Below are 288,358 nucleotides of genomic sequence, written 5' to 3' on the forward strand. Positions count from 1 at the left end.
CATTTGTATCTCTTAGTTTTTCAATGTAATGTTTCCACAAAGCGAAGATAATACAATGTCATCATCTAAAAGTTTGAAATTGAATGTTGGACCAGAGGTTGAATTAATAAAGGGGAAGTAAGGTTTGGAAGACACCTTAATCAGCTGAAATACCATGTAATACATATACCTCAGAGATATATTTGGGACACATTTACGGCAAAGGAATTCCAATGTAGACACGTTTGAGGATTTGAACAAGGGTACGTTTCTTACCACTCTTTCATTTTTATTTCAAAGGAGACGCTTTCAGTCTGAAAAACACAAACTGTCAGGCACTTCACATTGAATTGTCTCCCCTTCTGACATGTCGAACGCTACATGTGTGCAGGATGTCAAGCATGACATAGCTCCATTTGTATCGCTTAGTTTTTCAATGAAATGTTTCCACAAAGCGAAGATAATACAATGTCATCATCTAAAAGTTTGAAATTGAATGTTGGACCAGAGGTTGAATTAATGAAGGGGAAGTAAGGTTTGGAAGACACCTTAATCAGCTGAAATACTATGTAATACACATACCTCAGAGATATATTTGGAACACATATACGGCAAAGGAATTCCAATGTAGACACGTTTGAGGATTTGAGCAAGGGTTCGTTTCTTACCACTCTTTCAATTTTATTTCAAAGGAGACGCTTTCAGTCTGAAAAACACAAACTGTCAGGCACTTCACATTGAATTGTCTCCCCTTCTGACAGGTCGAATACTACATGTGTGCAGGATGTCAAGAATGACATAGCTCCATTTGTATCTCTTAGTTTTTGATTGTAATGTTTCCACAAAGCGAAGATAATACAATGTCATCATCTAAAAGTTTGAAATTGAATGTTGGACCAGAGGTTGAATTAATAAAGGGGAAGCAAGGTTTGGAAGACACCTTAGTCAGCTGAAGTACCATGTAATACATATACCTCAGAGATATATTTGGGACACATTTACGGCAAAGGAATTCCAATGTAGACACTTTTGAGGATTTGAGCAAGGGTTCCTTTCTTACCACTCTTTTATTTTTATTTCAAAGGAAACGCTTTCAGTCATAAAAACACAAACTGTCATTCGCTTCACGTTGAAATGTCTCCCCTTCTGACACTTCGAATGCTACATGTGTGCAGGATGTCAAGAATGACATAGCTCCATTTGTATCTCTTAGTTTTTGAATGTAATATTTCCACAAAGCGAAGATAATACAATGTCATCATGTAAAAGTTTGAAATTGAATGTTGGACCAGAGGTTGAATTAATAAAGGGGAAGTAAGGTTTGGAAGACACCTTAGTCAGCTGAAATACCATGTAATACATATACCTCAGAGATATATTTGGGACACATTTACGGCAAAGGAATTCCAATGTAGACACTTTTGAGGATTTGAGCAAGGGTTCCTTTCTTAGCACTCTTTTATTTTTATTTCAAAGGAAACGCTTTCAGTCTGAAAAACACAAACTGTCAGGCACTTCACATTGAAATGTCTCCCCTTCTGACACGTCAAATGCTACATGTGTGCAGGATGTCAAGAATGACATAGCTCCATTTGTATCTCTTAGTTTTTCAATGTAATGTTTCCACAAAGCGAAGATAATACAATGTCATCATCTAAAAGTTTGAAATTGAATGTTGGACCAGAGGTTGAATTAATGAAGGGGAAGTAAGGTTTGGAAGACACCTCAATCAGCTGAAATACTATGTAATACACATACCTCAGAGATATATTTGGAACACATATACGGCAAAGGAATTCCAATGTAGACACGTTTGAGGATTTGAGCAAGGGTTCGTTTCTTACCACTCTTTCAATTTTATTTCAAAGGAGACGCTTTCAGTCTGAAAAACACAAACTGTCAGGCACTTCACATTGAATTGTCTCCCCTTCTGACAGGTCGAATACTACATGTGTGCAGGATGTCAAGAATGACATAGCTCCATTTGTATGTCTTAGTTTTTGAATGTAATGTTTCCACAAAGCGAAGATAATACAATGTCATCATCTAAAAGTTTGAAATTGAACGTTGGACCAGAGGTTGAATTAATAAAGGGGAAGTAAGGTTTGGAAGACACCTTAATCAGCTGAAATACCATGTAATACATATACCTCAGAGATATATTTGGGACACATTTACGGCAAAGGAATTCCAATGTAGACACGTTTGAGGATTTGAACAAGGGTACGTTTCTTACCACTCTTTCATTTTTATTTCAAAGGAGACGCTTTCAGTCTGAAAAACACAAACTGTCAGGCACTTCACATTGAATTGTCTCCCCTTCTGACATGTCGAACGCTACATGTGTGCAGGATGTCAAGCATGACATAGCTCCATTTGTATCTCTTAGTTTTTCAATGAAATGTTTCCACAAAGCGAAGATCATACAATGTCATCATCTAAAAGTTTGAAATTGAATGTTGGACCAGAGGTTGAATTAATGAAGGGGAAGTAAGGTTTGGAAGACACCTTAATCAGCTGAAATACTATGTAATACACATACCTCAGAGATATATTTGGAACACATATACGGCAAAGGAATTCCAATGTAGACACTTTTGAGGATTTGAGCAAGGGTTCGTTTCTTACCACTCTTTCAATTTTATTTCAAAGGAGACGCTTTCAGTCTGAAAAACACAAACTGTCAGGCACTTCACATTGAATTGTCTCCCCTTCTGACAGGTCGAATACTACATGTGTGCAGGATGTCAAGAATGACATAGCTCCATTTGTATCTCTTAGTTTTTGATTGTAATGTTTCCACAAAGCGAAGATAATACAATGTCATCATCTAAAAGTTTGAAATTGAATGTTGGACCAGAGGTTGAATTAATAAAGGGGAAGCAAGGTTTGGAAGACACCTTAGTCAGCTGAAGTACCATGTAATACATATACCTCAGAGATATATTTGGGACACATTTACGGCAAAGGAATTCCAATGTAGACACTTTTGAGGATTTGAGCAAGGGTTCCTTTCTTACCACTCTTTTATTTTTATTTCAAAGGAAACGCTTTCAGTCATAAAAACACAAACTGTCATTCGCTTCACGTTGAAATGTCTCCCCTTCTGACACTTCGAATGCTACATGTGTGCAGGATGTCAAGAATGACATAGCTCCATTTGTATCTCTTAGTTTTTGAATGTAATATTTCCACAAAGCGAAGATAATACAATGTCATCATGTAAAAGTTTGAAATTGAATGTTGGACCAGAGGTTGAATTAATAAAGGGGAAGTAAGGTTTGGAAGACACCTTAGTCAGCTGAAATACCATGTAATACATATACCTCAGAGATATATTTGGGACACATTTACGGCAAAGGAATTCCAATGTAGACACTTTTGAGGATTTGAGCAAGGGTTCCTTTCTTAGCACTCTTTTATTTTTATTTCAAAGGAAACGCTTTCAGTCTGAAAAACACAAACTGTCAGGCACTTCACATTGAAATGTCTCCCCTTCTGACACGTCAAATGCTACATGTGTGCAGGATGTCAAGAATGACATAGCTCCATTTGTATCTCTTAGTTTTTCAATGTAATGTTTCCACAAAGCGAAGATAATACAATGTCATCATCTAAAAGTTTGAAATTGAATGTTGGACCAGAGGTTGAATTAATAAAGGGGAAGTAAGGTTTGGAAGACACCTTAATCAGCTGAAATACCATGTAATACATATACCTCAGAGATATATTTGGGACACATTTACGGCAAAGGAATTCCAATGTAGACACGTTTGAGGATTTGAACAAGGGTACGTTTCTTACCACTCTTTCATTTTTATTTCAAAGGAGACGCTTTCAGTCTGAAAAACACAAACTGTCAGGCACTTCACATTGAATTGTCTCCCCTTCTGACATGTCGAACGCTACATGTGTGCAGGATGTCAAGCATGACATAGCTCCATTTGTATCGCTTAGTTTTTCAATGAAATGTTTCCACAAAGCGAAGATAATACAATGTCATCATCTAAAAGTTTGAAATTGAATGTTGGACCAGAGGTTGAATTAATGAAGGGGAAGTAAGGTTTGGAAGACACCTTAATCAGCTGAAATACTATGTAATACACATACCTCAGAGATATATTTGGAACACATATACGGCAAAGGAATTCCAATGTAGACACGTTTGAGGATTTGAGCAAGGGTTCGTTTCTTACCACTCTTTCAATTTTATTTCAAAGGAGACGCTTTCAGTCTGAAAAACACAAACTGTCAGGCACTTCACATTGAATTGTCTCCCCTTCTGACAGGTCGAATACTACATGTGTGCAGGATGTCAAGAATGACATAGCTCCATTTGTATCTCTTAGTTTTTGATTGTAATGTTTCCACAAAGCGAAGATAATACAATGTCATCATCTAAAAGTTTGAAATTGAATGTTGGACCAGAGGTTGAATTAATAAAGGGGAAGCAAGGTTTGGAAGACACCTTAGTCAGCTGAAGTACCATGTAATACATATACCTCAGAGATATATTTGGGACACATTTACGGCAAAGGAATTCCAATGTAGACACTTTTGAGGATTTGAGCAAGGGTTCCTTTCTTACCACTCTTTTATTTTTATTTCAAAGGAAACGCTTTCAGTCATAAAAACACAAACTGTCATTCGCTTCACGTTGAAATGTCTCCCCTTCTGACACTTCGAATGCTACATGTGTGCAGGATGTCAAGAATGACATAGCTCCATTTGTATCTCTTAGTTTTTGAATGTAATATTTCCACAAAGCGAAGATAATACAATGTCATCATGTAAAAGTTTGAAATTGAATGTTGGACCAGAGGTTGAATTAATAAAGGGGAAGTAAGGTTTGGAAGACACCTTAGTCAGCTGAAATACCATGTAATACATATACCTCAGAGATATATTTGGGACACATTTACGGCAAAGGAATTCCAATGTAGACACTTTTGAGGATTTGAGCAAGGGTTCCTTTCTTACCACTCTTTTATTTTTATTTCAAAGGAAACGCTTTCAGTCTGAAAAACACAAACTGTCAGGCACTTCACATTGAAATGTCTCCCCTTCTGACACGTCAAATGCTACATGTGTGCAGGATGTCAAGAATGACATAGCTCCATTTGTATCTCTTAGTTTTTCAATGTAATGTTTCCACAAAGCGAAGATAATACAATGTCATCATGTAAAAGTTTGAAATTGAATGTTGGACCAGAGGTTGAATTAATAAAGGGGAAGTAAGGTTTGGAAGACACCTTAGTCAGCTGAAATACCATGTGATACATATACCTCAGAGTTATATATGGGACACATTTACGGCAAAGGAATTCCAATGTAGACACGTTTGAGGATTTGAACAAGGGTTCGTTTCTTACCACTCTTTCAATTTTATTTGAAGGGAAACGCTTTCAGTCTGAAAAACACAAACTGTCAGGCACTTCACATTGAATTGTCTCCCCTTCTGACAGGTCGAATGCTACTTGTGTGCAGGATGTCAAGAGTGACATAGCTCCATTTGTATGTCTTAGTTTTTGAATGTAATGTTTCCACAAAGCGAAGATAATACAATGTCATCATCTAAAAGTTTGAAATTGAATGTTGGACCAGAGGTTGAAATAATAAAGGGGAAGTAAGGTTTGAAAGACACCTCAGTCAGCTGAAATACCATGTGATACACATACCTCAGAGTTATATTTGGGACACATTTACGGTAAAGGAATTCCAATGTAGACACGTTTAAACATTTGAGCAAGGGTTCGTTTCTTACCACTCTTTGATTTTGATTTCAGAGGAAACGCGTTTCAGTCATAAAAACACAAACTGTCAGGCACTTCACATTGAATTGTCTCCCCTTCTGACAGGTCGAATACTACATGTGTGCAGGATGTCAAGAATGACATAGCTCCATTTGTATCTCTTAGTTTTTGATTGTAATGTTTCCACAAAGCGAAGATAATACAATGTCATCATCTAAAAGTTTGAAATTGAATGTTGGACCAGAGGTTGAATTAATAAAGGGGAAGCAAGGTTTGGAAGACACCTTAGTCAGCTGAAGTACCATGTAATACATATACCTCAGAGATATATTTGGGACACATTTACGGCAAAGGAATTCCAATGTAGACACTTTTGAGGATTTGAGCAAGGGTTCCTTTCTTACCACTCTTTTATTTTTATTTCAAAGGAAACGCTTTCAGTCATAAAAACACAAACTGTCATTCGCTTCACGTTGAAATGTCTCCCCTTCTGACACTTGGAATGCTACATGTGTGCAGGATGTCAAGAATGACATAGCTCCATTTGTATCTCTTAGTTTTTGAATGTAATATTTCCACAAAGCGAAGATAATACAATGTCATCATGTAAAAGTTTGAAATTGAATGTTGGACCAGAGGTTGAATTAATAAAGGGGAAGTAAGGTTTGGAAGACACCTTAGTCAGCTGAAATACCATGTAATACATATACCTCAGAGATATATTTGGGACACATTTACGGCAAAGGAATTCCAATGTAGACACTTTTGAGGATTTGAGCAAGGGTTCCTTTCTTAGCACTCTTTTATTTTTATTTCAAAGGAAACGCTTTCAGTCTGAAAAACACAAACTGTCAGGCACTTCACATTGAAATGTCTCCCCTTCTGACACGTCAAATGCTACATGTGTGCAGGATGTCAAGAATGACATAGCTCCATTTGTATCTCTTAGTTTTTCAATGTAATGTTTCCACAAAGCGAAGATAATACAATGTCATCATCTAAAAGTTTGAAATTGAATGTTGGACCAGAGGTTGAATTAATAAAGGGGAAGTAAGGTTTGGAAGACACCTTAATCAGCTGAAATACCATGTAATACATATACCTCAGAGATATATTTGGGACACATTTACGGCAAAGGAATTCCAATGTAGACACGTTTGAGGATTTGAACAAGGGTACGTTTCTTACCACTCTTTCATTTTTATTTCAAAGGAGACGCTTTCAGTCTGAAAAACACAAACTGTCAGGCACTTCACATTGAATTGTCTCCCCTTCTGACATGTCGAACGCTACATGTGTGCAGGATGTCAAGCATGACATAGCTCCATTTGTATCGCTTAGTTTTTCAATGAAATGTTTCCACAAAGCGAAGATAATACAATGTCATCATCTAAAAGTTTGAAATTGAATGTTGGACCAGAGGTTGAATTAATGAAGGGGAAGTAAGGTTTGGAAGACACCTTAATCAGCTGAAATACTATGTAATACACATACCTCAGAGATATATTTGGAACACATATACGGCAAAGGAATTCCAATGTAGACACGTTTGAGGATTTGAGCAAGGGTTCGTTTCTTACCACTCTTTCAATTTTATTTCAAAGGAGACGCTTTCAGTCTGAAAAACACAAACTGTCAGGCACTTCACATTGAATTGTCTCCCCTTCTGACAGGTCGAATACTACATGTGTGCAGGATGTCAAGAATGACATAGCTCCATTTGTATCTCTTAGTTTTTGATTGTAATGTTTCCACAAAGCGAAGATAATACAATGTCATCATCTAAAAGTTTGAAATTGAATGTTGGACCAGAGGTTGAATTAATAAAGGGGAAGCAAGGTTTGGAAGACACCTTAGTCAGCTGAAGTACCATGTAATACATATACCTCAGAGATATATTTGGGACACATTTACGGCAAAGGAATTCCAATGTAGACACTTTTGAGGATTTGAGCAAGGGTTCCTTTCTTACCACTCTTTTATTTTTATTTCAAAGGAAACGCTTTCAGTCATAAAAACACAAACTGTCATTCGCTTCACGTTGAAATGTCTCCCCTTCTGACACTTCGAATGCTACATGTGTGCAGGATGTCAAGAATGACATAGCTCCATTTGTATCTCTTAGTTTTTGAATGTAATATTTCCACAAAGCGAAGATAATACAATGTCATCATGTAAAAGTTTGAAGTTGAATGTTGGACCAGAGGTTGAATTAATAAAGGGGAAGTAAGGTTTGGAAGACACCTTAGTCAGCTGAAATACCATGTAATACATATACCTCAGAGATATATTTGGGACACATTTACGGCAAAGGAATTCCAATGTAGACACTTTTGAGGATTTGAGCAAGGGTTCCTTTCTTACCACTCTTTTATTTTTATTTCAAAGGAAACGCTTTCAGTCTGAAAAACACAAACTGTCAGGCACTTCACATTGAAATGTCTCCCCTTCTGACACGTCAAATGCTACATGTGTGCAGGATGTCAAGAATGACATAGCTCCATTTGTATCTCTTAGTTTTTCAATGTAATGTTTCCACAAAGCGAAGATAATACAATGTCATCATGTAAAAGTTTGAAATTGAATGTTGGACCAGAGGTTGAATTAATAAAGGGGAAGTAAGGTTTGGAAGACACCTTAGTCAGCTGAAATACCATGTGATACATATACCTCAGAGTTATATATGGGACACATTTACGGCAAAGGAATTCCAATGTAGACACGTTTGAGGATTTGAACAAGGGTTCGTTTCTTACCACTCTTTCAATTTTATTTGAAGGGAAACGCTTTCAGTCTGAAAAACACAAACTGTCAGGCACTTCACATTGAATTGTCTCCCCTTCTGACAGGTCGAATGCTACTTGTGTGCAGGATGTCAAGAGTGACATAGCTCCATTTGTATGTCTTAGTTTTTGAATGTAATGTTTCCACAAAGCGAAGATAATACAATGTCATCATCTAAAAGTTTGAAATTGAATGTTGGACCAGAGGTTGAAATAATAAAGGGGAAGCAAGGTTTGAAAGACACCTCAGTCAGCTGAAATACCATGTGATACACATACCTCAGAGTTATATTTGGGACACATTTACGGTAAAGGAATTCCAATGTAGACACGTTTAAACATTTGAGCAAGGGTTCGTTTCTTACCACTCTTTGATTTTGATTTCAGAGGAAACGCGTTTCAGTCATAAAAACACAAACTGTCAGGCACTTCACATTGAATTGTCTCCCCTTCTGACAGGTCGAATGCTACATGTGTGCAGGATGTCAAGAATGACATAGCTCCATTTGTATCTCTTAGTTTTTCAATGTAATGTTTCCACAAAGCGAAGATAATACAATGTCATCATCTAAAAGTTTGAAATTGAATGTTGGACCAGAGGTTGAATTAATAAAGGGGAAGTAAGGTTTGGAAGACACCTTAGTCAGCTGAAATACTATGTAATACATATACCTGAGAGATATATTTGGGACACATTTACGGCAAAGGAATTCCAATGTAGACACTTTTGAGGATTTGAACAAGGGTTCGTTTCTTACCACTCTTTGATTTTTATTTCAATGGAAACGCTTTCAGTCGGAAAAACACAAACTGTCAGGCACATCACATTGAATTGTCTCCCCTTCTGACAGGTCGAATGGTACATGTGTGCAGGATGTCAAGAATGACATAGCTCCATTTGTATCTCTTAGTTTTTAAATGTAATGTTTCCACAAAGCGAAGATAATACAATGTCATCATCTAAAATTTTGAAATTGAATGTTGGAGCAGAGGTTGAATTAATAAAGGGGAAGTAAGGTTTGGAAGACACCTTAATCAGCTGAAACACTATGTAATACATATACCTCAGAGATATATGTGGGACACATTTAGGGCAAATGAATTCCAATGTAGACACGTTTGAGGATTTGAACAAGGGTTCGTTTCTTACCACTCTTTCAATTTTATTTGAAGGGAAACGCTTTCAGTCTGAAAAACACAAACTGTCAGGCACTTCACATTGAATTGTCTCCCCTTCTGACAGGTCGAATGCTACATGTGTGCAGGATGTCAAGAATGACATACCTCCATTTGTATCTCTTAGTTTTTCAATGTAATGTTTCCACAAAGCGAAGATAATACAATGTCATCATCTAAAAGTTTGAAATTGAATGTTGGACCAGAGGTTGAATTAATAAAGGGGAAGTAGGGTTTGGAAGACACCTTAGTCAGCTGAAATACTATGTAATACATATACCTCAGAGATATATGTGGGACACATTTAGGGCAAAGGAATTCCAATGTAGACACGTTTGAGGATTTGAGCAAGGGTTCGTTTCTTACCACTCTTTCAATTTTATTTCAAAGGAGACGCTTTCAGTCTGAAAAACACAAACTGTCAGGCACTTCACATTGAATTGTCTCCCCTTCTGACAGGTCGAATACTACATGTGTGCAGGATGTCAAGAATGACATAGCTCCATTTGTATCTCTTAGTTTTTCAGTGTAATGTTTCCACAAAGCGAAGATAATACAATGTCATCATCTAAAAGTTTGAAATTGAATGTTGGACCAGAGGTTGAATTAATAAAGGGGAAGCAAGGTTTGGAAGACACCTTAGTCAGCTGAAGTACCATGTAATACATATACCTCAGAGATATATTTGGGACACATTTACGGCAAAGGAATTCCAATGTAGACACTTTTGAGGATTTGAGCAAGGGTTCCTTTCTTACCACTCTTTTATTTTTATTTCAAAGGAAACGCTTTCAGTCATAAAAACACAAACTGTCATTCGCTTCACGTTGAAATGTCTCCCCTTCTGACACTTCGAATGCTACATGTGTGCAGGATGTCAAGAATGACATAGCTCCATTTGTATCTCTTAGTTTTTGAATGTAATGTTTCCACAAAGCGAAGATAATACAATGTCATCATGTAAAAGTTTGAAATTGAATGTTGGACCAGAGGTTGAATTAATAAAGGGGAAGTAAGGTTTGGAAGACACCTTAGTCAGCTGAAGTACCAGGTAATACATATACCTCAGAGATATATTTGGGACACATTTACGGCAAAGGAATTCCAATGTAGACACTTTTGAGGATTTGAGCAAGGATTCCTTTCTTACCACTCTTTTATTTTTATTTCAAAGGAAGCGCTTTCAGTCTGAAAAACACAAACTGTCAGGCACTTCACATTGAAATGTCTCCCCTTCTGACACGTCAAATGCTACATGTGTGCACGATGTCAAGAATGACATAGCTCCATTTGTATCTCTTAGTTTTTCAATGTAATGTTTCCACAAAGCGAAGATAATACAATGTCATCATCTAAAAGTTTGAAATTGAATGTTGGACCAGAGGTTGAATTAATAAAGGGGAAGTAAGGTTTGGAAGACACCTTAGTCAGCTGAAATACCATGTGATACATATACCTCAGAGTTATATTTGGGACACATTTACGGCAAAGGAATTCCAATGTAGACACGTTTGAGGATTTGAACAAGGGTTCGTTTCTTACCACTCTTTCAATTTTATTTGAAGGGAAACGCTTTCAGTCTGAAAAACACAAACTGTCAGGCACTTCACATTGAATTGTCTCCCCTTCTGACAGGTCGAATGCTACATGTGTGCAGGATGTCAAGCATGACATAGCTCCATTTGTATCTCTTAGTTTTTCAATGTAATGTTTCCACAAAGCGAAGATAATACAATGTCATCATCTAAAAGTTTGAAATTGAATGTTGGACCAGAGGTTGAATTAATGAAGGGGAAGTAAGGTTTGGAAGACACCTTAATCAGCTGAAATACTATTTAATACACATACCTGAGAGATATATTTGGAACACATATACGGCAAAGGAATTCCAATGTAGACACGTTTGAGGATTTGAGCAAGGGTTCGTTTCTTACCACTCTTTCAATTTTATTTCAAAGGAGACGCTTTCAGTCTGAAAAACACAAACTGTCAGGCACTTCAGATTGAATTGTCTCCCCTTCTGACAGGTCGAATACTACATGTGTGCAGGATGTCAAGAATGACATAGCTCCATTTGTATCTCTTAGTTTTTCAATGTAATGTTTCCACAAAGCGAAGATAATACAATGTCATCATCTAAAAGTTTGAAATTGAATGTTGGACCAGAGGTTGAATTAATAAAGGGGAAGCAAGGTTTGGAAGACACCTTAGTCAGCTGAAGTACCATGTAATACATATACCTCAGAGATATATTTGGGACACATTTACGGCAAAGGAATTCCAATGTAGACACTTTTGAGGATTTGAGCAAGGGTTCCTTTCTTACCACTCTTTTATTTTTATTTCAAAGGAAACGCTTTCAGTCATAAAAACACAAACTGTCATTCGCTTCACGTTGAAATGTCTCCCCTTCTGACAGGTAGAATGCTACATGTGTGCAGGATGTCAAGAATGACATAGCTCCATTTGTATCTCTTAGTTTTTGAATGTAATGTTTCCACAAAGCGAAGATAATACAATGTCATCATGTAAAAGTTTGAAATTGAATGTTGGACCAGAGGTTGAATTAATAAAGGGGAAGTAAGGTTTGGAAGACACCTTAGTCAGCTGAAGTACCAGGTAATACATATACCTCAGAGATATATTTGGGACACATTTACGGCAAAGGAATTCCAATGTAGACACTTTTGAGGATTTGAGCAAGGGTTCCTTTCTTACCACTCTTTTATTTTTATTTCAAAGGAAGCGCTTTCAGTCTGAAAAACACAAACTGTCAGGCACTTCACATTGAATTGTCTCCCCTTCTGACAGGTCGAATACTACATGTGTGCAGGATGTCAAGAATGACATAGCTCCATTTGTATCTCTTAGTTTTTCAATGTAATGTTTCCACAAAGCGAAGATAATACAATGTCATCATGTAAAAGTTTGAAATTGAATGTTGGACCAGAGGTTGAATTAATAAAGGGGAAGTAAGGTTTGGAAGACACCTTAGTCAGCTGAAGTACCAGGTAATACATATACCTGAGAGATATATTTGGGACACATTTACGGCAAAGGAATTCCAATGTAGACACTTTTGAGGATTTGAGCAAGGAATCCTTTCTTACCCCTCTTTTATTTTTATTTCAAAGGAAGCGCTTTCAGTCTGAAAAACACAAACTGTCAGGCACTTCACATTGAAATGTCTCCCCTTCTGACACGTCAAATGCTACATGTGTGCAGGATGTCAAGAAAGACATAGCTCCATTTGTATCTCTTAGTTTTTCAATGTAATGTTTCCACAAAGCGAAGATAATACAATGTCATCATGTAAAAGTTTGAAATTGAATGTTGGACCAGAGGTTGAATTAATAAAGGGGAAGTAAGGTTTGGAAGACACCTTAGTCAGCTGAAATACCATGTGATACATATACCTCAGAGTTATATTTGGGACACATTTACGGCAAAGGAATTCCAATGTAGACACGTTTGAGGATTTGAACAAGGGTTCGTTTCTTACCACTCTTTCAATTTTATTTGAAGGGAAACGCTTTCAGTCTGAAAAACACAAACTGTCAGGCACTTCACATTGAATTGTCTCCCCTTCTGACAGGTCGAATGCTACATGTGTGCAGGATGTCAAGCATGACATAGCTCCATTTGTATCTCTTAGTTTTTCAATGTAATGTTTCCACAAAGCGAAGATAATACAATGTCATCATCTAAAAGTTTGAAATTGAATGTTGGACCAGAGGTTGAATTAATGAAGGGGAAGTAAGGTTTGGAAGACACCTTAATCAGCTGAAATACTATTTAATACACATACCTCAGAGATATATTTGGAACACATATACGGCAAAGGAATTCCAATGTAGACACGTTTGAGGATTTGAGCAAGGGTTCGTTTCTTACCACTCTTTCAATTTTATTTCAAAGGAGACGCTTTCAGTCTGAAAAACACAAACTGTCAGGCACTTCACATTGAATTGTCTCCCCTTCTGACAGGTCGAATACTACATGTGTGCAGGATGTCAAGAATGACATAGCTCCATTTGTATCTCTTAGTTTTTAAATGTAATGTTTCCACAAAGCGAAGATAATACAATGTCATCATCTAAAAGTTTGAAATTGAATGTTGGACCAGAGGTTGAATTAATAAAGGGGAAGCAAGGTTTGGAAGACACCTTAGTCAGCTGAAGTACCAGGTAATACATATACCTCAGAGATATATTTGGGACACATTTACGGCAAAGGAATTCCAATGTAGACACTTTTGAGGATTTGAGCAAGGGTTCCTTTCTTACCACTCTTTTATTTTTATTTCAAAGGAAACGCTTTCAGTCTGAAAAACACAAACTGTCAGGCACTTCACATTGAAATGTCTCCCCTTCTGACACGTCAAATGCTACATGTGTGCAGGATGTCAAGAAAGACATAGCTCCATTTGTATCTCTTAGTTTTTGAATGTAATGTTTCCACAAAGCGAAGATAATACAATGTCATCATGTAAATGTTTGAAATTGAATGTTGGACCAGAGGTTGAATTAATAAAGGGGAAGAAAGGTTTGGAAGACACCTTAGTCAGCTGAAGTACCAGGTAATACATATACCTCAGAGATATATTTGGGACACATTTACGGCAAAGGAATTCCAATGTAGACACTTTTGAGGATTTGAACAAGGGTTCGTTTCTTACCACTCTTTCAATTTTATTTGAAGGGAAACGCTTTCAGTCTGAAAAACACAAACTGTCAGGCACTTCACATTGAATTGTCTCCCCTTCTGACAGGTCGAATGCTACTTGTGTGCAGGATGTCAAGAGTGACATAGCTCCATTTGTATGTCTTAGTTTTTGAATGTAATGTTTCCACAAAGCGAAGATAATACAATGTCATCATCTAAAAGTTTGAAATTGAATGTTGGACCAGAGGTTGAAATAATAAAGGGGAAGCAAGGTTTGAAAGACACCTCAGTCAGCTGAAATACCATGTGATACACATACCTCAGAGTTATATTTGGGACACATTTACGGTAAAGGAATTCCAATGTAGACACGTTTAAACATTTGAGCAAGGGTTCGTTTCTTACCACTCTTTGATTTTGATTTCAGAGGAAACGCGTTTCAGTCATAAAAACACAAACTGTCAGGCACTTCACATTGAATTGTCTCCCCTTCTGACAGGTCGAATGCTACATGTGTGCAGGATGTCAAGAATGACATAGCTCCATTTGTATCTCTTAGTTTTTCAATGTAATGTTTCCACAAAGCGAAGATAATACAATGTCATCATCTAAAAGTTTGAAATTGAATGTTGGACCAGAGGTTGAATTAATAAAGGGGAAGTAAGGTTTGGAAGACACCTTAGTCAGCTGAAATACTATGTAATACATATACCTGAGAGATATATTTGGGACACATTTACGGCAAAGGAATTCCAATGTAGACACTTTTGAGGATTTGAACAAGGGTTCGTTTCTTACCACTCTTTGATTTTTATTTCAATGGAAACGCTTTCAGTCGGAAAAACACAAACTGTCAGGCACATCACATTGAATTGTCTCCCCTTCTGACAGGTCGAATGGTACATGTGTGCAGGATGTCAAGAATGACATAGCTCCATTTGTATCTCTTAGTTTTTAAATGTAATGTTTCCACAAAGCGAAGATAATACAATGTCATCATCTAAAATTTTGAAATTGAATGTTGGAGCAGAGGTTGAATTAATAAAGGGGAAGTAAGGTTTGGAAGACACCTTAATCAGCTGAAACACTATGTAATACATATACCTCAGAGATATATGTGGGACACATTTAGGGCAAATGAATTCCAATGTAGACACGTTTGAGGATTTGAACAAGGGTTCGTTTCTTACCACTCTTTCAATTTTATTTGAAGGGAAACGCTTTCAGTCTGAAAAACACAAACTGTCAGGCACTTCACATTGAATTGTCTCCCCTTCTGACAGGTCGAATGCTACATGTGTGCAGGATGTCAAGAATGACATACCTCCATTTGTATCTCTTAGTTTTTCAATGTAATGTTTCCACAAAGCGAAGATAATACAATGTCATCATCTAAAAGTTTGAAATTGAATGTTGGACCAGAGGTTGAATTAATAAAGGGGAAGTAGGGTTTGGAAGACACCTTAGTCAGCTGAAATACTATGTAATACATATACCTCAGAGATATATGTGGGACACATTTAGGGCAAAGGAATTCCAATGTAGACACGTTTGAGGATTTGAGCAAGGGTTCGTTTCTTACCACTCTTTCAATTTTATTTCAAAGGAGACGCTTTCAGTCTGAAAAACACAAACTGTCAGGCACTTCACATTGAATTGTCTCCCCTTCTGACAGGTCGAATACTACATGTGTGCAGGATGTCAAGAATGACATAGCTCCATTTGTATCTCTTAGTTTTTCAGTGTAATGTTTCCACAAAGCGAAGATAATACAATGTCATCATCTAAAAGTTTGAAATTGAATGTTGGACCAGAGGTTGAATTAATAAAGGGGAAGCAAGGTTTGGAAGACACCTTAGTCAGCTGAAGTACCAGGTAATACATATACCTCAGAGATATATTTGGGACACATTTACGGCAAAGGAATTCCAATGTAGACACTTTTGAGGATTTGAGCAAGGGTTCCTTTCTTACCACTCTTTTATTTTTATTTCAAAGGAAACGCTTTCAGTCATAAAAACACAAACTGTCATTCGCTTCACGTTGAAATGTCTCCCCTTCTGACACTTCGAATGCTACATGTGTGCAGGATGTCAAGAATGACATAGCTCCATTTGTATCTCTTAGTTTTTGAATGTAATGTTTCCACAAAGCGAAGATAATACAATGTCATCATGTAAAAGTTTGAAATTGAATGTTGGACCAGAGGTTGAATTAATAAAGGGGAAGTAAGGTTTGGAAGACACCTTAGTCAGCTGAAGTACCAGGTAATACATATACCTCAGAGATATATTTGGGACACATTTACGGCAAAGGAATTCCAATGTAGACACTTTTGAGGATTTGAGCAAGGATTCCTTTCTTACCACTCTTTTATTTTTATTTCAAAGGAAGCGCTTTCAGTCTGAAAAACACAAACTGTCAGGCACTTCACATTGAAATGTCTCCCCTTCTGACACGTCAAATGCTACATGTGTGCACGATGTCAAGAATGACATAGCTCCATTTGTATCTCTTAGTTTTTCAATGTAATGTTTCCACAAAGCGAAGATAATACAATGTCATCATCTAAAAGTTTGAAATTGAATGTTGGACCAGAGGTTGAATTAATAAAGGGGAAGTAAGGTTTGGAAGACACCTTAGTCAGCTGAAATACCATGTGATACATATACCTCAGAGTTATATTTGGGACACATTTACGGCAAAGGAATTCCAATGTAGACACGTTTGAGGATTTGAACAAGGGTTCGTTTCTTACCACTCTTTCAATTTTATTTGAAGGGAAACGCTTTCAGTCTGAAAAACACAAACTGTCAGGCACTTCACATTGAATTGTCTCCCCTTCTGACAGGTCGAATGCTACATGTGTGCAGGATGTCAAGCATGACATAGCTCCATTTGTATCTCTTAGTTTTTCAATGTAATGTTTCCACAAAGCGAAGATAATACAATGTCATCATCTAAAAGTTTGAAATTGAATGTTGGACCAGAGGTTGAATTAATGAAGGGGAAGTAAGGTTTGGAAGACACCTTAATCAGCTGAAATACTATTTAATACACATACCTGAGAGATATATTTGGAACACATATACGGCAAAGGAATTCCAATGTAGACACGTTTGAGGATTTGAGCAAGGGTTCGTTTCTTACCACTCTTTCAATTTTATTTCAAAGGAGACGCTTTCAGTCTGAAAAACACAAACTGTCAGGCACTTCAGATTGAATTGTCTCCCCTTCTGACAGGTCGAATACTACATGTGTGCAGGATGTCAAGAATGACATAGCTCCATTTGTATCTCTTAGTTTTTCAATGTAATGTTTCCACAAAGCGAAGATAATACAATGTCATCATCTAAAAGTTTGAAATTGAATGTTGGACCAGAGGTTGAATTAATAAAGGGGAAGCAAGGTTTGGAAGACACCTTAGTCAGCTGAAGTACCATGTAATACATATACCTCAGAGATATATTTGGGACACATTTACGGCAAAGGAATTCCAATGTAGACACTTTTGAGGATTTGAGCAAGGGTTCCTTTCTTACCACTCTTTTATTTTTATTTCAAAGGAAACGCTTTCAGTCATAAAAACACAAACTGTCATTCGCTTCACGTTGAAATGTCTCCCCTTCTGACAGGTAGAATGCTACATGTGTGCAGGATGTCAAGAATGACATAGCTCCATTTGTATCTCTTAGTTTTTGAATGTAATGTTTCCACAAAGCGAAGATAATACAATGTCATCATGTAAAAGTTTGAAATTGAATGTTGGACCAGAGGTTGAATTAATAAAGGGGAAGTAAGGTTTGGAAGACACCTTAGTCAGCTGAAGTACCAGGTAATACATATACCTCAGAGATATATTTGGGACACATTTACGGCAAAGGAATTCCAATGTAGACACTTTTGAGGATTTGAGCAAGGGTTCCTTTCTTACCACTCTTTTATTTTTATTTCAAAGGAAGCGCTTTCAGTCTGAAAAACACAAACTGTCAGGCACTTCACATTGAATTGTCTCCCCTTCTGACAGGTCGAATACTACATGTGTGCAGGATGTCAAGAATGACATAGCTCCATTTGTATCTCTTAGTGTTTCAATGTAATGTTTCCACAAAGCGAAGATAATACAATGTCATCATGTAAAAGTTTGAAATTGAATGTTGGACCAGAGGTTGAATTAATAAAGGGGAAGTAAGGTTTGGAAGACACCTTAGTCAGCTGAAGTACCAGGTAATACATATACCTCAGAGATATATTTGGGACACATTTACGGCAAAGGAATTCCAATGTAGACACTTTTGAGGATTTGAGCAAGGAATCCTTTCTTACCCCTCTTTTATTTTTATTTCAAAGGAAGCGCTTTCAGTCTGAAAAACACAAACTGTCAGGCACTTCACATTGAAATGTCTCCCCTTCTGACACGTCAAATGCTACATGTGTGCAGGATGTCAAGAAAGACATAGCTCCATTTGTATCTCTTAGTTTTTCAATGTAATGTTTCCACAAAGCGAAGATAATACAATGTCATCATCTAAAAGTTTGAAATTGAATGTTGGACCAGAGGTTGAATTAATAAAGGGGAAGTAAGGTTTGGAAGACACCTTAGTCAGCTGAAATACCATGTGATACATATACCTCAGAGTTATATTTGGGACACATTTACGGCAAAGGAATTCCAATGTAGACACGTTTGAGGATTTGAACAAGGGTTCGTTTCTTACCACTCTTTCAATTTTATTTGAAGGGAAACGCTTTCAGTCTGAAAAACACAAACTGTCAGGCACTTCACATTGAATTGTCTCCCCTTCTGACAGGTCGAATGCTACATGTGTGCAGGATGTCAAGCATGACATAGCTCCATTTGTATCTCTTAGTTTTTCAATGTAATGTTTCCACAAAGCGAAGATAATACAATGTCATCATCTAAAAGTTTGAAATTGAATGTTGGACCAGAGGTTGAATTAATGAAGGGGAAGTAAGGTTTGGAAGACACCTTAATCAGCTGAAATACTATTTAATACACATACCTCAGAGATATATTTGGAACACATATACGGCAAAGGAATTCCAATGTAGACACGTTTGAGGATTTGAGCAAGGGTTCGTTTCTTACCACTCTTTCAATTTTATTTCAAAGGAGACGCTTTCAGTCTGAAAAACACAAACTGTCAGGCACTTCACATTGAATTGTCTCCCCTTCTGACAGGTCGAATACTACATGTGTGCAGGATGTCAAGAATGACATAGCTCCATTTGTATCTCTTAGTTTTTAAATGTAATGTTTCCACAAAGCGAAGATAATACAATGTCATCATCTAAAAGTTTGAAATTGAATGTTGGACCAGAGGTTGAATTAATAAAGGGGAAGCAAGGTTTGGAAGACACCTTAGTCAGCTGAAGTACCATGTAATACATATACCTCAGAGATATATTTGGGACACATTTACGGCAAAGGAATTCCAATGTAGACACTTTTGAGGATTTGAGCAAGGGTTCCTTTCTTACCACTCTTTTATTTTTATTTCAAAGGAAACGCTTTCAGTCATAAAAACACAAACTGTCATTCGCTTCACGTTGAAATGTCTCCCCTTCTGACAGGTAGAATGCTACATGTGTGCAGGATGTCAAGAATGACATAGCTCCATTTGTATCTCTTAGTTTTTGAATGTAATGTTTCCACAAAGCGAAGATAATACAATGTCATCATGTAAATGTTTGAAATTGAATGTTGGACCAGAGGTTGAATTAATAAAGGGGAAGAAAGGTTTGGAAGACACCTTAGTCAGCTGAAGTACCAGGTAATACATATACCTCAGAGATATATTTGGGACACATTTACGGCAAAGGAATTCCAATGTAGACACTTTTGAGGATTTGAGCAAGGGTTCCTTTCTTACCACTCTTTTATTTTTATTTCAAAGGAAGCGCTTTCAGTCTGAAAAACACAAACTGTCAGGCACTTCACATTGAAATGTCTCCCCTTCTGACACGTCAAATGCTACATGTGTGCAGGATGTCAAGAATGACATAGCTCCATTTGTATCTCTTAGTTTTTCAATGTAATGTTTCCACAAAGCGAAGATAATACAATGTCATCATCTAAAAGTTTGAAATTGAATGTTGGACCAGAGGTTGAATTAATAAAGGGGAAGTAAGGTTTGGAAGACACCTTAGTCAGCTGAAATACCATGTGATACATATACCTCAGAGTTATATTTGGGACACATTTACGGCAAAGGAATTCCAATGTAGACACGTTTGAGGATTTGAACAAGGGTTCGTTTCTTACCACTCATTCAATATTATTTGAAGGGAAACGCTTTCAGTCTGAAAAACACAAACTGTCAGGCACTTCACATTGAATTGTCTCCCCTTCTGACAGGTCGAATGCTACATGTGTGCAGGATGTCAAGAGTGACATAGCTCCATTTGTATGTCTTAGTTTTTGAATGTAATGTTTCCACAAAGCGAAGATAATACAATGTCATCATCTAAAAGTTTGAAATTGAATGTTGGACCAGAGGTTGAAATAATAAAGGGGAAGTAAGGTTTGAAAGACACCTCAGTCAGCTGAAATACCATGTGATACACATACCTCAGAGTTATATTTGGGACACATTTACGGTAAAGGAATTCCAATGTAGACACGTTTAAACATTTGAGCAAGGGTTCGTTTCTTACCACTCTTTGATTTTCATTTCATAGGAAACGCGTTTCAGTCATAAAAACACAAACTGTCAGGCACTTCACATTGAATTGTCTCCCCTTCTGACAGGTCGAATGCTACATGTGTGCAGGATGTCAAGAATGACATAGCTCCATTTGTATCTCTTAGTTTTTGATTGTAATGTTTCCACAAAGCGAAGATAATACAATGTCATCATCTAAAAGTTTGAAATTGAATGTTGGACCAGAGGTTGAATTAATAAAGGGGAAGCAAGGTTTGGAAGACACCTTAGTCAGCTGAAGTACCATGTAATACATATACCTCAGAGATATATTTGGGACACATTTACGGCAAAGGAATTCCAATGTAGACACTTTTGAGGATTTGAGCAAGGGTTCCTTTCTTACCACTCTTTTATTTTTATTTCAAAGGAAACGCTTTCAGTCATAAAAACACAAACTGTCAGGCGCTTCACGTTGAAATGTCTCAGCTTCTGACACTTCGAATGCTACATGTGTGCAGGATGTCAAGAATGACATAGCTCTATTTGTATCTCTTAGTTTTTGAATGTAATATTTCCACAAAGCGAAGATAATACAATGTCATCATGTAAAAGTTTGAAATTGAATGTTGGACCAGAGGTTGAATTAATAAAGGGGAAGTAAGGTTTGGAAGACACCTTAATCAGCTGAAGTACCATGTAATACATATACCTCAGAGTTATTTTTGGGACACATTTACGGCAAAGGAATTCCAATGTAGACACGTTTGAGGATTTGAACAAGGGTTCGTTTCTTACCACTCTTTCAATTTTATTTGAAGGGAAACGCTTTCAGTCTGAAAAACACAAACTGTCAGGCACTTCACATTGAATTGTCTCCCCTTCTGACAGGTCGAATGCTACATGTGTGCAGGATGTCAAGCATGACATAGCTCCATTTGTATCTCTTAGTTTTTCAATGTAATGTTTCCACAAAGCGAAGATAATACAATGTCATCATCTAAAAGTTTGAAATTGAATGTTGGACCAGAGGTTGAATTAATAAAGGGGAAGCAAGGTTTGGAAGACACCTTAGTCAGCTGAAGTACCATGTAATACATATACCTCAGAGATATATTTGGGACACATTTACGGCAAAGGAATTCCAATGTAGACACTTTTGAGGATTTGAGCAAGGGTTCCTTTCTTACCACTCTTTTATTTTTATTTCAAAGGAAACGCTTTCAGTCTGAAAAACACAAACTGTCAGGCACTTCACATTGAAATGTCTCCCCTTCTGACACGTTAAATGCTACATGTGTGCAGGATGTCAAGAATGACATAGCTCCATTTGTATCTCTTAGTTTTTGAATGTAATGTTTCCACAAAGCGAAGATAATACAATGTCATCATCTAAAAGTTTGAAATTGAATGTTGGACCAGAGGTTGAATTAATAAAGGGGAAGTAAGGTTTGGAAGACACCTTAGTCAGCTGAAATACCATGTGATACATATACCTCAGAGTTATATTTGGGACACATTTACGGCAAAGGAATTCCAATGTAGACACGTTTGAGGATTTGAACAAGGGTTCGTTTCTTACCACTCTTTCAATTTTATTTGAAGGGAAACGCTTTCAGTCTGAAAAACACAAACTGTCAGGCACTTCACATTGAATTGTCTCCCCTTCTGACAGGTCGAATGCTACATGTGTGCAGGATGTCAAGCATGACATAGCTCCATTTGTATCTCTTAGTTTTTCAATGTAATGTTTCCACAAAGCGAAGATAATACAATGTCATCATCTAAAAGTTTGAAATTGAATGTTGGACCAGAGGTTGAATTAATGAAGGGGAAGTAAGGTTTGGAAGACACCTTAATCAGCTGAAATACTATTTAATACACATACCTCAGAGATATGTTTGGGACACATATACGGCAAAGGAATTCCAATGTAGACACGTTTGAGGATTTGAGCAAGGGTTCGTTTCTTACCACTCTTTCAATTTTATTTCAAAGGAAACGCTTTCAGTCTGAAAAACACAAACTGTCAGGCACTTCACATTGAATTGTCTCCCCTTCTGACAGGTCGAATACTACATGTGTGCAGGATGTCAAGAATGACATAGCTCCATTTGTATCTCTTAGTTTTTCAATGTAGTGTTTCCACAAAGCGAAGATAATACAATGTCATCATCTAAAAGTTTGAAATTGAATGTTGGAGCAGAGGTTGAATTAATGAAGGGGAAGCAAGGTTTGGAAGACACCTTAGTCAGCTGAAGTACCATGTAATACATATACCTCAGAGATATATTTGGGACACATTTACGGCAAAGGAATTCCAATGTAGACACTTTTGAGGATTTGAGCAAGGGTTCCTTTCTTACCACTCTTTTATTTTTATTTCAAAGGAAACGCTTTCAGTCATAAAAACACAAACTGTCATTCGCTTCACGTTGAAATGTCTCCCCTTCTGACACTTCGAATGCTACATGTGTGCAGGATGTCAAGAATGACATAGCTCCATTTGTATCTCTTAGTTTTTGAATGTAATGTTTCCACAAAGCGAAGATAATACAATGTCATCATCTAAAAGTTTGAAATTGAATGTTGGACCAGAGGTTGAATTAATGAAGGGGAAGTAAGGTTTGGAAGACACCTTAATCAGCTGAAATACTATTTAATACACATACCTCAGAGATATATTTGGGACACATATACGGCAAAGGAATTCCAATGTAGACACGTTTGAGGATTTGAGCAAGGGTTCGTTTCTTACCACTCTTTCAATTTTATTTCAAAGGAAACGCTTTCAGTCTGAAAAACACAAACTGTCAGGCACTTCACATTGAATTGTCTCCCCTTCTGACAGGTCGAATACTACATGTGTGCAGGATGTCAAGAATGACATAGCTCCATTTGTATCTCTTAGTTTTTCAATGTAATGTTTCCACAAAGCGAAGATAATACAATGTCATCATCTAAAAGTTTGAAATTGAATGTTGGACCAGAGGTTGAATTAATGAAGGGGAAGTAAGGTTTGGAAGACACCTTAATCAGCTGAAATACTATTTAATACACATACCTCAGAGATATGTTTGGGACACATATACGGCAAAGGAATTCCAATGTAGACACGTTTGAGGATTTGAGCAAGGGTTCGTTTCTTACCACTCTTTCAATTTTATTTCAAAGGAAACGCTTTCAGTCTGAAAAACACAAACTGTCAGGCACTTCACATTGAATTGTCTCCCCTTCTGACAGGTCGAATACTACATGTGTGCAGGATGTCAAGAATGACATAGCTCCATTTGTATCTCTTAGTTTTTCAATGTAGTGTTTCCACAAAGCGAAGATAATACAATGTCATCATCTAAAAGTTTGAAATTGAATGTTGGAGCAGAGGTTGAATTAATGAAGGGGAAGCAAGGTTTGGAAGACACCTTAGTCAGCTGAAGTACCATGTAATACATATACCTCAGAGATATATTTGGGACACATTTACGGCAAAGGAATTCCAATGTAGACACTTTTGAGGATTTGAGCAAGGGTTCCTTTCTTACCACTCTTTTATTTTTATTTCAAAGGAAACGCTTTCAGTCATAAAAACACAAACTGTCATTCGCTTCACGTTGAAATGTCTCCCCTTCTGACACTTCGAATGCTACATGTGTGCAGGATGTCAAGAATGACATAGCTCCATTTGTATCTCTTAGTTTTTGAATGTAATGTTTCCACAAAGCGAAGATAATACAATGTCATCATCTAAAAGTTTGAAATTGAATGTTGGACCAGAGGTTGAATTAATGAAGGGGAAGTAAGGTTTGGAAGACACCTTAATCAGCTGAAATACTATTTAATACACATACCTCAGAGATATATTTGGGACACATATACGGCAAAGGAATTCCAATGTAGACACGTTTGAGGATTTGAGCAAGGGTTCGTTTCTTACCACTCTTTCAATTTTATTTCAAAGGAAACGCTTTCAGTCTGAAAAACACAAACTGTCAGGCACTTCACATTGAATTGTCTCCCCTTCTGACAGGTCGAATACTACATGTGTGCAGGATGTCAAGAATGACATAGCTCCATTTGTATCTCTTAGTTTTTCAATGTAATGTTTCCACAAAGCGAAGATAATACAATGTCATCATCTAAAAGTTTGAAATTGAATGTTGGACCAGAGGTTGAATTAATGAAGGGGAAGCAAGGTTTGGAAGACACCTTAGTCAGCTGAAGTACCATGTAATACATATACCTCAGAGATATATTTGGGACACATTTACGGCAAAGGAATTCCAATGTAGACACTTTTGAGGATTTGAGCAAGGGTTCCTTTCTTACCACTCTTTTATTTTTATTTCAAAGGAAACGCTTTCAGTCATAAAAACACAAACTGTCATTTGCTTCACGTTGAAATGTCTCCCCTTCTGACACTTCGAATGCTACATGTGTGCAGGATGTCAAGAATGACATAGCTCCATTTGTATCTCTTAGTTTTTGAATGTAATGTTTCCACAAAGCGAAGATAATACAATGTCATCATGTAAAAGTTTGAAATTGAATGTTGGACCAGAGGTTGAATTAATAAAGGGGAAGTAAGGTTTGGAAGACACTTTAGTCAGCTGAAGTACCAGGTAATACATATACCTCAGAGATATATTTGGGACACATTTACGGCAAAAGAACTCCAATGTAGACACTTTTGAGGATTTGAGCAAGGGTTCCTTTCTTACCACTCTTTTATTTTTATTTCAAAGGAAGCGCTTTCAGTCTGAAAAACACAAACTGTCAGGCACTTCACATTGAAATGTCTCCCCTTCTGACACGTCAAATGCTACATGTGTGCAGGATGTCAAGAATGACATAGCTCCATTTGTATCTCTTAGTTTTTGAATGTAATGTTTCCACAAAGCGAAGATAATACAATGTCATCATCTAAAAGTTTGAAATTGAATGTTGGACCAGAGGTTGAATTAATAAAGGGGAAGTAAGGTTTGGAAGACACCTTAGTCAGCTGAAATACCATGTGATACATATACCTCAGAGTTATATTTGGGACACATTTACGGGAAAGGAATTCCAATGTAGACACGTTTGAGGATTTGAACAAGGGTTCGTTTCTTACCACTCTTTCAATATTATTTGAAGGGAAACGCTTTCAGTCTGAAAAACACAAACTGTCATCCACTTCACAATAAATTGTCTCCCCTTCTGACAGGTCGAATGCTACATGTGTGCAGGATGTCAAGAATGACATAGCTCCATTTGTATCTCTTAGTTTTTGATTGTAATGTTTCCACAAAGCGAAGATAATACAATGTCATCATCTAAAATTTTGAAATTGAATGTTGGACCAGAGGTTGAATTAATAAAGGGGAAGCAAGGTTTGGAAGACACCTTAATCAGCTGAAGTACCATGTAATACATATACCTGAGAGATATATTTGGGACACATTTACGGCAAAGGAATTCCAATGTAGACACGTTTGAGGATTTGAGCAAGGGTTCCTTTCTTACCACTCTTTTATTTTTATTTCAAAGGAAACGCTTTCAGTCATAAAAACACAAACTGTCATTCGCTTCACGTTGAAATGTCTCCCCTTCTGACACTTCGAATGCTACATGTGTGCAGGATGTCAAGAATGACATAGCTCCATTTGTATCTCTTAGTTTTTGAATGTAATATTTCCACAAAGCGAAGATAATACAATGTCATCATCTAAAAGTTTGAAATTGAATGTTGGACCAGAGGTTGAATTAATAAAGGGGAAGTAAGGTTTGGAAGACACCTTAATCAGCTGAAGTACCATGTAATACATATACCTCAGAGATATATTTGGGACACATTTACGGCAAAGGAATTCCAATGTAGACACTTTTGAGGATTTGAGCAAGGGTTCCTTTCTTACCACTCTTTTATTTTTATTTCAAAGGAAACGCGTTTCAGTCTGAAAAACACAAACTGTCAGGCACTTCACATTGAAATGTCTCCCCTTCTGACACGTCAAATGCTACATGTGTGCAGGATGTCAAGAATGACATAGCTCCATTTGTATCTCTTAATTTTTGAATGTAATGTTTCCACAAAGCGAAGATAATACAATGTCATCATCTAAAAGTTTGAAATTGAATGTTGGACCAGAGGTTGAATTAATAAAGGGGAAGTAAGGTTTGGAAGACACCTTAGTCAGCTGAAATACCATGTGATACATATACCTCAGAGATATATATGGGACACATTTACGGCAAAGGAATTCCAATGTAGACACGTTTGAGGATTTGAACAAGGGTTCGTTTCTTACCACTCTTTCAATTTTATTTGAAGGGAAACGCTTTCAGTCTGAAAAACACAAACTGTCAGGCACTTCACATTGAAATGTCTCCCCTTCTGACAGGTCGAATGCTACATGTGTGCAGGATGTCAAGAGTGACATAGCTCCATTTGTATGTCTTAGTTTTTGAATGTAATGTTTCCACAAAGCGAAGATAATACAATGTCATCATCTAAAAGTTTGAAATTGAATGTTGGACCAGAGGTTGAAATAATAAAGGGGAAGCAAGGTTTGAAAGACACCTTAGTCAGCTGAAATACCATGTGATACACATACCTCAGAGTTATATTTGGGACACATTTACGGTAAAGGAATTCCAATGTAGACACTTTTAAACATTTGAGCAAGGGTTCGTTTCTTACCACTCTTTGATTTTCATTTCAAAGGAAACGCGTTTCAGTCATAAAAACACAAACTGTCAGGCACTTCACATTGAATTGTCTCCCCTTCTGACAGGTCGAATGCTACATGTGTGCAGGATGTCAAGAATGACATAGCTCCATTTGTATCTCTTAGTTTTTGAATGTAATGTTTCCACAAAGCGAAGATAATACAATGTCATCATCTAAAAGTTTGAAATTGAATGTTGGACCAGAGGTTGAATTAATAAAGGGGAAGTAAGGTTTGGAAGACACCTTAGTCAGCTGAAATACTATGTAATACATATACCTGAGAGATATATTTGGGACACATTTACTGCAAAGGAATTCCAATGTAGACACTTTTGAGGATTTGAACAAGGGTTCGTTTCTTACCACTCTTTGATTTTTATTTCAATGGAAACGCTTCCAGTCGGAAAAACACAAACTGTCAGGCACATCACATTGAATTGTCTCCCCTTCTGACAGGTCGAATGGTACATGTGTGCAGGATGTCAAGAATGACATAGCTCCATTTGTATCTCTTAGTTTTTAAATGTAATGTTTCCACAAAGCGAAGATAATACAATGTCATCATCTAAAATTTTGAAATTGAACGTTGGACCAGAGGTTGAATTAATAAAGGGGAAGCAAGGTTTGGAAGACACCTTAATCAGCTGAAATACTATGTAATACATATACCTCAGAGATATATGTGGGACACATTTAGGGCAAAGGAATTCCAATGTAGACACGTTTGAGGATTTGAACAAGGGTTCGTTTCTTACCACTCTTTCATATTTATTTCAAAGGAGACGCTTTCAGTCTGAAAAACACAAACTGTCAGGCGCTTCACATTGAATTGTCTCCCCTTCAGACAGGTCGACTGCTACATGTGTGTAGGATGTCAAGAATGACATAGCTCCATTTGTATCTCTTAGTTTTTCAATGTAATGTTTCCACAAAGCGAAGATAATACAATGTCATCATCTAAAAGTTTGAAATTGAATGTTGGACCAGAGGTTGAATTAATAAAGGGGAAGTAAGGTTTGGAAGACACCTTAGTCAGCTGAAATACCATGTGATACATATACCTCAGAGTTATATTTGGGACACATTTACGGCAAAGGAATTCCAATGTAGACACGTTTGAGGATTTGAACAAGGGTTCGTTTCTTACCACTCTTTCAATTTTATTTGAAGGGAAACGCTTTCAGTCTGAAAAACACAAACTGTCAGGCACTTCACATTGAATTGTCTCCCCTTCTGACAGGTCGAATGCTACATGTGTGCAGGATGTCAAGAGTGACATAGCTCCATTTGTATGTCTTAGTTTTTGAATGTAATGTTTCCACAAAGCGAAGATAATACAATGTCATCATCTAAAAGTTTGAAATTGAATGTTGGACCAGAGGTTGAAATAATAAAGGGGAAGGAAGGTTTGAAAGACACCTCAGTCAGCTGAAATACCATGTGATACACATACCTCAGAGTTATATTTGGGACACATTTACGGTAAAGGAATTCCAATGTAGACACGTTTAAACATTTGAGCAAGGGTTCGTTTCTTACCACTCTTTGATTTTCATTTCAAAGGAAACGCGTTTCAGTCATAAAAACACAAACTGTCAGGCACTTCACATTGAATTGTCTCCCCTTCTGACAGGTCGAATGCTACATGTGTGCAGGATGTCAAGAATGACATAGCTCCATTTGTATCTCTTAGTTTTTGAATGTAATATTTCCACAAAGCGAAGATAATACAATGTCATCATCTAAAAGTTTGAAATTGAATGTTGGACCAGAGGTTGAATTAATAAAGGGGAAGTAAGGTTTGGAAGACACCTTAATCAGCTGAAGTACCATGTAATAGATATACCTCAGAGATATATTTGGGACACATTTACGGCAAAGGAATTCCAATGTAGACACTTTTGAGGATTTGAGCAAGGGTTCCTTTCTTACCACTCTTTTATTTTTATTTCAAAGGAAACGCTTTCAGTCTGAAAAACACAAACTGTCAGGCACTTCACATTGAAATGTCTCCCCTTCTGACACGTCAAATGCTACATGTGTGCAGGATGTCAAGAATGACATAGCTCCATTTGTATCTCTTAGTTTTTGAATGTAATGTTTCCACAAAGCGAAGATAATACAATGTCATCATCTAAAAGTTTGAAATTGAATGTTGGACCAGAGGTTGAATTAATAAAGGGGAAGTAAGGTTTGGAAGACACCTTAATCAGCTGAAGTACCATGTAATACATATACCTCAGAGATATATTTGGGACACATTTACGGCAAAGGAATTCCAATGTAGACACTTTTGAGGATTTGAACAAGGGTTCCTTTCTTACCACTCTTTTATTTTTATTTCAAAGGAAACGCTTTCAGTCTGAAAAACACAAACTGTCAGGCACTTCACATTGAAATGTCTCCCCTTCTGACACGTCAAATGCTACATGTGTGCAGGATGTCAAGAATGACATAGCTCCATTTGTATCTCTTTGTTTTTGAATGTAATGTTTCCACAAAGCGAAGATAATACAATGTCATCATCTAAAAGTTTGAAATTGAATGTTGGACCAGAGGTTGAATTAATAAAGGGGAAGTAAGGTTTGGAAGACACCTTAGTCAGCTGAAATACTATGTAATACATACACCTCAGAGATATATGTGGGACACATTTACGGCAAAGGAATTCCGATGTAGACACGTTTGAGGATTTGAACAAGGGTTCGTTTCTTACCACTCTTTCATATTTATTTCAAAGGAGACGCTTTCAGTCTGAAAAACACAAACTGTCAGGCGCTTCACATTGAATTGTCTCCCCTTCAGACAGGTCGACTGCTACATGTGTGTAGGATGTCAAGAATGACATAGCTCCATTTGTATCTCTTAGTTTTTCAATGTAATGTTTCCACAAAGCGAAGATAATACAATGTCATCATCTAAAAGTTTGAAATTGAATGTTGGACCAGAGGTTGAATTAATAAAGGGGAAGTAAGGTTTGGAAGACACCTTAGTCAGCTGAAATACCATGTGATACATATACCTCAGAGTTATATTTGGGACACATTTACGGCAAAGGAATTCCAATGTAGACACGTTTGAGGATTTGAACAAGGGTTCGTTTCTTACCACTCTTTCAATTTTATTTGAAGGGAAACGCTTTCAGTCTGAAAAACACAAACTGTCAGGCACTTCACATTGAATTGTCTCCCCTTCTGACAGGTCGAATGCTACATGTGTGCAGGATGTCAAGAGTGACATAGCTCCATTTGTATGTCTTAGTTTTTGAATGTAATGTTTCCACAAAGCGAAGATAATACAATGTCATCATCTAAAAGTTTGAAATTGAATGTTGGACCAGAGGTTGAAATAATAAAGGGGAAGGAAGGTTTGAAAGACACCTCAGTCAGCTGAAATACCATGTGATACACATACCTCAGAGTTATATTTGGGACACATTTACGGTAAAGGAATTCGAATGTAGACACGTTTAAACATTTGAGCAAGGGTTCGTTTCTTACCACTCTTTGATTTTCATTTCAAAGGAAACGCGTTTCAGTCATAAAAACACAAACTGTCAGGCACTTCACATTGAATTGTCTCCCCTTCTGACAGGTCGAATGCTACATGTGTGCAGGATGTCAAGAATGACATAGCTCCATTTGTATCTCTTAGTTTTTGAATGTAATATTTCCACAAAGCGAAGATAATACAATGTCATCATCTAAAAGTTTGAAATTGAATGTTGGACCAGAGGTTGAATTAATAAAGGGGAAGTAAGGTTTGGAAGACACCTTAATCAGCTGAAGTACCATGTAATAGATATACCTCAGAGATATATTTGGGACACATTTACGGCAAAGGAATTCCAATGTAGACACTTTTGAGGATTTGAGCAAGGGTTCCTTTCTTACCACTCTTTTATTTTTATTTCAAAGGAAACGCTTTCAGTCTGAAAAACACAAACTGTCAGGCACTTCACATTGAAATGTCTCCCCTTCTGACACGTCAAATGCTACATGTGTGCAGGATGTCAAGAATGACATAGCTCCATTTGTATCTCTTAGTTTTTGAATGTAATGTTTCCACAAAGCGAAGATAATACAATGTCATCATCTAAAAGTTTGAAATTGAATGTTGGACCAGAGGTTGAATTAATAAAGGGGAAGTAAGGTTTGGAAGACACCTTAATCAGCTGAAGTACCATGTAATACATATACCTCAGAGATATATTTGGGACACATTTACGGCAAAGGAATTCCAATGTAGACACTTTTGAGGATTTGAACAAGGGTTCCTTTCTTACCACTCTTTTATTTTTATTTCAAAGGAAACGCTTTCAGTCTGAAAAACACAAACTGTCAGGCACTTCACATTGAAATGTCTCCCCTTCTGACACGTCAAATGCTACATGTGTGCAGGATGTCAAGAATGACATAGCTCCATTTGTATCTCTTTGTTTTTGAATGTAATGTTTCCACAAAGCGAAGATAATACAATGTCATCATCTAAAAGTTTGAAATTGAATGTTGGACCAGAGGTTGAATTAATAAAGGGGAAGTAAGGTTTGGAAGACACCTTAGTCAGCTGAAATACCATGTGATACATATACCTTAGAGATATATATGGGACACATTTACGGCAAAGGAATTCCAATGTAGACACGTTTGAGGATTTGAACAAGGGTTCGTTTCTTACCACTCTTTCAATTTTATTTTAAGGGAAACGCTTTCAGTCTGAAAAACACAAACTGTCAGGCACTTCACATTGAATTGTCTCCCCTTCTGACAGGTCGAATGCTACATGTGTGCAGGATGTCAAGAATGACATAGCTCCATTTGTATGTCTTAGTTTTTGAATGTAATGTTTCCACAAAGCGAAGATAATACAATGTCATCATCTAAAAGTTTGAAATTGAATGTTGGACCAGAGGTTGAAATAATAAAGGGGAAGTAAGGTTTGGAAGACACCTTAGTCAGCTGAAATACCATGTGATACATATACCTCAGAGATATATATGGGACACATTTACGGTAAAGGAATTCCAATGTAGACACGTTTAAACATTTGAGCAAGGGTTCGTTTCTTACCACTCTTTGATTTTGATTTCAAAGGAAACGCGTTTCAGTCATAAAAACACAAACTGTCAGGCACTTCACATTGAATTGTCTCCCCTTCTGACAGGTCGAATGCTACATGTGTGCAGGATGTCAAGAATGACATAGCTCCATTTGTATCTCTTAGTTTTTGAATGTAATGTTTCCACAAAGCGAAGATAATACAATGTCATCATCTAAAAGTTTGAAATTGAATGTTGGACCAGAGGTTGAATTAATAAAGGGGAAGTAAGGTATGGAAGACACCTTAATCAGCTGAAATACTCTGTAATACATACACCTGAGAGATATATTTGGGACACATTTACCGCAAAGGAATTCCAATGTAGACACTTTTGAGGATTTGAACAAGGGTTCGTTTCTTACCACTCTTTCATACTTATTTCAAAGGAGACGCTTTCAGTCTGAAAAACACAAACTGTCAGGCGCTTCACATTGAATTGTCTCCCCTTCAGACAGGTCGACTGCTACATGTGTGCAGGATGTCAAGAATGACATAGCTCCATTTGTATCTCTTAGTTTTTCAATGTAATGTTTCCACAAAGCGAAGATAATACAATGTCATCATCTAAAAGTTTGAAATTGAATGTTGGACCAGAGGTTGAATTAATAAAGGGGAAGTAAGGTTTGGAAGACACCTTAGTCAGCTGAAATACCATGTGATACATATACCTCAGAGATATATTTGGGACACATTTACGGCAAAGGAATTCCAATGTAGACACGTTTGAGGATTTGAACAAGGGTTCGTTTCTTACCACTCTTTCAATTTTATTTGAAGGGAAACGCTTTCAGTCTGAAAAACACAAACTGTCAGGCACTTCACATTGAATTGTCTCCCCTTCTGACAGGTCGAATGCTACATGTGTGCAGGATGTCAAGAGTGACATAGCTCCATTTGTATGTCTTAGTTTTTGAATGTAATGTTTCCACAAAGCGAAGATAATACAATGTCATCATCTAAAAGTTTGAAATTGAATGTTGGACCAGAGGTTGAAATAATAAAGGGGAAGGAAGGTTTGAAAGACACCTTAGTCAGCTGAAATACCATGTGATACACATACCTCAGAGTTATATTTGGGACACATTTACGGTAAAGGAATTCCAATGTAGACACGTTTAAACATTTGAGCAAGGGTTCGTTTCTTACCACTCTTTGATTTTCATTTCAAAGGAAACGCGTTTCAGTCATAAAAACACAAACTGTCAGGCACTTCACATTGAATTGTCTCCCCTTCTGACAGGTCGAATGCTACATGTGTGCAGGATGTCAAGAATGACATAGCTCCATTTGTATCTCTTAGTTTTTGAATGTAATATTTCCACAAAGCGAAGATAATACAATGTCATCATCTAAAAGTTTGAAATTGAATGTTGGACCAGAGGTTGAATTAATAAAGGGGAAGTAAGGTTTGGAAGACACCTTAATCAGCTGAAGTACCATGTAATACATATACCTCAGAGATATATTTGGGACACATTTACGGCAAAGGAATTCCAATGTAGACACTTTTGAGGATTTGAGCAAGGGTTCCTTTCTTACCACTCTTTTATTTTTATTTCAAAGGAAACGCTTTCAGTCTGAAAAACACAAACTGTCAGGCACTTCACATTGAAATGTCTCCCCTTCTGACACGTCAAATGCTACATGTGTGCAGGATGTCAAGAATGACATAGCTCCATTTGTATCTCTTAGTTTTTGAATGTAATGTTTCCACAAAGCGAAGATAATACAATGTCATCATCTAAAAGTTTGAAATTGAATGTTGGACCAGAGGTTGAATTAATAAAGGGGAAGTAAGGTTTGGAAGACACCTTAGTCAGCTGAAATACCATGTGATACATATACCTCAGAGATATATACGGGACACATTTACGGCAAAGGAATTCCAATGTAGACACGTTTGAGGATTTGAACAAGGGTTCGTTTCTTACCACTCTTTCAATTTTATTTGAAGGGAAACGCTTTCAGTCTGAAAAACACAAACTGTCAGGCACTTCACATTGAATTGTCTCCCCTTCTGACAGGTCGAATGCTACATGTGTGCAGGATGTCAAGAGTGACATAGCTCCATTTGTATGTCTTAGTTTTTGAATGTAATGTTTCCACAAAGCGAAGATAATACAATGTCATCATCTAAAAGTTTGAAATTGAATGTTGGACCAGAGGTTGAAATAATAAAGGGGAAGCAAGGTTTGGAAGACACCTTAGTCAGCTGAAATACCATGTGATACATATACCTCAGAGATATATATGGGACACATTTACGGTAAAGGAATTCCAATGTAGACACGTTTAAACATTTGAGCAAGGGTTCGTTTCTTACCACTCTTTGATTTTGATTTCAAAGGAAACGCGTTTCAGTCATAAAAACACAAACTGTCAGGCACTTCACATTGAATTGTCTCCCCTTCTGACAGGTCGAATGCTACATGTGTGCAGGATGTCAAGAATGACATAGCTCCATTTGTATCTCTTAGTTTTTGAATGTAATGTTTCCACAAAGCGAAGATAATACAATGTCATCATCTAAAAGTTTGAAATTGAATGTTGGACCAGAGGTTGAATTAATAAAGGGGAAGTAAGGTTTGGAAGACACCTTAGTCAGCTGAAATACTCTGTAATACATACACCTGAGAGATATATTTGGGACACATTTACCGCAAAGGAATTCCAATGTAGACACTTTTGAGGATTTGAACAAGGGTTCGTTTCTTACCACTCTTTCATACTTATTTCAAAGGAGACGCTTTCAGTCTGAAAAACACAAACTGTCAGGCGCTTCACATTGAATTGTCTCCCCTTCAGACAGGTCGACTGCTACATGTGTGCAGGATGTCAAGAATGACATAGCTCCATTTGTATCTCTTAGTTTTTCAATGTAATGTTTCCACAAAGCGAAGATAATACAATGTCATCATCTAAAAGTTTGAAATTGAATGTTGGACCAGAGGTTGAATTAATAAAGGGGAAGTAAGGTTTGGAAGACACCTTAGTCAGCTGAAATACCATGTGATACATATACCTCAGAGTTATATTTGGGACACATATACGGCAAAGGAATTCCAATGTAGACACGTTTGAGGATTTGAACAAGGGTTCGTTTCTTACCACTCTTTCAATTTTATTTGAAGGGAAACGCTTTCAGTCTGAAAAACACAAACTGTCAGGCACTTCACATTGAATTGTCTCCCCTTCAGACAGGTCGACTGCTACATGTGTGCAGGATGTCAAGAGTGACATAGCTCCATTTGTATGTCTTAGTTTTTGAATGTAATGTTTCCACAAAGCGAAGATAATACAATGTCATCATCTAAAAGTTTGAAATTGAATGTTGGACCAGAGGTTGAAATAATAAAGGGGAAGGAAGGTTTGAAAGACACCTCAGTCAGCTGAAATACCATGTGATACACATACCTCAGAGTTATATTTGGGACACATTTACGGTAAAGGAATTCCAATGTAGACACGTTTAAACATTTGAGCAAGGGTTCGTTTCTTACCACTCTTTGATTTTCATTTCAAAGGAAACGCGTTTCAGTCATAAAAACACAAACTGTCAGGCACTTCACATTGAATTGTCTCCCCTTCTGACAGGTCGAATGCTACATGTGTGCAGGATGTCAAGAATGACATAGCTCCATTTGTATCTCTTAGTTTTTGAATGTAATATTTCCACAAAGCGAAGATAATACAATGTCATCATCTAAAAGTTTGAAATTGAATGTTGGACCAGAGGTTGAATTAATAAAGGGGAAGTAAGGTTTGGAAGACACCTTAATCAGCTGAAGTACCATGTAATACATATACCTCAGAGATATATTTGGGACACATTTACGGCAAAGGAATTCCAATGTAGACACTTTTGAGGATTTGAGCAAGGGTTCCTTTCTTACCACTCTTTTATTTTTATTTCAAAGGAAACGCTTTCAGTCTGAAAAACACAAACTGTCAGGCACTTCACATTGAAATGTCTCCCCTTCTGACACGTCAAATGCTACATGTGTGCAGGATGTCAAGAATGACATAGCTCCATTTGTATCTCTTAGTTTTTGAATGTAATGTTTCCACAAAGCGAAGATAATACAATGTCATCATCTAAAAGTTTGAAATTGAATGTTGGACCAGAGGTTGAATTAATAAAGGGGAAGTAAGGTTTGGAAGACACCTTAGTCAGCTGAAACACCATGTGATACATATACCTCAGAGATATATACGGGACACATTTACGGCAAAGGAATTCCAATGTAGACACGTTTGAGGATTTGAACAAGGGTTCGTTTCTTACCACTCTTTGATTTTTATTTGAAGGGAAACGCTTTCAGTCTGAAAAACACAAACTGTCAGGCACTTCACATTGAATTGTCTCCCCTTCTGACAGGTCGAATGCTACATGTGTGCAGGATGTCAAGAGTGACATAGCTCCATTTGTATGTCTTAGTTTTTGAATGTAATGTTTCCACAAAGCGAAGATAATACAATGTCATCATCTAAAAGTTTGAAATTGAATGTTGGACCAGAGGTTGAAATAATAAAGGGGAAGCAAGGTTTGGAAGACACCTTAGTCAGCTGAAATACCATGTGATACATATACCTCAGAGATATATATGGGACACATTTACGGTAAAGGAATTCCAATGTAGACACGTTTAAACATTTGAGCAAGGGTTCGTTTCTTACCACTCTTTGATTTTGATTTCAAAGGAAACGCGTTTCAGTCATAAAAACACAAACTGTCAGGCACTTCACATTGAATTGTCTCCCCTTCTGACAGGTCGAATGCTACATGTGTGCAGGATGTCAAGAATGACATAGCTCCATTTGTATCTCTTAGTTTTTGAATGTAATGTTTCCACAAAGCGAAGATAATACAATGTCATCATCTAAAAGTTTGAAATTGAATGTTGGACCAGAGGTTGAATTAATAAAGGGGAAGTAAGGTTTGGAAGACACCTTAGTCAGCTGAAATACTCTGTAATACATACACCTGAGAGATATATTTGGGACACATTTACCGCAAAGGAATTCCAATGTAGACACTTTTGAGGATTTGAACAAGGGTTCGTTTCTTACCACTCTTTCATTCTTATTTCAAAGGAGACGCTTTCAGTCTGAAAAACACAAACTGTCAGGCGCTTCACATTGAATTGTCTCCCCTTCAGACAGGTCGACTGCTACATGTGTGCAGGATGTCAAGAATGACATAGCTCCATTTGTATCTCTTAGTTTTTCAATGTAATGTTTCCACAAAGCGAAGATAATACAATGTCATCATCTAAAAGTTTGAAATTGAATGTTGGACCAGAGGTTGAATTAATAAAGGGGAAGTAAGGTTTGGAAGACACCTTAGTCAGCTGAAATACCATGTGATACATATACCTCAGAGTTATATTTGGGACACATTTACGGCAAAGGAATTCCAATGTAGACACGTTTGAGGATTTGAACAAGGGTTCGTTTCTTACCACTCTTTCAATTTTATTTGAAGGGAAACGCTTTCAGTCTGAAAAACACAAACTGTCAGGCACTTCACATTGAATTGTCTCCCCTTCTGACAGGTCGAATGCTACATGTGTGCAGGATGTCAAGAGTGACATAGCTCCATTTGTATGTCTTAGTTTTTGAATGTAGTGTTTCCACAAAGCGAAGATAATACAATGTCATCATCTAAAAGTTTGAAATTGAATGTTGGACCAGAGGTTGAAATAATAAAGGGGAAGTAAGGTTTGGAAGACACCTTAGTCAGCTGAAATACCATGTGATACATATACCTCAGAGATATATATGGGACACATTTACGGTAAAGGAATTCCAATGTAGACACGTTTAAACATTTGAGCAAGGGTTCGTTTCTTACCACTCTTTGATTTTGATTTCAAAGGAAACGCGTTTCAGTCATAAAAACACAAACTGTCAGGCACTTCACATTGAATTGTCTCCCCTTCTGACAGGTCGAATGCTACATGTGTGCAGGATGTCAAGAATGACATAGCTCCATTTGTATCTCTTAGTTTTTGAATGTAATGTTTCCACAAAGCGAAGATAATACAATGTCATCATCTAAAAGTTTGAAATTGAATGTTGGACCAGAGGTTGAATTAATAAAGGGGAAGTAAGGTTTGGAAGACACCTTAGTCAGCTGAAATACTCTGTAATACATACACCTGAGAGATATATTTGGGACACATTTACCGCAAAGGAATTCCAATGTAGACACTTTTGAGGATTTGAACAAGGGTTCGTTTCTTACCACTCTTTCATACTTATTTCAAAGGAGACGCTTTCAGTCTGAAAAACACAAACTGTCAGGCGCTTCACATTGAATTGTCTCCCCTTCAGACAGGTCGACTGCTACATGTGTGCAGGATGTCAAGAATGACATAGCTCCATTTGTATCTCTTAGTTTTTCAATGTAATGTTTCCACAAAGCGAAGATAATACAATGTCATCATCTAAAAGTTTGAAATTGAATGTTGGACCAGAGGTTGAATTAATAAAGGGGAAGTAAGGTTTGGAAGACACCTTAGTCAGCTGAAATACCATGTGATACATATACCTCAGAGTTATATTTGGGACACATTTACGGCAAAGGAATTCCAATGTAGACACGTTTGAGGATTTGAACAAGGGTTCGTTTCTTACCACTCTTTCAATTTTATTTGAAGGGAAACGCTTTCAGTCTGAAAAACACAAACTGTCAGGCACTTCACATTGAATTGTCTCCCCTTCTGACAGGTCGAATGCTACATGTGTGCAGGATGTCAAGAGTGACATAGCTCCATTTGTATGTCTTAGTTTTTGAATGTAGTGTTTCCACAAAGCGAAGATAATACAATGTCATCATCTAAAAGTTTGAAATTGAATGTTGGACCAGAGGTTGAAATAATAAAGGGGAAGTAAGGTTTGGAAGACACCTTAGTCAGCTGAAATACCATGTGATACATATACCTCAGAGATATATATGGGACACATTTACGGTAAAGGAATTCCAATGTAGACACGTTTAAACATTTGAGCAAGGGTTCGTTTCTTACCACTCTTTGATTTTGATTTCAAAGGAAACGCGTTTCAGTCATAAAAACACAAACTGTCAGGCACTTCACATTGAATTGTCTCCCCTTCTGACAGGTCGAATGCTACATGTGTGCAGGATGTCAAGAATGACATAGCTCCATTTGTATCTCTTAGTTTTTGAATGTAATGTTTCCACAAAGCGAAGATAATACAATGTCATCATCTAAAAGTTTGAAATTGAATGTTGGACCAGAGGTTGAATTAATAAAGGGGAAGTAAGGTTTGGAAGACACCTTAGTCAGCTGAAATACTCTGTAATACATACACCTGAGAGATGTATTTGGGACACATTTACCGCAAAGGAATTCCAATGTAGACACTTTTGAGGATTTGAACAAGGGTTCGTTTCTTACCACTCTTTCATACTTATTTCAAAGGAGACGCTTTCAGTCTGAAAAACACAAACTGTCAGGCGCTTCACATTGAATTGTCTCCCCTTCAGACAGGTCGACTGCTACATGTGTGCAGGATGTCAAGAGTGACATAGCTCCATTTGTATGTCTTAGTTTTTGAATGTAATGTTTCCACAAAGCGAAGATAATACAATGTCATCATCTAAAAGTTTGAAATTGAATGTTGGACCAGAGGTTGAAATAATAAAGGGGAAGGAAGGTTTGAAAGACACCTCAGTCAGCTGAAATACCATGTGATACACATACCTCAGAGTTATATTTGGGACACATTTACGGTAAAGGAATTCCAATGTAGACACGTTTAAACATTTGAGCAAGGGTTCGTTTCTTACCACTCTTTGATTTTCATTTCAAAGGAAACGCGTTTCAGTCATAAAAACACAAACTGTCAGGCACTTCACATTGAATTGTCTCCCCTTCTGACAGGTCGAATGCTACATGTGTGCAGGATGTCAAGAATGACATAGCTCCATTTGTATCTCTTAGTTTTTGAATGTAATATTTCCACAAAGCGAAGATAATACAATGTCATCATCTAAAAGTTTGAAATTGAATGTTGGACCAGAGGTTGAATTAATAAAGGGGAAGTAAGGTTTGGAAGACACCTTAATCAGCTGAAGTACCATGTAATACATATACCTCAGAGATATATTTGGGACACATTTACGGCAAAGGAATTCCAATGTAGACACGTTTGAGGATTTGAGCAAGGGTTCCTTTCTTACCACTCTTTTATTTTTATTTCAAAGGAAACGCTTTCAGTCTGAAAAACACAAACTGTCAGGCACTTCACATTGAAATGTCTCCCCTTCTGACACGTCAAATGCTACATGTGTGCAGGATGTCAAGAATGACATAGCTCCATTTGTATCTCTTAGTTTTTGAATGTAATGTTTCCACAAAGCGAAGATAATACAATGTCATCATCTAAAAGTTTGAAATTGAATGTTGGACCAGAGGTTGAATTAATAAAGGGGAAGTAAGGTTTGGAAGACACCTTAGTCAGCTGAAATACCATGTGATACATATACCTCAGAGATATATACGGGACACATTTACGGCAAAGGAATTCCAATGTAGACACGTTTGAGGATTTGAACAAGGGTTCGTTTCTTACCACTCTTTCAATTTTATTTGAAGGGAAACGCTTTCAGTCTGAAAAACACAAACTGTCAGGCACTTCACATTGAATTGTCTCCCCTTCTGACAGGTCGAATGCTACATGTGTGCAGGATGTCAAGAGTGACATAGCTCCATTTGTATGTCTTAGTTTTTGAATGTAATGTTTCCACAAAGCGAAGATAATACAATGTCATCATCTAAAAGTTTGAAATTGAATGTTGGACCAGAGGTTGAAATAATAAAGGGGAAGTAAGGTTTGGAAGACACCTTAGTCAGCTGAAATACCATGTGATACATATACCTCAGAGATATATATGGGACACATTTACGGTAAAGGAATTCCAATGTAGACACGTTTAAACATTTGAGCAAGGGTTCGTTTCTTACCACTCTTTGATTTTGATTTCAAAGGAAACGCGTTTCAGTCATAAAAACACAAACTGTCAGGCACTTCACATTGAATTGTCTCCCCTTCTGACAGGTCGAATGCTACATGTGTGCAGGATGTCAAGAATGACATAGCTCCATTTGTATCTCTTAGTTTTTGAATGTAATATTTCCACAAAGCGAAGATAATACAATGTCATCATCTAAAAGTTTGAAATTGAATGTTGGACCAGAGGTTGAATTAATAAAGGGGAAGTAAGGTTTGGAAGACACCTTAATCAGCTGAAGTACCATGTAATACATATACCTCAGAGATATATTTGGGACACATTTACGGCAAAGGAATTCCAATGTAGACACTTTTGAGGATTTGAGCAAGGGTTCCTTTCTTACCACTCTTTTATTTTTATTTCAAAGGAAACGCTTTCAGTCTGAAAAACACAAACTGTCAGGCACTTCACATTGAAATGTCTCCCCTTCTGACACGTCAAATGCTACATGTGTGCAGGATGTCAAGAATGACATAGCTCCATTTGTATCTCTTAGTTTTTGAATGTAATGTTTCCACAAAGCGAAGATAATACAATGTCATCATCTAAAAGTTTGAAATTGAATGTTGGACCAGAGGTTGAATTAATAAAGGGGAAGTAAGGTTTGGAAGACACCTTAGTCAGCTGAAATACCATGTGATACATATACCTCAGAGATATATACGGGACACATTTACGGCAAAGGAATTCCAATGTAGACACGTTTGAGGATTTGAACAAGGGTTCGTTTCTTACCACTCTTTCAATTTTATTTGAAGGGAAACGCTTTCAGTCTGAAAAACACAAACTGTCAGGCACTTCACATTGAATTGTCTCCCCTTCTGACAGGTCGAATGCTACATGTGTGCAGGATGTCAAGAGTGACATAGCTCCATTTGTATGTCTTAGTTTTTGAATGTAATGTTTCCACAAAGCGAAGATAATACAATGTCATCATCTAAAAGTTTGAAATTGAATGTTGGACCAGAGGTTGAAATAATAAAGGGGAAGTAAGGTTTGGAAGACACCTTAGTCAGCTGAAATACCATGTGATACATATACCTCAGAGATATATATGGGACACATTTACGGTAAAGGAATTCCAATGTAGACACGTTTAAACATTTGAGCAAGGGTTCGTTTCTTACCACTCTTTGATTTTGATTTCAAAGGAAACGCGTTTCAGTCATAAAAACACAAACTGTCAGGCACTTCACATTGAATTGTCTCCCCTTCTGACAGGTCGAATGCTACATGTGTGCAGGATGTCAAGAATGACATAGCTCCATTTGTATCTCTTAGTTTTTGAATGTAATGTTTCCACAAAGCGAAGATAATACAATGTCATCATCTAAAAGTTTGAAATTGAATGTTGGACCAGAGGTTGAATTAATAAAGGGGAAGTAAGGTTTGGAAGACACCTTAGTCAGCTGAAATACTCTGTAATACATATACCTGAGAGATATATTTGGGACACATTTACCGCAAAGGAATTCCAATGTAGACACTTTTGAGGATTTGAACAAGGGTTCGTTTCTTACCAGTCTTTCATACTTATTTCAAAGGAGACGCTTTCAGTCTGAAAAACACAAACTGTCAGGCGCTTCACATTGAATTGTCTCCCCTTCAGACAGGTCGACTGCTACATGTGTGCAGGATGTCAAGAATGACATAGCTCCATTTGTATCTCTTAGTTTTTCAATGTAATGTTTCCACAAAGCGAAGATAATACAACGTCATCATCTAAAAGTTTGAAATTGAATGTTGGACCAGAGGTTGAATTAATAAAGGGGAAGTAAGGTTTGGAAGACACCTTAGTCAGCTGAAATACCATGTGATACATATACCTCAGAGTTATATTTGGGACACATTTACGGCAAAGGAATTCCAATGTAGACACGTTTGAGGATTTGAGCAAGGGTTCGTTTCTTACCACTCTTTCAATTTTATTTGAAGGGAAACGCTTTCAGTCTGAAAAACACAAACTGTCAGGCACTTCACATTGAATTGTCTCCCCTTCTGACAGGTCGAATGCTACATGTGTGCAGGATGTCAAGAGTGACATAGCTCCATTTGTATGTCTTAGTTTTTGAATGTAATGTTTCCACAAAGCGAAGATAATACAATGTCATCATCTAAAAGTTTGAAATTGAATGTTGGACCAGAGGTTGAAATAATAAAGGGGAAGGAAGGTTTGAAAGACACCTCAGTCAGCTGAAATACCATGTGATACACATACCTCAGAGTTATATTTGGGACACATTTACGGTAAAGGAATTCCAATGTAGACACGTTTAAACATTTGAGCAAGGGTTCGTTTCTTACCACTCTTTGATTTTCATTTCAAAGGAAACGCGTTTCAGTCATAAAAACACAAACTGTCAGGCACTTCACATTGAATTGTCTCCCCTTCTGACAGGTCGAATGCTACATGTGTGCAGGATGTCAAGAATGACATAGCTCCATTTGTATCTCTTAGTTTTTGAATGTAATGTTTCCACAAAGCGAAGATAATACAATGTCATCATCTAAAAGTTTGAAATTGAATGTTGGACCAGAGGTTGAATTAATAAAGGGGAAGTAAGGTTTGGAAGACACCTTAGTCAGCTGAAATACTCTGTAATACATATACCTGAGAGATATATTTGGGACACATTTACCGCAAAGGAATTCCAATGTAGACACTTTTGAGGATTTGAACAAGGGTTTGTTTCTTACCACTCTTTGATTTTTATTTCAAAGGAAACGCTTTCAGTCTGAAAAACACAAACTGTCAGGCACATCACATTGAATTGTCTCACCTTCTGACAGGTCGAATGGTACATGTGTGCAGGATGTCAAGAATGACATAGCTCCATTTGTATCTCTTAGTTTTTAAATGTAATGTTTCCACAAAGCGAAGATAATACAATGTCATCATCTAAAATTTTGAAATTGAACGTTGGACCAGAGGTTGAATTAATAAAGGGGAAGTAAGGTTTGGAAGACACCTTAATCAGCTGAAATACTATGTAATACATACACCTCAGAGATATATGTGGGACACATATAGGGCAAAGGAATTCCAATGTAGACACGTTTGAGGATTTGAACAAGGGTTCGTTTCTTACCACTCTTTCAATTTTATTTCAAAGGAGACGCTTTCAGTCTGAAAAACACAAACTGTCAGGCGCTTCACATTGAATTGTCTCCCCTTCAGACAGGTCGACTGCTACATGTGTGCAAGATGTCAAGAGTGACATAGCTCCATTTGAATCTCTTAGTTTTTCAATGTAATGTTTCCACAAAGCGAAGATAACACAATGTCATCATCTAAAAGTTTGAAATTGAATGTTGGACCAGATTTTTGAATTAATAAAGGGGAAGTAAGGTTTGGAAGACACCTTAGTCAGCTGAAATACCATGTGATACATATACCTCAGAGTTATATTTGGGACACATTTACGGCAAAGGAATTCCAATGTAGACACGTTTGAGGATTTGAACAAGGGTTCGTTTCTTACCACTCTTTCAATTTTATTTGAAGGGAAACGCTTTCAGTCTGAAAAACACAAACTGTCAGGCACTTCACATTGAATTGTCTCCCCTTCTGACAGGTCGAATGCTACATGTGTGCAGGATGTCAAGAGTGACATAGCTCCATTTGTATGTCTTAGTTTTTGAATGTAATGTTTCCACAAAGCGAAGATAATACAATGTCATCATCTAAAAGTTTGAAATTGAATGTTGGACCAGAGGTTGAAATAATAAAGGGGAAGGAAGGTTTGAAAGACACCTCAGTCAGCTGAAATACCATGTGATACACATACCTCAGAGTTATATTTGGGACACATTTACGGCAAAGGAATTCCAATGTAGACACGTTTGAGGATTTGAACAAGGGTTCGTTTCTTACCACTCTTTAATTTTCATTTCAAAGGAAACGCGTTTCAGTCATAAAAACACAAACTGTCAGGCACTTCACATTGAATTGTCTCCCCTTCTGACAGGTCGAATGCTACATGTGTGCAGGATGTCAAGAATGACATTGCTCCATTTGTATCTCTTAGTTTTTCAATGTAATGTTTCCACAAAGCGAAGATAATACAATGTCATCATCTAAAAGTTTGAAATTGAATGTTGGACCAGAGGTTGAATTAATAAAGGGGAAGTAAGGTTTGGAAGACACCTTAGTCAGCTGAAATACTCTGTAATACATATACCTCAGAGATATATTTGGGACACATTTACGGCAAAGGAATTCCAATGTAGACACTTTTGAGGATTTGAACAAGGGTTTGTTTCTTACCACTCTTTGATTTTTATTTCAATGGAAACGCTTTCAGTCTGAAAAACACAAACTGTCAGGCACATCACATTGAATTGTCTCCCCTTCTGACAGGTCGAATGGTTCATGTGTGCAGGATGTCAAGCATGACATAGCTCCATTTGTATCTCTTAGTTTTTCAATGTAATGTTTCCACAAAGCGAAGATAATACAATGTCATCATCTAAAAGTTTGAAATTGAATGTTGGACCAGAGGTTGAATTAATGAAGGGGAAGTAAGGTTTGGAAGACACCTTAATCAGCTGAAATACTATGTAATACACATACCTCAGAGATATATTTGGAACACATTTACGGCAAAGGAATTCCAATGTAGACACGTTTGAGGATTTGAGCAAGGGTTCCTTTCTTACCACTCTTTCATTTTTATTTCAAAGGAGACGCTTTCAGTCTGAAAAACACAAACTGTCAGGCACTTCACTTTGAATTGTCTCCCCTTCTGACAGGTCGAATACTACATGTGTGCAGGATGTCAAGAATGACATAGCTCCATTTGTATCTCTTAGTTTTTGATTGTAATGTTTCCACAAAGCGAAGATAATACAATGTCATCATCTAAAAGTTTGAAATTGAATGTTGGACCAGAGGTTGAATTAATAAAGGGGAAGCAAGGTTTGGAAGACACCTTAGTCAGCTGAAGTACCATGTAATACATATACCTCAGAGATATATTTGGGACACATTTACGGCAAAGGAATTCCAATGTAGACACTTTTGAGGATTTGAGCAAGGGTTCCTTTCTTACCACTCTTTTATTTTTATTTCAAAGGAAACGCTTTCAGTCTGAAAAACACAAACTGTCATTCACTTCACATTGAAATGTCTCCCCTTCTGACACGTCAAATGATACATGTGTGCAGGATGTCAAGAATGACATAGCTCCATTTGTCTCTCTTAGTTTTTCAATGTATTGTTTCCACAAAGCGAAGATAATACAGTGTCATCATCTAAAAGTTTGAAATTGAATGTTGGACCAGAGGTTGAATTAATAAAGGGGAAGTAAGGTTTGGAAGACACTTTAGTCAGCTGAAATACCATGTGATACATATACCTCAGAGATATATATGGGACACATTTACGGCAAAGGAATTCCAATGTAGACACGTTTGAGGATTTGAACAAGGGTTCGTTTCTTACCACTCTTTCAATTTTATTTGAAGGGAAACGCTTTCAGTCTGAAAAACACAAACTGTCAGGCACTTCACATTGAATTGTCTCCCCTTCTGACAGGTCGAATGCTACATGTGTGCAGGATGTCAAGAGTGACATAGCTCCATTTGTATGTCTTAGTTTTTGAATGTAATGTTTCCACAAAGCGAAGATAATACAATGTCATCATCTAAAAGTTTGAAATTGAATGTTGGACCAGAGGTTGAAATAATAAAGGGGAAGCAAGGTTTGAAAGACACCTCAGTCAGCTGAAATACCATGTGATACACATACCTCAGAGTTATATTTGGGACACATTTACGGCAAAGGAATTCCAATGTAGACACGTTTAAACATTTGAGCAAGGGTTCGTTTCTTACCACTCTTTGATTTTCATTTCAAAGGAAACGCGTTTCAGTCATAAAAACACAAACTGTCAGGCACTTCACATTGAATTGTCTCCCCTTCTGACAGGTCGAATGCTACATGTGTGCAGGATGTCAAGAATGACATAGCTCCATTTGTATCTCTTAGTTTTTGAATGTAATGTTTCCACAAAGCGAAGATAATACAATGTCATCATCTAAAAGTTTGAAATTGAATGTTGGACCAGAGGTTGAATTAATAAAGGGGAAGTAAGGTTTGGAAGACACCTTAGTCAGCTGAAATACTATGTAATACATATACGTGAGAGATATATATGGGACACATTTACGGCAAAGGAATTCCAATGTAGACACTTTTGAGGATTTGAACAAGGGTTCGTTTCTTACCACTCTTTGATTTTTATTTCAATGGAAACGCTTTCAGTCGGAAAAACACAAACTGTCAGGAACATCACATTGAATTGTCTCCCCTTCTGTCAGGTCGAATGGTACATGTGTGCAGGATGTCAAGAATGACATAGCTCCATTTGTATCTCTTAGTTTTTAAATGTAATGTTTCCACAAAGCGAAGAGAATACAATGTCATCATCTAAAAGTTTGAAATTGAATGTTGGACCAGAGGTTGAATTAATAAAGGGGAAGTAAGGTTTGGAAGACACTTTAGTCAGCTGAAATACCATGTGATACATACACCTCAGAGATATATATGGGACACATTTACGGCAAAGGAATTCCAATGTAGACACGTTTGAGGATTTGAACAAGGGTTCGTTTCTTACCACTCTTTCAATTTTATTTGAAGGGAAACGCTTTCAGTCTGAAAAACACAAACTGTCAGGCACTTCACATTGAATTGTCTCCCCTTCTGACAGGTCGAATGCTACATGTGTGCAGGATGTCAAGAGTGACATAGCTCCATTTGTATGTCTTAGTTTTTGAATGTAATGTTTCCACAAAGCGAAGATAATACAATGTCATCATCTAAAAGTTTGAAATTGAATGTTGGACCAGAGGTTGAAATAATAAAGGGGAAGCAAGGTTTGAAAGACACCTCAGTCAGCTGAAATACTATGTGATACACATACCTCAGAGTTATATTTGGGACACATTTACGGTAAAGGAATTCCAATGTAGACACGTTTAAACATTTGAGCAAGGGTTCGTTTCTTACCACTCTTTGATTTTCATTTCAAAGGAAACGCGTTTCAGTCATAAAAACACAAACTGTCAGGCACTTCACATTGAATTGTCTCCCCTTCTGACAGGTCGAATGCTACATGTGTGCAGGATGTCAAGAATGACATAGCTCCATTTGTATCTCTTAGTTTTTGAATGTAATGTTTCCACAAAGCGAAGATAATACAATGTCATCATCTAAAAGTTTGAAATTGAATGTTGGACCAGAGGTTGAATTAATAAAGGGGAAGTAAGGTTTGGAAGACACCTTAGTCAGCTGAAATACTATGTAATACACATACGTGAGAGATATATATGGGACACATTTACGGCAAAGGAATTCCAATGTAGACACTTTTGAGGATTTGAACAAGGGTTCGTTTCTTACCACTCTTTGATTTTTATTTCAATGGAAACGCTTTCAGTCGGAAAAACACAAACTGTCAGGCACATCACATTGAATTGTCTCCCCTTCTGACAGGTCGAATGGTACATGTGTGCAGGATGTCAAGAATGACATAGCTCCATTTGTATCTCTTAGTTTTTAAATGTAATGTTTCCACAAAGCGAAGATAATACAATGTCATCATCTAAAATTTTGAAATTGAACGTTGGACCAGAGGTTGAATTAATAAAGGGGAAGTAAGGTTTGGAAGACACCTTAATCAGCTGAAATACTATGTAATACATATACCTCAGAGATATATGTGGGACACATTTAGGGCAAAGGAATTCCAATGTAGACACGTTTGAGGATTTGAACAAGGGTTCGTTTCTTACCACTCTTTCATACTTGTTTCAAAGGAGACGCTTTCAGTCTGAAAAACACAAACTGTCAGGCGCTTCACATTGAATTGTCTCCCCTTCAGACAGGTCGACTGCTACATGTGTGCAGGATGTCAAGAATGACAAAGCTCCACTTGTATCTCTTAGTTTTTGAATGTAGTGTTTCCACAAAGCGAAGATAATACAATGTCATCCTCTAAAAGTTTGAAATTGAATGTTGGACCAGAGGTTGAATTAATACAGGGGAAGTAAGGTTTGGAAGACACCTTAATCAGCTGAAATACCATGTAGTACATATACCTCTGAGTTATATTTGGGACACATTTACGGCAAAGGAATTCCAATGTAGACACGTTTCAGGATTTGAACAAGGGTTCGTTTCTTACCACTCTTTCATACTTATTTCAAAGGAGACGCTTTCAGTCATAAAAACACAAACTGTCAGGCGCTTCACATTGAATTCTCTCCCCTTCAGACAGGTGGACTGCTACATGTGTGCAGGATGTCAAGAATGACATAGCTCCACTTGTATCTCTTAGTTTTTGAATGTAGTGTTTCCGCAAAGCGAAGATAATACAATGTCATCATCTAAAAGTTTGAAATTGAATGTTGGACCAGAGGTTGAATTAATACAAGGGAAGTAAGGTTTGGAAGACACCTCAGTCAGCTGAAATACCATGTAGTACATATACCTCAGAGATATATTTGGGACACATATACGGCAAAGGAATTGCAATGTAGACACGTTTGAGGATTTGAACAAGGGTTCGTTTCTTACCACTGTTTGATTTTCATTTCAAAGGAAACGCTTTCAGTCGGAAAAACACAAACTGTCAGGCGCTTCACATTGAATTGTCTCCCCTTCAGACAGGTCGAATGCTACATGTGTGCAGGATGTCAAGAATGACATAGCTCCATTTGTATCTCTTAGTTTTTGAATGTAATGTTTCCACAAAGCGAAGATAATACAATGTCATCATCTAAAAGTTTGAAATTGAATGTTGGACCAGAGGTTGAATTAATAAAGGGGAAGTAAGGTTTGGAAGACACCTTAGTCAGCTGAAGTACCATGTAATACATATACCTCAGAGATATATTTGGGACACATTTATGGCAAAGGAATTCCAATGTAGACACTTTTGAGGATTTGAGCAAGGGTTCCTTTCTTACCACTCTTTTATTTTTATTTCAAAGGAAACGCTTTCAGTGTGAAAAACACAAACTGTCAGGCACTTCACATTGAAATGTCTCCCCTTCTGACACGTCAAATGCTACATGTGTGCAGGATGTCAAGAATGACATTGCTCCATTTGTATCTCTTAGTTTTTCAATGTAATGTTTCCACAAAGCGAAGATAATACAATGTCATCATCTAAAAGTTTGAAATTGAATGTTGGACCAGAGGTTGAATTAATAAAGGGGAAGTAAGGTTTGGAAGACACCTTAGTCAGCTGAAATACCATGTGATACATATACCTCAGAGTTATATTTGGGACACATTTACGGCAAAGGAATTCCAATGTAGACACGTTTGAGGATTTGAACAAGGGTTCATTTCTTACCACTCTTTCAATTTTATTTGAAGGGAAACGCTTTCAGTCTGAAAAACACAAACTGTCAGGCACTTCACATTGAATTGTCTCCCCTTCTGACAGGTCGAATGCTACATGTGTGCAGGATGTCAAGAATGACATAGCTCCATTTGTATCTCTTAGTTTTTGAATGTAATGTTTCCACAAAGCGAAGATAATACAATGTCATCATCTAAAAGTTTGAAATTGAATGTTGGACCAGAGGTTGAATTAATAAAGGGGAAGTAAGGTTTGGAAGACACCTTAGTCAGCTGAAATACTATGTAATACATATACCTCACAGATATATTTGGGACACATTTACGGCAAAGGAATTCCAATGTAGACACTTTTGAGGATTTGAACAAGGGTTCGTTTCTTACCACTCTTTGATTTTGATTTCAATGGAAACGCTTTCAGTCTGAAAAACACAAACTGAAAGGCACATCACATTGAATTGTCTCCCCTTCTGACATGTCGAATGGTACATGTGTGCAGGATGTCAAGAATGACATAGCTCCATTTATATCTCTTAGTTTTTAAATGTAATGTTTCCACAAAGCGAAGATAATACAACGTTATCATCTAAAAGTTTAAAATTGAACGTTGGACCAGAGGTCTAATTAATAAAGGGGAAGTAAGGTTTGGAAGACACCTTAATCAGCTGAAATACTATGTAATACATATACCTCAGAGATATATGTGGGACACATGTAGGGCAAAGGAATTCCAATGTAGACACGTTTGAGGATTTGAACAAGGGTTCGTTTCTTACCACTCTTTCATACTTATTTCAAAGAAGACGCTTTCAGTCTGAAAAACACAAACTGTCAGGCGCTTCACATTGAATTGTCTCCCCTTCAGACAGGTCGACTGCTACATGTGTGCAGGATGTCAAGAATGACAAAGCTCTACTTGTATCTCTTAGTTTTTGAATGTAGTGTTTCCACAAAGCGAAGATAATACAATGTCATCATCTAAAAGTTTGAAATTGAATGTTGGACCAGAGGTTGAATTAGTAAAGGGGAAGTATGGTTTGGAAGACACCTTAGTCAGCTGAAATACCATGTAATACATATACCTCAGAGATATATTTGGGACACATATACGGCAAAGGAATTCCAATGTAGACACGTTTGAGGATTTGAACAAGGGTTCGTTTCTTTCCACTGTTTGATTTTCATTTCAAAGGAAACGCTTTCAGTGTGAAAAACACAAACTGCCAGGCACTTCACATTGAATTGTCTCCCCTTCTGACAGGTCGAATGCTACATGTGTGCAGGATGTCAAGAATGACATTGCTCCATTTGTATCTCTTAGTTTTTGATTGTAATGTTTCCCCAAAGCGAAGATAATACAACGTCATCATCTAAAAGTTTAAAATTGAATGTTGGACCAGAGGTTGAATTAATACAGGGGAAGTAAGGTTTGGAAGACACCTTAATCAGCTGAAATACCATGTAGTACATATACCTCAGAGTTATATTTGGGACACATTTACTTTAAAGGAATTCCAATGTAGACACGTTTCAGGATTTGAACAAGGGTTCGTTTCTTACCACTCTTTCATACTTATTTCAAAGGAAACGCTTTCAGTCTGAAAAACACAAACTGTCAGGCGCTTCACATTGAATTGTCTCCCCTTCAGACAGGTCGACTGCTACATGTGTGCAGGATGTCAAGAATGACAAAGCTCCACTTGTATCTCTTAGTTTTTGAATGTAGTGTTTCCACAAAGCGAAGATAATACAATGTCATCATCTAAAAGTTTGAAATTGAATGTTGGACCAGAGGTTGAATTAATAAAGGGGAAGTAAGGTTTGGAAGACACCTCAGTCAGCTGAAATACCATGTAGTACATATACCTCAGAGATATATTTGGGACACATATACGGCAAAGGAATTCCAATGTAGACACGTTTGAGGATTTGAACAAGGGTTCGTTTCTTACCACTGTTTGATTTTCATTTCAAAGGAAACGCTTTCAGTCTGAAAAACACAAACTGCCAGGCACTTCACATTGAATTGTCTCCCCTTCTGACAGGTCGAATGCTACATGTGTGCAGGATGTCAAGAATGACATTGCTCCATTTGTATCTCTTAGTTTTTGATTGTAATGTTTCCACAAAGCGAAGATAATACAATGTCATCATCTAAAAGTTTGAAATTGAATGTTGGACCAGAGGTTGAATTAATAAAGGGGAAGTAAGGTTTGGAAGACACCTTAGTCAGCTGAAATACCATGTAATACATATACCTCAGAGATATATTTGGGACACATATACGGCAAAGGAATTCCAATGTAGACACGTTTGAGGATTTGAACAAGGGCTCGCTTCTTACCACTGTTTGGTTTTCATTTCAAAGGAAACGCTTTCAGTCTGAAAAACACAAACTGTCAGGCGCTTCACATTGAATTGTCTCCCCTTCAGACAGGTCGACTGCTACATGTGTGCAGGATGTCAAAAATGACATAGCTCCACTTGTATCTCTTAGTTTTCGAATGTAGTGTTTCCACAAAGCGAAGATAATACAATGTCATCATCTAAAAGTTTGAAATTGAATGTTGGACCAGAGGTTGAATTAATGAAGGGGAAGTAAGGTTTGGAAGACACCTTAATCAGCTGAAATACTATGTAATACACATACCTCAGAGATATATTTGGAACACATATACGGCAAAGGAATTCCAATGTAGACACGTTTGAGGATTTGAGCAAGGTTTCGTTTCTTACCACTCTTTCATTTTTATTTCAAAGGAAACGCTTTCAGTCTGAAAAACACAAACTGTCAGGCACTTCACATTGAATTGTCTCCCCTTCTGACAGGTCGAATGCTACATGTGTGCAGGATGTCAAGAATGACATAGCTCCATTTGTATCTCTTAGTTTTTGATTGTAATGTTTCCACAAAGCGAAGATAATACAATGTCATCATCTAAAAGTTTGAAATTGAATGTTGGACCAGAGGTTGAATTAATAAAGGGGAAGCAAGGTTTGGAAGACACCTTAGTCAGCTGAAGTACCATGTAATACATATACCTCAGAGATATATTTGGGACACATTTACGGCAAAGGAATTCCAATGTAGACACTTTTGAGGATTTGAGCAAGGGTTCCTTTCTTACCACTCTTTTATTTTTATTTCAAAGGAAACGCTTTCAGTCATAAAAACACAAACTGTCATTCGCTTCACGTTGAAATGTCTCCCCTTCTGACACTTCGAATGCTACATGTGTGCAGGATGTCAAGAATGACATAGCTCCATTTGTATCTCTTAGTTTTTGAATGTAATGTTTCCACAAAGCGAAGATAATACAATGTCATCATCTAAAAGTTTGAAATTGAATGTTGGACCAGAGGTTGAATTAATAAAGGGGAAGCAAGGTTTGGAAGACACCTTAGTCAGCTGAAGTACCATGTAATACATATACCTCAGAGATATATGTGGGACACATTTACGGCAAAGGAATTCCAATGTAGACACTTTTGAGGATTTGAACAAGGGTTCATTTCTTACCACTCTTTCAATTTTATTTGAAAGGAAACGCTTTCAGTCTGAAAAACACAAACTGTCAGGCACTTCACATTGAATTGTCTCCCCTTCTGACAGGTCGACTGCTACATGTGTGCAGGATGTCAAGAGTGACATAGCTCCATTTGTATGTCTTAGTTTTTGAATGTAATGTTTCCACAAAGCGAAGATAATACAATGTCATCATCTAAAAGTTTGAAATTGAATGTTGGACCAGAGGTTGAAAAAATAAAGAGGAAGCAAGGTTTGAAAGACACCTCAGTCAGCTGAAATACCATGTGATACACATACCTCAGAGTTATATTTGGGACACATTTACGGCAAAGGAATTCCAATGTAGACACGTTTGAGGAGTTGAACAAGGGTTCGTTTCTTACCACTGTTTGGTTTTCATTTCAAAGGAAACGCTTTCAGTCTGAAAAGCACAAACTGTCAGGCGCTTCACATTGAATTGTCTCCCCTTCAGACAGGTCGACTGCTACACGTGTGCAGGATGTCAAGAATGACAAAGCTCCACTTCTATCTCTTAGTTTTTGAATGTAGTGTTTCCACAAAGCGAAGATAATACAATGTCATCATCTAAAAGTTTGAAATTGAATGTTGGACCAGAGGTTGAATTAATGAAGGGGAAGTAAGGTTTGGAAGACACCTTAATCAGTTGAAATACTATGTAATACACATACCTCAGAGATATATTTGGAACACATATACGGCAAAGGAATTCCAATGTAGACACGTTTGAGGATTTGAGCAAGGTTTCGTTTCTTACCACTCTTTCATTTTTATTTCAAAGGAGACGCTTTCAGTCTGAAAAACACAAACTGTCAGGCACTTCACATTGAATTGTCTCCCCTTCTGACAGGTCGAATACTACATGTGTGCAGGATGTCAAGAATGACATAGCTCCATTTGTATCTCTTTGTTTTTGATTGTAATGTTTCCACAAAGCGAAGATAATACAATGTCATCATCTAAAAGTTTAAAATTGAATGTTGGACCAGAGGTTGAATTAATAAAGGGGAAGCAAGGTTTGGAAGACACCTTAGTCAGCTGAAGTACCATGTAATACATATACCTCAGAGATATATTTGGGACACATTTACGGCAAAGGAATTCCAATGTAGACACTTTTGAGGATTTGAGCAAGGGTTCCTTTCTTACCACTCTTTTATTTTTATTTCAAAGGAAACGCTTTCAGTCATAAAAACACAAACTGTCATTCGCTTCACGTTGAAATGTCTCCCCTTCTGACACTTCGAATGCTACATGTGTGCAGGATGTCAAGAATGACATAGCTCCATTTGTATCTCTTAGTTTTTGAATGTAATGTTTCCACAAAGCGAAGATAATACAATGTCATCATCTAAAAGTTTGAAATTGAATGTTGGACCAGAGGTTGAATTAATAAAGGGGAAGTAAGGTTTGGAAGACACCTCAGTCAGCTGAAGCACCATGTAATACATATACCTCAGAGATATATTTGGGACACATTTACGGCAAAGGAATTCCAATGTAGACACTTTTGAGGATTTGAGCAAGGGTTCGTTTCTTACCACTCTTTTATTTTTATTTCAAAGGAAACGCTTTCAGTCTGAAAAACACAAACTGTCAGGCACTTCACATTGAAATGTCTCCCCTTCTGACACGTCAAATGCTACATGTGTGCAGGATGTCAAGAATGACAAAACTCCATTTGTATCTCTTAGTTTTTGAATGTAATGTTTCCACAAAGCGAAGATAATACAATGTCATCATCTAAAAGTTTGAAATTGAATGTTGGACCAGAGGTTGAATTAATAAAGGGGAAGTAAGGTTTGGAAGACACCTTAGTCAGCTGAAATACCATGTGATACATGTACCTCAGAGATATATTTGGGACACATTTACGGCAAAGGAATTCCAATGTAGACACGTTTGAGGATTTGAGCAAGGTTTCGTTTCTTACCACTCTTTCATTTTTATTTCAAAGGAGACGCTTTCAGTCTGAAAAACACAAACTGTCAGGCACTTCACATTGAATTGTCTCCCCTTCTGACACTTCGAATGCTACATGTGTGCAGGATGTCAAGAATGACATAGCTCCATTTGTATCTCTTAGTTTTTGAATGTAATGTTTCCACAAAGCGAAGATAATACAATGTCATCATCTAAAAGTTTGAAATTGAATGTTGGACCAGAGGTTGAATTAATAAAGGGGAAGCAAGGTTTGGAAGACACCTTAGTCAGCTGAAGTACCATGTAATACATATACCTCAGAGATATATGTGGGACACATTTACGGCAAAGGAATTCCAATGTAGACACTTTTGAGGATTTGAACAAGGGTTCATTTCTTACCACTCTTTCAATTTTATTTGAAAGGAAACGCTTTCAGTCTGAAAAACACAAACTGTCAGGCACTTCACATTGAATTGTCTCCCCTTCTGACAGGTCGACTGCTACATGTGTGCAGGATGTCAAGAGTGACATAGCTCCATTTGTATGTCTTAGTTTTTGAATGTAATGTTTCCACAAAGCGAAGATAATACAATGTCATCATCTAAAAGTTTGAAATTGAATGTTGGACCAGAGGTTGAAAAAATAAAGAGGAAGCAAGGTTTGAAAGACACCTCAGTCAGCTGAAATACCATGTGATACACATACCTCAGAGTTATATTTGGGACACATTTACGGCAAAGGAATTCCAATGTAGACACGTTTGAGGAGTTGAACAAGGGTTCGTTTCTTACCACTGTTTGGTTTTCATTTCAAAGGAAACGCTTTCAGTCTGAAAAGCACAAACTGTCAGGCGCTTCACATTGAATTGTCTCCCCTTCAGACAGGTCGACTGCTACACGTGTGCAGGATGTCAAGAATGACAAAGCTCCATTTCTATCTCTTAGTTTTTGAATGTAGTGTTTCCACAAAGCGAAGATAATACAATGTCATCATCTAAAAGTTTGAAATTGAATGTTGGACCAGAGGTTGAATTAATGAAGGGGAAGTAAGGTTTGGAAGACACCTTAATCAGTTGAAATACTATGTAATACACATACCTCAGAGATATATTTGGAACACATATACGGCAAAGGAATTCCAATGTAGACACGTTTGAGGATTTGAGCAAGGTTTCGTTTCTTACCACTCTTTCATTTTTATTTCAAAGGAGACGCTTTCAGTCTGAAAAACACAAACTGTCAGGCACTTCACATTGAATTGTCTCCCCTTCTGACAGGTCGAATACTACATGTGTGCAGGATGTCAAGAATGACATAGCTCCATTTGTATCTCTTTGTTTTTGATTGTAATGTTTCCACAAAGCGAAGATAATACAATGTCATCATCTAAAAGTTTAAAATTGAATGTTGGACCAGAGGTTGAATTAATAAAGGGGAAGCAAGGTTTGGAAGACACCTTAGTCAGCTGAAGTACCATGTAATACATATACCTCAGAGATATATTTGGGACACATTTACGGCAAAGGAATTCCAATGTAGACACTTTTGAGGATTTGAGCAAGGGTTCCTTTCTTACCACTCTTTTATTTTTATTTCAAAGGAAACGCTTTCAGTCATAAAAACACAAACTGTCATTCGCTTCACGTTGAAATGTCTCCCCTTCTGACACTTCGAATGCTACATGTGTGCAGGATGTCAAGAATGACATAGCTCCATTTGTATCTCTTAGTTTTTGAATGTAATGTTTCCACAAAGCGAAGATAATACAATGTCATCATCTAAAAGTTTGAAATTGAATGTTGGACCAGAGGTTGAATTAATAAAGGGGAAGTAAGGTTTGGAAGACACCTCAGTCAGCTGAAGCACCATGTAATACATATACCTCAGAGATATATTTGGGACACATTTACGGCAAAGGAATTCCAATGTAGACACTTTTGAGGATTTGAGCAAGGGTTCGTTTCTTACCACTCTTTTATTTTTATTTCAAAGGAAACGCTTTCAGTCTGAAAAACACAAACTGTCAGGCACTTCACATTGAAATGTCTCCCCTTCTGACACGTCAAATGCTACATGTGTGCAGGATGTCAAGAATGACAAAACTCCATTTGTATCTCTTAGTTTTTGAATGTAATGTTTCCACAAAGCGAAGATAATACAATGTCATCATCTAAAAGTTTGAAATTGAATGTTGGACCAGAGGTTGAATTAATAAAGGGGAAGTAAGGTTTGGAAGACACCTTAGTCAGCTGAAATACCATGTGATACATGTACCTCAGAGATATATTTGGGACACATTTACGGCAAAGGAATTCCAATGTAGACACGTTTCAGGATTTGAGCAAGGGTTCATTTCTTACCACTCTTTCAATTTTATTTGAAAGGAAACGCTTTCAGTCTGAAAAACACAAACTGTCAGGCACTTCACATTGAAATGTCTCCCCTTCTGACACGTCAAATGCTACATGTGTGCAGGATGTCAAGAATGACATAGCTCCATTTGTATCTCTTAGTTTTTGAATGTAATGTTTCCACAAAGCGAAGATAATACAATGTCATCATCTAAAAGTTTGAAATTGAATGTTGGACCAGAGGTTGAAATAATAAAGGGGAAGCAAGGTTTGAAAGACACCTCAGTCAGCTGAAATACCATGTGATACACATACCTCAGAGTTATATTTGGGACACATTTACGGTAAAGGAATTCCAATGTAGACACGTTTAAACATTTGAGCAAGGGTTCGTTTCTTACCACTCTTTGATTTTCATTTCAAAGGAAACGCGTTTCAGTCATAAAAACACAAACTGTCAGGCACTTCACATTGAATTGTCTCCCCTTCTGACAGGTCGACTGCTACATGTGTGCAGGATGTCAAGAATGACAAAGCTCCACTTGTATCTCTTAGTTTTTGAATGTAGTGTTTCCACAAAGCGAAGATAATACAATGTCATCATCTAAAAGTTTGAAATTGAATGTTGGACCAGAGGTTGAATTAATAAAGGGGAAGTAAGGTTTGGAAGACACCTTAGTCAGCTGAAATACCATGTAATACATATACCTCAGAGATATATTTGGGACACATATACGGCAAAGGAATTGCAATGTAGACACGTTTGAGGATTTGAACAAGGGTTCGTTTCTTACCACTGTTTGATTTTCATTTCAAAGGAAACGCTTTCAGTCTGAAAAACACAAACTGAAAGGCACTTCACATTGAATTGTCTCCCCTTCTGACAGGTCGAATGCTACATGTGTGCAGGATGTCAAGAATGACATTGCTCCATTTGTATCTCTTAGTTTTTAAATGTAATGTTTCCACAAAGCGAAGATAATACAATGTCATCATCTAAAATTTGGAAATTGAACGTTGGACCAGAGGTTGAATTAATAAATTGGAAGAAAGGTTTGGAAGACACCTTAATAACCTGAAATACCATGTAGTACATATACCTCAGAGTTATATTTGGGACACATATACGGCAAAGGAATTGCAATGTAGACACGTTTGAGGATTTGAACAAGGGTTCGTTTCTTACCACTGTTTGATTTTCATTTCAAAGGAAACGCTTTCAGTCTGAAAAACACAAACTGAAAGGCACTTCACATTGAATTGTCTCCCCTTCTGACAGGTCGAATACTACATGTGTGCAGGATGTCAAGAATGACATAGCTCCATTTGTATCTCTTAGTTTTTGATTGTAATGTTTCCACAAAGCGAAGATAATACAATGTCATCATCTAAAAGTTTGAAATTGAATGTTGGACCAGAGGTTGAATTAATAAAGGGGAAGCAAGGTTTGGAAGACACCTTAGTCAGCTGAAGTACCATGTAATACATATGCCTCAGAGATATATTTGGGACACATTTACGGCAAAGGAATTCCAATGTAGACACTTTTGAGGATTTGAGCAAGGGTTCCTTTCTTACCACTCTTTTATTTTTATTTCAAAGGAAACGCTTTCAGTCATAAAAACACAAACTGTCATTCGCTTCACGTTGAAATGTCTCCCCTTCTGACACTTCGAATGCTACATGTGTGCAGGATGTCAAGAATGACAAAGCTCCATTTGTATCTCTTAGTTTTTGAATGTAATGTTTCCACAAAGCGAAGATAATACAACGTCATCATCTAAAAGTTTAAAATTGAATGTTGGACCAGAGGTTGAATTAATACAGGGGAAGTAAGGTTTGGAAGACACCTTAATCAGCTGAAATACCATGTAGTACATATACTTCAGAGTTATATTTGGGACACATTTACGGCAAAGGAATTCCAATGTAGACACGTTTCAGGATTTGAACAAGGGTTCGTTTCTTACCACTCTTTCATACTTATTTGAAGGGAAACGCTTTCAGTCATAAAAACACAAACTGTCAGGCGCTTCACATTGAATTGTCTGCCCTTCAGACAGGTCGACTGCTACATGTGTGCAGGATGTCAAGAATGACATAGCTCCATTTGTATCTCTTAGTTTTTGATTGTAATGTTTCCACAAAGCGAAGATAATACAATGTCATCATCTAAAAGTTTGAAATTGAATGTTGGACCAGAGGTTGAAATAATAAAGGGGAAGCAAGGTTTGGAAGACACCTTAGTCAGCTGAAGTACCATGTAATACATATACCTCAGAGATATATGTGGGACACATTTACGGCAAAGGAATTCCAATGTAGACACTTTTGAGGATTTGAACAAGGGTTCATTTCTTACCACTCTTTCAATTTTATTTGAAAGGAAACGCTTTCAGTCTGAAAAACACAAACTGTCAGGCACTTCACATTGAATTGTCTCCCCTTCTGACAGGTCGACTGCTACATGTGTGCAGGATGTCAAGAGTGACATAGCTCCATTTGTATGTCTTAGTTTTTGAATGTAATGTTTCCACAAAGCGAAGATAATACAATGTCATCATCTAAAAGTTTGAAATTGAATGTTGGACCAGAGGTTGAAAAAATAAAGAGGAAGCAAGGTTTGAAAGACACCTCAGTCAGCTGAAATACCATGTGATACACATACCTCAGAGTTATATTTGGGACACATTTACGGCAAAGGAATTCCAATGTAGACACGTTTGAGGAGTTGAACAAGGGTTCGTTTCTTACCACTGTTTGGTTTTCATTTCAAAGGAAACGCTTTCAGTCTGAAAAGCACAAACTGTCAGGCGCTTCACATTGAATTGTCTCCCCTTCAGACAGGTCGACTGCTACACGTGTGCAGGATGTCAAGAATGACAAAGCTCCACTTCTATCTCTTAGTTTTTGAATGTAGTGTTTCCACAAAGCGAAGATAATACAATGTCATCATCTAAAAGTTTGAAATTGAATGTTGGACCAGAGGTTGAATTAATGAAGGGGAAGTAAGGTTTGGAAGACACCTTAATCAGTTGAAATACTATGTAATACACATACCTCAGAGATATATTTGGAACACATATACGGCAAAGGAATTCCAATGTAGACACGTTTGAGGATTTGAGCAAGGTTTCGTTTCTTACCACTCTTTCATTTTTATTTCAAAGGAGACGCTTTCAGTCTGAAAAACACAAACTGTCAGGCACTTCACATTGAATTGTCTCCCCTTCTGACAGGTCGAATACTACATGTGTGCAGGATGTCAAGAATGACATAGCTCCATTTGTATCTCTTTGTTTTTGATTGTAATGTTTCCACAAAGCGAAGATAATACAATGTCATCATCTAAAAGTTTAAAATTGAATGTTGGACCAGAGGTTGAATTAATAAAGGGGAAGCAAGGTTTGGAAGACACCTTAGTCAGCTGAAGTACCATGTAATACATATACCTCAGAGATATATTTGGGACACATTTACGGCAAAGGAATTCCAATGTAGACACTTTTGAGGATTTGAGCAAGGGTTCCTTTCTTACCACTCTTTTATTTTTATTTCAAAGGAAACGCTTTCAGTCATAAAAACACAAACTGTCATTCGCTTCACGTTGAAATGTCTCCCCTTCTGACACTTCGAATGCTACATGTGTGCAGGATGTCAAGAATGACATAGCTCCATTTGTATCTCTTAGTTTTTGAATGTAATGTTTCCACAAAGCGAAGATAATACAATGTCATCATCTAAAAGTTTGAAATTGAATGTTGGACCAGAGGTTGAATTAATAAAGGGGAAGTAAGGTTTGGAAGACACCTCAGTCAGCTGAAGCACCATGTAATACATATACCTCAGAGATATATTTGGGACACATTTACGGCAAAGGAATTCCAATGTAGACACTTTTGAGGATTTGAGCAAGGGTTCGTTTCTTACCACTCTTTTATTTTTATTTCAAAGGAAACGCTTTCAGTCTGAAAAACACAAACTGTCAGGCACTTCACATTGAAATGTCTCCCCTTCTGACACGTCAAATGCTACATGTGTGCAGGATGTCAAGAATGACAAAACTCCATTTGTATCTCTTAGTTTTTGAATGTAATGTTTCCACAAAGCGAAGATAATACAATGTCATCATCTAAAAGTTTGAAATTGAATGTTGGACCAGAGGTTGAATTAATAAAGGGGAAGTAAGGTTTGGAAGACACCTTAGTCAGCTGAAATACCATGTGATACATGTACCTCAGAGATATATTTGGGACACATTTACGGCAAAGGAATTCCAATGTAGACACGTTTCAGGATTTGAGCAAGGGTTCATTTCTTACCACTCTTTCAATTTTATTTGAAAGGAAACGCTTTCAGTCTGAAAAACACAAACTGTCAGGCACTTCACATTGAAATGTCTCCCCTTCTGACACGTCAAATGCTACATGTGTGCAGGATGTCAAGAATGACATAGCTCCATTTGTATCTCTTAGTTTTTGAATGTAATGTTTCCACAAAGCGAAGATAATACAATGTCATCATCTAAAAGTTTGAAATTGAATGTTGGACCAGAGGTTGAAATAATAAAGGGGAAGCAAGGTTTGAAAGACACCTCAGTCAGCTGAAATACCATGTGATACACATACCTCAGAGTTATATTTGGGACACATTTACGGTAAAGGAATTCCAATGTAGACACGTTTAAACATTTGAGCAAGGGTTCGTTTCTTACCACTCTTTGATTTTCATTTCAAAGGAAACGCGTTTCAGTCATAAAAACACAAACTGTCAGGCACTTCACATTGAATTGTCTCCCCTTCTGACAGGTCGACTGCTACATGTGTGCAGGATGTCAAGAATGACAAAGCTCCACTTGTATCTCTTAGTTTTTGAATGTAGTGTTTCCAGAAAGCGAAGATAATACAATGTCATCATCTAAAAGTTTGAAATTGAATGTTGGACCAGAGGTTGAATTAATAAAGGGGAAGTAAGGTTTGGAAGACACCTTAGTCAGCTGAAATACCATGTAATACATATACCTCAGAGATATATTTGGGACACATATACGGCAAAGGAATTGCAATGTAGACACGTTTGAGGATTTGAACAAGGGTTCGTTTCTTACCACTGTTTGATTTTCATTTCAAAGGAAACGCTTTCAGTCTGAAAAACACAAACTGAAAGGCACTTCACATTGAATTGTCTCCCCTTCTGACAGGTCGAATGCTACATGTGTGCAGGATGTCAAGAATGACATTGCTCCATTTGTATCTCTTAGTTTTTAAATGTAATGTTTCCACAAAGCGAAGATAATACAATGTCATCATCTAAAAGTTTGAAATTGAATGTTGGACCAGAGGTTGAATTAATAAAGGGGAAGCAAGGTTTGGAAGACACCTTAGTCAGCTGAAGTACCATGTAATACATATGCCTCAGAGATATATTTGGGACACATTTACGGCAAAGGAATTCCAATGTAGACACTTTTGAGGATTTGAGCAAGGGTTCCTTTCTTACCACTCTTTTATTTTTATTTCAAAGGAAACGCTTTCAGTCATAAAAACACAAACTGTCATTCGCTTCACGTTGAAATGTCTCCCCTTCTGACACTTCGAATGCTACATGTGTGCAGGATGTCAAGAATGACATAGCTCCATTTGTATCTCTTAGTTTTTGAATGTAATGTTTCCACAAAGCGAAGATAATACAACGTCATCATCTAAAAGTTTAAAATTGAATGTTGGACCAGAGGTTGAATTAATACAGGGGAAGTAAGGTTTGGAAGACACCTTAATCAGCTGAAATACCATGTAGTACATATACTTCAGAGTTATATTTGGGACACATTTACGGCAAAGGAATTCCAATGTAGACACGTTTCAGGATTTGAACAAGGGTTCATTTCTTACCACTCTTTCAATTTTATTTGAAAGGAAGCGCTTTCAGTCTGAAAAACACAAACTGTCAGGCACTTCACATTGAAATGTCTCCCCTTCTGACACGTCAAATGCTACATGTGTGCAGGATGTCAAGAATGACATAGCTCCATTTGTATCTCTTAGTTTTTGAATGTAATGTTTCCACAAAGCGAAGATAATACAATGTCATCATCTAAAAGTTTGAAATTGAATGTTGGACCAGAGGTTGAAATAATAAAGGGGAAGCAAGGTTTGAAAGACACCTCAGTCAGCTGAAATACCATGTGATACACATCCCTCAGAGATATATTTGGGACACATTTACGGTAAAGGAATTCCAATGTAGACACGTTTAAACATTTGAGCAAGGGTTCGTTTCTTACCACTCTTTGATTTTCATTTCAAAGGAAACGCGTTTCAGTCATAAAAACACAAACTGTCAGGCACTTCACATTGAATTGTCTCCCCTTCTGACAGGTCGACTGCTACATGTGTGCAGGATGTCAAGAATGACAAAGCTCCACTTGTATCTCTTAGTTTTTGAATGTAGTGTTTCCACAAAGCGAAGATAATACAATGTCATCATCTAAAAGTTTGAAATTGAATGTTGGACCAGAGGTTGAATTAATAAAGGGGAAGTAAGGTTTGGAAGACACCTTAGTCAGCTGAAATACCATGTAATACATATACCTCAGAGATATATTTGGGACACATATACGGCAAAGGAATTGCAATGTAGACACGTTTCAGGATTTGAACAAGGGTTCGTTTCTTACCACTGTTTGATTTTCATTTCAAAGGAAACGCTTTCAGTCTGAAAAACACAAACTGAAAGGCACTTCACATTGAATTGTCTCCCCTTCTGACAGGTCGAATGCTACATGTGTGCAGGATGTCAAGAATGACATTGCTCCATTTGTATCTCTTAGTTTTTAAATGTAATGTTTCCACAAAGCGAAGATAATACAATGTCATCATCTAAAATTTGGAAATTGAACGTTGGACCAGAGGTTGAATTAATAAATTGGAAGAAAGGTTTGGAAGACACCTTAATAACCTGAAATACCATGTAGTACATATACCTCAGAGTTATATTTGGGACACATATACGGCAAAGGAATTGCAATGTAGACACGTTTGAGGATTTGAACAAGGGTTCGTTTCTTACCACTGTTTGATTTTCATTTCAAAGGAAACGCTTTCAGTCTGAAAAACACAAACTGAAAGGCACTTCACATTGAATTGTCTCCCCTTCTGACAGGTCGAATACTACATGTGTGCAGGATGTCAAGAATGACATAGCTCCATTTGTATCTCTTAGTTTTTGATTGTAATGTTTCCACAAAGCGAAGATAATACAATGTCATCATCTAAAAGTTTGAAATTGAATGTTGGACCAGAGGTTGAATTAATAAAGGGGAAGCAAGGTTTGGAAGACACCTTAGTCAGCTGAAGTACCATGTAATACATATACCTCAGAGATATATTTGGGACACATTTACGGCAAAGGAATTCCAATGTAGACACTTTTGAGGATTTGAGCAAGGGTTCCTTTCTTACCACTCTTTTATTTTTATTTCAAAGGAAACGCTTTCAGTCATAAAAACACAAACTGTCATTCGCTTCACGTTGAAATGTCTCCCCTTCTGACACTTCGAATGCTACATGTGTGCAGGATGTCAAGAATGACATAGCTCCATTTGTATCTCTTAGTTTTTGAATGTAATGTTTCCACAAAGCGAAGATAATACAACGTCATCATCTAAAAGTTTAAAATTGAATGTTGGACCAGAGGTTGAATTAATACAGGGGAAGTAAGGTTTGGAAGACACCTTAATCAGCTGAAATACCATGTAGTACATATACTTCAGAGTTATATTTGGGACACATTTACGGCAAAGGAATTCCAATGTAGACACGTTTCAGGATTTGAACAAGGGTTCGTTTCTTACCACTCTTTCATACTTATTTGAAGGGAAACGCTTTCAGTCATAAAAACACAAACTGTCAGGCGCTTCACATTGAATTGTCTGCCCTTCAGACAGGTCGACTGCTACATGTGTGCAGGATGTCAAGAATGACATAGCTCCATTTGTATCTCTTAGTTTTTGATTGTAATGTTTCCACAAAGCGAAGATAATACAATGTCATCATCTAAAAGTTTGAAATTGAATGTTGGACCAGAGGTTGAATTAATAAAGGGGAAGCAAGGTTTGGAAGACACCTTAGTCAGCTGAAGTACCATGTAATACATATACCTCAGAGATATATTTGGGACACATTTACGGCAAAGGAATTCCAATGTAGACACTTTTGTGGATTTGAGCAAGGGTTCCTTTCTTACCACTCTTTTATTTTTATTTCAAAGGAAACGCTTTCAGTCATAAAAACACAAACTGTCATTCGCTTCACGTTGAAATGTCTCCCCTTCTGACACTTCGAATGCTACATGTGTGCAGGATGTCAAGAATGACATAGCTCCATTTGTATCTCTTAGTTTTTGAATGTAATGTTTCCACAAAGCGAAGATAATACAATGTCATCATCTAAAAGTTTGAAATTGAATGTTGGACCAGAGGTTGAATTAATAAAGGGGAAGTAAGGTTTGGAAGACACCTCAGTCAGCTGAAGCACCATGTAATACATATACCTCAGAGATATATTTGGGACACATTTACGGCAAAGGAATTCCAATGTAGACACTTTTGAGGATTTGAGCAAGGGTTCGTTTCTTACCACTCTTTTATTTTTATTTCAAAGGAAACGCTTTCAGTCTGAAAAACACAAACTGTCAGGCACTTCACATTGAAATGTCTCCCCTTCTGACACGTCAAATGCTACATGTGTGCAGGATGTCAAGAATGACAAAACTCCATTTGTATCTCTTAGTTTTTGAATGTAATGTTTCCACAAAGCGAAGATAATACAATGTCATCATCTTAAAGTTTGAAATTGAATGTTGGACCAGAGGTTGAATTAATAAAGGGGAAGTAAGGTTTGGAAGACACCTTAGTCAGCTGAAAAACCATGTGATACATGTACCTCAGAGATATATTTGGGACACATTTACGGCAAAGGAATTCCAATGTAGACACGTTTGAGGATTTGAACAAGGGTTCATTTCTTACCACTCTTTCAATTTTATTTGAAAGGAAACGCTTTCAGTCTGAAAAACACAAACTGTCAGGCACTTCACATTGAAATGTCTCCCCTTCTGACACGTCAAATGCTACATGTGTGCAGGATGTCAAGAATGACATAGCTCCATTTGTATCTCTTAGTTTTTGAATGTAATGTTTCCACAAAGCGAAGATAATACAATGTCATCATCTAAAAGTTTGAAATTGAATGTTGGACCAGAGGTTGAAATAATAAAGGGGAAGTAAGGTTTGAAAGACACCTCAGTCAGCTGAAATACCATGTGATACACATACCTCAGAGTTATATTTGGGACACATTTACGGTAAAGGAATTCCAATGTAGACACGTTTAAACATTTGAGCAAGGGTTCGTTTCTTACCACTCTTTGATTTTCATTTCAAAGGAAACGCGTTTCAGTCATAAAAACACAAACTGTCAGGCACTTCACATTGAATTGTCTCCCCTTCTGACAGGTCGACTGCTACATGTGTGCAGGATGTCAAGAATGACATTGCTCCATTTGTATCTCTTAGTTTTTAAATGTAATGTTTCCACAAAGCGAAGATAATACAATGTCATCATCTAAAATTTGGAAATTGAACGTTGGACCAGAGGTTGAATTAATAAATTGGAAGAAAGGTTTGGAAGACACCTTAATAACCTGAAATACCATGTAATACATATGCCTCAGAGATATATTTGGGACACATTTACGGCAAAGGAATTCCAATGTAGACACTTTTGAGGATTTGAGCAAGGGTTCCTTTCTTACCACTCTTTTATTTTTATTTCAAAGGAAACGCTTTCAGTCATAAAAACACAAACTGTCATTCGCTTCACGTTGAAATGTCTCCCCTTCTGACACTTCGAATGCTACATGTGTGCAGGATGTCAAGAATGACATAGCTCCATTTGTATCTCTTAGTTTTTGAATGTAATGTTTCCACAAAGCGAAGATAATACAACGTCATCATCTAAAAGTTTAAAATTGAATGTTGGACCAGAGGTTGAATTAATACAGGGGAAGTAAGGTTTGGAAGACACCTTAATCAGCTGAAATACCATGTAGTACATATACTTCAGAGTTATATTTGGGACACATTTACGGCAAAGGAATTCCAATGTAGACACGTTTCAGGATTTGAACAAGGGTTCGTTTCTTACCACTCTTTCATACTTATTTGAAGGGAAACGCTTTCAGTCATAAAAACACAAACTGTCAGGCGCTTCACATTGAATTGTCTCCCCTTCAGACAGGTCGACTGCTACATGTGTGCAGGATGTCAAGAATGACAAAGCTCCACTTGTATCTCTTAGTTTTTGAATGTAGTGTTTCCACAAAGCGAAGATAATACAATGTCATCATCTAAAAGTTTGAAAATGAATGTTGGACCAGAAGTTGAATTAATAAAGGGGAAGTAAGGTTTGGAAGACACCTCAGTCAGCTGAAATACCATGTAGTACATATACCTCAGAGATATATTTGGGACACATATACGGCAAAGGAATTGCAATGTAGACACGTTTGAGGATTTGAACAAGGGTTCGTTTCTTACCACTGTTTGATTTTCATTTCAAAGGAAACGCTTTCAGTCTGAAAAACACAAACTGAAAGGCACTTCACATTGAATTGTCTCCCCTTCTGACAGGTCGACTGCTACATGTGTGCAGGATGTCAAGAATGACAAAGCTCCACTTGTATCTCTTAGTTTTTGAATGTAGTGTTTCCACAAAGCGAAGATAATACAATGTCATCATCTAAAAGTTTGAAATTGAATGTTGGACCAGAGGTTGAATTAATACAGGGGAAGTAAGGTTTGGAAGACACCTTAATCAGCTGAAATACCATGTAGTACATATACCTCAGAGTTATATTTGGGACACATTTACGGCAAAGGAATTCCAATGTAGACACGTTTCAGGATTTGAACAAGGGTTCGTTTCTTACCACTCTTTCATACTTATTTCAAAGGAAACGCTTTCAGTCTGAAAAACACAAACTGTCAGGCGCTTCACATTGAATTGTCTCCCCTTCAGACAGGTCGACTGCTACATGTGTGCAGGATGTCAAGAATGACAAAGCTCCACTTGTATCTCTTAGTTTTTGAATGTAGTGTTTCCACAAAGCGAAGATAATACAATGTCATCATCTAAAAGTTTGAAATTGAATGTTGGACCAGAGGTTGAATTAATAAAGGGGAAGTAAGGTTTGGAAGACACCTCAGTCAGCTGAAATACCATGTAGTACATATACCTCAGAGATATATTTGGGACACATATACGGCAAAGGAATTCCAATGTAGACACGTTTCAGGATTTGAACAAGGGTTCGTTTCTTACCACTCTTTGATTTTCATTTCAAAGGAAACGCTTTCAGTCTGAAAAACACAAACTGAAAGGCACTTCACATTGAATTGTCTCCCCTTCTGACAGGTCGAATGCTACATGTGTGCAGGATGTCAAGAATGACATTGCTGCATTTCTATCTCTTAGTTTTTGAATGTAGTGTTTCCACAAAGCGAAGATAATACAACGTCATCATCTAAAAGTTTAAAATTGAATGTTGGACCAGAGGTTGAATTAATAAAGGGGAAGCAAGGTTTGGAAGACACCTTAATCAGCTGAAATACCATGTAGTACATATACCTCAGAGTTATATTTGGGACACATTTACGGCAAAGGAATTCCAATGTAGACACGTTTGAGGATTTGAACAAGGGTTCGTTTCTTACCACTCTTTCATTTTTATTTCAAAGTAGACGCTTTCAGTCATAAAAACACAAACTGTAAGGCACTTCACATTGAATTGTCTCCCCTTCTGACAGGTCGAATGCTACATGTGTGCAGGATGTCAAGAATGACATAGCTCCATTTGTATCTCTTAGTTTTTGATTGTAATGTTTCCACAAAGCGAAGATAATACAATGTCATCATCTAAAAGTTTGAAATTGAATGTTGGACCAGAGGTTGAATTAATAAAGGGGAAGCAAGGTTTGGAAGACACCTTAGTCAGCTGAAGTACCATGTAATACATATACCTCAGAGATATATTTGGGACACATTTACGGCAAAGGAATTCCAATGTAGACACTTTTGAGGATTTGAGCAAGGGTTCCTTTCTTACCACTCTTTTATTTTTATTTCAAAGGAAACGCTTTCAGTCATAAAAACACAAACTGTCATTCGCTTCACGTTGAAATGTCTCCCCTTCTGACACTTCGAATGCTACATGTGTGCAGGATGTCAAGAATGACATAGCTCCATTTGTATCTCTTAGTTTTTGAATGTAATGTTTCCACAAAGCGAAGATAATACAACGTCATCATCTAAAAGTTTAAAATTGAATGTTGGACCAGAGGTTGAATTAATAAAGGGGAAGTAAGGTTTGGAAGACACCTTAATCAGCTGAAACACCATGTAGTACATATACCTCAGAGTTATATTTGGGACACATTTACGGCAAAGGAATTCCAATGTAGACACGTTTCAGGATTTGAACAAGGGTTCGTTTCTTACCACTCTTTCATACTTATTTCAAAGGAAACGCTTTCAGTCTGAAAAACACAAACTGTCAGGCGCTTCACATTGAATTGTCTCCCCTTCTGACACTTCGAATGCTACATGTGTGCAGGATGTCAAGAATGACAAAACTCCATTTGTATCTCTTAGTTTTTGAATGTAATGTTTCCACAAAGCGAAGATAATACAACGTCATCATCTAAAAGTTTAAAATTGAATGTTGGACCAGAGGTTGAATTAATACAGGGGAAGTAAGGTTTGGAAGACACCTTAATCAGCTGAAATACCATGTAGTACATATACTTCAGAGTTATATTTGGGACACATTTACGGCAAAGGAATTCCAATGTAGACACGTTTCAGGATTTGAACAAGGGTTCGTTTCTTACCACTCTTTCATACTTATTTGAAGGGAAACGCTTTCAGTCATAAAAACACAAACTGTCAGGCGCTTCACATTGAATTGTCTCCCCTTCAGACAGGTCGACTGCTACATGTGTGCAGGATGTCAAGAATGACAAAGCTCCACTTGTATCTCTTAGTTTTTGAATGTAGTGTTTCCACAAAGCGAAGATAATACAATGTCATCATCTAAAAGTTTGAAATTGAATGTTGGACCAGAAGTTGAATTAATAAAGGGGAAGTAAGGTTTGGAAGACACCTCAGTCAGCTGAAATACCATGTAGTACATATACCTCAGAGATATATTTGGGACACATATACGGCAAAGGAATTGCAATGTAGACACGTTTGAGGATTTGAACAAGGGTTCGTTTCTTACCACTGTTTGATTTTCATTTCAAAGGAAACGCTTTCAGTCTGAAAAACACAAACTGAAAGGCACTTCACATTGAATTGTCTCCCCTTGTGACAGGTCGACTGCTACATGTGTGCAGGATGTCAAGAATGACAAAGCTCCACTTGTATCTCTTAGTTTTTGAATGTAGTGTTTCCACAAAGCGAAGATAATACAATGTCATCATCTAAAAGTTTGAAATTGAATGTTGGACCAGAGGTTGAATTAATACAGGGGAAGTAAGGTTTGGAAGACACCTTAATCAGCTGAAATACCATGTAGTACATATACCTCAGAGTTATATTTGGGACACATTTACGGCAAAGGAATTCCAATGTAGACACGTTTCAGGATTTGAACAAGGGTTCGTTTCTTACCACTCTTTCATACTTATTTCAAAGGAAACGCTTTCAGTCTGAAAAACACAAACTGTCAGGCGTTTCACATTGAATTGTCTCCCCTTCAGACAGGTCGACTGCTACATGTGTGCAGGATGTCAAGAATGACAAAGCTCCACTTGTATCTCTTAGTTTTTGAATGTAGTGTTTCCACAAAGCGAAGATAATACAATGTCATCATCTAAAAGTTTGAAATTGAATGTTGGACCAGAGGTTGAATTAATAAAGGGGAAGTAAGGTTTGGAAGACACCTCAGTCAGCTGAAATACCATGTAGTACATATACCTCAGAGATATATTTGGGACACATATACGGCAAAGGAATTCCAATGTAGACACGTTTCAGGTTTTGAACAAGGGTTCGTTTCTTACCACTGTTTGATTTTCATTTCAAAGGAAACGCTTTCAGTCTGAAAAACACAAACTGAAAGGCACTTCACATTGAATTGTCTCCCCTTCTGACAGGTCGAATGCTACATGTGTGCATGATGTCAAGAATGACATTGCTGCATTTGTATCTCTTAGTTTTTGATTGTAATGTTTCCACAAAGCGAAGATAATACAACGTCATCATCTAAAAGTTTAAAATTGAATGTTGGACCAGAGGTTGAATTAATAAAGGGGAAGCAAGGTTTGGAAGACACCTTAATCAGCTGAAATACCATGTAGTACATATACCTCAGAGTTATATTTTGGACACATTTACGGCAAAGGAATTCCAATGTAGACACGTTTGAGGATTTGAACAAGGGTTCGTTTCTTACCACTCTTTCATTTTTATTTCAAAGTAGACGCTTTCAGTCATAAAAACACAAACTGTCAGGCACTTCACATTGAATTGTCTCCCCTTCTGACAGGTCGAATGCTACATGTGTGCAGGATGTCAAGAATGACATAGCTCCATTTGTATCTCTTAGTTTTTGATTGTAATGTTTCCACAAAGCGAAGATAATACAATGTCATCATCTAAAAGTTTGAAATTGAATGTTGGACCAGAGGTTGAATTAATAAAGGGGAAGCAAGGTTTGGAAGACACCTTAGTCAGCTGAAGTACCATGTAATACATATACCTCAGAGATATATTTGGGACACATTTACGGCAAAGGAATTCCAATGTAGACACTTTTGAGGATTTGAGCAAGGGTTCCTTTCTTACCACTCTTTTATTTTTATTTCAAAGGAAACGCTTTCAGTCATAAAAACACAAACTGTCATTCGCTTCACATTGAATTGTCTCCCCTTCTGACAGGTCGAATGCTACATGTGTGCAGGATGTCAAGAATGACATTGCTCCATTTCTATCTCTTAGTTTTTGAATGTAGTGTTTCCACAAAGCGAAGATAATACAACGTCATCATCTAAAAGTTTAAAATTGAATGTTGGACCAGAGGTTGAATTAATAAAGGGGAAGTAAGGTTTGGAAGACACCTTAATCAGCTGAAATACCATGTAGTACATATACTTCATTGTTATATTTTGGACACATTTACGGCAAAGGAATTCCAATGTAGACACGTTTCAGGATTTGAACAAGGGTTCGTTTCTTACCACTCTTTCATACTTATTTCAAAGGAAACGCTTTCAGTCTGAAAAACACAAACTGTCAGGCGCTTCACATTGAATTGTCTCCCCTTCAGGCAGGTCGACTGCTACATGTGTGCAGGATGTCAAGAATGACAAAGCTCCACTTGTATCTCTTAGTTTTTGAATGTAGTGTTTCCACAAAGCGAAGATAATACAATGTCATCATCTAAAAGTTTGAAATTGAATGTTGGACCAGAGGTTGAATTAATAAAGGGGAAGCAAGGTTTGGAAGACACCTTAGTCAGCTGAAGTACCATGTAATACATATACCTCAGAGATATATTTGGGACACATTTACGGCAAAGGAATTCCAATGTAGACACTTTTGAGGATTTGAGCAAGGGTTCCTTTCTTACCACTCTTTTATTTTTATTTCAAAGGAAACGCTTTCAGTCATAAAAACACAAACTGTCATTCGCTTCACGTTGAAATGTCTCCCCTTCTGACACTTCGAATGCTACATGTGTGCAGGATGTCAAGAATGACATAGCTCCATTTGTATCTCTTAGTTTTTGAATGTAATGTTTCCACAAAGCGAAGATAATACAACGTCATCATCTAAAAGTTTAAAATTGAATGTTGGACCAGAGGTTGAATTAATACAGGGGAAGTAAGGTTTGGAAGACACCTTAATCAGCTGAAATACCATGTAGTACATATACTTCAGAGTTATATTTGGGACACATTTACGGCAAAGGAATTCCAATGTAGACACGTTTCAGGATTTGAACAAGGGTTCGTTTCTTACCACTCTTTCATACTTATTTGAAGGGAAACGCTTTCAGTCATAAAAACACAAACTGTCAGGCGCTTCACATTGAATTGTCTCCCCTTCAGACAGGTCGACTGCTACATGTGTGCAGGATGTCAAGAATGAGAAAGCTCCACTTGTATCTCTTAGTTTTTGAATGTAGTGTTTCCACAAAGCGAAGATAATACAATGTCATCATCTAAAAGTTTGAAATTGAATGTTGGACCAGAAGTTGAATTAATAAAGCTGAAGTAAGGTTTGGAAGACACCTCAGTCAGCTGAAATACCATGTAGTACATATACCTCAGAGATATATTTGGGACACATATACGGCAAAGGAATTGCAATGTAGACACGTTTGAGGATTTGAACAAGGGTTCGTTTCTTACCACTGTTTGATTTTCATTTCAAAGGAAACGCTTTCAGTCTGAAAAACACAAACTGAAAGGCACTTCACATTGAATTGTCTCCCCTTCTGACAGGTCGACTGCTACATGTGTGCAGGATGTCAAGAATGACAAAGCTCCACTTGTATCTCTTAGTTTTTGAATGTAGTGTTTCCACAAAGCGAAGATAATACAATGTCATCATCTAAAAGTTTGAAATTGAATGTTGGACCAGAGGTTGAATTAATACAGGGGAAGTAAGGTTTGGAAGACACCTTAATCAGCTGAAATACCATGTAGTACATATACATCAGAGTTATATTTGGGACACATTTACGGCAAAGGAATTCCAATGTAGACACGTTTCAGGATTTGAACAAGGGTTCGTTTCTTACCACTCTTTCATACTTATTTCAAAGGAAACGCTTTCAGTCTGAAAAACACAAACTGTCAGGCGCTTCACATTGAATTGTCTCCCCTTCAGACAGGTCGACTGCTACATGTGTGCAGGATGTCAAGAATGACAAAGCTCCACTTGTATCTCTTAGTTTTTGAATGTAGTGTTTCCACAAAGCGAAGATAATACAATGTCATCATCTAAAAGTTTGAAATTGAATGTTGGACCAGAGGTTGAATTAATAAAGGGGAAGCAAGGTTTGGAAGACACCTTAGTCAGCTGAAGTACCATGTAATACATATACCTCAGAGATATATTTGGGACACATTTACGGCAAAGGAATTCCAATGTAGACACTTTTGAGGATTTGAGCAAGGGTTCCTTTCTTACCACTCTTTTATTTTTATTTCAAAGGAAACGCTTTCAGTCATAAAAACACAAACTGTCATTCGCTTCACGTTGAAATGTCTCCCCTTCTGACACTTCGAATGCTACATGTGTGCAGGATGTCAAGAATGACATAGCTCCATTTGTATCTCTTAGTTTTTGAATGTAATGTTTCCACAAAGCGAAGATAATACAACGTCATCATCTAAAAGTTTAAAATTGAATGTTGGACCAGAGGTTGAATTAATACAGGGGAAGTAAGGTTTGGAAGACACCTTAATCAGCTGAAACACCATGTAGTACATATACCTCAGAGTTATATTTGGGACACATTTACGGCAAAGGAATTCCAATGTAGACACGTTTCAGGATTTGAACAAGGGTTCGTTTCTTACCACTGTTTGATTTTCATTTCAAAGGAAACGCTTTCAGTCTGAAAAACACAAACTGAAAGGCACTTCACATTGAATTGTCTCCCCTTCTGACAGGTCGAATGCTACATGTGTGCAGGATGTCAAGAATGACATTGCTCCATTTCTATCTCTTAGTTTTTGAATGTAGTGTTTCCACAAAGCGAAGATAATACAACGTCATCATCTAAAAGTTTAAAATTGAATGTTGGACCAGAGGTTGAATTAATAAAGGGGAAGTAAGGTTTGGAAGACACCTTAATCAGCTGAAATACCATGTAGTACATATACTTCAGAGTTATATTTTGGACACATTTACGGCAAAGGAATTCCAATGTAGACACGTTTCAGGATTTGAACAAGGGTTCGTTTCTTACCACTCTTTCATACTTATTTCAAAGGAAACGCTTTCAGTCTGAAAAACACAAACTGTCAGGCGCTTCACATTGAATTGTCTCCCCTTCAGGCAGGTCGACTGCTACATGTGTGCAGGATGTCAAGAATGACAAAGCTCCACTTGTATCTCTTAGTTTTTGAATGTAGTGTTTCCACAAAGCGAAGATAATACAATGTCATCATCTAAAAGTTTGAAATTGAATGTTGGACCAGAGGTTGAATTAATACAGGGGAAGTAAGGTTTGGAAGACACCTTAATCAGCTGAAATACCATGTAGTACATATACCTCAGAGTTATATTTGGGACACATTTACGGCAAAGGAATTCCAATGTAGACACGTTTCAGGATTTGAACAAGGGTTCGTTTCTTACCACTCTTTCATACTTATTTCAAAGGAAACGCTTTCAGTCTGAAAAACACAAACTGTCAGGCGCTTCACATTGAATTGTCTCCCCTTCAGACAGGTCGACTGCTACATGTGTGCAGGATGTCAAGAATGACAAAGCTCCACTTGTATCTCTTAGTTTTTGAATGTAGTGTTTCCACAAAGCGAAGATAATACAATGTCATCATCTAAAAGTTTGAAATTGAATGTTGGACCAGAGGTTGAATTAATAAAGGGGAAGCAAGGTTTGGAAGACACCTTAGTCAGCTGAAGTACCATGTAATACATATACCTCAGAGATATATTTGGGACACATTTACGGCAAAGGAATTCCAATGTAGACACTTTTGAGGATTTGAGCAAGGGTTCCTTTCTTACCACTCTTTTATTTTTATTTCAAAGGAAACGCTTTCAGTCATAAAAACACAAACTGTCATTCGCTTCACGTTGAAATGTCTCCCCTTCTGACACTTCGAATGCTACATGTGTGCAGGATGTCAAGAATGACATAGCTCCATTTGTATCTCTTAGTTTTTGAATGTAATGTTTCCACAAAGCGAAGATAATACAACGTCATCATCTAAAAGTTTAAAATTGAATGTTGGACCAGAGGTTGAATTAATACAGGGGAAGTAAGGTTTGGAAGACACCTTAATCAGCTGAAACACCATGTAGTACATATACCTCAGAGTTATATTTGGGACACATTTACGGCAAAGGAATTCCAATGTAGACACGTTTCAGGATTTGAACAAGGGTTCGTTTCTTACCACTGTTTGATTTTCATTGCAAAGGAAACGCTTTCAGTCTGAAAAACACAAACTGAAAGGCACTTCACATTGAATTGTCTCCCCTTCTGACAGGTCGAATGCTACATGTGTGCAGGATGTCAAGAATGACATTGCTCCATTTCTATCTCTTAGTTTTTGAATGTAGTGTTTCCACAAAGCGAAGATAATACAACGTCATCATCTAAAAGTTTAAAATTGAATGTTGGACCAGAGGTTGAATTAATAAAGGGGAAGTAAGGTTTGGAAGACACCTTAATCAGCTGAAATACCATGTAGTACATATACTTCAGAGTTATATTTTGGACACATTTACGGCAAAGGAATTCCAATGTAGACACGTTTCAGGATTTGAACAAGGGTTCGTTTCTTACCACTCTTTCATACTTATTTCAAAGGAAACGCTTTCAGTCTGAAAAACACAAACTGTCAGGCGCTTCACATTGAATTGTCTCCCCTTCAGGCAGGTCGACTGCTACATGTGTGCAGGATGTCAAGAATGACAAAGCTCCACTTGTATCTCTTAGTTTTTGAATGTAGTGTTTCCACAAAGCGAAGATAATACAATGTCATCATCTAAAAGTTTGAAATTGAATGTTGGACCAGAGGTTGAATTAATAAAGGGGAAGCAAGGTTTGGAAGACACCTTAGTCAGCTGAAGTACCATGTAATACATATACCTCAGAGATATATTTGGGACACATTTACGGCAAAGGAATTCCAATGTAGACACTTTTGAGGATTTGAGCAAGGGTTCCTTTCTTACCACTCTTTTATTTTTATTTCAAAGGAAACGCTTTCAGTCATAAAAACACAAACTGTCATTCGCTTCACGTTGAAATGTCTCCCCTTCTGACACTTCGAATGCTACATGTGTGCAGGATGTCAAGAATGACATAGCTCCATTTGTATCTCTTAGTTTTTGAATGTAGTGTTTCCACAAAGCGAAGATAATACAACGTCATCATCTAAAAGTTTAAAATTGAATGTTGGACCAGAGGTTGAATTAATAAAGGGGAAGCAAGGTTTGGAAGACACCTTAGTCAGCTGAAGTACCATGTAATACATATACCTCAGAGATATATTTGGGACACATTTACGGCAAAGGAATTCCAATGTAGACACTTTTGAGGATTTGAGCAAGGGTTCCTTTCTTACCACTCTTTTATTTTTATTTCAAAGGAAACGCTTTCAGTCATAAAAACACAAACTGTCATTCGCTTCACGTTGAAATGTCTCCCCTTCTGACACTTCGAATGCTACATGTGTGCAGGATGTCAAGAATGACATAGCTCCATTTGTATCTCTTAGTTTTTGAATGTAATGTTTCCACAAAGCGAAGATAATACAACGTCATCATCTAAAAGTTTAAAATTGAATGTTGGACCAGAGGTTGAATTAATACAGGGGAAGTAAGGTTTGGAAGACACCTTAATCAGCTGAAATACCATGTAGTACATATACTTCAGAGTTATATTTGGGACACATTTACGGCAAAGGAATTCCAATGTAGACACGTTTCAGGATTTGAACAAGGGTTCGTTTCTTACCACTCTTTCATACTTATTTGAAGGGAAACGCTTTCAGTCATAAAAACACAAACTGTCAGGCGCTTCACATTGAATTGTCTCCCCTTCAGACAGGTCGACTGCTACATGTGTGCAGGATGTCAAGAATGACAAAGCTCCACTTGTATCTCTTAGTTTTTGAATGTAGTGTTTCCACAAAGCGAAGATAATACAATGTCATCATCTAAAAGTTTGAAATTGAATGTTGGACCAGAAGTTGAATTAATAAAGGGGAAGTAAGGTTTGGAAGACACCTCAGTCAGCTGAAATACCATGTAGTACATATACCTCAGAGATATATTTGGGACACATATACGGCAAAGGAATTGCAATGTAGACACGTTTGAGGATTTGAACAAGGGTTCGTTTCTTACCACTGTTTGATTTTCATTTCAAAGGAAACGCTTTCAGTCTGAAAAACACAAACTGAAAGGCACTTCACATTGAATTGTCTCCCCTTCTGACAGGTCGACTGCTACATGTGTGCAGGATGTCAAGAATGACAAAGCTCCACTTGTATCTCTTAGTTTTTGAATGTAGTGTTTCCACAAAGCGAAGATAATACAATGTCATCATCTAAAAGTTTGAAATTGAATGTTGGACCAGAGGTTGAATTAATACAGGGGAAGTAAGGTTTGGAAGACACCTTAATCAGCTGAAATACCATGTAGTACATATACCTCAGAGTTATATTTGGGACACATTTACGGCAAAGGAATTCCAATGTAGACACGTTTCAGGATTTGAACAAGGGTTCGTTTCTTACCACTCTTTCATACTTATTTCAAAGGAAACGCTTTCAGTCTGAAAAACACAAACTGTCAGGCGCTTCACATTGAATTGTCTCCCCTTCAGACAGGTCGACTGCTACATGTGTGCAGGATGTCAAGAATGACAAAGCTCCACTTGTATCTCTTAGTTTTTGAATGTAGTGTTTCCACAAAGCGAAGATAATACAATGTCATCATCTAAAAGTTTGAAATTGAATGTTGGACCAGAGGTTGAATTAATAAAGGGGAAGCAAGGTTTGGAAGACACCTTAGTCAGCTGAAGTACCATGTAATACATATACCTCAGAGATATATTTGGGACACATTTACGGCAAAGGAATTCCAATGTAGACACTTTTGAGGATTTGAGCAAGGGTTCCTTTCTTACCACTCTTTTATTTTTATTTCAAAGGAAACGCTTTCAGTCATAAAAACACAAACTGTCATTCGCTTCACGTTGAAATGTCTCCCCTTCTGACACTTCGAATGCTACATGTGTGCAGGATGTCAAGAATGACATAGCTCCATTTGTATCTCTTAGTTTTTGAATGTAATGTTTCCACAAAGCGAAGATAATACAACGTCATCATCTAAAAGTTTAAAATTGAATGTTGGACCAGAGGTTGAATTAATACAGGGGAAGTAAGGTTTGGAAGACACCTTAATCAGCTGAAACACCATGTAGTACATATACCTCAGAGTTATATTTGGGACACATTTACGGCAAAGGAATTCCAATGTAGACACGTTTCAGGATTTGAACAAGGGTTCGTTTCTTACCACTCTTTCATACTTATTTCAAAGGAAACGCTTTCAGTCTGAAAAACACAAACTGTCAGGCGCTTCACATTGAATTGTCTCCCCTTCTGACAGGTCGACTGCTACATGTGTGCAGGATGTCAAGAATGACTTAGCTCCACTTGTATCTCTTAGTTTTTGAATGTAGTGTTTCCACAAAGCGAAGATAATACAATGTCATCATCTAAAAGTTTGAAATTGAATGTTGGACCAGAGGTTGAATTAATAAAGGGGAAGTAAGGTTTGGAAGACACCTCAGTCAGCTGAAATACCATGTAGTACATATACCTCAGAGATATATTTGGGACACATATACGGCAAAGGAATTGCAATGTAGACACGTTTGAGGATTTGAACAAGGGTTCGTTTCTTACCACTGTTTGATTTTCATTTCAAAGGAAACGCTTTCAGTCTGAAAAACACAAACTGAAAGGCACTTCACATTGAATTGTCTCCCCTTCTGACAGGTCGAATGCTACATGTGTGCAGGATGTCAAGAATGACATTGCTCCATTTCTATCTCTTAGTTTTTGAATGTAGTGTTTCCACAAAGCGAAGATAATACAACGTCATCATCTAAAAGTTTAAAATTGAATGTTGGACCAGAGGTTGAATTAATAAAGGGGAAGTAAGGTTTGGAAGACACCTTAATCAGCTGAAACACCATGTAGTACATATACTTCAGAGTTATATTTTGGACACATTTACGGCAAAGGAATTCCAATGTAGACACGTTTCAGGATTTGAACAAGGGTTCGTTTCTTACCACTCTTTCATACTTATTTCAAAGGAAACGCTTTCAGTCTGAAAAACACAAACTGTCAGGCGCTTCACATTGAATTGTCTCCCCTTCAGACAGGTCGACTGCTACATGTGTGCAGGATGTCAAGAATGACAAAGCTCCACTTGTATCTCTTAGTTTTTGAATGTAGTGTTTCCACAAAGCGAAGATAATACAATGTCATCATCTAAAAGTTTGAAATTGAATGTTGGACCAGAGGTTGAATTAATACAGGGGAAGTAAGGTTTGGAAGACACCTTAATCAGCTGAAATACCATGTAGTACATATACCTCAGAGTTATGTTTGGGACACATTTACGGCAAAGGAATTCCAATGTAGACACGTTTCAGGATTTGAACAAGGGTTCGTTTCTTACCACTCTTTCATACTTATTTCAAAGGAAACGCTTTCAGTCTGAAAAACACAAACTGTCAGGCGCTTCACATTGAATTGTCTCCCCTTCTGACAGGTCGACTGCTACATGTGTGCAGGATGTCAAGAATGACAAAGCTCCACTTGTATCTCTTAGTTTTTGAATGTAGTGTTTCCACAAAGCGAAGATAATACAATGTCATCATCTAAAAGTTTGAAATTGAATGTTGGACCAGAGGTTGAATTAATAAAGGGGAAGTAAGGTTTGGAAGACACCTCAGTCAGCTGAAATACCATGTAGTACATATACCTCAGAGATATATTTGGGGCACATATACGGCAAAGGAATTGCAATGTAGACACGTTTCAGGATTTGAACAAGGGTTCGTTTCTTACCACTGTTTGATTTTCATTTCAAAGGAAACGCTTTCAGTCTGAAAAACACAAACTGAAAGGCACTTCACATTGAATTGTCTCCCCTTCTGACAGGTCGAATGCTACATGTGTGCAGGATGTCAAGAATGACATTGCTCCATTTGTATCTCTTAGTTTTTGAATGTAATGTTTCCACAAAGCGAAGATAATACAACGTCATCATCTAAAAGTTTAAAATTGAATGTTGGACCAGAGGTTGAATTAATAAAGGGGAAGCAAGGTTTGGAAGACACCTTAATCAGCTGAAATACCATGTAGTACATATACCTCAGAGATATATTTGGGACACATTTACGGCAAAGGAATTCCAATGTAGACACGTTTCAGGATTTGAACAAGGGTTCGTTTCTTACCACTCTTTCATTTTTATTTCAAAGGAGACGCTTTCAGTCATAAAAACACAAACTGTCAGGCACTTCACATTGAATTGTCTCCCCTTCTGACAGGTCGAATACTACATGTGTGCAGGATGTCAAGAATGACATAGCTCCATTTGTATCTCTTAGTTTTTGATTGTAATGTTTCCACAAAGCGAAGATAATACAATGTCATCATCTAAAAGTTTGAAATTGAATGTTGGACCAGAGGTTGAATTAATAAAGGGGAAGCAAGGTTTGGAAGACACCTTAGTCAGCTGAAGTACCATGTAATACATATACCTCAGAGATATATTTGGGACACATTTACGGCAAAGGAATTCCAATGTAGACACTTTTGAGGATTTGAGCAAGGGTTCCTTTCTTACCACTCTTTTATTTTTATTTCAAAGGAAACGCTTTGAGTCATAAAAACACAAACTGTCATTCGCTTCACGTTGAAATGTCTCCCCTTCTGACACTTCGAATGCTACATGTGTGCAGGATGTCAAGAATGACATAGCTCCATTTGTATCTCTTAGTTTTTGAATGTAGTGTTTCCACAAAGCGAAGATAATACAACGTCATCATCTAAAAGTTTAAAATTGAATGTTGGACCAGAGGTTGAATTAATAAAGGGGAAGTAAGGTTTGGAAGACACCTTAATCAGCTGAAACACCATGTAGTACATATACTTCAGAGTTATATTTTGGACACATTTACGGCAAAGGAATTCCAATGTAGACACGTTTCAGGATTTGAACAAGGGTTCGTTTCTTACCACTCTTTCATACTTATTTCAAAGGAAACGCTTTCAGTCTGAAAAACACAAACTGTCAGGCGCTTCACATTGAATTGTCTCCCCTTCAGACAGGTCGACTGCTACATGTGTGCAGGATGTCAAGAATGACAAAGCTCCACTTGTATCTCTTAGTTTTTGAATGTAGTGTTTCCACAAAGCGAAGATAATACAATGTCATCATCTAAAAGTTTGAAATTGAATGTTGGACCAGAGGTTGAATTAATACAGGGGAAGTAAGGTTTGGAAGACACCTTAATCAGCTGAAATACCATGTAGTACATATACCTCAGAGTTATGTTTGGGACACATTTACGGCAAAGGAATTCCAATGTAGACACGTTTCAGGATTTGAACAAGGGTTCGTTTCTTACCACTCTTTCATACTTATTTCAAAGGAAACGCTTTCAGTCTGAAAAACACAAACTGTCAGGCGCTTCACATTGAATTGTCTCCCCTTCTGACAGGTCGACTGCTACATGTGTGCAGGATGTCAAGAATGACAAAGCTCCACTTGTATCTCTTAGTTTTTGAATGTAGTGTTTCCACAAAGCGAAGATAATACAATGTCATCATCTAAAAGTTTGAAATTGAATGTTGGACCAGAGGTTGAATTAATAAAGGGGAAGTAAGGTTTGGAAGACACCTCAGTCAGCTGAAATACCATGTAGTACATATACCTCAGAGATATATTTGGGGCACATATACGGCAAAGGAATTGCAATGTAGACACGTTTCAGGATTTGAACAAGGGTTCGTTTCTTACCACTGTTTGATTTTCATTTCAAAGGAAACGCTTTCAGTCTGAAAAACACAAACTGAAAGGCACTTCACATTGAATTGTCTCCCCTTCTGACAGGTCGAATGCTACATGTGTGCAGGATGTCAAGAATGACATTGCTCCATTTGTATCTCTTAGTTTTTGATTGTAATGTTTCCACAAAGCGAAGAGAATACAACGTCATCATCTAAAAGTTTAAAATTGAATGTTGGACCAGAGGTTGAATTAATAAAGGGGAAGCAAGGTTTGGAAGACACCTTAATCAGCTGAAATACCATGTAGTACATATACCTCAGAGATATATTTGGGACACATTTACGGCAAAGGAATTCCAATGTAGACACGTTTCAGGATTTGAACAAGGGTTCGTTTCTTACCACTCTTTCATTTTTATTTCAAAGGAGACGCTTTCAGTCATAAAAACACAAACTGTCAGGCACTTCACATTGAATTGTCTCCCCTTCTGACAGGTCGAATACTACATGTGTGCAGGATGTCAAGAATGACATAGCTCCATTTGTATCTCTTAGTTTTTGATTGTAATGTTTCCACAAAGCGAAGATAATACAATGTCATCATCTAAAAGTTTGAAATTGAATGTTGGACCAGAGGTTGAATTAATAAAGGGGAAGCAAGGTTTGGAAGACACCTTAGTCAGCTGAAGTACCATGTAATACATATACCTCAGAGATATATTTGGGACACATTTACGGCAAAGGAATTCCAATGTAGACACTTTTGAGGATTTGAGCAAGGGTTCCTTTCTTACCACTCTTTTATTTTTATTTCAAAGGAAACGCTTTGAGTCATAAAAACACAAACTGTCATTCGCTTCACGTTGAAATGTCTCCCCTTCTGACACTTCGAATGCTACATGTGTGCAGGATGTCAAGAATGACATAGCTCCATTTGTATCTCTTAGTTTTTGAATGTAGTGTTTCCACAAAGCGAAGATAATACAACGTCATCATCTAAAAGTTTAAAATTGAATGTTGGACCAGAGGTTGAATTAATACAGGGGAAGTAAGGTTTGGAAGACACCTTAATCAGCTGAAATACCATGTAGTACATATACCTCAGAGTTATATTTGGGACACATTTACGGCAAAGGAATTCCAATGTAGACACGTTTCAGGATTTGAACAAGGGTTCGTTTCTTACCACTCTTTCATACTTATTTCAAAGGAAACGTTTTCAGTCTGAAAAACACAAACTGTCAGGCGCTTCACATTGAATTGTCTCCCCTTCTGACAGGTCGACTGCTACATGTGTGCAGGATGTCAAGAATGACAAAGCTCCACTTGTATCTCTTAGTTTTTGAATGTAGTGTTTCCACAAAGCGAAGATAATACAATGTCATCATCTAAAAGTTTGAAATTGAATGTTGGACCAGAGGTTGAATTAATAAAGGGGAAGTAAGGTTTGGAAGACACCTCAGTCAGCTGAAATACCATGTAGTACATATACCTCAGAGATATATTTGGGACACATTTACGGCAAAGGAATTGCAATGTAGACACGTTTCAGGATTTGAACAAGGGTTCGTTTCTTACCACTGTTTGATTTTCATTTGAAAGGAAACGCTTTCAGTCTGAAAAACACAAACTGAAAGGCACTTCACATTGAATTGTCTCCCCTTCTGACAGGTCGAATACTACATGTGTGCAGGATGTCAAGAATGACATTGCTCCATTTGTATCTCTTAGTTTTTGATTGTAATGTTTCCACAAAGCGAAGATAATACAACGTCATCATCTAAAAGTTTAAAATTGAATGTTGGACCAGAGGTTGAATTAATAAAGGGGAAGCAAGGTTTGGAAGACACCTTAATCAGCTGAAATACCATGTAGTACATATACCTCAGAGTTATATTTGGGACTCATTTACGGCAAAGGAATTCCAATGTAGACACGTTTGAGGATTTGAACAAGGGTTCGTTTCTTACCACTCTTTGATTTTTGTTTCAAAGGAAGCGCCTTCAGTCGGAAAAACACAAACTGTCAGGCACTTCACATTGAATTGTCTCCCCTTCTGACAGGTCGAATGCTACATGTGTGCAGGATGTCAAGAATGACATAGCTCCATTTGTATCTCTTAGTTTTTGATTGTAATGTTTCCACAAAGCGAAGATAATACAATGTCATCATCTAAAATTTGGAAATTGAATGTTGGACCAGAGGTTGAATTAATAAATTGGAAGAAATGTTTGGAAGACACCTTAATCAGCTGAAACACCATGTAGTACATATACCTCAGAGATATATTTGGGACACATTTACGGCAAAGGAATTCCAATGTAGACACTTTTGAGGATTTGAACAAGGGTTCGTTTCTTACCACTCTTTCATTTTTATTTCAAAGGAAACGCTTTCAGTCTGAAAAACACAAACTGTCAGGCGCTTCACATTGAATTGTCTCCCCTTCTGACACGTCAAATGCTACTTGTGTGCAGGATGTCAAGAATGACATAGCTCCATTTGTATCTCTTAGTTTTTGAATGTAATGTTTCCACAACGCGAAGATAATACAACATCATCATCCAAAATTTTGAAATTGAATGTTGGACCAGAGGTTGAATTAATAAAGGGGAAGTAAGGTTTGGAAGACACCTTAGTCAGCTGAAGTACCATGTAATACATATAGCTCAGAGATATATTTGGGACACATTTACGGCAAAGGAATTCCAATGTAGACACTTTTGAGGATTTGAACAAGGGTTCGTTTCTTACCACTCTTTCATTTTTATTTGAAGGGAAACGCTTTCAGTCTGAAAAACACAAACTGTCAGGCACTTCACATTGAATTGTCTCCACTTCTGACAGGTCGAATGCTACATGTGTGCAGGATGTCAAGAGTGACATAGCTCCATTTGTATGTCTTAGTTTTTGATTGTAATGTTTCCACAAAGCGAAGATAATACAATGTCATCATCTAAAAGTTTGAAATTGAATGTTGGACCAGAGGTTGAAATAATAAAGGGGAAGCAAAGTTTGAAAGACACCTCAGTCAGCTGAAATACCATGTGATACATATACCTCAGAGTTATATTTGGGACACATTTACGGCAAAGGAATTCCAATGTAGACACTTTTGAGGATTTGAACAAGGGTTCGTTTCTTACCACTCTTTCATTTTTATTTCAAAGGAAACGCTTTCAGTCTGAAAAACACAAACTGTCAGGCACTTCACATTGAATTGTCTCCACTTCTGACAGGTCGAATGCTACATGTGTGCAGGATGTCAAGAATGACATAGCTCCATTTGTATCTCTTAGTTTTTGAATGTAATGTTTCCACAAAGCGAAGATAATACAATGTCATCATCTAAAAGTTTGAAATTGAATGTTGGACCAGAGGTTGAAATAATAAAGGGGAAGCAAGGTTTGAAAGACACCTCAGTCAGCTGAAATACCATGTGATACATATACCTCAGAGTTATATTTGGGACACATTTACGGTAAAGGAATTCCAATGTAGACACGTTTAAACATTTGAGCAAGGGTTCGTTTCTTACCAGTCTTTGATTTTTATTTCAAAGGAAACGCTTTCAGTCTGAAAAACACAAACTGTCAGGCACTTCACATTGAATTGTCTCCCCTTCTGACACGTCAAATGCTACATGTGTGCAGGATGTCAAGAATGACATAGCTCCATTTGTATCTCTTAGTTTTTGAATGTAATGTTTCCACAAAGCGAAGATAATACAATGTCATCATCTAAAAGTTTGAAATTGAATGTTGGACCAGAGGTTGAATTAATAAAGGGGAAGCAAGGTTTGGAAGACACCTTAGTCAGCTGAAATACCATGTAATACATATACCTCAGAGTTATATTTGGGACACATTTACGGCAAAGGAATTCCAATGTAGACACGTTTGAGGATTTGAACAAGGGTTCGTTTCTTACCACTCTTTCAATTTTATTTGAAGGGAAACGCTTTCAGTCTGAAAAACACAAACTGTCAGGCACTTCACATTGAATTGTCTCCCCTTCTGACAGGTCGAATGCTACATGTGTGCAGGATGTCAAGAGTGACATAGCTCCATTTGTATGTCTTAGTTTTTGATTGTAATGTTTCCACAAAGCGAAGATAATACAATGTCATCATCTAAAAGTTTGAAATTGAATGTTGGACCAGAGGTTGAATTAATAAAGGGGAAGCAAGGTTTGGAAGACACCTTAGTCAGCTGAAGTACCATGTAATACATATACCTCAGAGATATATTTGGGACACATTTACGGCAAAGGAATTCCAATGTAGACACTTTTGAGGATTTGAGCAAGGGTTCCTTTCTTACCACTCTTTTATTTTTATTTCAAAGGAAACGCTTTCAGTCATAAAAACACAAACTGTCATTCGCTTCACGTTGAAATGTCTCCCCTTCTGACACTTCGAATGCTACATGTGTGCAGGATGTCAAGAATGACATAGCTCCATTTGTATCTCTTAGTTTTTGAATGTAATGTTTCCACAAAGCGAAGATAATACAACGTCATCATCTAAAAGTTTAAAATTGAATGTTGGACCAGAGGTTGAATTAATACAGGGGAAGTAAGGTTTGGAAGACACCTTAATCAGCTGAAATACCATGTAGTACATATACCTCAGAGTTATATTTGGGACACATTTACGGCAAAGGAATTCCAATGTAGACACGTTTCAGGATTTGAACAAGGGTTCGTTTCTTACCACTCTTTCATACTTATTTCAAAGGAAACGTTTTCAGTCTGAAAAACACAAACTGTCAGGCGCTTCACATTGAATTGTCTCCCCTTCTGACAGGTCGACTGCTACATGTGTGCAGGATGTCAAGAATGACAAAGCTCCACTTGTATCTCTTAGTTTTTGAATGTAGTGTTTCCACAAAGCGAAGATAATACAATGTCATCATCTAAAAGTTTGAAATTGAATGTTGGACCAGAGGTTGAATTAATAAAGGGGAAGTAAGGTTTGGAAGACACCTCAGTCAGCTGAAATACCATGTAGTACATATACCTCAGAGATATATTTGGGACACATATACGGCAAAGGAATTGCAATGTAGACACGTTTGAGGATTTGAACAAGGGTTCGTTTCTTACCACTGTTTGATTTTCATTTGAAAGGAAACGCTTTCAGTCTGAAAAACACAAACTGAAAGGCACTTCACATTGAATTGTCTCCCCTTCTGACAGGTCGAATACTACATGTGTGCAGGATGTCAAGAATGACATTGCTCCATTTGTATCTCTTAGTTTTTGATTGTAATGTTTCCACAAAGCGAAGATAATACAACGTCATCATCTAAAAGTTTAAAATTGAATGTTGGACCAGAGGTTGAATTAATAAAGGGGAAGCAAGGTTTGGAAGACACCTTAATCAGCTGAAATACCATGTAGTACATATACCTCAGAGTTATATTTGGGACACATTTACGGCAAAGGAATTCCAATGTAGACACGTTTGAGGATTTGAACAAGGGTTCGTTTCTTACCACTCTTTGATTTTTGTTTCAAAGGAAGCGCCTTCAGTCGGAAAAACACAAACTGTCAGGCACTTCACATTGAATTGTCTCCCCTTCTGACAGGTCGAATGCTACATGTGTGCAGGATGTCAAGAATGACATAGCTCCATTTGTATCTCTTAGTTTTTGAATGTAATGTTTCCACAAAGCGAAGATAATACAATGTCATCATCTAAAATTTGGAAATTGAATGTTGGACCAGAGGTTGAATTAATAAATTGGAAGAAATGTTTGGAAGACACCTTAATCAGCTGAAAAACCATGTAGTACATATACCTCAGAGATATATTTGGGACACATTTACGGCAAAGGAATTCCAATGTAGACACTTTTGAGGATTTGAACAAGGGTTCGTTTCTTACCACTCTTTCATTTTTATTTCAAAGGAAACGCTTTCAGTCTGAAAAACACAAACTGTCAGGCGCTTCACATTGAATTGTCTCCCCTTCTGACACGTCAAATGCTACTTGTGTGCAGGATGTCAAGAGTGACATAGCTCCATTTGTATCTCTTAGTTTTTGAATGTAATGTTTCCACAACGCGAAGATAATACAACATCATCATCCAAAATTTTGAAATTGAATGTTGGACCAGAGGTTGAATTAATAAAGGGGAAGTAAGGTTTGGAAGACACCTTAGTCAGCTGAAGTACCATGTAATACATATAGCTCAGAGATATATTTGGGACACATTTACGGCAAAGGAATTCCAATGTAGACACGTTTGAGGATTTGAACAAGGGTTCGTTTCTTACCACTCTTTCAATTTTATTTGAAGGGAAACGCTTTCAGTCTGAAAAACACAAACTGTCAGGCACTTCACATTGAATTGTCTCCCCTTCTGACAGGTCGAATGCTACATGTGTGCAGGATGTCAAGAGTGACATAGCTCCATTTGTATGTCTTAGTTTTTGATTGTAATGTTTCCACAAAGCGAAGATAATACAATGTCATCATCTAAAAGTTTGAAATTGAATGTTGGACCAGAGGTTGAAATAATAAAGGGGAAGTAAGGTTTGGAAGACACCTTAGTCAGCTGAAATACCATGTGATACATGTACCTCAGAGATATATTTGGGACACATTTACGGCAAAGGAATTCCAATGTAGACACTTTTGAGGATTTGAACAAGGGTTCGTTTCTTACCACTCTTTCATTTTTATTTCAAAGGAGACGCTTTCAGTCATAAAAACACAAACTGTCAGGCACTTCACATTGAATTGTCTCCCCTTCTGACACGTCGAATGCTACATGTGTGCAGGATGTCAAGAATGACATAGCTCCATTTGTATCTCTTAGTTTTTGAATGTAATGTTTCTACATTGCGAAGATAATACAATGTCATCATCTAAAAGTTTGAAATTGAATGTTGGACCAGAGGTTGAATTAATAAAGGGGAAGTAAGGTTTGGAAGACACCTCAGTCAGCTGAAACACCATGTAATACATATAGCTCAGAGATATATTTGGGACACATTTACGGCAAAGGAATTCCAATGTAGACACTTTTGAGGATTTGAACAAGGGTTCGTTTCTTACCACTCTTTCATTTTTATTTGAAGGGAAACGCTTTCAGTCTGAAAAACACAAACTGTCAGGCACTTCACATTGAATTGTCTCCACTTCTGACAGGTCGAATGCTACATGTGTGCAGGATGTCAAGAATGACATAGCTCCATTTGTATCTCTTAGTTTTTGAATGTAATGTTTCCACAAAGCGAAGATAATACAATGTCATCATCTAAAAGTTTGAAATTGAATGTTGGACCAGAGGTTGAAATAATAAAGGGGAAGCAAGGTTTGAAAGACACCTCAGTCAGCTGAAATACCATGTGATACATATACCTCAGAGTTATATTTGGGACACATTTACGGTAAAGGAATTCCAATGTAGACACGTTTAAACATTTGAGCAAGGGTTCGTTTCTTACCAGTCTTTGATTTTTATTTCAAAGGAAACGCTTTCAGTCTGAAAAACACAAACTGTCAGGCACTTCACATTGAATTGTCTCCCCTTCTGACACGTCAAATGCTACATGTGTGCAGGATGTCAAGAATGACATAGCTCCATTTGTATCTCTTAGTTTTTGAATGTAATGTTTCCACAAAGCGAAGATAATACAATGTCATCATCTAAAAGTTTGAAATTGAATGTTGGACCAGAGGTTGAATTAATAAAGGGGAAGTAAGGTTTGGAAGACACCTTAGTCAGCTGAAATACCATGTGATACATATACCTCAGAGATATATTTGGGACACATTTACGGCAAAGGAATTCCAATGTAGACACGTTTGAGGATTTGAACAAGGGTTCGTTTCTTACCACTCTTTCAGTTTTATTTGAAGGGAAACGCTTTCAGTCTGAAAAACACAAACTGTCAGGCACTTCACATTGAATTGTCTCCCCTTCTGACAGGTCGAATGCTACATGTGTGCAGGATGTCAAGAGTGACATAGCTCCATTTGTATGTCTTAGTTTTTGATTGTAATGTTTCCACAAAGCGAAGATAATACAATGTCATCATCTAAAAGTTTGAAATTGAATGTTGGACCAGAGGTTGAAATAATAAAGGGGAAGCAAGGTTTGAAAGACACCTCAGTCAGCTGAAATACCATGTGATACATATACCTCAGAGTTATATTTGGGACACATTTACGGTAAAGGAATTCCAATGTAGACACTTTTGAGGATTTGAACAAGGGTTCGTTTCTTACCACTCTTTCATTTTTATTTCAAAGGAGACGCTTTCAGTCATAAAAACACAAACTGTCAGGCACTTCACATTGAATTGTCTCCCCTTCTGACACGTCGAATGCAACATGTGTGCAGGATGTCAAGAATGACATAGCTCCATTTGTATCTCTTAGTTTTTGAATGTAATGTTTCTACATTGCGAAGATAATACAATGTCATCATCTAAAAGTTTGAAATTGAATGTTGGACCAGAGGTTGAATTAATAAAGGGGAAGTAAGGTTTGGAAGACACCTCAGTCAGCTGAAATACCATGTAATACATATAGCTCAGAGATATATTTGGGACACATATACGGCAAAGGAATTCCAATGTAGACACTTTTGAGGATTTGAACAAGGGTTCGTTTCTTACCACTCTTTCAATTTTATTTGAAGGGAAACGCTTTCAGTCTGAAAAACACAAACTGTCAGGCACTTCACATTGAATTGTCTCCACTTCTGACAGGTCGAATGCTACATGTGTGCAGGATGTCAAGAGTGACATAGCTCCATTTGTATGTCTTAGTTTTTGAATGTAATGTTTCCACAAAGCGAAGATAATACAATGTCATCATCTAAAAGTTTGAAATTGAATGTTGGACCAGAGGTTGAATTAATAAAGGGGAAGTAAGGTTTGGAAGACACCTTAGTCAGCTGAAATACCATGTGATACATATACCTCAGAGATATATTTGGGACACATTTACGGCAAAGGAATTCCAATGTAGACACGTTTAAACATTTGAGCAAGGGTTCGTTTCTTACCAGTCTTTGATTTTTATTTCAAAGGAAACGCTTTCAGTCTGAAAAACACAAACTGTCAGGCACTTCACATTGAATTGTCTCCCCTTCTGACACGTCAAATGCTACATGTGTGCAGGATGTCAAGAATGACATAGCTCCATTTGTATCTCTTAGTTTTTGAATGTAATGTTTCCACAAAGCGAAGATAATACAATGTCATCATCTAAAAGTTTGAAATTGAATGTTGGACCAGAGGTTGAATTAATAAAGGGGAAGTAAGGTTTGGAAGACACCTTAGTCAGCTGAAATACCATGTGATACATATACCTCAGAGATATATTTGGGACACATTTACGGCAAAGGAATTCCAATGTAGACACGTTTGAGGATTTGAACAAGGGTTCGTTTCTTACCACTCTTTCAGTTTTATTTGAAGGGAAACGCTTTCAGTCTGAAAAACACAAACTGTCAGGCACTTCACATTGAATTGTCTCCCCTTCTGACAGGTCGAATGCTACATGTGTGCAGGATGTCAAGAGTGACATAGCTCCATTTGTATGTCTTAGTTTTTGATTGTAATGTTTCCACAAAGCGAAGATAATACAATGTCATCATCTAAAAGTTTGAAATTGAATGTTGGACCAGAGGTTGAAATAATAAAGGGGAAGCAAGGTTTGAAAGACACCTCAGTCAGCTGAAATACCATGTGATACATATACCTCAGAGTTATATTTGGGACACATTTACGGTAAAGGAATTCCAATGTAGACACTTTTGAGGATTTGAACAAGGGTTCGTTTCTTACCACTCTTTCATTTTTATTTCAAAGGAGACGCTTTCAGTCATAAAAACACAAACTGTCAGGCACTTCACATTGAATTGTCTCCCCTTCTGACACGTCGAATGCTACATGTGTGCAGGATGTCAAGAATGACATAGCTCCATTTGTATCTCTTAGTTTTTGAATGTAATGTTTCTACATTGCGAAGATAATACAATGTCATCATCTAAAAGTTTGAAATTGAATGTTGGACCAGAGGTTGAATTAATAAAGGGGAAGTAAGGTTTGGAAGACACCTCAGTCAGCTGAAATACCATGTAATACATATAGCTCAGAGATATATTTGGGACACATATACGGCAAAGGAATTCCAATGTAGACACTTTTGAGGATTTGAACAAGGGTTCGTTTCTTACCACTCTTTCAATTTTATTTGAAGGGAAACGCTTTCAGTCTGAAAAACACAAACTGTCAGGCACTTCACATTGAATTGTCTCCACTTCTGACAGGTCGAATGCTACATGTGTGCAGGATGTCAAGAGTGACATAGCTCCATTTGTATGTCTTAGTTTTTGAATGTAATGTTTCCACAAAGCGAAGATAATACAATGTCATCATCTAAAAGTTTGAAATTGAATGTTGGACCAGAGGTTGAATTAATAAAGGGGAAGTAAGGTTTGGAAGACACCTTAGTCAGCTGAAATACCATGTGATACATATACCTCAGAGATATATTTGGGACACATTTACGGCAAAGGAATTCCAATGTAGACACGTTTGAGGATTTGAACAAGGGTTCGTTTCTTACCACTCTTTCAATTTTATTTGAAGGGAAACGCTTTCAGTCTGAAAAACACAAACTGTCAGGCACTTCACATTGAATTGTCTCCCCTTCTGACAGGTCAAATGCTACATGTGTGCAGGATGTCAAGAATGACATAGCTCCATTTGTATCTCTTAGTTTTTGAATGTAATGTTTCCACAAAGCGAAGATAATACAGTGTCATCATCTAAAAGTTTGAAATTGAATGTTGGACCAGAGGTTGAATTAATAAAGGGGAAGTAAGGTTTGGAAGACACCTTAGTCAGCTGAAATACCATGTGATACATATACCTCAGAGATATATTTGGGACACATTTACGGTAAAGGAATTCCAATGTAGACACGTTTGAGGATTTGAACAAGGGTTCGTTTCTTACCACTCTTTCAATTTTATTTGAAGGGAAACGCTTTCAGTCTGAAAAACACAAACTGTCAGGCACTTCACATTGAATTGTCTCCCCTTCTGACAGGTCGAATGCTACATGTGTGCAGGATGTCAAGAGTGACATAGCTCCATTTGTATGTCTTAGTTTTTGATTGTAATGTTTCCACAAAGCGAAGATAATACAATGTCATCATCTAAAAGTTTGAAATTGAATGTTGGACCAGAGGTTGAAATAATAAAGGGGAAGCAAGGTTTGAAAGACACCTCAGTCAGCTGAAATACCATGTGATACATATACCTCAGAGTTATATTTGGGACACATTTACGGTAAAGGAATTCCAATGTAGACACTTTTGAGGATTTGAACAAGGGTTCGTTTCTTACCACTCTTTCATTTTTATTTCAAAGGAGACGCTTTCAGTCATAAAAACACAAACTGTCAGGCACTTCACATTGAATTGTCTCCCCTTCTGACACGTCGAATGCTACATGTGTGCAGGATGTCAAGAATGACATAGCTCCATTTGTATCTCTTAGTTTTTGAATGTAATGTTTCTACATTGCGAAGATAATACAATGTCATCATCTAAAAGTTTGAAATTGAATGTTGGACCAGAGGTTGAATTAATAAAGGGGAAGTAAGGTTTGGAAGACACCTTAGTCAGCTGAAATACCATGTAATACATATAGCTCAGAGATATATTTGGGACACATATACGGCAAAGGAATTCCAATGTAGACACTTTTGAGGATTTGAACAAGGGTTCGTTTCTTACCACTCTTTCAATTTTATTTGAAGGGAAACGCTTTCAGTCTGAAAAACACAAACTGTCAGGCACTTCACATTGAATTGTCTCCACTTCTGACAGGTCGAATGCTACATGTGTGCAGGATGTCAAGAGTGACATAGCTCCATTTGTATGTCTTAGTTTTTGAATGTAATGTTTCCACAAAGCGAAGATAATACAATGTCATCATCTAAAAGTTTGAAATTGAATGTTGGACCAGAGGTTGAAATAATAAAGGGGAAGCAAGGTTTGAAAGACACCTCAGTCAGCTGAAATACCATGTGATACATATACCTCAGAGTTATATTTGGGACACATTTACGGCAAAGGAACTCCAATGTAGACACGTTTAAACATTTGAGCAAGGGTTCGTTTCTTACCAGTCTTTGATTTTTATTTCAATGGAAACGCTTTCAGTCGGAAAAACACAAACTGTCAGGCACTTCACATTGAATTGTCTCCCCTTCTGACAGGTCGAATACTACATGTGTGCAGGATGTCAAGAATGACATAGCTCCATTTGTATCTCTTAGTTTTTGATTGTAATGTTTCCACAAAGCGAAGATAATACAATGTCATCATCTAAAATTTTGAAATTGAATGTTGGACCAGAGGTTGAATTAATAAAGGGGAAGTAAGGTTTGGAAGACACCTTAGTCAGCTGAAAAACTATGTAATACATATACCTCAGAGATATATTTGGGACACATTTACGGCAAAGGAATTCCAATGTAGACACTTTTGAGGATTTGAACAAGGGTTCGTTTCTTACCAGTCTTTGATTTTTATTTCAATGGAAACGCTTTCAGTCTGAAAAACACAAACTGTCAGGCACTTCACATTGAATTGTCTCCCCTTCTGACACGTCAAATGCTACATGTGTGCAGGATGTCAAGAATGACATAGCTCCATTTCTATCTCTTAGTTTTTCAATGTAATGTTTCCACAAAGCGAAGATAATACAATGTCATCATCTAAAAGTTTGAAATTGAATGTTGGACCAGAGGTTGAATTAATAAAGGGGAAGATAGGTTTGGAAGACACCTTAGTCAGCTGAAATACCATGTGATACATATACCTCAGAGATATATTTGGGACACATTTACGGCAAAGGAATTCCAATGTAGACACGTTTGAGGATTTGAACAAGGGTTCGTTTCTTACCACTGTTTGATTTTGATTTCAAAGGAAACACTTTCAGTCTGAAAAACACAAAACTGCCAGGCACTTCACATTGAATTGTCTCCCCTTCTGACAGGTCGACTGCTACATGTGTGCAGGATGTCAAGAATGACAAAGCTCCACTTGTATCTCTTAGTTTTTAAATGTAGTGTTTCCACAAAGCGAAGATAATACAATGTCATCATCTAAAAGTTTGAAATTGAATGTTGGACCAGAGGTTGAAATAATAAAGGGGAAGCAAGGTTTGAAAGACACCTCAGTCAGCTGAAATACCATGTGATACATATACCTCAGAGTTATATTTGGGACACATTTACGGCAAAGGAACTCCAATGTAGACACGTTTAAACATTTGAGCAAGGGTTCGTTTCTTACCAGTCTTTGATTTTTATTTCAATGGAAACGCTTTCAGTCGGAAAAACACAAACTGTCAGGCACTTCACATTGAATTGTCTCCCCTTCTGACAGGTCGAATACTACATGTGTGCAGGATGTCAAGAATGACATAGCTCCATTTGTATCTCTTAGTTTTTGATTGTAATGTTTCCACAAAGCGAAGATAATACAATGTCATCATCTAAAATTTTGAAATTGAATGTTGGACCAGAGGTTGAATTAATAAAGGGGAAGTAAGGTTTGGAAGACACCTTAGTCAGCTGAAAAACTATGTAATACATATACCTCAGAGATATATTTGGGACACATTTACGGCAAAGGAATTCCAATGTAGACACTTTTGAGGATTTGAACAAGGGTTCGTTTCTTACCAGTCTTTGATTTTTATTTCAATGGAAACGCTTTCAGTCTGAAAAACACAAACTGTCAGGCACTTCACATTGAATTGTCTCCCCTTCTGACACGTCAAATGCTACATGTGTGCAGGATGTCAAGAATGACATAGCTCCATTTCTATCTCTTAGTTTTTCAATGTAATGTTTCCACAAAGCGAAGATAATACAATGTCATCATCTAAAAGTTTGAAATTGAATGTTGGACCAGAGGTTGAATTAATAAAGGGGAAGATAGGTTTGGAAGACACCTTAGTCAGCTGAAATACCATGTGATACATATACCTCAGAGATATATTTGGGACACATTTACGGCAAAGGAATTCCAATGTAGACACGTTTGAGGATTTGAACAAGGGTTCGTTTCTTACCACTGTTTGATTTTGATTTCAAAGGAAACACTTTCAGTCTGAAAAACACAAAACTGCCAGGCACTTCACATTGAATTGTCTCCCCTTCTGACAGGTCGACTGCTACATGTGTGCAGGATGTCAAGAATGACAAAGCTCCACTTGTATCTCTTAGTTTTTAAATGTAGTGTTTCCACAAAGCGAAGATAATACAATGTCATCATCTAAAGGTTTGAAATTGAATGTTGGACCAGAGGTTGAATTAATAAAGGGGAAGTAAGGTTTGGAAGACACCTCAGTCAGCTGAAATACCATGTAGTACATATACCTCAGAGATCTATTTGGGACACATATACGGCAAAGGAATTGCAATGTAGACACGTTTGAGGATTTGAACAAGGGTTCGTTTCTTACCACTGTTTGATTTTCATTTCAAAGGAAACGCTTTCAGTCTGAAAAACACAAACTGCCAGGCACTTCACATTGAATTGTCTCCCCTTCTGACAGGTCGAATGCTACATGTGTGCAGGATGTCAAGAATGACATAGCTCCATTTGTATCTCTTAGTTTTCGATTGTACTGTTTCCACAAAGCAAAGATAATACAACGTCATCATCTAAAAGTTTAAAGTTGAATGTTGGACCAGAGGTTGAATTAATAAAGGGGAAGTAAGGTTTGGAAGACACCTTAATCAGCTGAAATACCATGTAGTACATATACCTCAGAGATATATTTGGGACACATATACGGCAAAGGAATTCCAATGTAGACACGTTTGAGGATTTGAACAAGGGTTCGTTTCTTACCACTGTTTGATTTTCATTTCAAAGGAAACGCTTTCAGTCTGAAAAACACAAACTGCCAGGCACTTCACATTGAATTGTCTCCCCTTCTGACAGGTCGAATGCTACATGTGTGCAGGATGTCAAGAATGACATAGCTCCATTTGTATCTCTTAGTTTTTGATTGTACTGTTTCCACAAAGCAAAGATAATACAACGTCATCATCTAAAAGTTTAAAGTTGAATGTTGGACCAGAGGTTGAATTAATAAAGGGGAAGTAAGGTTTGGAAGACACCTTAATCAGCTGAAATACCATGTAGTACATATACCTCAGAGATATATTTGGGACACATATACGGCAAAGGAATTCCAATGTAGACACGTTTGAGGATTTGAACAAGGGTTCGTTTCTTACCACTGTTTGATTTTCATTTCAAAGGAAACGCTTTCAGTCTGAAAAACACAAACTGCCAGGCACTTCACATTGAATTGTCTCCACTTCTGACAGGTCGAATACTACATGTGTGCAGGATGTCAAGAATGACATAGCTCCATTTGTATCTCTTAGTTTTTGATTGTAATGTTTCCACAAAGCGAAGATAATACAATGTCATCATCTAAAAGTTTGAAATTGAATGTTGGACCAGAGGTTGAATTAATACAGGGGAAGTAAGGTTTGGAAGACACCTTAATCAGCTGAAATACCATGTAGTACATGTACCTCAGAGTCATATTTGGGACACATTTACGGCAAAGGAATTCCAATGTAGACACGTTTCAGGATTTGAACAAGGGTTCGTTTCTTACCACTCTTTCATACTTATTTCAAAGGAGACGCTTTCAGTCTGAAAAACACAAACTGTCAGGCGCTTCACATTGAATTGTCTCCCCTTCAGACAGGTCGACTGCTACATGTGTGCAGGATGTCAAGAATGACAAAGCTCCACTTGTATCTCTTAGTTTTTAAATGTAGTGTTTCCACAAAGCGAAGATAATACAATGTCATCATCTAAAGGTTTGAAATTGAATGTTGGACCAGAGGTTGAATTAATAAAGGGGAAGTAAGGTTTGGAAGACACCTCAGTCAGCTGAAATACCATGTAGTACATATACCTCAGAGATCTATTTGGGACACATATACGGCAAAGGAATTGCAATGTAGACACGTTTGAGGATTTGAACAAGGGTTCGTTTCTTACCACTGTTTGATTTTCATTTCAAAGGAAACGCTTTCAGTCTGAAAAACACAAACTGCCAGGCACTTCACATTGAATTGTCTCCCCTTCTGACAGGTCGAATGCTACATGTGTGCAGGATGTCAAGAATGACATAGCTCCATTTGTATCTGTTAGTTTTTGATTGTACTGTTTCCACAAAGCGAAGATAATACAACGTCATCATCTAAAAGTTTAAAGTTGAATGTTGGACCAGAGGTTGAATTAATAAAGGGGAAGTAAGGTTTGGAAGACACCTTAATCAGCTGAAATACCATGTAGTACATATACCTCAGAGATATATTTGGGACACATATACGGCAAAGGAATTCCAATGTAGACACGTTTGAGGATTTGAACAAGGGTTCGTTTCTTACCACTGTTTGATTTTCATTTCAAAGGAAACGCTTTCAGTCTGAAAAACACAAACTGCCAGGCACTTCACATTGAATTGTCTCCCCTTCTGACAGGTCGAATACTACATGTGTGCAGGATGTCAAGAATGACATAGCTCCATTTGTATCTCTTAGTTTTTGAATGTAATGTTTCCACAAAGCGAAGATAATACAATGTCATCATCTAAAAGTTTGAAATTGAATGTTGGACCAGAGGTTGAATTAATACAGGGGAAGTAAGGTTTGGAAGACACCTTAATCAGCTGAAATACCATGTAGTACATGTACCTCAGAGTCATATTTGGGACACATTTACGGCAAAGGAATTCCAATGTAGACACGTTTCAGGATTTGAACAAGGGTTCGTTTCTTACCACTCTTTCATACTTATTTCAAAGGAGACGCTTTCAGTCTGAAAAACACAAACTGTCAGGCACTTCACATTGAATTGTCTCCCCTTCTGACAGGTCGACTGCTACATGTGTGCAGGATGTCAAGAATGACAAAGCTCCACTTGTATCTCTTAGTTTTTAAATGTAGTGTTTCCACAAAGCGAAGATAATACAATGTCATCATCTAAAAGTTTGAAATTGAATGTTGGACCAGAGGTTGAAATAATAAAGGGGAAGCAAAGTTTGAAAGACACCTCAGTCAGCTGAAATACCATGTGATACATATACCTCAGAGTTATATTTGGGACACATTTACGGTAAAGGAATTCCAATGTAGACACTTTTGAGGATTTGAACAAGGGTTCGTTTCTTACCACTCTTTCATTTTTGTTTCAAAGGAGACGCTTTCAGTCTGAAAAACACAAACTGTCAGGCACTTCACATTGAATTGTCTCCCCTTCTGACACGTCGAATGCTACATGTGTGCAGGATGTCAAGAGTGACATAGCTCCATTTGTATCTCTTAGTTTTTGAATGTAATGTTTCCACAAAGCGAAGATAATACAATGTCATCATCTAAAAGTTTGAAATTGAATGTTGGACCAGAGGTTGAAATAATAAAGGGGAAGCAAGGTTTGAAAGACACCTCAGTCAGCTGAAATACCATGTGATACATATACCTCAGAGTTATATTTGGGACACATTTACGGTAAAGGAATTCCAATGTAGACACGTTTAAACATTTGAGCAAGGGTTCGTTTCTTACCAGTCTTTGATTTTTATTTCAAAGGAAACGCTTTCAGTCTGAAAAACACAAACTGTCAGGCACTTCACATTGAATTGTCTCCCCTTCTGACACGTCAAATGCTACATGTGTGCAGGATGTCAAGAATGACATAGCTCCATTTGTATCTCTTAGTTTTTGAATGTAATGTTTCCACAAAGCGAAGATAATACAATGTCATCATCTAAAAGTTTGAAATTGAATGTTGGACCAGAGGTTGAATTAATAAAGGGGAAGTAAGGTTTGGAAGACACCTTAGTCAGCTGAAATACCATGTGATACATATACCTCAGAGTTATATTTGGGACACATTTACGGCAAAGGAATTCCAATGTAGACACGTTTGAGGATTTGAAGAAGGGTTCGTTTCTTACCACTCTTTCAATTTTATTTGAAGGGAAACGCTTTCAGTCTGAAAAACACAAACTGTCAGGCACTTCACATTGAATTGTCTCCCCTTCTGACAGGTCGAATGCTACATGTGTGCAGGATGTCAAGAGTGACATAGCTCCATTTGTATGTCTTAGTTTTTGATTGTAATGTTTCCACAAAGCGAAGATAATACAATGTCATCATCTAAAAGTTTGAAATTGAATGTTGGACCAGAGGTTGAAATAATAAAGGGGAAGCAAGGTTTGAAAGACACCTCAGTCAGCTGAAATACCATGTGATACATATACCTCAGAGTTATATTTGGGACACATTTACGGTAAAGGAATTCCAATGTAGACACTTTTGAGGATTTGAACAAGGGTTCGTTTCTTACCACTCTTTCATTTTTATTTCAAAGGAGACGCTTTCAGTCATAAAAACACAAACTGTCAGGCACTTCACATTGAATTGTCTCCCCTTCTGACACGTCGAATGCTACATGTGTGCAGGATGTCAAGAGTGACATAGCTCCATTTGTATGTCTTAGTTTTTGATTGTAATGTTTCCACAAAGCGAAGATAATACAATGTCATCATCTAAAAGTTTGAAATTGAATGTTGGACCAGAGGTTGAATTAATAAAGGGGAAGTAAGGTTTGGAAGACACCTCAGTCAGCTGAAATACCATGTAATACATATAGCTCAGAGATATATTTGGGACACATATACGGCAAAGGAATTCCAATGTAGACACTTTTGAGGATTTGAACAAGGGTTCGTTTCTTACCACTCTTTCAATTTTATTTGAAGGGAAACGCTTTCAGTCTGAAAAACACAAACTGTCAGGCACTTCACATTGAATTGTCTCCACTTCTGACAGGTCGAATGCTACATGTGTGCAGGATGTCAAGAGTGACATAGCTCCATTTGTATGTCTTAGTTTTTGAATGTAATGTTTCCACAAAGCGAAGATATTTCAATGTCATCATCTAAAAGTTTGAAATTGAATGTTGGACCAGAGGTTGAAATAATAAAGGGGAAGCAAGGTTTGAAAGACACCTCAGTCAGCTGAAATACCATGTGATACATATACCTCAGAGTTATATTTGGGACACATTTACGGTAAAGGAATTCCAATGTAGACACTTTTGAGGATTTGAACAAGGGTTCGTTTCTTACCACTCTTTCATTTTTATTTCAAAGGAGACGCTTTCAGTCATAAAAACACAAACTGTCAGGCACTTCACATTGAATTGTCTCCCCTTCTGACACGTCGAATGCTACATGTGTGCAGGATGTCAAGAATGACATAGCTCCATTTGTATCTCTTAGTTTTTGAATGTAATGTTTCTACATTGCGAAGATAATACAATGTCATCATCTAAAAGTTTGAAATTGAATGTTGGACCAGAGGTTGAATTAATAAAGGGGAAGTAAGGTTTGGAAGACACCTCAGTCAGCTGAAATACCATGTAATACATATAGCTCAGAGATATATTTGGGACACATATACGGCAAAGGAATTCCAATGTAGACACTTTTGAGGATTTGAACAAGGGTTCGTTTCTTACCACTCTTTCAATTTTATTTGAAGGGAAACGCTTTCAGTCTGAAAAACACAAACTGTCAGGCACTTCACATTGAATTGTCTCCACTTCTGACAGGTCGAATGCTACATGTGTGCAGGATGTCAAGAGTGACATAGCTCCATTTGTATGTCTTAGTTTTTGAATGTAATGTTTCCACAAAGCGAAGATAATACAATGTCATCATCTAAAAGTTTGAAATTGAATGTTGGACCAGAGGTTGAATTAATAAAGGGGAAGTAAGGTTTGGAAGACACCTTAGTCAGCTGAAATACCATGTGATACATATACCTCAGAGATATATTTGGGACACATTTACGGCAAAGGAATTCCAATGTAGACACGTTTGAGGATTTGAAGAAGGGTTCGTTTCTTACCACTCTTTCAATTTTATTTGAAGGGAAACGCTTTCAGTCTGAAAAACACAAACTGTCAGGCACTTCACATTGAATTGTCTCCCCTTCTGACAGGTCAAATGCTACATGTGTGCAGGATGTCAAGAATGACATAGCTCCATTTGTATCTCTTAGTTTTTGAATGTAATGTTTCCACAAAGCGAAGATAATACAATGTCATCATCTAAAAGTTTGAAATTGAATGTTGGACCAGAGGTTGAATTAATAAAGGGGAAGTAAGGTTTGGAAGACACCTTAGTCAGCTGAAATACCATGTGATACATATACCTCAGAGATATATTTGGGACACATTTACGGCAAAGGAATTCCAATGTAGACACGTTTGAGGATTTGAACAAGGGTTCGTTTCTTACCACTCTTTCAATTTTATTTGAAGGGAAACGCTTTCAGTCTGAAAAACACAAACTGTCAGGCACTTCACATTGAATTGTCTCCCCTTCTGACAGGTCGAATGCTACATGTGTGCAGGATGTCAAGAGTGACATAGCTCCATTTGTATCTCTTAGTTTTTGATTGTAATGTTTCCACAAAGCGAAGATAATACAATGTCATCATCTAAAAGTTTGAAATTGAATGTTGGACCAGAGGTTGAAATAATAAAGGGGAAGCAAGGTTTGAAAGACACCTCAGTCAGCTGAAATACCATGTGATACATATACCTCAGAGTTATATTTGGGACACATTTACGGTAAAGGAATTCCAATGTAGACACTTTTGAGGATTTGAACAAGGGTTCGTTTCTTACCACTCTTTCATTTTTATTTCAAAGGAGACGCTTTCAGTCATAAAAACACAAACTGTCAGGCACTTCACATTGAATTGTCTCCCCTTCTGACACGTCGAATGCTACATGTGTGCAGGATGTCAAGAATGACATAGCTCCATTTGTATCTCTTAGTTTTTGAATGTAATGTTTCTACATTGCGAAGATAATACAATGTCATCATCTAAAAGTTTGAAATTGAATGTTGGACCAGAGGTTGAATTAATAAAGGGGAAGTAAGGTTTGGAAGACACCTCAGTCAGCTGAAATACCATGTAATACATATAGCTCAGAGATATATTTGGGACACATATACGGCAAAGGAATTCCAATGTAGACACTTTTGAGGATTTGAACAAGGGTTCGTTTCTTACCACTCTTTCAATTTTATTTGAAGGGAAACGCTTTCAGTCTGAAAAACACAAACTGTCAGGCACTTCACATTGAATTGTCTCCACTTCTGACATGTCGAATGCTACATGTGTGCAGGATGTCAAGAGTGACATAGCTCCATTTGTATGTCTTAGTTTTTGAATGTAATGTTTCCACAAAGCGAAGATAATACAATGTCATCATCTAAAAGTTTGAAATTGAATGTTGGACCAGAGGTTGAAATAATAAAGGGGAAGCAAGGTTTGAAAGACACCCCAGTCAGCTGAAATACCATGTGATACATATACCTCAGAGTTATATTTGGGACACATTTACGGCAAAGGAATTCCAATGTAGACACGTTTAAACATTTGAGCAAGGGTTCGTTTCTTACCAGTCTTTGATTTTTATTTCAATGGAAACGCTTTCAGTCGGAAAAACACAAACTGTCAGGCACTTCACATTGAATTGTCTCCCCTTCTGACAGGTCGAATACTACATGTGTGCAGGATGTCAAGAATGACATAGCTCCATTTGTATCTCTTAGTTTTTGATTGTAATGTTTCCACAAAGCGAAGATAATACAATGTCATCATCTAAAATTTTGAAATTGAATGTTGGACCAGAGGTTGAATTAATAAAGGGGAAGTAAGGTTTGGAAGACACCTTAGTCAGCTGAAAAACTATGTAATACATATACCTCAGAGATATATTTGGGACACATTTACGGCAAAGGAATTCCAATGTAGACACTTTTGAGGATTTGAACAAGGGTTCGTTTCTTACCAGTCTTTGATTTTTATTTCAATGGAAACGCTTTCAGTCTGAAAAACACAAACTGTCAGGCACTTCACATTGAATTGTCTCCCCTTCTGACACGTCAAATGCTACATGTGTGCAGGATGTCAAGAATGACATAGCTCCATTTCTATCTCTTAGTTTTTCAATGTAATGTTTCCACAAAGCGAAGATAATACAATGTCATCATCTAAAAGTTTGAAATTGAATGTTGGACCAGAGGTTGAATTAATAAAGGGGAAGATAGGTTTGGAAGACACCTTAGTCAGCTGAAATACCATGTGATACATATACCTCAGAGATATATTTGGGACACATTTACGGCAAAGGAATTCCAATGTAGACACGTTTGAGGATTTGAACAAGGGTTCGTTTCTTACCACTCTTTCAATTTTATTTGAAGGGAAACGCTTTCAGTCTGAAAAACACAAACTGTCAGGCACTTCACATTGAATTGTCTCCCCTTCTGACAGGTCAAATGCTACATGTGTGCAGGATGTCAAGAATGACATAGCTCCATTTGTATCTCTTAGTTTTTGAATGTAATGTTTCCACAAAGCGAAGATAATACAATGTCATCATCTAAAAGTTTGAAATTGAATGTTGGACCAGAGGTTGAATTAATAAAGGGGAAGTAAGGTTTGGAAGACACCTTAGTCAGCTGAAATACCATGTGATACATATACCTCAGAGATATATTTGGGACACATTTACGGCAAAGGAATTGCAATGTAGACACTTTTGAGGATTTGAACAAGGGTTCGTTTCTTACCACTCTTTCAATTTTATTTGAAGGGAAACGCTTTCAGTCTGAAAAACACAAACTGTCAGGCACTTCACATTGAATTGTCTCCCCTTCTGACAGGTCGAATGCTACATGTGTGCAGGATGTCAAGAGTGACATAGCTCCATTTGTATGTCTTAGTTTTTGATTGTAATGTTTCCACAAAGCGAAGATAATACAATGTCATCATCTAAAAGTTTGAAATTGAATGTTGGACCAGAGGTTGAAATAATAAAGGGGAAGCAAGGTTTGAAAGACACCTCAGTCAGCTGAAATACCATGTGATACATATACCTCAGAGTTATATTTGGGACACATTTACGGTAAAGGAATTCCAATGTAGACACTTTTGAGGATTTGAACAAGGGTTCGTTTCTTACCACTCTTTCATTTTTATTTCAAAGGAGACGCTTTCAGTCATAAAAACACAAACTGTCAGGCACTTCACATTGAATTGTCTCCCCTTCTGACACGTCGAATGCTACATGTGTGCAGGATGTCAAGAATGACATAGCTCCATTTGTATCTCTTAGTTTTTGAATGTAATGTTTCTACATTGCGAAGATAATACAATGTCATCATCTAAAAGTTTGAAATTGAATGTTGGACCAGAGGTTGAATTAATAAAGGGGAAGTAAGGTTTGGAAGACACCTCAGTCAGCTGAAATACCATGTAATACATATAGCTCAGAGATATATTTGGGACACATATACGGCAAAGGAATTCCAATGTAGACACTTTTGAGGATTTGAACAAGGGTTCGTTTCTTACCACTCTTTCAATTTTATTTGAAGGGAAACGCTTTCAGTCTGAAAAACACAAACTGTCAGGCACTTCACATTGAATTGTCTCCACTTCTGACAGGTCGAATACTACATGTGTGCAGGATGTCAAGAATGACATAGCTCCATTTGTATCTCTTAGTTTTTGATTGTAATGTTTCCACAAAGCGAAGACAATACAATGTCATCATCTAAAATTTTGAAATTGAATCTTGGACCAGAGGTTGAATTAATAAAGGGGAAGTAAGGTTTGGAAGACACCTTAGTCAGCTGAAAAACTATGTAATACATATACCTCAGAGATATATTTGGGACACATTTACGGCAAAGGAATTCCAATGTAGACACTTTTGAGGATTTGAACAAGGGTTCGTTTCTTACCAGTCTTTGATTTTTATTTCAATGGAAACGCTTTCTCTCTGAAAAACACAAACTGTCAGGCACTTCACATTGAATTGTCTCCCCTTCTGACACGTCAAATGCTACATGTGTGCAGGATGTCAAGAATGACATAGCTCCATTTCTATCTCTTAGTTTTTCAATGTAATGTTTCCACAAAGCGAAGATAATACAATGTCATCATCTAAAAGTTTGAAATTGAATGTTGGACCAGAGGTTGAATTAATAAAGGGGAAGCAAGGTTTGGAAGACACCTTAGTCAGCTGAAATACCATGTGATACATATACCTCAGAGATATATTTGGGACACATTTACGGCAAAGGAATTCCAATGTAGACACGTTTGAGGATTTGAACAAGGGTTCGTTTCTTACCACTGTTTGATTTTGATTTCAAAGGAAACACTTTCAGTCTGAAAAACACAAAACTGCCAGGCACTTCACATTGAATTGTCTCCCCTTCTGACAGGTCGACTGCTACATGTGTGCAGGATGTCAAGAATGACAAAGCTCCACTTGTATCTCTTAGTTTTTAAATGTAGTGTTTCCACAAAGCGAAGATAATACAATGTCATCATCTAAAGGTTTGAAATTGAATGTTGGACCAGAGGTTGAATTAATAAAGGGGAAGTAAGGTTTGGAAGACACCTCAGTCAGCTGAAATACCATGTAGTACATATACCTCAGAGATCTATTTGGGACACATATACGGCAAAGGAATTGCAATGTAGTCACGTTTGAGGATTTGAACAAGGGTTCGTTTCTTACCACTGTTTGATTTTCATTTCAAAGGAAACGCTTTCAGTCTGAAAAACACAAACTGCCAGGCACTTCACATTGAATTGTCTCCCCTTCTGACAGGTCGAATGCTACATGTGTGCAGGATGTCAAGAATGACATAGCTCCATTTGTATCTCTTAGTTTTCGATTGTACTGTTTCCACAAAGCAAAGATAATACAACGTCATCATCTAAAAGTTTAAAGTTGAATGTTGGACCAGAGGTTGAATTAATAAAGGGGAAGTAAGGTTTGGAAGACACCTTAATCAGCTGAAATACCATGTAGTACATATACCTCAGAGATATATTTGGGACACATATACGGCAAAGGAATTCCAATGTAGACACGTTTGAGGATTTGAACAAGGGTTCGTTTCTTACCACTGTTTGATTTTCATTTCAAAGGAAACGCTTTCAGTCTGAAAAACACAAACTGCCAGGCACTTCACATTGAATTGTCTCCCCTTCTGACAGGTCGAATGCTACATGTGTGCAGGATGTCAAGAATGACATAGCTCCATTTGTATCTCTTAGTTTTTGATTGTACTGTTTCCACAAAGCAAAGATAATACAACGTCATCATCTAAAAGTTTAAAGTTGAATGTTGGACCAGAGGTTGAATTAATAAAGGGGAAGTAAGGTTTGGAAGACACCTTAATCAGCTGAAATACCATGTAGTACATATACCTCAGAGATATATTTGGGACACATATACGGCAAAGGAATTCCAATGTAGACACGTTTGAGGATTTGAACAAGGGTTCGTTTCTTACCACTGTTTGATTTTCATTTCAAAGGAAACGCTTTCAGTCTGAAAAACACAAACTGCCAGGCACTTCACATTGAATTGTCTCCACTTCTGACAGGTCGAATACTACATGTGTGCAGGATGTCAAGAATGACATAGCTCCATTTGTATCTGTTAGTTTTTGAATGTAATGTTTCCACAAAGCGAAGATAATACAATGTCATCATCTAAAAGTTTGAAATTGAATGTTGGACCAGAGGTTGAATTAATACAGGGGAAGTAAGGTTTGGAAGACACCTTAATCAGCTGAAATACCATGTAGTACATGTACCTCAGAGTCATATTTGGGACACATTTACGGCAAAGGAATTCCAATGTAGACACGTTTGAGGATTTGAACAAGGGTTCGTTTCTTACCACTCTTTCATACTTATTTCAAAGGAGACGCTTTCAGTCTGAAAAACACAAACTGTCAGGCGCTTCACATTGAATTGTCTCCCCTTCAGACAGGTCGACTGCTACATGTGTGCAGGATGTCAAGAATGACAAAGCTCCACTTGTATCTCTTAGTTTTTAAATGTAGTGTTTCCACAAAGCGAAGATAATACAATGTCATCATCTAAAGGTTTGAAATTGAATGTTGGACCAGAGGTTGAATTAATAAAGGGGAAGTAAGGTTTGGAAGACACCTCAGTCAGCTGAAATACCATGTAGTACATATACCTCAGAGATCTATTTGGGACACATATACGGCAAAGGAATTGCAATGTAGACACGTTTGAGGATTTGAACAAGGGTTCGTTTCTTACCACTGTTTGATTTTCATTTCAAAGGAAACGCTTTCAGTCTGAAAAACACAAACTGCCAGGCACTTCACATTGAATTGTCTCCCCTTCTGACAGGTCGAATGCTACATGTGTGCAGGATGTCAAGAATGACATAGCTCCATTTGTATCTGTTAGTTTTTGATTGTACTGTTTCCACAAAGCGAAGATAATACAACGTCATCATCTAAAAGTTTAAAGTTGAATGTTGGACCAGAGGTTGAATTAATAAAGGGGAAGTAAGGTTTGGAAGACACCTTAATCAGCTGAAATACCATGTAGTACATATACCTCAGAGATATATTTGGGACACATATACGGCAAAGGAATTCCAATGTAGACACGTTTGAGGATTTGAACAAGGGTTCGTTTCTTACTACTGTTTGATTTTCATTTCAAAGGAAACGCTTTCAGTCTGAAAAACACAAACTGCCAGGCACTTCACATTGAATTGTCTCCCCTTCTGACAGGTCGAATGCTACATGTGTGCAGGATGTCAAGAATGACATAGCTCCATTTGTATCTGTTAGTTTTTGATTGTACTGTTTCCACAAAGCGAAGATAATACAATGTCATCATCTAAAAGTTTGAAATTGAATGTTGGACCAGAGGTTGAATTAATACAGGGGAAGTAAGGTTTGGAAGACACCTTAATCAGCTGAAATACCATGTAGTACATGTACCTCAGAGTCATATTTGGGACACATTTACGGCAAAGGAATTCCAATGTAGACACGTTTCAGGATTTGAACAAGGGTTCGTTTCTTACCACTCTTTCATACTTATTTCAAAGGAGACGCTTTCAGTCTGAAAAACACAAACTGTCAGGCACTTCACATTGAATTGTCTCCCCTTCTGACAGGTCGACTGCTACATGTGTGCAGGATGTCAAGAATGACAAAGCTCCACTTGTATCTCTTAGTTTTTAAATGTAGTGTTTCCACAAACCGAAGATAATACAATGTCATCATCTAAAAGTTTGAAATTGAATGTTGGACCAGAGGTTGAAATAATAAAGGGGAAGCAAAGTTTGAAAGACACCTCAGTCAGCTGAAATACCATGTGATACATATACCTCAGAGTTATATTTGGGACACATTTACGGTAAAGGAATTCCAATGTAGACACTTTTGAGGATTTGAACAAGGGTTCGTTTCTTACCACTCTTTCATTTTTATTTCAAAGGAGACGCTTTCAGTCATAAAAACACAAACTGTCAGGCACTTCACATTGAATTGTCTCCCCTTCTGACACGTCGAATGCTACATGTGTGCAGGATGTCAAGAGTGACATAGCTCCATTTGTATCTCTTAGTTTTTGAATGTAATGTTTCCACAAAGCGAAGATAATACAATGTCATCATCTAAAAGTTTGAAATTGAATGTTGGACCAGAGGTTGAAATAATAAAGGGGAAGCAAGGTTTGAAAGACACCTCAGTCAGCTGAAATACCATGTGATACATATACCTCAGAGTTATATTTGGGACACATTTACGGTAAAGGAATTCCAATGTAGACACGTTTAAACATTTGAGCAAGGGTTCGTTTCTTACCAGTCTTTGATTTTTATTTCAAAGGAAACGCTTTCAGTCTGAAAAACACAAACTGTCAGGCACTTCACATTGAATTGTCTCCCCTTCTGACACGTCAAATGCTACATGTGTGCAGGATGTCAAGAATGACATAGCTCCATTTGTATCTCTTAGTTTTTGAATGTAATGTTTCCACAAAGCGAAGATAATACAATGTCATCATCTAAAAGTTTGAAATTGAATGTTGGACCAGAGGTTGAATTAATAAAGGGGAAGTAAGGTTTGGAAGACACCTTAGTCAGCTGAAATACCATGTGATACATATACCTCAGAGATATATTTGGGACACATTTACGGCAAAGGAATTCCAATGTAGACACGTTTGAGGATTTGAACAAGGGTTCGTTTCTTACCACTCTTTCAATTTTATTTGAAGGGAAACGCTTTCAGTCTGAAAAACACAAACTGTCAGGCACTTCACATTGAATTGTCTCCCCTTCTGACAGGTCGAATGCTACATGTGTGCAGGATGTCAAGAGTGACATAGCTCCATTTGTATGTCTTAGTTTTTGATTGTAATGTTTCCACAAAGCGAAGATAATACAATGTCATCATCTAAAGGTTTGAAATTGAATGTTGGACCAGAGGTTGAAATAATAAAGGGGAAGCAAGGTTTGAAAGACACCTCAGTCAGCTGAAATACCATGTGATACATATACCTCAGAGTTATATTTGGGACACATTTACGGTAAAGGAATTCCAATGTAGACACTTTTGAGGATTTGAACAAGGGTTCGTTTCTTACCACTCTTTCATTTTTATTTCAAAGGAGACGCTTTCAGTCATAAAAACACAAACTGTCAGGCACTTCACATTGAATTGTCTCCCCTTCTGACACGTCGAATGCTACATGTGTGCAGGATGTCAAGAATGACATAGCTCCATTTGTATCTCTTAGTTTTTGAATGTAATGTTTCTACATTGCGAAGATAATACAATGTCATCATCTAAAAGTTTGAAATTGAATGTTGGACCAGAGGTTGAATTAATAAAGGGGAAGTAAGGTTTGGAAGACACCTCAGTCAGCTGAAATACCATGTAATACATATAGCTCAGAGATATATTTGGGACACATATACGGCAAAGGAATTCCAATGTAGACACTTTTGAGGATTTGAACAAGGGTTCGTTTCTTACCACTCTTTCAATTTTATTTGAAGGGAAACGCTTTCAGTCTGAAAAACACAAACTGTCAGGCACTTCACATTGAATTGTCTCCACTTCTGACAGGTCGAATGCTACATGTGTGCAGGATGTCAAGAGTGACATAGCTCCATTTGTATGTCTTAGTTTTTGAATGTAATGTTTCCACAAAGCGAAGATAATACAATGTCATCATCTAAAAGTTTGAAATTGAATGTTGGACCAGAGGTTGAAATAATAAAGGGGAAGCAAGGTTTGAAAGACACCTCAGTCAGCTGAAATACCATGTAATACATATACCTCAGAGATATATTTGGGACACATTTACGGCAAAGGAATTCCAATGTAGACACTTTTGAGGATTTGAGCAAGGGTTTCTTTCTTACCACTCTTTTATTTTTATTTCAAAGGAAACGCTTTCAGTCATAAAAACACAAACTGTCATTCGCTTCACGTTGAAATGTCTCCCCTTCTGACACTTCGAATGCTACATGTGTGCAGGATGTCAAGAATGACATAGCTCCATTTGTATCTCTTAGTTTTTGAATGTAATGTTTCCACAAAGCGAAGATAATACAATGTCATCATCTAAAATTTTGAAATTGAATGTTGGACCAGAGGTTGAATTAATAAAGGGGAAGTAAGGTTTGGAAGACACCTTAGTCAGCTGAAAAACTATGTAATACATATACCTCAGAGATATATTTGGGACACATTTACGGCAAAGGAATTCCAATGTAGACACTTTTGAGGATTTGAACAAGGGTTCGTTTCTTACCAGTCTTTGATTTTTATTTCAATGGAAACGCTTTCAGTCTGAAAAACACAAACTGTCAGGCACTTCACATTGAATTGTCTCCCCTTCTGACACGTCAAATGCTACATGTGTGCAGGATGTCAAGAATGACATAGCTCCATTTGTATCTCTTAGTTTTTGATTGTAATGTTTCCACAAAGCGAAGATAATACAATGTCATCATCTAAAGGTTTGAAATTGAATGTTGGACCAGAGGTTGAATTAATAAAGGGGAAGTAAGGTTTGGAAGACACCTCAGTCAGCTGAAATACCATGTAGTACATATACCTCAGAGATCTATTTGGGACACATATACGGCAAAGGAATTGCAATGTAGACACGTTTGAGGATTTGAACAAGGGTTCGTTTCTTACCACTGTTTGATTTTCATTTCAAAGGAAACGCTTTCAGTCTGAAAAACACAAACTGCCAGGCACTTCACGTTGAATTGTCTCCCCTTCTGACAGGTCGAATGCTACATGTGTGCAGGATGTCAAGAATGACATAGCTCCATTTGTATCTGTTAGTTTTTGATTGTACTGTTTCCACAAAGCGAAGATAATACAACGTCATCATCTAAAAGTTTAAAGTTGAATGTTGGACCAGAGGTTGAATTAATAAAGGGGAAGTAAGGTTTGGAAGACACCTTGATCAGCTGAAATACCATGTAGTACATATACCTCAGAGATATATTTGGGACACATTTACGGCAAAGGAATTCCAATGTAGACACTTTTGAGGATTTGAACAAGGGTTCGTTTCTTACTACTCTTTCATTTTTATTTCAAAGGAAACGCTTTCAGTCTGAAAAACACAAACTGTCAGGCACTTCACATTGAATTGTCTCCCCTTCTGACAGGTCGAATACTACATGTGTGCAGGATGTCAAGAATGACATAGCTCCATTTGTACCTCTTAGTTTTTCAATGTATTCTTTCCACAAAGCGAAGATAATACAATGTCATCATCTAAAAGTTTGAAATTGAATGTTGGACCAGAGGTTGAATTAATAAAGGGGAAGCAAGGTTTGGAAAACACCTTAGTCAGCTGAAGTACCATGTAATACATATACCTCAGAGATATATTTGGGACACATTTACGGCAAAGGAATTCCAATGTAGACACTTTTGAGGATTTGAGCAAGGGTTTCTTTCTTACCACTCTTTTATTTTTATTTCAAAGGAAACGCTTTCAGTCATAAAAACACAAACTGTTATTCGCTTCACGTTGAAATGTCTCCCCTTCTGACACTTCGAATGCTACATGTGTGCAGGATGTCAAGAATGACATAGCTCCATTTGCATCTCTTAGTTTTTGAATGTAATGTTTCCACAAAGCGAAGATAATACAATGTCATCATCTAAAAGTTTGAAATTGAATGTTGGACCAGAGGTTGAATTAATAAAGGGGAAGTAAGGTTTGGAAGACACCTTAGTCAGCTGAAATACCATGTAATACATATATCTCAGAGATATATTTGGGACACATTTACGGCAAAGGAATTCCAATGTAGACACTTTTGAGGATTTGAGCAAGGGTTCCTTTCTTAAAACTCTTTTATTTTTATTTCAAAGGAAACGGTTTCAGTCTGAAAAACACAAACTGTCAGGCACTTCACATTGAATTGTCTCCCCTTCTGACACGTCAAATGCAACATGTGTGCAGGATGTCAAGAATGACATAGCTCCATTTGTATCTCTTAGTTTTTGAATGTAATGTTTCCACAAAGCGAAGATAATACAATGTCATCATCTAAAAGTTTGAAATTGAATGTTGGACCAGAGTTTGAATTAATAAAGGGGAAGTAAGGTTTGGAAGACACCTTAGTCAGCTGAAATACCATGTGATACATATACCTCAGAGATATATTTGGGACACATTTACGGCAAAGGAATTGCAATGTAGACACTTTTGAGGATTTGAACAAGGGTTCGTTTCTTACCACTCTTTGATTTTTATTTCAATGGAAACGCTTTCAGTCGGAAAAACACAAACTGTCAGGCACATCACATTGAATTGTCTCCCCTTCTGACAGGTCGAATGGTACATGTGTGCAGGATGTCAAGAATGACATAGCTTCATTTGTATCTCTTAGTTTTTAAATGTAATGTTTCCACAAAGCGAAGATAATACAATGTCATCATCTAAAATTTTGAAATTGAACGTTGGACCAGAGGTTGAATTAATAAAGGGGAAGTAAGGTTTGGAAGACACCTTAATCAGCTGAAATACCATGTAATACATATACCTCAGAGATATATTTGGGACACATATACGGCAAAGGAATTCCAATGTAGACACATTTGAGGATTTGAACAAGGGTTCGTTTCTTACCACTCTTTCATTTTTATTTCAAAGGAAACGCTTTCAGTCTGAAGAACACAAACTGTCAGGCACTTCACATTGAATTGTCTCCCCTTCTGACAGGTCGAATGCTACATGTGTGCAGGATGTCAAGCATGACATTGCTCCATTTGTATCTCTTAGTTTTTCAATGTATTCTTTCCACAAAGCAAAGATAATACAATGTCATCATCTAAAAGTTTGAAATTGAATGTTGGACCAGAGGTTGAATTAATAAAGGGGAAGAAAGGTTTGGAAGACACCTTAAGCAGCTGAAATACTATGTAATACATATACCTCAGAGATATATTTGGAACACATATACGGCAAAAGAATTCCAATGTAGACACGTTTGAGGATTTGAGCAAGGGTTCGTTTCTTACCACTCTTTCATTTTCATTTCAAAGGAGACGCTTTCAGTCTGAAAAACACAAACTGTCAGGCGCTTCACATTGAAATGTGTCCCCTTCTGACACTTCGAATGGTACATGTGTTCAGGATGTCAAGAATGACATAGCTCCATTTGTATCTCTTAGTTTTTCAATGTAATGTTTCCACAAAGCGAAGATAATACAATGTCATCATCTAAAATTTTGAAATTGAATGTTGGACCAGAGGTTGAATTAATAAAGGGGAAGTAAGGTTTGGAAGACACCTTAGTCAGCTGAAATACCATGTAGTACATATACCTCAGAGTTATGTTTGGGACACATTTACGGCAAAGGAATTCCAATGTAGACACGTTTCAGGATTTGAACAAGGGTTCGTTTCTTACCACTCTTTCATACTTATTTCAAAGGAAACGCTTTCAGTCTGAAAAACACAAACTGTCAGGCGCTTCACATTGAATTGTCTCCCCTTCAGACAGGTCGACTGCTACATGTGTGCAGGATGTCAAGAATGACAAAGCTCCACTTGTATCTCTTAGTTTTTGAATGTAGTGTTTCCACAAAGCGAAGATAATACAATGTCATCATCTAAAGTTTTGAAATTGAATGTTGGACCAGAGGTTGAATTAATAAAGGGGAAGTAAGGTTTGGAAGACACCTCAGTCAGCTGAAATACCATGTAGTACATATACCTCAGAGATCTATTTGGGACACATATACGGCAAAGGAATTGCAATGTAGACACTTTTGAGGATTTGAACAAGGGTTCGTTTCTTACCACTGTTTGATTTTCATTTCAAAGGAAACGCTTTCAGTCTGAAAAACACAAACTGCCAGGCACTTCACATTGAATTGTCTCCCCTTCTGACAGGTCGAATGCTACATGTGTGCAGGATGTCAAGAATGACATAGCTCCATTTGTATCTGTTAGTTTTTGATTGTACTGTTTCCACAAAGCGAAGATAATACAACGTCATCATCTAAAAGTTTAAAATTGAATGTTGGATCAGAGGTTGAATTAATAAAGGGGAAGTAAGGTTTGGAAGACACCTTAATCAGCTGAAATACCATGTAGTACATATACCTCAGAGATATATTTGGGACACATTTACGGCAAAGGAATTCCAATGTAGACACGTTTGAGGATTTGAACAAGGGTTCGTTTCTTACCACTCTTTTATTTTTATTTCAAAGGAAACGCTTTCAGTCTGAAAAACACAAACTGTCAGGCACTTCACATTGAATTGTCTCCCCTTCTGACAGGTCGAATACTACATGTGTGCAGGATGTCAAGAATGACATAGCTCCATTTGTATCTCTTAGTTTTTCAATGTAATGTTTCCACAAAGCGAAGATAATACAATGTCATCATCTAAAAGTTTGAAATTGAATGTTGGACCAGAGGTTGAATTAATAAAGGGGAAGTAAGGTTTGGAAGACACCTTAGTCAGCTGAAATACCATGTAATACATATATCTCAGAGATATATTTGGGACACATTTACGGCAAAGGAATTCCAATGTAGACACTTTTGAGGATTTGAGCAAGGGTTCCTTTCTTACCAGTCTTTTATTCTTATTTCAAAGGAAACGGTTTCAGTCTGAAAAACACAAACTGTCAGGCACTTCACATTGAAATGTCTCCCCTTCTGACACGTCAAATGCTACATGTGTGCAGGATGTCAAGAATGACATAGCTCCATTTGTATCTCTTAGTTTTTGAATGTAATGTTTCCACAAAGCGAAGATAATACAATGTCATCATCTAAAAGTTTGAAATTGAATGTTGGACCAGAGTTTGAATTAATAAAGGGGAAGTAAGGTTTGGAAGACACCTTAGTCAGCTGAAATACTATGTAAGACATATACCTCAGAGATATATTTGGGACACATTTACGGCAAAGGAATTGCAATGTAGACACTTTTGAGGATTTGAACAAGGGTTCGTTTCTTACCACTGTTTGATTTTCATTTCAAAGGAAACGCTTTCAGTCTGAAAAACACAAACTGCCAGGCACTTCACATTGAATTGTCTCCCCTTCTGACAGGTCGAATGCTACATGTGTGCAGGATGTCAAGAATGACATAGCTCCATTTGTATCTGTTAGTTTTTGATTGTACTGTTTCCACAAAGCGAAGATAATACAACGTCATCATCTAAAAGTTTAAAATTGAATGTTGGATCAGAGGTTGAATTAATAAAGGGGAAGTAAGGTTTGGAAGACACCTTAATCAGCTGAAATACCATGTAGTACATATACCTCAGAGATATATTTGGGACACATTTACGGCAAAGGAATTCCAATGTAGACACTTTTGAGGATTTGAACAAGGGTTCGTTTCTTACCACTCTTTTATTTTTATTTCAAAGGAAACGCTTTCAGTCTGAAAAACACAAACTGTCAGGCACTTCACATTGAATTGTCTCCCCTTCTGACAGGTCGAATACTACATGTGTGCAGGATGTCAAGAATGACATAGCTCCATTTGTATCTCTTAGTTTTTCAATGTAATGTTTCCACAAAGCGAAGATAATACAATGTCATCATCTAAAAGTTTGAAATTGAATGTTGGACCAGAGGTTGAATTAATAAAGGGGAAGTAAGGTTTGGAAGACGCCTTAGTCAGCTGAAATACCATGTAATACATATATCTCAGAGATATATTTGGGACACATTTACGGCAAAGGAATTCCAATGTAGACACTTTTGAGGATTTGAGCAAGGGTTCCTTTCTTACCAGTCTTTTATTCTTATTTCAAAGGAAACGGTTTCAGTCTGAAAAACACAAACTGTCAGGCACTTCACATTGAAATGTCTCCCCTTCTGACACGTCAAATGCTACATGTGTGCAGGATGTCAAGAATGACATAGCTCCATTTGTATCTCTTAGTTTTTGAATGTAATGTTTCCACAAAGCGAAGATAATACAATGTCATCATCTAAAAGTTTGAAATTGAATGTTGGACCAGAGTTTGAATTAATAAAGGGGAAGTAATTGTTTGGAAGACACCTTAGTCAGCTGAAATACTATGTAAGACATATACCTCAGAGATATATTTGGGACACATTTACGGCAAAGGAATTGCAATGTAGACACTTTTGAGGATTTGAACAAGGGTTCGTTTCTTACCACTGTTTGATTTTCATTTCAAAGGAAACGCTTTCAGTCTGAAAAACACAAACTGCCAGGCACTTCACATTGAATTGTCTCCCCTTCTGACAGGTCGAATGCTACATGTGTGCAGGATGTCAAGAATGACATAGCTCCATTTGTATCTGTTAGTTTTTGATTGTACTGTTTCCACAAAGCGAAGATAATACAACGTCATCATCTAAAAGTTTAAAATTGAATGTTGGATCAGAGGTTGAATTAATAAAGGGGAAGTAAGGTTTGGAAGACACCTTAATCAGCTGAAATACCATGTAGTACATATACCTCAGAGATATATTTGGGACACATTTACGGCAAAGGAATTGCAATGTAGACACTTTTGAGGATTTGAGCAAGGGTTCCTTTCTTACCAGTCTTTTATTCTTATTTCAAAGGAAACGGATTCAGTCTGAAAAACACAAACTGTCAGGCACTTCACATTGAAATGTCTCCCCTTCTGACACGTCAAATGCTACATGTGTGCAGGATGTCAAGAATGACATAGCTCCATTTGTATCTCTTAGTTTTTGAATGTAATGTTTCCACAAAGCGAAGATAATACAATGTCATCATCTAAAAGTTTGAAATTGAATGTTGGACCAGAGTTTGAATTAATAAAGGGGAAGTAAGGTTTGGAAGACACCTTAGTCAGCTGAAATACTATGTAAGACATATACCTCAGAGATATATTTGGGACACATTTACGGCAAAGGAATTGCAATGTAGACACTTTTGAGGATTTGAACAAGGGTTCGTTTCTTACCACTGTTTGATTTTCATTTCAAAGGAAACGCTTTCAGTCTGAAAAACACAAACTGCCAGGCACTTCACATTGAATTGTCTCCCCTTCTGACAGGTCGAATGCTACATGTGTGCAGGATGTCAAGAATGACATAGCTCCATTTGTATCTGTTAGTTTTTGATTGTACTGTTTCCACAAAGCGAAGATAATACAACGTCATCATCTAAAAGTTTAAAATTCAATGTTGGATCAGAGGTTGAATTAATAAAGGGGAAGTAAGGTTTGGAAGACACCTTAATCAGCTGAAATACCATGTAGTACATATACCTCAGAGATATATTTGGGACACATTTACGGCAAAGGAATTCCAATGTAGACACTTTTGAGGATTTGAACAAGGGTTCGTTTCTTACCACTCTTTTATTTTTATTTCAAAGGAAACGCTTTCAGTCTGAAAAACACAAACTGCCAGGCACTTCACATTGAATTGTCTCCCCTTCTGACAGGTCGAATACTACATGTGTGCAGGATGTCAAGAATGACATAGCTCCATTTGTATCTCTTAGTTTTTCAATGTAATGTTTCCACAAAGCGAAGATAATACAATGTCATCATCTAAAAGTTTGAAATTGAATGTTGGACCAGAGGTTGAATTAATAAAGGGGAAGTAAGGTTTGGAAGACACCTTAGTCAGCTGAAATACCATGTAATACATATATCTCAGAGATATATTTGGGACACATTTACGGCAAAGGAATTCCAATGTAGACACTTTTGAGGATTTGAGCAAGGGTTCCTTTCTTACCAGTCTTTTATTCTTATTTCAAAGGAAACGGTTTCAGTCTGAAAAACACAAACTGTCAGGCACTTCACATTGAAATGTCTCCCCTTCTGACACGTCAAATGCTACATGTGTGCAGGATGTCAAGAATGACATAGCTCCATTTGTATCTGTTAGTTTTTGAATGTAATGTTTCCACAAAGCGAAGATAATACAATGTCATCATCTAAAAGTTTGAAATTGAATGTTGGACCAGAGTTTGAATTAATAAAGGGGAAGTAAGGTTTGGAAGACACCTTAGTCAGCTGAAATACTATGTAAGACATATACCTCAGAGATATATTTGGGACACATTTACGGCAAAGGAATTGCAATGTAGACACTTTTGAGGATTTGAACAAGGGTTCGTTTCTTACCACTGTTTGATTTTCATTTCAAAGGAAACGCTTTCAGTCTGAAAAACACAAACTGCCAGGCACTTCACATTGAATTGTCTCCCCTTCTGACAGGTCGAATGCTACATGTGTGCAGGATGTCAAGAATGACATAGCTCCATTTGTATCTGTTAATTTTTGATTGTACTGTTTCCACAAAGCGAAGATAATACAACGTCATCATCTAAAAGTTTAAAATTGAATGTTGGATCAGAGGTTGAATTAATAAAGGGGAAGTAAGGTTTGGAAGACACCTTAATCAGCTGAAATACCATGTAGTACATATACCTCAGAGATATATTTGGGACACATTTACGGCAAAGGAATTGCAATGTAGACACTTTTGAGGATTTGAACAAGGGTTCGTTTCTTACCACTCTTTTATTTTTATTTCAAAGGAAACGCTTTCAGTCTGAAAAACACAAACTGTCAGGCACTTCACATTGAATTGTCTCCCCTTCTGACAGGTCGAATACTACATGTGTGCAGGATGTCAAGAATGACATAGCTCCATTTGTATCTCTTAGTTTTTCAATGTAATGTTTCCACAAAGCGAAGATAATACAATGTCATCATCTAAAAGTTTGAAATTGAATGTTGGACCAGAGGTTGAATTAATAAAGGGGAAGTAAGGTTTGGAAGACACCTTAGTCAGCTGAAATACCATGTAATACATATATCTCAGAGATATATTTGGGACACATTTACGGCAAAGGAATTCCAATGTAGACACTTTTGAGGATTTGAGCAAGGGTTCCTTTCTTACCAGTCTTTTATTCTTATTTCAAAGGAAACGGATTCAGTCTGAAAAACACAAACTGTCAGGCACTTCACATTGAAATGTCTCCCCTTCTGACACGTCAAATGCTACATGTGTGCAGGATGTCAAGAATGACATAGCTCCATTTGTATCTCTTAGTTTTTGAATGTAATGTTTCCACAAAGCGAAGATAATACAATGTCATCATCTAAAAGTTTGAAATTGAATGTTGGACCAGAGTTTGAATTAATAAAGGGGAAGTAAGGTTTGGAAGACACCTTAGTCAGCTGAAATACTATGTAATACATATACCTCAGAGATATATTTGGGACACATTTACGGCAAAGGAATTGCAATGTAGACACTTTTGAGGATTTGAACAAGGGTTCGTTTCTTACCACTCTTTGATTTTTATTTCAATGGAAACGCTTTCAGTCGGAAAAACACAAACTGTCAGGCACATCACGTTGAATTGTCTCCCCTTCTGACAGGTCGAATGGTACATGTGTGCAGGATGTCAAGAATGACATAGCTCCATTTGTATCTCTTAGTTTTTAAATGTAATGTTTCCACAAAGCGAAGATAATACAATGTCATCATCTAAAATTTTGAAATTGAACGTTGGACCAGAGGTTGAATTAATAAAGGGGAAGTAAGGTTTGGAAGACACCTTAATCAGCTGAAATACCATGTAGTACATATACCTCAGAGATGTATTTGGACACATATACGGCAAAGGAATTCCAATGTAGACACTTTTGAGGATTTGAACAAGGGTTCGTTTCTTACCACTCTTTCATTTTTATTTCAAAGGAAACGCTTTCAGTCTGAAAAACACAAACTGTCAGGCACTTCACATTGAATTGTCTCCCCTTCTGACAGGTCGAATGCTACATGTGTGCAGGATGTCAAGCATGACATTGCTCCATTTGTATCTCTTAGTTTTTCAATGTATTCTTTCCACAAAGCGAAGATAATACAATGTCATCATCTAAAAGTTTGAAATTGAATGTTGGACCAGAGGTTGAATTAATAAAGGGGAAGAAAGGTTTGGAAGACACCTTAAGCAGCTGAAATACTATGTAATACATATACCTCAGAGATATATTTGGAACACATATACGGCAAAAGAATTCCAATGTAGACACTTTTGAGGATTTGAGCAAGGGTTCGTTTCTTACCACTCTTTCATTTTCATTTCAAAGGAGACGCTTTCAGTCATAAAAACACAAACTGTCAGGCACTTCACATTGAATTGTCTCCCCTTCTGACAGGTCGAATGCTACATGTGTGCAGGATGTCAAGAATGACATAGCTCCATTTGTATCTCTTAGTTTTTGAATGTAATGTTTCCACAAAGCGAAGATAACACAATGTCATCATCTAAAATTTTGAAATTGAATGTTGGACCAGAGTTTGAATTAATAAAGGGGAAGTAAGGTTTGGAAGACACCTTAGTCAGCTGAAGTACCATGGAAGACACATACCTCAGAGATATATTTGGGACACATTTACGGCAAAAGAATTCCAATGTAGACACTTTTGAGGATTTGAGGAATTGTTCCTTTCTTACCGCTCTTTTATTTTTATTTCAAAGGAAACGCTTTCAGTCTGAAAAACACAAACTGTCAGGCGTTTCACATTGAAATGTGTCCCCTTCTGACACTTCGAATGGTACATGTGTTCAGGATGTCAAGAATGACATAGCTCCATTTGTATCTCTTAGTTTTTCAATGTAATGTTTCCACAAAGCGAAGATAATACAATGTCATCATCTAAAATTTTGAAATTGAATGTTGGACCAGAGGTTGAATTAATAAAGGGGAAGTAAGGTTTGGAAGACACCTTAGTCAGCTGAAGTACATGTAATACATATACCTCAGAGATATATTTGGGACACATATACGGCAAAGAAATTGCAATGTAGACACTTTTGAGGATTTGAGCAAGGGTTCCTTTCTTACCACTCTTTTATTTTTATTTCAAAGGAAACGCTTTCAGTCTGAAAAACACAAACTGTCAGGCGCTTCACATTGAATTGTCTCCCCTTCTGACACGTCAAATGCTACATGTGTGCAGGATGTCAAGAATGACATAGCTCCATTTGTATCTCTTAGTTTTTCAATGTAATGTTTCCACAAAGCGAAGATAATACAATGTCATCATCTAAAAGTTTGAAATTGAATGTTGGACCAGAGGTTGAATTAATAAATTGGAAGTTCGGTTTGGAAGACACCTTAGTCAGCTGAAATACCATGTGATACATATAAATTAGAGACATATTTGGGACACATTTACGGCAAAGGAATTGCAATGTAGACACGTTGGAGAATTCGAGTATGTGTTCGTTTCTTACCACTCTTTCAATTTTATTTCAAAGAAAACGCTTTCAGTCGGAAAAACACAAACTGTCAGGCACTTCACATTGAATTGTCTCCCCTTCTGACAGGTCGAATGCTACATGTGTGCAGGATGTCAAGCATGACATAGCTCCATTTGTATCTCTTAGTTTTTCAATGTATTCTTTCCACAAAGCGAAGATAATACAATGTCATCATCTAAAAGTTTGAAATTGAATGTTGGACCAGAGATTGAATTAATAAAGGGGAAGAAAGGATTGGAAGACACCTTAAGCAGCTGAAATACTATGTAATACATATACCTCAGAGATATATTTGAAACACATATACGGCAAAAGAATTCCAATGTAGACACTTTTGAGGATTTGAACAAGGGTTCGTTTCTTACCACTCTTTCATTTTTATTTCAATGGAACCGCTTTCAGTCGGAAAAACACAAACTGTCAGGCACATCACATTGAATTGTCTCCCCTTCTGACAGGTCGAATGGTACATGTGTGCAGGATGTCAAGAATGACATAGCTTCATTTGTATCTCTTAGTTTTTAAATGTAATGTTTCCACAAAGCGAAGATAATACAATGTCATCATCTAAAATTTTGAAATTGAACGTTGGACCAGAGGTTGAATTAATAAAGGGGAAGTAAGGTTTGGAAGACACCTTAATCAGCTGAAGTACCATGTAATACATATACCTCAGAGACATATTTGGGACTCATATACGGCAAAGGAATTCCAATGTAGACACTTTTGAGGATTTGAACAAGGGTTCGTTTCTTACCACTCTTTCATTTTTATTTCAAAGGAAACGCTTTCAGTCTGAAGAACACAAACTGTCAGGCACTTCACATTGAATTGTCTCCCCTTCTGACAGGTCGAATGCTACATGTGTGCAGGATGTCAAGCATGACATTGCTCCATTTGTATCTCTTAGTTTTTCAATGTATTCTTTCCACAAAGCGAAGATAATACAATGTCATCATCTAAAATTTTGAAATTGAATGTTGGACCAGAGGTTGAATTAAAACAGGGGAAGAAAGGTTTGGAAGACACCCTAAGCAGCTGAAATACTATGTAATACATATACCTCAGAGATATATTTGGAACACATATACGGCAAAAGAATTCCAATGTAGACACGTTTGAGGATTTGAGCAAGGGTTCGTTTCTTACCACTCTTTCATTTTCATTTCAAAGGAGACGCTTTCAGTCATAAAAACACAAACTGTCAGGCACTTCACATTGAATTGTCTCCCCTTCTGACAGGTCGAATGCTACATGTGTGCAGGATGTCAAGAATGACATAGCTCCATTTGTATCTCTTAGTTTTTCAATGTAATGTTTCCACAAAGCGAAGATAATACAATGTCATCATCTAAAATTTTGAAATTGAATGTTGGACCAGAGGTTGAATTAATAAATTGGAAGTAAGGTTTGGAAGACACCTTAGTCAGCTGAAATACCATGTAATACATATAAATTATAGACATATTTGGGACACATTTACGGCAAAGGAATTGCAATGTAGACACGTTGGAGAGTTCGAGTATGTGTTCGTTTCTTACCACTCTTTCAATTTTATTTCAAAGAAAACGCATTCAGTCGGAAAAACACAAACTGTCAGGCACTTCACATTGAATTGTCTCCCCTTCTGACAGGTCGAATGCTACATGTGTGCAGGATGTCAAGAATGACATTGCTCCATTTGTATCTCTTAGTTTTTCAATGTAATGTTTCCACAAAGCGAAGATAATACAACGTCATCATCTAAAATTTTGAAATTGAATGTTGGACCAGAGGTTGAATTAATAAAGGGGAAGTAAGGTTTGGAAGACACCTTGGTCAGCTGAAATACCATGTAATACATATACCTCAGAGATATATTTGGGACACATATACGGCAAAGGAATTGCAATGTAGACACGTTTGAGGATTTGAACAAGGGTTCGTTTCTTACCACTCTTTGATTTTTATTTCAAAGGAAACGCTTTCAGTCTGAAAAACACAAACTGTCAGGCACTTCAGATTGAATTGTCTCCCCTTCTGACAGGTCGAATGCTACATGTGGGCAGGATGTCAAGAATGACATAGCTCCATTTGTATCTCTTAGTTTTTAAATGTAATGTTTCCACAAAGCGAAGGTAATACAATGTCATCATCTAAAAGTTTGAAATTGAACGTTGGACCAGAGGTTGAATTAATAAAGGGGAAGTAAGGTTTGGAAGACACCTTAATCAGCTGAAATACTATGTAATACACATACCTCAGAGATATATTTGGAACACATATACGGCAAAGGAATTCCAATGTAGACACGTTTGAGGATTTGAGCAAGGGTTCGTTTCTTACCACTCTTTCATTTCTTTTACAAAGGAGACGCTTTCAGTCATAAAAACACAAACTGTCAGGCACTTCGCATTGAATTGTCTCCCCTTCTGACAGGTCGAATGCTACATGTGTGCAGGATGTCAAGAATGACATAGCTCCATTTGTATCTCTTAGTTTTTGATTGTAATGTTTCCACAAAGCGAAGATAATACAATGTCATCATCTAAAAGTTTGAAATTGAATGTTGGACCAGTGGTTGAATTAATAAAGGGGAAGTAAGGTTTGGAAGACACCTTAGTCAGCTAAAATACCATGTGATACATACACCTCAGAGATATATTTGGGACATATTTGCGGCAAAGGAATTCCAATGGAGACACGTTTGAGGATTTGAACAAGGGTTCGTTTCTTACCACTCATTGATTTTCATTTCAAAGGAAACGCTTTCAGTCTGAAAAACACAAACTGTCAGGCACTTCACATTGAATTGTCTCCCCTTCTGAGAGGTCGAATGCTACATGTGTGCAGGATGTCAAGAATGACATAGCTCCATTTGTATCTCTTAGTTTTTGAATGTAATGTTTCCACAAAGCGAAGATAATACAATGTCATCATCTAAAAGTTTGAAACTGAATGTTGGACCAGAGGTTCAATTAATAAAGGGGAAGTAAGGTTTGGAAGACACCTTAATCAGCTGAAATACTATGTAATACATATAGCTCAGAGATATTTTTGGGACACTTATACGGCAAAGGAATTGCAATGTAGACACTTTTGAGGATTTGAGCAAGGGTTCGTTTCTTACCACTCTTTGATTTTTATTTCAAAGGAAACGCTTTCAGTCTGAAAAACACAAACTGTCAGGCACTTCACATTGAATTTTTCTCCCCTTCTGACAGGTCGAATGCTACATGTGTGCAGGATGTCAAGAATGACATAGCTCCATTTGTATCTCTTAGTTTTTCAATGTAATGTTTCCACAACGCGAAGATAATACAATGTCATCATCCAAAATTTTGAAATTGAATGTTGGACCAGAGGTTGAATTAATAAAGGGGAAGTAAGGTTTGGAAGACACCTTAATCAGCTGAAATACTATGTAATACACATACCTCAGAGATATATTTGGAACACATATACGGCAAAGGAATTCCAATGTAGACACGTTTGAGGATTTGAGCAAGGGTTCGTTTCTTACCACTCTTTCATTTTTATTTCAAAGGAGACGCTTTCAGTCTGAAAAACACAAACTGTCAGGCACTTCACATTGAATTGTCTCCCCTTCTGATAGGTCGAATGCTACATGTGTGCAGGATGTCAAGAATGACATAGCTCCATTTGTATCTCTTAGTTTTTGATTGTAATGTTTCCACAAAGCGAAAATAATACAATGTCATCATCTAAAAGTTTGAAATTGAATGTTGGACCAGAGGTTGAATTAATAAAGGGGAAGTAAGGTTTGGAAGACACCTTGGTCAGCTGAAACACCATGTAATACATATACCTCAGAGATATATTTGGGACACATATACTGCAAAGGAATTGCAATGTAGACACGTTTGAGGATTTGAACAAGGGTTCGTTTCTTACCACTCTTTGATTTTTATTTCAAAGGAGACGCTTTCAGTCATAAAAACACAAACTGTCAGGCACTTCACATTGAATTGTCTCCCCTTCTGACAGGTCGAATGCTACATGTGTGCAGGATGTCAAGAATGACATAGCTCCATTTGTATCTCTTAGTTTTTGATTGTAATGTTTCCACAAAGCGAAGATAATACAATGTCATCATCTAAAAGTTTGAAATTGAATGTTGGACCAGAGGTTGAATTAATAAAGGGGAAGTAAGGTTTGGAAGACACCTTAGTCAGCTGAAATACCATGGAATACATATACCTGAGAGATATATTTACGACACATCTACGGCAAAGGAATTCCAATGTAGACACTTTTGAGGATTTGAGCAAGGGTTCGTTTCTTACCACTCTTTCATTTTTATTTCAAAGGAAACGCTTTCAGTCTGAAAAACACAAACTTTCAGGCGCTTCACATTGAATTGTCTCCCCTTCTGACACGTCAAATGCTACATGTGTGCAGGATGTCAAGAATGACATAGCTCCATTTGTATCTCTTAGTTTTTGAATGTAATGTTTCCACAAAGCGAAGATAATACAATGTCATCATCTAAAAGTTTGAAATTGAATGTTGGACCAGAGGTTGAATTAATAAAGGGGAAGTAAGGTTTGGAAGACACCTTGGTCAGCTGAAATACCATGTGATACATACACCTCAGAGATATATTTGGGACATATTTGCGGCAAAGGAATTCCAATGTAGACACTTTTGAGGATTTGAACAAGGGTTCGTTTCTTACCACTCTTTGATTTTCATTTCAAAGGAAACGCTTTCAGTCTGAAAAACACAAACTGTCAGGCACTTCACATTGAATTGTCTCCCCTTCTGAGAGGTCGAATGCTACATGTGTGCAGGATGTCAAGAATGACATAGCTCCATTTGTATCTCTTAGTTTTTGAATGTAATGTTTCCACAAAGCGAAGATAATACAATGTCATCATCTAAAAGTTTGAAACTGAATGTTGGACCAGAGGTTCAATTAATAAAGGGGAAGTAAGGTTTGGAAGACACCTTAATCAGCTGAAATACTATGTAATACATATAGCTCAGAGATATTTTTGGGACACTTATAGGGCAAAGGAATTGCAATGTACACACTTTTGAGGATTTGAGCAAGGGTTCGTTTCTTACCACTCTTTGATTTTTATTTCAAAGGAAACGCTTTCAGTCTGAAAAACAGAAACTGTCAGGCGCTTCACATTGAATTTTTCTCCCCTTCTGACAGGTCGAATGCTACATGTGTGCAGGATGTCAAGAATGACATAGCTCCATTTGTATCTCTTAGTTTTTCAATGTAATGTTTCCACAACGCGAAGATAATACAACATCATCATCCAAAATTTTGAAATTGAATGTTGGACCAGAGGTTGAATTAATAAAGGGGAAGTAAGGTTTGGAAGACACCTTAATCAGCTGAAATACTATGTAATACACATACCTCAGAGATATATTTGGAACACATATACGGCAAAGGAATTCCAATGTAGACACGTTTGAGGATTTGAGCAAGGGTTCGTTTCTTACCACTCTTTCATTTTTATTTCAAAGGAGACGCTTTCAGTCTGAAAAACACAAACTGTCAGGCACTTCACATTGAATTGTCTCCCCTTCTGATAGGTCGAATGCTACATGTGTGCAGGATGTCAAGAATGACATAGCTCCATTTGTATCTCTTAGTTTTTGATTGTAATGTTTCCACAAACCGAAGATGATACAATGTCATGATGTAAAAGTTTGAAATTGAATGTTGGACCAGAGGTTGAAATAATAAAGGGGAAGCAAGGTTTGAAAGACACCTCAGTCAGCTGAAATACCATGTGATACATATACCTCAGAGTTGTATTTGGGACACATTTAAGGTACAGGAATTCCAATGTAGACACGTTTGAGGATTTGAACAAGGGTTCTTTTCTTACCACTCTTTGATTTTCATTTCAAAGGAAACGCTTTCAGTTGGAAAAACACAAACTGTCAGGCACTTCACATTGAATTGTCTCCCCTTCTGAGAGGTCGAATGCTACATGTGTGCAGGATGTCAAGAATGACATAGCTCCATTTGTATCTCTTAGTTTTTGAATGTAATGTTTCCACAAAGCGAAGATAATACAATGTCATCATCTAAAAGTTTGAAACTGAATGTTGGACCAGAGGTTGAATTAATAAAGGGGAAGTAAGGTTTGGAAGACACCTTAATCAGCTGAAATACTATGTAATACATATAGCTCAGAGATATTTTTGGGACACTTATACGGCAAAGGAATTGCAATGTACACACTTTTGAGGATTTGAGCAAGGGTTCGTTTCTTACCACTCTTTGATTTTTATTTCAAAGGAAACGCTTTCAGTCTGAAAAACACAAACTGTCAGGCGCTTCACATTGAATTTTTCTCCCCTTCTGACAGGTCGAATGCTACATGTGTGCAGGATGTCAAGAATGACATAGCTCCATTTGTATCTCTTAGTTTTTCAATGTAATGTTTCCACAACGCGAAGATAATACAATGTCATCATCCAAAATTTTGAAATTGAATGTTGGACCAGAGGTTGAATGAATAAAGGGGAAGTAAGGTTTGGAAGACACCTTAATCAGCTGAAATACTATGTAATACACATACCTCAGAGATATATTTGGAACACATATACGGCAAAGGAATTCCAATGTAGACACGTTTGAGGATTTGAGCAAGGGTTCGTTTCTTACCACTCTTTCATTTTTATTTCAAAGGAGACGCTTTCAGTCTGAAAAACACAAACTGTCAGGCACTTCACATTGAATTGTCTCCCCTTCTGACAGGTCGAATGCTACATGTGTGCAGGATGTCAAGAATGACATAGCTCCATTTGTATCTCTTAGTTTTTGATTGTAATGTTTCCACAAAGCGAAGATAATACAATGTCATCATCTAAAAGTTTGAAATTGAATGTTGGACCAGAGGTTGAATTAATAAAGGGGAAGTAAGGTTTGGAAGACACCTTGGTCAGCTGAAATACCATGTAATACATATACCTCAGAGATATATTTGGGACACATATACGGCAAAGGAATTCCAATGTAGACACGTTTGAGGATTTGAACAAGGGTTCGTTTCTTACCACTCTTTGATTTTTATTTCAAAGGAGACGCTTTCAGTCATAAAAACACAAACTGTCAGGCACTTCACATTGAATTGTCTCCCCTTCTGACAGGTCGAATGCTACATGTGTGCAGGATGTCAAGAATGACATAGCTCCATTTGTATCTCTTAGTTTTTGATTGTAATGTTTCCACAAAGCGAAGATAATACAATGTCATCATCTAAAAGTTTGAAATTGAATGTTGGACCAGAGGTTGAATTAATAAAGGGGAAGTAAGGTTTGGAAGACACCTTAGTCAGCTGAAATACCATGTAATACATATACCTGAGAGATATATTTACGACACATCTACGGCAAAGGAATTCCAATGTAGACACTTTTGAGGATTTGAGCAAGGGTTCGTTTCTTACCACTCTTTCATTTTTATTTCAAAGGAAACGCTTTCAGTCTGAAAAACACAAACTGTCAGGCGCTTCACATTGAATTTTTCTCCCCTTCTGACAGGTCGAATGCTACATGTGTGCAGGATGTCAAGAATGACATAGCTCCATTTGTATCTCTTAGTTTTTCAATGTAATGTTTCCACAACGCGAAGATAATACAACATCATCATCCAAAATTTTGAAATTGAATGTTGGACCAGAGGTTGAATTAATAAAGGGGAAGTAAGGTTTGGAAGACACCTTAATCAGCTGAAATACTATGTAATACACATACCTCAGAGATATATTTGGAACACATATACGGCAAAGGAATTCCAATGTAGACACGTTTGAGGATTTGAGCAAGGGTTCGTTTCTTACCACTCTTTCATTTTTATTTCAAAGGAGACGCTTTCAGTCTGAAAAACACAAACTGTCAGGCACTTCACATTGAATTGTCTCCCCTTCTGACAGGTCGAATGCTACATGTGTGCAGGATGTCAAGAATGACATAGCTCCATTTGTATCTCTTAGTTTTTGATTGTAATGTTTCCACAAACCGAAGATAATACAATGTCATGATGTAAAAGTTTGAAATTGAATGTTGGACCAGAGGTTGAAATAATAAAGGGGAAGCAAGGTTTGAAAGACACCTCAGTCAGCTGAAATACCATGTGATACATATACCTCAGAGTTGTATTTGGGACACATTTAAGGTACAGGAATTCCAATGTAGACACGTTTGAGGATTTGAACAAGGGTTCTTTTCTTACCACTCTTTGATTTTCATTTCAAAGGAAACGCTTTCAGTTGGAAAAACACAAACTGTCAGGCACTTCACATTGAATTGTCTCCCCTTCTGAGAGGTCGAATGCTACATGTGTGCAGGATGTCAAGAATGACATAGCTCCATTTGTATCTCTTAGTTTTTCAATGTAATGTTTCCACAACGCGAAGATAATAAAACATCATCATCCAAAATTTTGAAATTGAATGTTGGACCAGAGGTTGAATTAATAAAGGGGAAGTAAGGTTTGGAAGACACCTTGGTCAGCTGAAATACTATGTAATACACATACCTCAGAGATATATTTGGAACACATATACGGCAAAGGAATTCCAATGTAGACACGTTTGAGGATTTGAGCAAGGGTTCGTTTCTTACCACTCTTTCATTTTTATTTCAAAGGAGACGCTTTCAGTCATAAAAACACAAACTGTCAGGCACTTCACATTGAATTGTCTCCCCTTCTGACAGGTCGAATGCTACATGTGTGCAGGATGTCAAGAATGACATAGCTCCATTTGTATCTCTTAGTTTTTGATTGTAATGTTTCCACAAAGCGAAGATAATACAATGTCATCATCTAAAAGTTTGAAATTGAATGTTGGACCAGAGGTTGAATTAATAAAGGGGAAGTAAGGTTTGGAAGACACCTTAGTCAGCTGAAGTACCATGTAATACATATACCTGAGAGATATATTTGGGACACATTTACGGGAAAGGAATTCCAATGTAGACACGTTTGAGGATTTGAACAAGGGTTCGTTTCTTACCACTCTTTCAATTTTATTTGAAGGGAAACGCTTTCAGTCTGAAAAAGACAAACTGTCAGGCACTTCACATTGAATTGTCTCCCCTTCTGACAGGTCGAATGCTACATGTGTGCAGGATGTCAAGAATGACATAGCTCCATTTGTATCTCTTAGTTTTTGAATGTAATGTTTCCACAAAGCGAAGATAATACAATGTCATCATCTAAAAGTTTGAAATTGAATGTTGGACCAGAGGTTGAAATAATACAGGGGAAGCAAGGTTTGAAAGACACCTCAGTCAGCTGAAATACCATGTGATACATGTACCTCAGAGTTATATTTGGGACACATTTAAGGTACAGGAATTCCAATGTAGACACGTTTAAACATTTGAGCAAGGGTTCGTTTCTTACCACTCTTTGATTTTCATTTCAAAGGAAACGTGTTTCAGTCTGAAAAACACAAACTGTCAGGCACTTCACATTGAATTGTCTCCCCTTCTAAGAGGTCGAATGCTACATGTGTGCAGGATGTCAAGAATGACATAGCTCCATTTGTATCTCTTAGTTTTTCAATGTAATGTTTCCACAAAGCGAAGATAATACAATGTCATCATCTAAAAGTTTGAAATTGAATGTTGGACCAGAGGTTGAATTAATAAAGGGGAAGTAAGGTTTGGAAGACACCTTAGTAAGCTGAAGTACCATGTAATACATATAGCTCAGAGATATATTTGGGACACATTTACGGCAAAGGAATTCCAATGTAGACACCTTTGAGGATTTGAGCAAGGGTTCCTTTCTTACCACTCTTTTATTTTTATTTCAAAGGAAACGCTTTCAGTCTGAAAAACACAAACTGTCATTCGCTTCACGTTGAAATGTCTCCCCTTCTGACACTTCGAATGCTACATGTGTGCAGGATGTCAAGAATGACATAGCTCCATTTGTATCTCTTAGTTTTTGATTGTAATGTTTCCACAAAGCGAAGATAATACAATGTCATCATCTAAAAGTTTGAAATTGAATGTTGGACCAGAGGTTGAATTAATAAAGGGGAAGTAAGGTTTGGAAGACACCTTAGTCAGCTGAAGTACCATGTAATAGATACACCTGAGAGATATATTTGGGACACATTTGCGGCAAAGGAATTCCAATGTAGACACGTTTGAGGATTTGAACAAGGTTTCGTTTCTTACCACTCTTTCAATTTTATTTGAAGGGAAACGCTTTCAGTCTGAAAAACACAAACTGTCAGGCACTTCACATTGAATTGTCTCCCCTTCTGACAGGTCGAATGCTACATGTGTGCAGGATGTCAAGAATGACATAGCTCCATTTGTATCCCTTAGTTTTTCAATGTAATGTTTCCACAAAGCGAAGATAATACAATGTCATCATCTAAAAGTTTGAAATTGAATGTTGGACCAGAGGTTGAATTAATAAAGGGGAAGTAAGGTTTGGAAGACACCTTAGTCAGCTGAAATACCATGTGATACATGTACCTCAGAGTTATATTTGGCACACATTTACGGCAAAGGAATTCCAAACTAGACGCCTATGAGGATTTGAACAAGAGTCTGTTTCTTACCACTCTTTCATTTTTATTTCAAAGGAGACGCTTTCAGTCTGAAAAACACAAACTGTCAGGCGCTTCACATTGAATTGTCTCCCCTTCTGACAGGTCGAATGCCACATGTGTGCAGGATGTGAAGAGTGACATAGCTCCATTTGTATCTCTTAGTTTTTCAATGTAGTGTTTCCACAACGCGAAGATAATACAACATCATCATCCAAAATTTTGAAATTGAATGTTGGACCAGAGGTTGAATTAATAAAGGGGAAGTAAGGTTTGGAAGACACCTTAATCAGCTGAAGTACTATGTAATACACATACCTCAGAGATATATTTGGAACACATTTACGGCAAAGGAATTCCAATGTAGACACGTTTGTGGATTTGAGCAAGGGTTCCTTTCTTACCACTCTTTCATTTTTATTTCAAAGGAGACGCTTTCAGTCATAAAAACACAAACTGTCAGGCACTTCACATTGAATTGTCTCCCCTTCTGACAGGTCGAATGCTACATGTGTGCAGGATGTCAAGAATGACATAGCTCCATTTGTATCTCTTAGTTTTTGATTGTAATGTTTCCACAAAGCGAAGATAATACAATGTCATCATCTAAAAGTTTGAAATTGAATGTTGGACCAGAGGTTGAATTAATAAAGGGGAAGTAAGGTTTGGAAGACACCTTAGTCAGCTGAAGTACCATGTAATACATATACCTGAGAGATATATTTGGGACACATTTACGGGAAAGGAATTCCAATGTAGACACGTTTGAGGATTTGAACAAGGGTTCGTCTCTTACCACTCTTTCAATTTTATTTGAAGGGAAACGCTTTCAGTCTGAAAAACACAAACTGTCAGGCACTTCACATTGAATTGTCTCCCCTTCTGACAGGTCGAATGCTACATGTGTGCAGGATGTCAAGATTGACATAGCTCCATTTGTATGTCTTAGTTTTTGAATGTAATGTTTCCACAAAGCGAAGATAATACAATGTCATCATCTAAAAGTTTGAAATTGAATGTTGGACCAGAGGTTGAAATAATACAGGGGAAGCAAGGTTTGAAAGACACCCCAGTCAGCTGAAATACCATGTGATACATGTACCTCAGAGTTATATTTGGGACATATTTAAGGTACAGGAATTCCAATGTAGACACGTTTAAACATTTGAGCAAGGGTTCGTTTCTTACCACTCTTTGATTTTCATTTCAAAGGAAACGTGTTTCAGTCTGAAAAACACAAACTGTCAGGGACTTCACATTGAATTGTCTCCCCTTCTGAGAGGTCGAATGCTACATGTGTGCAGGATGTCAAGAATGACATAGCTCCATTTGTATCTCTTAGTTTTTCAATGTAATGTTTCCACAAAGCGAAGATAATACAATGTCATCATCTAAAAGTTTGAAATTGAATGTTGGACCAGAGGTTGAATTAATAAAGGGGAAGTAAGGTTTGGAAGACACCTTAGTCAGCTGAAGTACCATGTAATACATATAGCTCAGAGATATATTTGGGACACATTTACGGCAAAGGAATTCCAATGTAGACACCTTTGAGGATTTGAGCAAGGGTTCGTTTCTTACCACTCTTTTATTTTTATTTCAAAGGAAACGCTTTCAGTCTGAAAAACACAAACTGTCATTCGCTTCACGTTGAAATGTCTCCCCTTCTGACACTTCGAATGCTACATGTGTGCAGGATGTCAAGAATGACATAGCTCCATTTGTATCTCTTAGTTTTTGAATGTAATGTTTCCACAAAGCGAAGATAATACAATGTCATCATCTAAAAGTTTGAAATTGAATGTTGGACCAGAGGTTGAATTAATAAAGGGGAAGTAAGGTTTGGAAGACACCTTAATCAGCTCAAATACCATGTAATACATATACCTCAGAGATGTATTTGGGACACATTTACGGCAAAGGAATTCCAATGTAGACACGTTTCAGGATTTGAGCAAGGGTTCGTTTCTTACCACTCTTTGATTTTTGTTTCAAAGGAAGCGCTTTCAGTCGGAAAAACACAAACTGTCAGGCGCTTCACATTGAATTGTCTCCCCTTCTGACAGGTCGAATGCTACATGTGTGCAGGATGTCAAGAATGACATAGCTCCATTTGTATCTCTTAGTTTTTCAATGTAATGTTTCCACAAAGCGAAGATAATACAATGTCATCATCTAAAAGTTTGAAATTGAATGTTGGACCAGAGGTTGAATTAATAAAGGGGAAGTAAGGTTTGGAAGACACCTTAGTCAGCTGAAATACCATGTGATACATGTACCTCAGAGATATATTTGGCACACATTTACGGCAAAGGAATTCCAAACTAGACGCCTATGAGGATTTGAACAAGAGTCTGTTTCTTACCACTCTTTCATTTTTGTTTCAAAGGAATCGCTTTTAGTCTGAAAAACACAAACTGTCAGGCGCTTCACATTGAATTGTCTCCCCTTCTGACACGTCAAATGCTACTTGTGTGCAGGATGTCAAGAATGACATAGCTCCATTTGTATCTCTTAGTTTTTCAATGTAATGTTTCCACAACGCGAAGATAATACAACATCATCATCCAAAATTTTGAAATTGAATGTTGGACCAGAGGTTGAATTAATAAAGGGGAAGTAAGGTTTGGAAGACACCTTAATCAGCTGAAATACTATGTAATACACATACCTCAGAGATATATTTGGCACAAATATACGGCAAAGGAATTCCAATGTAGACACGTTTGAGGATTTGAGCAAGGGTTCGTTTCTTACCACTCTTTCATTTTTATTTCAAAGGAGACGCTTTCAGTCATAAAAACACAAACTGTCAGGCACTTCACATTGAATTGTCTCCCCTTCTGACAGGTCGAATGCTACATGTGTGCAGGATGTCAAGAATGACATAGCTCCATTTGTATCTCTTAGTTTTTGATTGTAATGTTTCCACAAAGCGAAGATAATACAATGTCATCATCTAAAAGTTTGAAATTGAATGTTGGACCAGAGGTTGAATTAATAAAGGGGAAGTATGGTTTGGAAGACACCTTAGTCAGCTGAAGTACCATGTAATACATATACCTGAGAGATATATTTGGGACACATTTACGGGAAAGGAATTCCAATGTAGACACGTTTGAGGATTTGAACAAGGGTTCGTTTCTTACCACTCTTTCAATTTTATTTGAAGGGAAACGCTTTCAGTCTGAAAAACACAAACTGTCAGGCACTTCACATTGAATTGTCTCCCCTTCTGACAGGTCGAATGCTACATGTGTGCAGGATGGCAAGATTGACATAGCTCCATTTGTATGTCTTAGTTTTTGAATGTAATGTTTCCACAAACCGAAGATGATACAATGTCATCATCTAAAAGTTTGAAATTGAATGTTGGACCAGAGGTTGAAATAATACAGGGGAAGCAAGGTTTGGAAGACACCTCAGTCAGCTGAAATACCATGTGATACATGTACCTCAGAGATATATTTGGGACACATTTAAGGTACAGGAATTCCAATGTAGACACGTTTAAACATTTGAGCAAGGGTTCGTTTCTTACCACTCTTTGATTTTCATTTCAAAGGAAACGTGTTTCAGTCTGAAAAACACAAACTGTCAGGCACTTCACATTGAATTGTCTCCCCTTCTGAGAGGTCGAATGCTACATGTGTGCAGGATGTCAAGAATGACATAGCTCCATTTGTATCTCTTAGTTTTTCAATGTAATGTTTCCACAAAGCGAAGACAATACAATGTCATCATCTAAAAGTTTGAAATTGAATGTTGGACCAGAGGTTGAATTAATAAAGGGGAAGTAAGGTTTGGAAGACACCTTAGTCAGCTGAAGTACCATGTAATACATATAGCTCAGAGATATATTTGGGACACATTTACGGCAAAGGAATTCCAATGTAGACACCTTTGAGGATTTGAGCAAGGGTTCCTTTCTTACCACTCTTTTATTTTTATTTCAAAGGAAACGCTTTCAGTCTGAAAAACACAAACTGTCATTCGCTTCACGTTGAAATGTCTCCCCTTCTGACACTTCGAATGCTACATGTGTGCAGGATGTCAAGAATGACATAGCTCCATTTGTATCTCTTAGTTTTTGAATGTAATGTTTCCATAAACCGAAGATAATACATTGTCATCATCTAAAAGTTTGAAATTGAATGTTGGAACAGAGGTTGAATTAATAAAGGCGAAGTAAGGTTTGGAAGACACCTTAGTCAGCTGAAGTACCATGTGATACATATACCTCAGAGTTATATTTGGCACACATTTACGGCAAAGGAACTCCAATGTAGACGCTTTTGAGGATTTGAACAAGGGTTCGTTTCTTACCACTCTTTCATTTTTATTTCAAAGGAAACGCTTTCAGTCTGAAAAACACAAACTGTCAGGCGCTTCACATTGAATTGTCTCCCCTTCTGACAGGTCGAATACTACATGTGTGCAGGATGTCAAGAATGACATAGCTCCATTTGTATCTCTTAGTTTTTGAATGTAATGTTTCCACAAAGCGAAGATAATACAATGTCATCATCTAAAAGTTTGAAATTGAATGTTGGACCAGAGGTTGAATTAATAAAGGGGAAGTAAGGTTTGGAAGACACCTTAGTCAGCTGAAATACCATGTGATACATATACCTCAGAGTTACATTTGGCACACATTTACGGCAAAGGAATTCCAATGTAGACGCGTTTGAGGATTTGAACAAGAGTCTGTTTCTTACCACTCTTTCATTTTTATTTCAAAGGAAACGCTTTCAGTCTGAAAAACACAAACTGTCAGGCGCTTCACATTGAATTGTCTCCCCTTCTGACAGGTCAAATGCTACATGTGTGCAGGATGTCAAGAATGACATAGCTCTATTTGTATCTCTTAGTTTTTCAATGTAATGTTTCCACAAAGCGAAGATAATACAATGTCATCATCTAAAAGTTTGAAATTGAATGTTGGACCAGAGGTTGAATTAATAAAAGCGAAGTAAGGTTTAGATGACACCTTAGTCAGCTGAAATACCATGTGATACATATACCTCAGAGTTATATTTGGCACACATTTACGGCAAAGGAATTGCAATGTAGACGCGTTTGAGGATTTGAACAAGGGTTCGTTTCTTACCACTCTTTCATTTTTATTTCAAAGGAAACGCTTTCAGTCTGAAAAACACAAACTGTCAGGCACTTCACATTGAATTGTCTCCCCTTCTGACAGGTCGAATGCTACATGTGTGCAGGATGTCAAGAATGACATAGCTCTATTTGTATCTCTTAGTTTTTGAATGTAATGTTTCCACAAAGCGAAGATAATACAATGTCATCATCTAAAAGTTTGAAATTGAATGTTGGACCAGAGGTTGAATTAATAAAGGGGAAGTAAGGTTTGGAAGACACCTTAGTCAGCTGAAGTACCATGTGATACATATACCTCAGAGTTATATTTGGCACACATTTACGGCAAAGGAATTCCAATGTAGACGCTTTTGAGGATTTGAACAAGGGTTCGTTTCTTACCACTCTTTCATTTTTATTTCAAAGGAAACGCTTTCAGTCTGAAAAACACAAACTGTCAGGCGCTTCACATTGAATTGTCTCCCCTTCTGACAGGTCGAATACTACATGTGTGCAGGATGTCAAGAATGACATAGCTCCATTTGTATCTCTTAGTTTTTGAATGTAATGTTTCCACAAAGCGAAGATAATACAATGTCATCATCTAAAAGTTTGAAATTGAATGTTGGACCAGAGGTTGAATTAATAAAGGGGAAGTAAGGTTTGGAAGACACCTTAGTCAGCTGAAATACCATGTGATACATATACCTCAGAGTTACATTTGGCACACATTTACGGCAAAGGAATTCCAATGTAGACGCGTTTGAGGATTTGAACAAGAGTCTGTTTCTTACCACTCTTTCATTTTTATTTCAAAGGAAACGCTTTCAGTCTGAAAAACACAAACTGTCAGGCGCTTCACATTGAATTGTCTCCCCTTCTGACAGGTCAAATGCTACATGTGTGCAGGATGTCAAGAATGACATAGCTCTATTTGTATCTCTTAGTTTTTCAATGTAATGTTTCCACAAAGCGAAGATAATACAATGTCATCATCTAAAAGTTTGAAATTGAATGTTGGACCAGAGGTTGAATTAGTGAAAGCGAAGTAAGGTTTAGATGACACCTTAGTCAGCTGAAATACCATGTGATACATATACCTCAGAGTTATATTTGGCACACATTTACGGCAAAGGAATTGCAATGTAGACGCGTTTGAGGATTTGAACAAGGGTTCGTTTCTTACCACTCTTTCATTTTTATTTCAAAGGAAACGCTTTCAGTCTGAAAAACACAAACTGTCAGGCACTTCACATTGAATTGTCTCCCCTTCTGACAGGTCGAATACTACATGTGTGCAGGATGTCAAGAATGACATAGCTCCATTTGTATCTCTTAGTTTTTCAATGTAATGTTTCCACAAAGGGAAGAGAATACACTGTCATCATCTAAAAGTTTGAAATTGAATGTTGGACCAGAGGTTGAATTAATAAAGGGGAAGTAAGGTTTGGAAGACACCTTAGTCAGCTGAAGTACCATGTAATACATATACCTCAGAGATGTATTTGGGACACATTTACGGCAAAGGAATTCCAATGTAGACACTTTTGAGGATTTGAGCAAGGGTTCCTTTCTTACCACTCTTTTATTTTTATTTCAAAGGAAACGCTTTCAGTCTGAAAAACACAAACTGTCAGGCGCTTCACATTGAATGGTCTCCCTTTCTGACACGTCAAATGCTACATGTGTGCAGGATGTCAAGAATGACATAGCTCCATTTGTATCTCTTAGTTTTTCAATGTAATGTTTCCACAAAGCGAAGATAATACAATGTCATCATCTAAAAGTTTGAAATTGAATGTTGGACCAGAGGTTGAATTAATAAAGGCGAAGTATGGTTTGGATGACACCTTAGTCAGCTGAAATACCATGTGATACATATACCTCAGAGTTATATTTGGGACACATTTACGGCAAAGGAATTCCAATGTAGACACGTTTGAGGATTTGAACAAGGGTTCGTTTCTTACCACTCCTTGATTTTCATTTCAAAGGAAACGCGTTTCAGTCTGAAAAACACAAACTGTCAGGCACTTCACATTGAATTGTCTCCCCTTCTGACAGGTCGAATGCTACATGTGTGCAGGATGTCAAGAATGACATAGCTCCATTTGTATCTCTTAGTTTTTGAATGTAATGTTTCCACAAAGGGAAGATAATACAATGTCATCATCTAAAAGTTTGAAACTGAATGTTGGACCAGAGGTTCAATTAATAAAGGGGAAGTAAGGTTTGGAAGACACCTTAATAAGCTGAAATACTATGTAATACATATAGCTCAGAGATATTTTTGGGACACATTTACGGCAAAGGAATTCCAATGTAGACACGTTTGAGGATTTGAGCAAGGGTTCGTTTCTTACCACTCTTTCATTTTTATTTCAAAGGAGACGCTTTCAGTCGGAAAAACACAAAATGTCAGGCACTTCACATTGATCTGTCTCCCCTTCTGACAGGTCGAATGCTACATGTGTGCAGGATGTCAAGAATGACATAGCTGCATTTGTATCTCTTAGTTTTTAAATGTAATGTTTCCACAAAGCGAAGATAATACAATGTCATCATCTAAAATTTTGAAATTGAATGTTGGACCAGAGGTTGAATTAATAAAGGCGAAGAAAGGTTTGGAAGACACCTTAGTCAGCTGAAGTACCATGTGATACATATACCTCAGAGTTATATTTGGCACACATTTACGGCAAAGGAATTCCAATGTAGACGCTTTTGAGGATTTGAACAAGGGTTCGTTTCTTACCACTCTTTCATTTTTATTTCAAAGGAAACGCTTTCAGTCTGAAAAACACAAACTGTCAGGCGCTTCACATTGAATTGTCTCCCCTTCTGACAGGTCGAATACTACATGTGTGCAGGATGTCAAGAATGACATAGCTCCATTTGTATCTCTTAGTTTTTGAATGTAATGTTTCCACAAAGCGAAGATAATACAATGTCATCATCTAAAAGTTTGAAATTGAATGTTGGACCAGAGGTTGAATTAATAAAGGGGAAGTAAGGTTTGGAAGACACCTTAGTCAGCTGAAATACCATGTGATACATATACCTCAGAGTTACATTTGGCACACATTTACGGCAAAGGAATTCCAATGTAGACGCGTTTGAGGATTTGAACAAGAGTCTGTTTCTTACCACTCTTTCATTTTTATTTCAAAGGAAACGCTTTCAGTCTGAAAAACACAAACTGTCAGGCGCTTCACATTGAATTGTCTCCCCTTCTGACAGGTCAAATGCTACATGTGTGCAGGATGTCAAGAATGACATAGCTCTATTTGTATCTCTTAGTTTTTGAATGTAATGTTTCCACAAAGCGAAGATAATACAATGTCATCATCTAAAAGTTTGAAATTGAATGTTGGACCAGAGGTTGAATTAATAAAAGCGAAGTAAGGTTTAGATGACACCTTAGTCAGCTGAAATACCATGTGATACATATACCTCAGAGTTATATTTGGAACACATTTACGGCAAAGGAATTGCAATGTAGACGCGTTTGAGGATTTGAACAAGGGTTCGTTTCTTACCACTCTTTCATTTTTATTTCAAAGGAAACGCTTTCAGTCTGAAAAACACAAACTGTCAGGCACTTCACATTGAATTGTCTCCCCTTCTGACAGGTCGAATGCTACATGTGTGCAGGATGTCAAGAATGACATAGCTCCATTTGTATCTCTTAGTTTTTCAATGTAATGTTTCCACAAAGGGAAGATAATACAATGTCATCATCTAAAAGTTTGAAATTGAATGTTGGACCAGAGGTTGAATTAATAAAGGGGAAGTAAGGTTTGGAAGACACCTTAGTCAGCTGAAGTACCATGTAATACATATACCTCAGAGATGTATTTGGGACACATTTACGGCAAAGGAATTCCAATGTAGACACTTTTGAGGATTTGAGCAAGGGTTCCTTTCTTACCACTCTTTTATTTTTATTTCAAAGGAAACGCTTTCAGTCTGAAAAACACAAACTGTCAGGCGCTTCACATTGAATGGTCTCCCTTTCTGACACGTCAAATGCTACATGTGTGCAGGATGTCAAGAATGACATAGCTCCATTTGTATCTCTTAGTTTTTCAATGTAATGTTTCCACAAAGCGAAGATAATACAATGTCATCATCTAAAAGTTTGAAATTGAATGTTGGACCAGAGGTTGAATTAATAAAGGCGAAGTATGGTTTGGATGACACCTTAGTCAGCTGAAATACCATGTGATACATATACCTCAGAGTTATATTTGGGACACATTTACGGCAAAGGAATTCCAATGTAGACACGTTTGAGGATTTGAACAAGGGTTCGTTTCTTACCACTCTTTGATTTTCATTTCAAAGGAAACGCGTTTCAGTCTGAAAAACACAAACTGTCAGGCACTTCACATTGAATTGTCTCCCCTTCTGACAGGTCGAATGCTACATGTGTGCAGGATGTCAAGAATGACATAGCTCCATTTGTATCTCTTAGTTTTTGAATGTAATGTTTCCACAAAGGGAAGATAATACAATGTCATCATCTAAAAGTTTGAAACTGAATGTTGGACCAGAGGTTCAATTAATAAAGGGGAAGTAAGGTTTGGAAGACACCTTAATAAGCTGAAATACTATGTAATACATATAGCTCAGAGATATTTTTGGGACACATTTACGGCAAAGGAATTCCAATGTAGACACGTTTGAGGATTTGAGCAAGGGTTCGTTTCTTACCACTCTTTCATTTTTATTTCAAAGGAGACGCTTTCAGTCGGAAAAACACAAAATGTCATGCGCTTCACATTGATCTGTCTCCCCTTCTGACAGGTCGAATGCTACATGTGTGCAGGATGTCAAGAATGACATAGCTCCATTTGTATCTCTTAGTTTTTGAATGTAATGTTTCCACAAAGCGAAGATAATACAATGTCATCATCTAAAATTTTGAAATTGAATGTTGGACCAGAGGTTGAATTAATAAAGGGGAAGTAAGGTTTGGAAGACACCTTAGTCAACTGAAATACCATGTGATACATATACCTCAGAGTTATATTTGGCACACATATACGGCAAAGGAATTCCAAAGTAGACGCGCTTGAGGATTTGAACAAGAGTCTGTTTCTTACCACTCTTTCATTTTTATTTCAAAGGAAACGCTTTCAGTCTGAAAAACACAAACTGTCAGGCGCTTCACATTGAATTGTCTCCCCTTCTGAGAGGTCGAATGCTACATGTGTGCAGGATGTCAAGAATGACATAGCTCCATTTGTATCTCTTAGTTTTTCAATGTAATGTTTCCACAAAGCGAAGATAATACAATGTCATCATCTAAAAGTTTGAAATTGAATGTTGGACCAGAGGTTGAATTAATAAAGGGGAAGTAAGGTTTGGAAGACACCTTAGTCAGCTGAAGTACCATGTAATACATATAGCTCAGAGATATATTTGGGACACATTTACGGCAAAGGAATTCCAATGTAGACACGTTTGAGTATTTGAGCAAGGGTTCCTTTCTTACCACTCTTTTATTTTTATTTCAAAGGAAACGCTTTCAGTCTGAAAAACACAAACTGTCTTTCGCTTCACGTTGAAGTGTCTCCCCTTCTGACACTTCGAATGCTACATGTGTGCAGGATGTCAAGAATGACATAGCTCCATTTGTATCTCTTAGTTTTTGAATGTAATGTTTCCACAAAGCGAAGATAATACAATGTCATCATCTAAAAGTTTGAAATTGAATGTTGGACCAGAGGTTGAATTAATAAAGGGTAAGTAAGGTTTGGAAGACACCTTAATCAGCTCAAATACCATGTAATACATATACCTCAGAGATGTATTTGGGACACATTTACGGCAAAGGAATTCCAATGTAGACACGTTTGAGGATTTGAGCAAGGGTTCGTTTCTTGCCACTCTTTGATTTTTGTTTCAAAGGAAGCGCTTTCAGTCGGAAAAACACAAACTGTCAGGCGCTTCACATTGAATTGTATCCCCTTCTGACAGGTCGAATGCTACATGTGTGCAGGATGTCAAGAATGACATAGCTCCATTTGTATCTCTTAGTTTTTCAATGTAATGTTTCCACAAAGCGAAGATAATACAATGTCATCATCTAAAAGTTTGAAATTGAATGTTGGACCAGAGGTTGAATTAATAAAGGGGAAGTAAGGTTTGGAAGACACCTTAGTCAGCTGAAATACCATGTGATACATGTACCTCAGAGTTATATTTGGCACACATTTACGGCAAAGGAATTCCAAACTAGACGCCTATGAGGATTTGAACAAGAGTCTGTTTCTTACCACTCTTTCATTTTTATTTCAAAGGAAACGCTTTCAGTCTGAAAAACACAAACTGTCAGGCGCTTCACATTGAATTGTCTCCCCTTCTGACACGTCAAATGCTTCTTGTGTGCAGGATGTCAAGAATGACATAGCTCCATTTGTATCTCTTAGTTTTTCAATGTAATGTTTCCACAACGCGAAGATAATACAACATCATCATCCAAAATTTTGAAATTGAATGTTGGACCAGAGGTTGAATTAATACAGGGGAAGTAAGGTTTGGAAGACACCTTAATCAGCTGAAATACTATGTAATACACATACCTCAGAGATATATTTGGAACACATATACGGCAAAGGAATTCCAATGTAGACACGTTTGAGGATTTGAGCAAGGGTTCGTTTCTTACCACTCTTTCATTTTTATTTCAAAGGAGACGCTTTCAGTCATAAAAACACAAACTGTCAGGCACTTCACATTGAATTGTCTCCCCTTCTGACAGGTCGAATGCTACATGTGTGCAGGATGTCAAGAATGACATAGCTCCATTTGTATCTCTTAGTTTTTGATTGTAATGTTTCCACAAAGCGAAGATAATACAATGTCATCATCTAAAATTTTGAAATTGAATGTTGGACCAGAGGTTGAATTAATAAAGGGGAAGTAAGGTTTGGAAGACACCTTAGTCAGCTGAAGTACCATGTAATACATATACCTGAGAGATATATTTGGGACACATTTACGGGAAAGGAATTCCAATGTAGACACGTTTGAGGATTTGAACAAGGGTTCGTTTCTTACCACTCTTTCAATTTTATTTGAAGGGAAACGCTTTCAGTCTGAAAAACACAAACTGTCAGGCACTTCACATTGAATTGTCTCCCCTTCTGACAGGTCGAATGCTACATGTGTGCAGGATGTCAAGATTGACATAGCTCCATTTGTATGTCTTAGTTTTTGAATGTAATGTTTCCACAAACCGAAGATAATACAATGTCATCATCTAAAAGTTTGAAATTGAATGTTGGACCAGAGGTTGAAATAATACAGGGGAAGCAAGGTTTGAAAGACACCTCAGTCAGCTGAAATACCATGTGATACATGTACCTCAGAGTTATATTTGGGACACATTTAAGGTAGAGGAATTCCAATGTAGACACGTTTAAACATTTGAGCAAGGGTTCGTTTCTTACCACTCTTTGATTTTCATTTCAAAGGAAACGTGTTTCAGTCTGAAAAACACAAACTGTCAGGCACTTCACATTGAATTGTCTCCCCTTCTGAGAGGTCGAATGCTACATGTGTGCAGGATGTCAAGAATGACATAGCTCCATTTGTATCTCTTAGTTTTTCAATGTAATGTTTCCACAAAGCGAAGACAATACAATGTCATCATCTAAAAGTTTGAAATTGAATGTTGGACCAGAGGTTGAATTAATAAAGGGGAAGTAAGGTTTGGAAGACACCTTAGTCAGCTGAAGTACCATGTAATACATATAGCTCAGAGATATATTTGGGACACATTTACGGCAAAGGAATTCCAATGTAGACACCTTTGAGGATTTGAGCAAGGGTTCCTTTCTTACCACTCTTTTATTTTTATTTCAAAGGAAACGCTTTCAGTCTGAAAAACACAAACTGTCATTCGCTTCACATTGAAATGTCTCCCCTTCTGACACTTCGAATGCTACATGTGTGCAGGATGTCAAGAATGACATAGCTCCATTTGTATCTCTTAGTTTTTGAATGTAATGTTTCCATAAAGCGAAGATAATACATTGTCATCATCTAAAAGTTTGAAATTGAATGTTGGAACAGAGGTTGAATTAATAAAGGCGAAGTAAGGTTTGGAAGACACCTTAGTCAGCTGAAGTACCATGTGATACATATACCTCAGAGTTATATTTGGCACACATTTACGGCAAAGGAATTCCAATGTAGACGCTTTTGAGGATTTGAACAAGGGTTCGTTTCTTACCACTCTTTCATTTTTATTTCAAAGGAAACGCTTTCAGTCTGAAAAACACAAACTGTCAGGCGCTTCACATTGAATTGTCTCCCCTTCTGACAGGTCGAATACTACATGTGTGCAGGATGTCAAGAATGACATAGCTCCATTTGTATCTCTTAGTTTTTGAATGTAATGTTTCCACAAAGCGAAGATAATACAATGTCATCATCTAAAAGTTTGAAATTGAATGTTGGACCAGAGGTTGAATTAATAAAGGGGAAGTAAGGTTTGGAAGACACCTTAGTCAGCTGAAATACCATGTGATACATATACCTCAGAGTTACATTTGGCACACATTTACGGCAAAGGAATTCCAATGTAGACGCGTTTGAGGATTTGAACAAGAGTCTGTTTCTTACCACTCTTTCATTTTTATTTCAAAGGAAACGCTTTCAGTCTGAAAAACACAAACTGTCAGGCGCTTCACATTGAATTGTCTCCCCTTCTGACAGGTCAAATGCTACATGTGTGCAGGATGTCAAGAATGACATAGCTCTATTTGTATCTCTTAGTTTTTGAATGTAATGTTTCCACAAAGCGAAGATAATACAATGTCATCATCTAAAAGTTTGAAATTGAATGTTGGACCAGAGGTTGAATTAATAAAAGCGAAGTAAGGTTTAGATGACACCTTAGTCAGCTGAAATACCATGTGATACATATACCTCAGAGTTATATTTGGCACACATTTACGGCAAAGGAATTGCAATGTAGACGCGTTTGAGGATTTGAACAAGGGTTCGTTTCTTACCACTCTTTCATTTTTATTTCAAAGGAAACGCTTTCAGTCTGAAAAACACAAACTGTCAGGCACTTCACATTGAATTGTCTCCCCTTCTGACAGGTCGAATGCTACATGTGTGCAGGATGTCAAGAATGACATAGCTCCATTTGTATCTCTTAGTTTTTCAATGTAATGTTTCCACAAAGGGAAGATAATACAATGTCATCATCTAAAAGTTTGAAATTGAATGTTGGACCAGAGGTTGAATTAATAAAGGGGAAGTAAGGTTTGGAAGACACCTTAGTCAGCTGAAGTACCATGTAATACATATACCTCAGAGATGTATTTGGGACACATTTACGGCAAAGGAATTCCAATGTAGACACTTTTGAGGATTTGAGCAAGGGTTCCTTTCTTACCACTCTTTTATTTTTATTTCAAAGGAAACGCTTTCAGTCTGAAAAACACAAACTGTCAGGCGCTTCACATTGAATGGTCTCCCTTTCTGACACGTCAAATGCTACATGTGTGCAGGATGTCAAGAATGACATAGCTCCATTTGTATCTCTTAGTTTTTCAATGTAATGTTTCCACAAAGCGAAGATAATACAATGTCATCATCTAAAAGTTTGAAATTGAATGTTGGACCAGAGGTTGAATTAATAAAGGCGAAGTATGGTTTGGATGACACCTTAGTCAGCTGAAATACCATGTGATACATATACCTCAGAGTTATATTTGGGACACATTTACGGCAAAGGAATTCCAAAGTAGACACGTTTGAGGATTTGAACAAGGGTTCGTTTCTTACCACTCTTTGATTTTCATTTCAAAGGAAACGCGTTTCAGTCTGAAAAACACAAACTGTCAGGCACTTCACATTGAATTGTCTCCCCTTCTGACAGGTCGAATGCTACATGTGTGCAGGATGTCAAGAATGACATAGCTCCATTTGTATCTCTTAGTTTTTGAATGTAATGTTTCCACAAAGGGAAGATAATACAATGTCATCATCTAAAAGTTTGAAACTGAATGTTGGACCAGAGGTTCAATTAATAAAGGGGAAGTAAGGTTTGGAAGACACCTTAATAAGCTGAAATACTATGTAATACATATAGCTCAGAGATATTTTTGGGACACATTTACGGCAAAGGAATTCCAATGTAGACACGTTTGAGGATTTGAGCAAGGGTTCGTTTCTTACCACTCTTTCATTTTTATTTCAAAGGAGACGCTTTCAGTCGGAAAAACACAAAATGTCAGGCGCTTCACATTGATCTGTCTCCCCTTCTGACAGGTCGAATGCTACATGTGTGCAGGATGTCAAGAATGACATAGCTCCATTTGTATCTCTTAGTTTTTAAATGTAATGTTTCCACAAAGCGAAGATAATACAATGTCATCATCTAAAATTTTGAAATTGAATGTTGGACCAGAGGTTGAATTAATAAAGGGGAAGTAAGGTTTGGAAGACACCTTAGTCAGCTGAAATACCATGTGATACATATACCTCAGAGTTATATTTGGCACACATTTACGGCAAAGGAATTCCAATGTAGACGCTTTTGAGGATTTGAACAAGGGTTCGTTTCTTACCACTCTTTCATTTTTATTTCAAAGGAAACGCTTTCAGTCTGAAAAACACAAACTGTCAGGCGCTTCACATTGAATTGTCTCCCCTTCTGACAGGTCGAATACTACATGTGTGCAGGATGTCAAGAATGACATAGCTCCATTTGTATCTCTTAGTTTTTGAATGTAATGTTTCCACAAAGCGAAGATAATACAATGTCATCATCTAAAAGTTTGAAATTGAATGTTGGACCAGAGGTTGAATAAATAAAGGGGAAGTAAGGTTTGGAAGACACCTTAGTCAGCTGAAATACCATGTGATACATATACCTCAGAGTTACATTTGGCACACATTTACGGCAAAGGAATTCCAATGTAGACGCGTTTGAGGATTTGAACAAGAGTCTGTTTCTTACCACTCTTTCATTTTTATTTCAAAGGAAACGCTTTCAGTCTGAAAAACACAAACTGTCAGGCGCTTCACATTGAATTGTCTCCCCTTCTGACAGGTCAAATGCTACATGTGTGCAGGATGTCAAGAATGACATAGCTCTATTTGTATCTCTTAGTTTTTGAATGTAATGTTTCCACAAAGCGAAGATAATACAATGTCATCATCTAAAAGTTTGAAATTGAATGTTGGACCAGAGGTTGAATTAATAAAAGCGAAGTAAGGTTTAGATGACACCTTAGTCAGCTGAAAAACCATGTGATACATATACCTCAGAGTTATATTTGGCACACATTTACGGCAAAGGAATTGCAATGTAGACGCGTTTGAGGATTTGAACAAGGGTTCGTTTCTTACCACTCTTTCATTTTTATTTCAAAGGAAACGCTTTCAGTCTGAAAAACACAAACTGTCAGGCACTTCACATTGAATTGTCTCCCCTTCTGACAGGTCGAATGCTACATGTGTGCAGGATGTCAAGAATGACATAGCTCCATTTGTATCTCTTAGTTTTTCAATGTAATGTTTCCACAAAGGGAAGATAATACAATGTCATCATCTAAAAGTTTGAAATTGAATGTTGGACCAGAGGTTGAATTAATAAAGGGGAAGTAAGGTTTGGAAGACACCTTAGTCAGCTGAAGTACCATGTAATACATATACCTCAGAGATGTATTTGGGACACATTTACGGCAAAGGAATTCCAATGTAGACACTTTTGAGGATTTGAGCAAGGGTTCCTTTCTTACCACTCTTTTATTTTTATTTCAAAGGAAACGCTTTCAGTCTGAAAAACACAAACTGTCAGGCGCTTCACATTGAATGGTCTCCCTTTCTGACACGTCAACTGCTACATGTGTGCAGGATGTCAAGAATGACATAGCTCCATTTGTATCTCTTAGTTTTTCAATGTAATGTTTCCACAAAGCGAAGATAATACAATGTCATCATCTAAAAGTTTGAAATTGAATGTTGGACCAGAGGTTGAATTAATAAAAGCGAAGTATGGTTTGGATGACACCTTAGTCAGCTGAAATACCATGTGATACATATACCTCAGAGTTATATTTGGGACACATTTACGGCAAAGGAATTCCAATGTAGACACGTTTGAGGATTTGAACAAGGGTTAGTTTCTTACCACTCTTTGATTTTCATTTCAAAGGAAACGCGTTTCAGTCTGAAAAACACAAACTGTCAGGCACTTCACATTGAATTGTCTCCCCTTCTGACAGGTCGAATGCTACATGTGTGCAGGATGTCAAGAATGACATAGCTCCATTTGTATCTCTTAGTTTTTGAATGTAATGTTTCCACAAAGGGAAGATAATACAATGTCATCATCTAAAAGTTTGAAACTGAATGTTGGACCAGAGGTTCAATTAATAAAGGGGAAGTAAGGTTTGGAAGACACCTTAATAAGCTGAAATACTATGCAATACATATAGCTCAGAGATATTTTTGGGACACATTTACGGCAAAGGAATTCCAATGTAGACACGTTTGAGGATTTGAGCAAGGGTTCGTTTCTTACCACTCTTTCATTTTTATTTCAAAGGAGACGCTTTCAGTCGGAAAAACACAAACTGTCAGGCGCTTCACATTGATCTGTCTCCCCTTCTGACAGGTCGAATGCTACATGTGTGCAGGATGTCAAGAATGACATAGCTCCATTTGTATCTCTTAGTTTTTGAATGTAATGTTTCCACAAACCGAAGATAATATAATGTCATCATCTAAAATTTTGAAACTGAATGTTGGACCAGAGGTTGAATTAATAAAGGGGAAGTAAGGTTTGGAAGACACCTTAGTCAACTGAAATACCATGTGATACATGTACCTCAGAGTTACATTTGGCACACATATACGGCAAAGGAATTCCAAAGTAGACGCGTTTGAGGATTTGAACAAGAGTCTGTTTCTTACCACTCTTTCATTTTTATTTCAAAGGAAACGCTTTCAGGCTGAAAAACACAAACTGTCAGGCGCTTCACATTGAATTGTCTCCCCTTCTGACAGGTCAAATGCTACATGTGTGCAGGATGTCAAGAATGACATAGCTCTATTTGTATCTCTTAGTTTTTGAATGTTATGTTTCCACAAAGCGAAGATAATACAATGTCATCATCTAAAAGTTTGAAATTGAATGTTGGACCAGAGGTTGAATTATTAAAGGCGAAGTAAGGTTTGGAAGACACCTTAGTCAGCTGAAATACCATGTGATACATATACCTCAGAGTTATATTTGGGACACATTTACGGGAAAGGAATTCCAATGTAGACGCGTTTGAGGATTTGAGCAAGGGTTCCTTTCTTACCACTCTTTTATTTTTATTTCAAAGGAAACGCTTTCAGTCTGAAAAACGCAAACTGTCAGGCGCTTCACATTGAATGGTCTCCCCTTCTGACACGTCAAATGCTACATGTGTGCAGGATGTCAAGAATGACATAGCTCCATTTGTATCTCTTAGTTTTTCAATGTAATGTTTCCACAAAGCGAAGGTAATACAATGTCATCATCTAAAAGTTTGAAATTGAATGTTGGACCAGAGGTTGAATTAATAAAGGGGAAGTAAGGTTTGGAAGACACCTTAGTCAGCTGAAATACCATGTGATACATATACCTCAGAGATATATTTGGGACACATTTGCGGCAAAGGAATTCCAATGTAGACACGTTTGAGGATTTGAACAAGGGTTCGTTTCTTACCACTCTTTGATTTTCATTTCAAAGGAAACGCGTTTCAGTCTGAAAAACACAAACTGTCAGGCACTTCACATTGAATTGTCTCCCCTTCTCACAGGTCGAATGCTACATGTGTGCAGGATGTCAAGAATGACATAGCTCCATTTGTATCTCTTAGTTTTTGAATGTAGTGTTTCCACAAAGGGAAGATAATACAATGTCATCATCTAAAAGTTTGAAACTGAATGTTGGACCAGAGGTTCAATTAATAAAGGGGAAGTAAGGTTTGGAAGACACCTTAATCAGCTGAAATACTATGTAATACATATAGCTCAGAGATATTTTTGGGACACATATACGGCAAAGGAATTGCAATGTAGACACTTTTGAGGATTTGAGCAAGGGTTCGTTTCTTACCACTCTTTGATTTTTATTTCAAAGGAAACGCTTTCAGTCTGAAAAACACAAACTGTCAGGCGCTTCACATTGAATTTTTCTCCCCTTCTGACAGGTCGAATGCTACATGTGTGCAGGATGTCAAGAATGACATAGCTCCATTTGTATCTCTTAGTTTTTCAATGTAATGTTTCCACAAACCGAAGATAATACAACATCATCATCCAAAATTTTGAAATTGAATGTTGGACCAGAGGTTGAATTAATAAAGGGGAAGTAAGGTTTGGAAGACACCTTAGTCAGCTGAAATACCATGTGATACATATACCTCAGAGATATATTTGGGACACATTTGCGGCAAAGGAATTCCAATGTAGACACGTTTGAGGATTTGAACAAGGGTTCGTTTCTTACCACTCTTTCAATTTTATTTGAAGGGAAACGCTTTCAGTCTGAAAAACACAAACTGTCAGGCACTTCACATTGAATTGTCTCCCCTTCTGACAGGTCGAATGGTACATGTGTGCAGGATGTCAAGAGTGACATAGCTCCATTTGTATCTCTTAGTTTTTGAATGTAATGTTTCCACAAAGCGAAGATAATACAATGTCATCATCTAAAATTTTGAAATTGAATGTTGGACCAGAGGTTGAATTAATAAAGGGGAAGTAAGGTTTGGAAGACACCTTAGTCAGCTGAAATACCATGTAATACATATACCTCAGGGATGTGTTTGGGACACATTTACGGCAAAGGAATTCCAATGTAGACACGTTTCAGGATTTGAGCAAGGGTTCGTTTCTTACCACTCTTTCATTTTTATTTCAAAGGAAGCGCTTTCAGTCGGAAAAACACAAAATGTCAGGCGCTTCACATTGAATTGTCTCCCCTTCTGACAGGTCGAATGCTACATGTGTGCAGGATGTCAAGAATGACATAGCTCCATCTGTATCTCTTAGTTTTTCAATGTAATGTTTCCACAAAGCGAAGATAACACAATGTCATCATCTAAAAGTTTGAAATTGAATGTTGGACCAGAGGTTGAATTAATAAAGGGGAAGTAAGGTTTGGAAGACACCTTCGTCAACTGAAATACCATGTGATACATATACCTCAGAGTTATATTTGGCACACATATACGGCAAAGGAATTCCAAAGTAGACGCGTTTGAGGATTTGAACAAGAGTCTGTTTCTTACCACTCTTTCATTTTTATTTCAAAGGAAACGCGTTTCAGTCTGAAAAACACAAACTGTCAGGCACTTCACATTGAATTGTCTCCCCTTCTGACAGGTCGAATGCTACATGTGTGCAGGATGTCAAGAATGACATAGCTCCATTTGTTTCTCTTTGTTTTTGAATGTAATGTTTCCACAAAGGGAAGATAATACAATGTCATCATCTAAAAGTTTGAAACTGAATGTTGGACCAGAGGTTCAATTAATAAAGGGGAAGTAAGGTTTGGAAGACACCTTAATCAGCTGAAATACTATGTAATACATATAGCTCAGAGATATTTTTGGGACACATATACGGCAAAGGAATTGCAATGTAGACACTTTTGAGGATTTGAGCAAGGGCTCGTTTCTTACCACTCTTTGATTTTTATTTCAAAGGAAACGCTTTCAGTCTGAAAAACACAAACTGTCAGGCGCTTCACATTGAATTTTTCTCCCCTTCTGACAGGTCGAATGCTACATGTGTGCAGGATGTCAAGAATGACATAGCTCCATTTGTATCTCTTAGTTTTTCAATGTAATGTTTCCACAAAGCGAAGATAATACAACATCATCATCCAAAATATTGAAATTGAATGTTGGACCAGAGGTTGAATTAATAAAGGGGAAGTAAGGTTTGGAAGACACCTTAGTCAGCTCAAATACCATGTAATACATATACCTCAGGGGTGTGTTTGGGACACATTTACGGCAAAGGAATTCCAATGTAGACACGTTTCAGGATTTGAGCAAGGGTTCGTTTCTTACCACTCTTTCATTTTTATTTCAAAGGAAGCGCTTTCAGTTGGAAAAACACAAAATGTCAGGCGCTTCACATTGAATTGTCTCCCCTTCTGACACGTCGAATGCTACATGTGTGCAGGATGTCAAGAATGACATAGCTCCATTTGTATCTCTTAGTTTTTCAATGTAATGTTTCCACAAAGCGAAGATAACACAATGTCATCATCTAAAAGTTTGAAATTGAATGTTGGACCAGAGGTTGAATTAATAAAGGGGAAGTAAGGTTTGGAAGACACCTTAGTCAACTGAAATACCATGTGATACATATACCTCAGAGTTATATTTGGCACACATATACGGCAAAGGAATTCCAAAGTAGACGCGTTTGAGGATTTGAACAAGAGTCTGTTTCTCACCACTCTTTGATTTTCATTTCAAAGGAAACGCGTTTCAGTCTGAAAAACACAAACTGTCAGGCACTTCACATTGAATTGTCTCCCCTTCTCACAGGTCGAATGCTACATGTGTGCAGGATGTCAAGAATGACATAGCTCCATTTGTATCTCTTAGTTTTTGAATGTAATGTTTCCACAAAGGGAAGATAATACAATGTCATCATCTAAAAGTTTGAAATTGAATGTTGGACCAGAGGTTCAATTAATAAAGGGGAAGTAAGGTTTGGAAGACACCTTAATCAGCTGAAATACTATGTAATACATATAGCTCAGAGATATTTTTGGGACACATATACGGCAAAGGAATTGCAATGTAGACACTTTTGAGGATTTGAGCAAGGGCTCGTTTCTTACCACTCTTTGATTTTTATTTCAAAGGAAACGCTTTCAGTCTGAAAAACACAAACTGTCAGGCGCTTCACATTGAATTTTTCTCCCCTTCTGACAGGTCGAATGCTACATGTGTGCAGGATGTCAAGAATGACATAGCTCCATTTGTATCTCTTAGTTTTTCAATGTAATGTTTCCACAAACCGAAGATAATACAACATCATCATCCAAAATTTTGAAATTGAATGTTGGACCAGAGGTTCAATTAATAAAGGGGAAGTAAGGTTTGGAAGACACCTTAGTCAGCTGAAATACCATGTGATACATATACCTCAGAGATATATTTGGGACACATTTGCGGCAAAGGAATTCCAATGTAGACACGTTTGAGGATTTGAACAAGGGTTCGTTTCTTACCACTCTTTCAATTTTATTTGAAGGGAAACGCTTTCAGTCTGAAAAACACAAACTGTCAGGCACTTCACATTGAATTGTCTCCCCTTCTGACAGGTCGAATGGTACATGTGTGCAGGATGTCAAGAGTGACATAGCTCCATTTGTATCTCTTAGTTTTTGAATGTAATGTTTCCACAAAGCGAAGATAATACAATGTCATCATCTAAAATTTTGAAATTGAATGTTGGACCAGAGGTTGAATTAATAAAGGGGAAGTAAGGTTTGGAAGACACCTTAGTCAGCTGAAATACCATGTAATACATATACCTCAGGGATGTGTTTGGGACACATTTACGGCAAAGGAATTCCAATGTAGACACGTTTCAGGATTTGAGCAAGGGTTCGTTTCTTACCACTCTTTCATTTTTATTTCAAAGGAAGCGCTTTCAGTCTGAAAAACACAAACTGTCAGGCGCTTCACATTGAATTGTCTCCCCTTCTGACAGGTCGAATACTACATGTGTGCAGGATGTCAAGAATGACAAAACTCCATTTCTATCTCTTAGTTTTTGAATGTAATGTTTCCACAAACCGAAGATAATACAATGTCATCATCTAAAAGTTTGAAATTGAATGTTGGACCAGAGGTTGAATTAATAAAGGCGAAGTAAGGTTTGGAAGACACCTTAGTCAGCTGAAATACCATGTGATACATATACCTCAGAGTTATGTTTGGCACACATTTACGGCAAAGGAATTCCAATGTAGACGCGTTTGAGGATTTGAACAAGGGTTCGTTTCTTACCACTCTTTCATTTTTATTTCAAAGGAAACGCTTTCAGTCTGAAAAACACAAACTGACAGGTACTTCACATTGAATTGTCTCCCCTTCTGACAGGTCGAATACTACATGTGTGCAGGATGTCAAGAATGACAAAACTCCATTTCTATCTCTTAGTTTTTGAATGTAATGTTTCCACAAACCGAAGATAATACAATGTCATCATCTAAAAGTTTGAAATTGAATGTTGGACCAGAGGTTGAATTAATAAAGGCGAAGTAAGGTTTGGAAGACACCTTAGTCAGCTGAAACACCATGTGATACATATACCTCAGAGTTATATTTAGCACACATTTACGGCAAAGGAATTCCAATGTAGACGCGTTTGAGGATTTGAACAAGGGTTCGTTTCTTACCACTCTTTCATTTTTATTTCAAAGGAAACGCTTTCAGTCTGAAAAACACAAACTGTCAGGCTCTTCACATTGAATTGTGTCCCCTTCTGACAGGTCGAATACTACATGTGTGCAGGATGTCAAGAATGACATAGCTCCATTTGTATCTCTTAGTTTTTGAATGTAATGTTTCCACAAACCGAAGATAATACAATGTCATCATCTAAAAGTTTGAAATTGAATGTTGGACCAGAGGTTGAATTAATAAAGGCGAAGTAAGGTTTGGAAGACACCTTAGTCAGCTGAAATACCATGTGATACATATACCTCAGAGTTATGTTTGGCACACATTTACGGCAAAGGAATTGCAATGTAGACGCGTTTGAGGATTTGAACAAGGGTTCGTTTCTTACCACCCTTTCATTTTTATTTCAAAGGAAACGCTTTCAGTCTGAAAAACACAAACTGACAGGTACTTCACATTGAATTGTCTCCCCTTCTGACAGGTCGAATGCTACATGTGTGCAGGATGTCAAGAATGACAAAACTCCATTTCTATCTCTTAGTTTTTGAATGTAATGTTTCCACAAACCGAAGATAATACAATGTCATCATCTAAAAGTTTGAAATTGAATGTTGGACCAGAGGTTGAATTAATAAAGGCGAAGTAAGGTTTGGAAGACACCTTAGTCAGCTGAAACACCATGTGATACATATACCTCAGAGTTATATTTAGCACACATTTACGGCAAAGGAATTCCAATGTAGACGCGTTTGAGGATTTGAACAAGGGTTCGTTTCTTACCACTCTTTCCTTTTTATTTCAAAGGAAACGCTTTCAGTCTGAAAAACACAAACTGTCAGGCTCTTCACATTGAATTGTCTCCCCTTCTGACAGGTCGAATACTACATGTGTGCAGGATGTCAAGAATGACATAGCTCCATTTGTATCTCTTAGTTTTTGAATGTAATGTTTCCACAAACCGAAGATAATACAATGTCATCATCTAAAAGTTTGAAATTGAATGTTGGACCAGAGGTTGAATTAATAAAGGCGAAGTAAGGTTTGGAAGACACCTTAGTCAGCTGAAATACCATGTGATACATATACCTCAGAGTTATGTTTGGCACGCATTTGCGGCAAAGGAATTCCAATGTAGACGCGTTTGAGGATTTGAACAAGGGTTCGTTTCTTACCACCCTTTCATTTTTATTTCAAAGGAAACGCTTTCAGTCTGAAAAACACAAACTGTCAGGCGCTTCACATTGAATTGTCTCCCCTTCTGACAGGTCGAATACTACATGTGTGCAGGATGTCAAGAATGACAAAACTCCATTTCTATCTCTTAGTTTTTGAATGTAATGTTTCCACAAACCGAAGATAATACAATGTCATCATCTAAAAGTTTGAAATTGAATGTTGGACCAGAGGTTGAATTAATAAAGGCGAAGTAAGGTTTGGAAGACACCTTAGTCAGCTGAAACACCATGTGATACATATACCTCAGAGTTATATTTAGCACACATTTACGGCAAAGGAATTCCAATGTAGACGCGTTTGAGGATTTGAACAAGGGTTCGTTTCTTACCACTCTTTCCTTTTTATTTCAAAGGAAACGCTTTCAGTCTGAAAAACACAAACTGTCAGGCTCTTCACATTGAATTGTCTCCCCTTCTGACAGGTCGAATACTACATGTGTGCAGGATGTCAAGAATGACATAGCTCCATTTGTATCTCTTAGTTTTTGAATGTAATGTTTCCACAAACCGAAGATAATACAATGTCATCATCTAAAAGTTTGAAATTGAATGTTGGACCAGAGGTTGAATTAATAAAGGCGAAGTAAGGTTTGGAAGACACCTTAGTCAGCTGAAATACCATGTGATACATATACCTCAGAGTTATGTTTGGCACGCATTTGCGGCAAAGGAATTCCAATGTAGACGCGTTTGAGGATTTGAACAAGGGTTCGTTTCTTACCACCCTTTCATTTTTATTTCAAAGGAAACGCTTTCAGTCTGAAAAACACAAACTGTCAGGCGCTTCACATTGAATTGTCTCCCCTTCTGACAGGTCGAATACTACATGTGTGCAGGATGTCAAGAATGACAAAACTCCATTTCTATCTCTTAGTTTTTGAATGTAATGTTTCCACAAACCGAAGATAATACAATGTCATCATCTAAAAGTTTGAAATTGAATGTTGGACCAGAGGTTGAATTAATAAAGGCGAAGTAAGGTTTGGAAGACACCTTAGTCAGCTGAAATACCATGTGATACATATACCTCAGAGTTATGTTTGGCACACATTTACGGCAAAGGAATTCCAATGTAGACGCGTTTGAGGATTTGAACAAGGGTTCGTTTCTTACCACTCTTTCATTTTTATTTCAAAGGAAACGCTTTCAGTCTGAAAAACACAAACTGACAGGTACTTCACATTGAATTGTCTCCCCTTCTGACAGGTCGAATACTACATGTGTGCAGGATGTCAAGAATGACAAAACTCCATTTCTATCTCTTAGTTTTTGAATGTAATGTTTCCACAAACCGAAGATAATACAATGTCATCATCTAAAAGTTTGAAATTGAATGTTGGACCAGAGGTTGAATTAATAAAGGCGAAGTAAGGTTTGGAAGACACCTTAGTCAGCTGAAACACCATGTGATACATATACCTCAGAGTTATATTTAGCACACATTTACGGCAAAGGAATTCCAATGTAGACGCGTTTGAGGATTTGAACAAGGGTTCGTTTCTTACCACTCTTTCATTTTTATTTCAAAGGAAACGCTTTCAGTCTGAAAAACACAAACTGTCAGGCTCTTCACATTGAATTGTCTCCCCTTCTGACAGGTCGAATACTACATGTGTGCAGGATGTCAAGAATGACATAGCTCCATTTGTATCTCTTAGTTTTTGAATGTAATGTTTCCACAAACCGAAGATAATACAATGTCATCATCTAAAAGTTTGAAATTGAATGTTGGACCAGAGGTTGAATTAATAAAGGCGAAGTAAGGTTTGGAAGACACCTTAGTCAGCTGAAATACCATGTGATACATATACCTCAGAGTTATGTTTGGCACACATTTACGGCAAAGGAATTCCAATGTAGACGCGTTTGAGGATTTGAACAAGGGTTCGTTTCTTACCACCCTTTCATTTTTATTTCAAAGGAAACGCTTTCAGTCTGAAAAACACAAACTGTCAGGCTCTTCACATTGAATTGTGTCCCCTTCTGACAGGTCGAATACTACATGTGTGCAGGATGTCAAGAATGACATAGCTCCATTTGTATCTCTTAGTTTTTGAATGTAATGTTTCCACAAACCGAAGATAATACAATGTCATCATCTAAAAGTTTGAAATTGAATGTTGGACCAGAGGTTGAATTAATAAAGGCGAAGTAAGGTTTGGAAGACACCTTAGTCAGCTGAAATACCATGTGATACATATACCTCAGAGTTATGTTTGGCACACATTTACGGCAAAGGAATTCCAATGTAGACGCGTTTGAGGATTTGAACAAGGGTTCGTTTCTTACCACCCTTTCATTTTTATTTCAAAGGAAACGCTTTCAGTCTGAAAAACACAAACTGTCAGGCTCTTCACATTGAATTGTGTCCCCTTCTGACAGGTCGAATACTACATGTGTGCAGGATGTCAAGAATGACATAGCTCCATTTCTATCTCTTAGTTTTTGAATGTAATGTTTCCACAAACCGAAGATAATACAATGTCATCATCTAAAAGTTTGAAATTGAATGTTGGACCAGAGGTTGAATTAATAAAGGCGAAGTAAGGTTTGGAAGACACCTTAGTCAGCTGAAATACCATGTGATACATATACCTCAGAGTTATGTTTGGCACACATTTACGGCAAAGGAATTCCAATGTAGACGCGTTTGAGGATTTGAACAAGGGTTCGTTTCTTACCACTCTTTCATTTCTAATTCAAAGGAAACGCTTTCAGTCTGAAAAACACAAACTCTCAGGCTCTTCACATTGAATTGTGTCCCCTTCTGACAGGTCGAATACTACATGTGTGCAGGATGTCAAGAATGACATAGCTCCATTTGTATCTCTTAGTTTTTGAATGTAATGTTTCCACAAACCGAAGATAATACAATGTCATCATCTAAAAGTTTGAAATTGAATGTTGGACCAGAGGTTGAATTAATAAAGGCGAAGTAAGGTTTGGAAGACACCTTAGTCAGCTGAAATACCATGTGATACATATACCTCAGAGTTATATGTGGCACACATTTACGCCAAAGGAATTCCAATGTAGACGCGTTTGATGATTTGAACAAGGGTTCGTTTCTTACCACCCTTTCATTTTTATTTCAAAGGAAACGCTTTCAGTCTGAAAAACACAAACTGTCAGGCACTTCACATTGAATTGTCTCCCCTTCTGACAGGTCGAATACTACATGTGTGCAGGATGTCAAGAATGACAAAACTCCATTTCTATCTCTTAGTTTTTGAATGTAATGTTTCCACAAACCGAAGATAATACAATGTCATCATCTAAAAGTTTGAAATTGAATGTTGGACCAGAGGTTGAATTAATAAAGGCGAAGTAAGGTTTGGAAGACACCTTAGTCAGCTGAAATACCATGTGATACATATACCTCAGAGTTATGTTTGGCACACATTTACGGCAAAGGAATTCCAATGTAGACGCGTTTGAGGATTTGAACAAGGGTTCGTTTCTTACCACTCTTTCCTTTTTATTTCAAAGGAAACGCTTTCAGTCTGAAAAACACAAACTGTCAGGCTCTTCACATTGAATTGTCTCCCCTTCTGACACGTCGAATACTACATGTGTGCAGCATGTCAAGAATGACATAACTCTATTTCTATCTCTTAATTTTTTAATGTAATGTTTCCACAAACCGAAGATAATACAATGTCATCATCTATAAGTTTGAAATTGAATGTTGGACCAGAGGTTGAATTAATAAAGGCGAAGTAAGGTTTGGAAGACACCTTAGTCAGCTGAAATACCATGTGATACATATACCTCAGAGTTATGTTTGGCACACATTTGCGGCAAAGGAATTCCAATGTAGACGCGTTTGAGGATTTGAACAAGGGTTCGTTTCTTACCACTCTTTCATTTTTATTTCAAAGGAAACGCTTTCAGTCTGAAAAACACAAACTGACAGGTACTTCACATTGAATTGTCTCCCCTTCTGACACGTCGAATACTACATGTGTGCAGCATGTCAAGAATGACATAACTCTATTTCTATCTCTTAATTTTTTAATGTAATGTTTCCACAAACCGAAGATAATACAATGTCATCATCTAAAAGTTTGAAATTGAATGTTGGACCAGAGGTTGAATTAATAAAGGCGAAGTAAGGTTTGGAAGACACCTTAGTCAGCTGAAACACCATGTGATACATATACCTCAGAGTTATATTTAGCACACATTTACGGCAAAGGAATTCCAATGTAGACGCGTTTGAGGATTTGAACAAGGGTTCGTTTCTTACCACTCTTTCCTTTTTATTTCAAAGGAAACGCTTTCAGTCTGAAAAACACAAACTGTCAGGCTCTTCACATTGAATTGTCTCCCCTTCTGACAGGTCGAATACTACATGTGTGCAGGATGTCAAGAATGACATAGCTCCATTTGTATCTCTTAGTTTTTGAATGTAATGTTTCCACAAACCGAAGATAATACAATGTCATCATCTAAAAGTTTGAAATTGAATGTTGGACCAGAGGTTGAATTAATAGAGGCGAAGTAAGGTTTGGAAGACACCTTAGTCAGCTGAAATACCATGTGATACATATACCTCAGAGTTATGTTTGGCACACATTTACGGCAAAGGAATTCCAATGTAGACGCGTTTGAGGATTTGAACAAGGGTTCGTTTCTTACCACCCTTTCATTTTTATTTCAAAGGAAACGCTTTCAGTCTGAAAAACACAAACTGTCAGGCTCTTCACATTGAATTGTGTCCCCTTCTGACAGGTCGAATACTACATGTGTGCAGGATGTCAAGAATGACAAAACTCCATTTCTATCTCTTAGTTTTTGAATGTAATGTTTCCACAAACCGAAGATAATACAATGTCATCATCTATAAGTTTGAAATTGAATGTTGGACCAGAGGTTGAATTAATAAAGGCGAAGTAAGGTTTGGAAGACACCTTAGTCAGCTGAAATATCATGTGATACATATACCTCAGAGTTATGTTTGCCACATATTTACGCCAAAGGAACTCCAATGTAGACGCGTTTGAGGATTTGAACAAGGGTTCGTTTCTTACCACTCTTTCCTTTTTATTTCAAAGGAAACGCTTTCAGTCTGAAAAACACAAACTGTCAGGCTCTTCACATTGAATTGTGTCCCCTTCTGACACGTCGAATACTACATGTGTGCAGCATGTCAAGAATGACATAACTCTATTTCTATCTCTTAATTTTTTAATGTAATGTTTCCACAAACCGAAGATAATACAATGTCATCATCTATAAGTTTGAAATTGAATGTTGGACCAGAGGTTGAATTAATAAAGGCGAAGTAAGGTTTGGAAGACACCTTAGTCAGCTGAAGTACCATGTGGTACATATACCTCAGAGTTATGTTTGGCACACATTTGCGGCAAAGGAATTCCAATGTAGACGCGTTTGAGGATTTGAACAAGGGTTCGTTTCTTACCACTCTTTCATTTTTATTTCAAAGGAAACGCTTTCAGTCTGAAAAACACAAACTGACAGGTACTTCACATTGAATTGTCTCCCCTTCTGACACGTCGAATACTACATGTGTGCAGCATGTCAAGAATGACATAACTCTATTTCTATCTCTTAATTTTTTAATGTAATGTTTCCACAAACCGAAGATAATACAATGTCATCATCTAAAAGTTTGAAATTGAATGTTGGACCAGAGGTTGAATTAATAAAGGCGAAGTAAGGTTTGGAAGACACCTTAGTCAGCTGAAACACCATGTGATACATATACCTCAGAGTTATATTTAGCACACATTTACGGCAAAGGAATTCCAATGTAGACGCGTTTGAGGATTTGAACAAGGGTTCGTTTCTTACCACTCTTTCCTTTTTATTTCAAAGGAAACGCTTTCAGTCTGAAAAACACAAACTGTCAGGCTCTTCACATTGAATTGTCTCCCCTTCTGACAGGTCGAATACTACATGTGTGCAGGATGTCAAGAATGACATAGCTCTATTTGTATCTCTTAGTTTTTGAATGTAATGTTTCCACAAACCGAAGATAATACAATGTCATCATCTAAAAGTTTGAAATTGAATGTTGGACCAGAGGTTGAATTAATAAAGGCGAAGTAAGGTTTGGAAGACACCTTAGTCAGCTGAAATACCATGTGATACATATACCTCAGAGTTATGTTTGGCACACATTTACGGCAAAGGAATTCCAATGTAGACGCGTTTGAGGATTTGAACAAGGGTTCGTTTCTTACCACCCTTTCATTTTTATTTCAAAGGAAACGCTTTCAGTCTGAAAAACACAAACTGTCAGGTGCTTCACATTGAATTGTCTCCCCTTCTGACAGGTCGAATACTACATGTGTGCAGGATGTCAAGAATGACATAGCTCCATTTGTATCTCTTAGTTTTTGAATGTAATGTTTCCACAAACCGAAGATAATACAATGTCATCATCTAAAAGTTTGAAATTGAATGTTGGACCAGAGGTTGAATTAATAAAGGCGAAGTAAGGTTTGGAAGACACCTTAGTCAGCTGAAATACCATGTGATACATATACCTCAGACTTATATTTGGCACACATTTACGCAAAGGAATTCCAATGTAGAAGCGTTTGAGGATTTGAACAAGGGTTCGTTTCTTACCACCCTTTCCTTTTTATTTCAAAGGAAACGCTTTCAGTCTAAAAAAAAACAAACTGTCAGGCTCTTCACATTGAATTGTCTCCCCTTCTGACAGGTCGAATACTACATGTGTGCAGGATGTCAAGAATGACATAGCTCCATTTGTATCTCTTAGTTTTTGAATGTAATGTTTCCACAAACCGAAGATAATACAATGTCATCATCTAAAAGTTTCAAAATGAATGTTGGACCAGAGGTTGAATTAATAAAGGCGAAGTAAGGTTTGGAAGACACCTTAGTCAGCTGAAATACCATGTGATACATATACCTCAGAGTTATATTTGGCACACATTTACGCCAAAGGAATTCCAATGTAGACGCGTTTGAGGATTTGAACAAGGGTTCGTCTCTTACCACTCTTTCATTTCTAATTCAAAGGAAACGCTTTCAGTCTGAAAAACACAAACTGTCAGGCTCTTCACATTGAATTGTGTCCCCTTCTGACAGGTCGAATACTACATGTGTGCAGGATGTCAAGAATGACATAGCTCCATTTGTATCTCTTAGTTTTTGAATGTAATGTTTCCACAAACCGAAGATAATACAATGTCATCATCTAAAAGTTTGAAATTGAATGTTGGACCAGAGGTTGAATTAATAAAGGCGAAGTAAGGTTTGGAAGACACCTTAGTCAGCTGAAATACCATGTGATACATATACCTCAGAGTTATATTTGGCACACATTTACGCCAAAGGAATTCCAATGTAGAAGCGTTTGAGGATTTGAACAAGGGTTCGTTTCTTACCACCCTTTCCTTTTTATTTCAAAGGAAACGCTTTCAGTCTGAAAAACACAAACTGTCAGGCTCTTCACATTGAATTGTCTCCCCTTCTGACAGGTCGAATACTACATGTGTGCAGGATGTCAAGAATGACATAGCTCCATTTGTATCTCTTAGTTTTTGAATGTAATGTTTCCACAAACCGAAGATAATACAATGTCATCATCTAAAAGTTTGAAATTGAATGTTGGACCAGAGGTTGAATTAATAAAGGCGAAGTAAGGTTTGGAAGACACCTTAGTCAGCTGAAATACCATGTGATACATATACCTCAGAGTTATGTTTGGCACACATTTACGGCAAAGGAATTCCAATGTAGACGCGTTTGAGGATTTGAAGAAGGGTTCGTTTCTTACCACCCTTTCATTTTTATTTCAAAGGAAACGCTTTCAGTCTGAAAAACACAAACTGTCAGGTGCTTCACATTGAATTGTCTCCCCTTCTGACAGGTCGAATACTACATGTGTGCAGGATGTCAAGAATGACATAGCTCCATTTGTATCTCTTAGTTTTTGAATGTAATGTTTCCACAAACCGAAGATAATACAATGTCATCATCTAAAAGTTTCAAAATGAATGTTGGACCAGAGGTTGAATTAATAAAGGCGAAGTAAGGTTTGGAAGACACCTTAGTCAGCTGAAATACCATGTGATACATATACCTCAGAGTTATATTTGGCACACATTTACGCCAAAGGAATTCCAATGTAGACGCGTTTGGGGATTTGAACAAGGGTTCGTTTCTTACCACCCTTTCATTTTTATTTCAAAGGAAACGCTTTCAGACTGAAAAACACAAACTGTCAGGTGCTTCACATTGAATTGTCTCCCCTTCTGACAGGTCGAATACTACATGTGTGCAGGATGTCAAGAATGACATAGCTCCATTTGTATCTCTTAGTTTTTGAATGTAATGTTTCCACAAACCGAAGATAATACAATGTCATCATCTAAAAGTTTGAAATTGAATGTTGGACCAGAGGTTGAATTAATAAAGGCGAAGTAAGGTTTGGAAGACACCTTAGTCAGCTGAAATACCATGTGATACATATACCTCAGAGTTATATTTGGCACACATTTACGGCAAAGGAATTCCAATGTAGACACGTTTGAGGATTTGAACAAGGGTTCGTTTCTTACCACTCTTTCAGTTTTATTTCAAAGGAAACGCTTTCAGTCTGAAAAACACAAACTGTCAGGTGCTTCACATTGAATTGTCTCCCCTTCTGACAGGTCGAATACTACATGTGTGCAGGATGTCAAGAATGACAAAACTCCATTTGTATCTCTTAGTTTTTGAATGTAATGTTTCCACAAACCGAAGATAATACAATGTCATCATCTAAAAGTTTGAAATTGAATGTTGGACCAGAGGTTGAATTAATAAAGGCGAAGTAAGGTTTGGAAGACACCTTAGTCAGCTGAAATACCATGTGATACATATACCTCAGAGTTATGTTTGGCACACATTTACGCCAAAGGAATTCCAAGGTAGACGCGTTTGAGGATTTGAACAAGGGTTCGTTTCTTACCACTCTTTCATTTCTAATTCAAAGGAAACGCTTTCAGTCTGAAAAACACAAACTGTCAGGCTCTTCACATTGAATTGTGTCCCCTTCTGACAGGTCGAATACTACATGTGTGCAGGATGTCAAGAATGACATAGCTCCATTTGTATCTCTTAGTTTTTGAATGTAATGTTTCCACAAACCGAAGATAATACAATGTCATCATCTAAAAGTTTGAAATTGAATGTTGGACCAGAGGTTGAATTAATAAAGGCGAAGTAAGGTTTGGAAGACACCTTAGTCAGCTGAAATACCATGTGATACATATACCTCAGAGTTATATGTGGCACACATTTACGCCAAAGGAATTCCAATGTAGAAGCGTTTGAGGATTTGAACAAGGGTTCGTTTCTTACCACCCTTTCCTTTTTATTTCAAAGGAAACGCTTTCAGTCTGAAAAACACAAACTGTCAGGCTCTTCACATTGAATTGTGTCCCCTTCTGACAGGTCGAATACTACATGTGTGCAGGATGTCAAGAATGACAAAACTCCATTTCTATCTCTTAGTTTTTGAATGTAATGTTTCCACAAACCGAAGATAATACAATGTCATCATCTATAAGTTTGAAATTGAATGTTGGACCAGAGGTTGAATTAATAAAGGCGAAGTAAGGTTTGGAAGACACCTCAGTCAGCTGAAATACCATGTGATACATATACCTCAGAGTTATGTTTGGCACACATTTACGCCAAAGGAATTCCAATGTAGACGCGTTTGAGGATTTGAACAAGGGTTCGTTTCTTACCACCCTTTCATTTTTATTTCAAAGCAAACGCTTTCAGTCTGAAAAACACAAACTGTCAGGTGCTTCACATTGAATTGTCTCCCCTTCTGACAGGTCGAATACTACATGTGTGCAGGATGTCAAGAATGACATAGCTCCATTTGTATCTCTTAGTTTTTGAATGTAATGTTTCCACAAACCGAAGATAATACAATGTCATCATCTAAAAGTTTCAAAATGAATGTTGGACCAGAGGTTGAATTAATAAAGGCGAAGTAAGGTTTGGAAGACACCTTAGTCAGCTGAAATACCATGTGATACATATACCTCAGAGTTATATTTGGCACACATTTACGCCAAAGGAATTCCAATGTAGACGCGTTTGGGGATTTGAACAAGGGTTCGTTTCTTACCACCCTTTCATTTTTATTTCAAAGGAAACGCTTTCAGACTGAAAAACACAAACTGTCAGGTGCTTCACATTGAATTGTCTCCCCTTCTGACAGGTCGAATACTACATGTGTGCAGGATGTCAAGAATGACATAGCTCCATTTGTATCTCTTAGTTTTTGAATGTAATGTTTCCACAAACCGAAGATAATACAATGTCATCATCTAAAAGTTTGAAATTGAATGTTGGACCAGAGGTTGAATTAATAAAGGCGAAGTAAGGTTTGGAAGACACCTTAGTCAGCTGAAATACCATGTGATACATATACCTCAGAGTTATATTTGGCACACATTTACGGCAAAGGAATTCCAATGTAGACACGTTTGAGGATTTGAACAAGTGTTCGTTTCTTACCACTCTTTCAGTTTTATTTCAAAGGAAACGCTTTCAGTCTGAAAAACACAAACTGTCAGGTGCTTCACATTGAATTGTCTCCCCTTCTGACAGGTCGAATACTACATGTGTGCAGGATGTCAAGAATGACAAAACTCCATTTGTATCTCTTAGTTTTTGAATGTAATGTTTCCACAAACCGAAGATAATACAATGTCATCATCTAAAAGTTTGAAATTGAATGTTGGACCAGAGGTTGAATTAATAAAGGCGAAGTAAGGTTTGGAAGACACCTTAGTCAGCTGAAATACCATGTGATACATATACCTCAGAGTTATGTTTGGCACACATTTACGCCAAAGGAATTCCAAGGTAGACGCGTTTGAGGATTTGAACAAGGGTTCGTTTCTTACCACTCTTTCATTTCTAATTCAAAGGAAACGCTTTCAGTCTGAAAAACACAAACTGTCAGGCTCTTCACATTGAATTGTGTCCCCTTCTGACAGGTCGAATACTACATGTGTGCAGGATGTCAAGAATGACATAGCTCCATTTGTATCTCTTAGTTTTTGAATGTAATGTTTCCACAAACCGAAGATAATACAATGTCATCATCTAAAAGTTTGAAATTGAATGTTGGACCAGAGGTTGAATTAATAAAGGCGAAGTAAGGTTTGGAAGACACCTTAGTCAGCTGAAATACCATGTGATACATATACCTCAGAGTTATATGTGGCACACATTTACGCCAAAGGAATTCCAATGTAGAAGCGTTTGAGGATTTGAACAAGGGTTCGTTTCTTACCACCCTTTCCTTTTTATTTCAAAGGAAACGCTTTCAGTCTGAAAAACACAAACTGTCAGGCTCTTCACATTGAATTGTGTCCCCTTCTGACAGGTCGAATACTACATGTGTGCAGGATGTCAAGAATGACAAAACTCCATTTCTATCTCTTAGTTTTTGAATGTAATGTTTCCACAAACCGAAGATAATACAATGTCATCATCTATAAGTTTGAAATTGAATGTTGGACCAGAGGTTGAATTAATAAAGGCGAAGTAAGGTTTGGAAGACACCTCAGTCAGCTGAAATACCATGTGATACATATACCTCAGAGTTATGTTTGGCACACATTTACGCCAAAGGAATTCCAATGTAGACGCGTTTGAGGATTTGAACAAGGGTTCGTTTCTTACCACCCTTTCATTTTTATTTCAAAGCAAACGCTTTCAGTCTGAAAAACACAAACTGTCAGGTGCTTCACATTGAATTGTCTCCCCTTCTGACAGGTCGAATACTACATGTGTGCAGGATGTCAAGAATGACATAGCTCCATTTGTATCTCTTAGTTTTTGAATGTAATGTTTCCACAAACCGAAGATAATACAATGTCATCATCTAAAAGTTTCAAAATGAATGTTGGACCAGGGGTTGAATTAATAAAGGCGAAGTAAGGTTTGGAAGACACCTTAGTCAGCTGAAATACCATGTGATACATATACCTCAGAGTTATATGTGGCACACATTTACGCCAAAGGAATTCCAATGTAGACGCGTTTGAGGATTTGAACAAGGGTTCGTTTCTTACCACTCTTTCATTTTTATTTCAAAGGAAACGCTTTCAGTCTGAAAAACACAAACTGTCAGGCTCTTCACATTGAATTGTCTCCCCTTCTGACAGGTCGAATACTACATGTGTGCAGGATGTCAAGAATGACAAAACTCCATTTCTATCTCTTAGTTTTTGAATGTAATGTTTCCACAAACCGAAGATAATACAATGTCATCATCTAAAAGTTTGAAATTGAATGTTGGACCAGAGGTTGAATTAATAAAGGCGAAGTAAGGTTTGGAAGACACCTTAGTCAGCTGAAATACCATGTGATACATATACCTCAGAGTTATATTTGGCACACATTTACGCCAAAGGAATTCCAATGTAGAAGCGTTTGAGGATTTGAACAAGGGTTCGTTTCTTACCACCCTTTCCTTTTTATTTCAAAGGAAACGCTTTCAGTCTGAAAAACACAAACTGTCAGGCTCTTCACATTGAATTGTGTCCCCTTCTGACAGGTCGAATACTACATGTGTGCAGGATGTCAAGAATGACAAAACTCCATTTCTATCTCTTAGTTTTTGAATGTAATGTTTCCACAAACCGAAGATAATACAATGTCATCATCTATAAGTTTGAAATTGAATGTTGGACCAGAGGTTGAATTAATAAAGGCGAAGTAAGGTTTGGAAGACACCTTAGTCAGCTGAAATACCATGTGATACATATACCTCAGAGTTGTATTTGGCACACATTTACGACAAAGGAATTCCAATGTAGACTCGTTTGAGGATTTGAACAAGGGTTCGTTTCTTACCACTCTTTCATTTCTAATTCTAAGGAAACGTTTTCAGTCTGAAAAACACAAACTGTCAGGCGTTTCACATTGAATTGTCTCCCCTTCTGACAGGTCGAATACTACATGTGTGCAGGATGTCAAGAATGACATAGCTCCATTTGTATCTCCTGGATTATGAATGTAATGTTTCCACAAACCGAAGATAATACAATATCATCATCTATAAGTTTGAAATTGAATGTTGGACCAGAGGTTGAATTAATAAAGGCGAAGTAAGGTTTGGAAGACACCTTAGTCAGCTGAAATACCATGTGATACATATACCTCAGAGTTATATTTGGCACACATTTAGGGCAAAGGAATTCCAATGTAGACGCGTTTGAGGATTTGAACAAGGGTTCGTTTCTTACCACTCTTTCATTTTTATTTCAAAGGAAACGCTTTCAGTCTGAAAAACACAAACTGTCAGGCGCTTCACATTGAATTGTCTCCCCTTTTGACAGGTCGAATGCTACATGTGTGCAGGATGTCAACAATGACATAGCTCCATTTGTATCTCTTAGTTTTTGAATGTAATGTTTCCACAAACCGAAGATAATACAATGTCATCATCTAAAAGTTTGAAATTGAATGTTGGACCAGAGGTTGAATTAATAAAGGCGAAGTAAGGTTTGGAAGACACCTTAGTCAGCTGAAATACCATGTGATACATATACCTCAGAGTTGTATTTGGCACACATTTACGACAAAGGAATTCCAATGTAGACGCGTTTGAGGATTTGAACAAGGGTTCGTTTCTTACCACTCTTTCATTTCTAATTCTAAGGAAACGTTTTCAGTCTGAAAAACACAAACTGTCAGGCGTTTCACATTGAATTGTCTCCCCTTCTGACAGGTCGAATACTACATGTGTGCAGGATGTCAACAATGACATAGCTCCATTTGTATCTCTTAGTTTTTGAATGTAATGTTTCCACAAACCGAAGATAATACAATGTCATCATCTAAAAGTTTGAAATTGAATGTTGGACCAGAGGTTGAATTAATAAAGGCGAAGTAAGGTTTGGAAGACACCTTAGTCAGCTGAAATACCATGTGATACATATACCTCAGAGTTATATTTAGCACACATTTACGGCAAAGGAATTCCAATGTAGACGCGTTTGAGGATTTGAACAAGGGTTCGTTTCTTACCACTCTTTCATTTTTATTTCAAAGGAAACGCTTTCAGTCTGAAAAACACAAACTGTCAGGCTCTTCACATTGAATTGTCTCCCCTTCTGACAGGTCGAATACTACATGTGTGCAGGATGTCAAGAATGACATAGCTCCATTTGTATCTCTTAGTTTTTGAATGTAATGTTTCCACAAACCGAAGATAATACAATGTCATCATCTAAAAGTTTGAAATTGAATGTTGGACCAGAGGTTGAATTAATAAAGGCGAAGTAAGGTTTGGAAGACACCTTAGTCAGCTGAAATACCATGTGATACATATACCTCAGAGTTGTATTTGGCACACATTTACGACAAAGGAATTCCAATGTAGACGCGTTTGAGGATTTGAACAAGGGTTCGTTTCTTACCACTCTTTCATTTCTAATTCTAAGGAAACGTTTTCAGTCTGAAAAACACAAACTGTCAGGCGTTTCACATTGAATTGTCTCCCCTTCTGACAGGTCGAATACTACATGTGTGCAGGATGTCAACAATGACATAGCTCCATTTGTATCTCTTAGTTTTTGAATGTAATGTTTCCACAAACCGAAGATAATACAATGTCATCATCTAAAAGTTTGAAATTGAATGTTGGACCAGAGGTTGAATTAATAAAGGCGAAGTAAGGTTTGGAAGACACCTTAGTCAGCTGAAATACCATGTGATACATATACCTCAGAGTTATATTTAGCACACATTTACGGCAAAGGAATTCCAATGTAGACGCGTTTGAGGATTTGAACAAGGGTTCGTTTCTTACCACTCTTTCATTTTTATTTCAAAGGAAACGCTTTCAGTCTGAAAAACACAAACTGTCAGGCTCTTCACATTGAATTGTCTCCCCTTCTGACAGGTCGAATACTACATGTGTGCAGGATGTCAAGAATGACATAGCTCCATTTGTATCTCTTAGTTTTTGAATGTAATGTTTCCACAAACCGAAGATAATACAATGTCATCATCTATAAGTTTGAAATTGAATGTTGGACCAGAGGTTGAATTAATAAAGGCGAAGTAAGGTTTGGAAGACACCTTAGTCAGCTGAAATACCATGTGATACATATACCTCAGAGTTATGTTTGGCACACATTTACGGCAAAGGAATTCCAATGTAGACGCGTTTGAGGATTTGAACAAGGGTTCGTTTCTTACCACCCTTTCATTTTTATTTCAAAGGAAACGCTTTCAGTCTGAAAAACACAAACTGTCAGGCTCTTCACATTGAATTGTGTCCCCTTCTGACAGGTCGAATACTACATGTGTGCAGGATGTCAAGAATGACATAGCTCCATTTGTATCTCTTAGTTTTTGAATGTAATGTTTCCACAAACCGAAGATAATACAATGTCATCATCTAAAAGTTTGAAATTGAATGTTGGACCAGAGGTTGAATTAATAAAGGCGAAGTAAGGTTTGGAAGACACCTTAGTCAGCTGAAATACCATGTGATACATATACCTCAGAGTTATATGTGGCACACATTTACGCCAAAGGAATTCCAATGTAGACGCGTTTGATGATTTGAACAAGGGTTCGTTTCTTACCACCCTTTCATTTTTATTTCAAAGGAAACGCTTTCAGTCTGAAAAACACAAACTGTCAGGCACTTCACATTGAATTGTCTCCCCTTCTGACAGGTCGAATACTACATGTGTGCAGGATGTCAAGAATGACAAAACTCCATTTCTATCTCTTAGTTTTTGAATGTAATGTTTCCACAAACCGAAGATAATACAATGTCATCATCTAAAAGTTTGAAATTGAATGTTGGACCAGAGGTTGAATTAATAAAGGCGAAGTAAGGTTTGGAAGACACCTTAGTCAGCTGAAATACCATGTGATACATATACCTCAGAGTTATGTTTGGCACACATTTACGGCAAAGGAATTCCAATGTAGACGCGTTTGAGGATTTGAACAAGGGTTCGTTTCTTACCACTCTTTCCTTTTTATTTCAAAGGAAACGCTTTCAGTCTGAAAAACACAAACTGTCAGGCTCTTCACATTGAATTGTCTCCCCTTCTGACACGTCGAATACTACATGTGTGCAGCATGTCAAGAATGACATAACTCTATTTCTATCTCTTAATTTTTTAATGTAATGTTTCCACAAACCGAAGATAATACAATGTCATCATCTATAAGTTTGAAATTGAATGTTGGACCAGAGGTTGAATTAATAAAGGCGAAGTAAGGTTTGGAAGACACCTTAGTCAGCTGAAATACCATGTGATACATATACCTCAGAGTTATGTTTGGCACACATTTGCGGCAAAGGAATTCCAATGTAGACGCGTTTGAGGATTTGAACAAGGGTTCGTTTCTTACCACTCTTTCATTTTTATTTCAAAGGAAACGCTTTCAGTCTGAAAAACACAAACTGACAGGTACTTCACATTGAATTGTCTCCCCTTCTGACACGTCGAATACTACATGTGTGCAGCATGTCAAGAATGACATAACTCTATTTCTATCTCTTAATTTTTTAATGTAATGTTTCCACAAACCGAAGATAATACAATGTCATCATCTAAAAGTTTGAAATTGAATGTTGGACCAGAGGTTGAATTAATAAAGGCGAAGTAAGGTTTGGAAGACACCTTAGTCAGCTGAAACACCATGTGATACATATACCTCAGAGTTATATTTAGCACACATTTACGGCAAAGGAATTCCAATGTAGACGCGTTTGAGGATTTGAACAAGGGTTCGTTTCTTACCACTCTTTCCTTTTTATTTCAAAGGAAACGCTTTCAGTCTGAAAAACACAAACTGTCAGGCTCTTCACATTGAATTGTCTCCCCTTCTGACAGGTCGAATACTACATGTGTGCAGGATGTCAAGAATGACATAGCTCCATTTGTATCTCTTAGTTTTTGAATGTAATGTTTCCACAAACCGAAGATAATACAATGTCATCATCTAAAAGTTTGAAATTGAATGTTGGACCAGAGGTTGAATTAATAGAGGCGAAGTAAGGTTTGGAAGACACCTTAGTCAGCTGAAATACCATGTGATACATATACCTCAGAGTTATGTTTGGCACACATTTACGGCAAAGGAATTCCAATGTAGACGCGTTTGAGGATTTGAACAAGGGTTCGTTTCTTACCACCCTTTCATTTTTATTTCAAAGGAAACGCTTTCAGTCTGAAAAACACAAACTGTCAGGCTCTTCACATTGAATTGTGTCCCCTTCTGACAGGTCGAATACTACATGTGTGCAGGATGTCAAGAATGACAAAACTCCATTTCTATCTCTTAGTTTTTGAATGTAATGTTTCCACAAACCGAAGATAATACAATGTCATCATCTATAAGTTTGAAATTGAATGTTGGACCAGAGGTTGAATTAATAAAGGCGAAGTAAGGTTTGGAAGACACCTTAGTCAGCTGAAATATCATGTGATACATATACCTCAGAGTTATGTTTGCCACACATTTACGCCAAAGGAACTCCAATGTAGACGCGTTTGAGGATTTGAACAAGGGTTCGTTTCTTACCACTCTTTCCTTTTTATTTCAAAGGAAACGCTTTCAGTCTGAAAAACACAAACTGTCAGGCTCTTCACATTGAATTGTGTCCCCTTCTGACACGTCGAATACTACATGTGTGCAGCATGTCAAGAATGACATAACTCTATTTCTATCTCTTAATTTTTTAATGTAATGTTTCCACAAACCGAAGATAATACAATGTCATCATCTATAAGTTTGAAATTGAATGTTGGACCAGAGGTTGAATTAATAAAGGCGAAGTAAGGTTTGGAAGACACCTTAGTCAGCTGAAGTACCATGTGGTACATATACCTCAGAGTTATATTTAGCACACATTTACGGCAAAGGAATTCCAATGTAGACGCGTTTGAGGATTTGAACAAGGGTTCGTTTCTTACCACTCTTTCCTTTTTATTTCAAAGGAAACGCTTTCAGTCTGAAAAACACAAACTGTCAGGCTCTTCACATTGAATTGTCTCCCCTTCTGACAGGTCGAATACTACATGTGTGCAGGATGTCAAGAATGACATAGCTCTATTTGTATCTCTTAGTTTTTGAATGTAATGTTTCCACAAACCGAAGATAATACAATGTCATCATCTAAAAGTTTGAAATTGAATGTTGGACCAGAGGTTGAATTAATAAAGGCGAAGTAAGGTTTGGAAGACACCTTAGTCAGCTGAAATACCATGTGATACATATACCTCAGAGTTATGTTTGGCACACATTTACGGCAAAGGAATTCCAATGTAGACGCGTTTGAGGATTTGAACAAGGGTTCGTTTCTTACCACCCTTTCATTTTTATTTCAAAGGAAACGCTTTCAGTCTGAAAAACACAAACTGTCAGGTGCTTCACATTGAATTGTCTCCCCTTCTGACAGGTCGAATACTACATGTGTGCAGGATGTCAAGAATGACATAGCTCCATTTGTATCTCTTAGTTTTTGAATGTAATGTTTCCACAAACCGAAGATAATACAATGTCATCATCTAAAAGTTTGAAATTGAATGTTGGACCAGAGGTTGAATTAATAAAGGCGAAGTAAGGTTTGGAAGACACCTTAGTCAGCTGAAATACCATGTGATACATATACCTCAGACTTATATTTGGCACACATTTACGCAAAGGAATTCCAATGTAGAAGCGTTTGAGGATTTGAACAAGGGTTCGTTTCTTACCACCCTTTCCTTTTTATTTCAAAGGAAACGCTTTCAGTCTAAAAAAAAACAAACTGTCAGGCTCTTCACATTGAATTGTCTCCCCTTCTGACAGGTCGAATACTACATGTGTGCAGGATGTCAAGAATGACATAGCTCCATTTGTATCTCTTAGTTTTTGAATGTAATGTTTCCACAAACCGAAGATAATACAATGTCATCATCTAAAAGTTTCAAAATGAATGTTGGACCAGAGGTTGAATTAATAAAGGCGAAGTAAGGTTTGGAAGACACCTTAGTCAGCTGAAATACCATGTGATACATATACCTCAGAGTTATATTTGGCACACATTTACGCCAAAGGAATTCCAATGTAGACGCGTTTGAGGATTTGAACAAGGGTTCGTCTCTTACCACTCTTTCATTTCTAATTCAAAGGAAACGCTTTCAGTCTGAAAAACACAAACTGTCAGGCTCTTCACATTGAATTGTGTCCCCTTCTGACAGGTCGAATACTACATGTGTGCAGGATGTCAAGAATGACATAGCTCCATTTGTATCTCTTAGTTTTTGAATGTAATGTTTCCACAAACCGAAGATAATACAATGTCATCATCTAAAAGTTTGAAATTGAATGTTGGACCAGAGGTTGAATTAATAAAGGCGAAGTAAGGTTTGGAAGACACCTTAGTCAGCTGAAATACCATGTGATACATATACCTCAGAGTTATATTTGGCACACATTTACGCCAAAGGAATTCCAATGTAGAAGCGTTTGAGGATTTGAACAAGGGTTCGTTTCTTACCACCCTTTCCTTTTTATTTCAAAGGAAACGCTTTCAGTCTGAAAAACACAAACTGTCAGGCTCTTCACATTGAATTGTCTCCCCTTCTGACAGGTCGAATACTACATGTGTGCAGGATGTCAAGAATGACATAGCTCCATTTGTATCTCTTAGTTTTTGAATGTAATGTTTCCACAAACCGAAGATAATACAATGTCATCATCTAAAAGTTTGAAATTGAATGTTGGACCAGAGGTTGAATTAATAAAGGCGAAGTAAGGTTTGGAAGACACCTTAGTCAGCTGAAATACCATGTGATACATATACCTCAGAGTTATGTTTGGCACACATTTACGGCAAAGGAATTCCAATGTAGACGCGTTTGAGGATTTGAAGAAGGGTTCGTTTCTTACCACCCTTTCATTTTTATTTCAAAGGAAACGCTTTCAGTCTGAAAAACACAAACTGTCAGGTGCTTCACATTGAATTGTCTCCCCTTCTGACAGGTCGAATACTACATGTGTGCAGGATGTCAAGAATGACATAGCTCCATTTGTATCTCTTAGTTTTTGAATGTAATGTTTCCACAAACCGAAGATAATACAATGTCATCATCTAAAAGTTTCAAAATGAATGTTGGACCAGAGGTTGAATTAATAAAGGCGAAGTAAGGTTTGGAAGACACCTTAGTCAGCTGAAATACCATGTGATACATATACCTCAGAGTTATATTTGGCACACATTTACGCCAAAGGAATTCCAATGTAGACGCGTTTGGGGATTTGAACAAGGGTTCGTTTCTTACCACCCTTTCATTTTTATTTCAAAGGAAACGCTTTCAGACTGAAAAACACAAACTGTCAGGTGCTTCACATTGAATTGTCTCCCCTTCTGACAGGTCGAATACTACATGTGTGCAGGATGTCAAGAATGACATAGCTCCATTTGTATCTCTTAGTTTTTGAATGTAATGTTTCCACAAACCGAAGATAATACAATGTCATCATCTAAAAGTTTGAAATTGAATGTTGGACCAGAGGTTGAATTAATAAAGGCGAAGTAAGGTTTGGAAGACACCTTAGTCAGCTGAAATACCATGTGATACATATACCTCAGAGTTATATTTGGCACACATTTACGGCAAAGGAATTCCAATGTAGACACGTTTGAGGATTTGAACAAGGGTTCGTTTCTTACCACTCTTTCAGTTTTATTTCAAAGGAAACGCTTTCAGTCTGAAAAACACAAACTGTCAGGTGCTTCACATTGAATTGTCTCCCCTTCTGACAGGTCGAATACTACATGTGTGCAGGATGTCAAGAATGACAAAACTCCATTTGTATCTCTTAGTTTTTGAATGTAATGTTTCCACAAACCGAAGATAATACAATGTCATCATCTAAAAGTTTGAAATTGAATGTTGGACCAGAGGTTGAATTAATAAAGGCGAAGTAAGGTTTGGAAGACACCTTAGTCAGCTGAAATACCATGTGATACATATACCTCAGAGTTATGTTTGGCACACATTTACGCCAAAGGAATTCCAAGGTAGACGCGTTTGAGGATTTGAACAAGGGTTCGTTTCTTACCACTCTTTCATTTCTAATTCAAAGGAAACGCTTTCAGTCTGAAAAACACAAACTGTCAGGCTCTTCACATTGAATTGTGTCCCCTTCTGACAGGTCGAATACTACATGTGTGCAGGATGTCAAGAATGACATAGCTCCATTTGTATCTCTTAGTTTTTGAATGTAATGTTTCCACAAACCGAAGATAATACAATGTCATCATCTAAAAGTTTGAAATTGAATGTTGGACCAGAGGTTGAATTAATAAAGGCGAAGTAAGGTTTGGAAGACACCTTAGTCAGCTGAAATACCATGTGATACATATACCTCAGAGTTATATGTGGCACACATTTACGCCAAAGGAATTCCAATGTAGACGCGTTTGAGGATTTGAACAAGGGTTCGTTTCTTACCACCCTTTCCTTTTTATTTCAAAGGAAACGCTTTCAGTCTGAAAAACACAAACTGTCAGGCTCTTCACATTGAATTGTGTCCCCTTCTGACAGGTCGAATACTACATGTGTGCAGGATGTCAAGAATGACAAAACTCCATTTCTATCTCTTAGTTTTTGAATGTAATGTTTCCACAAACCGAAGATAATACAATGTCATCATCTATAAGTTTGAAATTGAATGTTGGACCAGAGGTTGAATTAATAAAGGCGAAGTAAGGTTTGGAAGACACCTCAGTCAGCTGAAATACCATGTGATACATATACCTCAGAGTTATGTTTGGCACACATTTACGCCAAAGGAATTCCAATGTAGACGCGTTTGAGGATTTGAACAAGGGTTCGTTTCTTACCACCCTTTCATTTTTATTTCAAAGCAAACGCTTTCAGTCTGAAAAACACAAACTGTCAGGTGCTTCACATTGAATTGTCTCCCCTTCTGACAGGTCGAATACTACATGTGTGCAGGATGTCAAGAATGACATAGCTCCATTTGTATCTCTTAGTTTTTGAATGTAATGTTTCCACAAACCGAAGATAATACAATGTCATCATCTAAAAGTTTCAAAATGAATGTTGGACCAGAGGTTGAATTAATAAAGGCGAAGTAAGGTTTGGAAGACACCTTAGTCAGCTGAAATACCATGTGATACATATACCTCAGAGTTATATTTGGCACACATTTACGCCAAAGGAATTCCAATGTAGACGCGTTTGGGGATTTGAACAAGGGTTCGTTTCTTACCACCCTTTCATTTTTATTTCAAAGGAAACGCTTTCAGACTGAAAAACACAAACTGTCAGGTGCTTCACATTGAATTGTCTCCCCTTCTGACAGGTCGAATACTACATGTGTGCAGGATGTCAAGAATGACATAGCTCCATTTGTATCTCTTAGTTTTTGAATGTAATGTTTCCACAAACCGAAGATAATACAATGTCATCATCTAAAAGTTTGAAATTGAATGTTGGACCAGAGGTTGAATTAATAAAGGCGAAGTAAGGTTTGGAAGACACCTTAGTCAGCTGAAATACCATGTGATACATATACCTCAGAGTTATATTTGGCACACATTTACGGCAAAGGAATTCCAATGTAGACACGTTTGAGGATTTGAACAAGGGTTCGTTTCTTACCACTCTTTCAGTTTTATTTCAAAGGAAACGCTTTCAGTCTGAAAAACACAAACTGTCAGGTGCTTCACATTGAATTGTCTCCCCTTCTGACAGGTCGAATACTACATGTGTGCAGGATGTCAAGAATGACAAAACTCCATTTGTATCTCTTAGTTTTTGAATGTAATGTTTCCACAAACCGAAGATAATACAATGTCATCATCTAAAAGTTTGAAATTGAATGTTGGACCAGAGGTTGAATTAATAAAGGCGAAGTAAGGTTTGGAAGACACCTTAGTCAGCTGAAATACCATGTGATACATATACCTCAGAGTTATGTTTGGCACACATTTACGCCAAAGGAATTCCAAGGTAGACGCGTTTGAGGATTTGAACAAGGGTTCGTTTCTTACCACTCTTTCATTTCTAATTCAAAGGAAACGCTTTCAGTCTGAAAAACACAAACTGTCAGGCTCTTCACATTGAATTGTGTCCCCTTCTGACAGGTCGAATACTACATGTGTGCAGGATGTCAAGAATGACATAGCTCCATTTGTATCTCTTAGTTTTTGAATGTAATGTTTCCACAAACCGAAGATAATACAATGTCATCATCTAAAAGTTTGAAATTGAATGTTGGACCAGAGGTTGAATTAATAAAGGCGAAGTAAGGTTTGGAAGACACCTTAGTCAGCTGAAATACCATGTGATACATATACCTCAGAGTTATATGTGGCACACATTTACGCCAAAGGAATTCCAATGTAGAAGCGTTTGAGGATTTGAACAAGGGTTCGTTTCTTACCACCCTTTCCTTTTTATTTCAAAGGAAACGCTTTCAGTCTGAAAAACACAAACTGTCAGGCTCTTCACATTGAATTGTGTCCCCTTCTGACAGGTCGAATACTACATGTGTGCAGGATGTCAAGAATGACAAAACTCCATTTCTATCTCTTAGTTTTTGAATGTAATGTTTCCACAAACCGAAGATAATACAATGTCATCATCTATAAGTTTGAAATTGAATGTTGGACCAGAGGTTGAATTAATAAAGGCGAAGTAAGGTTTGGAAGACACCTCAGTCAGCTGAAATACCATGTGATACATATACCTCAGAGTTATGTTTGGCACACATTTACGCCAAAGGAATTCCAATGTAGACGCGTTTGAGGATTTGAACAAGGGTTCGTTTCTTACCACCCTTTCATTTTTATTTCAAAGCAAACGCTTTCAGTCTGAAAAACACAAACTGTCAGGTGCTTCACATTGAATTGTCTCCCCTTCTGACAGGTCGAATACTACATGTGTGCAGGATGTCAAGAATGACATAGCTCCATTTGTATCTCTTAGTTTTTGAATGTAATGTTTCCACAAACCGAAGATAATACAATGTCATCATCTAAAAGTTTCAAAATGAATGTTGGACCAGGGGTTGAATTAATAAAGGCGAAGTAAGGTTTGGAAGACACCTTAGTCAGCTGAAATACCATGTGATACATATACCTCAGAGTTATATGTGGCACACATTTACGCCAAAGGAATTCCAATGTAGACGCGTTTGAGGATTTGAACAAGGGTTCGTTTCTTACCACTCTTTCATTTTTATTTCAAAGGAAACGCTTTCAGTCTGAAAAACACAAACTGTCAGGCTCTTCACATTGAATTGTCTCCCCTTCTGACAGGTCGAATACTACATGTGTGCAGGATGTCAAGAATGACAAAACTCCATTTCTATCTCTTAGTTTTTGAATGTAATGTTTCCACAAACCGAAGATAATACAATGTCATCATCTAAAAGTTTGAAATTGAATGTTGGACCAGAGGTTGAATTAATAAAGGCGAAGTAAGGTTTGGAAGACACCTTAGTCAGCTGAAATACCATGTGATACATATACCTCAGAGTTATATTTGGCACACATTTACGCCAAAGGAATTCCAATGTAGAAGCGTTTGAGGATTTGAACAAGGGTTCGTTTCTTACCACCCTTTCCTTTTTATTTCAAAGGAAACGCTTTCAGTCTGAAAAACACAAACTGTCAGGCTCTTCACATTGAATTGTGTCCCCTTCTGACAGGTCGAATACTACATGTGTGCAGGATGTCAAGAATGACAAAACTCCATTTCTATCTCTTAGTTTTTGAATGTAATGTTTCCACAAACCGAAGATAATACAATGTCATCATCTATAAGTTTGAAATTGAATGTTGGACCAGAGGTTGAATTAATAAAGGCGAAGTAAGGTTTGGAAGACACCTTAGTCAGCTGAAATACCATGTGATACATATACCTCAGAGTTGTATTTGGCACACATTTACGACAAAGGAATTCCAATGTAGACTCGTTTGAGGATTTGAACAAGGGTTCGTTTCTTACCACTCTTTCATTTCTAATTCTAAGGAAACGTTTTCAGTCTGAAAAACACAAACTGTCAGGCGTTTCACATTGAATTGTCTCCCCTTCTGACAGGTCGAATACTACATGTGTGCAGGATGTCAAGAATGACATAGCTCCATTTGTATCTCCTGGATTATGAATGTAATGTTTCCACAAACCGAAGATAATACAATATCATCATCTATAAGTTTGAAATTGAATGTTGGACCAGAGGTTGAATTAATAAAGGCGAAGTAAGGTTTGGAAGACACCTTAGTCAGCTGAAATACCATGTGATACATATACCTCAGAGTTATATTTGGCACACATTTAGGGCAAAGGAATTCCAATGTAGACGCGTTTGAGGATTTGAACAAGGGTTCGTTTCTTACCACTCTTTCATTTTTATTTCAAAGGAAACGCTTTCAGTCTGAAAAACACAAACTGTCAGGCGCTTCACATTGAATTGTCTCCCCTTTTGACAGGTCGAATGCTACATGTGTGCAGGATGTCAACAATGACATAGCTCCATTTGTATCTCTTAGTTTTTGAATGTAATGTTTCCACAAACCGAAGATAATACAATGTCATCATCTAAAAGTTTGAAATTGAATGTTGGACCAGAGGTTGAATTAATAAAGGCGAAGTAAGGTTTGGAAGACACCTTAGTCAGCTGAAATACCATGTGATACATATACCTCAGAGTTGTATTTGGCACACATTTACGACAAAGGAATTCCAATGTAGACGCGTTTGAGGATTTGAACAAGGGTTCGTTTCTTACCACTCTTTCATTTCTAATTCTAAGGAAACGTTTTCAGTCTGAAAAACACAAACTGTCAGGCGTTTCACATTGAATTGTCTCCCCTTCTGACAGGTCGAATACTACATGTGTGCAGGATGTCAAGAATGACATAGCTCCATTTGTATCTCCTGGATTATGAATGTAATGTTTCCACAAACCGAAGATAATACAATGTCATCATCTAAAAGTTTGAAATTGAATGTTGGACCAGAGGTTGAATTAATAAAGGCGAAGTAAGGTTTGGAAGACACCTTAGTCAGCTGAAATACCATGTGATACATATACCTCAGAGTTATATTTAGCACACATTTACGGCAAAGGAATTCCAATGTAGACGCGTTTGAGGATTTGAACAAGAGTTCGTTTTTTACCACTCTTTCATTTTTATTTCAAAGGAAACGCTTTCAGTCTGAAAAACACAAACTGTCAGGCGCTTCACATTGAATTGTCTCCCCTTTTGACAGGTCGAATGCTACATGTGTGCAGGATGTCAACAATGACATAGCTCCATTTGTATCTCTTAGTTTTTGAATGTAATGTTTCCACAAACCGAAGATAATACAATGTCATCATCTAAAAGTTTGAAATTGAATGTTGGACCAGAGGTTGAATTAATAAAGGCGAAGTAAGGTTTGGAAGACACCTTAGTCAGCTGAAATACCATGTGATACATATACCTCAGAGTTATATTTGGCACACATTTACGGCAAAGGAATTCCAATGTAGACGCGTTTGAGGATTTGAACAAGGGTTCGTTTCTTACCACTCTTTCATTTTTATTTCAAAGGAAACGCTTTCAGTCTGAAAAACACAAACTGTCAGGCGCTTCACATTGAATTGTCTCCCCCTTTGACAGGTCGAATACTACATGTGTGCAGGATGTCAAGAATGACATAGCTCCATTTGTATCTCTTAGTTTTTGAATGTAATGTTTCCACAAACCGAAGATAATACAATATCATCATCTATAAGTTTGAAATTGAATGTTGGACCAGAGGTTGAATTAATAAAGGCGAAGTAAGGTTTGGAAGACACCTTAGTCAGCTGAAATACCATGTGATACATATACCTCAGAGTTATATTTGGCACACATTTACGACAAAGGAATTCCAATGTAGACGCGTTTGAGGATTTGAACAAGGGTTCGTTTCTTACCACTCTTTCATTTCTAATTCTAAGGAAACGTTTTCAGTCTGAAAAACACAAACTGTCAGGCTCTTCACATTGAATTGTCTCCCCTTCTGACAGGTCGAATACTACATGTGTGCAGGATGTCAAGAATGACATAGCTCCATTTGTATCTCTTAGTTTTTGAATGTAATGTTTCCACAAAGCGAAGATAATACAACATCATCATCTATAAGTTTGAAATTGAATGTTGGACCAGAGGTTGAATTAATAAAGGCGAAGTAAGGTTTGGAAGACACCTTAGTCAGCTGAAATACCATGTGATACATATACCTCAGAGTTATATTTGGCACACATTTACGGCAAAGGAATTCCAATGTAGACGCGTTTGAGGATTTGAACAAGGGTTCGTTTCTTACCACTCTTTCATTTTTATTTCAAAGGAAACGCTTTCAGTCTGAAAAACACAAACTGTCAGGCGCTTCACATTGAATTGTCTCCCCTTCTGACAGGTCGAATACTACATGTGTGCAGGATGTCAAGAATGACATAGCTCCATTTGTATCTCTTAGTTTTTGAATGTAATGTTTCCACAAACCGAAGATAATACAATGTCATCATCTAAAAGTTTGAAATTGAATGTTGGACCAGAGGTTGAATTAATAAAGGCGAAGTAAGGTTTGGAAGACACCTTAGTCAGCTGAAATACCATGTGATACATATACCTCAGAGTTATATTTGGCACACATTTACGGCAAAGGAATTCCAATGTAGACGCGTTTGAGGATTTGAACAAGGGTTCGTTTCTTACCACTCTTTCATTTTTATTTCAAAGGAAACGCTTTCAGTCTGAAAAACACAAACTGTCAGGCGCTTCACATTAAATTGTCTCCCCCTTTGACAGGTCGAATACTACATGTGTGCAGGATGTCAAGAATGACATAGCTCCATTTGTATCTCTTAGTTTTTGAATGTAATGTTTCCACAAACCGAAGATAATACAATATCATCATCTATAAGTTTGAAATTGAATGTTGGACCAGAGGTTGAATTAATAAAGGCGAAGTAAGGTTTGGAAGACACCTTAGTCAGCTGAAATACCATGTGATACATATACCTCAGAGTTATATTTGGCACACATTTAGGGCAAAGGAATTCCAATGTAGACGCGTTTGAGGATTTGAACAAGGGTTCGTTTCTTACCACTCTTTCATTTTTATTTCAAAGGAAACGCTTTCAGTCTGAAAAACACAAACTGTCAGGCGCTTCACATTGAATTGTCTCCCCCTTTGACAGGTCGAATACTACATGTGTGCAGGATGTCAAGAATGACATAGCTCCATTTGTATCTCTTAGTTTTTGAATGTAATGTTTCCACAAACCGAAGATAATACAATATCATCATCTATAAGTTTGAAATTGAATGTTGGACCAGAGGTTGAATTAATAAAGGCGAAGGAAGGTTTGGAAGACACCTTAGTCAGCTGAAATACCATGTGATACATATACCTCAGAGTTATATTTGGCACACATTTACGACAAAGGAATTCCAATGTAGACGCGTTTGAGGATTTGAACAAGGGTTCGTTTCTTACCACTCTTTCATTTCTAATTCTAAGGAAACGTTTTCAGTCTGAAAAACACAAACTGTCAGGCGTTTCACATTGAATTGTCTCCCCTTCTGACAGGTCGAATACTACATGTGTGCAGGATGTCAAGAATGACATAGCTCCATTTGTATCTCCTGGATTATGAATGTAATGTTTCCACAAACCGAAGATAATACAATGTCATCATCTAAAAGTTTGAAATTGAATGTTGGACCAGAGGTTGAATTAATAAAGGCGAAGTAAGGTTTGGAAGACACCTTAGTCAGCTGAAATACCATGTGATACATATACCTCAGAGTTATATTTAGCACACATTTACGGCAAAGGAATTCCAATGTAGACGCGTTTGAGGATTTGAACAAGAGTTCGTTTTTTCCCACTCTTTCATTTTTATTTCAAAGGAAACGCTTTCAGTCTGAAAAATACAAACTGTCAGGCGCTTCACATTGAATTGTCTCCCCTTCTGACAGGTCGAATGCTACATGTGTGCAGGATGTCAAGAATGACATAGCTCCATTTGTATCTCTTAGTTTTTGAATGTAATGTTTCCACAAAGCGAAGATAATACAATGTCATCATCTAAAAGTTTGAAATTGAATGTTGGACCAGAGGTTGAATTAATAAAGGCGAAGTAAGGTTTGGAATACACCTTAGTCAGCTGAAATACCATGTGATACATATACCTCAGAGTTATATTTGGCACACATTTACGGCAAAGGAATTCCAATGTAGACACGTTTGAGGATTTGAACAAGGGTTCGTTTCTTACCACTCTTTCATTTTTATTTCAAAGGAAACGCTTTCAGTCTGAAAAACACAAACTGTCAGGCGCTTCACATTGAATTGTCTCCCCCTTTGACAGGTCGAATACTACATGTGTGCAGGATGTCAACAATGACATAGCTCCATTTGTATCTCTTAGTTTTTGAATGTAATGTTTCCACAAACCGAAGATAATACAATATCATCATCTATAAGTTTGAAATTGAATGTTGGACCAGAGGTTGAATTAATAAAGGCGAAGTAAGGTTTGGAAGACACCTTAGTCAGCTGAAATACCATGTGATACATATACCTCAGAGTTATATTTGGCACACATTTACGACAAAGGAATTCCAATGTAGACGCGTTTGAGGATTTGAACAAGGGTTCGTTTCTTACCACTCTTTCATTTCTAATTCTAAGGAAACGTTTTCAGTCTGAAAAACACAAACTGTCAGGCGCTTCACATTGAATTGTCTCCGCTTTTGACAGGTCGAATACTACATGTGTGCAGGATGTCAAGAATGACATAGCTCCATTTGTATCTCTTAGTTTTTGAATGTAATGTTTCCACAAAGCGAAGATAATACAACATCATCATCTATAAGTTTGAAATTGAATGTTGGACCAGAGGTTGAATTAATAAAGGCGAAGTAAGGTTTGGAAGACACCTTAGTCAGCTGAAATACCATGTGATACATATACCTCAGAGTTATATTTGGCACACATTTACGGCAAAGGAATTCCAATGTAGACGCGTTTGAGGATTTGAACAAGGGTTCGTTTCTTACCACTCTTTCATTTTTATTTCAAAGGAAACGCTTTCAGTCTGAAAAACACAAACTGTCAGGCGCTTCACATTGAATTGTCTCCCCTTCTGACAGGTCGAATGCTACATGTGTGCAGGATGTCAAGAATGACATAGCTCCATTTGTATCTCTTAGTTTTTGAATGTAATGTTTCCACAAACCGAAGATAATACAATATCATCATCTATAAGTTTGAAATTGAATGTTGGACCAGAGGTTGAATTAATAAAGGCGAAGTAAGGTTTGGAAGACACCTTAGTCAGCTGAAATACCATGTGATACATATACCTCAGAGTTATATTTGGCACACATTTACGACAAAGGAATTCCAATGTAGACGCGTTTGAGGATTTGAACAAGGGTTCGTTTCTTACCACTCTTTCATTTCTAATTCTAAGGAAACGTTTTCAGTCTGAAAAACACAAACTGTCAGGCGCTTCACATTGAATTGTCTCCCCTTTTGACAGGTCGAATACTACATGTGTGCAGGATGTCAAGAATGACATAGCTCCATTTGTATCTCTTAGTTTTTGAATGTAATGTTTCCACAAAGCGAAGATAATACAACATCATCATCTATAAGTTTGAAATTGAATGTTGGACCAGAGGTTGAATTAATAAAGGCGAAGTAAGGTTTGGAAGACACCTTAGTCAGCTGAAATACCATGTGATACATATACCTCAGAGTTATATTTGGCACACATTTACGGCAAAGGAATTCCAATGTAGACGCGTTTGAGGATTTGAACAAGGGTTCGTTTCTTACCACTCTTTCATTTTTATTTCAAAGGAAACGCTTTCAGTCTGAAAAACACAAACTGTCAGGCGCTTCACATTGAATTGTCTCCCCTTCTGACAGGTCGAATACTACATGTGTGCAGGATGTCAAGAATGACATAGCTCCATTTGTATCTCTTAGTTTTTGAATGTAATGTTTCCACAAACCGAAGATAATACAATGTCATCATCTAAAAGTTTGAAATTGAATGTTGGACCAGAGGTTGAATTAATAAAGGCGAAGTAAGGTTTGGAAGACACCTTAGTCAGCTGAAATACCATGTGATACATATACCTCAGAGTTATATTTGGCACACATTTACGGCAAAGGAATTCCAATGTAGACGCGTTTGAGGATTTGAACAAGGGTTCGTTTCTTACCACTCTTTCATTTTTATTTCAAAGGAAACGCTTTCAGTCTGAAAAACACAAACTGTCAGGCGCTTCACATTGAATTGTCTCCCCTTCTGACAGGTCGAATACTACATGTGTGCAGGATGTCAAGAATGACATAGCTCCATTTGTATCTCTTAGTTTTTGAATGTAATGTTTCCACAAAGCGAAGATAATACAATGTCATCATCTAAAAGTTTGAAATTGAATGTTGGACCAGAGGTTGAATTAATAAAGGCGAAGTAAGGTTTGGAAGACACCTTAGTCAGCTGAAATACCATGTGATACATATACCTCAGAGTTATATTTGGCACACATTTACGGCAAAGGAATTCCAATGTAGACGCGTTTGAGGATTTGAACAAGGGTTCGTTTCTTACCACTCTTTCATTTTTATTTCAAAGGAAACGCTTTCAGTCTGAAAAACACAAACTGTCAGGCGCTTCACATTGAATTGTCTCCCCCTTTGACAGGTCGAATACTACATGTGTGCAGGATGTCAAGAATGACATAGCTCCATTTGTATCTCTTAGTTTTTGAATGTAATGTTTCCACAAACCGAAGATAATACAATATCATCATCTATAAGTTTGAAATTGAATGTTGGACCAGAGGTTGAATTAATAAAGGCGAAGTAAGGTTTGGAAGACACCTTAGTCAGCTGAAATACCATGTGATACATATACCTCAGAGTTATATTTGGCACACATTTACGACAAAGGAATTCCAATGTAGACGCGTTTGAGGATTTGAACAAGGGTTCGTTTCTTACCACTCTTTCATTTCTAATTCTAAGGAAACGTTTTCAGTCTGAAAAACACAAACTGTCAGGCGCTTCACATTGAATTGTCTCCCCCTTTGACAGGTCGAATACTACATGTGTGCAGGATGTCAAGAATGACATAGCTCCATTTGTATCTCTTAGTTTTTGAATGTAATGTTTCCACAAACCGAAGATAATACAATGTCATCATCTAAAAGTTTGAAATTGAATGTTGGACCAGAGGTTGAATTAATAAAGGGGAAGTAAGGTTTGGAAGACACCTTAGTCAGCTGAAATACCATGTGATACATTTCCCTTAGAGATATATTTGGGACACATTTGCGGCAAAGGAATTCCAATGTAGACACGTTTGAGGATTTGAACAAGGTTTCGTTTCTTACCACTCTTTCAATTTTATTTGAAGGGAAACGCTTTCAGTCTGAAAAACACAAACTGTCAGGCACTTCACATTGAATTGTCTCCCCTTCTGACAGGTCGAATGCTACATGTGTGCAGGATGTCAAGAATGACATAGCTCCATTTGTATCCCTTAGTTTTTCAATGTAATGTTTCCACAAAGCGAAGATAATACAATGTCATCATCTAAAAGTTTGAAATTGAATGTTGGACCAGAGGTTGAATTAATAAAGGGGAAGTAAGGTTTGGAAGACACCTTAGTCAGCTGAAATACCATGTGATACATGTACCTCAGAGTTATATTTGGCACACATTTACGGCAAAGGAATTCCAAACTAGACGCCTATGAGGATTTGAACAAGAGTCTGTTTCTTACCACTCTTTCATTTTTATTTCAAAGGAGACGCTTTCAGTCTGAAAAACACAAACTGTCAGGCGCTTCACATTGAATTGTCTCCCCTTCTGACAGGTCGAATACTACATGTGTGCAGGATGTCAAGAATGACATAGCTCCATTTGTATCTCTTAGTTTTTGAATGTAATGTTTCCACAAACCGAAGATAATACAATGTCATCATCTAAAAGTTTGAAATTGAATGTTGGACCAGAGGTTGAATTAATAAAGGCGAAGTAAGGTTTGGAAGACACCTTAGTCAGCTGAAATACCATGTGATACATATACCTCAGAGTTATATTTGGCACACATTTACGGCAAAGGAATTCCAATGTAGACGCGTTTGAGGATTTGAACAAGGGTTCGTTTCTTACCACTCTTTCATTTTTATTTCAAAGGAAACGCTTTCAGTCTGAAAAACACAAACTGTCAGGCGCTTCACATTGAATTGTCTCCCCTTCTGACAGGTCGAATACTACATGTGTGCAGGATGTCAAGAATGACATAGCTCCATTTGTATCTCTTAGTTTTTGAATGTAATGTTTCCACAAACCGAAGATAATACAATGTCATCATCTAAAAGTTTGAAATTGAATGTTGGACCAGAGGTTGAATTAATAAAGGCGAAGTAAGGTTTGGAAGACACCTTAGTCAGCTGAAATACCATGTGATACATATACCTCAGAGTTATATTTGGCACACATTTACGGCAAAGGAATTCCAATGTAGACGCGTTTGAGGATTTGAACAAGGGTTCGTTTCTTACCACTCTTTCATTTTTATTTCAAAGGAAACGCTTTCAGTCTGAAAAACACAAACTGTCAGGCGCTTCACATTGAATTGTCTCCCCTTTTGACAGGTCGAATACTACATGTGTGCAGGATGTCAAGAATGACATAGCTCCATTTGTATCTCTTAGTTTTTGAATGTAATGTTTCCACAAAGCGAAGATAATACAATGTCATCATCTAAAAGTTTGAAATTGAATGTTGGACCAGAGGTTGAATTAATAAAGGCGAAGTAAGGTTTGGAAGACACCTTAGTCAGCTGAAATACCATGTGATACATATACCTCAGAGTTATATTTGGCACACATTTACGGCAAAGGAATTCCAATGTAGACGCGTTTGAGGATTTGAACAAGGGTTCGTTTCTTACCACTCTTTCATTTTTATTTCAAAGGAAACGCTTTCAGTCTGAAAAACACAAACTGTCAGGCGCTTCACATTGAATTGTCTCCCCCTTTGACAGGTCGAATACTACATGTGTGCAGGATGTCAAGAATGACATAGCTCCATTTGTATCTCTTAGTTTTTGAATGTAATGTTTCCACAAACCGAAGATAATACAATATCATCATCTATAAGTTTGAAATTGAATGTTGGACCAGAGGTTGAATTAATAAAGGCGAAGTAAGGTTTGGAAGACACCTTAGTCAGCTGAAATACCATGTGATACATATACCTCAGAGTTATATTTGGCACACATTTACGACAAAGGAATTCCAATGTAGACGCGTTTGAGGATTTGAACAAGGGTTCGTTTCTTACCACTCTTTCATTTCTAATTCTAAGGAAACGTTTTCAGTCTGAAAAACACAAACTGTCAGGCGTTTCAGATTGAATTGTCTCCCCTTCTGACAGGTCGAATGCTACATGTGTGCAGGATGTCAAGAATGACATAGCTCCATTTGTATCTCTTAGTTTTTGAATGTAATGTTTCCACAAACCGAAGATAATACAACATCATCATCTATAAGTTTGAAATTGAATGTTGGACCAGAGGTTGAATTAATAAAGGCGAAGTAAGGTTTGGAAGACACCTTAGTCAGCTGAAATACCATGTGATACATATACCTCAGAGTTATATTTGGCACACATTTACGGCAAAGGAATTCCAATGTAGACGCGTTTGAGGATTTGAACAAGGGTTCGTTTCTTACCACTCTTTCATTTTTATTTCAAAGGAAACGCTTTCAGTCTGAAAAACACAAACTGTCAGGCGCTTCACATTGAATTGTCTCCCCTTCTGACAGGTCGAATACTACATGTGTGCAGGATGTCAAGAATGACATAGCTCCATTTGTATCTCTTAGTTTTTGAATGTAATGTTTCCACAAACCGAAGATAATACAATGTCATCATCTAAAAGTTTGAAATTGAATGTTGGACCAGAGGTTGAATTAATAAAGGCGAAGTAAGGTTTGGAAGACACCTTAGTCAGCTGAAATACCATGTGATACATATACCTCAGAGTTATATTTAGCACACATTTACGGCAAAGGAATTCCAATGTAGACGCGTTTGAGGATTTGAACAAGAGTTCGTTTTTTACCACTCTTTCATTTTTATTTCAAAAGAAACGCTTTCAGTCTGAAAAATACAAACTGTCAGGCTCTTCACATTGAATTGTCTCCCCTTCTGACAGGTCGAATGCTACATGTGTGCAGGATGTCAAGAATGACATAGCTCCATTTGTATCTCCTGGATTAAGAATGTAATGTTTCCACAAACCGAAGATAATACAATGTCATCATCTAAAAGTTTGAAATTGAATGTTGGACCAGAGGTTGAATTAATAAAGGCGAAGTAAGGTTTGGAAGACACCTTAGTCAGCTGAAATACCATGTGATACATATACCTCAGAGTTATATTTGGCACACATTTACGGCAAAGGAATTCCAATGTAGACGCGTTTGAGGATTTGAACAAGGGTTCGTTTCTTACCACTCTTTCATTTTTATTTCAAAGGAAACGCTTTCAGTCTGAAAAACACAAACTGTCAGGCGCTTCACATTGAATTGTCTCCCCTTTTGACAGGTCGAATGCTACATGTGTGCAGGATGTCAAGAATGACATAGCTCCATTTGTATCTCTTAGTTTTTGAATGTAATGTTTCCACAAACCGAAGATAATACAATGTCATCATCTAAAAGTTTGAAATTGAATGTTGGACCAGAGGTTGAATTAATAAAGGCGAAGTAAGGTTTGGAAGACACCTTAGTCAGCTGAAATACCATGTGATACATATACCTCAGAGTTATATTTGGCACACATTTACGGCAAAGGAATTCCAATGTAGACGCGTTTGAGGATTTGAACAAGGGTTCGTTTCTTACCACTCTTTCATTTTTATTTCAAAGGAAACGCTTTCAGTCTGAAAAACACAAACTGTCAGGCGCTTCACATTGAATTGTCTCCCCTTCTGACAGGTCGAATGCTACATGTGTGCAGGATGTCAAGAATGACAAAGCTCCATTTGTATCTCTTAGTTTTTGAATGTAATGTTTCCACAAACCGAAGATAATACAATATCATCATCTATAAGTTTGAAATTGAATGTTGGACCAGAGGTTGAATTAATAAAGGCGAAGTAAGGTTTGGAAGACACCTTAGTCAGCTGAAATACCATGTGATACATATACCTCAGAGTTATATTTGGCACACATTTACGACAAAGGAATTCCAATGTAGACGCGTTTGAGGATTTGAACAAGGGTTCGTTTCTTACCACTCTTTCATTTCTAATTCTAAGGAAACGTTTTCAGTCTGAAAAACACAAACTGTCAGGCGTTTCACATTGAATTGTCTCCCCTTCTGACAGGTCGAATGCTACATGTGTGCAGGATGTCAAGAATGACATAGCTCCATTTGTATCTCCTGGATTATGAATGTAATGTTTCCACAAACCGAAGATAATACAATGTCATCATCTAAAAGTTTGAAATTGAATGTTGGACCAGAGGTTGAATTAATAAAGGCGAAGTAAGGTTTGGAAGACACCTTAGTCAGCTGAAATACCATGTGATACATATACCTCAGAGTTATATTTAGCACACATTTACGGCAAAGTAATTCCAATGTAGACGCGTTTGAGGATTTGAACAAGAGTTCGTTTTTTACCACTCTTTCATTTTTATTTCAAAGGAAACGCTTTCAGTCTGAAAAATACAAACTGTCAGGCTCTTCACATTGAATTGTCTCCCCTTCTGACAGGTCGAATGCTACATGTGTGCAGGATGTCAAGAATGACATAGCTCCATTTGTATCTCCTGGATTATGAATGTAATGTTTCCACAAACCGAAGATAATACAATGTCATCATCTAAAAGTTTGAAATTGAATGTTGGACCAGAGGTTGAATTAATAAAGGCGAAGTAAGGTTTGGAAGACACCTTAGTCAGCTGAAATACCATGTGATACATATACCTCAGAGTTATATTTGGCACACATTTACGGCAAAGGAATTCCAATGTAGACGCGTTTGAGGATTTGAACAAGGGTTCGTTTCTTACCACTCTTTCATTTTTATTTCAAAGGAAACGCTTTCAGTCTGAAAAACACAAACTGTCAGGCGCTTCACATTGAATTGTCTCCCCTTCTGACAGGTCGAATACTACATGTGTGCAGGATGTCAAGAATGACATAGCTCCATTTGTATCTCTTAGTTTTTGAATGTAATGTTTCCACAAACCGAAGATAATACAATGTCATCATCTAAAAGTTTGAAATTGAATGTTGGACCAGAGGTTGAATTAATAAAGGCGAAGAAAGGTTTGGAAGACACCTTAGTCAGCTGAAATACCATGTGATACATATACCTCAGAGTTATATTTAGCACACATTTACGGCAAAGGAATTCCAATGTAGACGCGTTTGAGGATTTGAACAAGAGTTCGTTTTTTACCACTCTTTCATTTTTATTTCAAAAGAAACGCTTTCAGTCTGAAAAATACAAACTGTCAGGCTCTTCACATTGAATTGTCTCCCCTTCTGACAGGTCGAATGCTACATGTGTGCAGGATGTCAAGAATGACATAGCTCCATTTGTATCTCCTGGATTATGAATGTAATGTTTCCACAAACCGAAGATAATACAATGTCATCATCTAAAAGTTTGAAATTGAATGTTGGACCAGAGGTTGAATTAATAAAGGCGAAGTAAGGTTTGGAAGACACCTTAGTCAGCTGAAATACCATGTGATACATATACCTCAGAGTTATATTTGGCACACATTTACGGCAAAGGAATTCCAATGTAGACGCGTTTGAGGATTTGAACAAGGGTTCGTTTCTTACCACTCTTTCATTTTTATTTCAAAGGAAACGCTTTCAGTCTGAAAAACACAAACTGTCAGGCGCTTCACATTGAATTGTCTCCCCTTCTGACAGGTCGAATGCTACATGTGTGCAGGATGTCAACAATGACATAGCTCCATTTGTATCTCTTAGTTTTTGAATGTAATGTTTCCACAAACCGAAGATAATACAATGTCATCATCTAAAAGTTTGAAATTGAATGTTGGACCAGAGGTTGAATTAATAAAGGCGAAGTAAGGTTTGGAAGACACCTTAGTCAGCTGAAATACCATGTGATACATATACCTCAGAGTTATATTTGGCACACATTTACGGCAAAGGAATTCCAATGTAGACGCGTTTGAGGATTTGAACAAGGGTTCGTTTCTTACCACTCTTTCATTTTTATTTCAAAGGAAACGCTTTCAGTCTGAAAAACACAAACTGTCAGGCGCTTCACATTGAATTGTCTCCCCTTCTGACAGGTCGAATGCTACATGTGTGCAGGATGTCAAGAATGACATAGCTCCATTTGTATCTCTTAGTTTTTGAATGTAATGTTTCCACAAACCGAAGATAATACAATATCATCATCTATAAGTTTGAAATTGAATGTTGGACCAGAGGTTGAATTAATAAAGGCGAAGTAAGGTTTGGAAGACACCTTAGTCAGCTGAAATACCATGTGATACATATACCTCAGAGTTATATTTGGCACACATTTACGACAAAGGAATTCCAATGTAGACGCGTTTGAGGATTTGAACAAGGGTTCGTTTCTTACCACTCTTTCATTTCTAATTCTAAGGAAACGTTTTCAGTCTGAAAAACACAAACTGTCAGGCGTTTCAGATTGAATTGTCTCCCCTTCTGACAGGTCGAATGCTACATGTGTGCAGGATGTCAAGAATGACATAGCTCCATTTGTATCTCTTAGTTTTTGAATGTAATGTTTCCACAAAGCGAAGATAATACAACATCATCATCTATAAGTTTGAAATTGAATGTTGGACCAGAGGTTGAATTAATAAAGGCGAAGTAAGGTTTGGAAGACACCTTAGTCAGCTGAAATACCATGTGATACATATACCTCAGAGTTATGTTTGGCACACATTTACGGCAAAGGAATTCCAATGTAGACGCGTTTGAGGATTTGAACAAGGGTTCGTTTCTTACCACTCTTTCATTTTTATTTCAAAGGAAACGCTTTCAGTCTGAAAAACACAAACTGTCAGGCGCTTCACATTGAATTGTCTCCCCTTCTGACAGGTCGAATACTACATGTGTGCAGGATGTCAAGAATGACATAGCTCCATTTGTATCTCTTAGTTTTTGAATGTAATGTTTCCACAAACCGAAGATAATACAATGTCATCATCTAAAAGTTTGAAATTGAATGTTGGACCAGAGGTTGAATTAATAAAGGCGAAGTAAGGTTTGGAAGACACCTTAGTCAGCTGAAATACCATGTGATACATATACCTCAGAGTTATATTTGGCACACATTTACGACAAAGGAATTCCAATGTAGACGCGTTTGAGGATTTGAACAAGGGTTCGTTTCTTACCACTCTTTCATTTCTAATTCTAAGGAAACGTTTTCAGTCTGAAAAACACAAACTGTCAGGCGTTTCAGATTGAATTGTCTCCCCTTCTGACAGGTCGAATGCTACATGTGTGCAGGATGTCAAGAATGACATAGCTCCATTTGCATCCCTTAGTTTTTCAATGTAATGTTTCCACAAACCGAAGATAATACAACATCATCATCTATAAGTTTGAAATTGAATGTTGGACCAGAGGTTGAATTAATAAAGGCGAAGTAAGGTTTGGAAGACACCTTAGTCAGCTGAAATACCATGTGATACATATACCTCAGAGTTATATTTGGCACACATTTACGGCAAAGGAATTCCAATGTAGACGCGTTTGAGGATTTGAACAAGGGTTCGTTTCTTACCACTCTTTCATTTTTATTTCAAAGGAAACGCTTTCAGTCTGAAAAACACAAACTGTCAGGCGCTTCACATTGAATTGTCTCCCCTTCTGACAGGTCGAATACTACATGTGTGCAGGATGTCAAGAATGACATAGCTCCATTTGTATCTCTTAGTTTTTGAATGTAATGTTTCCACAAACCGAAGATAATACAATGTCATCATCTAAAAGTTTGAAATTGAATGTTGGACCAGAGGTTGAATTAATAAAGGCGAAGTAAGGTTTGGAAGACACCTTAGTCAGCTGAAATACCATGTGATACATATACCTCAGAGTTATATTTGGCACACATTTACGGCAAAGGAATTCCAATGTAGACGCGTTTGAGGATTTGAACAAGGGTTCGTTTCTTACCACTCTTTCATTTTTATTTCAAAGGAAACGCTTTCAGTCTGAAAAACACAAACTGTCAGGCGCTTCACATTGAATTGTCTCCCCTTCTGACAGGTCGAATACTACATGTGTGCAGGATGTCAAGAATGACATAGCTCCATTTGTATCTCTTAGTTTTTGAATGTAATGTTTCCACAAAGCGAAGATAATACAATGTCATCATCTAAAAGTTTGAAATTGAATGTTGGACCAGAGGTTGAATTAATAAAGGCGAAGTAAGGTTTGGAAGACACCTTAGTCAGCTGAAATACCATGTGATACATATACCTCAGAGTTATATTTGGCACACATTTACGGCAAAGGAATTCCAATGTAGACACGTTTGAGGATTTGAACAAGGGTTCGTTTCTTAGCACTCTTTCATTTTTATTTCAAAGGAAACGCTTTCAGTCTGAAAAACACAAACTGTCAGGCGCTTCACATTGAATTGTCTCCACCTTTGACAGGTCGAATACTACATGTGTGCAGGATGTCAAGAATGACATAGCTCCATTTGTATCTCTTAGTTTTTGAATGTAATGTTTCCACAAACCGAAGATAATACAATATCATCATCTATAAGTTTGAAATTGAATGTTGGACCAGAGGTTGAATTAATAAAGGCGAAGTAAGGTTTGGAAGACACCTTAGTCAGCTGAAATACCATGTGATACATATACCTCAGAGTTATATTTGGCACACATTTACGACAAAGGAATTCCAATGTAGACGCGTTTGAGGATTTGAACAAGGGTTCGTTTCTTACCACTCTTTCATTTCTAATTCTAAGGAAACGTTTTCAGTCTGAAAAACACAAACTGTCAGGCGTTTCACATTGAATTGTCTCCCCTTCTGACAGGTCGAATGCTACATGTGTGCAGGATGTCAAGAATGACATAGCTCCATTTGTATCTCTTAGTTTTTGAATGTAATGTTTCCACAAAGCGAAGATAATACAACATCATCATCTATAAGTTTGAAATTGAATGTTGGACCAGAGGTTGAATTAATAAAGGCGAAGTAAGGTTTGGAAGACACCTTAGTCAGCTGAAATACCATGTGATACATATACCTCAGAGTTATATTTGGCACACATTTACGGCAAAGGAATTCCAATGTAGACGCGTTTGAGGATTTGAACAAGGGTTCGTTTCTTACCACTCTTTCATTTTTATTTCAAAGGAAACGCTTTCAGTCTGAAAAACACAAACTGTCAGGCGCTTCACATTGAATTGTCTCCCCTTCTGACAGGTCGAATACTACATGTGTGCAGGATGTCAAGAATGACATAGCTCCATTTGTATCTCTTAGTTTTTGAATGTAATGTTTCCACAAACCGAAGATAATACAATGTCATCATCTAAAAGTTTGAAATTGAATGTTGGACCAGAGGTTGAATTAATAAAGGCGAAGTAAGGTTTGGAAGACACCTTAGTCAGCTGAAATACCATGTGATACATATACCTCAGAGTTATATTTAGCACACATTTACGGCAAAGGAATTCCAATGTAGACGCGTTTGAGGATTTGAACAAGAGTTCGTTTTTTACCACTCTTTCATTTTTATTTCAAAAGAAACGCTTTCAGTCTGAAAAATACAAACTGTCAGGCTCTTCACATTGAATTGTCTCCCCTTCTGACAGGTCGAATGCTACATGTGTGCAGGATGTCAAGAATGACATAGCTCCATTTGTATCTCCTGGATTATGAATGTAATGTTTCCACAAACCGAAGATAATACAATGTCATCATCTAAAAGTTTGAAATTGAATGTTGGACCAGAGGTTGAATTAATAAAGGCGAAGTAAGGTTTGGAAGACACCTTAGTCAGCTGAAATACCATGTGATACATATACCTCAGAGTTATATTTGGCACACATTTACGGCAAAGGAATTCCAATGTAGACGCGTTTGAGGATTTGAACAAGGGTTCGTTTCTTACCACTCTTTCATTTTTATTTCAAAGGAAACGCTTTCAGTCTGAAAAACACAAACTGTCAGGCGCTTCACATTGAATTGTCTCCCCTTTTGACAGGTCGAATGCTACATGTGTGCAGGATGTCAACAATGACATAGCTCCATTTGTATCTCTTAGTTTTTGAATGTAATGTTTCCACAAACCGAAGATAATACAATGTCATCATCTAAAAGTTTGAAATTGAATGTTGGACCAGAGGTTGAATTAATAAAGGCGAAGTAAGGTTTGGAAGACACCTTAGTCAGCTGAAATACCATGTGATACATATACCTCAGAGTTATATTTAGCACACATTTACGGCAAAGGAATTCCAATGTAGACGCGTTTGAGGATTTGAACAAGAGTTCGTTTTTTACCACTCTTTCATTTTTATTTCAAAAGAAACGCTTTCAGTCTGAAAAATACAAACTGTCAGGCTCTTCACATTGAATTGTCTCCCCTTCTGACAGGTCGAATGCTACATGTGTGCAGGATGTCAAGAATGACATAGCTCCATTTGTATCTCCTGGATTATGAATGTAATGTTTCCACAAAGCGAAGATAATACAATGTCATCATCTAAAAGTTTGAAATTGAATGTTGGACCAGAGGTTGAATTAATAAAGGCGAAGTAAGGTTTGGAAGACACCTTAGTCAGCTGAAATACCATGTGATACATATACCTCAGAGTTATATTTGGCACACATTTACGGCAAAGGAATTCCAATGTAGACGCGTTTGAGGATTTGAACAAGGGTTCGTTTCTTACCACTCTTTCATTTTTATTTCAAAGGAAACGCTTTCAGTCTGAAAAACACAAACTGTCAGGCGCTTCACATTGAATTGTCTCCCCTTCTGACAGGTCGAATACTACATGTGTGCAGGATGTCAAGAATGACATAGCTCCATTTGTATCTCTTAGTTTTTGAATGTAATGTTTCCACAAACCGAAGATAATACAATGTCATCATCTAAAAGTTTGAAATTGAATGTTGGACCAGAGGTTGAATTAATAAAGGCGAAGTAAGGTTTGGAAGACACCTTAGTCAGCTGAAATACCATGTGATACATATACCTCAGAGTTATATTTGGCACACATTTACGACAAAGGAATTCCAATGTAGACGCGTTTGAGGATTTGAACAAGGGTTCGTTTCTTACCACTCTTTCATTTTTATTTCAAAGGAAACGCTTTCAGTCTGAAAAACACAAACTGTCAGGCGTTTCACATTGAATTGTCTCCCCTTCTGACAGGTCGAATACTACATGTGTGCAGGATGTCAAGAATGACATAGCTCCATTTGTATCTCTTAGTTTTTGAATGTAATGTTTCCACAAACCGAAGATAATACAATGTCATCATCTAAAAGTTTGAAATTGAATGTTGGACCAGAGGTTGAATTAATAAAGGCGAAGTAAGGTTTGGAAGACACCTTAGTCAGCTGAAATACCATGTGATACATATACCTCAGAGTTATATTTGGCACACATTTACGGCAAAGGAATTCCAATGTAGACGCGTTTGAGGATTTGAACAAGGGTTCGTTTCTTACCACTCTTTCATTTTTATTTCAAAGGAAACGCTTTCAGTCTGAAAAACACAAACTGTCAGGCGCTTCACATTGAATTGTCTCCCCTTCTGACAGGTCGAATACTACATGTGTGCAGGATGTCAAGAATGACATAGCTCCATTTGTATCTCTTAGTTTTTGAATGTAATGTTTCCACAAAGCGAAGATAATACAATGTCATCATCTAAAAGTTTGAAATTGAATGTTGGACCAGAGGTTGAATTAATAAAGGCGAAGTAAGGTTTGGAAGACACCTTAGTCAGCTGAAATACCATGTGATACATATACCTCAGAGTTATATTTGGCACACATTTACGGCAAAGGAATTCCAATGTAGACGCGTTTGAGGATTTGAACAAGGGTTCGTTTCTTACCACTCTTTCATTTTTATTTCAAAGGAAACGCTTTCAGTCTGAAAAACACAAACTGTCAGGCGCTTCACATTGAATTGTCTCCACCTTTGACAGGTCGAATACTACATGTGTGCAGGATGTCAAGAATGACATAGCTCCATTTGTATCTCTTAGTTTTTGAATGTAATGTTTCCACAAACCGAAGATAATACAATATCATCATCTATAAGTTTGAAATTGAATGTTGGACCAGAGGTTGAATTAATAAAGGCGAAGTAAGGTTTGGAAGACACCTTAGTCAGCTGAAATACCATGTGATACATATACCTCAGAGTTATATTTGGCACACATTTACGACAAAGGAATTCCAATGTAGACGCGTTTGAGGATTTGAACAAGGGTTCGTTTCTTACCACTCTTTCATTTCTAATTCTAAGGAAACGTTTTCAGTCTGAAAAACACAAACTGTCAGGCGTTTCACATTGAATTGTCTCCCCTTCTGACAGGTCGAATGCTACATGTGTGCAGGATGTCAAGAATGACATAGCTCCATTTGTATCTCTTAGTTTTTGAATGTAATGTTTCCACAAAGCGAAGATAATACAACATCATCATCTATAAGTTTGAAATTGAATGTTGGACCAGAGGTTGAATTAATAAAGGCGAAGTAAGGTTTGGAAGACACCTTAGTCAGCTGAAATACCATGTGATACATATACCTCAGAGTTATATTTGGCACACATTTACGGCAAAGGAATTCCAATGTAGACGCGTTTGAGGATTTGAACAAGGGTTCGTTTCTTACCACTCTTTCATTTTTATTTCAAAGGAAACGCTTTCAGTCTGAAAAACACAAACTGTCAGGCGCTTCACATTGAATTGTCTCCCCTTCTGACAGGTCGAATACTACATGTGTGCAGGATGTCAAGAATGACATAGCTCCATTTGTATCTCTTAGTTTTTGAATGTAATGTTTCCACAAACCGAAGATAATACAATGTCATCATCTAAAAGTTTGAAATTGAATGTTGGACCAGAGGTTGAATTAATAAAGGCGAAGTAAGGTTTGGAAGACACCTTAGTCAGCTGAAATACCATGTGATACATATACCTCAGAGTTATATTTAGCACACATTTACGGCAAAGGAATTCCAATGTAGACGCGTTTGAGGATTTGAACAAGAGTTCGTTTTTTACCACTCTTTCATTTTTATTTCAAAAGAAACGCTTTCAGTCTGAAAAATACAAACTGTCAGGCTCTTCACATTGAATTGTCTCCCCTTCTGACAGGTCGAATGCTACATGTGTGCAGGATGTCAAGAATGACATAGCTCCATTTGTATCTCCTGGATTATGAATGTAATGTTTCCACAAACCGAAGATAATACAATGTCATCATCTAAAAGTTTGAAATTGAATGTTGGACCAGAGGTTGAATTAATAAAGGCGAAGTAAGGTTTGGAAGACACCTTAGTCAGCTGAAATACCATGTGATACATATACCTCAGAGTTATATTTGGCACACATTTACGGCAAAGGAATTCCAATGTAGACGCGTTTGAGGATTTGAACAAGGGTTCGTTTCTTACCACTCTTTCATTTTTATTTCAAAGGAAACGCTTTCAGTCTGAAAAACACAAACTGTCAGGCGCTTCACATTGAATTGTCTCCACCTTTGACAGGTCGAATACTACATGTGTGCAGGATGTCAAGAATGACATAGCTCCATTTGTATCTCTTAGTTTTTGAATGTAATGTTTCCACAAACCGAAGAAAATACAATGTCATCATCTAAAAGTTTGAAATTGAATGTTGGACCAGAGGTTGAATTAATAAAGGCGAAGTAAGGTTTGGAAGACACCTTAGTCAGCTGAAATACCATGTGATACATATACCTCAGAGTTATATTTGGCACACATTTACGGCAAAGGAATTCCAATGTAGACGCGTTTGAGGATTTGAACAAGGGTTCGTTTCTTACCACTCTTTCATTTTTATTTCAAAGGAAACGCTTTCAGTCTGAAAAACACAAACTGTCAGGCGCTTCACATTGAATTGTCTCCCCTTCTGACAGGTCGAATGCTACATGTGTGCAGGATGTCAAGAATGACATAGCTCCATTTGTATCTCTTAGTTTTTGAATGTAATGTTTCCACAAACCGAAGATAATACAATATCATCATCTATAAGTTTGAAATTGAATGTTGGACCAGAGGTTGAATTAATAAAGGCGAAGTAAGGTTTGGAAGACACCTTAGTCAGCTGAAATACCATGTGATACATATACCTCAGAGTTATATTTGGCACACATTTACGACAAAGGAATTCCAATGTAGACGCGTTTGAGGATTTGAACAAGGGTTCGTTTCTTACCACTCTTTCATTTCTAATTCTAAGGAAACGTTTTCAGTCTGAAAAACACAAACTGTCAGGCGTTTCACATTGAATTGTCTCCCCTTCTGACAGGTCGAATGCTACATGTGTGCAGGATGTCAAGAATGACATAGCTCCATTTGTATCTCTTAGTTTTTGAATGTAATGTTTCCACAAAGCGAAGATAATACAACATCATCATCTATAAGTTTGAAATTGAATGTTGGACCAGAGGTTGAATTAATAAAGGCGAAGTAAGGTTTGGAAGACACCTTAGTCAGCTGAAATACCATGTGATACATATACCTCAGAGTTATATTTGGCACACATTTACGGCAAAGGAATTCCAATGTAGACGCGTTTGAGGATTTGAACAAGGGTTCGTTTCTTACCACTCTTTCATTTTTATTTCAAAGGAAACGCTTTCAGTCTGAAAAACACAAACTGTCAGGCGCTTCACATTGAATTGTCTCCCCTTCTGACAGGTCGAATACTACATGTGTGCAGGATGTCAAGAATGACATAGCTCCATTTGTATCTCTTAGTTTTTGAATGTAATGTTTCCACAAACCGAAGATAATACAATGTCATCATCTAAAAGTTTGAAATTGAATGTTGGACCAGAGGTTGAATTAATAAAGGCGAAGTAAGGTTTGGAAGACACCTTAGTCAGCTGAAATACCATGTGATACATATACCTCAGAGTTATATTTGGCACACATTTACGACAAAGGAATTCCAATGTAGACGCGTTTGAGGATTTGAACAAGGGTTCGTTTCTTACCACTCTTTCATTTCTAATTCTAAGGAAACGTTTTCAGTCTGAAAAACACAAACTGTCAGGCGTTTCACATTGAATTGTCTCCCCTTCTGACAGGTCGAATGCTACATGTGTGCAGGATGTCAAGAATGACATAGCTCCATTTGTATCTCCTGGATTATGAATGTAATGTTTCCACAAACCGAAGATAACACAATGTCATCATCTAAAAGTTTGAAATTGAATGTTGGACCAGAGGTTGAATTAATAAAGGCGAAGTAAGGTTTGGAAGACACCTTAGTCAGCTGAAATACCATGTGATACATATACCTCAGAGTTATATTTAGCACACATTTACGGCAAAGTAATTCCAATGTAGACGCGTTTGAGGATTTGAACAAGAGTTCGTTTTTTACCACTCTTTCATTTTCATTTCAAAGGAAACGCTTTCAGTCTGAAAAATACAAACTGTCAGGCTCTTCACATTGAATTGTCTCCCCTTCTGACAGGTCGAATGCTACATGTGTGCAGGATGTCAAGAATGACATAGCTCCATTTGTATCTCCTGGATTATGAATGTAATGTTTCCACAAACCGAAGATAATACAATGTCATCATCTAAAAGTTTGAAATTGAATGTTGGACCAGAGGTTGAATTAATAAAGGCGAAGTAAGGTTTGGAAGACACCTTAGTCAGCTGAAATACCATGTGATACATATACCTCAGAGTTATATTTGGCACACATTTACGGCAAAGGAATTCCAATGTAGACGCGTTTGAGGATTTGAACAAGGGTTCGTTTCTTACCACTCTTTCATTTTTATTTCAAAGGAAACGCTTTCAGTCTGAAAAACACAAACTGTCAGGCGCTTCACATTGAATTGTCTCCCCTTTTGACAGGTCGAATGCTACATGTGTGCAGGATGTCAACAATGACATAGCTCCATTTGTATCTCTTAGTTTTTGAATGTAATGTTTCCACAAACCGAAGATAAGACAATGTCATCATCTAAAAGTTTGAAATTGAATGTTGGACCAGAGGTTGAATTAATAAAGGCGAAGTAAGGTTTGGAAGACACCTTAGTCAGCTGAAATACCATGTGATACATATACCTCAGAGTTATATTTGGCACACATTTACGGCAAAGGAATTCCAATGTAGACGCGTTTGAGGATTTGAACAAGGGTTCGTTTCTTACCACTCTTTCATTTTTATTTCAAAGGAAACGCTTTCAGTCTGAAAAACACAAACTGTCAGGCGCTTCACATTGAATTGTCTCCCCTTCTGACAGGTCGAATGCTACATGTGTGCAGGATGTCAAGAATGACATAGCTCCATTTGTATCTCTTAGTTTTTGAATGTAATGTTTCCACAAAGCGAAGATAATACAACATGATCATCTATAAGTTTGAAATTGAATGTTGGACCAGAGGTTGAATTAATAAAGGCGAAGTAAGGTTTGGAAGACACCTTAGTCAGCTGAAATACCATGTGATACATATACCTCAGAGTTATATTTGGCACACATTTACGGCAAAGGAATTCCAATGTAGACGCGTTTGAGGATTTGAACAAGGGTTCGTTTCTTACCACTCTTTCATTTTTATTTCAAAGGAAACGCTTTCAGTCTGAAAAACACAAACTGTCAGGTACTTCACATTGAATTGTCTCCCCTTCTGACAGGTCGAATACTACATGTGTGCAGGATGTCAAGAATGACATAGCTCCATTTGTATCTCTTAGTTTTTGAATGTAATGTTTCCACAAACCGAATATAATACAATGTCATCATCTAAAAGTTTGAAATTGAATGTTGGACCAGAGGTTGAATTAATAAAGGCGAAGTAAGGTTTGGAAGACACCTTAGTCAGCTGAAATACCATGTGATACATATACCTCAGAGTTACACATTTGAACAAGGGTTCGTTAAAGTGAAAAACTGTCGGGCTAAGGGACCGTTCAAAATTCATGGTTGGTGCACACATTTACGGCAAAGGAATTCCAATGTAGACGCGTTTGAGGATTTGAACAAGGGTTCGTTTCTTACCACTCTTTCATTTCTAATTCTAAGGAAACGTTTTCAGTCTGAAAAACACAAACTGTCAGGCGTTTCACATTGAATTGTCTCCCCTTCTGACAGGTCGAATGCTACATGTGTGCAGGATGTCAAGAATGACATAGCTCCATTTGTATCTCTTAGTTTTTGAATGTAATGTTTCCACAAAGCGAAGATAATACAACATCATCATCTATAAGTTTGAAATTGAATGTTGGACCAGAGGTTGAATTAATAAAGGCGAAGTAAGGTTTGGAAGACACCTTAGTCAGCTGAAATACCATGTGATACATATACCTCAGAGTTATATTTGGCACACATTTACGGCAAAGGAATTCCAATGTAGACGCGTTTGAGGATTTGAACAAGGGTTCGTTTCTTACCACTCTTTCATTTTTATTTCAAAGGAAACGCTTTCAGTCTGAAAAACACAAACTGTCAGGCGCTTCACATTGAATTGTCTCCCCTTCTGACAGGTCGAATACTACATGTGTGCAGGATGTCAAGAATGACATAGCTCCATTTGTATCTCTTAGTTTTTGAATGTAATGTTTCCACAAACCGAAGATAATACAATGTCATCATCTAAAAGTTTGAAATTGAATGTTGGACCAGAGGTTGAATTAATAAAGGCGAAGTAAGGTTTGGAAGACACCTTAGTCAGCTGAAATACCATGTGATACATATACCTCAGAGTTATATTTGGCACACATTTACGGCAAAGGAATTCCAATGTAGACGCGTTTGAGGATTTGAACAAGGGTTCGTTTCTTACCACTCTTTCATTTCTAATTCTAAGGAAACGTTTTCAGTCTGAAAAACACAAACTGTCAGGCGTTTCACATTGAATTGTCTCCCCTTCTGACAGGTCGAATGCTACATGTGTGCAGGATGTCAAGAATGACATAGCTCCATTTGTATCTCCTGGATTATGAATGTAATGTTTCCACAAACCGAAGATAATACAATGTCATCATCTAAAAGTTTGAAATTGAATGTTGGACCAGAGGTTGAATTAATAAAGGCGAAGTAAGGTTTGGAAGACACCTTAGTCAGCTGAAATACCATGTGATACATATACCTCAGAGTTATATTTAGCACACATTTACGGCAAAGTAATTCCAATGTAGACGCGTTTGAGGATTTGAACAAGAGTTCGTTTTTTACCACTCTTTCATTTTTATTTCAAAGGAAACGCTTTCAGTCTGAAAAATACAAACTGTCAGGCTCTTCACATTGAATTGTCTCCCCTTCTGACAGGTCGAATGCTACATGTGTGCAGGATGTCAACAATGACATAGCTCCATTTGTATCTCCTGGATTATGAATGTAATGTTTCCACAAACCGAAGATAATACAATGTCATCATCTAAAAGTTTGAAATTGAATGTTGGACCAGAGGTTGAATTAATAAAGGCGAAGTAAGGTTTGGAAGACACCTTAGTCAGCTGAAATACCATGTGATACATATACCTCAGAGTTATATTTGGCACACATTTACGGCAAAGGAATTCCAATGTAGACGCGTTTGAGGATTTGAACAAGGGTTCGTTTCTTACCACTCTTTCATTTTTATTTCAAAGGAAACGCTTTCAGTCTGAAAAACACAAACTGTCAGGCGCTTCACATTGAATTGTCTCCCCTTTTGACAGGTCGAATGCTACATGTGTGCAGGATGTCAACAATGACATAGCTCCATTTGTATCTCTTAGTTTTTGAATGTAATGTTTCCACAAACCGAAGATAATACAATGTCATCATCTAAAAGTTTGAAATTGAATGTTGGACCAGAGGTTGAATTAATAAAGGCGAAGTAAGGTTTGGAAGACACCTTAGTCAGCTGAAATACCATGTGATACATATACCTCAGAGTTATATTTGGCACACATTTACGGCAAAGGAATTCCAATGTAGACGCGTTTGAGGATTTGAACAAGGGTTCGTTTCTTACCACTCTTTCATTTTTATTTCAAAGGAAACGCTTTCAGTCTGAAAAACACAAACTGTCAGGCGCTTCACATTGAATTGTCTCCCCTTCTGACAGGTCGAATGCTACATGTGTGCAGGATGTCAAGAATGACATAGCTCCATTTGTATCTCTTAGTTTTTGAATGTAATGTTTCCACAAAGCGAAGATAATACAACATGATCATCTATAAGTTTGAAATTGAATGTTGGACCAGAGGTTGAATTAATAAAGGCGAAGTAAGGTTTGGAAGACACCTTAGTCAGCTGAAATACCATGTGATACATATACCTCAGAGTTATATTTGGCACACATTTACGGCAAAGGAATTCCAATGTAGACGCGTTTGAGGATTTGAACAAGGGTTCGTTTCTTACCACTCTTTCATTTTTATTTCAAAGGAAACGCTTTCAGTCTGAAAAACACAAACTGTCAGGCACTTCACATTGAGTTGTCTCCCCTTCTGACAGGTCGAATACTACATGTGTGCAGGATGTCAAGAATGACATAGCTCCATTTGTATCTCTTAGTTTTTGAATGTAATGTTTCCACAAACCGAATATAATACAATGTCATCATCTAAAAGTTTGAAATTGAATGTTGGACCAGAGGTTGAATTAATAAAGGCGAAGTAAGGTTTGGAAGACACCTTAGTCAGCTGAAATACCATGTGATACATATACCTCAGAGTTATATTTGGCACACATTTACGGCAAAGGAATTCCAATGTAGACGCGTTTGAGGATTTGAACAAGGGTTCGTTTCTTACCACTCTTTCATTTTCATTTCAAAGGAAACGCTTTCAGTCTGAAAAACACAAACTGTCAGGCGCTTCACATTGAATTGTCTCCCCTTTTGACAGGTCGAATGCTACATGTGTGCAGGATGTCAACAATGACATAGCTCCATTTGTATCTCTTAGTTTTTGAATGTAATGTTTCCACAAACCGAAGATAATACAATGTCATCATCTAAAAGTTTGAAATTGAATGTTGGACCAGAGGTTGAATTAATAAAGGCGAAGTAAGGTTTGGAAGACACCTTAGTCAGCTGAAATACCATGTGATACATATACCTCAGAGTTATATTTGGCACACATTTACGGCAAAGGAATTCCAATGTAGACGCGTTTGAGGATTTGAACAAGGGTTCGTTTCTTACCACTCTTTCATTTTTATTTCAAAGGAAACGCTTTCAGTCTGAAAAACACAAACTGTCAGGCGCTTCACATTGAATTGTCTCCCCTTCTGACAGGTCGAATACTACATGTGTGCAGGATGTCAAGAATGACATAGCTCCATTTGTATCTCTTAGTTTTTGAATGTAATGTTTCCACAAACCGAATATAATACAATGTCATCATCTAAAAGTTTGAAATTGAATGTTGGACCAGAGGTTGAATTAATAAAGGCGAAGTAAGGTTTGGAAGACACCTTAGTCAGCTGAAATACCATGTGATACATATACCTCAGAGTTATATTTGGCACACATTTACGGCAAAGGAATTCCAATGTAGACGCGTTTGAGGATTTGAACAAGGGTTCGTTTCTTACCACTCTTTCATTTTTTTTTCAAAGGAAACGCTTTCAGTCTGAAAAACACAAACTGTCAGGCGCTTCACATTGAATTGTCTCCCCCTTTGACAGGTCGAATACTACATGTGTGCAGGATGTCAAGAATGACATAGCTCCATTTGTATCTCTTAGTTTTTGAATGTAATGTTTCCACAAACCGAAGATAATACAATATCATCATCTATAAGTTTGAAATTGAATGTTGGACCAGAGGTTGAATTAATAAAGGCGAAGTAAGGTTTGGAAGACACCTTAGTCAGCTGAAATACCATGTGATACATATACCTCAGAGTTATATTTGGCACACATTTACGACAAAGGAATTCCAATGTAGACGCGTTTGAGGATTTGAACAAGGGTTCGTTTCTTACCACTCTTTCATTTCTAATTCTAAGGAAACGTTTTCAGTCTGAAAAACACAAACTGTCAGGCGCTTCACATTGAATTGTCTCCCCTTCTGACAGGTCGAATACTACATGTGTGCAGGATGTCAAGAATGACATAGCTCCATTTGTATCTCTTAGTTTTTGAATGTAATGTTTCCACAAAGCGAAGATAATACAATGTCATCATCTAAAAGTTTGAAATTGAATGTTGGACCAGAGGTTGAATTAATAAAGGCGAAGTAAGGTTTGGAAGACACCTTAGTCAGCTGAAATACCATGTGATACATATACCTCAGAGTTATATTTAGCACACATTTACGGCAAAGTAATTCCAATGTAGACGCGTTTGAGGATTTGAACAAGAGTTCGTTTTTTACCACTCTTTCATTTTTATTTCAAAGGAAACGCTTTCAGTCTGAAAAATACAAACTGTCAGGCTCTTCACATTGAATTGTCTCCCCTTCTGACAGGTCGAATGCTACATGTGTGCAGGATGTCAAGAATGACATAGCTCCATTTGTATCTCCTGGATTATGAATGTAATGTTTCCACAAACCGAAGATAATACAATGTCGTCATCTAAAAGTTTGAAATTGAATGTTGGACCAGAGGTTGAATTAATAAAGGCGAAGTAAGGTTTGGAAGACACCTTAGTCAGCTGAAATACCATGTGATACATATACCTCAGAGTTATATTTGGCACACATTTACGGCAAAGGAATTCCAATGTAGACGCGTTTGAGGATTTGAACAAGGGTTCGTTTCTTACCACTCTTTCATTTTTTTTTCAAAGGAAACGCTTTCAGTCTGAAAAACACAAACTGTCAGGCGCTTCACATTGAATTGTCTCCGCTTTTGACAGGTCGAATGCTACATGTGTGCAGGATGTCAAGAATGACATAGCTCCATTTGTATCTCTTAGTTTTTGAATGTAATGTTTCCACAAACCGAAGATAATACAATGTCATCATCTAAAAGTTTGAAATTGAATGTTGGACCAGAGGTTGAATTAATAAAGGCGAAGTAAGGTTTGGAAGACACCTTAGTCAGCTGAAATACCATGTGATACATATACCTCAGAGTTATATTTGGCACACATTTACGCCAAAGGAATTCCAATGTAGAAGCGTTTGAGGATTTGAACAAGGGTTCGTTTCTTACCACCCTTTCCTTTTTATTTCAAAGGAAACGCTTTCAGTCTGAAAAACACAAACTGTCAGGCTCTTCACATTGAATTGTGTCCCCTTCTGACAGGTCGAATACTACATGTGTGCAGGATGTCAAGAATGACAAAACTCCATTTCTATCTCTTAGTTTTTGAATGTAATGTTTCCACAAACCGAAGATAATACAATGTCATCATCTATAAGTTTGAAATTGAATGTTGGACCAGAGGTTGAATTAATAAAGGCGAAGTAAGGTTTGGAAGACACCTTAGTCAGCTGAAATACCATGTGATACATATACCTCAGAGTTATGTTTGGCACACATTTACGCCAAAGGAATTCCAATGTAGACGCGTTTGAGGATTTGAACAAGGGTTCGTTTCTTACCACTCTTTCATTTTTATTTCAAAGGAAACGCTTTCAGTCTGAAAAACACAAACTGTCAGGCACTTCACATTGAATTGTCTCCCCTTCTGACAGGTCGAATACTACATGTGTGCAGGATGTCAAGAATGACATAGCTCCATTTGTATCTCTTAGTTTTTGAATGTAATGTTTCCACAAACCGAATATAATACAATGTCATCATCTAAAAGTTTGAAATTGAATGTTGGACCAGAGGTTGAATTAATAAAGGCGAAGTAAGGTTTGGAAGACACCTTAGTCAGCTGAAATACCATGTGATACATATACCTCAGAGTTATATTTGGCACACATTTACGGCAAAGGAATTCCAATGTAGACGCGTTTGAGGATTTGAACAAGGGTTCGTTTCTTACCACTCTTTCATTTTCATTTCAAAGGAAACGCTTTCAGTCTGAAAAACACAAACTGTCAGGCGCTTCACATTGAATTGTCTCCCCTTTTGACAGGTCGAATGCTACATGTGTGCAGGATGTCAAGAATGACATAGCTCCATTTGTATCTCTTAGTTTTTGAATGTAATGTTTCCACAAACCGAAGATAATACAATGTCATCATCTAAAAGTTTGAAATTGAATGTTGGACCAGAGGTTGAATTAATAAAGGCGAAGTAAGGTTTGGAAGACACCTTAGTCAGCTGAAATACCATGTGATACATATACCTCAGAGTTATATTTGGCACACATTTACGGCAAAGGAATTCCAATGTAGACGCGTTTGAGGATTTGAACAAGGGTTCGTTTCTTACCACTCTTTCATTTTTATTTCAAAGGAAACGCTTTCAGTCTGAAAAACACAAACTGTCAGGCGCTTCACATTGAATTGTCTCCCCTTCTGACAGGTCGAATACTACATGTGTGCAGGATGTCAAGAATGACATAGCTCCATTTGTATCTCTTAGTTTTTGAATGTAATGTTTCCACAAACCGAAGATAATACAATGTCATCATCTAAAAGTTTGAAATTGAATGTTGGACCAGAGGTTGAATTAATAAAGGCGAAGTAAGGTTTGGAAGACACCTTAGTCAGCTGAAATACCATGTGATACATATACCTCAGAGTTATATTTGGCACACATTTACGGCAAAGGAATTCCAATGTAGACGCGTTTGAGGATTTGAACAAGGGTTCGTTTCTTACCACTCTTTCATTTTCATTTCAAAGGAAACGCTTTCAGTCTGAAAAACACAAACTGTCAGGCGCTTCACATTGAATTGTCTCCCCCTTTGACAGGTCGAATACTACATGTGTGCAGGATGTCAAGAATGACATAGCTCCATTTGTATCTCTTAGTTTTTGAATGTAATGTTTCCACAAACCGAAGATAATACAATATCATCATCTATAAGTTTGAAATTGAATGTTGGACCAGAGGTTGAATTAATAAAGGCGAAGTAAGGTTTGGAAGACACCTTAGTCAGCTGAAATACCATGTGATACATATACCTCAGAGTTATATTTGGCACACATTTACGACAAAGGAATTCCAATGTAGACGCGTTTGAGGATTTGAACAAGGGTTCGTTTCTTACCACTCTTTCATTTCTAATTCAAAGGAAACGTTTTCAGTCTGAAAAACACAAACTGTCAGGCGCTTCACATTGAATTGTCTCCCCTTCTGACAGGTCGAATACTACATGTGTGCAGGATGTCAAGAATGACATAGCTCCATTTGTATCTCTTAGTTTTTGAATGTAATGTTTCCACAAAGCGAAGATAATACAATGTCATCATCTAAAAGTTTGAAATTGAATGTTGGACCAGAGGTTGAATTAATAAAGGCGAAGTAAGGTTTGGAAGACACCTTAGTCAGCTGAAATACCATGTGATACATATACCTCAGAGTTATATTTAGCACACATTTACGGCAAAGTAATTCCAATGTAGACGCGTTTGAGGATTTGAACAAGAGTTCGTTTGTTACCACTCTTTCATTTTTATTTCAAAGGAAACGCTTTCAGTCTGAAAAATACAAACTGTCAGGCTCTTCACATTGAATTGTCTCCCCTTCTGACAGGTCGAATGCTACATGTGTGCAGGATGTCAAGAATGACATAGCTCCATTTGTATCTCCTGGATTATGAATGTAATGTTTCCACAAACCGAAGATAATACAATGTCATCATCTAAAAGTTTGAAATTGAATGTTGGACCAGAGGTTGAATTAATAAAGGCGAAGTAAGGTTTGGAAGACACCTTAGTCAGCTGAAATACCATGTGATACATATACCTCAGAGTTATATTTGGCACACATTTACGGCAAAGGAATTCCAATGTAGACGCGTTTGAGGATTTGAACAAGGGTTCGTTTCTTACCACTCTTTCATTTTTTTTTCAAAGGAAACGCTTTCAGTCTGAAAAACACAAACTGTCAGGCGCTTCACATTGAACTGTCTCCGCTTTTGACAGGTCGAATGCTACATGTGTGCAGGATGTCAAGAATGACATAGCTCCATTTGTATCTCTTAGTTTTTGAATGTAATGTTTCCACAAACCGAAGATAATACAATGTCATCATCTAAAAGTTTGAAATTGAATGTTGGACCAGAGGTTGAATTAATAAAGGCGAAGTAAGGTTTGGAAGACACCTTAGTCAGCTGAAATACCATGTGATACATATACCTCAGAGTTATATTTGGCACACATTTACGCCAAAGGAATTCCAATGTAGAAGCGTTTGAGGATTTGAACAAGGGTTCGTTTCTTACCACCCTTTCCTTTTTATTTCAAAGGAAACGCTTTCAGTCTGAAAAACTCAAACTGTCAGGCTCTTCACATTGAATTGTGTCCCCTTCTGACAGGTCGAATACTACATGTGTGCAGGATGTCAAGAATGACAAAACTCCATTTCTATCTCTTAGTTTTTGAATGTAATGTTTCCACAAACCGAAGATAATACAATGTCATCATCTATAAGTTTGAAATTGAATGTTGGACCAGAGGTTGAATTAATAAAGGCGAAGTAAGGTTTGGAAGACACCTTAGTCAGCTGAAATACCATGTGATACATGTACCTCAGAGTTATGTTTGGCACACATTTACGCCAAAGGAATTCCAATGTAGACGCGTTTGAGGATTTGAACAAGGGTTCGTTTCTTACCACCCTTTCATTTTTATTTCAAAGGAAACGCTTTCAGTCTGAAAAACACAAACTGTCAGGTGCTTCACATTGAATTGTGTCCCCTTCTGACAGGTCGAATACTACATGTGTGCAGGATGTCAAGAATGACATAGCTCCATTTGTATCTCTTAGTTTTTGAATGTAATGTTTCCACAAACCGAAGATAATACAATGTCATCATCTAAAAGTTTCAAAATGAATGTTGGACCAGAGGTTGAATTAATAAAGGCGAAGTAAGGTTTGGAAGACACCTTAGTCAGCTGAAATACCATGTGATACATATACCTCAGAGTTATATTTGGCACACATTTACGCCAAAGGAATTCCAATGTAGACGCGTTTGAGGATTTGAACAAGGGTTCGTTTCTTACCACCCTTTCATTTTTATTTCAAAGGAAACGCTTTCAGTCTGAAAAACACAAACTGTCAGGCTCTTCACATTGAATTGTCTCCCCTTCTGACAGGTCGAATACTACATGTGTGCAGGATGTCAAGAATGACAAAACTCCATTTCTATCTCTTAGTTTTTGAATGTAATGTTTCCACAAACCGAAGATAATACAATGTCATCATCTAAAAGTTTGAAATTGAATGTTGGACCAGAGGTTGAATTAATAAAGGCGAAGTAAGGTTTGGAAGACACCTTAGTCAGCTGAAATACCATGTGATACATATACCTCAGAGTTATGTTTGGCACACATTTACGCCAAAGGAATTCCAATGTAGACGCGTTTGAGGATTTGAACAAGGGTTCGTTTCTTACCACCCTTTCATTTTTATTTCAAAGCAAACGCTTTCAGTCTGAAAAACACAAACTGTCAGGTGCTTCACATTGACTTGTCTCCCCTTCTGACAGGTCGAATACTACATGTGTGCAGGATGTCAAGAATGACATAGCTCCATTTGTATCTCTTAGTTTTTGAATGTAATGTTTCCACAAACCGAAGATAATACAATGTCATCATCTAAAAGTTTCAAAATGAATGTTGGACCAGAGGTTGAATTAATAAAGGCGAAGTAAGGTTTGGAAGACACCTTAGTCAGCTGAAATACCATGTGATACATATACCTCAGAGTTATGTTTGGCACACATTTACGGCAAAGGAATTCCAATGTAGACGCGTTTGAGGATTTGAACAAGGGTTCGTTTCTTACCACTCTTTCATTTTCATTTCAAAGGAAACGCTTTCAGTCTGAAAAACACAAACTGTCAGGCGCTTCACATTGAATTGTCTCCCCCTTTGACAGGTCGAATACTACATGTGTGCAGGATGTCAAGAATGACATAGCTCCATTTGTATCTCTTAGTTTTTGAATGTAATGTTTCCACAAACCGAAGATAATACAATATCATCATCTATAAGTTTGAAATTGAATGTTGGACCAGAGGTTGAATTAATAAAGGCGAAGTAAGGTTTGGAAGACACCTTAGTCAGCTGAAATACCATGTGATACATATACCTCAGAGTTATATTTGGCACACATTTACGACAAAGGAATTCCAATGTAGACGCGTTTGAGGATTTGAACAAGGGTTCGTTTCTTACCACTCTTTCATTTCTAATTCAAAGGAAACGTTTTCAGTCTGAAAAACACAAACTGTCAGGCGCTTCACATTGAATTGTCTCCCCTTCTGACAGGTCGAATACTACATGTGTGCAGGATGTCAAGAATGACATAGCTCCATTTGTATCTCTTAGTTTTTGAATGTAATGTTTCCACAAAGCGAAGATAATACAATGTCATCATCTAAAAGTTTGAAATTGAATGTTGGACCAGAGGTTGAATTAATAAAGGCGAAGTAAGGTTTGGAAGACACCTTAGTCAGCTGAAATACCATGTGATACATATACCTCAGAGTTATATTTAGCACACATTTACGGCAAAGTAATTCCAATGTAGACGCGTTTGAGGATTTGAACAAGAGTTCGTTTGTTACCACTCTTTCATTTTTATTTCAAAGGAAACGCTTTCAGTCTGAAAAATACAAACTGTCAGGCTCTTCACATTGAATTGTCTCCCCTTCTGACAGGTCGAATGCTACATGTGTGCAGGATGTCAAGAATGACATAGCTCCATTTGTATCTCCTGGATTATGAATGTAATGTTTCCACAAACCGAAGATAATACAATGTCATCATCTAAAAGTTTGAAATTGAATGTTGGACCAGAGGTTGAATTAATAAAGGCGAAGTAAGGTTTGGAAGACACCTTAGTCAGCTGAAATACCATGTGATACATATACCTCAGAGTTATATTTGGCACACATTTACGGCAAAGGAATTCCAATGTAGACGCGTTTGAGGATTTGAACAAGGGTTCGTTTCTTACCACTCTTTCATTTTTTTTTCAAAGGAAACGCTTTCAGTCTGAAAAACACAAACTGTCAGGCGCTTCACATTGAATTGTCTCCGCTTTTGACAGGTCGAATGCTACATGTGTGCAGGATGTCAAGAATGACATAGCTCCATTTGTATCTCTTAGTTTTTGAATGTAATGTTTCCACAAACCGAAGATAATACAATGTCATCATCTAAAAGTTTGAAATTGAATGTTGGACCAGAGGTTGAATTAATAAAGGCGAAGTAAGGTTTGGAAGACACCTTAGTCAGCTGAAATACCATGTGATACATATACCTCAGAGTTATATTTGGCACACATTTACGCCAAAGGAATTCCAATGTAGAAGCGTTTGAGGATTTGAACAAGGGTTCGTTTCTTACCACCCTTTCCTTTTTATTTCAAAGGAAACGCTTTCAGTCTGAAAAACACAAACTGTCAGGCTCTTCACATTGAATTGTGTCCCCTTCTGACAGGTCGAATACTACATGTGTGCAGGATGTCAAGAATGACAAAACTCCATTTCTATCTCTTAGTTTTTGAATGTAATGTTTCCACAAACCGAAGATAATACAATGTCATCATCTATAAGTTTGAAATTGAATGTTGGACCAGAGGTTGAATTAATAAAGGCGAAGTAAGGTTTGGAAGACACCTTAGTCAGCTGAAATACCATGTGATACATGTACCTCAGAGTTATGTTTGGCACACATTTACGCCAAAGGAATTCCAATGTAGACGCGTTTGAGGATTTGAACAAGGGTTCGTTTCTTACCACCCTTTCATTTTTATTTCAAAGGAAACGCTTTCAGTCTGAAAAACACAAACTGTCAGGTGCTTCACATTGAATTGTGTCCCCTTCTGACAGGTCGAATACTACATGTGTGCAGGATGTCAAGAATGACATAGCTCCATTTGTATCTCTTAGTTTTTGAATGTAATGTTTCCACAAACCGAAGATAATACAATGTCATCATCTAAAAGTTTCAAAATGAATGTTGGACCAGAGGTTGAATTAATAAAGGCGAAGTAAGGTTTGGAAGACACCTTAGTCAGCTGAAATACCATGTGATACATATACCTCAGAGTTATATTTGGCACACATTTACGCCAAAGGAATTCCAATGTAGACGCGTTTGAGGATTTGAACAAGGGTTCGTTTCTTACCACCCTTTCATTTTTATTTCAAAGGAAACGCTTTCAGTCTGAAAAACACAAACTGTCAGGCTCTTCACATTGAATTGTCTCCCCTTCTGACAGGTCGAATACTACATGTGTGCAGGATGTCAAGAATGACAAAACTCCATTTCTATCTCTTAGTTTTTGAATGTAATGTTTCCACAAACCGAAGATAATACAATGTCATCATCTAAAAGTTTGAAATTGAATGTTGGACCAGAGGTTGAATTAATAAAGGCGAAGTAAGGTTTGGAAGACACCTTAGTCAGCTGAAATACCATGTGATACATATACCTCAGAGTTATGTTTGGCACACATTTACGCCAAAGGAATTCCAATGTAGACGCGTTTGAGGATTTGAACAAGGGTTCGTTTCTTACCACCCTTTCATTTTTATTTCAAAGCAAACGCTTTCAGTCTGAAAAACACAAACTGTCAGGTGCTTCACATTGACTTGTCTCCCCTTCTGACAGGTCGAATACTACATGTGTGCAGGATGTCAAGAATGACATAGCTCCATTTGTATCTCTTAGTTTTTGAATGTAATGTTTCCACAAACCGAAGATAATACAATGTCATCATCTAAAAGTTTCAAAATGAATGTTGGACCAGAGGTTGAATTAATAAAGGCGAAGTAAGGTTTGGAAGACACCTTAGTCAGCTGAAATACCATGTGATACATATACCTCAGAGTTATGTTTGGCACACATTTACGCCAAAGGAATTCCAATGTAGACGCGTTTGAGGATTTGAACAAGGGTTCGTTTCTTACCACTCTTTCATTTTTATTTCAAAGGAAACGCTTTCAGTCTGAAAAACACAAACTGTCAGGCTCTTCACATTGAATTGTCTCCCCTTCTGACAGGTCGAATACTACATGTGTGCAGGATGTCAAGAATGACAAAACTCCATTTCTATCTCTTAGTTTTTGAATGTAATGTTTCCACAAACCGAAGATAATACAATGTCATCATCTATAAGTTTGAAATTGAATGTTGGACCAGAGGTTGAATTAATAAAGGCGAAGTAAGGTTTGGAAGACACCTTAGTCAGCTGAAATACCATGTGATACATATACCTCAGAGTTATGTTTGGCACACATTTACGCCAAAGGAATTCCAATGTAGACGCGTTTGAGGATTTGAACAAGGGTTCGTTTCTTACCACTCTTTCATTTCTAATTCAAAGGAAACGCTTTCAGTCTGAAAAACACAAACTGTCAGGCTCTTCACATTGAATTGTGTCCCCTTCTGACAGGTCGAATACTACATGTGTGCAGGATGTCAAGAATGACATAGCTCCATTTGTATCTCTTAGTTTTTGAATGTAATGTTTCCACAAACCGAAGATAATACAATGTCATCATCTAAAAGTTTGAAATTGAATGTTGGACCAGAGGTTGAATTAATAAAGGCGAAGTAAGGTTTGGAAGACACCTTAGTCAGCTGAAATACCATGTGATACATATACCTCAGAGTTATATTTGGCACACATTTACGCCAAAGGAATTCCAATGTAGAAGCGTTTGAGGATTTGAACAAGGGTTCGTTTCTTACCACCCTTTCCTTTTTATTTCAAAGGAAACGCTTTCAGTCTGAAAAACACAAACTGTCAGGCTCTTCACATTGAATTGTGTCCCCTTCTGACAGGTCGAATACTACATGTGTGCAGGATGTCAAGAATGACAAAACTCCATTTCTATCTCTTAGTTTTTGAATGTAATGTTTCCACAAACCGAAGATAATACAATGTCATCATCTATAAGTTTGAAATTGAATGTTGGACCAGAGGTTGAATTAATAAAGGCGAAGTAAGGTTTGGAAGACACCTTAGTCAGCTGAAATACCATGTGATACATATACCTCAGAGTTATGTTTGGCACACATTTACGGCAAAGGAATTCCAATGTAGACGCGTTTGAGGATTTGAACAAGGGTTCGTTTCTTACCACCCTTTCATTTTTATTTCAAAGCAAACGCTTTCAGTCTGAAAAACACAAACTGTCAGGTGCTTCACATTGAATTGTCTCCCCTTCTGACAGGTCGAATACTACATGTGTGCAGGATGTCAAGAATGACATAGCTCCATTTGTATCTCTTCGTTTTTGAATGTAATGTTTCCACAAACCGAAGATAATACAATGTCATCATCTAAAAGTTTCAAAATGAATGTTGGACCAGAGGTTGAATTAATAAAGGCGAAGTAAGGTTTGGAAGACACCTTAGTCAGCTGGAATACCATGTGATACATATACCTCAGAGTTATGTTTGGCACACATTTACGGCAAAGGAATTCCAATGTAGACGCGTTTGAGGATTTGAACAAGGGTTCGTTTCTTACCACTCTTTCATTTCTAATTCAAAGGAAACGCTTTCAGTCTGAAAAACACAAACTGTCAGGTGCTTCACATTGAATTGTCTCCCCTTCTGACAGGTCGAATACTACATGTGTGCAGGATGTCAAGAATGACATAGCTCCATTTGTATCTCTTAGTTTTTGAATGTAATGTTTCCACAAACCGAAGATAATACAATGTCATCATCTAAAAGTTTGAAATTGAATGTTGGACCAGAGGTTGAATTAATAAAGGCGAAGTAAGGTTTGGAAGACACCTTAGTCAGCTGAAATACCATGTGATACATATACCTCAGAGTTATGTTTGGCACACATTTACGGCAAAGGAATTCCAATGTAGACGCGTTTGAGGATTTGAACAAGGGTTCGTTTCTTACCACTCTTTCCTTTTTATTTCAAAGGAAACGCTTTCAGTCTGAAAAACACAAACTGACAGGTACTTCACATTGAATTGTCTCCCCTTCTGACAGGTCGAATACTACATGTGTGCAGGATGTCAAGAATGACATAACTCTATTTCTATCTCTTAGTTTTTGAATGTAATGTTTCCACAAACCGAAGATAATACAATGTCATCATCTAAAAGTTTGAAATTGAATGTTGGACCAGAGGTTGAATTAATAAAGGCGAAGTAAGGTTTGGAAGACACCTTAGTCAGCTGATACACCATGTGATACATATACCTCAGAGTTATATTTAGCACACATTTACGACAAGGGAATTCCAATGTAGACACGTTTGAGGATTTGAACAAGGGTTCGTTTCTTACCACTCTTTCATTTTTATTTCAAAGGAAACGCTTTCAGTCTGAAAAACACAAACTGTCAGGCTCTTCACATTGAATTGTCTCCCCTTCTGAGAGGTCGAATACTACATGTGTGCAGGATGTCAAGAATGACAAAACTCCATTTGTATCTCTTAGTTTTTGAATGTAATGTTTCCACAAACCGAAGATAATACAATGTCATCATCTAAAAGTTTGAAATTGAATGTTGGACCAGAGGTTGAATTAATAAAGGCGAAGTAAGGTTTGGAAGACACCTTAGTCAGCTGAAACACCATGTGATACATATACCTCAGAGTTATATTTAGCATACATTTACGACAAGGGAATTCCAATGTAGACACGTTTGAGGATTTGAACAAGGGTTCGTTTCTTACCACTCTTTCATTTTTATTTCAAAGGAAACGCTTTCAGTCTGAAAAACACAAACTGTCAGGCTCTTCACATTGAATTGTCTCCCCTTCTGACAGGTCGAATACTACATGTGTGCAGGATGTCAAGAATGACAAAACTCCATTTCTATCTCTTAGTTTTTGAATGTAATGTTTCCACAAACCGAAGATAATACAATGTCATCATCTAAAAGTTTGAAATTGAATGTTGGACCAGAGGTTGAATTAATAAAGGCGAAGAAAGGTTTGGAAGACACCTTAGTCAGCTGAAATACCATGTGATACATATACCTCAGAGTTATGTTTGGCACACATTTACGGCAAAGGAATTCCAATGTAGACGCGTTTGAGGATTTGAACAAGGGTTCGTTTCTTACCACTCTTTCATTTCTAATTCAAAGGAAACGCTTTCAGTCTGAAAAACACAAACTGTCAGGCTCTTCACATTGAATTGTGTCCCCTTCTGACAGGTCGAATACTACATGTGTGCAGGATGTCAAGAATGACATAGCTCCATTTGTATCTCTTAGTTTTTGAATGTAATGTTTCCACAAACCGAAGATAATACAATGTCATCATCTAAAAGTTTGAAATTGAATGTTGGACCAGAGGTTGAATTAATAAAGGCGAAGTAAGGTTTGGAAGACACCTTAGTCAACTGAAATACCATGTGATACATATACCTCAGAGTTATATTTGGCACACATTTACGCCAAAGGAATTCCAATGTAGAAGCGTTTGAGGATTTGAACAAGGGTTCGTTTCTTACCACCCTTTCATTTTTATTTCAAAGGAAACGCTTTCAGTCTGAAAAACACAAACTGTCAGGCTCTTCACATTGAATTGTCTCCCCTTCTGACAGGTCGAATACTACATGTGTGCAGGATGTCAAGAATGACATAGCTCCATTTGTATCTCTTAGTTTTTGAATGTAATGTTTCCACAAACCGAAGATAATACAATGTCATCATCTAAAAGTTTGAAATTGAATGTTGGACCAGAGGTTGAATTAATAAAGGCGAAGTAAGGTTTGGAAGACACCTTAGTCAGCTGAAATACCATGTGATACATATACCTCAGAGTTATGTTTGGCACACATTTGCGGCAAAGGAATTCCAATGTAGACGCGTTTGAGGATTTGAACAAGGGTTCGTTTCTTACCACCCTTTCATTTTTATTTCAAAGGAAACGCTTTCAGTCTGAAAAACACAAACTGTCAGGCTCTTCACATTGAATTGTCTCCCCTTCTGACAGGTCGAATACTACATGTGTGCAGGATGTCAAGAATGACAAAACTCCATTTCTATCTCTTAGTTTTTGAATGTAATGTTTCCACAAACCGAAGATAACACAATGTCATCATCTAAAAGTTTGAAATTGAATGTTGGACCAGAGGTTGAATTAATAAAGGCGAAGTAAGGTTTGGAAGACACCTTAGTCAGCTGAAATACCATGTGATACATATACCTCAGAGTTATGTTTGGCACACATTTACGGCAAAGGAATTCCAATGTAGACGCGTTTGAGGATTTGAACAAGGGTTCGTTTCTTACCACTCTTTCCTTTTTATTTCAAAGGAAACGCTTTCAGTCTGAAAAACACAAACTGACAGGTACTTCACATTGAATTGTCTCCCCTTCTGACAGGTCGAATACTACATGTGTGCAGCATGTCAAGAATGACATAACTCTATTTCTATCTCTTAGTTTTTGAATGTAATGTTTCCACAAACCGAAGATAATACAATGTCATCATCTAAAAGTTTGAAATTGAATGTTGGACCAGAGGTTGAATTAATAAAGGCGAAGTAAGGTTTGGAAGACACCTTAGTCAGCTGAAACACCATGTGATACATATACCTCAGAGTTATATTTAGCACACATTTACGACAAGGGAATTCCAATGTAGACAGGTTTGAGGATTTGAACAAGGGTTCGTTTCTTACCACTCTTTCATTTTTATTTCAAAGGAAACGCTTTCAGTCTGAAAAACACAAACTGTCAGGCTCTTCACATTGAATTGTCTCCCCTTCTGACAGGTCGAATACTACATGTGTGCAGGATGTCAAGAATGACAAAACTCCATTTCTATCTCTTAGTTTTTGAATGTAATGTTTCCACAAACCGAAGATAATACAATGTCATCATCTAAAAGTTTGAAATTGAATGTTGGACCAGAGGTTGAATTAATAAAGGCGAAGTAAGGTTTGGAAGACACCTTAGTCAGCTGAAATACCATGTGATACATATACCTCAGAGTTATGTTTGGCACACATTTACGGCAAAGGAATTCCAATGTAGACGCGTTTGAGGATTTGAACAAGGGTTCGTTTCTTACCACCCTTTCATTTCTAATTCAAAGGAAACGCTTTCAGTCTGAAAAACACAAACTGTCAGGCTCTTCACATTGAAATGTGTCCCCTTCTGACAGGTCGAATACTACATGTGTGCAGGATGTCAAGAATGACATAGCTCCATTTGTATCTCTTAGTTTTTGAATGTAATGTTTCCACAAACCGAAGATAATACAATGTCATCATCTAAAAGTTTGAAATTGAATGTTGGACCAGAGGTTGAATTAATAAAGGCGAAGTAAGGTTTGGAAGACACCTTAGTCAACTGAAATACCATGTGATACATATACCTCAGAGTTATGTTTGGCACACATTTACGCCAAAGGAATTCCAATGTAGAAGCGTTTGAGGATTTGAACAAGGGTTCGTTTCTTACCACCCTTTCATTTTTATTTCAAAGGAAACGCCTTCAGTCTGAAAAACACAAACTGTCAGGCTCTTCACATTGAATTGTCTCCCCTTCTGACAGGTCGAATACTACATGTGTGCAGGATGTCAAGAATGACATAGCTCCATTTGTATCTCTTAGTTTTTGAATGTAATGTTTCCACAAACCGAAGATAATACAATGTCATCATCTAAAAGTTTGAAATTGAATGTTGGACCAGAGGTTGAATTAATAAAGGCGAAGTAAGGTTTGGAAGACACCTTAGTCAGCTGAAATACCATGTGATACATATACCTCAGAGTTATATTTGGCACACATTTACGCCAAAGGAATTCCAATGTAGAAGCGTTTGAGGATTTGAACAAGGGTTCGTTTCTTACCACCCTTTCATTTTTATTTCAAAGGAAACGCTTTCAGTCTGAAAAACACAAACTGTCAGGCTCTTCACATTGAATTGTGTCCCCTTCTGACAGGTCGAATACTACATGTGTGCAGGATGTCAAGAATGACAAAACTCCATTTGTATCTCTTAGTTTTTGAATGTAATGTTTCCACAAACCGAAGATAAAACAATGTCATCATCTGAATTAATAAAGGCGAAGTAAGGTTTGGAAGACACCTTAGTCAGCTGAAATACCATGTGATACATATACCTCAGAGTTATGTTTGCCACACATTTACGCCAAAGGAATTCCAATGTAGACGCGTTTGAGGATTTGAACAAGGGTTCGTTTCTTACCACCCTTTCATTTTTATTTCAAAGGAAACGCTTTTAGTCTGAAAAACACAAACTGACAGGTGCTTCACATTGAATTGTCTCCCCTTCTGACAGGTCGAATACTACATGTGTGCAGCATGTCAAGAATGACATAGCTCTATTTGTATCTCTTAATTTTTGAATGTAATGTTTCCACAAACCGAAGATAATACAATGTCATCATCTAAAAGTTTGAAATTGAATGTTGGACCAGAGGTTGAATTAATAAAGGCGAAGTAAGGTTTGGAAGACACCTTAGTCAGCTGAAACACCATGTGATACATATACCTCAGAGTTATAATTAGAACATATTTACGGCAAAGGAATTCCAATGTAGACGCGTTTGAGGATTTGAACAAGGGTTCGTTTCTTACCACTCTTTCATTTTTATTTCAAAGGAAACGCTTTCAGTCTGAAAAACACAAACTGTCAGGCTCTTCACATTGAATTGTCTCCCCTTCTGACAGGTCGAATACTACATGTGTGCAGGATGTCAAGAATGACAAAACTCCATTTCTATCTCTTAGTTTTTGAATTTAATGTTTCCACAAACCGAAGATAATACAATGTCATCATCTAAAAGTTTGAAATTGAATGTTGGACCAGAGGTTGAATTAATAAAGGCGAAGTAAGGTTTGGAAGACACCTTAGTCAGCTGAAATACCATGTGATACATATACCTCAGAGTTATGTTTGGCACACATTTGCGGCAAAGGAATTCCAATGTAGACGCGTTTGAGGATTTGAACAAGGGTTCGTTTCTTACCACCCTTTCATTTTTATTTCGAAGGAAACGCTTTCAGTCTGAAAAACACAAACTGTCATGTGCTTCACATTGAATTGTCTCCCCTTCTGACAGGTCGAATACTACATGTGTGCAGGATGTCAAGAATGACATAGCTCCATTTGTATCTCTTAGTTTTTGAATGTAATGTTTCCACAAACCGAAGATAATACAATGTCATCATCTAAAAGTTTCAAAATGAATGTTGGACCAGAGGTTGAATTAATAAAGGCGAAGTAAGGTTTGGAAGACACCTTAGTCAGCTGAAATACCATGTGATACATATACCTCAGAGTTATATTTGGCACACATTTACGCCAAAGGAATTCCAATGTAGACGCGTTTGAGGATTTGAACAAGGGTTCGTTTCTTACCACCCTTTCATTTTTATTTCAAAGGAAACGCTTTCAGTCTGAAAAACACAAACTGTCAGGCTCTTCACATTGAATTGTCTCCCCTTCTGACAGGTCGAATACTACATGTGTGCAGGATGTCAAGAATGACAAAACTCCATTTCTATCTCTTAGTTTTTGAATGTAATGTTTCCACAAACCGAAGATAATACAATGTCATCATCTATAAGTTTGAAATTGAATGTTGGACCAGAGGTTGAATTAATAAAGGCGAAGTAAGGTTTGGAAGACACCTTAGTCAGCTGAAATACCATGTGATACATATACCTCAGAGTTATGTTTGGCACACATTTACGGCAAAGGAATTCCAATGTAGACGCGTTTGAGGATTTGAACAAGGGTTCGTTTCTTACCACTCTTTCATTTCTAATTCAAAGGAAACGCTTTCAGTCTGAAAAACACAAACTGTCAGGCTCTTCACATTGAATTGTGTCCCCTTCTGACAGGTCGAATACTACATGTGTGCAGGATGTCAAGAATGACATAGCTCCATTTGTATCTCTTAGTTTTTGAATGTAATGTTTCCACAAACCGAAGATAATACAATGTCATCATCTAAAAGTTTGAAATTGAATGTTGGACCAGAGGTTGAATTAATAAAGGCGAAGTAAGGTTTGGAAGACACCTTAGTCAGCTGAAATACCATGTGATACATATACCTCAGAGTTATATTTGGCACACATTTACGCCAAAGGAATTCCAATGTAGAAGCGTTTGAGGATTTGAACAAGGGTTCGTTTCTTACCACCCTTTCATTTTTATTTCAAAGGAAACGCTTTCAGTCTGAAAAACACAAACTGTCAGGCTCTTCACATTGAATTGTGTCCCCTTCTGACAGGTCGAATACTACATGTGTGCAGGATGTCAAGAATGACAAAACTCCATTTGTATCTCTTAGTTTTTGAATGTAATGTTTCCACAAACCGAAGATAAAACAATGTCATCATCTGAATTAATAAAGGCGAAGTAAGGTTTGGAAGACACCTTAGTCAGCTGAAATACCATGTGATACATATACCTCAGAGTTATGTTTGCCACACATTTACACCAAAGGAATTCCAATGTAGACGCGTTTGAGGATTTGAACAAGGGTTCGTTTCTTACCACCCTTTCATTTTTATTTCAAAGGAAACGCTTTTAGTCTGAAAAACACAAACTGACAGGTGCTTCACATTGAATTGTCTCCCCTTCTGACAGGTCGAATACTACATGTGTGCAGCATGTCAAGAATGACATAGCTCTATTTCTATCTCTTAATTTTTGAATGTAATGTTTCCACAAACCGAAGATAATACAATGTCATCATCTAAAAGTTTGAAATTGAATGTTGGACCAGAGGTTGAATTAATAAAGGCGAAGTAAGGTTTGGAAGACACCTTAGTCAGCTGAAACACCATGTGATACATATACCTCAGAGTTATAATTAGAACATATTTACGGCAAAGGAATTCCAATGTAGACGCGTTTGAGGATTTGAACAAGGGTTCGTTTCTTACCACTCTTTCATTTTTATTTCAAAGGAAACGCTTTCAGTCTGAAAAACACAAACTGTCAGGCTCTTCACATTGAATTGTCTCCCCTTCTGACAGGTCGAATACTACATGTGTGCAGGATGTCAAGAATGACAAAACTCCATTTCTATCTCTTAGTTTTTGAATTTAATGTTTCCACAAACCGAAGATAATACAATGTCATCATCTAAAAGTTTGAAATTGAATGTTGGACCAGAGGTTGAATTAATAAAGGCGAAGTAAGGTTTGGAAGACACCTTAGTCAGCTGAAATACCATGTGATACATATACCTCAGAGTTATATTTAGCACACATTTACGGCAAAGGAATTCCAATGTAGACGCGTTTGAGGATTTGAACAAGGGTTCGTTTCTTACCACTCTTTCATTTTTATTTCAAAGGAAACGCTTTCAGTCTGAAAAACACAAACTGTCAGGCTCTTCACATTGAATTGTCTCCCCTTCTGACAGGTCGAATACTACATGTGTGCAGGATGTCAAGAATGACATAGCTCCATTTGTATCTCTTAGTTTTTGAATGTAATGTTTCCACAAACCGAAGATAATACAATGTCATCATCTAAAAGTTTGAAATTGAATGTTGGACCAGAGGTTGAATTAATAAAGGCGAAGTAAGGTTTGGAAGACACCTTAGTCAGCTGAAATACCATGTGATACATATACCTCAGAGTTATGTTTGGCACACATTTGCGGCAAAGAAATTCCAATGTAGACGCGTTTGAGGATTTGAACAAGGGTTCGTTTCTTACCACCCTTTCATTTTTATTTCAAAGGAAACGCTTTCAGTCTGAAAAACACAAACTGACAGGTACTTCACATTGAATTGTCTCCCCTTCTGACAGGTCGAATACTACATGTGTGCAGGATGTCAAGAATGACATAACTCTATTTCTATCTCTTAATTTTTGAATGTAATGTTTCCACAAACCGAAGATAATACAATGTCATCATCTAAAAGTTTGAAATTGAATGTTGGACCAGAGGTTGAATTAATAAAGGCGAAGTAAGGTTTGGAAGACACCTTAGTCAGCTGAAATACCATGTGATACATATACCTCAGAGTTATATTTAGCACACATTTACGGCAAAGGAATTCCAATGTAGACGCGTTTGAGGATTTGAACAAGGGTTCGTTTCTTACCACTCTTTCATTTTTATTTCAAAGGAAACGCTTTCAGTCTGAAAAACACAAACTGTCAGGCTCTTCACATTGAATTGTCTCCCCTTCTGACAGGTCGAATACTACATGTGTGCAGGATGTCAAGAATGACATAGCTCCATTTGTATCTCTTAGTTTTTGAATGTAATGTTTCCACAAACCGAAGATAATACAATGTCATCATCTATAAGTTTGAAATTGAATGTTGGACCAGAGGTTGAATTAATAAAGGCGAAGTAAGGTTTGGAAGACACCTTAGTCAGCTGAAATACCATGTGATACATATACCTCAGAGTTATGTTTAGCACACATTTGCGGCAAAGGAATTCCAATGTAGACGCGTTTGAGGATTTGAACAAGGGTTCGTTTCTTACCACCCTTTCATTTTTATTTCAAAGGAAACGCTTTCAGTCTGAAAAACACAAACTGACAGGTACTTCACATTGAATTGTCTCCCCTTCTGACAGGTCGAATACTACATGTATGCAGGATGTCAAGAATGACATAACTCTATTTCTATCTCTTAATTTTTGAATGTAATGTTTCCACAAACCGAAGATAAAACAATGTCATCATCTAAAAGTTTGAAATTGAATGTTGGACCAGAGGTTGAATTAATAAAGGCGAAGTAAGGTTTGGAAGACACCTTTGTCAGCTGAAATACCATGTGATACATATACCTCAGAGTTATGTTTGGCACACATTTGCGGCAAAGGAATTCCAATGTAGACGCGTTTGAGGATTTGAACAAGGGTTCGTTTCTTACCACCCTTTCATTTTTATTTCAAAGGAAACGCTTTCAGTCTGAAAAACACAAACTGTCAGGCGCTTCACATTGAATTGTCTCCCCTTCTGACAGGTCGAATACTACATGTGTGCAGGATGTCAAGAATGACAAAACTCCATTTATATCTCTTAGTTTTTGAATGTAATGTTTCCACAAACCGAAGATAATACAATGTCATCATCTATAAGTTTGAAATTGAATGTTGGACCAGAGGTTGAATTAATAAAGGCGAAGTAAGGTTTGGAAGACACCTTAGTCAGCTGAAATACCATGTGATACATATACCTCAGAGTTATGTTTAGCACACATTTGCGGCAAAGGAATTCCAATGTAGACGCGTTTGAGGATTTGAACAAGGGTTCGTTTCTTACCACCCTTTCATTTTTATTTCAAAGGAAACGCTTTCAGTCTGAAAAACACAAACTGACAGGTACTTCACATTGAATTGTCTCCCCTTCTGACAGGTCGAATACTACATGTGTGCAGGATGTCAAGAATGACAAAACTCCATTTCTATCTCTTAGTTATTGAATGTAATGTTTCCACAAACCGAAGATAATACAATGTCATCATCTATAAGTTTGAAATTGAATGTTGGACCAGAGGTTGAATTAATAAAGGCGAAGTAAGGTTTGGAAGACACCTTAGTCAGCTGAAAAGCCATGTGATACATATACCTCAGAGTTATGTTTGGCACACATTTGCGGCAAAGGAATTCCAATGTAGACGCGTTTGAGGATTTGAACAAGGGTTCGTTTCTTACCACTCTTTCATTTTTATTTCAAAGGAAACGCTTTCAGTCTGAAAAACACAAACTGTCAGGCTCTTCACATTGAATTGTCTCCCCTTCTGACAGGTCGAATACTACATGTGTGCAGGATGTCAAGAATGACATAGCTCCATTTGTATCTCTTAGTTTTTGAATGTAATGTTTCCACAAACCGAAGATAATACAATGTCATCATCTATAAGTTTGAAATTGAATGTTGGACCAGAGGTTGAATTAATAAAGGCGAAGTAAGGTTTGGAAGACACCTTAGTCAGCTGAAATACCATGTGATACATATACCTCAGAGTTATGTTTAGCACACATTTACGCCAAAGGAATTCCAATGTAGACGCGTTTGAGGATTTGAACAAGGGTTCGTTTCTTACCACCCTTTCATTTTTATTTCAAAGGAAACGCTTTCAGTCTGAAAAACACAAACTGACAGGTACTTCACATTGAATTGTCTCCCCTTCTGACAGGTCGAATGCTACATGTGTGCAGGATGTCAAGAATGACAAAACTCCATTTCTATCTCTTAGTTATTGAATGTAATGTTTCCACAAACCGAAGATAATACAATGTCATCATCTATAAGTTTGAAATTGAATGTTGGACCAGAGGTTGAATTAATAAAGGCGAAGTAAGGTTTGGAAGACACCTTAGTCAGCTGAAAAGCCATGTGATACATATACCTCAGAGTTATGTTTGGCACACATTTGCGGCAAAGGAATTCCAATGTAGACGCGTTTGAGGATTTGAACAAGGGTTCGTTTCTTACCACTCTTTCATTTTTATTTCAAAGGAAACGCTTTCAGTCTGAAAAACACAAACTGTCAGGCTCTTCACATTGAATTGTCTCCCCTTCTGACAGGTCGAATACTACATGTGTGCAGGATGTCAAGAATGACATAGCTCCATTTGTATCTCTTAGTTTTTGAATGTAATGTTTCCACAAACCGAAGATAATACAATGTCATCATCTATAAGTTTGAAATTGAATGTTGGACCAGAGGTTGAATTAATAAAGGCGAAGTAAGGTTTGGAAGACACCTTAGTCAGCTGAAATACCATGTGATACATATACCTCAGAGTTATGTTTAGCACACATTTGCGGCAAAGGAATTCCAATGTAGACGCGTTTGAGGATTTGAACAAGGGTTCGTTTCTTACCACCCTTTCATTTTTATTTCAAAGGAAACGCTTTCAGTCTGAAAAACACAAACTGACAGGTACTTCACATTGAATTGTCTCCCCTTCTGACAGGTCGAATACTACATGTATGCAGGATGTCAAGAATGACATAACTCTATTTCTATCTCTTAATTTTTGAATGTAATGTTTCCACAAACCGAAGATAAAACAATGTCATCATCTAAAAGTTTGAAATTGAATGTTGGACCAGAGGTTGAATTAATAAAGGCGAAGTAAGGTTTGGAAGACACCTTTGTCAGCTGAAATACCATGTGATACATATACCTCAGAGTTATGTTTGGCACACATTTGCGGCAAAGGAATTCCAATGTAGACGCGTTTGAGGATTTGAACAAGGGTTCGTTTCTTACCACCCTTTCATTTTTATTTCAAAGGAAACGCTTTCAGTCTGAAAAACACAAACTGTCAGGCGCTTCACATTGAATTGTCTCCCCTTCTGACAGGTCGAATACTACATGTGTGCAGGATGTCAAGAATGACAAAACTCCATTTCTATCTCTTAGTTTTTGAATGTAATGTTTCCACAAACCGAAGATAATACAATGTCATCATCTATAAGTTTGAAATTGAATGTTGGACCAGAGGTTGAATTAATAAAGGCGAAGTAAGGTTTGGAAGACACCTTAGTCAGCTGAAATACCATGTGATACATATACCTCAGAGTTATGTTTAGCACACATTTGCGGCAAAGGAATTCCAATGTAGACGCGTTTGAGGATTTGAACAAGGGTTCGTTTCTTACCACCCTTTCATTTTTATTTCAAAGGAAACGCTTTCAGTCTGAAAAACACAAACTGACAGGTACTTCACATTGAATTGTCTCCCCTTCTGACAGGTCGAATACTACATGTGTGCAGGATGTCAAGAATGACAAAACTCCATTTCTATCTCTTAGTTATTGAATGTAATGTTTCCACAAACCGAAGATAATACAATGTCATCATCTATAAGTTTGAAATTGAATGTTGGACCAGAGGTTGAATTAATAAAGGCGAAGTAAGGTTTGGAAGACACCTTAGTCAGCTGAAAAGCCATGTGATACATATACCTCAGAGTTATGTTTGGCACACATTTGCGGCAAAGGAATTCCAATGTAGACGCGTTTGAGGATTTGAACAAGGGTTCGTTTCTTACCACTCTTTCATTTTTATTTCAAAGGAAACGCTTTCAGTCTGAAAAACACAAACTGACAGGTACTTCACATTGAATTGTCTCCCCTTCTGACAGGTCGAATACTACATGTGTGCAGGATGTCAAGAATGACATAACTCTATTTCTATTTCTTAGTCTTTGAATGTAATGTTTCCACAAACCGAAGATAATACAATGTCATCATCTAAAAGTTTGAAATTGAATGTTGGACCAGAGGTTGAATTAATAAAGGCGAAGTAAGGTTTGGAAGACACCTTAGTCAGCTGAAATACCATGTGATACATATACCTCAGAGTTATATTTAGCACACATTTACGTCAAAGGAATTCCAATGTAGACGCGTTTGAGGATTTGAACAAGGGTTCGTTTCTTACCACTCTTTCATTTTTATTTCAAAGGAAACGCTTTCAGTCTAAAAAACACAAACTGTCAGGCTCTTCACATTGAATTGTCTCCCCTTCTGACAGGTCGAATACTACATGTGTGCAGGATGTCAAGAATGACATAGCTCCATTTGTATCTCTTAGTTTTTGAATGTAATGTTTCCACAAACCGAAGATAATACAATGTCATCATCTAAAAGTTTGAAATTGAATGTTGGACCAGAGGTTGAATTAATAAAGGCGAAGTAAGGTTTGGAAGACACCTTAGTCAGCTGAAATACCATGTGATACATATACCTCAGAGTTATGTTTAGCACACATTTGCGGCAAAGGAATTCCAATGTAGACGCGTTTGAGGATTTGAACAAGGGTTCGTTTCTTACCACCCTTTCATTTTTATTTCAAAGGAAACGCTTTCAGTCTGAAAAACACAAACTGACAGGTACTTCACATTGAATTGTCTCCCCTTCTGACAGGTCGAATACTACATGTGTGCAGGATGTCAAGAATGACATAACTCTATTTCTATCTCTTAATTTTTGAATGTAATGTTTCCACAAACCGAAGATAAAACAATGTCATCATCTAAAAGTTTGAAATTGAATGTTGGACCAGAGGTTGAATTAATAAAGGCGAAGTAAGGTTTGGAAGACACCTTAGTCAGCTGAAATACCATGTGATACATATACCTCAGAGTTATGTTTGGCACACATTTGCGGCAAAGGAATTCCAATGTAGACGCGTTTGAGGATTTGAACAAGGGTTCGTTTCTTACCACTCTTTCATTTTTATTTCAAAGGAAACGCTTTCAGTCTGAAAAACACAAACTGTCAGGCTCTTCACATTGAATTGTCTCCCCCTCTGACAGGTCGAATACTACATGTGTGCAGGATGTCAAGAATGACAAAACTCCATTTCTATCTCTTAGTTTTTGAATGTAATGTTTCCACAAACCGAAGATAATACAATGTCATCATCTAAAAGTTTGAAATTGAATGTTGGACCAGAGGTTGAATTAATAAAGGCGAAGTAAGGTTTGGAAGACACCTTAGTCAGCTGAAATACCATGTGATACATATACCTCAGAGTTATGTTTAGCACACATTTGCGGCAAAGGAATTCCAATGTAGACGCGTTTGAGGATTTGAACAAGGGTTCGTTTCTTACCACCCTTTCATTTTTATTTCAAAGGAAACGCTTTCAGTCTGAAAAACACAAACTGACAGGTACTTCACATTGAATTGTCTCCCTTTCTGACAGGTCGAATACTACATGTGTGCAGGATGTCAAGAATGACATAACTCTATTTCTATCTCTTAATTTTTGAATGTAATGTTTCCACAAACCGAAGACAATACAATGTCATCATCTAAAAGTTTGAAATTGAATGTTGGACCAGAGGTTGAATTAATAAAGGCGAAGTAAGGTTTGGAAGACACCTTAGTCAGCTGAAATACCATGTGATACATATACCTCAGAGTTATGTTTAGCACACATTTGCGGCAAAGGAATTCCAATGTAGACGCGTTTGAGGATTTGAACAAGGGTTCGTTTCTTACCACCCTTTCATTTTTATTTCAAAGGAAACGCTTTCAGTCTGAAAAACACAAACTGACAGGTACTTCACATTGAATTGTCTCCCCTTCTGACAGGTCGAATACTACATGTGTGCAGGATGTCAAGAATGACATAACTCTATTTCTATCTCTCAATTTTTGAATGTAATGTTTCCACAAACCGAAGATAATACAATGTCATCATCTAAAAGTTTGAAATTGAATGTTGGACCAGAGGTTGAATTAATAAAGGCGAAGTAAGGTTTGGAAGACACCTTAGTCAGCTGAAATACCATGTGATACATATACCTCAGAGTTATATTTAGCACACATTTACGGCAAAGGAATTCCAATGTAGACGCGTTTGAGGATTTGAACAAGGGTTCGTTTCTTACCACCCTTTCATTTTTATTTCAAAGGAAACGCTTTCAGTCTGAAAAACACAAACTGACAGGTACTTCACATTGAATTGTCTCCCCTTCTGACAGGTCGAAAACTACATGTATGCAGGATGTCAAGAATGACATAACTCTATTTCTATCTCTTAATTTTTGAATGTAATGTTTCCACAAACCGAAGATAAAACAATGTCATCATCTAAAAGTTTGAAATTGAATGTTGGACCAGAGGTTGAATTAATAAAGGCGAAGTAAGGTTTGGAAGACACCTTAGTCAGCTGAAATACCATGTGATACATATACCTCAGAGTTATGTTTGGCACACATTTGCGGCAAAGGAATTCCAATGTAGACGCGTTTGAGGATTTGAACAAGGGTTCGTTTCTTACCACCCTTTCATTTTTATTTCAAAGGAAACGCTTTCAGTCTGAAAAACACAAACTGTCAGGCGCTTCACATTCAATTGTCTCCCCTTCTGACAGGTCGAATACTACATGTGTGCAGGATGTCAAGAATGACAAAACTCCATTTCTATCTCTTAGTTTTTGAATGTAATGTTTCCACAAACCGAAGATAATACAATGTCATCATCTATAAGTTTGAAATTGAATGTTGGACCAGAGGTTGAATTAATAAAGGCGAAGTAAGGTTTGGAAGACACCTTAGTCAGCTGAAATACCATGTGATACATATACCTCAGAGTTATGTTTAGCACACATTTGCGGCAAAGGAATTCCAATGTAGACGCGTTTGAGGATTTGAACAAGGGTTCGTTTCTTACCACCCTTTCATTTTTATTTCAAAGGAAACGCTTTCAGTCTGAAAAACACAAACTGACAGGTACTTCACATTGAATTGTCTCCCCTTCTGACAGGTCGAATACTACATGTGTGCAGGATGTCAAGAGTGACATAACTCTATTTCTATCTCTTAATTTTTGAATGTAATGTTTCCACAAACCGAAGATAATACAATGTCATCATCTAAAAGTTTGAAATTGAATGTTGGACCAGAGGTTGAATTAATAAAGGCGAAGTAAGGTTTGGAAGACACCTTAGTCAGCTGAAATACCATGTGATACATATACCTCAGAGTTATATTTCGCACACATTTGCCTCAAAGGAATTCCAATGTAGACGCGTTTGAGGATTTGAACAAGGGTTCGTTTCTTACCACTCTTTCATTTCTAATTCTAAGGAAACGCTTTCAGTCTGAAAAACACAAACTGTCAGGTGCTTCACATTGAATTGTCTCCCCTTCTGACAGGTCGAATACTACATGTGTGCAGGATGTCAAGAATGACATAGCTCCATTTCTATCTCTTAGTTTTTGAATGTAATGTTTCCACAAACCGAAGATAATACAATGTCATCATCTAAAAGTTTGAAATTGAATGTTGGACCAGAGGTTGAATTAATAAAGGCGAAGTAAGGTTTGGAAGACACCTTAGTCAGCTGAAATACCATGTGATACATATACCTCAGAGTTATATTTGGCACACATTTACGCCAAAGGAATTCCAATGTAGACGCGTTTGAGGATTTGAACAAGGGTTCGTTTCTTACCACCCTTTCATTTTTACTTCAAAGGAAACGCTGTCAGTCTGAAAAACACAAACTGACAGGTACTTCACATTGAATTGTCTCCCCTTCTGACAGGTCGAATACTACATGTGTGCAGGATGTCAAGAATGACATAGCTCCATTTGTATCTCTTAGTTTTTGAATGTAATGTTTCCACAAACCGAAGATAATACAATGTCATCATCTAAAAGTTTCAAAATGAATGTTGGACCAGAGGTTGAATTAATAAAGGCGAAGTAAGGTTTGGAAGACACCTTAGTCAGCTGAAATACCATGTGATACATATACCTTAGAGTTATATTTAGCACACATTTACGGCAAAGGAATTCCAATGTAGACGCGTTTGAGGATTTGAACAAGGGTTCGTTTCTTACCACTCTTTCATTTTTATTTCAAAGGAAACGCTTTCAGTCTGAAAAACACAAACTGTCAGGCTCTTCACATTGAATTGTCTCCCCTTCTGACAGGTCGAATACTACATGTGTGCAGGATGTCAAGAATGACATAGCTCCATTTGTATCTCTTAGTTTTTGAATGTAATGTTTCCACAAACCGAAGAAAATACAATGTCATCATCTATAAGTTTGAAATTGAATGTTGGACCAGAGGTTGAATTAATAAAGGCGAAGTAAGGTTTGGAAGACACCTTAGTCAGCTGAAACACCATGTGATACATATACCTCAGAGTTATATTTAGCACACATTTACGGCAAAGGAATTCCAATGTAGACGCGTTTGAGGATTTGAAAAAGGGTTCGTTTCTTACCACTCTTTCATTTTTATTTCAAAGGAAACTCTTTCAGTCTGAAAAACACAAACTGACAGGTACTTCACATTGAATTGTCTCCCCTTCTGACAGGTCGAATACTACATGTGTGCAGGATGTCAAGAATGACATAGCTCCATTTGTATCTCTTAGTTTTTGAATGTAATGTTTCCACAAACCGAAGATAATACAATGTCATCATCTAAAAGTTTCAAAATGAATGTTGGACCAGAGGTTGAATTAATAAAGGCGAAGTAAGGTTTGGAAGACACCTTAGTCAGCTGAAATACCATGTGATACATATACCTTAGAGTTATATTTAGCACACATTTGCGGCAAAGGAATTCCAATGTAGACGCGTTTGAGGATTTGAACAAGGGTTCGTTTCTTACCACTCTTTCATTTTTATTTCAAAGGAAACGCTTTCAGTCTGAAAAACACAAACTGTCAGGCTCTTCACATTGAATTGTCTCCCCTTCTGACAGGTCGAATACTACATGTGTGCAGGATGTCAAGAATGACATAGCTCCATTTGTATCTCTTAGTTTTTGAATGTAATGTTTCCACAAACCGAAGAAAATACAATGTCATCATCTATAAGTTTGAAATTGAATGTTGGACCAGAGGTTGAATTAATAAAGGCGAAGTAAGGTTTGGAAGACACCTTAGTCAGCTGAAATACCATGTGATACATATACCTCAGAGTTATATTTAGCACACATTTGCGGCAAAGGAATTCCAATGTAGACGCGTTTGAGGATTTGAACAAGGGTTCGTTCCTTAACACCCTTTCATTTTTATTTCAAAGGAAACGCTTTCAGTCTGAAAAACACAAACTGACAGGTACTTCACATTGAATTGTCTCCCCTTCTGACAGGTCGAATACTACATGTGTGCAGGATGTCAAGAATGACATAACTCTATTTCTGTCTCTTAATTTTTGAATGTAATGTTTCCACAAACCGAAGATAATACAATGTCATCATCTAAAAGTTTGAAATTGAATGTTGGACCAGAGGTTGAATTAATAAAGGCGAAGTAAGGTTTGGAAGACACCTTAGTCAGCTGAAATACCATGTGATACATATACCTCAGAGTTATGTTTGGCACACATTTACGGCAAAGGAATTCCAATGTAGACACGTTCGACGATTTGAACAAGGGTTCGTTTCTTACCACTCTTTCATTTCTAATTCTAAGGAAACGCTTTCAGTCTGAAAAACACAAACTGTCTGGTGCTTCACATTGAATTGTCTCCCCTTCTGACAGGTCGAATACTACATGTGTGCAGGATGTCAAGAATGACATAGCTCCATTTGTATCTCTTAGTTTTTGAATGTAATGTTTCCACAAACCGAAGATAATACAATGTCATCATCTATAAGTTTGAAATTGAATGTTGGACCAGAGGTTGAATTAATAAAGGCGAAGTAAGGTTTGGAAGACACCTTAGTCAGCTGAAACACCATGTAATACATATACCTCAGAGTTATGTTTGGCACACATTTACGGCAAAGGAATTCCAATGTAGACGCGTTTGAGGATTTGAACAAGGGTTCGTTTCTTACCACTCTTTCATTTTTATTTCAAAGGAAACGCTTTCAGTCTGAAAAACACAAACTGACAGGTACTTCACATTGAATTGTCTCCCCTTCTGACAGGTCGAATACTACATGTGTGCAGGATGTCAAGAATGACATAGCTCCATTTGTATCTCTTAATTTTTGAATGTAATGTTTCCACAAACCGAAGATAATACAATGTCATCATCTAAAAGTTTCAAAATGAATGTTGGACCAGAGGTTGAATTAATAAAGGCGAAGTAAGGTTTGGAAGACACCTTAGTCAGCTGAAATACCATGTGATACATATACCTCAGAGTTATATTTGGCACACATTTACGGCAAAGGCATTCCAATGTAGACGCGTTTGAGGATTTGAACAAGGGTTCGTTTCTTACCACCCTTTCATTTTTATTTCAAAGGAAACGCTTTCAGTCTGAAAAACACAAACTGTCAGGCTCTTCACATTGAATTGTCTCCCCTTCTGACAGGTCGAATACTACATGTGTGCAGGATGTCAAGAATGACATAGCTCCATTTGTATCTCTTAGTTTTTGAATGTAATGTTTCCACAAACCGAAGAAAATACAATGTCATCATCTATAAGTTTGAAATTGAATGTTGGACCAGAGGTTGAATTAATAAAGGCGAAGTAAGGTTTGGAAGACACCTTAGTCAGCTGAAACACCATGTGATACATATACCTCAGAGTTATATTTAGCACACATTTACGGCAAAGGAATTCCAATGTAGACGCGTTTGAGGATTTGAAAAAGGGTTCGTTTCTTACCACTCTTTCATTTTTATTTCAAAGGAAACGCTTTCAGTCTGAAAAACACAAACTGACAGGTACTTCACATTGAATTGTCTCCCCTTCTGACAGGTCGAATACTACATGTGTGCAGGATGTCAAGAATGACATAGCTCCATTTGTATCTCTTAGTTTTTGAATGTAATGTTTCCACAAACCGAAGATAATACAATGTCATCATCTAAAAGTTTCAAAATGAATGTTGGACCAGAGGTTGAATTAATAAAGGCGAAGTAAGGTTTGGAAGACACCTTAGTCAGCTGAAATACCATGTGATACATATACCTTAGAGTTATATTTAGCACACATTTGCGGCAAAGGAATTCCAATGTAGACGCGTTTGAGGATTTGAACAAGGGTTCGTTTCTTACCACTCTTTCATTTTTATTTCAAAGGAAACGCTTTCAGTCTGAAAAACACAAACTGTCAGGCTCTTCACATTGAATTGTCTCCCCTTCTGACAGGTCGAATACTACATGTGTGCAGGATGTCAAGAATGACATAGCTCCATTTGTATCTCTTAGTTTTTGAATGTAATGTTTCCACAAACCGAAGAAAATACAATGTCATCATCTATAAGTTTGAAATTGAATGTTGGACCAGAGGTTGAATTAATAAAGGCGAAGTAAGGTTTGGAAGACACCTTAGTCAGCTGAAATACCATGTGATACATATACCTCAGAGTTATATTTAGCACACATTTGCGGCAAAGGAATTCCAATGTAGACGCGTTTGAGGATTTGAACAAGGGTTCGTTTCTTACCACCCTTTCATTTTTATTTCAAAGGAAACGCTTTCAGTCTGAAAAACACAAACTGACAGGTACTTCACATTGAATTGTCTCCCCTTCTGACAGGTCGAATACTACATGTGTGCAGGATGTCAAGAATGACATAACTCTATTTCTGTCTCTTAATTTTTGAATGTAATGTTTCCACAAACCGAAGATAATACAATGTCATCATCTAAAAGTTTGAAATTGAATGTTGGACCAGAGGTTGAATTAATAAAGGCGAAGTAAGGTTTGGAAGACACCTTAGTCAGCTGAAATACCATGTGATACATATACCTCAGAGTTATGTTTGGCACACATTTACGGCAAAGGAATTCCAATGTAGACACGTTCGAGGATTTGAACAAGGGTTCGTTTCTTACCACTCTTTCATTTCTAATTCTAAGGAAACGCTTTCAGTCTGAAAAACACAAACTGTCTGGTGCTTCACATTGAATTGTCTCCCCTTCTGACAGGTCGAATACTACATGTGTGCAGGATGTCAAGAATGACATAGCTCCATTTGTATCTCTTAGTTTTTGAATGTAATGTTTCCACAAACCGAAGATAATACAATGTCATCATCTATAAGTTTGAAATTGAATGTTGGACCAGAGGTTGAATTAATAAAGGCGAAGTAAGGTTTGGAAGACACCTTAGTCAGCTGAAACACCATGTAATACATATACCTCAGAGTTATGTTTGGCACACATTTACGGCAAAGGAATTCCAATGTAGACGCGTTTGAGGATTTGAACAAGGGTTCGTTTCTTACCACTCTTTCATTTTTATTTCAAAGGAAACGCTTTCAGTCTGAAAAACACAAACTGACAGGTACTTCACATTGAATTGTCTCCCCTTCTGACAGGTCGAATACTACATGTGTGCAGGATGTCAAGAATGACATAGCTCCATTTGTATCTCTTAATTTTTGAATGTAATGTTTCCACAAACCGAAGATAATACAATGTCATCATCTAAAAGTTTCAAAATGAATGTTGGACCAGAGGTTGAATTAATAAAGGCGAAGTAAGGTTTGGAAGACACCTTAGTCAGCTGAAATACCATGTGATACATATACCTCAGAGTTATATTTGGCACACATTTGCGGCAAAGGAATTCCAATGTAGACGCGTTTGAGGATTTGAACAAGGGTTCGTTTCTTACCACTCTTTCATTTTTATTTCAAAGGAAACGCTTTCAGTCTGAAAAACACAAACTGTCAGGCTCTTCACATTGAATTGTCTCCCCTTCTGACAGGTCGAATACTACATGTGTGCAGGATGTCAAGAATGACATAGCTCCATTTGTATCTCTTAGTTTTTGAATGTAATGTTTCCACAAACCGAAGATAATACAATGTCATCATCTATAAGTTTGAAATTGAATGTTGGACCAGAGGTTCAATTAATAAAGGCGAAGTAAGGTTTGGAAGACACCTTAGTCAGCTGAAATACCATGTGATACATATACCTCAGAGTTATATTTAGCACACATTTGCGGCAAAGGAATTCCAATGTAGACGCGTTTGAGGATTTGAACAAGGGTTCGTTTCTTACCACCCTTTCATTTTTATTTCAAAGGAAACGCTTTCAGTCTGAAAAACACAAACTGTCAGGCTCTTTACATTGAATTGTCTCCCCTTCTGACAGGTCGAATACTACATGTGTGCAGGGTGTCAAGAATGACATAACTCTATTTCTATCTCTTAGTTTTTGAATGTAATGTTTCCACAAACCGAAGATAATACAATGTCATCATCTAAAAGTTTGAAATTGAATGTTGGACCAGAGGTTGAATTAATAAAGGCGAAGTAAGGTTTGGAAGACACCTTAGTCAGCTGAAATACCATGTGATACATATACCTCAGAGTTATACTTAGCACACATTTGCGGCAAAGGAATTCCAATGTAGACACGTTTGAGGATTTGAACAAGGGTTCGTTTCTTACCACTCTTTCATTTCTAATTCTAAGGAAACGCTTTCAGTCTGAAAAACACAAACTGTCAGGTGCTTCACATTGAATTGTCTCCCCTTCTGACAGGTCGAATACTACATGTGTGCAGGATGTCAAGAATGACATAGCTCCATTTGTATCTCTTAGTTTTTGAATGTAATGTTTCCACAAACCGAAGATAATACAATGTCATCATCTAAAAGTTTGAAATTGAATGTTGGACCAGAGGTTGAATTAATAAAGGCGAAGTAAGGTTTGGAAGACACCTTAGTCAGCTGAAATACCATGTGATACATATACCTCAGAGTTATGTTTGGCACACATTTGCGGCAAAGGAATTCCAATGTAGACGCGTTTGAGGATTTGAACAAGGGTTCGTTTCTTACCACCCTTTCATTTTTATTTCAAAGGAAACGCTTTCAGTCTGAAAAACACAAACTGTCAGGCGCTTCACATTGAATTGTCTCCCCTTCTGACAGGTCGAATACTACATGTGTGCAGGATGTCAAGAATGACAAAACTCCATTTCTATCTCTTAGTTTTTGAATGTAATGTTTCCACAAACCGAAGATAATACAATGTCATCATCTAAAAGTTTGAAATTGAATGTTGGACCAGAGGTTGAATTAATAAAGGCGAAGTAAGGTTTGGAAGACACCTTAGTCAGCTGAAATACCATGTGATACATATACCTCAGAGTTATGTTTGGCACACATTTACGGCAAAGGAATTCCAATGTAGACGCGTTTGAGGATTTGAACAAGGGTTCGTTTCTTACCACTCTTTCATTTTTATTTCAAAGGAAACGCTTTCAGTCTGAAAAACACAAACTGACAGGTACTTAACATTGAATTGTCTCCCCTTCTGACAGGTCGAATACTACATGTGTGCAGGATGTCAAGAATGACATAGCTCCATTTCTATCTCTTAGTTTTTGAATGTAATGTTTCCACAAACCGAAGATAATACAATGTCATCATCTACAAGTTTCAAAATGAATGTTGGACCAGAGGTTGAATTAATAAAGGCGAAGTAAGGTTTGGAAGACACCTTAGTCAGCTGAAATACCATGTGATACATATACCTCAGAGTTATGTTTGGCACACATTTACGGCAAAGGAATTCCAATGTAGACACGTTTGAGGATTTGAACAAGGGTTTGTTTCTTACCACTCTTTCATTTCTAATTCTAAGGAAACGCTTTCAGTCTGAAAAACACAAACTGTCAGGTGCTTCACATTCAATTGTCTCCCCTTCTGACAGGTCGAATACAACATGTGTGCAGGATGTCAAGAATGACATACCTCCATTTGTATCTCTTAGTTTTTGAATGTAATGTTTCCACAAACCGAAGATAATACAATGTCATCATCTATAAGTTTGAAATTGAATGTTGGACCAGAGGTTGAATTAATAAAGGCGAAGTAAGGTTTGGAAGACACCTTAGTCAGCTGAAATACCATGTGATACATATACCTCAGAGTTATGTTTGGCACACATTTACGGCAAAGGAATTCCAATGTAGACGCGTTTGAGGATTTGAACAAGGGTTCGTTTCTTACCACTCTTTCATTTTTATTTCAAAGGAAACGCTTTCAGTCTGAAAAACACAAACTGACAGGTACTTCACATTGAATTGTCTCCCCTTCTGACAGGTCGAATACTACATGTGTGCAGGATGTCAAGAATGACATAGCTCCATTTGTATCTCTTAATTTTTGAATGTAATGTTTCCACAAACCGAAGATAATACAATGTCATCATCTAAAAGTTTGAAATTGAATGTTGGACCAGAGGTTGAATTAATAAAGGCGAAGTAAGGTTTGGAAGACACCTTAGTCAGCTGAAACACCATGTGATACATATACCTCAGAGTTATATTTAGCACACATTTACGGCAAAGGAATTCCAATGTAGACGCGTTTGAGGATTTGAACAAGGGTTCGTTTTTTACCACTCTTTCATTTTTATTTCAAAGGAAACGCTTTCAGTCTGAAAAACACAAACTGTCAGGCTCTTCACATTGAATTGTCTCCCCTTCTGACAGGTCGAATACTACATGTGTGCAGGATGTCAAGAATGACATAGCTCCATTTGTATCTCTTAGTTTTTGAATGTAATGTTTCCACAAATCGAAGATAATACAATGTCATCATCTAAAAGTTTGAAATTGAATGTTGGACCAGAGGTTGAATTAATAAAGGCGAAGTAAGGTTTGGAAGACACCTTAGTCAGCTGAAATACCATGTGATACATATACCTCAGAGTTATATTTAGCACACATTTGCGGCAAAGGAATTCCAATGTAGACACGTTTGAGGATTTGAACAAGGGTTTGTTTCTTACCACTCTTTCATTTCTAATTCTAAGGAAACGCTTTCAGTCTGAAAAACACAAACTGTCAGGTGCTTCACATTCAATTGTCTCCCCTTCTGACAGGTCGAATACAACATGTGTGCAGGATGTCAAGAATGACATACCTCCATTTGTATCTCTTAGTTTTTGAATGTAATGTTTCCACAAAGCGAAGATAATACAATGTCATCATCTATAAGTTTGAAATTGAATGTTGGACCAGAGGTTGAATTAATAAAGGCGAAGTAAGGTTTGGAAGACACCTTAGTCAGCTGAAATACCATGTGATACATATACCTCAGAGTTATGTTTGGCACACATTTACGGCAAAGGAATTCCAATGTAGACGCGTTTGAGGATTTGAACAAGGGTTCGTTTTTTACCACTCTTTCATTTTTATTTCAAAGGAAACGCTTTCAGTCTGAAAAACACAAACTGTCAGGCTCTTCACATTGAATTGTCTCCCCTTCTGACAGGTCGAATACTACATGTGTGCAGGATGTCAAGAATGACATAGCTCCATTTGTATCTCTTAGTTTTTGAATGTAATGTTTCCACAAACCGAAGATAATACAATGTCATCATCTAAAAGTTTGAAATTGAATGTTGGACCAGAGGTTGAATTAATAAAGGCGAAGTAAGGTTTGGAAGACACCTTAGTCAGCTGAAATACCATGTGATACATATACCTCAGAGTTATATTTAGCACACATTTGCGGCAAAGGAATTCCAATGTAGACACGTTTGAGGATTTGAACAAGGGTTCGTTTCTTACCACTCTTTCATTTCTAATTCTAAGGAAACGCTTTCAGTCTGAAAAACACAAACTGTCAGGTGCTTCACATTGAATTGTCTCCCCTTCTGACAGGTCGAATACTACATGTGTGCAGGATGTCAAGAATGATATACCTCCATTTGTATCTCTTAGTTTTTGAATGTAATGTTTCCACAAACCGAAGATAATACAATGTCATCATCTAAAAGTTTGAAATTGAATGTTGGACCAGAGGTTGAATTAATAAAGGCGAAGTAAGGTTTGGAAGACACCTTAGTCAGCTGAAATACCATGTGATACATATACCTCAGAGTTATATTTAGCACACATTTGCGGCAAAGGAATTCCAATGTAGACACGTTTGAGGATTTGAACAAGGGTTCGTTTCTTACCACTCTTTCATTTCTAATTCTAAGGAAACGCTTTCAGTCTGAAAAACACAAACTGTCAGGCTCTTCACATTGAATTGTCTCCCCTTCTGACAGGTCGAATACAACATGTGTGCAGGATGTCAAGAATGACATAGCTCCATTTGTATCTCTTAGTTTTTGAATGTAATGTTTCCACAAACCGAAGATAATACAATGTCATCATCTATAAGTTTGAAATTGAATGTTGGACCAGAGGTTGAATTAATAAAGGCGAAGTAAGGTTTGGAAGACACCTTAGTCAGCTGAAATACCATGTGATACATATACCTCAGAGTTATGTTTGGCACACATTTACGGCAAAGGAATTCCAATGTAGACGCGTTTGAGGATTTGAACAAGGGTTCGTTTCTTACCACTCTTTCATTTTTATTTCAAAGGAAACGCTTTCAGTCTGAAAAACACAAACTGTCAGGCTCTTCACATTGAATTGTCTCCCCTTCTGACAGGTCGAATACTACATGTGTGCAGGATGTCAAGAATGATATACCTCCATTTGTATCTCTTAGTTTTTGAATGTAATGTTTCCACAAACCGAAGATAATACAATGTCATCATCTATAAGTTTGAAATTGAATGTTGGACCAGAGGTTGAATTAATAAAGGCGAAGTAAGGTTTGGAAGACACCTTAGTCAGCTGAAATACCATGTGATACATATACCTCAGAGTTATGTTTGGCACACATTTGCTACAAAGGAATTCCAATGTAGACGCGTTTGAGGATTTGAACAAGGGTTCGTTTCTTACCACCCTTTCATTTTTATTTCAAAGGAAACGCTTTCAGTCTGAAAAACACAAACTGTCAGGCTCTTCACATTCAATTGTCTCCCCTTCTGACAGGTCGAATACTACATGTGTGCAGGATGTCAAGAATGACATAGCTCCATTTGTATCTCTTAGTTTTTGAATGTAATGTTTCCACAAACCGAAGATAATACAATGTCATCATCTAAAAGTTTGAAATTGAATGTTGGACCAGAGGTTGAATTAATAAAGGCGAAGTAAGGTTTGGAAGACACCTTAGTCAGCTGAAACACCATGTGATACATATACCTCAGAGTTATATTTAGCACACATTTACGGCAAAGGAATTCCAATGTAGACGCGTTTGAGGATTTGAACAAGGGTTCGTTTTTTACCACTCTTTCATTTTTATTTCAAAGGAAACGCTTTCAGTCTGAAAAACACAAACTGTCAGGCTCTTCACATTGAATTGTCTCCCCTTCTGACAGGTCGAATACTACATGTGTGCAGGATGTCAAGAATGACATAGCTCCATTTGTATCTCTTAGTTTTTGAATGTAATGTTTCCACAAACCGAAGATAATACAATGTCATCATATATAAGTTTGAAATTGAATGTTGGACCAGAGGTTGAATTAATAAAGGCGAAGTAAGGTTTGGAAGACACCTTAGTCAGCTGAAATACCATGTGATACATATACCTCAGAGTTATGTTTGGCACACATTTGCGGCAAAGGAATTCCAATGTAGACGCGTTTGAGGATTTGAACAAGGGTTCGTTTCTTACCACCCTTTCATTTTTATTTCAAAGGAAACGCTTTCAGTCTGAAAAACACAAACTGTCAGGCTCTTCACATTCAATTGTCTCCCCTTCTGACAGGTCGAATACTACATGTGTGCAGGATGTCAAGAATGACATAGCTCCATTTGTATCTCTTAGTTTTTGAATGTAATGTTTCCACAAACCGAAGATAATACAATGTCATCATCTAAAAGTTTGAAATTGAATGTTGGACCAGAGGTTGAATTAATAAAGGCGAAGTAAGGTTTGGAAGACACCTTAGTCAGCTGAAATACCATGTGATACATATACCTCAGAGTTATGTTTGGCACACATTTGCGGCAAAGGAATTCCAATGTAGACGCGTTTGAGGATTTGAACAAGGGTTCGTTTCTTACCACCCTTTCATTTTTATTTCAAAGCAAACGCTTTCAGTCTGAAAAACACAAACGGTCAGCCTCTTCACATTGAATTGTCTCCCCTTCTGACAGGTCGAATACTACATGTGTGCAGGATGTCAAGAATGACAAAACTCCATTTCTATCTCTTAGTTTTTGAATGTAATGTTTCCACAAACCGAAGATAATACAATGTCATCATCTAAAAGTTTGAAATTGAATGTTGGACCAGAGGTTGAATTAATAAAGGCGAAGTAAGGTTTGGAAGACACCTTAGTCAGCTGAAATACCATGTGATACATATACCTCAGAGTTATATTTAGCACACATTTGCGGCAAAGGAATTCCAATGTAGACACGTTTGAGGATTTGAACAAGGGTTCGTTTCTTACCACTCTTTCATTTCTAATTCTAAGGAAACGCTTTCAGTCTGAAAAACACAAACTGTCAGGTGCTTCACATTCAATTGTCTCCCCTTCTGACAGGTCGAATACTACATGTGTGCAGGATGTCAAGAATGACATAGCTCCATTTGTATCTCTTAGTTTTTGAATGTAATGTTTCCACAAACCGAAGATAATACAATGTCATCATCTAAAAGTTTGAAATTGAATGTTGGACCAGAGGTTGAATTAATAAAGGCGAAGTAAGGTTTGGAAGACACCTTAGTCAGCTGAAATACCATGTGATACATATACCTCAGAGTTATATTTAGCACGCATTTACGGCAAAGGAATTCCAATGTAGACACGTTTGAGGATTTGAACAAGGGTTCGTTTCTTACCACTCTTTCATTTCTAATTCTAAGGAAACGCTTTCAGTCTGAAAAACACAAACTGTCAGGTGCTTCACATTCAATTGTCTCCCCTTCTGACAGGTCGAATACAACATGTGTGCAGGATGTCAAGAATGACATAGCTCCATTTGTATCTCTTAGTTTTTGAATGTAATGTTTCCACAAACCGAAGATAATACAATGTCATCATCTATAAGTTTGAAATTGAATGTTGGACCAGAGGTTGAATTAATAAAGGCGAAGTAAGGTTTGGAAGACACCTTAGTCAGCTGAAATACCATGTGATACATATACCTCAGAGTTATGTTTGGCACACATTTGCGGCAAAGGAATTCCAATGTAGACGCGTTTGAGGATTTGAACAAGGGTTCGTTTCTTACCACTCTTTCATTTTTATTTCAAAGGAAACGCTTTCAGTCTGAAAAACACAAACTGTCAGGCTCTTCACATTGAATTGTCTCCCCTTCTGACAGGTCGAATACTACATGTGTGCAGGATGTCAAGAATGACATAGCTCCATTTGTATCTCTTAGTTTTTGAATGTAATGTTTCCACAAACCGAAGATAATACAATGTCATCATATATAAGTTTGAAATTGAATGTTGGACCAGAGGTTGAATTAATAAAGGCGAAGTAAGGTTTGGAAGACACCTTAGTCAGCTGAAATACCATGTGATACATATACCTCAGAGTTATGTTTGGCACACATTTGCGGCAAAGGAATTCCAATGTAGACGCGTTTGAGGATTTGAACAAGGGTTCGTTTCTTACCACCCTTTCATTTTTATTTCAAAGGAAACGCTTTCAGTCTGAAAAACACAAACTGTCAGGCTCTTCACATTCAATTGTCTCCCCTTCTGACAGGTCGAATACTACATGTGTGCAGGATGTCAAGAATGACATAGCTCCATTTGTATCTCTTAGTTTTTGAATGTAATGTTTCCACAAACCGAAGATAATACAATGTCATCATCTAAAAGTTTGAAATTGAATGTTGGACCAGAGGTTGAATTAATAAAGGCGAAGTAAGGTTTGGAAGACACCTTAGTCAGCTGAAACACCATGTGATACATATACCTCAGAGTTATATTTAGCACACATTTACGGCAAAGGAATTCCAATGTAGACGCGTTTGAGGATTTGAACAAGGGTTCGTTTTTTACCACTCTTTCATTTTTATTTCAAAGGAAACGCTTTCAGTCTGAAAAACACAAACTGTCAGCCTCTTCACATTGAATTGTCTCCCCTTCTGACAGGTCGAATACTACATGTGTGCAGGATGTCAAGAATGACATAGCTCCATTTGTATCTCTTAGTTTTTGAATGTAATGTTTCCACAAACCGAAGATAATACAATGTCATCATATATAAGTTTGAAATTGAATGTTGGACCAGAGGTTGAATTAATAAAGGCGAAGTAAGGTTTGGAAGACACCTTAGTCAGCTGAAATACCATGTGATACATATACCTCAGAGTTATGTTTGGCACACATTTGCGGCAAAGGAATTCCAATGTAGACGCGTTTGAGGATTTGAACAAGGGTTCGTTTCTTACCACCCTTTCATTTTTATTTCAAAGGAAACGCTTTCAGTCTGAAAAACACAAACTGTCAGGCTCTTCACATTCAATTGTCTCCCCTTCTGACAGGTCGAATACTACATGTGTGCAGGATGTCAAGAATGACATAGCTCCATTTGTATCTCTTAGTTTTTGAATGTAATGTTTCCACAAACCGAAGATAATACAATGTCATCATCTAAAAGTTTGAAATTGAATGTTGGACCAGAGGTTGAATTAATAAAGGCGAAGTAAGGTTTGGAAGACACCTTAGTCAGCTGAAATACCATGTGATACATATACCTCAGAGTTATGTTTGGCACACATTTGCGGCAAAGGAATTCCAATGTAGACGCGTTTGAGGATTTGAACAAGGGTTCGTTTCTTACCACCCTTTCATTTTTATTTCAAAGCAAACGCTTTCAGTCTGAAAAACACAAACTGTCAGCCTCTTCACATTCAATTGTCTCCCCTTCTGACAGGTCGAATACTACATGTGTGCAGGATGTCAAGAATGACACAACTCCATTTCTATCTCTTAGTTTTTGAATGTAATGTTTCCACAAACCGAAGATAATACAATGTCATCATCTAAAAGTTTGAAATTGAATGTTGGACCAGAGGTTGAATTAATAAAGGCGAAGTAAGGTTTGGAAGACACCTTAGTCAGCTGAAATACCATGTGATACATATACCTCAGAGTTATATTTAGCACACATTTGCGGCAAAGGAATTCCAATGTAGACACGTTTGAGGATTTGAACAAGGGTTCGTTTCTTACCACTCTTTCATTTCTAATTCTAAGGAAACGCTTTCAGTCTGAAAAACACAAACTGTCAGGTGCTTCACATTCAATTGTCTCCCCTTCTGACAGGTCGAATACTACATGTGTGCAGGATGTCAAGAATGACATAGCTCCATTTGTATCTCTTAGTTTTTGAATGTAATGTTTCCACAAACCGAAGATAATACAATGTCATCATCTAAAAGTTTGAAATTGAATGTTGGACCAGAGGTTGAATTAATAAAGGCGAAGTAAGGTTTGGAAGACACCTTAGTCAGCTGAAATACCATGTGATACATATACCTCAGAGTTATATTTAGCACACATTTGCGGCAAAGGAATTCCAATGTAGACACGTTTGAGGATTTGAACAAGGGTTCGTTTCTTACCACTCTTTCATTTCTAATTCTAAGGAAACGCTTTCAGTCTGAAAAACACAAACTGTCAGGTGCTTCACATTCAATTGTCTCCCCTTCTGACAGGTCGAATACTACATGTGTGCAGGATGTCAAGAATGACATAGCTCCATTTGTATCTCTTAGTTTTTGAATGTAATGTTTCCACAAACCGAAGATAATACAATGTCATCATCTATAAGTTTGAAATTGAATGTTGGACCAGAGGTTGAATTAATAAAGGCGAAGTAAGGTTTGGAAGACACCTTAGTCAGCTGAAATACCATGTGATACATATACCTCAGAGTTATGTTTGGCACACATTTGCGGCAAAGGAATTCCAATGTAGACGCGTTTGAGGATTTGAACAAGGGTTCGTTTCTTACCACCCTTTCATTTTTATTTCAAAGGAAACGCTTTCAGTCTGAAAAACACAAACTGTCAGCCTCTTCACATTGAATTGTCTCCCCTTCTGACAGGTCGAATACTACATGTGTGCAGGATGTCAAGAATGACAAAACTCCATTTCTATCTCTTAGTTTTTGAATGTAATGTTTCCACAAACCGAAGATAATACAATGTCATCATCTAAAAGTTTGAAATTGAATGTTGGACCAGAGGTTGAATTAATAAATGCGAAGTAAGGTTTGGAAGACACCTTAGTCAGCTGAAATACCATGTGATACATATACCTCAGAGTTATGTTTGGCACACATTTACGGCAAAGGAATTCCAATGTAGACGCGTTTGAGGATTTGAACAAGGGTTCGTTTCTTACCACCCTTTCATTTTTATTTCAAAGGAAACGCTTTCAGTCTGAAAAACACAAACTGACAGGTACTTCACATTGAATTGTCTCCCCTTCTGACAGGTCGAATACTACATGTGTGCAGGATGTCAAGAATGACATAGCTCCATTTGTATCTCTTAATTTTTGAATGTAATGTTTCCACAAACCGAAGATAATACAGTGTCATCATCTAAAAGTTTGAAATTGAATGTTGGACCAGAGGTTGAATTAATAAAGGCGAAGTAAGGTTTGGAAGACACCTTAGTCAGCTGAAACACCATGTGATACATATACCTCAGAGTTATATTTAGCACACATTTACGGCAAAGGAATTCCAATGTAGACGCGTTTGAGGATTTGAACAAGGGTTCGTTTTTTACCACTCTTTCATTTTTATTTCAAAGGAAACGCTTTCAGTCTGAAAAACACAAACTGTCAGGCTCTTCACATTGAATTGTCTCCCCTTCTGACAGGTCGAATACTACATGTGTGCAGGATGTCAAGAATGACAAAACTCCATTTCTATCTCTTAGTTTTTGAATGTAATGTTTCCACAAATCGAAGATAATACAATGTCATCATCTAAAAGTTTGAAATTGAATGTTGGACCAGAGGTTGAATTAATAAAGGCGAAGTAAGGTTTGGAAGACACCTTAGTCAGCTGAAATACCATGTGATACATATACCTCAGAGTTATATTTAGCACACATTTGCGGCAAAGGAATTCCAATGTAGACACGTTTGAGGATTTGAACAAGGGTTCGTTTCTTACCACTCTTTCATTTCTAATTCTAAGGAAACGCTTTCAGTCTGAAAAACACAAACTGTCAGGTGCTTCACATTCAATTGTCTCCCCTTCTGACAGGTCGAATACAACATGTGTGCAGGATGTCAAGAATGACATAGCTCCATTTGTATCTCTTAGTTTTTGAATGTAATGTTTCCACAAACCGAAGATAATACAATGTCATCATCTATAAGTTTGAAATTGAATGTTGGACCAGAGGTTGAATTAATAAAGGCGAAGTAAGGTTTGGAAGACACCTTAGTCAGCTGAAATACCATGTGATACATATACCTCAGAGTTATGTTTGGCACACATTTACGGCAAAGGAATTCCAATGTAGACGCGTTTGAGGATTTGAACAAGGGTTCGTTTCTTACCACCCTTTCATTTTTATTTCAAAGGAAACGCTTTCAGTCTGAAAAACACAAACTGACAGGTACTTCACATTGAATTGTCTCCCCTTCTGACAGGTCGAATACTACATGTGTGCAGGATGTCAAGAATGACATAGCTCCATTTGTATCTCTTAATTTTTGAATGTAATGTTTCCACAAACCGAAGATAATACAATGTCATCATCTAAAAGTTTGAAATTGAATGTTGGACCAGAGGTTGAATTAATAAAGGCGAAGTAAGGTTTGGAAGACACCTTAGTCAGCTGAAACACCATGTGATACATATACCTCAGAGTTATATTTAGCACACATTTACGGCAAAGGAATTCCAATGTAGACGCGTTTGAGGATTTGAACAAGGGTTCGTTTTTTACCACTCTTTCATTTTTATTTCAAAGGAAACGCTTTCAGTCTGAAAAACACAAACTGTCAGCCTCTTCACATTGAATTGTCTCCCCTTCTGACAGGTCGAATACTACATGTGTGCAGGATGTCAAGAATGACATAGCTCCATTTGTATCTCTTAGTTTTTGAATGTAATGTTTCCACAAACCGAAGATAATACAATGTCATCATCTAAAAGTTTGAAATTGAATGTTGGACCAGAGGTTGAATTAATAAAGGCGAAGTAAGGTTTGGAAGACACCTTAGTCAGCTGAAATACCATGTGATACATATACCTCAGAGTTATATTTAGCACACATTTGCGGCAAAGGAATTCCAATGTAGACACGTTTGAGGATTTGAACAAGGGTTCGTTTCTTACCACTCTTTCATTTCTAATTCTAAGGAAACGCTTTCAGTCTGAAAAACACAAACTGTCAGGTGCTTCACATTCAATTGTCTCCCCTTCTGACAGGTCGAATACAACATGTGTGCAGGATGTCAAGAATGACATAGCTCCATTTGTATCTCTTAGTTTTTGAATGTAATGTTTCCACAAACCGAAGATAATACAATGTCATCATCTATAAGTTTGAAATTGAATGTTGGACCAGAGGTTGAATTAATAAAGGCGAAGTAAGGTTTGGAAGACACCTTAGTCAGCTGAAATACCATGTGATACATATACCTCAGAGTTATGTTTGGCACACATTTACGGCAAAGGAATTCCAATGTAGACGCGTTTGAGGATTTGAACAAGGGTTCGTTTCTTACCACTCTTTCATTTTTATTTCAAAGGAAACGCTTTCAGTCTGAAAAACACAAACTGTCAGCCTCTTCACATTGAATTGTCTCCCCTTCTGACAGGTCGAATACTACATGTGTGCAGGATGTCAAGAATGACATAGCTCCATTTGTATCTCTTAGTTTTTGAATGTAATGTTTCCACAAACCGAAGATAATACAATGTCATCATATATAAGTTTGAAATTGAATGTTGGACCAGAGGTTGAATTAATAAAGGCGAAGTAAGGTTTGGAAGACACCTTAGTCAGCTGAAATACCATGTGATACATATACCTCAGAGTTATGTTTGGCACACATTTGCGGCAAAGGAATTCCAATGTAGACGCGTTTGAGGATTTGAACAAGGGTTCGTTTCTTACCACCCTTTCATTTTTATTTCAAAGGAAACGCTTTCAGTCTGAAAAACACAAACTGTCAGCCTCTTCACATTGAATTGTCTCCCCTTCTGACAGGTCGAATACTACATGTGTGCAGGATGTCAAGAATGACATAGCTCCATTTGTATCTCTTAGTTTTTGAATGTAATGTTTCCACAAACCGAAGATAATACAATGTCATCATCTAAAAGTTTGAAATTGAATGTTGGACCAGAGGTTGAATTAATAAAGGCGAAGTAAGGTTTGGAAGACACCTTAGTCAGCTGAAACACCATGTGATACATATACCTCAGAGTTATATTTAGCACACATTTACGGCAAAGGAATTCCAATGTAGACGCGTTTGAGGATTTGAACAAGGGTTCGTTTTTTACCATTCTTTCATTTTTATTTCAAAGGAAACGCTTTCAGTCTGAAAAACACAAACTGTCAGCCTCTTCACATTGAATTGTCTCCCCTTCTGACAGGTCGAATACTACATGTGTGCAGGATGTCAAGATTGACATAGCTCCATTTGTATCTCTTAGTTTTTGAATGTAATGTTTCCACAAACCGAAGATAATACAATGTCATCATATATAAGTTTGAAATTGAATGTTGGACCAGAGGTTGAATTAATAAAGGCGAAGTAAGGTTTGGAAGACACCTTAGTCAGCTGAAATACCATGTGATACATATACCTCAGAGTTATGTTTGGCACACATTTGCGGCAAAGGAATTCCAATGTAGACGCGTTTGAGGATTTGAACAAGGGTTCGTTTCTTACCACCCTTTCATTTTTATTTCAAAGGAAACGCTTTCAGTCTGAAAAACACAAACTGTCAGGCTCTTCACATTGAATTGTCTCCCCTTCTGACAGGTCGAATACTACATGTGTGCAGGATGTCAAGAATGACATAGCTCCATTTGTATCTCTTAGTTTTTGAATGTAATGTTTCCACAAACCGAAGATAATACAATGTCATCATCTAAAAGTTTGAAATTGAATGTTGGACCAGAGGTTGAATTAATAAAGGCGAAGTAAGGTTTGGAAGACACCTTAGTCAGCTGAAATACCATGTGATACATATACCTCAGAGTTATGTTTGGCACACATTTGCGGCAAAGGAATTCCAATGTAGACGCGTTTGAGGATTTGAACAAGGGTTCGTTTCTTACCACCCTTTCATTTTTATTTCAAAGCAAACGCTTTCAGTCTGAAAAACACAAACTGTCAGCCTCTTCACATTGAATTGTCTCCCCTTCTGACAGGTCGAATACTACATGTGTGCAGGATGTCAAGAATGACAAAACTCCATTTCTATCTCTTAGTTTTTGAATGTAATGTTTCCACAAACCGAAGATAATACAATGTCATCATCTAAAAGTTTGAAATTGAATGTTGGACCAGAGGTTGAATTAATAAAGGCGAAGTAAGGTTTGGAAGACACCTTAGTCAGCTGAAACACCATGTGATACATATACCTCAGAGTTATGTTTGGCACACATTTACGGCAAAGGAATTCCAATGTAGACGCGTTTGAGGATTTGAACAAGGGTTCGTTTCTTACCACCCTTTCATTTTTATTTCAAAGGAAACGCTTTCAGTCTGAAAAACACAAACTGTAAGCCTCTTCACATTCAATTGTCTCCCCTTCTGACAGGTCGAATACTACATGTGTGCAGGATGTCAAGAATGACAAAACTCCATTTCTATCTCTTAGTTTTTGAATGTAATGTTTCCACAAACCGAAGATAATACAATGTCATCATCTAAAAGTTTGAAATTGAATGTTGGACCAGAGGTTGAATTAATAAAGGCGAAGTAAGGTTTGGAAGACACCTTAGTCAGCTGAAATACCATGTGATACATATACCTCAGAGTTATATTTAGCACACATTTGCGGCAAAGGAATTCCAATGTAGACACGTTTGAGGATTTGAACAAGGGTTCGTTTCTTACCACTCTTTCATTTCTAATTCTAAGGAAACGCTTTCAGTCTGAAAAACACAAACTGTCAGGTGCTTCACGTTCAATTGTCTCCCCTTCTGACAGGTCGAATACTACATGTGTGCAGGATGTCAAGAATGACATAGCTCCATTTGTATCTCTTAGTTTTTGAATGTAATGTTTCCACAAACCGAAGATAATACAATGTCATCATCTAAAAGTTTGAAATTGAATGTTGGACCAGAGGTTGAATTAATAAAGGCGAAGTAAGGTTTGGAAGACACCTTAGTCAGCTGAAATACCATGTGATACATATACCTCAGAGTTATATTTAGCACACATTTGCGGCAAAGGAATTCCAATGTAGACACGTTTGAGGATTTGAACAAGGGTTCGTTTCTTACCACTCTTTCATTTCTAATTCTAAGGAAACGCTTTCAGTCTGAAAAACACAAACTGTCAGGTGCTTCACATTCAATTGTCTCCCCTTCTGACAGGTCGAATACTACATGTGTGCAGGATGTCAAGAATGACATAGCTCCATTTGTATCTCTTAGTTTTTGAATGTAATGTTTCCACAAACCGAAGATAATACAATGTCATCATCTATAAGTTTGAAATTGAATGTTGGACCAGAGGTTGAATTAATAAAGGCGAAGTAAGGTTTGGAAGACACCTTAGTCAGCTGAAATACCATGTGATACATATACCTCAGAGTTATGTTTGGCACACATTTACGGCAAAGGAATTCCAATGTAGACGCGTTTGAGGATTTGAACAAGGGTTCGTTTCTTACCACCCTTTCATTTTTATTTCAAAGGAAACGCTTTCAGTCTGAAAAACACAAACTGTCAGCCTCTTCACATTGAATTGTCTCCCCTTCTGACAGGTCGAATACTACATGTGTGCAGGATGTCAAGAATGACAAAACTCCATTTCTATCTCTTAGTTTTTGAATGTAATGTTTCCACAAACCGAAGATAATACAATGTCATCATCTAAAAGTTTGAAATTGAATGTTGGACCAGAGGTTGAATTAATAAATGCGAAGTAAGGTTTGGAAGACACCTTAGTCAGCTGAAATACCATGTGATACATATACCTCAGAGTTATGTTTGGCACACATTTACGGCAAAGGAATTCCAATGTAGACGCGTTTGAGGATTTGAACAAGGGTTCGTTTCTTACCACCCTTTCATTTTTATTTCAAAGGAAACGCTTTCAGTCTGAAAAACACAAACTGACAGGTACTTCACATTGAATTGTCTCCCCTTCTGACAGGTCGAATACTACATGTGTGCAGGATGTCAAGAATGACAAAACTCCATTTGTATCTCTTAATTTTTGAATGTAATGTTTCCACAAACCGAAGATAATACAATGTCATCATCTAAAAGTTTGAAATTGAATGTTGGACCAGAGGTTGAATTAATAAAGGCGAAGTAAGGTTTGGAAGACACCTTAGTCAGCTGAAACACCATGTGATACATATACCTCAGAGTTATATTTAGCACACATTTACGGCAAAGGAATTCCAATGTAGACGCGTTTGAGGATTTGAACAAGGGTTCGTTTTTTACCACTCTTTCATTTTTATTTCAAAGGAAACGCTTTCAGTCTGAAAAACACAAACTGTCAGGCTCTTCACATTGAATTGTCTCCCCTTCTGACAGGTCGAATACTACATGTGTGCAGGATGTCAAGAATGACAAAACTCCATTTCTATCTCTTAGTTTTTGAATGTAATGTTTCCACAAATCGAAGATAATACAATGTCATCATCTAAAAGTTTGAAATTGAATGTTGGACCAGAGGTTGAATTAATAAAGGCGAAGTAAGGTTTGGAAGACACCTTAGTCAGCTGAAATACCATGTGATACATATACCTCAGAGTTATATTTGGCACACATTTGCGGCAAAGGAATTCCAATGTAGACACGTTTGAGGATTTGAACAAGGGTTCGTTTCTTACCACTCTTTCATTTCTAATTCTAAGGAAACGCTTTCAGTCTGAAAAACACAAACTGTCAGGTGCTTCACATTCAATTGTCTCCCCTTCTGACAGGTCGAATACAACATGTGTGCAGGATGTCAAGAATGACATAGCTCCATTTGTATCTCTTAGTTTTTGAATGTAATGTTTCCACAAACCGAAGATAATACAATGTCATCATCTATAAGTTTGAAATTGAATGTTGGACCAGAGGTTGAATTAATAAAGGCGAAGTAAGGTTTGGAAGACACCTTAGTCAGCTGAAATACGATGTGATACATATACCTCAGAGTTATGTTTGGCACACATTTACGGCAAAGGAATTCCAATGTAGACGCGTTTGAGGATTTGAACAAGGGTTCGTTTCTTACCACCCTTTCATTTTTATTTCAAAGGAAACGCTTTCAGTCTGAAAAACACAAACTGACAGGTACTTCACATTGAATTGTCTCCCCTTCTGACAGGTCGAATACTACATGTGTGCAGGATGTCAAGAATGACATAGCTCCATTTGTATCTCTTAATTTTTGAATGTAATGTTTCCACAAACCGAAGATAATACAATGTCATCATCTAAAAGTTTGAAATTGAATGTTGGACCAGAGGTTGAATTAATAAAGGCGAAGTAAGGTTTGGAAGACACCTTAGTCAGCTGAAACACCATGTGATACATATACCTCAGAGTTATATTTAGCACACATTTACGGCAAAGGAATTCCAATGTAGACGCGTTTGAGGATTTGAACAAGGGTTCGTTTTTTACCACTCTTTCATTTTTATTTCAAAGGAAACGCTTTCAGTCTGAAAAACACAAACTGTCAGCCTCTTCACATTGAATTGTCTCCCCTTCTGACAGGTCGAATACTACATGTGTGCAGGATGTCAAGAATGACATAGCTCCATTTGTATCTCTTAGTTTTTGAATGTAATGTTTCCACAAACCGAAGATAATACAATGTCATCATATATAAGTTTGAAATTGAATGTTGGACCAGAGGTTGAATTAATAAAGGCGAAGTAAGGTTTGGAAGACACCTTAGTCAGCTGAAATACCATGTGATACATATACCTCAGAGTTATGTTTGGCACACATTTGCGGCAAAGGAATTCCAATGTAGACGCGTTTGAGGATTTGAACAAGGGTTCGTTTCTTACCACCCTTTCATTTTTATTTCAAAGGAAACGCTTTCAGTCTGAAAAACACAAACTGTCAGGCTCTTCACATTCAATTGTCTCCCCTTCTGACAGGTCGAATACTACATGTGTGCAGGATGTCAAGAATGACATAGCTCCCTTTGTATCTCTTAGTTTTTGAATGTAATGTTTCCACAAACCGAAGATAATACAATGTCATCATCTATAAGTTTGAAATTGAATGTTGGACCAGAGGTTGAATTAATAAAGGCGAAGTAAGGTTTGGAAGACACCTTAGTCAGCTGAAATACCATGTGATACATATACCTCAGAATTATATTTAGCACACATTTGCGGCAAAGGAATTCCAATGTAGACACGTTTGAGGATTTGAACAAGGGTTCGTTTCTTACCACTCTTTCATTTCTAATTCTAAGGAAACGCTTTCAGTCTGAAAAACACAAACTGTCAGGCTCTTCACATTCAATTGTCTCCCCTTCTGACAGGTCGAATACTACATGTGTGCAGGATGTCAAGAATGACATAGCTCCATTTGTATCTCTTAGTTTTTGAATGTAATGTTTCCACAAACCGAAGATAATACAATGTCATCATCTATAAGTTTGAAATTGAATGTTGGACCAGAGGTTGAATTAATAAAGGCGAAGTAAGGTTTGGAAGACACCTTAGTCAGCTGAAATACCATGTGATACATATACCTCAGAGTTATGTTTGGCACACATTTGCGGCAAAGGAATTCCAATGTAGACGCGTTTGAGGATTTGAACAAGGGTTCGTTTCTTACCACCCTTTCATTTTTATTTCAAAGGAAACGCTTTCAGTCTGAAAAACACAAACTGTCAGCCTCTTCACATTGAATTGTCTCCCCTTCTGACAGGTCGAATACTACATGTGTGCAGGATGTCAAGAATGACAAAGCTCCATTTCTATCTCTTAGTTTTTGAATGTAATGTTTCCACAAACCGAAGATAATACAATGTCATCATCTAAAAGTTTGAAATTGAATGTTGGACCAGAGGTTGAATTAATAAAGGCGAAGTAAGGTTTGGAAGACACCTTAGTCAGCTAAAATACCATGTGATACATATACCTCAGAGTTATGTTTGGCACACATTTACGGCAAAGGAATTCCAATGTAGACGCGTTTGAGGATTTGAACAAGGGTTCGTTTCTTACCACTCTTTCATTTTTATTTCAAAGGAAACGCTTTCAGTCTGAAAAACACAAACTGTCAGGCTCTTCACATTGAATTGTCTCCCCTTCTGACAGGTCGAATACTACATGTGTGCAGGATGTCAAGAATGACATAGCTCCATTTGTATCTCTTAGTTTTTGAATGTAATGTTTCCACAAATCGAAGATAATACAATGTCATCATATATAAGTTTGAAATTGAATGTTGGACCAGAGGTTGAATTAATAAAGGCGAAGTAAGGTTTGGAAGACACCTTAGTCAGCTGAAATACCATGTGATACATATACCTCAGAGTTATGTTTGGCACACATTTGCGGCAAAGGAATTCCAATGTAGACGCGTTTGAGGATTTGAACAAGGGTTCGTTTCTTACCACCCTTTCATTTTTATTTCAAAGGAAACGCTTTCAGTCTGAAAAACACAAACTGTCAGGCTCTTCACATTCAATTGTCTCCCCTTCTGACAGGTCGAATACTACATGTGTGCAGGATGTCAAGAATGACATAGCTCCATTTGTATCTCTTAGTTTTTGAATGTAATGTTTCCACAAACCGAAGATAATACAATGTCATCATCTAAAAGTTTGAAATTGAATGTTGGACCAGAGGTTGAATTAATAAAGGCGAAGTAAGGTTTGGAAGACACCTTAGTCAGCTGAAATACCATGTGATACATATACCTCAGAGTTATATTTAGCACACATTTGCGGCAAAGGAATTCCAATGTAGACACGTTTGAGGATTTGAACAAGGGTTCGTTTCTTACCACTCTTTCATTTCTAATTCTAAGGAAACGCTTTCAGTCTGAAAAACACAAACTGTCAGGTGCTTCACATTCAATTGTCTCCCCTTCTGACAGGTCGAATACTACATGTGTGCAGGATGTCAAGAATGACATAGCTCCATTTCTATCTCTTAGTTTTTGAATGTAATGTTTCCACAAACCGAAGATAATACAATGTCATCATCTATAAGTTTGAAATTGAATGTTGGACCAGAGGTTGAATTAATAAAGGCGAAGTAAGGTTTGGAAGACACCTTAGTCAGCTGAAATACCATGTGATACATATACCTCAGAGTTATATTTAGCACACATTTGCGGCAAAGGAATTCCAATGTAGACACGTTTGAGGATTTGAACAAGGGTTCGTTTCTTACCACTCTTTCATTTCTAATTCTAAGGAAACGCTTTCAGTCTGAAAAACACAAACTGTCAGGTGCTTCACATTCAATTGTCTCCCCTTCTGACAGGTCGAATACAACATGTGTGCAGGATGTCAAGAATGACATAGCTCCATTTGTATCTCTTAGTTTTTGAATGTAATGTTTCCACAAACCGAAGATAGTACAATGTCATCATCTATAAGTTTGAAATTGAATGTTGGACCAGAGGTTGAATTAATAAAGGCGAAGTAAGGTTTGGAAGACACCTTAGTCAGCTGAAATACCATGTGATACATATACCTCAGAGTTATGTTTGGCACACATTTACGGCAAAGGAATTCCAATGTAGACGCGTTTGAGGATTTGAACAAGGGTTCGTTTCTTACCACTCTTTCATTTTTATTTCAAAGGAAACGCTTTCAGTCTGAAAAACACAAACTGACAGGTACTTCACATTGAATTGTCTCCCCTTCTGACAGGTCGAATACTACATGTGTGCAGGATGTCAAGAATGACATAGCTCCATTTGTATCTCTTAATTTTTGAATGTAATGTTCCCACAAACCGAAGATAATACAATGTCATCATCTAAAAGTTTGAAATTGAATGTTGGACCAGAGGTTGAATTAATAAAGGCGAAGTAAGGTTTGGAAGACACCTTAGTCAGCTGAAATACCATGTGATACATATACCTCAGAGTTATGTTTGGCACACATTTGCGGCAAAGGAATTCCAATGTAGACGCGTTTGAGGATTTGAACAAGGGTTCGTTTCTTACCACTCTTTCATTTTTATTTCAAAGGAAACGCTTTCAGTCTGAAAAACACAAACTTTCAGGCTCTTCACATTGAATTGTCTCCCCTTCTGACAGGTCGAATACTACATGTGTGCAGGATGTCAAGAATGACATAGCTCCATTTGTATCTCTTAGTTTTTGAATGTAATGTTTCCACAAACCGAAGATAATACAATGTCATCATCTAAAAGTTTGAAATTGAATGTTGGACCAGAGGTTGAATTAATAAAGGCGAAGTAAGGTTTGGAAGACACCTTAGTCAGCTGAAACACCATGTGATACATATACCTCAGAGTTATATTTAGCACACATTTACGGCAAAGGAATTCCAATGTAGACGCGTTTGAGGATTTGAACAAGGGTTCGTTTCTTACCACTCTTTCATTTTTATTTCAAAGGAAACGCTTTCAGTCTGAAAAACACAAACTGACAGGTACTTCACATTGAATTGTCTCCCCTTCTGACAGGTCGAATACTACATGTGTGCAGGATGTCAAGAATGACACAGCTCCATTTGTATCTCTTAGTTTTTGAATGTAATGTTTCCACAAACCGAAGATAATACAATGTCATCATCTAAAAGTTTGAAATTGAATGTTGGACCAGAGGTTGAATTAATAAAGGCGAAGTAAGGTTTGGAAGACACCTTAGTCAGCTGAAACACCATGTGATACATATACCTCAGAGTTATATTTAGCACACATTTACGGCAAAGGAATTCCAATGTAGACGCGTTTGAGGATTTGAACAAGGGTTCGTTTCTTACCACTCTTTCATTTTTATTTCAAAGGAAACGCTTTCAGTCTGAAAAACACAAACTGTCAGGCTCTTCACATTGAATTGTCTCCCCTTCTGACAGGTCGAATACTACATGTGTGCAGGATGTCAAGAATGACATAGCTCCATTTCTATCTCTTAGTTTTTGAATGTAATGTTTCCACAAACCGAAGATAATACAATGTCATCATCTAAAAGTTTGAAATTGAATGTTGGACCAGAGGTTGAATTAATAAAGGCGAAGTAAGGTTTGGAAGACACCTTAGTCAGCTGAAATACCATGTGATACATATACCTCAGAGTTATGTTTGGCACACATTTGCGGCAAAGGAATTCCAATGTAGACGCGTTTGAGGATTTGAACAAGGGTTCGTTTCTTACCACTCTTTCATTTTTATTTCAAAGGAAACGCTTTCAGTCTGAAAAACACAAACTGACAGGTACTTCACATTGAATTGTCTCCCCTTCTGACAGGTCGAATACTGCATGTGTGCAGGATGTCAAGAATGACAAAACTCCATTTCTATCTCTTAGTTTTTGAATGTAATGTTTCCACAAACCGAAGATAATACAATGTCATCATCTAAAAGTTTGAAATTGAATGTTGGACCAGAGGTTGAATTAATAAAGGCGAAGTAAGGTTTGGAAGACACCTTAGTCAGCTGAAATACCATGTGATACATATACCTCAGAGTTATATTTAGCACACATTTGCGGCAAAGGAATTCCAATGTAGACGCGTTTGAGGATTTGAACAAGGGTTCGTTTCTTACCACTCTTTCATTTCTAATTCTAAGGAAACGCTTTCAGTCTGAAAAACACAAACTGACAGGTACTTCACATTCAATTGTCTCCCCTTCTGACAGGTCGAATACTACATGTGTGCAGGATGTCAAGAATGACATAGCTCCATTTGTATCTCTTAGTTTTTGAATGTAATGTTTCCACAAATCGAAGATAATACAATGTCATCATCTAAAAGTTTGAAATTGAATGTTGGACCAGAGGTTGAATTAATAAAGGCGAAGTAAGGTTTGGAAGACACCTTAGTCAGCTGAAATACCATGTGATACATATACCTCAGAGTTATGTTTGGCACACATTTACGGCAAAGGAATTCCAATGTAGACGCGTTTGAGGATTTGAACAAGGGTTCGTTTCTTACCACCCTTTCATTTTTATTTCAAAGGAAACGCTTTCAGTCTGAAAAACACAAACTGTCAGGCTCTTCACATTGAATTGTCTCCCCTTCTGACAGGTCGAATACTACATGTGTGCAGGATGTCAAGAATGACAAAACTCCATTTCTATCTCTTAGTTTTTGAATGTAATGTTTCCACAAACCGAAGATAATACAATGTCATCATCTAAAAGTTTGAAATTGAATGTTGGACCAGAGGTTGAATTAATAAAGGCGAAGTAAGGTTTGGAAGACACCTTAGTCAGCTGAAATACCATGTGATACATATACCTCAGAGTTATGTTTGGCACACATTTACGGCAAAGGAATTCCAATGTAGACACGTTTGAGGATTTGAACAAGGGTTCGTTTCTTACCACTCTTTCCTTTTTATTTCAAAGGAAACGCTTTCAGTCTGAAAAACACAAACTGACAGGTACTTCACATTGAATTGTCTCCCCTTCTGACAGGTCGAATACTACATGTGTGCAGCATGTCAAGAATGACATAACTCTATTTCTATCTCTTAGTTTTTGAATGTAATGTTTCCACAAACCGAAGATAATACAATGTCATCATCTAAAAGTTTGAAATTGAATGTTGGACCAGAGGTTGAATTAATAAAGGCGAAGTAAGGTTTGGAAGACACCTTAGTCAGCTGAAACACCATGTGATACATATACCTCAGAGTTATATTTAGCACACATTTACGACAAGGGAATTCCAATGTAGACACGTTTGAGGATTTGAACAAGGGTTCGTTTCTTACCACTCTTTCATTTTTATTTCAAAGGAAACGCTTTCAGCCTGAAAAACACAAACTGTCAGGCTCTTCACATTGAATTGTCTCCCCTTCTGACAGGTCGAATACTACATGTGTGCAGGATGTCAAGAATGACAAAACTCCATTTCTATCTCTTAGTTTTTGAATGTAATGTTTCCACAAACCGAAGATAATACAATGTCATCATCTAAAAGTTTGAAATTGAATGTTGGACCAGAGGTTGAATTAATAAAGGCGAAGTAAGGTTTGGAAGACACCTTAGTCAGCTGAAACACCATGTGATACATATACCTCAGAGTTATATTTAGCACACATTTACGACAAGGGAATTCCAATGTAGACACGTTTGAGGATTTGAACAAGGGTTCGTTTCTTACCACTCTTTCAGTTTTATTTCAAAGGAAACGCTTTCAGTCTGAAAAACACAAACTATCAGGCTCTTCACATTGAATTGTCTCCCCTTCTGACAGGTCGAATACTACATGTGTGCAGGATGTCAAGAATGACAAAACTCCATTTGTATCTCTTAGTTTTTGAATGTAATGTTTCCACAAACCGAAGATAATACAATGTCATCATCTAAAAGTTTGAAATTGAATGTTGGACCAGAGGTTGAATTAATAAAGGCGAAGTAAGGTTTGGAAGACACCTTAGTCAGCTGAAATACCATGTGATACATATACCTCAGAGTTATGTTTGGCACACATTTACGGCAAAGGAATTCCAATGTAGACGCGTTTGAGGATTTGAACAAGGGTTCGTTTCTTACCACTCTTTCATTTTTATTTCAAAGGAAACGCTTTCAGTCTGAAAAACACAAACTGACAGGTACTTCACATTGAATTGTCTCCCCTTCTGACAGGTCGAATACTACATGTGTGCAGGATGTCAAGAATGACAAAACTCCATTTCTATCTCTTAGTTTTTGAATGTAATGTTTCCACAAACCGAAGATAATACAATGTCATCATCTAAAAGTTTGAAATTGAATGTTGGACCAGAGGTTGAATTAATAAAGGCGAAGTAAGGTTTGGAAGACACCTTAGTCAGCTGAAATACCATGTGATACATATACCTCAGAGTTATATTTAGCACACATTTGCGGCAAAGGAATTCCAATGTAGACACGTTTGAGGATTTGAACAAGGGTTCGTTTCTTACCACTCTTTCATTTCTAATTCTAAGGAAACGTTTTCAGTCTGAGAAACACAAACTGTCAGGTGCTTCACATTGAATTGTCTCCCCTTCTGACAGGTCGAATACTACATGTGTGCAGGATGTCAAGAATGACATAGCTCCATTTGTATCTCTTAGTTTTTGAATGTAATGTTTCCACAAACCGAAGATAATACAATGTCATCATCTATAAGTTTGAAATTGAATGTTGGACCAGAGGTTGAATTAATAAAGGCGAAGTAAGGTTTGGAAGACACCTTAGTCAGCTGAAATACCATGTGATACATATACCTCAGAGTTATGTTTGGCACACATTTGCGGCAAAGGAATTCCAATGTAGACGCGTTTGAGGATTTGAACAAGGGTTCGTTTCTTACCACCCTTTCATTTTTATTTCAAAGGAAACGCTTTCAGTCTGAAAAACACAAACTGTCAGGCGCATCACATTGAATTGTCTCCCCTTCTGACAGGTCGAATACTACATGTGTGCAGGATGTCAAGAATGACAAAACTCCATTTCTATCTCTTAGTTTTTGAATGTAATGTTTCCACAAACCGAAGATAATACAATGTCATCATCTAAAAGTTTGAAATTGAATGTTGGACCAGAGGTTGAATTAATAAAGGCGAAGTAAGGTTTGGAAGACACCTTAGTCAGCTGAAATACCATGTGATACATATACCTCAGAGTTATGTTTGGCACACATTTACGGCAAAGGAATTCCAATGTAGACGCGTTTGAGGATTTGAACAAGGGTTCGTTTCTTACCACTCTTTCATTTTTATTTCAAAGGAAACGCTTTCAGTCTGAAAAACACAAACTTTCAGGCTCTTCACATTGAATTGTCTCCCCTTCTGACAGGTCGAATACTACATGTGTGCAGGATGTCAAGAATGACATAGCTCCATTTGTATCTCTTAGTTTTTGAATGTAACGTTTCCACAAACCGAAGATAATACAATGTCATCATCTAAAAGTTTGAAATTGAATGTTGGACCAGAGGTTGAATTAATAAAGGCAAAGTAAGGTTTGGAAGACACCTTAGTCAGCTGAAATACCATGTGATACATATACCTCAGAGTTATGTTTGGCACACATTTACGGCAAAGGAATTCCAATGTAGACGCGTTTGAGGATTTGTACAAGGGTTCGTTTCTTACCACTCTTTCATTTTTATTTCAAAGGAAACGCTTTCAGTCTGAAAAACACAAACTGACAGGTACTTCACATTGAATTGTCTCCCCTTCTGACAGGTCGAATACTACATGTGTGCAGGATGTCAAGAATGACAAAACTCCATTTCTATCTCTTAGTTTTTGAATGTAATGTTTCCACAAACCGAAGATAATACAATGTCATCATCTAAAAGTTTGAAATTGAATGTTGGACCAGAGGTTGAATTAATAAAGGCGAAGTAAGGTTTGGAAGACACCTTAGTCAGCTGAAATACCATGTGATACATATACCTCAGAGTTATATTTAGCACACATTTGCGGCAAAGGAATTCCAATGTAGACGCGTTTGAGGATTTGAACAAGGGTTCGTTTCTTACCACTCTTTCATTTTTATTTCAAAGGAAACGCTTTCAGTCTGAAAAACACAAACTGACAGGTACTTCACATTGAATTGTCTCCCCTTCTGACAGGTCGAATACTACATGTGTGCAGGATGTCAAGAATGACAAAACTCCATTTCCATCTCTTAGTTTTTGAATGTAATGTTTCCACAAACCGAAGATAATACAATGTCATCATCTAAAAGTTTGAAATTGAATGTTGGACCAGAGGTTGAATTAATAAAGGCGAAGTAAGGTTTGGAAGACACCTTAGTCAGCTGAAATACCATGTGATACATATACCTCAGAGTTATATTTAGCACACATTTGCGGCAAAGGAATTCCAATGTAGACACGTTTGAGGATTTGAACAAGGGTTCGTTTCTTACCACTCTTTCATTTCTAATTCTAAGGAAACGCTTTCAGTCTGAAAAACACAAACTGACAGGTACTTCACATTCAATTGTCTCCCCTTCTGACAGGTCGAATACTACATGTGTGCAGGATGTCAAGAATGACATAGCTCCATTTGTATCTCTTAGTTTTTGAATGTAATGTTTCCACAAATCGAAGATAATACAATGTCATCATCTAAAAGTTTGAAATTGAATGTTGGACCAGAGGTTGAATTAATAAAGGCGAAGTAAGGTTTGGAAGACACCTTAGTCAGCTGAAATACCATGTGATACATATACCTCAGAGTTATGTTTGGCACACATTTACGGCAAAGGAATTCCAATGTAGACGCGTTTGAGGATTTGAACAAGGGTTCGTTTCTTACCACTCTTTCATTTTTATTTCAAAGGAAACGCTTTCAATCTGAAAAACACAAACTGACAGGTACTTCACATTGAATTGTCTCCCCTTCTGACAGGTCGAATACTACATGTGTGCAGGATGTCAAGAATGACAAAACTCCATTTCTATCTCTTAGTTTTTGAATGTAATGTTTCCACAAACCGAAGATAATACAATGTCATCATCTAAAAGTTTGAAATTGAATGTTGGACCAGAGGTTGAATTAATAAAGGCGAAGTAAGGTTTGGAAGACACCTTAGTCAGCTGAAATACCATGTGATACATATACCTCAGAGTTATATTTAGCACACATTTGCGGCAAAGGAATTCCAATGTAGACACGTTTGAGGATTTGAACAAGGGTTCGTTTCTTACCACTCTTTCATTTCTAATTCTAAGGAAACGCTTTCAGTCTGAAAAACACAAACTGTCAGGTGCTTCACATTCAATTGTCTCCACTTCTGACAGGTCGAATACTACATGTGTGCAGGATGTCAAGAATGACATAGCTCCATTTGTATCTCTTAGTTTTTGAATGTAATGTTTCCACAAACCGAAGATAATACAATGTCATCATATATAAGTTTGAAATTGAATGTTGGACCAGAGGTTGAATTAATAAAGGCGAAGTAAGGTTTGGAAGACACCTTGGTCAGCTGAAACACCATGTGATACATATACCTCAGAGTTATATTTAGCACACATTTATGGCAAAGGAATTCCAATGTAGACGCGTTTGAGGATTTGAACAAGGGTTCGTTTCTTACCACTCTTTCATTTTTATTTCAAAGGAAACGCTTTCAGTCTGAAAAACACAAACTGTCAGGCGCTTCACATTGAATTGTCTCCCCTTCTGACAGGTCGAATACTACATGTGTGCAGGATGTCAAGAATGACATAGCTCCATTTGTATCTCTTAGTTTTTGAATGTAATGTTTCCACAAACCGAAGATAATACAATGTCATCATCTATAAGTTTGAAATTGAATGTTGGACCAGAGGTTGAATTAATAAAGGCGAAGTAAGGTTTGGAAGACACCTTAGTCAGCTGAAATACCATGTGATACATATACCTCAGAGTTATGTTTGGCACACATTTGCGGCAAAGGAATTCCAATGTAGACGCGTTTGAGGATTTGAACAAGGGTTCGTTTCTTACCACCCTTTCATTTTTATTTCAAAGGAAACGCTTTCAGTCTGAAAAACACAAACTGTCAGCCTCTTCACATTGAATTGTCTCCCCTTCTGACAGGTCGAATACTACATGTGTGCAGGATGTCAAGAATGACAAAACTCCATTTCTATCTCTTAGTTTTTGAATGTAATGTTTCCACAAACCGAAGATAATACAATGTCATCATCTAAAAGTTTGAAATTGAATGTTGGACCAGAGGTTGAATTAATAAAGGCGAAGTAAGGTTTGGAAGACACCTTAGTCAGCTGAAATACCATGTGATACATATACCTCAGAGTTATGTTTGGCACACATTTGCGGCAAAGGAATTCCAATGTAGACGCGTTTGAGGATTTGAACAAGGGTTCGTTTCTTACCACCCTTTCATTTTTATTTCAAAGGAAACGCTTTCAGTCTGAAAAACACAAACTGTCAGCCTCTTCACATTGAATTGTCTCCCCTTCTGACAGGTCGAATACTACATGTGTGCAGGATGTCAAGAATGACAAAACTCCATTTCTATCTCTTAGTTTTTGAATGTAATGTTTCCACAAACCGAAGATAATACAATGTCATCATCTAAAAGTTTGAAATTGAATGTTGGACCAGAGGTTGAATTAATAAAGGCGAAGTAAGGTTTGGAAGACACCTTAGTCAGCTGAAATACCATGTGATACATATACCTCAGAGTTATATTTAGCACACATTTGCGGCAAAGGAATTCCAATGTAGACACGTTTGAGGATTTGAACAAGGGTTCGTTTCTTACCACTCTTTCATTTCTAATTCTAAGGAAACGCTTTCAGTCTGAAAAACACAAACTGTCAGGTGCTTCACATTCAATTGTCTCCCCTTCTGACAGGTCGAATACAACATGTGTGCAGGATGTCAAGAATGACATAGCTCCATTTGTATCTCTTAGTTTTTGAATGTAATGTTTCCACAAACCGAAGATAATACAATGTCATCATCTATAAGTTTGAAATTGAATGTTGGACCAGAGGTTGAATTAATAAAGGCGAAGTAAGGTTTGGAAGACACCTTAGTCAGCTGAAATACCATGTGATACATATACCTCAGAGTTATGTTTGGCACACATTTACGGCAAAGGAATTCCAATGTAGACGCGTTTGAGGATTTGAACAAGGGTTCGTTTCTTACCACTCTTTCATTTTTATTTCAAAGGAAACGCTTTCAGTCTGAAAAACACAAACTTTCAGGCTCTTCACATTGAATTGTCTCCCCTTCTGACAGGTCGAACACTACATGTGTGCAGGATGTCAAGAATGACATAGCTCCATTTGTATCTCTTAGTTTTTGAATGTAACGTTTCCACAAACCGAAGATAATACAATGTCATCATCTAAAAGTTTGAAATTGAATGTTGGACCAGAGGTTGAATTAATAAAGGCAAAGTAAGGTTTGGAAGACACCTTAGTCAGCTGAAATACCATGTGATACATATACCTCAGAGTTATGTTTGGCACACATTTACGGCAAAGGAATTCCAATGTAGACGCGTTTGAGGATTTGAACAAGGGTTCGTTTCTTACCACTCTTTCATTTTTATTTCAAAGGAAACGCTTTCAGTCTGAAAAACACAAACTGTCAGGCTCTTCACATTGAATTGTCTCCCCTTCTGACAGGTCGAATACTACATGTGTGCAGGATGTCAAGAATGACATAGCTCCATTTGTATCTCTTAGTTTTTGAATGTAATGTTTCCACAAACCGAAGATAATACAATGTCATCATCTAAAAGTTTGAAATTGAATGTTGGACCAGAGGTTGAATTAATAAAGGCGAAGTAAGGTTTGGAAGACACCTTAGTCAGCTGAAATACCATGTGATACATATACCTCAGAGTTATGTTTGGCACACATTTACGGCAAAGGAATTCCAATGTAGACGCGTTTGAGGATTTGAACAAGGGTTCGTTTCTTACCACTCTTTCATTTTTATTTCAAAGGAAACGCTTTCAGTCTGAAAAACACAAACTGACAGGTACTTCACATTGAATTGTCTCCCCTTCTGACAGGTCGAATACTACATGTGTGCAGGATGTCAAGAATGACAAAACTCCATTTCTATCTCTTAGTTTTTGAATGTAATGTTTCCACAAACCGAAGATAATACAATGTCATCATCTAAAAGTTTGAAATTAAATGTTGGACCAGAGGTTGAATTAATAAAGGCGAAGTAAGGTTTGGAAGACACCTTAGTCAGCTGAAATACCATGTGATACATATACCTCAGAGTTATATTTAGCACACATTTGCGGCAAAGGAATTCCAATGTAGACACGTTTGAGGATTTGAACAAGGGTTCGTTTCTTACCACTCTTTCATTTCTAATTCTAAGGAAACGTTTTCAGTCTGAAAAACACAAACTGTCAGGTGCTTCACATTGAATTGTCTCCCCTTCTGACAGGTCGAATACTACATGTGTGCAGGATGTCAAGAATGACATAGCTCCATTTGTATCTCTTAGTTTTTGAATGTAATGTTTCCACAAACCGAAGATAATACAATGTCATCATCTATAAGTTTGAAATTGAATGTTGGACCAGAGGTTGAATTAATAAAGGCGAAGTAAGGTTTGGAAGACACCTTAGTCAGCTGAAATACCATGTGATACATATACCTCAGAGTTATGTTTGGCACACATTTACGGCAAAGGAATTCCAATGTAGACGCGTTTGAGGATTTGAACAAGGGTTCGTTTCTTACCACTCTTTCATTTTTATTTCAAAGGAAACGCTTTCAGTCTGAAAAACACAAACTGACAGGTACTTCACATTGAATTGTCTCCCCTTCTGACAGGTCGAATACTACATGTGTGCAGGATGTCAAGAATGACAAAACTCCATTTCTATCTCTTAGTTTTTGAATGTAATGTTTCCACAAACCGAAGATAATACAATGTCATCATCTAAAAGTTTGAAATTGAATGTTGGACCAGAGGTTGAATTAATAAAGGCGAAGTAAGGTTTGGAAGACACCTTAGTCAGCTGAAATACCATGTGATACATATACCTCAGAGTTATGTTTGGCACACATTTACGGCAAAGGAATTCCAATGTAGACGCGTTTGAGGATTTGAACAAGGGTTCGTTTCTTACCACTCTTTCCTTTTTATTTCAAAGGAAACGCTTTCAGTCTGAAAAACACAAACTGACAGGTACTTCACATTGAATTGTCTCCCCTTCTGACAGGTCGAATACTACATGTGTGCAGCATGTCAAGAATGACATAACTCTATTTCTATCTCTTAGTTTTTGAATGTAATGTTTCCACAAACCGAAGATAATACAATGTCATCATCTAAAAGTTTGAAATTGAATGTTGGACCAGAGGTTGAATTAATAAAGGCGAAGTAAGGTTTGGAAGACACCTTAGTCAGCTGAAACACCATGTGATACATATACCTCAGAGTTATATTTAGCACACATTTACGACAAGGGAATTCCAATGTAGACACGTTTGAGGATTTGAACAAGGGTTCGTTTCTTACCACTCTTTCATTTTTATTTCAAAGGAAACGCTTTCAGCCTGAAAAACACAAACTGTCAGGCTCTTCACATTGAATTGTCTCCCCTTCTGACAGGTCGAATACTACATGTGTGCAGGATGTCAAGAATGACAAAACTCCATTTCTATCTCTTAGTTTTTGAATGTAATGTTTCCACAAACCGAAGATAATACAATGTCATCATCTAAAAGTTTGAAATTGAATGTTGGACCAGAGGTTGAATTAATAAAGGCGAAGTAAGGTTTGGAAGACACCTTAGTCAGCTGAAACACCATGTGATACATATACCTCAGAGTTATATTTAGCACACATTTACGACAAGGGAATTCCAATGTAGACACGTTTGAGGATTTGAACAAGGGTTCGTTTCTTACCACTCTTTCATTTTTATTTCAAAGGAAACGCTTTCAGTCTGAAAAACACAAACTATCAGGCTCTTCACATTGAATTGTCTCCCCTTCTGACAGGTCGAATACTACATGTGTGCAGGATGTCAAGAATGACAAAACTCCATTTGTATCTCTTAGTTTTTGAATGTAATGTTTCCACAAACCGAAGATAATACAATGTCATCATCTAAAAGTTTGAAATTGAATGTTGGACCAGAGGTTGAATTAATAAAGGCGAAGTAAGGTTTGGAAGACACCTTAGTCAGCTGAAATACCATGTGATACATATACCTCAGAGTTATGTTTGGCACACATTTACGGCAAAGGAATTCCAATGTAGACGCGTTTGAGGATTTGAACAAGGGTTCGTTTCTTACCACTCTTTCATTTTTATTTCAAAGGAAACGCTTTCAGTCTGAAAAACACAAACTGACAGGTACTTCACATTGAATTGTCTCCCCTTCTGACAGGTCGAATACTACATGTGTGCAGGATGTCAAGAATGACAAAACTCCATTTCTATCTCTTAGTTTTTGAATGTAATGTTTCCACAAACCGAAGATAATACAATGTCATCATCTAAAAGTTTGAAATTGAATGTTGGACCAGAGGTTGAATTAATAAAGGCGAAGTAAGGTTTGGAAGACACCTTAGTCAGCTGAAATACCATGTGATACATATACCTCAGAGTTATATTTAGCACACATTTGCGGCAAAGGAATTCCAATGTAGACACGTTTGAGGATTTGAACAAGGGTTCGTTTCTTACCACTCTTTCATTTCTAATTCTAAGGAAACGTTTTCAGTCTGAGAAACACAAACTGTCAGGTGCTTCACATTGAATTGTCTCCCCTTCTGACAGGTCGAATACTACATGTGTGCAGGATGTCAAGAATGACATAGCTCCATTTGTATCTCTTAGTTTTTGAATGTAATGTTTCCACAAACCGAAGATAATACAATGTCATCATCTATAAGTTTGAAATTGAATGTTGGACCAGAGGTTGAATTAATAAAGGCGAAGTAAGGTTTGGAAGACACCTTAGTCAGCTGAAATACCATGTGATACATATACCTCAGAGTTATGTTTGGCACACATTTGCGGCAAAGGAATTCCAATGTAGACGCGTTTGAGGATTTGAACAAGGGTTCGTTTCTTACCACCCTTTCATTTTTATTTCAAAGGAAACGCTTTCAGTCTGAAAAACACAAACTGTCAGGCGCATCACATTGAATTGTCTCCCCTTCTGACAGGTCGAATACTACATGTGTGCAGGATGTCAAGAATGACAAAACTCCATTTCTATCTCTTAGTTTTTGAATGTAATGTTTCCACAAACCGAAGATAATACAATGTCATCATCTAAAAGTTTGAAATTGAATGTTGGACCAGAGGTTGAATTAATAAAGGCGAAGTAAGGTTTGGAAGACACCTTAGTCAGCTGAAATACCATGTGATACATATACCTCAGAGTTATGTTTGGCACACATTTACGGCAAAGGAATTCCAATGTAGACGCGTTTGAGGATTTGAACAAGGGTTCGTTTCTTACCACTCTTTCATTTTTATTTCAAAGGAAACGCTTTCAGTCTGAAAAACACAAACTTTCAGGCTCTTCACATTGAATTGTCTCCCCTTCTGACAGGTCGAATACTACATGTGTGCAGGATGTCAAGAATGACATAGCTCCATTTGTATCTCTTAGTTTTTGAATGTAACGTTTCCACAAACCGAAGATAATACAATGTCATCATCTAAAAGTTTGAAATTGAATGTTGGACCAGAGGTTGAATTAATAAAGGCAAAGTAAGGTTTGGAAGACACCTTAGTCAGCTGAAATACCATGTGATACATATACCTCAGAGTTATGTTTGGCACACATTTACGGCAAAGGAATTCCAATGTAGACGCGTTTGAGGATTTGTACAAGGGTTCGTTTCTTACCACTCTTTCATTTTTATTTCAAAGGAAACGCTTTCAGTCTGAAAAACACAAACTGACAGGTACTTCACATTGAATTGTCTCCCCTTCTGACAGGTCGAATACTACATGTGTGCAGGATGTCAAGAATGACAAAACTCCATTTCTATCTCTTAGTTTTTGAATGTAATGTTTCCACAAACCGAAGATAATACAATGTCATCATCTAAAAGTTTGAAATTGAATGTTGGACCAGAGGTTGAATTAATAAAGGCGAAGTAAGGTTTGGAAGACACCTTAGTCAGCTGAAATACCATGTGATACATATACCTCAGAGTTATATTTAGCACACATTTGCGGCAAAGGAATTCCAATGTAGACGCGTTTGAGGATTTGAACAAGGGTTCGTTTCTTACCACTCTTTCATTTTTATTTCAAAGGAAACGCTTTCAGTCTGAAAAACACAAACTGACAGGTACTTCACATTGAATTGTCTCCCCTTCTGACAGGTCGAATACTACATGTGTGCAGGATGTCAAGAATGACAAAACTCCATTTCCATCTCTTAGTTTTTGAATGTAATGTTTCCACAAACCGAAGATAATACAATGTCATCATCTAAAAGTTTGAAATTGAATGTTGGACCAGAGGTTGAATTAATAAAGGCGAAGTAAGGTTTGGAAGACACCTTAGTCAGCTGAAATACCATGTGATACATATACCTCAGAGTTATATTTAGCACACATTTGCGGCAAAGGAATTCCAATGTAGACACGTTTGAGGATTTGAACAAGGGTTCGTTTCTTACCACTCTTTCATTTCTAATTCTAAGGAAACGCTTTCAGTCTGAAAAACACAAACTGACAGGTACTTCACATTCAATTGTCTCCCCTTCTGACAGGTCGAATACTACATGTGTGCAGGATGTCAAGAATGACATAGCTCCATTTGTATCTCTTAGTTTTTGAATGTAATGTTTCCACAAATCGAAGATAATACAATGTCATCATCTAAAAGTTTGAAATTGAATGTTGGACCAGAGGTTGAATTAATAAAGGCGAAGTAAGGTTTGGAAGACACCTTAGTCAGCTGAAATACCATGTGATACATATACCTCAGAGTTATGTTTGGCACACATTTACGGCAAAGGAATTCCAATGTAGACGCGTTTGAGGATTTGAACAAGGGTTCGTTTCTTACCACTCTTTCATTTTTATTTCAAAGGAAACGCTTTCAATCTGAAAAACACAAACTGACAGGTACTTCACATTGAATTGTCTCCCCTTCTGACAGGTCGAATACTACATGTGTGCAGGATGTCAAGAATGACAAAACTCCATTTCTATCTCTTAGTTTTTGAATGTAATGTTTCCACAAACCGAAGATAATACAATGTCATCATCTAAAAGTTTGAAATTGAATGTTGGACCAGAGGTTGAATTAATAAAGGCGAAGTAAGGTTTGGAAGACACCTTAGTCAGCTGAAATACCATGTGATACATATACCTCAGAGTTATATTTAGCACACATTTGCGGCAAAGGAATTCCAATGTAGACACGTTTGAGGATTTGAACAAGGGTTCGTTTCTTACCACTCTTTCATTTCTAATTCTAAGGAAACGCTTTCAGTCTGAAAAACACAAACTGTCAGGTGCTTCACATTCAATTGTCTCCACTTCTGACAGGTCGAATACTACATGTGTGCAGGATGTCAAGAATGACATAGCTCCATTTGTATCTCTTAGTTTTTGAATGTAATGTTTCCACAAACCGAAGATAATACAATGTCATCATATATAAGTTTGAAATTGAATGTTGGACCAGAGGTTGAATTAATAAAGGCGAAGTAAGGTTTGGAAGACACCTTAGTCAGCTGAAACACCATGTGATACATATACCTCAGAGTTATATTTAGCACACATTTATGGCAAAGGAATTCCAATGTAGACGCGTTTGAGGATTTGAACAAGGGTTCGTTTCTTACCACTCTTTCATTTTTATTTCAAAGGAAACGCTTTCAGTCTGAAAAACACAAACTGTCAGGCGCTTCACATTGAATTGTCTCCCCTTCTGACAGGTCGAATACTACATGTGTGCAGGATGTCAAGAATGACATAGCTCCATTTGTATCTCTTAGTTTTTGAATGTAATGTTTCCACAAACCGAAGATAATACAATGTCATCATCTATAAGTTTGAAATTGAATGTTGGACCAGAGGTTGAATTAATAAAGGCGAAGTAAGGTTTGGAAGACACCTTAGTCAGCTGAAATACCATGTGATACATATACCTCAGAGTTATGTTTGGCACACATTTGCGGCAAAGGAATTCCAATGTAGACGCGTTTGAGGATTTGAACAAGGGTTCGTTTCTTACCACCCTTTCATTTTTATTTCAAAGGAAACGCTTTCAGTCTGAAAAACACAAACTGTCAGCCTCTTCACATTGAATTGTCTCCCCTTCTGACAGGTCGAATACTACATGTGTGCAGGATGTCAAGAATGACAAAACTCCATTTCTATCTCTTAGTTTTTGAATGTAATGTTTCCACAAACCGAAGATAATACAATGTCATCATCTAAAAGTTTGAAATTGAATGTTGGACCAGAGGTTGAATTAATAAAGGCGAAGTAAGGTTTGGAAGACACCTTAGTCAGCTGAAATACCATGTGATACATATACCTCAGAGTTATGTTTGGCACACATTTGCGGCAAAGGAATTCCAATGTAGACGCGTTTGAGGATTTGAACAAGGGTTCGTTTCTTACCACCCTTTCATTTTTATTTCAAAGGAAACGCTTTCAGTCTGAAAAACACAAACTGTCAGCCTCTTCACATTGAATTGTCTCCCCTTCTGACAGGTCGAATACTACATGTGTGCAGGATGTCAAGAATGACAAAACTCCATTTCTATCTCTTAGTTTTTGAATGTAATGTTTCCACAAACCGAAGATAATACAATGTCATCATCTAAAAGTTTGAAATTGAATGTTGGACCAGAGGTTGAATTAATAAAGGCGAAGTAAGGTTTGGAAGACACCTTAGTCAGCTGAAATACCATGTGATACATATACCTCAGAGTTATATTTAGCACACATTTGCGGCAAAGGAATTCCAATGTAGACACGTTTGAGGATTTGAACAAGGGTTCGTTTCTTACCACTCTTTCATTTCTAATTCTAAGGAAACGCTTTCAGTCTGAAAAACACAAACTGTCAGGTGCTTCACATTCAATTGTCTCCCCTTCTGACAGGTCGAATACAACATGTGTGCAGGATGTCAAGAATGACATAGCTCCATTTGTATCTCTTAGTTTTTGAATGTAATGTTTCCACAAACCGAAGATAATACAATGTCATCATCTATAAGTTTGAAATTGAATGTTGGACCAGAGGTTGAATTAATAAAGGCGAAGTAAGGTTTGGAAGACACCTTAGTCAGCTGAAATACCATGTGATACATATACCTCAGAGTTATGTTTGGCACACATTTACGGCAAAGGAATTCCAATGTAGACGCGTTTGAGGATTTGAACAAGGGTTCGTTTCTTACCACTCTTTCATTTTTATTTCAAAGGAAACGCTTTCAGTCTGAAAAACACAAACTTTCAGGCTCTTCACATTGAATTGTCTCCCCTTCTGACAGGTCGAACACTACATGTGTGCAGGATGTCAAGAATGACATAGCTCCATTTGTATCTCTTAGTTTTTGAATGTAACGTTTCCACAAACCGAAGATAATACAATGTCATCATCTAAAAGTTTGAAATTGAATGTTGGACCAGAGGTTGAATTAATAAAGGCAAAGTAAGGTTTGGAAGACACCTTAGTCAGCTGAAATACCATGTGATACATATACCTCAGAGTTATGTTTGGCACACATTTACGGCAAAGGAATTCCAATGTAGACGCGTTTGAGGATTTGAACAAGGGTTCGTTTCTTACCACTCTTTCATTTTTATTTCAAAGGAAACGCTTTCAGTCTGAAAAACACAAACTGTCAGGCTCTTCACATTGAATTGTCTCCCCTTCTGACAGGTCGAATACTACATGTGTGCAGGATGTCAAGAATGACATAGCTCCATTTGTATCTCTTAGTTTTTGAATGTAATGTTTCCACAAACCGAAGATAATACAATGTCATCATCTAAAAGTTTGAAATTGAATGTTGGACCAGAGGTTGAATTAATAAAGGCGAAGTAAGGTTTGGAAGACACCTTAGTCAGCTGAAATACCATGTGATACATATACCTCAGAGTTATGTTTGGCACACATTTACGGCAAAGGAATTCCAATGTAGACGCGTTTGAGGATTTGAACAAGGGTTCGTTTCTTACCACTCTTTCATTTTTATTTCAAAGGAAACGCTTTCAGTCTGAAAAACACAAACTGACAGGTACTTCACATTGAATTGTCTCCCCTTCTGACAGGTCGAATACTACATGTGTGCAGGATGTCAAGAATGACAAAACTCCATTTCTATCTCTTAGTTTTTGAATGTAATGTTTCCACAAACCGAAGATAATACAATGTCATCATCTAAAAGTTTGAAATTAAATGTTGGACCAGAGGTTGAATTAATAAAGGCGAAGTAAGGTTTGGAAGACACCTTAGTCAGCTGAAATACCATGTGATACATATACCTCAGAGTTATATTTAGCACACATTTGCGGCAAAGGAATTCCAATGTAGACACGTTTGAGGATTTGAACAAGGGTTCGTTTCTTACCACTCTTTCATTTCTAATTCTAAGGAAACGTTTTCAGTCTGAAAAACACAAACTGTCAGGTGCTTCACATTGAATTGTCTCCCCTTCTGACAGGTCGAATACTACATGTGTGCAGGATGTCAAGAATGACATAGCTCCATTTGTATCTCTTAGTTTTTGAATGTAATGTTTCCACAAACCGAAGATAATACAATGTCATCATCTATAAGTTTGAAATTGAATGTTGGACCAGAGGTTGAATTAATAAAGGCGAAGTAAGGTTTGGAAGACACCTTAGTCAGCTGAAATACCATGTGATACATATACCTCAGAGTTATGTTTGGCACACATTTGCGGCAAAGGAATTCCAATGTAGACGCATTTGAGGATTTGAACAAGGGTTCGTTTCTTACCACCCTTTCATTTTTATTTCAAAGGAAACGCTTTCAGTCTGAAAAACACAAACTGTCAGGCGCTTCACATTGAATTGTCTCCCCTTCTGACAGGTCGAATACTACATGTGTGCAGGATGTCAAGAATGACAAAACTCCATTTCTATCTCTTAGTTTTTGAATGTAATGTTTCCACAAACCGAAGATAATACAATGTCATCATCTAAAAGTTTGAAATTGAATGTTGGACCAGAGGTTGAATTAATAAAGGCGAAGTAAGGTTTGGAAGACACCTTAGTCAGCTGAAATACCATGTGATACATATACCTCAGAGTTATGTTTGGCACACATTTACGGCAAAGGAATTCCAATGTAGACGCGTTTGAGGATTTGAACAAGGGTTCGTTTCTTACCACTCTTTCATTTTTATTTCAAAGGAAACGCTTTCAGTCTGAAAAACACAAACTTTCAGGCTCTTCACATTGAATTGTCTCCCCTTCTGACAGGTCGAATACTACATGTGTGCAGGATGTCAAGAATGACATAGCTCCATTTGTATCTCTTAGTTTTTGAATGTAACGTTTCCACAAACCGAAGATAATACAATGTCATCATCTAAAAGTTTGAAATTGAATGTTGGACCAGAGGTTGAATTAATAAAGGCAAAGTAAGGTTTGGAAGACACCTTAGTCAGCTGAAATACCATGTGATACATATACCTCAGAGTTATGTTTGGCACACATTTACGGCAAAGGAATTCCAATGTAGACGCGTTTGAGGATTTGAACAAGGGTTCGTTTCTTACCACTCTTTCATTTTTATTTCAAAGGAAACGCTTTCAGTCTGAAAAACACAAACTGTCAGGCTCTTCACATTGAATTGTCTCCCCTTCTGACAGGTCGAATACTACATGTGTGCAGGATGTCAAGAATGACATAGCTCCATTTGTATCTCTTAGTTTTTGAATGTAATGTTTCCACAAACCGAAGATAATACAATGTCATCATCTAAAAGTTTGAAATTGAATGTTGGACCAGAGGTTGAATTAATAAAGGCGAAGTAAGGTTTGGAAGACACCTTAGTCAGCTGAAATACCATGTGATACATATACCTCAGAGTTATGTTTGGCACACATTTACGGCAAAGGAATTCCAATGTAGACGCGTTTGAGGATTTGAACAAGGGTTCGTTTCTTACCACTCTTTCATTTTTATTTCAAAGGAAACGCTTTCAGTCTGAAAAACACAAACTGACAGGTACTTCACATTGAATTGTCTCCCCTTCTGACAGGTCGAATACTACATGTGTGCAGGATGTCAAGAATGACAAAACTCCATTTCTATCTCTTAGTTTTTGAATGTAATGTTTCCACAAACCGAAGATAATACAATGTCATCATCTAAAAGTTTGAAATTAAATGTTGGACCAGAGGTTGAATTAATAAAGGCGAAGTAAGGTTTGGAAGACACCTTAGTCAGCTGAAATACCATGTGATACATATACCTCAGAGTTATATTTAGCACACATTTGCGGCAAAGGAATTCCAATGTAGACACGTTTGAGGATTTGAACAAGGGTTCGTTTCTTACCACTCTTTCATTTCTAATTCTAAGGAAACGTTTTCAGTCTGAAAAACACAAACTGTCAGGTGCTTCACATTGAATTGTCTCCCCTTCTGACAGGTCGAATACTACATGTGTGCAGGATGTCAAGAATGACATAGCTCCATTTGTATCTCTTAGTTTTTGAATGTAATGTTTCCACAAACCGAAGATAATACAATGTCATCATCTATAAGTTTGAAATTGAATGTTGGACCAGAGGTTGAATTAATAAAGGCGAAGTAAGGTTTGGAAGACACCTTAGTCAGCTGAAATACCATGTGATACATATACCTCAGAGTTATGTTTGGCACACA

The sequence above is a fragment of the Haliotis asinina genome, chromosome 8, assembly GCF_037392515.1.
Source record: "Haliotis asinina isolate JCU_RB_2024 chromosome 8, JCU_Hal_asi_v2, whole genome shotgun sequence".
NCBI lineage: Eukaryota > Metazoa > Mollusca > Gastropoda > Lepetellida > Haliotidae > Haliotis > Haliotis asinina.